Source organism: Lepisosteus platostomus, chromosome 12 (assembly GCF_059453375.1).
Source record: "Lepisosteus platostomus isolate fLepPlt1 chromosome 12, fLepPlt1.hap1, whole genome shotgun sequence".
In the NCBI taxonomy this organism is placed as follows: domain Eukaryota; kingdom Metazoa; phylum Chordata; class Actinopteri; order Semionotiformes; family Lepisosteidae; genus Lepisosteus; species Lepisosteus platostomus.
In genome coordinates, this window is record NC_142622.1 from 14,476,454 (window position 1) to 14,764,811 (window position 288,358).

The following is a 288,358-nucleotide window of genomic DNA, read 5'->3' on the forward strand; positions in this document are numbered from 1 at the left end:
ATTAATAAGAGATAAAAGATGTTACTGAAAAAACAATTTTCAGTAGTTTGGTTAGATCCTAATGTATGTGTTAGACGGATGGCCATATTAGAGGTTATTTGGCATAAATCTGCTTAGGGAGTGGCCTGTTGACTGTAAGGGTGAGGCTGACCGAACCCCTCTTTCACTTTCACAAGGAATAAACTAGGGAGCTACTTCAAGGGGGTTGATGGGGTGGTATGAGGGCTGAGAAGGAAATACACAAAGGGAGCCTTAGAAGGCAAGATATATATACAGTATGTAGGAGAGCAGAGGCAAGATAACAACCAGACCTTTATTGAAATATCTCTTGTATTACACAACAAATGGACTCAATCCCTTCTAATCACCTGTTACCAAATCAAAATAAAAAAGTCAGACTTTTCTCTCCTGCAATTGCTGTGCAGAAAGCCTCCATTGCACTAGGCCTCTAGTTCATCTTATTTGGTAGAGTGGACAACCCTTTGTAGGGCAAGTGTCACATTTGTCTAAGTGGGATAAGGTTAAAGGCATTGTAATTTAAAGACACTGTGATTGCATTTCCTTCATACGAGACATCAAGACTGCAATAGTTGCTTTCTCTGTGACTTGCAAAACATGCAAAGTTGTAATGGATAAATTTAACACCAGGGTTTAGCAATGTTAATTTGTAATATTTTCCCATTTTATATCACAGTTTTGAACAATCAATAGCCCTTCAGCCCAGCTTATGACTGCATCTCATACTCACAAATTTAAAGTATACTGTTACTTAGTCCTACATTGTTTAAGTATTTATACACATCTTACTTATATTTATTACATGCTGTGATATTAAATTATTTCAATTTAGCAGTCAATCTGTTTTACAATGTACATTATTCTACATACTGTATTGTGTATTTGAATCAGTAATTGCCAACTAATAGAGCAGTTCCAGTACCCTTAGCAAATTCTTCTATCAAATAAGCCACCGAGAATAACCTCTAACAACATTAATCACAAGTAGAAAAAGAGACTGATTGACTGCAGATGATTCCCAGCAATTGCCCAATTCCCTCAGTCAGTCCTGGAAGTAGCTGGATACCTCCTAGGTAAAAACCTTTATCTGAGTTTCTGTGATTCACATAAATATATTTCACTCTTCCTTTGTCCTTTATTACATTTTCTCAGTCTTTCACTAAATTCTACAATTTCAATTTGAGAATGGTTCAAAATCTGTTTTGGGGGAAAAAAATCAGGCACACAAAATTGTAAGAAATTACAATTAGGTGGATTTTATACATAGTAGATTAGAGCAAGGTTTGTGTACCTAAAAAGATGTCGAAGTCACATTTCCTTCCACAACTTATTTTTTCTGAAGATGAAGAAAATATTGTGTTAGACGATGTCTCTAAACACTGTTGGAATTATGCATTCTAATGAAATTCTAATTATTATCTTAGGCTGGTTTACAGAGAAATACTGTTGAGCTGTATTTTAAAGGAATCTCCACATGTATTTCAGGAACATGGACCATATTCCTTCTCATAGTTTCCAATTCATTACATTTTCAGGCACTACGCATTATTCTGCTTTATTCACATCTGTCTCCTGAGGGAAATTCATTGGTTGAAGCATTTTAACCTCGTTTAGTTTTTAAAGCAACTGGTTATTGCTTGATTTTTTTACACTACATTCACCTCTCCCTCATGCTCCAAATGCATAAACACTATCTCACCCAACACATATAGAAAAGTACAATCCGACTTTTGGGTTGCACCCGTATGATATCATATCATTCCTGTAAAATAAAAACAAAGACAAAGAATTTAAAAAACAAAACCTAAATAATGGGTGCCTTTGGAATGTCTCACTAAGTTACAGTGTATAAACCTGCATGTAATAATATATAATAATTATATTAAATTTTTATATTTTACTTTAAAAAAAACTATTCCATACTGTTTCAAATCCATACTAACAAATGATTCATTTTGTGATACAAATTCAGTCTTTGTTGACTTTTTATTTGACATACAAAAACAAAGTAATACAAAGTTGTTGGGGCCTGCTATCCCTAGCTGTTCATTGATGTTGATGATGTTCACTGTCATTAGTGCATTATCCCCAACAGAAGTAGTACTACTGACCATTCTAAGGAATATCTCATTAAAATGCTCAGGAAATATAATGGGTTTAGCTATTGTACTGTATGTATGAGTTTTTTGGTAATAAAACTCAAAACCGTAAATGCAATATAAGGCTCACATCCTGTTACACTTGTCTGTTTAACAAGGTACTAAGCATAAGTAAATAATTCCACTCTTTTATTGCATCAGGCTCATAGCTAAGGCCTTGTACACTACTGAAACCAAAGCAGCTTTTCAGGGGCAGTTAAAATCTGATATCTTTGATTTAAAACGAATCTTCTCTTTGTTAGAGTAGCATTAACATAAACAGACTAATTGTCAAAGCAATTTAAATTACATTAATATGAGTTAAACTACAGTGGAATTGTTACCAAGAAATATAGATATCCTAAATAACTAATTGTTTCTTAAAAAGATAGCTTTTAGTAAGATAGCGGCAAGCTTACACTGGGGAAAAAAATAAAGGGGAACTGCAACGTTATTTTTATATTTTGGGGTTAGAAAGAATATTGATGAGTACATTTCAAACCACAATGAAAGTCAAATGTACACAGAAATGTGTAAAACCTCCAATTTACAACACAAAATAGACAAAAGTCCACGGTGTGTTTGGAGTCATATTGCCATCATTGTCTGGTTCAGAACAAGGCAAAGAAAATATTTTTTTCTTTTTTTCAGACCAGCAGTTTGCAACGCATTGTGCAAATTTCAGAATTGTTTTGTTCAAGTCAGAATTTTTTAAAATTTATTTTAAAATTTGTTGTAAACCTATTCAATGACTTAAAAGGCAACCATATATTTTATTTGTTTTAAGAATGCAGATATACTGTAAATTATATACATAATTAACTTTTTCTTTTTTAAAATCCACCTCTACTTTATGTATTGTACAACTTTTTTTCAGCCTTTACGGAAACCAGGCAAATCATGAGTGAAATTACTGAGTTGGGAAATGTCAGATTACAGTTGGCAGCACAGTGCTTCAGTCTTAGAATATTTAGTAATATTATGTCCATTTTTGAATAATTTAATCACTTTAGTTCTATGTCAGCATATTCTTAAAAGCTAGTCTGGATGCTAAGAAAATTTTAAAAGGCTACAAAAAAGAGGTGGTTATTTGGCTCATCTAGCCCATTTGATGTCGCTAGTTTATTGGTCGTAGGAGCTCATCCATCCATTTCTTGAAAGAAGCTAAATTTCAGCTTCAGCAACATAGCTGGTAACGTATTTTTAGAATTAAGAGTAAAGAAAGATTTCAGCAAGCATTTCTGTGTTCCTGAGCCTCATGAATGTGTAATGGGCCCTCTCTGTTATGCAGTATGTTCCAGCTTTAACACAAACCAGATTATTATAAATTGGGTTCATCCTTACTTCTCCAGCGATGGAGTGCCCAACACTTAGTACCTCTTTGTTTGCAAGCTGAAGCGGGGGGGCACCTAACTAGAGTAGTCAATCATCCAAAGATGTCCAACTAATGCAAGGTGAGAAATGACAATACAATTGATGACATCACTACCAATCACAACTGTGGCTGGCCTGAAAGGTATTGTACAACACTGCACACATACTCAATTTCTCAGGTCATTTCTCTTAATAGAACCATGATAATTTGACAAAATCAACCATGTGACTGCAACCACAATTGTCGGAGTTTTAGGAAATTGACCTTTAGGTCAAAACTAAACTGAGAGTGAGTATGTACATGAATAGACTTCTGCTTTAGACTTTCACTGCAACCAGCCCAATCACGTGACTTCTGAAACATTTATAATTTAGGTTGATCAAGAATGTTAAAACGTTTGGAGCTTTTTCAACAAACCTGAATATTAATGCATATTCAGTAGTAGCAGCTATAACCAGAGTGAATGTTTTTCATAACTTTTTCTCACGTGTAGTCAAGTCAGACTTGTGCAGTCTAAATGGAATGATTTCCTTTAAGGGGCTGTTTTTAGCACAAAGCTAAGCAACCTTCTCTTTTTCCTGACACAGACAAGAGCGCCTTTGTTGCAGAGCTAGCAAAAGATGATTGGACAGCTTCAATGAACTTGACTCAGCTTTGTGTCTTTGTGTCTTTTATGGAGACTTCCAGACTCTCCATAAAATCATAGAATGTCTTGGCCAATGTGTTGTTTTGGGTCAGTATAAGTTCAATGTTATCATATGAATTTTGAAAGAATTAAACCAGTGGCTCTCAAACTGTGGTACGGTATGCAGAGCGCCCCCAGGTGGTACGCCAGATGAATCTGGGAATTTGTTGTGTACACTGAATAATTGGGAATTAAAAATTGAATAATTAAAAATTATGTATATTTTTCATCTGTAATTTACTTAATTGGTTTCAGAAAGTTTGAGACGGGTTTTCATATTTTCTGTTTTAATAAAATTAGTTTGTGTCAAATATGCAGCTTACTGTACATACTAAGCTACGTCAATACAGTGCTCGCTAATATTGAGTGGACACAAGGGCTAGTATGTATAAACCATTGTATAGGAATGCTTGCCATGCACCTACAGTAAGTGACCAATTGTATTAAAAGTTATCTTTAGCAAATAGGGAGGTAGGAGGAAGTGCATGATTTTGGAACACTGCCAATCTTGTAAGCACAGGAAAGCATGATAGATAAAAGGACTGTTCTAGGTTAATTTGTGAAACATATACCTATATACATAACATATACATAACAGCTCCACATTCACCAAGAGAACAATTAATCGAAAATGAATACCTTGATTATACATCGGCCACTGACACTAGCTCTGCTGCTGAACCTGACACAGACAGCACTACTAGTGTTAGCAAGCTTTGGAAAACTGCTACAAGGCTACTAAGTGCTTAGTGCTATTTTTTATTATGTGTGTGCGTGCACGCTCATGTTGGTCATTTAGATGATCTGTGGTTCCATGAGAAGATGATTTTTAGGTGGTACTGTACTTGGATGCATTGGTTTGATCAGGGGTGGTACTTGATCCAAAAACTTTGAGAACCACTGAATTGAACCATTATTTCAAACATGTTTTGGTCATGACAGTAACTAAATATTTACTAGTCTATGTAATGTGAATATTGATTACTTTCATGAGAATGATCTGATTTAAATTGGTTGACCATAAAGTTAAAAGGTTACCATAAGTATTATAGTTGATGTATAGTTACTCCGATGTTATTAATACATTATTTTTGTACTGCCTGAGTGAATTATCACCTTTTGTATCAGTCCAGACTGGCTCACATATGTATGTTATTCTTGGTTTGCTATGATTTTTTTATTGTTGTATCAATAAATTGTGTATTGCATACTTTGAATCCATGTGCCGATAATGCTTTTTGTTTTGTCCGATTGATTCCTAGTCACCATAAAAGCTTTCTTGTAATTTGTTTCATTTTATAATTATTCCAGTAAATTCAAACTATCACAACACTACAGTATACTGTTAATTACTACCAGAAGCCCTTGGCTTAAAAAGAGGTTTAAAATGCACTTCCACATAGTTTCCATATGTGCACTTTGTTGTGTATTTCACTGTTTATTCTGAAGGAATCCACCAAGTTAACATTGTTAGTGTGCTTAATATATAAAGGAACCCCTTTAACCAGCGGTCTCATAATGCTGTCGAGAAAGGCTGAGATGTGAGTGGTGGGACAGTTGCATGCTGAGATGATAGGTCATCCAGGTGTCAGGTTCGTGGATTTTTGGAAGGAGGTAAAATTGAGATACCAGAGGATGTTCAACAGGACAGTTCGCCTACTGGAGAAGTTCTTTATTGCTGCTGAGAAGATATGTGGATACCACTTCCTTTTGGTACTGTAGTTAGTGGTAGGAACCTGTGGAAGAGGCTGACAATATTGGTAAGTTGTCTGGAGGCTTCAGTGATATATACTGTAGGTATTTTTACCACACCGCAACAACGCTGCTTTTGTCCGCTAGTTTGACAATATTGTTTCTGTTGCGGAAAGATTGGAGCCCCTGAATGTCTCCTTGGGTGAGGATAGATCTGTGTTTCCTTGGTGTGGAAAGGGTCTTCGAAGCTTGATGGTTGTACTGATTAATGAAATAATCTGGTGATGGAAAATGGCTGAAGGGGGAAATCCAAAAGCTTTGCTTTGGATTAATTTTGTTAATGGCATCAATAATCAGGCTGTTGTCATCTGCAGGTGAAGAGGTGTCATCAGCAAAATGTGATCTGAGACAGATCCTGCGGTAAAAGCAGTTGAGGTCATCTTGGGTTTGGTGGATGTCCAGCATCTTGGGATGTGATACAAAACTGAGGCTTTTGCCTTTGTGTATGGTTTCTAGATTTTTTCAAATACAAATAACACATCTGACAGGGCCCCACCTACACATTTGGACTTCAGCCATGTGCCTACAATAGTTTGCTTGTGCTTTAAAACCTGTGTCCACAGTAAGGGGGACATTTGTGTTTTCAACCTTTAATAGGTGAACCACAAAGCATGGAAAAATGGGTTTCAAAGGAACGCTATGACACTGCCGTTCCATGTCAGAGCTGGTGGGATGAAATTGTGGCTAGAATAAAATATGCAACTCCAACTTTAGCCTCTAGAGATCAATAAATGACTCCCAGCAGTTTTCCAATATCCATGCAGATGTTGAATTCCAGTTATTAAATTATGCTATCAGTTGTTTGTCTTTTTAACGATTAAAGTAGGCACAGCACTTTTTCTTCATTCTGGAATGATACTATATACTGTTGCATTTATTACCTGCAGTGGTATTTTTAATTATTTCTTTATTGTTAACTGAGAGACGGGTTAAAGGAAAACTACAGTATTAAAGGATATGTGGAAGATATACTTGAAAGACTGAGGATCTTATTCTCATATCTGATTAAATCAGGTACAGATTGTACAGTTTTAGAATGTGGTTTTACATAAATATTATACTTTATTTTGGATAGTATTGATTAAAGGATTATAGATTGTAGTATTATTAACACAACTGGTGTGTTGGGAAAAAGTACAATCTTCTACAGAAAAGAAGTTGAACAACAAGAATGACATACAACTTCACCATTTCCACTTTTAGATAGAAGCATAGGAAATAAAAGTAAAATCTGAAAAAAAAGTTCATAGGTGAATAATTTGCCAATTTCAACAAGCTAACATCATTAAAAAGTCATCAGATTGTAATTTCGAGAATTCAGTCATTATAATTGCTGTGTGATACCAAATTTGCTTTAACCTAATAGAAATGTCCCACTCGTTTTAGTGGAATTCCTCAGAAACAATTCTGCTTGGGACTAGTAAAGGCAGCAAGGGAAGAGAACATGCCTAGCTCTATTAAGGAAGAGCTAGAGGGAAATAAAAGATGTGCCCTTTAGTATTTCGTTTAGTCCCTTTGAGAGACACAATACATATTTTAGACTATATCCATAACCTTCGTTTACATTTCCTTATTGGTTCATTCTCAAAAGAACATAAAATTAAAATATTTCTGGTTATGCTGCCTACAAGCCTCTGATTTTCCTGTAAATGAGGTATATTTTAATTGAGTAATATGAACATGGTTGTGCGTCTGACAATTTTTTTTTATCAATTCAGACTTTTTGTAGCCATGGCTATGTACAGGTATGTATAAACTATGTATTATGGTCAACATGCATTTATGACCGTAAATAACTTGAGATTTTCATTTTAACTCATTGTTTGACCAGTACAATATTGTGATCAGAACATGCTTTTGGGATAAACAAAGAAACTACCACTGGTACATGAACATATTTTACTGGCTGTGTGGTACAGATAAAAGTTTAATTGGTCATAGACACAGCGTAGTTTGCAGTATTCATTGTTTTTTCATTATATTTTTTCTAATACTATTTATTATTCAGTGTAAAAGTGCTGATGTTCCACAAAAAACATTTTCAACATTGACAAGTTTAACTAAGGATACAAATACCTTTCATGTTATAGTATGAATTTAAGGAAAATTGTAACTTATTCAAAAGTGCAGATAAATATAAATAGTATATACTGTATATATGGCCTGTGATGGACTGCCTTGAACTTATTGGTTTCCAGGTTAAGGTCTGGCTTACCAGGACTCTGTATTGGATGTAGCGTTTACTGAGAATAGATGGATATATATATATATCTATCTATGTATACATGGAATTTTCCACAAAATTTGTAGTTTGTCTTTGCAAGCCCAGCCTTGATTACATCACAAACACCTGGAGAATGCCTGGGGCCTGCCAGGCTGTAATTACAGGCCTGAACAGTACTCTGACATACTGTCATGATTATTCTCAATTGCAATATATTAGATAGTTTCAGGACATCCTCCCCTCCCTCCTGTCCTCCTGTTATGTGCCATTTCTTGAGTTCATGTTAGGAGGTCTACTGTTCTAAAAGGAAAAGAATGTGAAACAATTTAGCCAGTAGGGTATACTCTAGGATTGATGGGTTCAAGGAAAAGGAAATCAGCAGATAGTTTGAGAATAGAGAACTGTAACAACCATATTTCTCTGAACCCATATTGTTCATATCCACTATAACTAACATAGATTAGTGGCAAGAATATTTATTATAAAATTATGCATTTTTAAACAAATTCCCATAGAACAAGAAATGCACATATTAATTATAGATTTTCCATTAAAGTAGCATTAGTGTTTCAACTAATTTATCCAAAAATGTTCTATACCTTGCACTGAAAATTTATAATTTGAATTGATGTTTTGAGCTTTATAGCAAAGAAATGACGCGCATATAAAATTATTATTCTTAGAGAATGAACAATTTGCCTTTCTACCACTTGAGAACTCAGAATGTTTAACAGCCTGAGTCTGATGCTTAAAAATAAAAAAAGCATAGTCTTTAACACAGCATTCACTTACACCTTGAGTAAATGAATAGAAAAGAAAACATCTTATGTACAGTATGTTGCAGCTCAAACTAAAGCCAGTTACACTTGGTTAGCCAAAACACGTTCAAGGAAAACTTTCTAAATGCAAAATATTTGGGAAAATGTTCTTACCCAAGTTACAATCCAATGGATTGACAATATGCTGTTGCTCGTTTGGGTGGTTTCTTTTTCTGTCTCTTTATTTGTGGATTTCTTATATTGGCTATATTGCATGACTATCACTATCTCTGTTTACAAATTATAAGTTTGAGCAAAACTGTAATGAATGTTGAATGTCAGATGGAGCTGACAAATTGCCTAAGTATTTCTTAGTTTTCTAAAATTTTGGCATCTGCCTTGACACCTTAAGAGTTTGCTGTCAAGGCATTGCATGTGCATGTAAAAGTTTTTGTAAAGATGAAACTTTTAATAGTATACTAAAGTAAGAGTCATTTATATGCACCTTAAAGACTGACAGTGATTATGCATACTTTCCGACTCTGCTTTTTCCTGTTTTAACCACTTCACACTATTATGCTCAATTGTACTTGTTTAAATGTGTTTTATTTTTTATTAGGAATGTGTCAGTGCATCTCCTAAATGTTCTAGTATTTACTCACTACCACCCACAGACATTACACCATCCAGAAAAAAAACACTGAAAGTCATTCCCTTTAGTGTGCCAACCCAAGTGTCTGAAGGTCAAGGAAAATCATAGAACCTTATTGATTTAAAGCTGAAAACTCTAATTTACCTAGAAAGGTAAAAGCACATTTTAGTAATTTTTCCCTAACATACTGTATTCATGATCTTCCATTATATGACAGTTTAGGTAATCATATTGTTTTGCAATCCTATGTACTTATCCTATACTACATTCATCTGTAGTATTTTGAATCTGTTATTTTCACTTTTTTATAAAACTAGATACCATCATTTAGTTTCTCTTATATCACATGTGCAAATTAATGTGTAAACCCTTATACTATTTGTATTTTATTATATGGAGTTTTTTCCCCACTTTTTTTACAAGTTCCTTTAGGCTCCTTTTCCATAGTTTCGAAAGGTGCATACATGTTTGTAATAGTAATTTCTAATCAATTTGCCATACATTTGCAAAATTCAGAATATTAAGAGAACTGAAGACACACAAAAATATAAAATATTTTCCATGCCTATTTCCAATGGTCCAATGGTCACTGGTATGGGGATTTTTGTTTTTGATCTACAGGTAGCTAATTTGAAAGATAAAAGGTGGTTTACACAACTTCCTTAGAACAGACTTAAACATACTCAGCTCAGTTCCGTAACCTTATCACAAAGAAATATTTTTTTCCATATATTGCAGACGTTCTAAACCATAAATGTGTACATCTCTGAGTTCAATAGTGAGAAAAAGAACAGATGTATACAAGTACATAAACAATCACTTCTGGAAAGAAAAACCTTAGAAGGAGCTTTGCAAAATCACTTTGAATCAAATGTTTTAAGAAATCCCAGCACGCCATAATTTCAGAAATGTATCTTGTGATTTGCGTAGCTGACCTCTAGGGACCAAGCTCTACACATCTAGCATCCCCAAGGTAATACTTAAGCTGCTCTTCAATGCCGCCTACCGTTTAATTACAGAATAATATAATAACAAGTTGTATCTTATTTAGAAATGTGTCTCTCAGAAAAGCATAAGAAGACAAATCACAGGAGTTTGCACAGTACATTTATCATAAACTTGTATATTGTTCCTGAAAACATCCCTACTTTTTCTGTATAATTACATCAAATATTTCAATACTGTATGTTTGTGCACACTTCAATAATATAAAGGAGGTTTGTGGCAGAGAAAACATATTGGTCCTTACTTTCTTTTTTCTGCTTGGGGAAGCTACTGTATAGTCAAATGTCCAATCTTCAGGAAAAAAAGATTTACCACATTTTGATCATAGAAAAATCTTGTTTAGTTTTTGAAGAGCATACATAACATGATGGCACATTTCCTCCCTTGTTTGTGGAGGGGAAAAAATAACAGAAAAATGCAAACTTTCTTTTCTGTGTATACTTACTCAACTACAGTAAAAATGACTTGCAGTTATACAGTACATGAAAAATATGTATGTGTGAGAATGTTTTTTGTTCCACTCCATTTTATTTGCTCGAGGCTTGTCTGCTTAAGTAAAAAGTCTCATCAAATATTGAATAAATACTACAGCATGTTAATTGTTTGCATTATACTTTTTAAAAGGCTTGCATTCAGGCAAGGAAATCAGTTAATGTCTCCTGTAAATGTAAATTGTTGTAGGCAATATTAATTAGGAATGCAATTCTGTGTAATTCTACCAAATACTACAGGGACACTGTTAACCCTGCTTTTCAAGTTTTGTGCTTTGCTGTAGGGCACCCTGGTAACATAGTACTCGTAGAGGCTGCACTTCATTTTACTTTGTGATTTTGTTCCACTTGGAAATGGTTTCCTGCTGCTTAAACACTCACATTACAAACGATAGTACACCCACTGGACTGCTTCCTAGAAGTTGTTGTGCCACTGAAGAAAAACAAAAAATCATCTCAATGTGACCACTTAATAAATTAATAAACGCATAATAAAAAGCACCAATTTTCTCATGAGGAAATTCTACCTAAAAATCTTCTGTTTTTAATGCCCCTTTCAATCAGTAAATATTGACTTCAGATTACATCACAATCAATACCTATTGATTTGAGTGACAGGCATTTACCATGGCAAATTATCTTCAGATGACCACCAACATCTGTGAAGAATGAGGAATCTTTTAAGCATACAGTATGTCCAGTTGAGAGAGAGGTTATTGCAGATGATTCATTGAGTTGATCAAATCATTAGATGGATCTATGATTTTTTTCTCCTTATAAATGTCCCAATTAACACCTCCACACTACCAAATAATTTATAAAGTATTGTATCATGGGTTTATATACAGTAGAGTACACAACTCCAGCTTTATATTCTTACATCTTTAACTAAATGAATGTAAAAAAACATTGAGAGGACCTTAAATCCCATCTTTGGTTTTCTAACCTGACATTAATGAAGATGAAAATTGGGTTTCTGAACCCACTGACACTGGTATAATAAAGCTGACTGTAATTCACGGAGCCACTGTGCATGTGTCAATGAAAATTAACTATGGCTTCTGTGGCCTCAGATGAGCTAGAGGCTATAAGCACAGAATGAAAAAGGACAGTTCTTATATTCATCTACATTAGAGAAGTACTAGTTACACTAGTTACTCCATGAGTCCCAGAATTCCATGAAGTGTTAGAGCTGCTTTCTGTCCATGTGCATAACTCTGTTGAATGATAATCAGTTCTTGAGAGGCACTTCCAAACCCTTCCAAAACATAGATGTTGGTTCTAGAAATGATGATATGATGTTCAAATTAGGATCTCTGCAGCTTTACAGCCAGGGGCAGTAATATTATGGGTTAGAAGTTCATAGAGGTACTGTAAGCTTTCTCTGAGATTGATGTTTTTGAGATTGTGTCCCTGCAAATGTGCATGTGAAAGAGATTACATTTTGGTATTCCTTCATTGTGTTTTTGAATATTTATTCTGGGTTAAAGCAAAAAACAGATGGATTAAAGATGGATGTTTGTATTTATAATCCAGTCTTTAATTATAAATAGTTATAATAATCCATTAATTCTTGAAGGAATATCAAATCCTTTTCATATGTTAATCACATGACATTGTACATTTTCAATATACTGTACCTATTAAAGATTTACATGAACACTAGGAATTTCTTTGTTTTGTACTTTTTTAGTAATATGTATTGCGCAATATTATTGGAACTACAGTATCTGTGTAATACAATAATTTGCTAGAATGTACAGTATGTATTAATACATTCAAAAACTAATTTGGTGTATCTAATTTAATTGTAATCTCAGTCTAAACATAATATATTAAAACATCTTAAATCTAAATACAATTGTCAACTACTTTTTTTTATTCTCAGTGACACTCACTCCAAGCCCACAAAATATAATCACTATATCACAAAATATCACACTAATATTTTTTATTTTGTAAGATAATCTAAATATCAAGTGTAGCTTTACTTGTAATAAATATATCTCAAGTTTAACTTGTAAATTTAAGTACATAAAGTGAAAGAAAACATTGCATTTCAAATATACTGTATTTTGTTCCAGGTTTAAAAATACCTAGTCAGTTTACCTCTAACTGTGAAACAATACTGAAAAAGAATTTGCTGGGGTCAGTGGTAATCCCTTGGGTTTCTAACCTTCCCTTGGTAGAGGAATCCTAACTAGTGAAACTGGTATTTTGCTAGTAAGGGAGCAGTGTGCAAGATGGATTCCTTTCTACCCCTTTAATTCCTTCTACTTCTGGAGACGTGATGAAATCAGTTCTGTGATTTGGTCTTCACTGGATATTTGTGCTGAAACTGCCATAATTCTTGACACATCTTATTACAGTGTTTTTAGGCCGAGTCTTGAGAGTTAACTAAAAACACAGACAGGCAAAGAGACAGAATTTTGCCGTCAAGGGCATGGACAAAAAGGTGAAGTGAGACATAAGGTTAATTTTGCACCTTACGTCTTATCTGGTTTGGTTAGAAAGGGGGAAATTTCCATTTCAAGTGCTGCTATGTCTCCTTAACGAGCACAAAAATCCATCTATCCATTTTCTGACTGTTTCATTAAATTCATGGTTACAGGGGAGCTGGAGTCAATCCTGGCAAGCAATGGGCGCAAGGCAGGGTACTCTATGGATGGGAAGTCAGTCCATTGCAGGGCAAACAGAGACACAAAAATGCACACACTCACACAAGGGCCAATCAAGGACTAAATGTCCTCAATTAATTATAGATCAATTAGTAATTTTACACAAAGTAGTGGAAAAAATTGTTTTTAATGAGTGATTTTGAACCACTAATTTTGTTACTAAATCTGTTGGAGTCAGACATGTAAAATGTGGTCAGTGGAAAAGCTGCCACAGAAGCCGGTGACAGAGTGAGGTGTGTAGGACAGAGTGGATTGCTGAGTGTAAATAGGCCAAGGGTGAACTAAGAGGGAGGTCAGAAAAAACAGTGCCAGTAGAAACGGCCATCAAATCACAGAGAGGATTGTTAAATTACAGAAGGTAAAGTAAGTGGGATGGAAAGCCTCAGAAGAGGTTAAGTAAAAATCAAGAGAGGAGAAGGTAACCATGTGGGAATTGCCTGAAAGTCTGAACCCAGCACAGGTCATGTATGAAATGCTTTTTTGGCTTATTGAGCCTGGTCTCATTTTTCCAAGCATATTGTGAATGACTGAAGCACCACACCTTATGGAAACTGTTTTTTTTTGTCTAGTTTTGATTACAGTTGTTTGTAATGAAGGCACAAGACAAACACTAAAAGGTCATTCCATTAAAGGTGACTAGAGGGATGTTGTTTGGAACAAAATTACAGCAAATTGGTTTCGTGACTCAAAGAACTTAAATGCTAGTCTTGGAAATATGACCTCTTAAAAGGGGGTTGGGAGGTAAAAACCCCTGGGAAGGACTTCTAGCCACTGAACGTAAAATAACCAGAATTATTTCAAATGCAAATAATTAGCTAAAAATATTAAAGATTTAATAACAGTTTTGCAGTCTGGTGCAGTATTGTATTTAAATATTTTGTGTCCATAAAGCCTGTTTGATTCATTAGAACCAAAGTAATGTAGTTTTACAGATCTTGTAAAGTTGACCGATGATACTTAAAAAAATAGAGTTCTCATGTTATAAGCGGTTACAGATTTAAGGTGGAGTTCAATATAATAAAAGTGCTTAGGTTGTATGATACATTTTAAAATTAAAACAGGTGAAAAAAAAACAATATTTTCAGAAAGTAAAATATAAATACCATACAATTACTATACTGGCCTACATATGTCTAATCTTAATTACTTGCATTAAATCATTCATGTTTTAATTTTCAAAATATATAGTAGAAACATTTTCTGTATGTCCCAATCAAATATCTTTAAAATAACATACCATTATTATTTTTAAATACTGTCATTATTTTTTCTGTATACAGTATATATGGTATAACAGACCAACATTTTGACTTTTTATGGTTTATGTATTTCTACTTTTTTAGTCAGAATATCATTTGTGTATTCTTTATTGAGCACACAATTTCACAGCTTAGCTTGTAAAAATGTATATTTTCCTGATGTACAAGTAATTAATTGATTTACTCAACACAAATATGAATATTTAAATGCACAGTACTTAATATTAAGTGTTAAAATTGTTGCCCAGCATTTCAACATGTCAATCTTATTATGCTCTTTCAATTGAAAAAGCCAAGTGTCTTTGTATGAAGTAATTCACTTAATTTAACTGACAAGTTAACCTTGACATATACCTAAAATTATATTTTTTGAACCAGCACATTATTAACAGAATTTAATATAACATTGATGTTTTTGCACTTTATTATATTCTTCACCATTTTTTTTTCTTATTTGGTAAGTATTTTGAGCAAGAATTTACAAAGGCTATAGAGGCAATCAGTTTATAATTTTATCATTATAAGCTTATAATGTGAATAATCTGTCGTCTTTAAATGACAGAAGAGCTAGGATAAAATATTGAATGAAAGGACATAAGAGGTTACAAAGAAGAGGAGGCTCAGGGCAATAGGCATACTTTGTTTGTTTTTGCTAGTTCGTGCAGTGTCTGAATGATAGAAGAATACCATCAAACCATTTCTTAAAGGACTCCACACTATCAGCTTCAATACCTTAGACTTTTGTTACAACATCCCAAAACTCTCTTTATTAAGTGCCACCTGTGTGTTTCCTGATTTCTCCTTAATGTAATTTGCATTGTACCCCAAAGTCAGCACGTATTTGTTCTCTGGAATGTCTTGGTCATACTTTTTCACAATTATGAATATCTGAAGCATGTCCCCATGTGACCTTTTATGTTACAGACTAAAACGAATCTGTTACAGTAATGTGTTAGAGTATTAAAAACAACAAGATGAAAGCATACAAGACCTTAATAACTTACTTTAAAAAAGCTACGTTGTTCTTACGCTTGACTTAGAATGCTTAAAAACTCAAAAACAAACACATATAAAATAACAAACAAGACAAAACCATTGTAAAGCAATGCATTTGTGAAACTTGTAATTTCATACTTTTTTTTTGAGGTACAGAAAAATCTCCTGTCAGCTAAAGTGATCATTTCTGGCTGTAGAAAAGTTGATAAATATTTCATATAAGGACTAGTTTTCTTCTGTAATCAAAGTTTAACAGGCGCCACCTGCTGTCCATTCAAGATATAAATAAGAGCCACTATTTCAGTACTGTATTGTGAATCATTGTCCACTGTTAAGTAAAACCATCTCTTTATAACAGTGGGCTTTTGACAATAAAAATGTGGTTAAGTTCTGAATTAATATAAATGTTGACTGTAAATATTATTCTAACAACTCGGTAAAAATTAGCTTAAAATTGTATTAAAATATTGCAACTTGAGAAGTCTTATAAGGCTTATGAATTCAAACTTAAACCCATCTGTTAAATAAAACATCACAGTACAATGTTGTATTTCATTTCCTTTTTTTATTCCAGTGGAGAAATCTGGCCAAAGATCTTAATGCCAAAAAGGATTGTGTTTCAAACATTTTAGAACAAATATCCATTATGATAATGGAATCCATTATTGTGTCACTAAAAGAAAAAAGTTTGATATTCCTCTGTTATTTTTGTCCTTTTTTACTCCTCAATTAAATATTTAAAACTGGCTTTTTTATGGGGGGTTTCATGAATCCCTGAGTGTTATTACATTCCAGAGCCAAGGTCACAATTTTCTTCTCTATAAACTCAGTTTGGATAGTGTGACCTTGCAGACTTTGTCCTGACCTCTATCAAAAAAATAATTAACATCAAATCATTAATGGGAGTCTATTATTATTGGACATGTGGCCAGAATCTTTTTTCGGGAATACTTTGTTTAAACACATCTAAGCATTATTTGTTCATAATGTCTAAAGAAACATACTATTACAAAGAAATATCAGTAGTTCCACTTGTACTGTAAAGGTTGAATAGGAATGCCGTTACAGAGATTGCACTGTCATCGTCCGTTATTTGATAAAAGAAGATATAAAGGCATTTGCACCTATGAAGCTTCACCACACATTAATTTAATACAATGGAAAATACTGTATTCATTGTATTGCAGTTTGAATTAATACAGTAGAAGTGTGTATTAATGTGTATTAACCTGTGTTTAAATGATCAATCTAAATATTAAGTCAATGTGAAATATATTCATGACTCCATAAATTAAATACTGCTTCATAGCTCTAGGATCCTGGGTTTGATTCCAGATTCTGGTATGTCTCTGTTTGCATGTTTTCCCTGTTTTAACAGGTGCTGTAATGTGCTTCAACCATCCTGACATCCCAGGCAAGATTTGATTGGCCATTTTAAATTGTCCCTTTCTATCTGCCCTCAGATAGAAGGGAGGATAGAAGGTCCTGTTCAGGAGCAGAGCAGTTTGGACTTGCTGTCCTGCTTTGTACGCAAAGTCTGCTGCACCCTCACCAGGAAAAGCAGTATGCTGAATCTGAAAATGACACAAAATCATTTATGTATACACAAAAAAAATCATACAGTGCAAAAACTTTTTTTTAATTTTTTGTAGCTCAAGTTTAATTCCAGTTGCAAGTGATGAATCCATAAAAACTGATTATAGTCTCTTCACCATGCAAACACACCTTTAGAGTCATTACAGGTCATTGGATGAAGTCTGTTAGACAGCATTAATATCTTGATATAAAGTAGAATAATTTACATTACAGGCATAATGAAAATAAGTTTTCTAAATAGAGCAGAATGTTTATATTTCATTAAATGTTATACAGGCCTGAGAGAGCTGTTTACTTATTAGCTCCTTGTGTTATTGTTTAACGCAGTATTGAAACTCAGAGATTAAATAATGGGATAGTAATTGCACATTTCATGTTTGTATATTTTCAATAAAATGCTTATTCTATAGCGGTTTTATTAACATAAGAAATCATTTAATAGCAACTTGCCACAAAATTTATTGTTGTCAGGTACCAAGAAACTGTAATTAATTTGGGTTACTATAACTTTTTGTCATCTTATGATATAAGAATACAAAACAAAACATCAAATCATTTGTTATTTAGAATGTCTGAAGCATGTATTTTTGTAATGAAAACTAAGTGACCCACTCCTGTCATTTAAAACATCCTTTCCTTTGATGTTCTACACTATTCTACTCTAAAGTCCACTGCCAAAGTCTATACTCGATCTCTAATGTATCTGACATAAATTGAATCCAGGTTTAAAAATGCAGTCATGTTCCCTTCTGACAATCCAACTAAAATTATATCAGCCTTTATGAAATGGGACTCTTATCTTCACAATTGCCAGTCATTATAATTTCAGCCAGGTACAGAAGTGAAATGCACTGTGCAAACACATATGTAAATTATTTTGTTAAATTGTTGGGAAGGGGTTATTTTGACTTTGGTTTTGGCTATTTGAATTTTGCTAACAGATATATCCTTGGTCGTGTATGTAGAATACTTAAGTAAGACTTACTGTCCATCCTCTTCTTGTCCTGAAGTATTTCAGTACATGTGCAACCTGCTCCCTTGAGTAATGTCTTACAAGTACACAACAGCAGATGTAAAAGATGGCACAGGAATATTTTTATGACATTGCTGAGACTCTCTTGGAGCATTTACTTTTACTTCCTTAAATAAAAAATATGGTACAAAACTAAATTAAAAGCTGTTATGTAAAATATAAATACATATTTTGGTATTTTATGAACCTAAAATTAAATACAGTATATAATTTAACAAAGGGGTTTAATGTTTTTGATTTATGAAGTCACCACCAATAATTACAGTATTCTAGACAAGAGCTAATTTGCAATATTGTTTTACCCTTATTTTAATTCCATACTAGCTACATACTGTATACCATAGTCATTCTTTAGATTACACATATAACAAACACGAAACATTAACTGTTATGTCAATGTTCAGTTGTGTGAAGAAAGTAGTTCGATATTTATATTAAACAGATTTCCCTCTTAAACACGCTTTTCCTTCTCATTCTTAGTTAAACAATTGAGTTTTAATTTGCATGGCACTGTGGCCTGTAATCAGTTGCAGGGACACATCCTGGAGATAAACTGCTTAAGATATTGTGAACACTTGATCTCCTTCTGTTAGTTATGAAGCACTGTGTATTATGGATTTCATTAGCCAAATCAATTCTGGCACCAGTAAAAACAGCAGCAGTCAAAATGAGCTGTGGCAGCTTTAAACAAGCAGTGGAAATTTAAGTAGCCTCTGTGGCATCTGGTGGCGTTGCTGGGTCAGGTGATAATCAATAATGTAATGGGTAGCAACCGCTCCATTTTGCACATATTTCACCCTCAGTGTCGGGCTTTGGAACTTTCATAGGGATTAATAGCTGCACGAGTGCCTTCCTAAGTGATAGAGTGCTTTTCACATCAGGCTTCTCTCCAGTGGCTTACAAGAGCCAGCCAAGCTGTCTGATTGGATAAGACCTCTGAAACAGCACACCCAGCCACCAGAGCAGATTGTCCACTGAAGACTGGAATCCCCAAGTCACTCTTTATATTTCAAACTCTGTTTCGCTGACCTATAGATCTCATAACGTTAATAGTGGTTTGGACAGTTGTAGACAACATGTTAGAAAGTCTATGGTTGCATGATTTATTTATTTTGTGATTGAATAAAACAAGATATTCTTTGGAGAGATTTTGTTAGTTACCATAAGGAAATAAATCATGCAATATTTTGTTAAATTTTGTCATTTGTATTAATGTCACATCCCATTTTAACTACCTGATGCTTTTAAGACACAAGTTTATGTGCTTTTTCAACATCTGGAGTCACTATACAATTTGAATATTAAAGGACCCCAAATCTTAATCTAGAAAGTAGTATGCTAATTTTACCTTAATCTGCTATCTTTGATTCTATAAGGCTGTGACCCTTAATTCTTGCACTCCTCACTCAAACTAGCACATTTATAACAGAGCAAACATGTTCAGAACCACAAAACAGATTATGTAGATGCATTTGTTTATTTTACATTATAAACCCTAGTTTTTCCATGAATTACTGTACACTGGGTTTTAATTGGTGTTGATTAGAAACTAGGCAGTTCTTTACAGTATTTGTTGTTGATGATTATATTGAACTAGTGCTAAAGCCAAACGGTCTTACAGGTGGTACAGCAGTGTTGTGGATAATGCTACTGCCATGAACTCCATGATCTGTGGTTCAATCCTGATCTCGGTTGCGTGTCTGTTGGGAGTTTGCACATTGTGTATATGTGGCCTTCAGATTCTCTGGCTGATCCAGAGACATGTAGGTTAAGTGTTATTTGCTCAATCACACTTTTCTTGTCAGTGTTTTATTTTATGCTACTTAAAGTATAGTGCTTTAAAATAATCCAGTATGTACATTATTGGATGTAATAATGGTAAACAAATCTGCTTTTAATTTTTTGCAAAGTTTTAGAAATTATATCTAGTAAGTTGTTTTTGAGAATGCTAGGAGCATACATACAAAGACATACCTGTACAGTACAAACAGGCAGGTCTTAACACAACATCACAGAACTCTGGAACAGATCCCTCAGTAACATTGTTGAGGTTTAAGAAAATTTAGATGGGTTTTTTAGGAAGGTAATAGCTTAAGATTAGTTACAAGTTCATTTGGCCTGTTAATCTCATTAGTTGTTTGTAGCTAATTGATATGAGGATCTCATCCATTTCTTGAAAGAATTATCTTCATCATGAAATCTCGATAGCTTGCTTGTTCCTGTCCTGTTTTATACTATACTAGATAGGAAAAACAAACACCCACTAGCATTCATGTATGCAAATTGTTTTATTCTGACTGACCTTGAACTAACACAGAAAAGTTTACTGAGACGTAAATCAATCCTCTCCATACTTGTACATCTCCTTCTTCTCGCTGAGGTTTTCTTCATAACATAGACCCTAACCCCACAATTATACATTTCACTCTGTATAAGAACACCCAAGAATTGAGGAGTGTTTTAGTCTAACTTTGTCTTAATCTGTTTAGCTGAGCCATTGAGCATAGCTCCTGACCATAGGAAAAGGAGGTTAGGACCCCAATTCATAGTGAGAAGAGACCAAGAGGCAGCTGGAGATGGAGTGGAGGAGGGATGCAAAAAGATGTACAGTATGCAAGAGACAAGGAGGTTAGGTGAAGTATTAACAATGCTTTTGGTAAAGCATTAATGTCAGAAGTGAATTATGCATTACTGATAGCTGAGACTGATTGAACTTGTCATCCATCCGAACTTTTGTTATAAACTCCTTTTAAATACTTCTCTAGATGTAAGGACATTCTATCTGTAACTCAGGACTGCCTTGTACTGTAGGTGCTTTGTAGACCTACCTTTTGCACAATTTTCACAGTTAGCGATTTCATGGTAAGCCAGAGGAGCCATGGACAATGCATGAAAAATGTTTAATAAATTAAAAACAGAGATCAGAGACTAGGTATGAAATCACAAATTGTCACAAAGGTAATTAGGTACTGTACCACTGGAAACTATACTAGTGTAAAATCCTGGGTTCGGTATAGGGTTTTAGGCATACATGTAAAGGAAAACAGAGCTTTCACTGGCTGATTATCAAACTTTATTGATTGATAAAAACAAAACAAAACTCGCCAACCAAGCAAGAAGAAGAAAAAGAATAACGGACACAGCGCGACCCTGCATTCTCTCCTCAACTGTCCACACCACACTTTTCTCTGGGTCTGAGATTAAATAAAACTTCACTCGCACCAAACATATTACCACACACAAAACACTGAACATGTTAACCCAAATATGTCTCACACTAGGATCAGATCAGATTTTGGTATAGTTTAGTAAACTAGTTACATTTGTAGATATTAAAACAATTAGCAAACACTTTAGAAGCAGCAAATGAAAAGGAATAGATAGAACTGAAGACTTGACAAAAACCTGGTAGATGCAATTTAATGCATCTAAGTGCAGGGTACTGCAAATAGTAAACACAAACTAGAAATACAAAATGGAAAAAACAGAGTTAAAATATGATATAAAAAAGACGTAGGTTTTGGTGCTGACATATCATTTACATCTTATAGACAATATGGGCAAGCAATACAAAAGCAAACAAAATGATAGGCTATATACTCAAAAGCGCACAAGTTTTCATTATTTTGTAGCATAATCTAAAAAATATTGGCTTGGCCAGTAATCAGATTTGAGATTTACTTCTGATAATGTTCTGGGGCTGACGAGATACCAAATGGTAGTCTCTGAAACAATTTCTTTCTTAAGGTGTAGTGAATGTGGTAAGAGAAACCAATTCAATGGACCTGTAAGAGCCCTGTTATGGCATGTACAGTAGCTTTATGAAAACTGAGAGTCCCTCAAAATGAGCAGGTGTTTCATTGACCACAGGGAACATGAGTCTATCAGTATGTTCTTTTAGAAGAATGTGTGAGATCAACACATTTCTATTTTCATATTTGGTTTTTAGCACAAAGACCGTTGTTGTGGTTTACCACAACAGCCAGCACACCAGTCCGTGGAATCTTTAATGGGGAAAATCACTCCCATCTGCTCTATTCTTTCAGGCTGCTCTTTGATTTTGTTCCTCGGTGGCAAAGAGACTTCCATGGTGATGACTGACCATAAGAACAAGACTCCTCTTTCAGAGGTAAGACCTACAAAAACATCTGATTACAGCTGTTTGAAGTAATTTTTGCAAGCAGATGAAGAAAATGTATATCTGGCAGACCTCATAGGGTTGTCCTCAACTCAACGTACTGTTCCACTATTTTACCCGTTTGTGCAATTTGCGGTCATTTTTTGTGTTCAGATGTCAGGGTTCAAACATGTAAAATGTCAGAATCTTTGACTTACATTGAGTAAAGAATGATTTTTTCTTGATATTCATCATTATACTTAAAACCTTAGAATTAAAAAGTTGAAATTTCTTGCTGGGAATATACTGTATGGAATAAATAGTACCTTCATTATTTCAATTTTTTTGTAGTTAAGGTACAAAAGTTAAAATAAAAATAAATGTTTGTTTTCAGCTTGGTACTTTAGTTATGATATGATATCATTCAATCATTTTCTATCCTTTTGTTCTCCCTCTGGTATTCTATAGAGTTGAAAACATGTGCTGGTGTTCAATGAGCAATGGTTCTGCTCACTGGACTTTATTTTGGTTTGTGTCACCAATCTTTAAAAGAAACTGACAGTGTGGTTTTAATTGAGGCAAAACTGACTGTACTGTTTTAATTCAGCTAATGCCTTCTTATGCCACAGTTATGCTGTGGGCTCCTTAATTGCCAGAGTTAAGTCCCGTTGAACATTTGTGAGCTGATGTGGTTTCTAGGAGCTCAAAGACCAGTGAACAGGTACTGTACATGCTTGTTTAGGATCTAGGAAAGGAATGGGACAGAATACTGGCACAAGACTGCATCTGAAACCTGGTGCAAATCACATATTGCAGCGTTACAGCTGCTTTCAGAGGTTGCCACACACATGAGTAGCCTGCAACTTTGACAGCACCCTCTGTTAATAAGTCCTATTAATGACAAATGTTAATCAGCATAATGAATTTACCTGTGTCCTGTCTGTTCAAGAAAATATCAATTACTGTCTGCTACAATTGTCAGCTAGGATTTTACTGCAGTTGTGAGCAAGGTTTATTTTAATGCTCAATATACTTGTCTTTGTTAAGATTTTATAGACATGTTTAGAACATACAGATTATCTGCATGATCTATCTTTTAGTTTTAGTTTAATTTCAGTTCATTCCAATGCACTAGCAAAATGTAATTTCCTTTTTCCCTCCCACATCCACATTTTGGTGAAATGTCATTTCTGAATAACATCCCAGGAAGCAGCAAAAGAACCAGATTTTCAATATTTTTGTATACTTACAAATATTTTTAACAATGACCACAAACTTTTAACCTATAACTTTAACAGTAGACCCATTGTTGATCAATCATCTAAACAAATGTTAGTCAGCATAAGAGGTTTACATATATAATGTCTGTTCAAGAGCAGACATGGATAGCTGGTTAGTGCTGATGCCTCTTTTGTTGAGTTAATATTAGGTCACAGTATAATTATTTAAATATGGTACCTAGACAGATCAAGCTGTGGTCCGAATCAGAAGCCAGGAGGTGTCCCAGAGAATATACAGTATGTATCTATGTACTCGACAAAGGTTAAAAATACTGGGTTATACCCACCCTGATGTGCTTATTTTAAACATAAACAAGAACAAAATAGGTGTGCAAGAAACTGTTTTAGAATAAACCAAGATATTTGTTAAGCAAGTTGTGCAAAGATAAAATGGTTGATAAAGAAAAGTCTTCACCCCATGTGAAAAATTTAAGATGCAAGCTGTATTACTTTAGGATCATCAACTCAAATAAGTGTGCTGTGCTATAAAAGTGCTCATTTTATTTTGGCAGAGTATAGTGTTATAAACAAAAATAAAATAAACTGTTAAAATGATTACAGAGTGGCTACTGCCTTTTCCTCAGAGACTTTATCATTCCATTATCTTCTGAATTGTTTTGGCTTTGTTTCAGTTTCCATTGTGCCTCATTCCCTGTTGTAATTAGTAAACTGACACTTTCATCAAAAAGTGCTGACAGCAATTAAAAGTCTACTTTGAATTTTTATTTATTAACCAGTTTGGTTTTATAGCAAACCCTGACCAAACAGAAATTTCTATGGTTTTGATATTTCTAAACAAATGTATACCTATAGTTATTCTAAAGGGATAAAGCCATTTAGTCATTTTAAGGATTCAAAATGAAGGACATTTTATTGTGAAACTGACTGTAGAGTAATTTGCTTCATCTCACACTGACAATCTTCATAAGGAAATGCGATGAAGATATGTTGGTTTGTCTGTGCTGGGTTTATAAAATTTATTCAATTAAGTGAAATTGCAGGCACTTTTATTTTTTCTGTTCAATCATTTCCAGCCACAGGACAAGGAGAAAGTAATGATAGCCAGTTTTGACTGCCATGTACAATCTTATCTCAGCTCAGGAAAGTATTTGGCTCCAAGGCTCAGTGGAATTTAACTCAGGAGATCCTCTTTATCATTTTGCAATTGATTTGTTTCTTTTAGTTACAATACAGCTATTGCTTTTTTTACACTACTGCTGAAGAAAAACTGAAAGAAACGTTAAAAAAAACCAAAACACAGATGTTTACATGTTTAAAATTAAAGTATATTATAAACTTATCTTACAAATTATCTAGCATTGTTTTTTATCAGAGAACCCCTTCCAACAGTTTGACTTGCTTAATTTAAAATTTGCTTGTTTCTTTTGAAAATGAAGTGCTAATTTAATAAGATTGTGGGAATGTGGGATCAGTCTTTTAATAATACTATTATTGTTTTCAAAAACTCCAATACACTTCTTTGCACAATAGCATGGAAATACACATTATAGAACAGCCTTTGTGTCACTTTTCCATTTGTTCAGTGATTGCTCCTTTAAAAGCATCATAATCTTTGTAGCAGTTATTTGACTTGATTGGCTAATCATACACCTACTTACATCATTCTGCCTCATGGCTCTTGGGTCCTGGGCTTGATTCCAAACTGGGGTACAATTTGTTTAGAGTTCACATGATCTGTTCATGTGGATTGATAGTGAGTGACATGGTTTCCTCCCTCATCCTGAAAACAATACTGGCTAGTAGATTGCTACTGGTATGTATTACAAAATTTGAATACCTTGACAATTCACTGGAAGAGAAATAAGCCCATTGTTATTTTTTCAGCTTTCCTTCAGATGCTGTACATAAAGGTTGCATTCGGTTCAAAGGTCTGACGATCTCATGCTGTCATGAAAGAATTGTCAGTATTAGCATTACCTGGTTAACTTGTTCCATATGTTATCAACATTTTGTATAAAGTAGCACCTTCTGTTTCCTTTTTTAAAATGTATTTCCCTTTAGTTCTATCTATATCCTCTAGATTGTTTCATTGTACATTTTGAAGAATTCAATAGGGTTGACTTTGTCCATGCCTTTGATTTTGAATCATGTTCTCTCATAATCTTCAGTGTTCAAGGCAAGCAAAATATTTTTAATTTGCCTGAGTGTTCTTCCCTGGATAGATTCTAAAGCAGATTTTTTGTATTATGGAGACTGAAATAAAAAACAGAATTCTAAACATATAACTAGTGCATTGCACAGTTTTAAAAATATATTTCTTGAATAAAATTCTGCACATTAAACTTAGTTTCCCAATTTATATTTCTAGTATGTTTTAACAACTTTTTTAATGTAAAACTCTGCCTTTATATCAGCATTTAGCACTCTGCATTCAATAGATAACATTAAATGTTATCTATTGAGTGTTTGTTCAATCTTGACTTTTTTCAAAATCTTTTTGAATTTCTTTTGCAGGTTTCACAGTATTTGATAATTCTCCTATTTTGTGTAATCAATAAATTTAATTTACTATTATGAAACCTACTGTAGGTCATTGGTGTAAATTAGGAAGGTCAGTGATATATTTATCAATCTACAGTATGTGGTACTCATTACATTATGAACATTCACCATTTATGTGTATTTTGTTTTCTCTCCGTCAACCAGGTTTAAATCAAAATAGATGCATTTCCATAACTGCAACCTTCTATAAATCTAAACAGCAGCTGACTATCCCATAGAGAAATACTGATGAATAAAAGTTGGTATACAGTATGCTTTTTTTCAATACAGTATATCATTAAATTGACGACAAGCAAGAAGAAAAATGGAAAAGATTTGATGTGTATCAGTCCTTTTAACAGCAGAAGATAACATTTCCTAATTTTCAGTTGTACAGCGTAGTTTAAGAGTCTGTTGCTTGAAGACAGGTCAAGCCAACAAATCACCAGGGCATAGCTTCTTTCTGATTAATAGCAGGTCAGAGACAGACAGTCAGTTTTAATTTGATTTGAGCATAAGATAAAAAAGAAGCTATAAAGAGCCATTTTCAGTAAAAGCTGGTGCTCTATAATTTCCACTGATAGTTCCCTTGGGAAACAAGTTTCTTGCTATTTCATGTCCAATATAATCCCATTTTAGATGAAAAGATGCTTAAATGACTGCGTCATTCTGTAATAAAATATCTCACAACTGTTTATCTGATCAATGAAGAGCAGAGTCACAAGCTGGCCAGGGTTAATGTGTACCATTTCACTTAAATAGAAAATTATTGACTGTCAGAGACATGGGAATTCAAAGACTGAGTTCAAATTACTCATTTTGCAAATTGAGTTGAAAAATCTTTACAGTTGAACTGCATTCTTGGGAAAGTGAAACAACTAGATGATGTTAAGGATTATGATAATTATAATAGTAATATTCACGTTCGTATATTGAGACAAAATAACCTTACATGTGTTACAGAATAAATAATCTTGTTTTTATTTATTTTTTATTTATATTTTTATTTAGATTACTTGGAATTATACAAAACATTATTTGCTTCTGCGTTGCAATTTTGTAGTAGTCAATATTAAAATAGAAAGTAAAAATACTGCATTCTATCACAATAAATGTAACTCAATCATTTAATTAGGACACAAACATTTACTGACATAAAATCACTTTAATATTTTTCTAAAAAGGTTTTAGACGTTTTGAGGACACATCTTCAGAGCTTCATATGGAATCAATTTAGAATTTAATGGTATAAATATGCAGACAGAAATTCTTGCTCAGGGTCTTAACTCCAGCAAGAATCTTTTGTTATTGGTCATCATTGTTTCTTCCAATGTTGTTTTCAAATGACTGTAAAATCCAACAGCCTACAGGGCAACTGTGGAAATTTGGCAGAAGTTTAATCTGACACATGTTTTGGTTGCCATTGTGGATTTGGTGGAAATCACATCCAAAACCAAGAAGCTGGGTAAAGCAAAACATGGTATGCATAAAGTAGGTTGTTGTCTGCGAAACGTATTCATGACATTCATTGTTGCTATCTTAAAAGTCATGGCTGCTGTCATATTGTTCTCTCTCACAATTTTAAAAATTATTCTATGAAACCTTTGAAAGTACAAATTCTGAATTATGGTTAACAATGCTATCTATTGTTCAAGACTTAACCTAGCTTAGAACAGGTTGATTTTTTTTTTCATTTCACTACATAGGTTTTGCTGGAAAAAAAAACATTGTACTTGATATTTGATATTTTCTTGTGTGAGGCATGTGTGAGGCACATTGTAATGAACCGTGATATACTGTACCTAAACTATATAAAGGCTCCCACTCATTACTTCATTTTGAGCTAATCAATTTTCAGGTATGCTTAATATGCATATTTGTGTTTGTTGTGATACATACTGTACATATCTAGTAGAATATTATACGTTCATGAATAATCAAGTGTGAAATAAAAAAGCTATGGGATTTATGTAGTGCACAACTGAATAAAACTGATTGATTGCATAATTGTATCAGCAATATATAACTTTTGACCTGTTCTTCTGGTCAAATGAAAAATTAGAATGTGACTCCATAATGAGTGTAGATAAGGTCATGGTCACTTACTGTAGGAACTCTTATGTACTCTAGAAACAAATGCCTTTCCTGTAACCTCTGACATTTCTTAGGTCAGTTTAAAGCATGCAGATAGGGCCATGGTTAGTTTGGAATACAAATAAGAGGCAATGTACTGTAGATTGTCTCTAAAATTGTTCTTGTCCATAAAAATATTATATGCCAGTTTTTCTAATGATGATTGCTTCTTAAAGAACCATAAACACTGCAGTTATCAGATGTCTGACCAGCTGCAAAGAGAGCTGGACTTCTCCATCTACATTTACTTCTACATTAAGGATTAGCTCTTGGAGATACTTTAAATTATCCTTTCTACACATAAAAATAAATTCATACAGTATGTCAGAAAATTACTGTCCATTCACAACTGAAAAAGAATCAGACAGCCATCACATACACTTAAGACTCCAGTAACAGCATATTGAAGAACAGACAAAATATTTGCTATCATCTAAAGAGAGAAAAGAAGACTGTCAATTACACATATAGTAATTCTATATATTTGTAAATGTTGGCTAAATTGGACTTAAGTTGTTGAACTCATTAAGTTGCATAACTGTGATTTTGTTATAGAGATTGTGATTTTATTAATATTGACAGTTGTTAAGCACTATTTGCTAGCATCTCTGATAATTCATTATGTGGATTCTTTATGAGAAAAAGATCACCTTTGAGTTTTTAAATGATTGTAGAAAGAATTTTCTATTTTTCAACTTTTTCAACCTTGTTTCATTCTGAATTTTAAAGAAATTGTAGGGCTACTACATACTGCACCTTATATTCTCATGTCTTATTTATTTTGTGCACTTACAGTAGCTCTCTAAGGAGTTAAAGTTATAAAGACTTATAATGGAAAGTCCCTTTATAAACTTTTCTTTTAATTCAAATTGTCCCGTAATGCCTGTGGGGGTTTCAGCTATTCTAAGTGGAGTTCTTTCTCAGTCTCTAGTTTTAAGCCTTCTGCACAATTCTTATACCAGCATGCTTATGAGAACTAAAAATAAAGCAGAAGAACATTTTGACCTTAGTAATGCAAATTCCTGTTACTTAAATATTCAGATATTAAAAAGGAAAGGTAAGTGTGGTATGCCAGTTATATTTTTGTAACCTAATACTACAGGAAAACAAGTACAAGCAGTAATAAAAATTCAAGGGCATTACAACCCTTTTGCTTCCATTACACACATAAGCATTCTTCTGAAGCACAACCTCCCATCTCTGAACACTTCCATTGATCCACAGCCCTTTATAATGAACTCTAATAACAACTCTATTACCACAGGCACCCTGATTGGTTCTTGTGGCTACAAAATTAGCTGTAAAGGAGCCAAGTTGTCAATATTAATTCCACAACAGAGATTACTTGTTATAGGAGAACAAAGGTGTTCCCTGCTTGAGCTGAACAACTTAACTCCTTGTCTCATAAAATTTAAGCTGGCTATTGATTGCCTTCTTGTATCGTGCTGAAGAATAAAAAAAAAATACACACACATACACACCCAGACACTCACTCAAGTACATTGAATGTGTTTTTTTTTACTTCCGTAGTTCAGCAACATGAGGCAAATTAAATCAATGAATTCATCCTAGCAGATGGGTGCTTTAACAGTCAGTTAGCCTTTAGATAATTGAGGCGTTGACTCTGGAATCATAAAACGGATGGCTCGTTTATACATTTTGCCGAAATAGATCGCTGAGGTTAAATAAATGAAATCCCATTTGTCAGCTGGTAATAAATGGCCCCCCTTCTGCAAACAGCTCTGTTTGGCCTAATAAATAGAGGGGGATGTAACAGTGCTCCTCCCTTGATAGGGTTACAGCTTAATGAAATGGTCTTTCCTCTGCTTGTTTTTTGCCTCCTCCTGCACGGTGTGATAAGTAGCAAACCAACGAAGCTTGTAATTACAATCTTACAGAGAACCCAGCCAATCTGTATATAAATCTCACCATCCAATTACAAGATGTAATAATTTTGCAGTCAAGCTGGTAATGAGGTCTAATACTCATGCATGTGATAATCCCCCCTGGATGCTGACTCTATCAGATGTTAGCTTTGTAATTATACTGGCAGAAAATCATTATTTCATGTTCAGCAGAAAAATGAGGTTGGTGGGAAGTTAATTTTCTCTATGCTCTGTGAAGCATAGACAAAATTTTAATGATTTAATCATTACCACTATCCCGTTTGCAATTGACCCATGTTACTTGTGTGTGGAAACATTTGCACATTTAAGAGTCCCTGATACGTTGTAAAGTTTGCCAGGTATGCGCCTTTTTTATTTCATAATTATGCTACAATAAAACTATTACCTTAATGGAAAGGAAATCTATACTGTTATGCGGCCGTACCATTTAACTGTTTTATGGAACATAAATCATATTTTTAATAGTTAATGGCCAACATTTCCTCATTATTATGTCCATTCTGAGGAGATTCATATTTTTGAAACATCTGACCCGTGCAGTTAAGGAAAAGGTCATTCTGTGTAAAGCAAGTGTGCTCGTTTTTAAAGGGGTTCAAAAGAAAACAAGTCACTATTTACCTTCTTGAGAAATGTTGTGAAATACAAACACATAATGTGTTTGCTTTCACACTGTTTTGCATGAAAAGTTTCAATCTAAAAAATGTAATTGTCTGACTCTCACACTCACTTGCCTTTCATTCAGAGCTCTGTTTTATTATTTTGTTGGAGTAATGAGTCCCAGAAGTTCACAGCAGAGATGGAGTTGTTGAAGCTTTTAGTGGGTCTTTCAGTATATTTTTGCAGCCTCATTGCCCAGAAGCAGATATTACTGAACTAAAGACACTGCCAGTTTATTTTTGGATCATAATCCCCATGAGTGCTAAAAAGAAATACATCCTTTTTAATGTTAAATGTCTGATTATTGTAGACATGCTCTATAATTTGAATTAACAAGGGAATTGAAAATGACAGTTCCTAAAATCCTCAATTCAACAAATTTTGTTTTTTCGTGCAGTCTTCTAATAGCCTCTAGCTTTTAATTGAACATGTTTTTGTAAAAGATGCTGGGTTTTAAAACTGTTGAGGACATTGAGAACATCATCCGATGCTTTTTTTAAAGAAAAACAAATTAGATTCACTACATTATTTGGTGTACACTGTATGTGGCTTCCAAGGCCAGTTATAATTTTGGATATTTCTGGTATTGTTTTGAATTTTGATCATTTTTAGCATAATATATAAAGCTAAATGCAGTAGAAACTAAAGAACAAAACTATTTACCTTATTATATGTAATAGGTATTATTGAGAATGCATTTTACCTCAGTTTAAAATATAATCTGCCAGCATAATGAAATGCTTGAAGAAGCTTTTGTGTAAAAGTATCTCATCACCCTGGAGCAAATGTATCTATGAACTGTAGTTAATGTAATTTACAAACAAAATGACTGATCTAAAATTAGAATATTTAAATAAACCCAATTTGTTCTAACAGTTTAATAATGTGGTCATCATAATTCCATAGTGTTACTATTGCAATTTTATCATACATGTATATAAATCTGTTGTGCACCAGTATACTGTATGTCGATTGATTTTGTTAAAGAAAAATCAGCGTATTTTTCCTTAAGTTAGGGAAAACAGGTATCTATAGCCATGGACTGAAAAATAAATAAAATCCACCTGTAGTTGTCATGATGCATCACTGGGTCAGCAAAGTTTTATTAAAATAATTTACCAATTTGTCTCTACATGATTTTTGCATTAAATGCAGAAAACATTCCAGAATTAGTAGGCCTCCATGATTTTCTAAATGTTATATTTGTTTTCTCCTGAAAATGTATAACATGTGATCCTATATAAAAAAACTATAGCTTTAAATTCACTTTTGAAGTCGGTTAATCCAGTTTCCAAAATGTTTGTTTACTTATTTAGAGTCTCTCATGTGAGTCTACTTTATAACACATTTCTGGTCACTTGGCCAGATCACTAACTACTGTATATCATTGTTGTTATTCCTACTTTTGACACTGATTTATGTTTCATTTCCTGATGAGATTATCTATGTTTGCCTCATATTTGACACAAATGCTACACTACATACACTCCATATGACACCCAATGGCCATTCCCTGTTCAATTCCAGAAATTAAAGAACTGACCACATAGTGTGGTCACAGCCATAAGTGGCTATGCCTCCTGCAGCCACTTATAATGTTCAGATTAAATTTACATTGCACAGTGACTTTTAGTAGAGTCTATGCATCTATACTTCTGATCACAAATCATTTACAATATAATTCACCAAAGTGAATTATACACCAAAGTTTCCATCAGGTGCTCATTCAAAATGATTTGCCTTATTTTAAAATTCTGCAAATCTGAATTTTAACAAACAAAAACCTATTGAATCAGTAACTGACAAAATTCGAGATTCAGTTACAAGTTGTTATATACACTCTTATAATTTAAAGATAACAGTCCATTCAGCAGAAAAGTTAAAAGGAATTGTCATAATTGGCATACATATGTAGTGTATGTGAAAATTGGGATATATCCTACCTTAAAAAGCACAACTGGCAAATGTCTTTTAATTAGGTTTTTACAAACCACTGCATTTACAGTATGTGTATATGTGGCTGGCAATGCAGATGTTGTAAATGTTGCTGCTGCTGATAAAATGATACATCAAATGTATTAAGATTAGAAATGTAACCAGTCAGTCACAACTAAGGTGACACTAGTATAGTAGGAGGCTGTAAAAAGTGATAAAATCTTTGTCCTGCTGAACAAAGGTCAAAGCTCACGGAGCAAATTATGTGGCCAGTAATAGGAATGATTGATTATGGCTGTTCAAATGTGTCTGAAACATGAAGGATTAAATAGATGATCCACATCTTTCATATAATGTAATATATAGATGAGTCAGGACAAAGGTCACCAATTTCTTATAACATTATTTAGCAGAGATATAGTGAATCTTGAAACAGATGGTATATACTGTACATTTTTAGAACATTTTCTATTTTTAATTTTTGTTTTTTAAACATTTTATGTTTTATCATATATAATACAGTATATATAGTGTTCAATGTATATAACTTAAATGTATAAGATACTTAGATAAACAACTAAGTGATCATTTCAAAATCAATTACAAAGTTTAAATGTTGACTATTGAATGTTTTAACATAATTTTGGAACTCAGTTACTAATGATAGCTCCTTGACCAGTATATAGTGTTATGAATTTCATTTCAGGAAAATATGAAATGAAGCAAAGAATTTAGGACAGAATTGTAAATTTAACCTTATCGAGTAGTTTATAATTAGTTACAAATTCATTTAAAAGACACTTTGTAAGTTAATAATTAAGTCAAAATTTCTCCAAAGAATTAGTTAAAAAAAATTGAAATCACAGTACAATAATTCAGTTTCAATCTTTTAATCAACTCCAAACCACTTTATTCCTGAAATGAAGTCAAAATGCATGTGTAGTGGACCTAATTTGGACGCGGTGATGTCATCGCCCTCCCTGCATGTACAGTAGCAGGGACCTCAGCCGCCTGGGCTGGGGGAGGTCTCCTTTAGCTCATGCGGCTGGTTCCCTGTTGCGTTATGCCGGAGACCTGGGTTGGCGCCCAGGTATTGCGGGACGAACCGGCGGGGTGGAGCGGCGAGGGCACGAGCCCGCGCAGAACCGCAACAGTCACATTGGTGCCGTGACTCAGACAGGAGTGTCCTTTGCCGAGGCGAAGTCAGCAGGGGAGGGCGTAGCGGAGCTAGTTTGGGCACGGTGACGTCATCGCCCTCCCTGCGCATAGCAGGGACCTCAGCTGCCTGGGCTGGGGAAGGTCTCCTTTAGCTCATGCGGTTGGTTCCCTGTTGTGTTACGCTGGAGACCCGGATTTGCGCCCCGGTAGTTGCGGGACGAACCAGTGGGGTGGAGCAGCGAAGATACAAGCCTCGCAGACCATGACGGTCACACATGACAGGGTTTTGAGCATTACTTTTACAGGATAAGGAGCATAATTCTCTTTATTTGCAGATTTGCAGACAGATTCATGTCTGAAATATGTTATTATAGGATTTAATCTATTTATTAAGAGAAAACAAAAATGGAAAAGATAAATCGTGTACATTAGATTTATTGTATGCTTTATTTTCATTCATGTGTATAAAGACCATATAAAGAAAAGCATTTTTAGCACTATGATGGTCCATATTTGTTTTAAAGCGGTCTTAAGTGGTCCACATTCAATCAAGACATCTCACTCAGAATTTCTGAGGCGACGGTCTTTCTCCCAATTTATTTTCATTTAAAGATTTTTTAGTTTTCTTTTCTCAATACAGTGGAATAATCACAGCAAGCCTATTATGAAGCTACAAGGTCTATGCACCTGTGTATTTGAATACATAGAATAAGTGTGATAGTTAATGAAATTCAAAACATTTTTTGTTAAAAAATATCTTAATTAAATTAGTGGTATGGATAAAAGAAGAGTTGTATTCAAAGTCATTTTACTGAATTAATTCATTCTTTATTAATCAAATGAATAAATACATGTTTTTAATAATATAGAGGAAACATTGTTTTGTAACTTACTGTATATTGCTGATATACTGTATCTATGGGATGAATTTCAGTAGAAGGTTTTCAAGAACTGTAAGCCTTCTTCTTGAGGATATTTAGGAAACTGCAGAAGAAAGAAGGAAAACTCCTTGGTTGGAATTTTTAAACACTGTCCCAGAAGTATATATTTCGATTAAGAAGTATGATTATGGTCTCAGTATAATGTCAGCTTTAAGGACATTAATAATTCCATTGCATACCCCAAATTGATATTGTGTATTTTGCTATGTATAATTTTGTAATTTTTTCACATTATTAGGTGCATTGTATTGAAGACCTTTTCCTCCATCCAAAGCTTAATTAATGTGTAATAAGGTCCATATACAAAAGATGAAATTGTATTAAATGCCCATTATCTTGCTTATTATTTTAATGGTTTTTAATGAATAATATAATTTTCTTTAATTTAATTAAGTTGTCATACAATGGTTTTGTGGATATGTACTGTATTCTGGTTGAAATGTCATGTTCATGATCTTTTACTGAAGGCGGACATAGGTTTCATTAGAAACCATTTCCTTAACATGATACAAGGTGGTTCGCAAATCCATTAACACATTTAATGTTTTCTTAAAATAAAAGCTCTCTATTTCTAGTAATGTAGAAGCACTGAAGTAATATTCTTAAGTCCTTATATTTATGAGTCTGTGAGTGTATATGTAGTGGACAGAATCAGTTTCAGTTATATCCCAAGGCTTTTAAAAATAGAATCATATGTGTCCATTGTCTAATAAATAATAAATGCTTCTTTAAAGTCTCTGTGTACAAAGGCTGTTTTAAATTCTTGAACAAGAGCCACTGGAAAAACCCAGCATGAGAGCCTTTTACATTTGCCATTTCCTATTAACTGTTATTTAAACGTTGTCAGTCAAAGCCCTGCTTGCATCTGGCATCCATGCCATGTGAAATTTATTTATTGAAAGTTTTGGTCACACATGGAAAGTTAAGCAGATGGTGCATCCACACAGACTCACACACATGCACCTCACCACCCCCACCTCGCACATGCAATTTTATGTATTATCTTTATGCTTGCCCATCTCTGGAAGCAAACGCTGTTGTTTTGCCATTTTAAACAGATCTAATCAGTAGTGTGTTAAACAAGAGTGGATCTTTTATGCATTGGATGTTAGGACACGCGAATCACCGCTGTAGATCACTAGAATAAACAACTCGGGCTGATTCAATTACAACGGCCAGGCCTGCTTTTATCTGCTTGTGACATCATTTCAATCAAAATGTAAAATAATCCAATCCAATAGATGCAATAGCTGAGATAGGATACAGACTGCTGCACTTAGTCATTTAATCAAAAAAAGAAGAAATGCTCCTTCTGACAGCCATCTAGAAGTTCCCATTCCAAAACTCTATTACCTTGTATAATAGTATTCAAAAGAATCGAAAGCAGAAGATTGTCTATTACTTTTTTATTAGTCAAAGTTGTTATATAGGATACAGCCTGCTGCACTTTTGTTCATTTAATTAACAAAAGCATAAAATACTTCTCTTAGCAGACATGTAGCTTTCTTCTCAACACCCATTACTATGTAGAATCATTTTGAAGAATGGAAAAGTCTGGAAAGCTGGTATTACTAGCAGGTTGTTATAAATGTTCTAAATTATGGATTTGATAGAAATAGGATACAGGCCACTGCACTTTTGCCCATTTAATTAACAAAGCAGAAATGTGCTCTGACAGAAATTTGGAATGTTCCAGAGAAGAGAGGAATTTCTTTGAATAATACTGTTTAGGAAAATTGAATGTAGGAGAATGTACAACAATGTTAATAATACAAGTTGGGCTATCTGCTGCAGTGTAATATAATAGAAAGCAATTAATTTAAGACACAGGCTGCTGCACTTTCAGTCGTTTAATTAACGTAGGGTACACTTTGTGAGAGTTCAAATTTAGAGCTTTACACATCCTGTCACCCTCCAGATCATGATTTAATACAGCTATGTGGAGGAAGTATATTTTTTCATCTGGAGATAATATAACATTCTGTATATAAAAACATTAAACTTATAAAACTATAATACATATACTGCTCATACATAGATTTTATAAGGCTAATTGGCCTGTTCAAACAACTCTATGCTATTAAATGACACGGTGAAGCAATGAAATTTGGTAACATGTAAAAAATGGGACCAAAGGGAACAAATGGGAAATGTCTGAGAAATTGTGGTTGTATTAAATGGATAGTCAAGCAGGCCATCTGGAATGCAGAGGACCAACACAAAAAATAATGCAATGCAGAAGAAAGAAAAAACAGAATCACATGCTCATGTACTGTAGGGATAACAGAACAAATCAGAAAATAACAATAGCCAAGAACAAGATAAAAACTGCCCCTCACGAAACATTTCACTTCACCCACGGACTCTTTACCTGTACAACTGCAGCAAAATGTCTCATACTGAATTCCCTCCTTGTTCTGCTGATGCAAGCTTTGATGGAGGAAAACAAAAGACAACACCCAAAAACAGTAACACAGCAGTCAACAGATGACTCAAAACCTGCAAAATGTAAAACAAAGTTGAAAGACTGTATGCTGTAAGGCAAAGGCTGTCAGTTACACAAACAATATCTGAAAAATATCTGAGTTAGGCTTAATTACAATACTCCATTCATTGGTACCCCTTAAGCCAATCTCCTGTCAAGATTGTTCGTCATCAAAGAGTTCATAATTCAAGTTCTTAATTCAATGTTTATGCTCTTCAAAACTACTACTTGGCTACTTCCATCTTTTTCCAATTCTGGCATTGTTGCAGTTCTGCTTCCACAATATTTTTTGAGCGGAAGCTTTGCTTTTCTAATACATCTTCATAAAGATATTTGACTAATTTAGTCAAATGTGCCTCCTGTGTACTTAAACCTAATATATCATTATTGATTTGTTCTTTTATTTGGTATTCATAAGTGACTGGAATTCTACTAAAAAACATTCCACCGCAGTTACTTCCATGAACGAAAAGATGTAAATCTGGTGATACTGCTTCTAGAATACATGAGAATAAGTTCATATTTACTTAATCCATAGCAGACACAAGCTACCATTGAAGTTATTCTCTGGGTTTGGATTTTTAGGGCTCTTTCAAAAAGTCGTTTAATATGCTAATGCCAAGTAATAGAAAGATTTTGTGCAAGGTTAGATTAAACAGATATAAAGCTATCTGTTTACAAGCCTTATCCTTTTGCCATAAAAATGTTTCCAACTTAGTTTAGAAACATCTTTGTTTAACCACACATCCTTGGTCTTATTTTAAAGCCAAATCAGATAATGATTTGATGGAAGTTTATTTTAATAAAATTGATCCATGAAATTTGCATCACCATCACTCTTTGATTTTTATCTATCAATTGCAACTAAGTACAGTACATGAGAATTTTCACAATTAGCCTTTTTATCAACTTTAACATTCACAGTGCTTAGGTCTGTTACTTCTGTTAGTTATTGTATATAATGTACAACAGTATATTATGTTAAGCTTTGATGTTTGTACTGTGTAAGCTATACAATCTGGATTTTGGACAATTTAGGAAATGTGCTTATTTTGACCTGCTGATTTTAAGAATTATTCTTTTATAAACCAGTGATCTACTACCCAAGACCTTCAGTTCCTAGAAATTTGTCTTATAGGCAACAATTTAATAATTTTCAAAGACCTGTATTTAACAACAGTACTGTACGTCCAGGACAACAGGTGATTTAGGGTGATCTTTAAGACTAATTGGATAGAAGTTCTCCAGGACCAGGGTTGGGACCCCTGCTACTTTACAGTATATACTGTACATGTACAGTAAACTGTAATCGAACCTTGATCCATAAGTGAAATACTTTGCTTTTGTGCTTAGGTTTTTGCTTATGGAATCCCATTTACAATTTTCCAAGTGTCAAACAGTCCATCCCCTCAAGGACCTGTTACTGTATATAGGCCATAAAAGCAGTTATTCTGTTGATATACTGTAGGCTCTCTACACACAGCCTAACATGGTACAAAGCTATCACTCATATCTACTTCACTGCATCTCAGACATCAGGTGAAAAATACAGTAGGGTTCTGAGTATAACCTTATCAACCATTGTGCCTGTACAGATTGGTCACCATCACAAATTTTGAGATTTTTGGATGAGAAGCCCTGTTTGTTAATCTATTGCAGATCTACTATGTTCTGATACAAATAAATAAAACAATAAAAAACTACACTGGGAATGGAAGAGCTTTAAACAGCTATTTTTTTAAATTTATATATATAAAGATAAGATCACAAACATCACTATGGGATTATGATCTGGTATCGAAGTAGGTTTAGATCATTTTACACAATCTCTCCCTTGCATCATTGCTAAAACTGGTTTAAAGTATACATTTCATTAGCAGTCATGAAAAAATTAAAACTGTACAGTATATACAGATTGATATATGGAAAGAAAAGCATTCTGCATTAACAATATGAGTTTAATGGGGTTATCTTTTGCACTCCATAATACAGTGTATATGTTTATGAGCCTTTGTTGACATCAATACAAGGCTTCTTGATGCAGAGAAGAAGAGAATTGTTTCAAGTATTGATCGGTGCTTAAGGCAAACTGCTCATCTAATGAAATTCAGATCTTGATATTCTGAATCCAAATACTTCTCTCCTTGCTCCTCAATGGCAACAGGCCCTTTTTGTTTTGCACTAAGTGTAAATGCAGTGAATTTAACTCGAGGGGATACAAATGTACAATATATGGTGTGCTTCCATGATGTGCGAAGCAGAAAGTAATTCATTTCATTATTTCATAGCCAAATGCAACATTTTGTAACAAAACCTTCACGTCTGTTATGTCAAAAATTACAGTAGCAGATAAATTGTGTAACACTACAAAAACTGCATGTTTGCATATACACCTTGTGACAGAATATGTATTATAAAGGGAATTTACTTTGGGCCTAGAATATGGCAAAGTCTCTACCCCCTGTAGCTTTACCTCATTTTGTGTTGAAGAAAAGCCAATCAGAGTTAATTAGAATTGTCCTGAGTTAATTAAGCACAGCTGTTGTCAGTGGAAGTCCTGTGCTCAGGATATATAAGGGTGTGGCAGCATGGAATGTCTGTTGTAAGAATAGGTACTGGGGGGGGCAAAAAAGGAAACAAGCAATTTTTACTTTTGGAAGACTTTTTTTTTTGTTTGTTTGTTTTTGGAGAGCCAGGATAGTGTTTTTCCTTTCACGTTTGTGGGAAAAGGAAGAAAAAATTCTCCAAACAGTTTTTTCTTCATTACAAGAAAGAAGGATTTCCATTTTGTACCAAATGCTAAAGGACAAGCCAGGAAAGACCTGGCTGTTGTGACCAAAAAAGCCCCCAAGGTGTCATAGCTGATTCGTAAATCCAAACTTATAAGGTCATTGAAATGTAGCTGTAGTTAAGGTGGAATGAATCAGTGGTCTGTGGGTCATAGGGTGAACCCTTGTGCAGGCAGGAAGCTGGCTGGGGAGGGAAACCCGAAGTGCGGTTAAAGCACTAAAGGTGCAGCATGATGAAAGCAACAAACAGAAATGAGGGGTGCAGGCAGGTAATAGAAATGGGCAAACGGCTCACAGTCAAGGTCAGGGGCATAGCCAAGTTTGTAAATGTTTAGTAACAAAGTAAAAGGGAGAATCCAAAGTCATGGTCGACGCAAAAGCACAGAGGGAATCCAAAGGTGTAGTTTTAAATAGTTTTGTAATGGAGGAAGTAACAAGCACAGAGGTAATCGGGGAACAAGGTCAAGGTTATGCAGGTTGGGAATCTAAATGAAAAGGAATCTAGGGACTTGAAAGGCTCAGAGTTCAAACTCTATGACAGAGCCTTAATCTCTGTGCAGCCTTTACAGAGCCTGATGCACCTGAGAAAGGGTATACAGTAGGTGCCCAGGTGAATCAAGCTTCCTCTCTGATTGCCTGTCCATGGCAATGGTGATGATGGCTGCCATGTCAATGCTAGATTGTGCTCTGCAATGTTCCAGCAGGAGTGAGCATGACAGTCATTCATTAATATGAGTAGAACACAGGAAACATCTATGTTAAAATATATAACCAAGCAACTGTTGAATACTATTAAATACCCTTCATTTGTCATTTTCTTTAGTATTATCCTGTTATTTAGATCAAGTTTTGAAGCTGGCTGTTCCAGTACTAGGAAAATGTTTTGTATGATGCTATTTAATTTCTGTTATGATTAATAAGGAAATTACTATGAATAACAAAAAGAAATGAAAACATGCTTAAGAAAACAATTTCACCTCTTCTTCCCAACATATTTCTCAGAAACTGAGCTGTTTAAAAACAATACAAACATCACATGAGATTTAATTCTGTATAATCATACAGACACAGCTTTAAACCATTTAAACCCTTTTGACTGTTGTAACTAATAGATTGTGTTTTCTTCCATCCAAGATATTCTTAATGACCCTAAGTACCAATAAGAGCAAGGAAGCATTACAATTACTTATGGTTCCTATTATCATGGTTAGCTTAAAGACATGATCTATAGATTAGAATTGGACTCATTGTTCTGTTAAACATGTTCTGAGTTTATCATGGTAAATTGAGGTTAGGGTTAATTTTAAAGTTATACAAACTTAAATTATATCAGGTTTAAGCTTAAAATTAAATTTAGACTTACATTGAGAATGGAGTTTTTTCAAATTAAAACATACAATAGGAATATCTTAAAAAATAAAATTTTCTTCAGTGTATGTGGCATATTTTAAATAAAAAAGGCTAGGGGTTAATGTTAAGTTTAAAATGGCCCAGGAATTGGTCTTTCTTCAGACTTCAAAATCTTTATTAACATCAACATAGACAACATAAGAGAAAAGATAGTAACATTGACAATACACAAAGAAACTAAGGTAAAAGGTTCAGTAGTTTCAGCACATTTTGAGAGGAGAACATAATTAATACAGACAAAATAGAGACATTACTTGACCTTCATGCTTATGCTTCAATAAAAGCACTGACATAAAACCAAGAATAGTACATTAAATAATTATATTTCCTGCTTACGCAGCAGAAAGAACATAATTCACCTCATCCCCCCCAAAAAACAGCGTTTTAGTCATTTTTTATTTGTTTTTTATTTAACCAGATAAATTAGTTGTGAAAAAGCATGGCCAAGTGGATTTACATCTGTTTGTTGAGGTCTGAATTATCAACCCCCTTTGAAAAGTCTGCTGGGATGTCAGCTGTTCTAAAAGTAAGAATAAGGCAGATATTAAATGAGCACAACATTTTGGAGAAAAAAAAACAGTTCAATACTATCATGGGTAGCAGATTTATTGCTATTAAGCAAGCACCTCAGATTTGCTAATGGGCTGTTTTACGCAAATGAAAGGACTCTGAACTTGGACCATTCACTTTCTAACCACTTTTTCCAATTCAGGGTAACAGGGGAACTGGAGACTATCCTAGCATGCAATGGGTGCAAGGTGTAATACACCCTAGAAAGGAAGCCAGTCTATTGCACAGAAGGCAGACACAAACACAAATACACACACTTGGACCAGGGCCAATTTTCCATGAAGCCAATTAACCTACCAGTATTTTTTTGGACCTGGTAGGAAACCAGAGCACCCAGTGGAAGCCCACAAAAACAATGGGGTATATACAAACTATACACAAATCTCAGGGCTCCATCTCTGCCAGTTATAAGTTATTGAAACTGGTGGATAAGATGGTAAATATTTGCTCTCCATAAATGTAACCAAACAGTATTTCAGAATGCCTTAGGATGGTTTAAAATATTAGAGAGTTAGTGGCTGTAATCTCTTACTTCAACTTCCAATGAGTTGAGTGAATTTTATTTATAATTTGTGATTTGGTCCAATTTATTAAATCCAAATAGTTTAGAAATTCTTATTCATTCAATTTTTTTAAACTTATTTTAAGACAAAATCAGAAGGGAGAATTCTAAAATGCTAAAAAAAACAATGATCACTCCTTACTTAATACAGTTGTATTGTCAGGAGAATGAGTGAATGGAACTGTTGCAAGAAAGACTGACTTTAGTGAAGGGTTTGGGGACTTCAGTTTTAGTAACTGTTGGTTCTTACATACAGTAAGTTAAAATAATAAATTGAAAGGAGGCTTTAATTTGTTTTTTCTAGGTCTCTCAATACAGTGATCTAGATAGTTATGATCTACTCCTTCAGATGGTGGTCTTATGTTTAAAGAGCTTGGTTTTGATGTGAGGAAATTAAATTGTTTGAGAGTTGATTTAAATAAAACAAAAGAGCATTTTAAATAACTTTTGATGTAAATAGTAACTTTGCCTCCTTTTAAAACTATATCCTTATGGAAAAGACTGTAGGCATTGAGGTACACTTCAAAATCAAAAACAGATTTTTAAATCAAGTCTCAACAATAACTGGCACATCTGGAGGAGAGATATAAATGTCTTTAATCATACAAAAGTATTTTAATATTTTTGTTTATTTTGACATAAATCAAAAACACTGTGATTTTTACTTGAAAATGCTTGGTTCCAAATCAGCTTATATTCCATACTGTTTACCAAATGCAAAATGAACAGTGCTACACAATAATATTACAGGATCCATTTCTTTTTCCTGAATCTATTGTCTGTCTAATACACTCTTCATGCACTGTGAAGTTATACTGCTTACATGGCAAATATCTGTAGCTTTCAAAAGATTTCTAGAACTTCTGCAGATGCTTTCATTTAAAACAGAAGAGACTACAGTATGTTGTTTTAGTCCATTGCTGCATTATTTATTTGTTTCAAATGCATTTTGAATGAATCAGAATGTGATAAGCAATGATATTTACTATTAGATCATCAAGCACTTTACTCTAAGTGATATGGTGCCACTGCTTCATAGCTCATAGATTCAAGTTTAATTTTGGACTGCAGCAACTTCTGTTGGGAGTTCTCTTGTATTTGTATGGGTTTTCTGCAGTAGCTCAAGTTTCCTTTCATAATCCAAAGACATGATGTCTAGTTTAACTAGTGCCTCTAAACTGGCTTTCTGTGTGTCTGCATGTGTGTCTCCAAGATGTAACCCCGCCTTGTACCCTGTGTCTTCCTTGTTAGGATCCAACTTAGTAAAAGCATCTTTAAGATGAAGCAGCAACAGCATGGATACAATTGGAAGACTGAGAAGGTGATAGTGTTAGTACAATACATGCTTAACATTTTCCATATAATACTGTATTTTCTTATTAACAAAAGTTTTATTTTTTCACATTTTTGAAAGAATATCTTGATTAACCCCAACACAAGTTTAAGGAATTAGAAAAAGCTGAATAACTAAAGTTTTATTTTTTCACACTTTTGAAAGAATATCTTGATTAACCCCAACACAAGTTTAAGGAATTATTAAGTAGCCACATAATAAATGAAATATGAATAAATATGAAATATTTATCATCGTTAGATTTTTGCACATATTTAGGTAAATGTCAGGTAGTTGACAGAAAAACAACGCAAATCATCTGCGTTAAAAATAATGTACGTTATTTCACTTTCTTCTGTTATGCGAATTTTACTTCTTTTTGGTTTTGTTCTCTTTCCACAGACAAAGTAAAGGTTATTCTCATAAGGTGATTTAAGTACTTCCAAAGGAAGGAAGGGACATTTTTTTTCCCCCAAACAAGCTTGGGAGTTTTTATAATTCATCACCAGGTCTGACAGATGAGTTCTGCTGGAGAATATTAGAAAATGTCTCAAATCTCATATATATGCTAATGGTATGCTGAGACTGGTTGGAAGTATGGTGGAGTTTTTAATCTGTCCTGACCAGTGTGGAAAGTGGAGGAGACAAGCCATTGCACTCAACAATTTATGATCAAACAACTGAATTGTAAAAAAAGGCACAGGAAGAGAGAGTAATTTTCTGATTTAACAGTGTTGTTACTACAAATAACAGAATCTTGATTTTGACTACACCAGACATTAAATTAGTTTCCTATTGCCATTTTTATTTATTTATTTCATTTTGATTTATTGCATATAGCACTCTGCATAGATGTGAATGACAGATAAGGAGCTCTGAAGGGAGCATCATTGTAATACGCTTTTTATTTAATAAACACATGTACATAATTATTATATCTTTGTACCAAGAAAATGCTAATCTATTTATATTGTGTTCTATTTTTAAAAGTCAGAAATAATTTTATTTAACAGCTTGGCAGATCTATGCATTTTTCTATTTAAGTTATGCTAAAATGGTACATATGCTTTAATCCTTATTTTGACAGTTTTACAATTACTAACAGACAATAACATTTAGATCACATTATGTAGTGTGATTCCCTTTATTTTGAATTATACTAAATTAAAATATTTCTTAAATTGGTAAGACCCCCCACCCTCCCCAGTACATACTGTATTAATAGTATTTGAAACAATGAGAAAATTAAATATGTAAATTTGACTTATACATAAAATGTTACTTTAAATTTTTATCAAATAATGCAGTTTTCATGACTGAAACAATTATACCTTAAAACATGTGTCCTCATAAACTACTGTAGAATATCATTATTTGACTTTGACCTGTAATTGTTTTATTTTTTATATTTCTTAAGCAAACAAATACATCATAATGTGTGTAGGTAGCAGAATTGCTACAAACAAGAGTTGTACAAGGACAGAAACTAGATCAGGGAAGGCCAGTCCAACGGTAATGAACAATGAACCAAAAACATTGTTTTGCTTCTGTTATAGTGCTTTCTCTTTAACATGTAAAAATAGTTCACTATTATCTGAAATATTAACAGTTCAGATATTATCAGTCCAATGTAATAAAGCAAATGTAAATTTCATGTGAAAGTGGTACTAAAATTATTCAAGTGCAACCCCTGAAACCACAAATGCATGGGCTATCATTCACTAATGCTGACACCTAACCTTAACGTACTGTATACTGTAAGTTAAATAAGTTAGCCCACTAATTTTTCTCTTTAGTTGATATCTATAACATATGCTATTCACATAAACGTGTATCACACATAATGTATGAAGTAATAGTTTTATTTTAAAACAAGACAGTGAAATAATTATTGAATGCTGTTAGGGTGACCTAGAATGATTCTACCAATTTGTTGATGATTTTACTGAGGAAAGGGGTAAAACCTATTGACTGGAAGATTTCTAGTGTAGGCATGTGTCAATAACAAAAAGCCAACACAAGGCAATAAAATGTAAAACAAAAAAATTGCTAGAGATCTTTGACATACTGTAACATATAAATAAAGTATGTCCAGTGACTGAATGACGATTAAAACCAGGAAGATGAAGCTGCTATACAGAGGAAGTAGACTAGAGCCCTTTGTTATGTGTCTGCATCAGAGGAAGAAGGGATCAAGGAAGTGACCAACTAAAGAAACTTGGAATGGTATTCGTTTTTTGTCTAAAAGAGTTTTGGACAGAGATTTTGGTCTGAGAGAGAAAATTGATTGTGAAGCCAGTAAGCAGCTAAGCGGTCTGACTGTATTTACAGAGCAGCACAAGAAAAAGTGGTTTGAGCTCTGAAAAACATATAGGCTTTTTTATATTTTTTGGAGTTTGTTTTTGTGTTATTTTCCAAGCACTGTATAAAGAGCACATAACTGACTGATTTTTGTGTTTCTGTTTTCTGAGACTTGCTCTAAGCCAGGACTTGCTGCCATGTCGCACTACCCCTTGATGTGCCACAGCATATACTGTAGAGTTAAAAGAACAGAATTTAAACAAAGCAATGTTATGTTATGTTAAATTCTACAATGCCTTACAGGACTTAATTTTGAACACAGGGTAAAATTATGGAATTGGATTGGATTTTTAAATCAATTCCAAGTGACTGTTGTCCCTTCATTGTCTGATATGTTTTAACACAAGTAAAATCGATATACTGCTTCCAATGAAAAAGCAAGTTTTTGTCCTTTTAAACAGAATCATGGTGAATATGATCCTAGACTACTCCCAAATTAACTCCTGGACTGGAGTGCTTCCTTTAAAATAGATCAGTCTTGATTCTTTCAGTGTTTAGCACTGTGTTTTCATCAAACTAATGAAAGTAATCTACTTCTGGTTAGCCATTAGTTTTAAAATTGTATTGCAGTAATCCTGACCTTTAGTTAAATTTTGAGAAGACATACTTCAATTAACAATTTAACTTCATTATTTTGTTTTTACTTCTGAGCAACATCATGTAGAAATGTTTAACGTAAACTCAATTTACTGATTTACTTCATTTGAGAAGAATTGGGAGTAACAAATGGTGTTGTTTAATAGACATTTGCAATAAGGTCAAATTCTAATCTCACACCTATGCTCTCCCCACAATTCTGCATGCATTTGTTTTTAGCAATTTGCATTTTGGTCTCATCAGAGACAGACTTTTTTCACACTCTGCATTTCAAAAACCTAACCTTTATCACTTTTTTTCCACCTCTAAGCCAGGACTTGAATCATGTTTTCTTTTATTTGTGAACAAGAAGTTCTTTAACCTTAATTTTTTCATGAAAACCAACAGTCATGCTCTCCTATGTACAGTATAGATACAGTAGTCATTGGCTGCCGACAAATTGACATGATTTGTTTTCTATGAACCCTTCCTCAAACCCAGCTGCACCTGTGCAGTGTCCTCCCTGGCTCATTCTTCATATGTGAGGGGAGTTGTAATGGCCAGAACTGTCATTTCCTTAGCCAGGTGAATTAATACTGAAGTATTAGGTATGGCTTCCCTCTATAATCATTTCGTTGGAATTAGGATTTGACTGAATTATGATCACTGACATTTTTTTAGAGTATGATTTCTTAACATTTCATAATTGACTAGTTCTTGTTATTTTTATTTACATAATTATAAATATGAAAAAAAAATCCACTATTGTTCACTTAACTGTGTTTCAGCATGGTTGACTATTGTAATAATTGGCTATCTAGTGATAGTAAACAATTAAAATTATGGCGTGTGAAAAACATAATACAAATTCTCATTAAATAAATACAATTGTCTAAAACCAGCAAATACCAGTCTAAGGCGTGCTGTAAAATACACGGATCAAGATTCCCCCCAGGGAATATTTTAGATCTTTCTACCTTCTCTAGATGTGTCATCATTATTTTTTTTGTGAACTATAACAAAGGGAAAACAGCCATACAAGAACAATATTCTATATAGCACTAAATAGTAATAGAATGCTTTTCTTATCCATGGAGATATCTCAAACATTTGGGTGAGTGTTGATGGATAATTAAGTGAATTACTACTCAAAATATCTGTAAACATCAATGTTGAATGTGTTTGAGTGGCCATATTTTGGTATATTTTCCAATATCATATTATTTCTTATCTGAAATTCAAACAATCCACTATCCTTTGTGTTATATACGAGGTGTGGCTGTCACTTTTTTCAACGTGCGTTGGTCTATGCAAAATGGTACAATAAAAAATGATAACATAATCACTCAATGTAGATGATTCTCTGCTCTATTGGAGCTTGTGATGAACTATTAATAGCGGGATAGCAGGTGGTTTGCTTATCATAAATTACTCATGTCAAAGATAAAGCTATTGTTTAGTATGTTAGGTTTGTTCAAGGAATTGAAAGCTTACCTGTATTAAGTTCTGAATGCTGAAAGCTTTTTCTCTAGGTATGGTATAAACTCAACAGTGGATTTGTGTTTTCAGTATGTCTTTACATGAGCACATAAAACTATTTTTTTAATCTTGAATTACAATGATAGTTTTCTTAAAATCATTTAATATAAATATGTATCAGTGTATGATATATGCTTGGATTAATTATTTTTCATAACATAAATAGTGTTCAGTCTTATTTACAGAGCTTTTATTTATTGGTAATTTACATGAAATGCCTTTCCAATTTCTTCTCCCTTTAACTACTTCTGTAGTTTAGTCAAAATCCAATTAATGTGACGTGTTGATTAAGTTTATTAGGATACTGTACTGAAACTGTATTTGGCATAATTCACCTGGCTGAAGAAATGACAACCTGACTGTAAAGACATGGCTGGCAGGACCTCACTTGATTTCTGAGGATTGTGCTGCATTTCCACTTCAAGAGTGAAGATGGGGTGAAAAGACTAAAGATGCAAGTAAAGATGTGCAAAGAACTACTTTGGAGGTGGGATATTTACTGTATATTTAGGACAGTAGTCAAGTATGACCTTTAAAATTTCTGTTTAAAATCCCCTTCAGTAGTAAAGGTCTTGGTGTTCATTTGTTTTTTTTAAGATAAAATTTAGCTGTTTAGTACATTAAATACTGTGAAAAGGCTTACTTTTATGAAGAACACCAGCATTTTAGAAATATATATGAAAAGCATGGACATTCAAGGGTTAATTTCTCCGGCAGGGATTCATAAACTGAAAAATCTGTTATAGCCCTGCAGGGTGGCTATAAATGCCTAGTTTAAAGTTTCATGTATTTCTCCTATAAACCTGTTTAGGTACAACCAACAACTAGATAAACACCTTCTTAGAGACATTATAAGAAAATCAAATTGAATATTGTTGCATTTTTTGCCTTTCCTTGGAGGGAGTAGAGATTAAGGAAATATTTGTGTGTTATGATATGGATGCCTAGAAACTTGGCAGGCTTTCACTGGATTAAGTGAGGTTATTATCGACAAGGGCTGTTTCCAGGTTTTTAAAACCTTCATTGCTTTCTTTAACCTCTGTGTGCACCTCTGACCTCCTATTTTACCACATTTTTAATGGGAAAATAAATTAGTGACTAAGCACATTTATTGTTTCTGTTACTTTTATTTAAGCATTTTACCTTTTTTTGGGATATATGATCATTTCAGCATCTTTACTATGTATATATCATTATTTTCACTTCTGTTGCAAATATGTCTTTCTCTTCACTTTTCTTCCAGCTCAGACTGTGTGTAACTGACACGCTGACAGGAAATTATTACACGTCATTACACTTCTTAAATCACAATTTACCCAGCCTTTGCAAATTATTCTCTAGTGAGCACAAGGGGTAATGGAAACTGTCTTTTCCACTTACATCCACCACTCTCATCTTCTGTCAGCCTAACCAATTGTCTGTCTCGGCCAGCGCTGAAGAGCTGATGGCTCTTTCATATAAAGACCTTCAAATTATATCATCATATCATCAAGTAGGTCATCTTTGTTTATCTGCAAATTGGACATTTGGAGGTAACTGAAGGGCTTATATTAAACTTTTCTTTTTGATGCTATATATGTATTTACATTGCAGACACTGCAAGAATTTGTAACAAGTACGCATAAAAAGAAAGTACAGTTGCGAAAGAAGTATACAGTAATATGTGATATACACAAGATCGGGTGAATTTGAATGACCAATCAACCTAATTTTCAATCCAAAACCTCAAAACTTCAGCCACTCGTTATAATAAAAGTAATCTAAAAATAAAAAGCTAACTGATTATGTAAATGATCTAATGATATTGGCAATTATGGAAAACATGCAAGCTGAAGGAAGTAATGCACTTTTCATTCTCAATAAATCACACAATGAAAATAACAATGTTTAGAGAGTATAAATATATTTAATTTTAACATAGTTGTTGGTCTATGCTAATGTACAGTATCTGTGAAATAAAAATGCATATGTGGCTCACCTAACTTCAAAAACAAATGTATTGTTCTATGTTCCATAACCGCAGATCCATTGATTTTGTAATTATTTATTTTTATATATATATACATTCAATGTGGAATTACACTACCAATTCTGTCTTTTCAGTTTAGCTCACTGCTGACTGAAGGAGAGATGCCTCTCTAATGACATCACCACAAGCCTTCAGGTGCCCTCAGGGAGATTGCAGGGTTTGCTGCTTTGCTGATATCAGAGAGAGTCACGACTAATCCCAACACTACAACCCTATCCTACATGGTGGAGTTGAGCTATTCTTGTGCTGCTGCTTGGGAAATTTTGAACACTGTTGGCAAGTGACATGACTAGGTCTCAGTTGTGCATCATCTGTATTTAACCTGTGTTAGGAGCAGCTTTAGTTGAGCTATTAGAGAAGTATCATATTCATCTATAATAATACAGTGTAATCAAGCAAAATTTGTATTAATCTGTCAGTCATTTTTCTGCCAGAAATCCAGCCAGCCAGCTACCAGAGAGCAGCTACATCCTCTCATTCAGACCATCTCCTTTTACTATATCTTTCTTGTCTTGAAGGCATGTTAACTCCTCTTCCTGCAGCAAGGTTATACTCAAGATTTCTCAAAGATATACTATGAAATTATACTTTTACTTGATGAAATAAGATACTTTACCGTAAAATAAGATACTGTGTACTTTACCTTCATGCAAAAATGTAACATGTAATGTTCTGTATATACACGATAATAATTCTGACTACAAATGGAAAATGCATGTCTGTAACCAAGATTATCAAGATATTGAACTAATATTGGAAAAGAAAACAATTACTACAGCAAACATGGGATTAGTGAAATATTATACATCAGTACATCAGTGCATCTAAGTATTATAAAAAGAATGGAAAATAATAATATATTTAATTTGAATAATAGATCCAAAGGATAACCAGGATATACTATTCCAATCTTCATTGTAAATGAGAACACTCTGTGACAGAAGATGATGCTTGAGTGGTAATTACATAAAGTAACAAGCTTCTCAAGCAATGTCTTTCATAGTCCTGTTGCTATATCCTTCACCTATGCAGACTCTTTTAATTGTGGGATTATTTGTGCTGTCACGTATTTGTGCTGCAGCTTATTTACACGCAATAGTTTGTTTTTAAAGAGAGAAAATGGTACTTCTCCTGAAATAAAACTGACTTAAAGCATCAAGAAAAGACTCCCACTTGTGCCTTTCAGGCAACATCAATGTGCCATATCCCAGGTTGCTTCTAAACAGACAGCCCATAGCCTGGAGCTTTGCTCCTGAAATAGAGCTGCCACTTACATTGCAGTAACTATATCTTAAAGACATTTGTCTTGGTTTTGTCTGAAATAATTTGGGCAACTAAGTTATACGATGAATGGGTCTAGGTAGCACAAAGGGGCTCGGTGGAAGTGGCCAGGGATTTGATGGCTCTTTTCTATATCTTTTTTTCTCTCTTCCACACATTGTTTAACATTCAGTCATTCTGCCTGCCTGCTCCATTATGCCTCACTGGGAGAATGATGATGAATTGTCTGACTAGAGGAAGAAAAATATATCAAGTCTGGGTCTGGGAATTGGTTAAGTACTTCTGTGGAGCTCTGACCTCATAATCGCTCTCAGCAAGTTGGCCTCCTTGATTTATAAACTGGGGTGGTGATTAATGCTCTTTTAAGTGGACAAGGCAGGCCAAAGACGTGTAGATCAGACCACTCAAACATGACCACCACTTGTAGGGGGAAGAATAACAGCCGCCACATTTGGGTAATTGTGGCAGCTTCTGAGAAGCTCACAGTCAACTCTTGAAGCTATAAATCACTGCTATTGCCCTCTCTTTGACACCAATTTTGCCTGGCCTAAGCTCCTTAGGTCACTGTCTAGCAGCAGGATTTCAAGGCATTTTGTTCATGTAGCAGTTTAGACCATCTCTCTCTGGGTTTCAACTCAGGGAGCATGTGCACGTTTGCTGTGTGTACCCCCTATGTCAAACAAAAATGATGTCTATTACAATTACATTTCATTATGATGAAATACAATATTTCACAGAGTATCACTTCAAGTATAATGGTTCCATTAAAAAAAGATTGTATTATTCACTTTCTACGTGAATGTCTATTGCGTCCAGTTTTTTGTTATGGATAAACAATAATATTTTGAGGAATCCTACATTACAATTGTTACAGAATAAAGCTGTTTTGTTACCTGACTGTTTTTTTTTTTATTATACCAACATGGAAATGTCCACATTCACATACATATTTACAACATTGCACAAGTTATACTTTGCACGTTTAGAAAAAAAAATAAAATCCATAGCTGTTATTGCTTCTTTCTTTATCAACTTAAAGAATATCCTCTTTAAGATGAAACATGTTTCCTCTAAGAGTGCCCGGAGAGATGAGCAAGGAAAGCTGCAACCAATTAATCACAGATCCAATCTATCTCACAGTGAAGATGAACTAAAGAAAATCTAAACAAAATAAGATCTTAATCATAATAAACTGAAGTGGGTAAACAAATTCCACTAAAAGTGGAATTCAGGCTTTATACCTGGTAACGTTTTAAATATTGCAAACACAAAATCTTAGATCCTAACCAAGTTAGACTGGTAAAAGGTTCCCAGATGAATTGGGCATAATAGTCTACGTAGATCTTTTATTCAAGTCAACATTTCTGTAACATACTGTACAGTATGTTGCAGTTTTCATGTATACTGTATATTTATTTTATGAATAAATTATGTGCAGCTCTGCAACTTTTTAAATTTATGTTAAAGGGTACATTACTTCAAATGAATAACATAAAAAGATAATTAAAATCAAAAGATAATCACCTACAGAGAATGATACGTAAATTCAAGTTATTAAAGTTCAAGTTATTAAATGAAAGAGTGAAAGTGTGCTTAAATAGCAACTAAAGTACAAAACAAAACATCTTTTGTAAAAGCATTGATTCATGTTTAGACATGTTTATCCTAGATACTAAACTAAATTCATATCTATGACATCAATATAAGAAAAAAATCACCTTTGAAATATGCACAGAGAGGTGTATTTCCTACATTCCTCAGCGTGATAAATCAGAATTCTGACAAATATTCTGTAATTTTATCAAGTATCCACTTTTAAGTTGTCTAAATTAAACTTATACTGTATATAAAAATATTTTATTGTTTTATTTTATGTTTAGTTTATTATATTTATGTATGTGTTTTGATCTGAAAATGAATAATACCATAAAAGAAAATTACTTATATTTTATAAGTAGGAGGCACAGAATTGATTATGGTTTTAAGATGAAGAATGCATACATGTACAATTTGACAAATCAGCTGTGCTCCATGACAGTAATTTACAGCATGTTCACATGAGATGAAGGCAATAACAGTACACACATGAATATATGCAAAACTCCTGCAAAAGAGAGACTTTCCTTTGCAAGTTATTTCACCTGCGGGACGGCAGCAATCTCTGTGTGTGGGAGTCAAGTGAAGATTTCACACTGCAGTGGAAATGGCAGTGTCAATTAAATATCACTTTCAATTTCCTTGTTTTATGATCCCATGGCTACTAAGCACCAATAATTCCAGCCCTCCTACCTTGTCGTGAAGAAGATTGATTACACTTGTCTTCCCCTATATAGAGACATTTACATGAAAATAAGAAAACAACCTTTTGTTTGCATGGAAGTGAATCAAGGAAAGCAATCCTAAATTTGATTTGCACAATAACACAGAGATAAAATCTGTGTTACCGAAGTGAGCACAACTGCCTGAGCTTTAGTCCCTCCATATACAGTAACTTGGATAAAAAATCAAAAAACAATGTTAATACCAAGCAAGCAAAAGGAATGTGTTCTCTGGAAAATATTAATGAAATGGCCTTGTATATGAATCATCCTTATAAAGGTTTTTAGTGGAGGAATATGTCAGTCTGTAAAGTAAATAAACATCCTTTTAATTACTACATTCACAAAGCTTTTAGAATGTTAGTACAGTATGTAGCATGGATCTTACATTAAAATTATTAAAAACAAGTGAGCAGTTATTCAATTAAATCCACAATTTATGAAGTTTTTGTACATTGCATGTTTGCCTGATGTGTTACAGATTTCACTGTGAATTCCAAAATAATCATTTTTTTTTAGCTAAATTGTACACAATTGATAATTACTTCAACACATTGTATAGGAGCAAATTATATATTCATGCTGACACTTTTCCATAAATTATTTTTTCAATCTTATTTTCAGTTTTAGAAACAGTTGAATGAAGGAATTCTAAAAATAATGACCATGAGCTGTGTACCCTAAAATGTCCAATTCTAGCTTCTTATACAACTAGACATAAATAAGGTGCTTAGAGATATTAGAAAATATATAACCATTATAAGAAAACATTCATTAACAACAAGGACAACAACAGTAATATAAATTGTCATTGTAAATTATATAGCTCTATTTAGGTACTTCACCCACCACTTAATTACTGCACCCACCCTGATGATGTACAGCAACCATTCTGCATTTACTGCCCCCTACACAGCAGTTGAGAAGATAAAAAAAAATAGAAAATGCTTTTTTCTTGGTTTAAAACTCCTACAGCTTTAAAAAGTGCCATGGGATCACCATACTGGGGCATTAGTTTGGAAGATTCACTCTACTAGGAAGAGTGCTGATTCCTGATCTATCAACACCAATTTGAACATGCAATCTAATAACATTCCATGGAACAGACAGACAAAATAGATCACATTCTAACTACCTTCCTAATAAAGTATGGACATGTGCTTTTGAATATAGTGCTGTACAAATGACATGACAGTTGGGAGGATACCCTTGTAGAAAACAGCAATGACATGATTCTTATTGATATTTAGGTCAATACTTCCCTAGTTAACACTTTCCGTCATGCTAGCCATGGGCTTTCTCTTCTGATAGGAGGTTGTAGACCAGCAGACCAGCCTCTTTATGAACTTCTTAATATTTTGAAAAACTTTGCGACCACTGAGCTGAATGCAAATTATTTACATTGAGGAGGTAAAGGTTTATTCCATGCTGAAAGGAAGAGGAAAGACACACAAGATTTTGGCTGTGATGTCCTTCTTCAGGCTCCTGTTTTAATTTGTGATTAGACACAAAAGTTTAGACATAAAGGTGAGTTTCACAGAAATAACGAGACAGAGTTTGTTTACCCATTTGCATTCACGTCAGTCTTTGCTTTGTGTAGATCTAGTTTCACAAACATGGAACATGCCAAACATAATGCCTGAAGTGTATATTGTTAACTTAACTCTCCACCTCATACACATGTACACTGGATGGGTTTTTTTTGTATTTATACTCCAGTTGTATACTGTATCTACTACATTAGTTCATTAAGTGCATTGTGATAATCTGTGTTAACAAGACCAGTACTGCTTTACAAACTGTACATCAGATGCAGGGCTGCTTTAAACAAATTATGAAGAAATGAAAATGGGATTGGATGGAGCTTGAGGAGAACAAAAATGGTTTTACTGAGCTCAAAATTAGTTCTAGAATATGAGACTGAAAGAGAAGACATGCATAAAGGCGATTAGAGAGTGTGACTGCATCTATAATAAATCACTCTTGACATTTCTTGTAATGTAAACATTTGGTATGGTAATTCTACCAAACTAAACAGAATTAAGGCTTTCAATGTTTTGTCATCCTTATGCATGACTATGAATCTCTTATATATATAAAACCATAATTGTAAAAATGCTATTAAAAATTGTGATAGTAAGAAAGAAGCAGACAGCCCCCTCACTTTAAATTTAAAAGTTAGGTGATACTTTTTTGTTATCATTCAGTGATTTCTGTTTTTGTGGTCTTGAATAGAATTAAGTGACATTTTGTATTAGACCTGGATGAAATGATCAAAACAAATGATTAATTTACAACTATAAATGGATGTATTATCAGATGTCATATGCCTTGATCAGGAATATTCAATTTTGTAACAAAGGACAAACACCTTTTTTTCATTATCACATCAGCTAGTGCCCTCAAAAGTGCCTCTTACTTTTTATTGGTCTTTCATATTCTGACCCTGGGATCCTTGCAGCTCCTCCCTTTCTTTGGTCCCTAGGGGTGCATTGTAATGGATTCTAATATAAAATTGATTTTTTTTTTACTGAGGTGTTTCATACTAGTTTGCAATGTGATATTGCCAAAGATTGCAGGAGAGTTGGTAAAGAAGAAATAAAAGCAATTTTGTTTCTATATGCTGAGTGAAATAAGCATCAATAAAATGTATGTCTGTAACACTTCACAAATGCTATAGTCCATGGTTATTTAATTTTAAGGATTTCTAAAGAGGTGTAGATCTTACCAGCTGGAAAATGACAAAAGTGTATATTAACAAAGTTCTCCATGTTGGTTTCCTGCAATCTAAACACATATTTGTTTTTCTTCTCCAGTGTGTCATAGAAAGCCAATGTCATATAGAATATAGTTCTAGTAGGTACCTGCGACAGCAAAGGAACAAGTAAAAGTTGATTCCATGCTAAAAATAGAAGAAAAGAAAAAACAATGTTTCAGCTGTGGAGCCTTCTTCAGGTGTGACCAAAGAAGGCTCCACAGGCGAAATGTATTTCTTTCTGAAATATTGTATATGCATTCAGTTGTTGAAATTAAGGACTGTTTTCATAACAACAATAATAGGTACAAATCCACTGAGCTTTAGATCAATTCTAAAAGAAACGTGTTCCAAAAATCACTTTTAAAAAGCCCGAAGAACTCTACAAAAAGTCTCTATAGACATTTTAAGTACTGTACAGTACACACTTGTCTCATTTATAATGAAGCCAATGCAGGCAACAAGACTTGGATGCCTTCTTTAAATTCTTAACTACATGTGTTGAATTATACCCTGTGCCCTGGCATCCCATCCAGGGTGCTTCCTGCCTTGCGCTCATTGCTTTCCAGGATAGGCTCCAGATTCCCCACAACCCCGTGTTGGACAAAGCTGTTAGAAAATGGATGTTGTGTTGAATTTTTGTTAGGATGAAATGTGTGTTGTCATGAAGATTGCTGCCCCATCAAGAAGAACATGCATGTTTTTATGGAACTGAATGGTTTGTTTGTTTTAGACTATCTATTAGCCTGACCAACAGGATCTGATCAATGACCCATGTAGTGGCAGATCTGTATAATACTAAAGCACTCTTATGATGTATATGCAAAATATTGTGCAATTACATTTTTTAGTGTCTCGCCTTAATATACAGTAACAGCAAAAGCAACTGCTATTCTTACATCAGAAAAATGTTTTTGTATGAAATTTCCCCTAATGATGAACTGTACACATCCTTTCAAAACATTTTTGGTTTGCTTTAAAACATTTGATTTTCACAATTAAGACTTTATGTTACTCTTCGGGATTTACACTAACCTTACACATTAACATAGTTAACAGAAATGTTAACATATTTTACACATATTTCATATACCTGTAGTTTATATCCTTTATTCTAAGAAGCTGGCCATGGCATATGTTCTTATTAGGTAATTCTGTTGTCGAATTTTTATCTGTTCTGTCTAGAGGCCAAAAAAGCATTTTGCATGATCAATTAGGGTCAAGCAACATTGATGCTTAACAAAAGCTTGGGGGCTAACCCTCTGGTTCCATGCAGTGATATTGAATGTTTTCATATCCAATATGTGTGAACCTTTACATAATATAGTAGGGTTTTCCTTCCTGACCCTGGCTTTTGAAGAGAGCACTGGCCTGTATTCAGAACGTGGTTTCCTCTGACACTTTCTGCATGCTTCAGTGAACCTAATGGCTCCTTATTACCAGTTACAATTTTGCAGCTGAGCTAGGAGCTCCAGGAAATATAAAAGTAAATCATCTTGAGTCCCAGTGAACAAAAGTAGCATTTCTCCTGTGAGCATGACCCCCAGATAAGAAAATGTAGGAGACAAATGTGGTACTAATTTAATTAAGTAGGTTGAGATTGTGAAGGCCTGTGAACTGCATTTAAAGTTGTATTTAATAAAGAGCAGGTGATGAGATTGAATGGTCATGTACAATGTGAGCAGCCTGTACATTTAATGGAATAATTCATCTAAGCGATTTCAATGATATTTAACACACAACATTACTTTTCAGTGCTCATGTCTGAAGTAATCAGGCTATTAAATATCTCTTTACTTATGGCTTGTCTGTTTAATTACATGTTTTAATATCAGAGAGCACTACAAAAAAGTGCTATCACCTCCTTTTTAAAGCAATTCAACTTTCTGATAAAACCCTTGAATGAAAAGCAATATTAAGTAGTTCAGCCTTTTATTATTTACTTGGCCGATAGTTTTATCCAAAGTAACTTACTGTATACAGTATCTATAACATTTATACAGCTGGATTTTTTACTGCAGCAACATAACGGAAGGATGTTCCTCAAATATACAGTAGCAGACAAGCATACAACCTGAGATTTGAATGTATATCCTTCTGGTTCATGGTCCTAACCACTCTTTCATCCTTACATTTCCTAAGAGTCAAAACAAAGCTCCTCATTTTTGGAGATCATATACAGTAATTTCATTATTTGAAAAAGTACAAATAAGTTGATGCAAAACAGTTGTGTATCTCATATACTGTATATAGAATTAATTTTGTAACTATGGACAGATATAAGTAGGATATTATGTATTTTATTAGTGGCATATCACCTTTTTTTGTACTGTATCAACATATTGTATTATTCATTGTACATCATTCTGTGAATATAAAGAATTTCAATCTCTGTAATACAGCAAAGAAAAAGAATATTCCTAATTACAAATCGTTATTTAGAATCAAATATGACACTTTAATAAAGATTGTTTTTTAATGTGTTTTACATTATAGAAGTGCTCGGTGTGGGCTGAACCTTGAGGGAGTGTCCTCACTTCTATGCAACTATGATGATTAGTAAACAGGTGTGTCAGTTAACATGAGCAACTGTGTGCACATTATGTGGTCCACTATACATACAGAAGCAACTATTAGAAAATGTGGGAAAGAAAAAAGAGTAATATCATACATAAGAAAAACAACAACAAATGTATAGAAGAGAATCAAAAGATAAATGGAGTTTGCATTGGATTGTTACTGTATGTGGCCAGACAAAAAGAGAAGGATAAGGACGAGACATCCCCAAATATTTAGACATTTAGGACTCATTCATTTTTACTTAGCCTGTCTGATGTACAATATATCAATTTCATTTGAACAGAAACCAATCACTGACGTCTGCCAACTTTTCCAGACTGATATGAAGAGAGATATATGGAGAACACACTATTTATCTGCAGCACTGAGGCTTTCTGCTGCACTAACACTTTATACCACTGGCTCATTCCACAATGGCTTACAAGCTGTGGCTTATACCGCAGGCATGTGCCAGATGACTATATCATGTGTAGCACATGATGTAACTACAGCTTTACAAAAGTGAGCAAGGGAATTCATTCATTTTTCTGTCTCACATGAGCCGCAACAGAAGACAAAGCAAGATTTAGGATTTCTATTGTCCTAGGATCAATCAACTGCACATATGTGCACCACAGTAGGCAACTCATAAATCGGAAGGGGACCTGATCTGTAAATATGCAAGTAGTGTGTGATGCCAAGAACAACATCACAAATGACAAATTTGAAATTCCTTCTGTTTGCTTTACTAGATACACAGGTGGTCTTAAAGAGAATTTTGAACCCTTATTGGCTGTGTTCTTACTCTTCCACTGTTGTTTAATTGGCAATTCTATTTGATGTGCATTTTCTCCTTGTGAAACCCAACTTCTCATTTGTGTTATAAAGTTCCTCCTCATGCATTTGCGAACCGGGTGCCACACTGTCTTAATATCAATTATATTGTTCTTTTCAGCATAAAATTGTTTTAAAATTATTGTATTTTTAATAATACCACTCGAATCAAAAGAGTTGTTTAATGTTATTAACAGTATTATTGACATTTTATCGCCTAATCTCATCATGTTTGAGAAACTAAGCAAATTAACTTAAATAAACTACTGGTGTGGTACTGTAAGTGGTATTGGTAGAATGTTACAGTATGTGGCACTATTTCAGCTGGATCAGAAATTCCAAACTGCTGTCCCATTATGGAGACATTGGTATAATAGCTGCTGTCCTTTTCAGTCATGGACGAACAAGGTCCTCTACTTTCTGCCTCTATTATTTGTGCTACGGCTCTATATACAAATGTATAAATTTCCTCTGTGGGCAGAGTCTATTAATTCATTATTTATATATATAATTAAAGCACTAACATAAAAAAAGATGCCACAGAAGTGTTTATACTGTATACCCAGCATTTGAGTAAATATAGATATGCACACAAAGATATGTATGCTCAAATCTACACCTATTGTTATTTATTAGCACAAAAACATGGAAAGAGAGGCAAAAGTGACCATCTGATGGGTGGTTGATACTGTATATTCCTCAATCAGAAGAGCTTACAGATATTCTATGCATATATGGTAAACAATCAAGATTAGCTTAACCCTATCTACAGCTGCACCAAGAAGTCCTTCAGGGGATCTGAAAAGGAAGGAACCAAGTAACAGTACTTTATTTTATGCAGAACGTACCATATCAATGTCAAATAAACCTTGTCTCCCATGGTCTGAGCTGTAATATGGCAAGGGAAAGTAAAAACAAATGAGCAGTCCCATATCTGTCTTTGAACAGAAAAGCATTGTATAACTTTGTATGTGTAGTGATAAGCCAGAGACTAATGCTATGCATAAGACACTAATAAACAAACAATGTTTAAATACCCTGAAAGGAGCCACTGATGCGCAAGTAACACTGGGGCATCAATGGCTTAATCTTCTGTTATTTTACATTCTTATGCAAGATTACGTTGTAAATGGTGAGGTCATATAAAGAACATTCTTTACTTTTACTCCTCCTTTTTGTGTAGAAAAAAAAGTTATTGATTCTTAAATCTCAAATAAGATAATTACTTTCTATATGACATTACAGGGAATAATCAATTTCACAATTGCTATTTAATGCAAACTGTTTTAGTACTGTTCTATATACACAAGTGTTATCCTTCCATTTCCCATTTCAATATACAGTATAAGTACTGTATATCCTGAAAAGATCTGTTGAAATATATTAAAATCTAATATTGCATAAATGTACTTCCATGAAAACACAGTTTAAAACTATATTTAAATTGTAAGCTGGGCTTTACATGCACAAAGCCTTAATTCTTACAAGACATCCAAATGAAAAGTGTCACTTAACATGGCAACTAGAGGGCAGCCATGTTTATCAATCTCCAAGAGCAGAAAAAGGGAGGCAAGGAACGTGTACATAACTATTCATTGCTAACAAGGACACTTTTTCTTTCTATCTGTACATATATTTTTTTTCTCTTGTTCCGTACACTGTTCTTAAACATTTTCATTCACCTATATCAATTTTTAGAAATAATTTGTATTTCAACTAATTGGTTATGCTCAACACCATGCAGTTATTCAGGGGTCTCAGACACAATTCCTGGAGGGCCTCATGTCTTCCTATTTTTGTTCCACCTGAGCTCTCAGTTACATAGTTGCTATAATTATTTAATTAAGCAGATAATTTCTAGGCAGTTTCCCATGTGTTTTACAGATAATGAAGGGAATGTTTTGGGTAGTCATTTCTAACAAACCTTAAGAAAAATGCTATACAGTATATGATCCAATATACAGTATATTAATGTATGTCTAACTAATAAAATAGGTTATTGTCTAATTGACTGCTAAGGCTAGAAACGGAAGATGCTAGGCCCTCCAGGAACTGAGTTAAAGAGCCCTGCAGATAAGCATATCAAAATAGAACTTAGATGCTGTTTTGATTTACACATATATAAATTAAATTTAGAAATTGGGCATATATGGATTGTGGCATCAGACAGGTAAGATAAGATAAGCATCTTACACAGTTTTATTATTGCAACCCCATAAACAGCTGGCAAAGTGAAAGTCAGCTTAGCATTTTAGTACAAAAACAGAAATTGCTTCAAAGTACGTAGAACTTAAAATACTCGTTTTGGAACATACTGTCTGAAAAATAATAATCTCTTTACATCTCTTCAAAGCCTATTAATGTATGTGGCACAAGTTAATTTCCTTTTTCCAACTTCAGAGTTGTAACATGTTTTATAAGACCTGCTGGAGTTAGATCATGTTTCATCAGTCACACCCTTTTCCCTTCTGCAGTGGGAGCTGTCAATTTGCATTTTGTTGTCTTACATGCATGAATCATTTTCCCATTCCCTTGTTTGTGACTGAGAGTTACCACAACACAATCTCTTGTTGTCTGCTATCAGCATTCCACTGGTCTGAGCTGGCTTACAACAGTGTAGAGACATCAGTGGCATGTGTTGTAATGTATTAGGCATTGTACTTCTGGAGAACGCACGGAAGAAAGAACATTGTTCGACCAGAGACCAATTCATCAGGTTTTTCCCAGAGACTCCAGGGTCAAGTTTTTATAGGGCTGTTTGGTTTTCAAATTCTCTTTTTCTCCCCCTCTCAGCACGCTATAGTGTCCAAACTTGTCTACATTTACTTCTCATGTTTTTGTGCATGGTAGATGTCCTTTAAAAAGAGTATCTCAAATAAGTCTTTATTCTTGTTTTGTTGGCTCTTATTCTGTGTTTTCATGAACTCTGGCCCTGGCCATGGCAACAGCAAGAAAAATGTTAACATTGATTGACAGGATTAAAAAAGCTCCCATCCCTATCCGCATTTCAAACACTTTGGGAACAATGGCGTTTGGTGTGATTGAATTAATGAGGTATCGCGGACTGTCAAAAGAGCACACATACTTTACATAAACCTGATTATCTTTGCATGGCAGAAATGGAAGAAAAAGGAGGGAACTGGGGGTTTGGCTTTCACTGTGCACCTCCAAAGGAGCCATCAAAGTGTGGGCCAGGGCTTAGAGAGTGATGTTCTGGCTGAGCTGTTTTGCCCTCTCCCTCCTGCCTGGCCCTGCTTAGCATACATCAACCATAGGGCTTTAACAAATCTATTCAGAGAGCTGGGCCCTGAAACAACACACTTTTTCACAACTCACCACCTCCAGGCAAGATATTTTGCAGGCTAGCATTGTTCAGCTTGAACCGTGCATAGATTTCAACAGCCTCAATCCAAATCAGCCTCCTCTGCCCTTTCTTAACCTGGAGAGTGACATCAACCATAACTGCCAAGGGTTCCTAAATCTGCCCAGCAAAAAAGAAAGAAAAAAAAAACAGGGGTTCTGTAACAGAAATGCTCACCAGATCAGCAAAATGAACCTGCCGAAACGTGGGCTTATTCTTTCTTAAATCCTTTCAGTATTTGGGAAACTGTCAGCAGAACCCCTTCTACAACACCATCTATAGTTGTTAAAAACCTGGTAAGAGCTGACTATGTGGGTTGGTTTTTAAGAGCCTTAAGAGTTGGCTGATTTTGGAGCTGTCAAAAGTCAGCTTTGTTAGTTGCTACTGCCAATGATGAGCAAAGGATTAAAGGGGAGGCGTGTTCACAAATGTTGCAGTAGGTGGGCTTGGGGCAATTATACTTACTTTAAAGATAAACATAGTCACTTGTCATGGGTAATCAAATTCATAACATTAGAGCAAGCTGTCTAAATCTTCTCTATTTTTATAAAGTGAGAGAAGAAAAACCTTTTCTATAATATAATAATAATACTATACATACCTGTTGAGGGAAAGCTATTTTTTATACAGTATATGCAGTTTGTAATATCTGGAAATTCAGTTTCCTGAATTGTATACAATTAGTAAGCATCTATATATATATAATCATGGTGTACTTAAAAATGCAAATTAAAATGTAAACACCTTATGAATGAGAAACAAATCAGATAACTTTATATGGGACCAGTTACAAATGATACAACACACACTTTTACATGTTAATTTTTACTGTATTATTTCACAATGATAGATATAATTATTCTGCTGGGTTACTTCGGGGTTTTCACTATAACAACTTGTTAATTTTATAAGGTCTAAAACTCTGGAGTTTTAGTGTGTGTGATAAGTATGTAAAAGTAGCACAATAACCCCTTAATAATGCATGGAATGTAAAGCAGTTCACCAATCTCCTATTCAAAAGATTGCCTCCAAAAAGGGATAATTTTGCTTTCAGCAGGTCCACTTCCTTCCATTATTTTCCAAAGCCCCAGGATAATTTAGCTCATAAAAGTCTCAATAAATATTTCTTTTCTATCTGTACAATTTTAATTCCACGCATATAGTGGTGTCACTCATCTTATTACTAACTATTAAAAATTAATTCAAACACAATTGCCTGCTAACAGAAACCTGTAATAGAGATTTAGCTTCTCATCGGAAACATCTTTCTTATTAGTTGCAGGTTGGCAGAGCCCTTTCTCCAGAAAACAGTGCAATATTATCAGATTATCTACTTTCAGTGATTATAATCCAATATTCAGGCATGTGTTTAAAATAAAGGAAATCAACCTGTATAAAAATACAAAGCATGTGTTAACTGGAACAAAAAATGTCTCTGGAAAAAACAGTATGTATCAAAATTATATACTAATACACACAGCATAGACCTTTTTTAAATACACATATTCAAAATTATTCTAGTGTTCATCCTTGTAAAAATAATGTTTCTTTCATGGCTTGCCTTTGTGTTGTTCCTTTTGTATAAACTCTGAAGTACATCATTCACTTAGAATTTAACTTTATTTATAAGCAACCATGGAAAATGATCAATGCTCAAACAGTTAAAGTTGAATAGAAGAATGCAAATGTTTTTTTTAAAGAAGCACTTGAGGAAAAAAATACTTTCACTTATCTTTTTCTGTTGCTGTCATTGGTTGTAGTAAATAAAATTAAAGAAAGACCTCTTGACTTTTATTGTTGTAAGGACTAATTATAATTCACAGGACCAGACCTTTTGTGCCACTGAATGCTTCATTTGCAGTTTGCATGGGCAGATACATTAACTTCTGTGAGCTCTTTTCATTAGAATGCTATTAGTCATTGCGGATTGATCAATATATCATGTATAGAACATCTTGAATGTGGATGTCTGGACCCATTGTGGACTCAGAGATAATGACTTCTTTATTCAAACCAGCTTGTAGGAACAAGGAGATAAAGCAGGGGGGAGAGAATTATAGCACATGCCCATGAAAGTATCTTAGAGATTATAAGTAGGAGAACAGCAAAGAACTGCACAGAATAAGAAAGAGTGTACAGTGAATGCAAGAGCAGGCCATGTGAAAAAATGAAAGAAGCCAAAGAACAGGCTATGTTAATAAATAAAAGAGGACACAGTACTTTGAAGAATAAAATACCTAAAAAAAAAACAAATGACAAACCACACTTATACTAGATACAAGCCGTGTCAAAAGTCCTTTGAGATACAGTATGTTGAAGGAAATAATTTTTGTTTATGCAGTGATATATAGCATTTACTGTATGTCTTGTTACATTGTTTTAATAATCACCATTATGTAACCATAATTATGTATTTTAATCCAATACATGATGTTCTATGGACCTCATATCGTGTGAATGTGAAATATCTCCTGTATCTACATACTGTAATATATTCCTGACTAAACCAGACACATTCACTATAAAAGACAACAATTACTTTTAGAATCCTGTTCAATCTAACAAGGAGCACATTTCAAGTTTATGGCATGTGTTAAGACCTTGCAGTCACTATGAATCATGGGAATGAAAATCAATTAGCTGTTGATTTTTCACAATATTGAGGGTGGTTGAACCCTACAAGCTGACATTCTCAGCTCCTAGGTGTCCAGAATATACCAAGTTTTGTTTATCTCTTTAATTTGACTGTGACTGTGGAAAATAAAACAAAATATTCAAAAACGAATTGGACTAATTGAGTCCTCATTAACTCTGATCTCAGATAATTTACAGCTGTTTACAATTTAAGGAAAAACAAACTCAAAAAGACAAAAGGTTGGAGCTTAGGGTCTAAAGACACCTGTAGTTCTGTCTTTTTGCATTTATAAAGTTAAAGATAGCAGCCATTAACAGCTGTTCCTCCCTTGTCAGGGCTGTCTAACATGACATAGCAAACGTTGATCAGTGAAACACAATGGAATTACAGTGTGTTAGACCTTTCCCTGGCCACCTAGGATAAAGTGTGATTCTACATACACATGGAATGAGTTTCAGTACTCTGTTAAATCCCTAGAGGGCAGTAGCCTTCATCTTGAATCTGGTCTATTTGGCAAGTAAACTTTGGTTTCCGTAGTTAAGAGATCCAATGTTAACAACCTATGAAAGAGTCCTTCACAGACCAGAATGTGTTGTAGTAAACATTCCCCAGAGAAATCTTTTTGCAACACAATATTTTCATGATGCAGTGTTACATATCAAAGTAAAGCATTTTAAAACCACATGATGTTATACTAAATAAAGTTAAAAGCATAACAATTTGATAAATTCATCATGAGAAACTTTCATAAGTGTTAAAATTTTGAAAAAATTGAGATGGTTAAAAGCTTGAGTTATGAGGTTTCAGTACTGACATACTGTAGTCCTCAGAGTAAACTAATTTTGAGTTTTATAGCACAGTTTGAGTGTTGCATTTAGTTGGTATAATTTTACTGTACAAAGAATTTAAAGTGTTTGAGTCTTCAGAACTTTTGGAAAAGAAAGAGGAAATAAAATACAAAACTTGCTGTTGCAAGTGAATGGTTAAGTTTGGAAACAAGGGAAAAATTCTGTTGCTCCTGATTCAAGCTTTTGACCTGTTGTTTGACTGCAACATTAACACATTCTACCTCGGTCTTGTGAGATTTCAAAAGCTAAGCAAGGTTAGACTGGTCAACACTGGGAGATCTTAAAGCAAAATCAAATTGCTGCCGTAAAGTGGTGTTGATGGACCAGTGATATGAATAGGGCCAGTATGTTGTAGGAGAAGCTGTCCTCCAATAAGTTAATATTATTAATAATAATTGTTTATACTTATATAGCGCTTTTCTGGACATTCCACTCAAAGCACTTTACAGGTAATGGGGACTCCCCTCCACCACCACCAATGTGCAGCATCCACCTGGATGATGCACTGGCAGCCATAGTTCTCCACAATGCTCACCACACATCAGCTATCAGTAGGGAGGAGAGCAGAGTGATGAAGCCGGTTCATAGATGGGGATTATTAAGAGGCCATGATTGGTAAAGGCCAAAAGGAAATTTGGCCAGGACGCTGGGGTTACACCCCTACTCTTTTTGAGAAACACAGATTTTGAAATTCTCACTTTTCTACCTAGTCTGCTGTTTGTAACGTAGAAACTGCTGGATCATAATGGTACTGCACTTCAGCTGTGGATGAAGGTTTTTCCCATCAATACGGAAAGCCCTTTGGGATCATTTGGGAATCAAAGTTCTACAGCATATGAATACAGTTTGAAGAATTTAATCTAATTTTAATTTTTTTTAAATATATTTTTAAAAGTAGAAAGAAATTAAGAAGTATCCTTGTAACTAAAAGTGACAAGATGAAGTTCATTCAAATGTCCTCTTGATATTCACATATGGAGAGAGATACTTTATTATCCCCAAGGGGCAATTTGTGTTTACAGCAGAACACAACAAGCAAGACATATATACATGCACTGTAGATTCATCTGTTAAGCATGGTTATACCCCCAGGTATAAATAAGAACTTGAAATTTGTTTGTTTTTAAATTGGAAAATCTGTATCTGTGCTCCGAGTGGAAGACTTGGCATTCATTAAACAAAGGGTGTGAAAGGTCCTCTAGAAATATGCTTTACACAAAACTCGTAACTGATATACATGGGAAAGATCAGCACCAATGAATATAGTTGGACAGTACTGCCCAATTTGTTCTTACTCCTCAGATTCAGATTCCCAAACCAGCAAATCAGGGTTTTTATATTTTTTTAAGCAGATTCAATAAAAAATGATAAATCATGATAACCAACAAATTATCACCTTAAATATTTAAGCTTCCTCAAGAAAAATAGAATCTGTTGCCCTTTTCTGAAAATAGCATCAAAGGTTGCCTCAAAATATTATAATCTAAAAAAGTCAAATCTCTTAGATTGCATGAATTTAAATCCATACACTTCCTATATATCGCCTCTTAAAATCCTGGTGGTAAATCATTTACTGTATATATTGAACGTAGATACTTTAATAACTACTCTTACATATCTGTAATTATAAACAATTGAGTTTTAGATTTCTACTTGGGTTACTTGGAAAGAACACTGTAAATGTAGAATAGCATGTACTTTAATTGTAGCCATATCTCCTATAAATGAGGTTTACTAAATCTTTTGCACATACACATATAGAAAAACAGAGACTTTTGTGTGTTACTGTATATTTAATCCCTATCCCACTAAATTTGGGATGGAGAAACAGGAATCATAAATAGTGAGGAAGCACATTCAATATTATTCCTTATTATATTATTATATAGGGGTAGAAGTAGTATATCAGGGGTGGATTTGAGGTTCCAAAGACAAAACAAACAATAATGGAGAAGTGCACATCCCTTGTAGTGTCTCTAAAAATAGCAAACTAGGAAGAACCTTTGTTTGGTGTTAACATCATTACCAAAGGGTAAGCATACACCTATTTTCTTAAGTTCACAATAGATAATTATTTTTATTATACTTATCCGCTTTTGACTAGCCACTTGTGTGTTTTATACATTTCAGTTTGCTGCTTAAAAACCCACATAAGCACATTGAGGAGAGTAAGAAAATGTAAGCAGACTCCTTCAGTCCTCCTCCCCTTGATCCACTCATCTTGTAGAACTAAATTCAGTGATGACTAGAGGAACAGCACATCCGTCACCAACAGAATGCACGTGCCCAGGGGGCTGCAGGATTACTGTGTTGCTGAATTCTGAGAGAGCCCTGGCCAACTAATCCACTAATCTCCAACTGTTGGAGATCCTCAGTCAATGAGGAATTCCAGTCATAGTTGGCTAGTGACAGAACTAGGCCTGAACCTGTGAACTGTTTTTACCAGTTGAGTCTGTACTCAGGGGACCTGCATACAGTTGTTTTACTGTATGGCCTATTTGAAATGTAAAGGGACATGAAATAAGTTTATTTCATGCTGAAAAGAGAAGAAAGAAAACACAACGTTTTGGTTGTGGAGCCTTCTTCAGGTGTGATTATACGCACCCGAAGAAGGCGCCACAACCGAAATGTTGTTTTCTTTCTTCTCTTTTTAGCGTGGAACAAACCTATTACTTGTTAATTTGCAGCTTACACATGCTGACGTAGCTACCCACCTGAAGTATTTGAAATGTAAATTTGAACAATATGATTGTTCATACAAGATGCAAATAATATGATTGTTTAGATTGCGTTTACAATATATGTCCAGTATCAAATCATTTTAAGAGTAAGAAAGTAGATACTGAGGAGAAACAAGACACCTTTAATAATAAAAGCACCTTACTGCAACCTTAGTTTAATTGTTTTAACTCCCTTATTTTATGTGAACTACATTAAAACCTCAGAGTTGTGACAGATTCAGATTAAAACAGTATTTGTATTCTTCACATATTCTTCCTTATTTGTCTTGTATACCATTATTTTAAATTAAACCAAACAGCCAGGGGTCTTGAAGAATTTAATTATTTTAAACCACTTTTTTAATTGTGGGATTGCCAGCCAATTGTGGAGTTTTTAGCTTGTAGAAACTGCTCAAGATATGGCCTGAGGATTTTTCCAATGTAACATACAATAAAATGTATTGTAATTCCCTCTCAAAACAACAAAGGTATAAAACAAACTATAAAAAACTCAATGTAATGAATTATTGAAAGAATTTGGTTAAGGAATTTCAGGAGAAGCAGACAATAGAATCTGATGATTGAAGTGAGATACTGTAAGTGAATTATCTTATAGACAAATTATCCAGAGAGTACTGACTGAATGTATATCAAGAACACTCACATGGCCATAAATTGTCCAGTTCTGATTTGCCCTTTCAAGACTACAGAAAATGAGTAAAACAAAAATCATAAACCTAAGGGTTTAGGAACCATTTTAATATTAGGAAACAGAATCAAATGGAAGAAATGTCACATACATTTGATTTTCTTGTTTTCCTGATATTTACAGTGATACTCTGGTAACTTCTTAATGTAAATGAAAGTCTCATGACAATATGTGCTTATAAAACAAAATAGTACATAGGATCTCACACTTTCTCTCGGTGATACATTTGAAGGTCTAACACTCAGTTATTTGTCTTTTTTTCTTCCTCTTGCTTTGCTTTGACCTTTAAAACATGGCAGAAATACAATGTTCTTGAGAGCTTTCTGATTGCCCTCAGCACAGGGACACTCAGGCAATATTTAAACCTAACCACAGTATGCATCCACACTTCATCTCTGCTAACAAATCTGAAGCTAGCTAAGTCTGTTCAAAAGCTACTGTTTAAATGAGATTTTCATTTAATGTTCTGCTGGCTCAAGTAATAGATATCATAGAGCACCTAGTCTTCTTTCAGGATTTATTTATTTTTGACTAGCTTAAACATTTGATTTTTGAGACCTAAAATCCACCATAAAAAAGGACCTAAAAAAGTTTTCTTATAGATATTCACAACATAAAATATCTACATTTTTAATCAATGTCAGCATTAACTCTTTCTCTACTGAATACTGGAAAGATATGCATACTGTGTATTCCCTTTTACAGACAGTGTACCAAGTTTAGTGCTCAAATTGTTCTCCCAGCTTGTGCTGGTGTCATGTTTTATTTTCTTGTACGTTTCTAACAGCCACTGTACATTTTATATACTGCATATTGTACAAGAACAAGTAAGGTAAATAAATAAACAAACACATTTCTAACATATTGTCATTTACCTTGTACAATAGTGCCTGTTAAGATTGTGATAATAATACATAGGAGACATGTAACATGTTGTATTCAAGGATATTGGAAGGTGACACATGCATTTCTATATTCAATTTAATTTTACATTAATATCTACAAGTTGATTAAAGACAAATATTTTAGAACAAATATGTTTAATATATTATGATCATATGGTTCAACAGTCAAATTCCGTTATTTTGTAATATTAATTAAAAATATGTATTTTGTATTTGATCGCCTTAATTTTCTGATCTTTGGTAATAAATAAAAGGAAACCTTATAGCTAATGTACAGTACATTAGGGCCAAAATAGGTCATGACATTCTATTACCACAAAGCGTCATACATTACACAATTTTGGCTAATTATAAAACAGTATTTTAAGATTTTATTCTTTTTGTGGAAATTTGCAAACATTACTTATTTTTAGATTACACATTGCTAACTGTTCTATGGCAAAGGCCATCGATTGAAATGAGGCAGGCAACAATCATCCTTGCACAGGGATCCATACAGAAAATCAAAAGTGTTATTCATAGACATTTAAACACGGTGAAAGAAAGTTGAAAAAATCTCATCGAAGACACATGAAATAAAGCCAAAAGAAAAAATGTCAAAATGCTAGGACTATCAGAGCAAAATGCATGAGAAAGAAGTTACCACATGATAATGGTGATAGCAGGTGATAATGGTGCAATTGGAATCACAGAAAGATGGCTCATGGAGGGTGATGTTGACAAATAAAACTTAAGTGGGTGGACAAAAATTGAAGACAGTGAGATGTAGCAAAGCGTAACAAAAGGCATAGAAATTACTTCCTGAGGCTCACCGTCTTATTGTTGAACTTTCAAAGGCATCTCAATTATATCTTCTTCCCAAAAACCATTGATCAGACACCCAAGTTGTGTTGGTATACGTTTGCACAACTACTCAGGTTTCCACTTTTCTTGGAATTTTGACAAACATTTTGTTGAAGGTCTTCCGAAATGTATAATAATACCAGCCATGCTCTCCAGATGTTTGATGTCTTTCACTTTCAGGGGCCAGAATTATAAGGCACGCCACAGAATTTTTCTTGGAAGTACAAAGAAAAGCCAGAGGAGTTTTAGGAAACCGTTATATAGAGGAGACCAATGTAAACCTTTAAAATGTGTAGAAAATGCTTCCATACTTTTGTGTGGCAAAACATGCAGCTTGATAATGTCACAAAACATATGACCATAGCAATTAATTCTTTAATCTGGAACAAAACAAAAACGTGGAACATCTTAAACTGGCCAAGCCAATCTTGAAATTTAAATTCAACTTACACTGTAACATTCTACATGCTAAAGAAAAAAAGTAAAGTAACAACACTCCAAGAACAGTCAAGAAATCAAAGTAGCTGCAAAAACGGTTAAGTGAAGCACTTGAAGTGATTACACAAGTGAGCTGAATTAATCAAAGGCTTTATGAAGTTATTGTCACAAATTAATAAGCAACCAAATACTGACTTTAACACCCTGAAATTTACTTTAAGTTAATATGTCCTAATACATATGATCACTTGAAGTCACTGGATTTAACACAGAGCATGTTTTTATTCTAATACAATAAAATGTTAGGATGTAGCTACCCCAAAACAAATGTAATTAATATCCTTTGATGGATATTTAAATAGAAAATGCTTGACTCACAAGCAAAAACATCAGTTTTGACTTTGCTGTACCAATACTTTTTGATAGACTTGTAATTTTATTAGGCTTTGCAAATAATCATATTATCCATAAATGTTGACAGCTACTTGTTTACATTCACAAGTAATGCAGGCAGATAATTAAACTTCTGACTTTATTCACTTACTTGGAATACAAATAATGACAAATCATTACCAAGTTCACTTCCAAATAAAGACAAATAAGAAACACAAGTTAAATTATTTCAATATGTGAAAAACATAAATAGTACAATTACTGTATATAGTTCTGCTAAAGCTTCACTAAATAAAATACATCAAAAACCTTTAAAGATATACAGTTCATTGACAACTATATTTCCTTATTAGAATTAATACCCTGTGCCATTTGTTTGCTATATCACACTGTGGAGTACAGCTGTTTATGATCATACTTTCCTTCATATTTTGAAAGCCTAATGTAGGCACATTAAAGCCTGCCTAAAGCAAGAAGTACAACTGATATCATTCTCTGATGGCTACACCCATAAGCATGCTTCTGGCCTCTTTATACACAGGTAAAACAACTGAATAATTGAAACAAATTAACTTTTAGATGTATCACATGGATGAAACACCAGCAGAAAGACTGACCCAATACCACTGTAAAAATATCAGAAAAAAACAAAGTGTCTGAAATGAATAAGGATAAAATACAATGCTACAATAAAGATTCAAAGATTTAGATATAATCAAGGAAGGTAAAATTAATGTTTCAAATACATTGTGAAAAATCTTTGCTAATGTTACATAAAGTAACAGGAACCTATGGAATGATTTTGTTAGGTTTAGAAGAAGAGCAGAATTATACTTGAACAAGAGAAACATCAGTGGATATAGGCCAAAGGACAAATCAAGCCTCTTTTATCAAAATAAAATTAAGAGGATACAGCATGCCAATTTGTCCTTAGACAGATATGATAAACCCAGTATTACCCCTGATGGTTTGTTCATTCAAAAACTGTTTTCTTCATCTTTCAACGTTCAAAGTTAAACAGGTTAGAGGAAAATAAAAGACAAGAGCTGTGCTAGCTGCAAGGTATTCGGCTTTTGATAGAAGCGTTCTAAGGACTGCACAACTGAGGTGGGGTGTGGAAAATTCTGTCATGGGGAGAACTACAGTTGGGTTCTGAATGAAATGCAGAAAGAAAAAAGGGATGCAGAAGTTGAAAGTTGACTGTAATAATGCTTTTTCAAACAAAACCCTACAGAGCTGCTATCTAAGAAGCTGTTGGCCTCACCTTGACAGCTCCTCTACCCACAATGCACTAAGTGGATGATTAAAAAGAAATGGGGGGTTTTACTGTGGGGTATGCTTAGCATCCCTTGAGTATCAGGAACCAGTGAAGCGAGGAGCTACAGCTGTCCTCCAAACAAGCCCGACATTCTTTATTTATTTCTTATGAAATATTGATGCATGTTATGAAAGGTTTAAAATAATGTGTCTGCCTCTTTTTGCCCTGGCACACTGTTTTCTAATGCATAAATAATTCTGGCCCATGGACAGTAGGACAGCACATTAGGTGGGATGTATCCGCTGTATCACATTCTTTCTGCCTGAGAGAAAATACCATCCCTAGTAATTTCCTACACTTATACAATCTGCGTTGACAGTAAATAATTGATGTATGAATTTAGGACTAAAACTCCAACACAATATGACTTTATGTCAAGGGTTACTCCCAGCAGATTTGGAGCTAAATCATCTCACAAAATGGGTTCTTCTACTTAAAAAGAAACCTTTTTGATTTTTTTTCTTTTAATGGAAATGTGAGACCTCCATGTAGCTCCACTTTTGATGAGGTCTTGCTTTGCATGGCTGGCAATAACTGAGTGATTAGCCCATTATGAGATTGGAAATGTTTTGTTTTTGAACACAAATGAGTATTTCACACTGACACGAACCCGTTTTGATTGCATTGGCAATGTATTAATGTGATAGGGCGCCCTCTTTCTTTTCATCTTAATATCTGAAGTAATGTACAATTATGCCTTAAATTACTGGCTTGATTCATTTTTGAGATACACAGCGGAACAAAAGGCAGAATAGACGGATAATAATTTCAATCTTAATGCTTCAATTAACATGCTGTGCACAAAATGCTATTGCTTTGTATGTTAAAAATTCAATGACAGCTCTCACCAAGCATTGTGTGAAACAGGGATTAAAACGCAATAATAAAATTGATCCTTTTTAACTTGTATATAAATACATACAAAAGCTATAGTAATGCCAATCATGACAATTATTTGTCAAATAATTCAAAAACATGCTTACATTTATCATGATTATAAAATATAAATTGCAACTTTTATAAACAAAAAACTTTATTCACTTTTGTGGTACTATGCAAGACAATAAAAAAGTTTCAGCGTAAACTTAGTGTTACAGGACCTTACAGGAAGAGTGTAGTGTTATTGCTCATAATAAAGCTTAAAAATGAGAGAAGGCCATTTGACCATTTTTATTCTATTAGATTGATCGAACCTACATGATCTAATTTTGGATTGACACAGTATACCCTCTTTTCTTTCAATAAGCTGTCTTTCAGAATTCAGAAAGTCTGAAGTACAGACTTATTTTTATTTCTTATTTAATTTATAATGTATAACTATGACCTCTAACTGTTTATAAGATGTGAGACTGTTCAGGTAATTCGAGAAACATTTCAAAGTGCTGTTAACCATGTGAACTAGGCTCATCAAGTCCATGACATTTCTGTCAAAGACATTGCTAAGATTTCAGAATTATTTTTGTTAGAATTTTAGAATGTGAAATCCAGTGGTATCTCTGTTGTCCACCTGTAATGCTCCGGAACACAAGGACTGGAGGAATTCAGATGCCCACGTGAATTTGTCACGGTAAATCATCTGTCACCTATATTTTCTATTCTGCAGAAGTGTAAATGTTTATATTAATATTATATTTTTTTAATTCAAAGCACAATTAACTATTAAACAAAACATGTCACAAGTTTAAAAAAATCACATTACAAACTGATGGTATAATACCAACAGTAAAACAATTATACAGTACATTAAAGCCAGTGTAAAAAGATTACAAAAAAATGTCATTGCTTTCATCAGCAGGCCATATCTTATTTAATGATATGGAAACAACCAACATTCAAAAGAACTTCACTCTAGATGACTAATAGTGTCACTTAAAACCCTTCCAAGCTTACCCTTTGAAGCAGTAGAGTAGTTATTGCCATACATGTACTGTATGTACATTGGAATTCTTAATCACGCCGATCTCTCGGGACGTACACAGTACACAAGACAACACCACACAATGTAGACAACAGGAACAATAAATATGTTGTGGAAAAATAAATAAATAAAGTAAATAGTCTAAAAATAATATCCTGGTTTCTGAAGCGTGAATAGCTCCAGTCGCGAAATTGGTTAGCGCGCGTTACTTACACAGCAGTGTTCAGTGAAGTCATGCTGAGGTTGTGAGTTCAAGCCTCACCTGGAGCAGCTCGCCTTTCTTTCTGCAATGTCCCTCACGGGATTAATAAAGTATCTATCTATTAAATCAGTGAAAAAGCACATGGCTCCCCACACTGGACAGATCACCTGCCCATAATAGGAATTACCCCCAGCAATGTTGATTCTCCTTTATACAGTTGGATGGACTGGAGCAATTGCAATAAAGTACCTTGTTTAAGGGGGTAGCATAGTGTCATGACTAAGTCTCTGTATTCATAACCAATGAATTAGATAGATAGATACATTATTGATCCTGTGAGGGAAATTGCAGTGCAACAGCAGCTTAACACAGACAACACAGCCAAAGTGTAACGAATGATACAATAATAATAATAGTACAATACATACAATACAATCAGTACAGTGGGGGGTGCACTAAAAGAGTTATAGTCCGGACACACAAAGAACAAACTAGAACAGAACAGTAGGCAGAAAAATCGTATCACACATATGAATATAAATATAGATGTAAATATAGATATAGATATAAATATAAATATAAATGTATTGCACAGGTCCCTGGTATATATTGCACAAAAAACAGTTGTAAACGAGAAAAGAAAGAGAACAGATGTAGCAGTAGATGTGTTTAGTCCAGAAACAGGTCACTGTCGATGTTGCCTCTGCCCAGACGCAAGGTGGATACGTTGTACAGTCTTTTGGCAGAAGGCAAGAATGACCTCCTGTAGCGCTCCCTGTCGCACCGTGGATGAATCAGTCTATTGCTGAACATGCATTTCATTTCTGCAAGCCTGTCATAGAGGCGGTGGGAGATGTTGTCCATGATGGCCTCTAGTTTGGACACCATTCTCCTCTCAGCCACTACCTCCAAGGAGTCCAGGTCAGACCCAATGACAGAGCTTGCTCTCCTGATGAGCTTGTTCAGCCTTTTAGAATTCACTGCTCTAATCCCAGGGCCCCAGTATACTACTGCGTGGAAAATGGCGCCCGCTACCACCGACTGATAGAACATATGAAGCATCTTACTACATACATTGAAGGATCTGAGCCTCCTCAAGAAGTAAAGTCGGCTCTGTCCCTTCTTATAGATGGCCTCGATGTTCTTAGACCATTCCAGTCTATCGTCAATGTGCACTCCCAGGTACTTGTACGAGTCCACCATCTCCACGCCACTCCCATGGATGTAGACAGTAGTAGGTTTGACCTTTTTCTTCCTGAAATCTACCACCAGTTCCTTTGTCTTTGTTACATTCAGTTCCAAGTGGTTCACCCCACACCACTCCACACAGCTGCTGACCAGTCCTCTGTACTCCTCCTCCTGCTTACCCTTGATACATCCCACAATTGCAGAGTCATCTGAGAACTTCTGCAGGTGGCATGACTTTGAGTTGTACTTAAAGTCCGAAGTATAGAGGGTGAAGAGGAATGGATAAAAAACTGTCCCTTGAGGTGCCCCTGTGTTACTCACTACCTGTTCAGACACACAGTTCTGAAGTCTCACAGACTGTGGTCTGCCTGTCAGGTAGTCAGTGATCCACGAGGTCATGGAGGCATCGACTTGCATCTCCTCCAGCTTCCTCCTTAGAAGTGAGGGCTGGATGGTATTGAAAGCACTGGGGAAGTCGAAAAACATGATCCTTACAGTGTTGCCAGCCCTGTCTAGGTGTGAGTAGGCCCTTTGCAGCATGTGGATGATCGCATCCTTCACACCAACACTGGGCTGGTAGGCGAACTGTAGGGTGTCCAGTGATGAGCTGACCAGGGGTCTCAGGTGGGATAAGACCAGCCTCTCCAGTGTCTTCATGACGTGAGAAGTCAGTCCAACTGGTCTGTAGTCGTTGAGGACAGAGGGTCGCCCTTTCTTTGGTACCGGGACCAAGCATGATGTCTTCCAGAGCACCGGGACTCTCTCCAAGCACAGGCTCAGGTTGAACAGTCGCTGGAGCACTCCGCTCAGCTGATCAGCACAGGCCCTCAGAACTCTGGGACAGATGTTATCTGGTCCTGTGGCCTTACCCTGGTGCAGGCTCTTCAGCTCCTTCTTCACCTGGTCAGCCGTGATGGTCAGCCTGACCTGGGGGATGGTGCTCATAGCGCTTTCAGTGCTGCAGGTGTTAATGGCGGAAGTGTTGGAGAGTGGCAGCTGTGGGGGATGGGTGGGTGAGTAGCTGTCGGGGGTTGTAGCTGTAGGCGGCCATGGTTGTGGGGGGATGGAGGAGGTGTTGGGCAGTCGCAGCTGTGAAGGGTTAGGGAGCGTGTGGCTGTGGGGGGATGGGTGTTGAGCCACAGAGGACCCAGAATCAAACCTGTTAAAGAACTGGTTCAACTCGTTGGCCATCTCCAGGTTCCCCTCTGTTGCACCCCCCAGCCTGTTTGAAGCCAGTGATATCTCTCATGCAGCTCCATACATCCCTCACACTATTCCTTTGCAGCTTGTCCTCTACCTTCCTCCTGTAGGCGTCCTTGCTCTCCCTTAACTTCTGCTTTAGCTCCCTCTGTACACGCTTGACCTCTTCCTTATCCCCCCTCCTAAAGGTGTTGTCTACGCAGAAGTAAATGTAGTCAGTGACACAGTCCACCATGCTGTCTATGTCGTCCCCATGTGGTTCGCACATCACATCCCAGTCGGTGGCCTCCAAAGCACCACGTAGATCCTCCATAGCCTCCTGAGACCATCTCCTCACAGTCCTCATAGTCACAGGTTGGCGCTGGACAAGAGGCGTGTATAGTGGTGTAAGCAAGACAAGATTGTGATCTGATCTGCCAGGGCGGGGAAGGACTGTGGAACTATATGCATCCTTAGCATTGGCATATAATAAGTCCAGTGTTTTGTTTTCTCTGGTTGGGCACTTAAGAAACTGGTGGAAAGTAGCCAAAGTGGTGGAAATAGATACGTGGTTAAAGTCCCCTGAAATAGCTATAAAAGCGCTAGGGTGCTTTGTATGTAGCCTGGCTGTGACTGTGTTTATGACGTCACACGCTAGCTTAGCGTTTGCCGTAGGTGGAATGTAAACAACAACAAAGATGGCGCATGTAAACTTCCGCGGCAGATAGTACGGACGCAGTCCTACGGCTACCAGTTCAATGTCCAGGTTACAGACACGCTCCTTAACTTGAACTTGAACTTGAACTTTATTGCCATATGTAACCGGTACTGGTACAATGGAATTCTTACAGAAAGTCTCTCGATTGTAAAACAAGTGTAAAAAACAAGACAAAGTGCAAACAGTGCATCAAGACAATGTACAAACAAACAATAGACAATGTGCAAGTAAACATGTAGACAGTTTGAATGTAAACAATACAGACATGTAAACAATGACTGGAGATGTGCAATAGATAAGAAATCATAAAGAGGTAGATGGTGATGGTGTGGGTGTGGTCCGAGGGGGATGGCTAAATGTGTTCGCCAGTCTCACTGCTTGTGGATAGAAGCTATTGAAGAATCTAGTGGTAAGTGTCCGTATACTCTTATATCTCTTGCCTGAGGGCAGTGGGTGAAGAGCTCATGCCCGGGGTGGTGACTGTCCTCTGTGATGGCCAGAATTCTACCACGGCAGCGGTCCTCATAGAGCTGTTTAATCTCGGTGAGACCGCAGCCGATGATCTTCTGGGCCATATTGACCATTCTCTGCAGTGCCTTTCTTTCTCGCGAAGAGGTGTTGCCATACCACACGGTGATCCCGTTGGTGAAGACGCTCTCGATGGTGCAGCGGTAGAAGTTCAACAACACATGTATTGGCATCCCCCATCGCTTGAGGCACCTCAAGAAATAAAGGCGCTGCTGAGCCTTCTTCATGATAGAGTCAGTGTTCACAGTCCAGGTTAGATCTTTAGAGATGTGAATTCCCAAAAACCTAAAGCTGGTGACTGTTTCCACTTCCGTTACATCAATACTGAGTGGACTGTGAGTGTATGGCCTGTGTCTCCGAAAGTCCACTATTAGCTCTTTCGTTTTCTTTATGTTCAAGTCCAGGTTATTGCTATGACACCACCTAAGCAGCTGTACAACTTCACCCCTGTAAGTGGACTCGTCATCATCACTGATCAGTCCTATTATAGTGGTGTCATCGGCAAACTTAATGATGCGGTTGTTGCTGTGTCTTGCTGTGCAGTCGTGAGTAAACAGGGAGTACAACCTTGGACTCAGACAGCAGCCTTGTGGGGTTCCAGTGCTCAGGGTGAGTGGTGTTGATGTTTTATTGCCTATCCGCACCACCTGTGGTCTCTCGATAAGAAAGTCCAGCAGCCAGTTGCAGACAGAGTTGCACAGACCTAATCCCCTGAGCTTTGTCACCAGTTGACTGGGTATGATGGAATTGAATGCTGAACTGTAGTCCACAAACAGCATTCTCACATACGAGTTCTTAGTGTCCAGGAGTTCCAAGGCTATATGCAGAGCCAGGGAGACAGCATCAGCCACTGATCTGTTGTTCTGGTAGGCGAACTGCAAGGGGTCCAGGGACTCTGTGATGGAGGAGTTGATGTGTGACAACACCAGCTTCTCCAGGCATTTCATCACCACAGATGTTAATGCTACTGGGTGGTAATCATTCAGGCAAGTCACTTTTATCTTTTTGGGGGTTGGAACAATAGTGGTTTTTTTAAAGCAGGTGGGGACCATGGACTGTGACAGGGAGGAGTTAAAGATGTCCATAACACTGTGGTCAGCTGGGCTGCACATGTCCTCAGCACGCGAGGTGGTATCCCATCAGGCCCTGCAGCCTTACGGATTTTCACCCTGCTCAGAGTCTTCTGCACATAACATACATAACATAACATAACAGGACATACATAACATGAGTATGTCCAGGATTACACCATCTGTTGTTGACAAGCACCGCGAGGCCCCCTCCTTTCCTCTTACCGCTCTCGGTGTTTCTGTCCACCCGCACCGTCTGAAAGCCGCCGATGGTAAGAATAAGTTCCTGCAGCCACGTCTTGGTTGAACACATGATACTGCATTCACGATACTCCCTCTGGCTCCTCACCAATGCTCCCAGTTCGTCCATCTTGTTCGCTAAGGACCTCACATTTCCCACGATGATCGAAGGAAGGTAGGGTTTAAATCTCCTTCTCTTCGCCTTCGCGTCGCACCAGCCCTACAGCCTCGGCTTCTCAGCTCCTCCGGCACCGATGGCTTCTCTCCAGTGAGTAGAGCCGGACGCGCTAGCGTGATCAGCTGAATTATAAGTTCACATCCCAGCTGCATAACCTGTTATATCTTGAAAAACAACTGTTCCAGTTTATTCACTTACTGTATACAAATGGGAACCAGCATCATTGGATGTTGGCTCTGTGATGGGCTGGCATCCCATCCAAGGAGGGGATCATGTGCACTCTGATCACTTCATACCTAGAAACCAGGATAAGTTCTGCCCCAATAACCAAATGTGTATGACTCCAAAGGAATTCCCTTACCTCCTTTCCTCAAGGTATAATAGCAGTGTCTGTCTCAGGGACTCAACCAGTTACAGTGCATGAGTCTACAAATTTGCCCACTACACTACCTTTGTTGTACATACTGTATATTTAGCACTGTAAGCTACTGTAAATTTCAGGCATCCTCAAGAAAGATCCAAGATGAAAATCCAATGGTAATTAGTATGGAACTCAAAAAAGACTTTATCCACTTGAGAACTGATATTTCTATAAAACTGTAAACCTCTTGATTTTTTAGTTTAGGTGTGTAGATCAGTTCTGCTCTGTAATGTGTTCTATAAGGTCTCACAGCAGTGAATAGAAGCTTTTTGTATTGACCTCTTCATAGTGTGCCTCTAGTTCAGTGGTTTAAGTTAATAATAATAATTGCTTACACTTATATAGCGCTTTTCTGGACACTCCACTCAAAGCGCTTTACAGGTAATGGGGACTCCCCTCCACCACCAATGTGCAGCATCCACCTGGATGATGCGACGGCAGCCATAGTGCGCCAGAATGCTCACCACACATCAGCTATCAGTGGGGAGGAGAGCAGAGTAATGTAGCCAATTCATAGAGGGGGATTATTAGGAGGCCATGATTAGTAAGGACCAATTGGAAATTTGGCCAGGACACCGGGGTACACCCCTACTCTTTTCGAGAAGAGCCCTGGGATTTTTAATGACCACAGAGAGTCAGGACCTCGGTTTTACGTCTCATCCGAAGGACGGCGCCTGTTTACAGTATAGTGTCCCCATCACTATACTGGGGCATTAGGACCCACATGGACCACAGGGTGAGCGCCCCCTGCTGGCCCCACTAACACCTCTTCCAGCAGCAACCTTAGTGTTTCCCAGGAGGTCTCCCATCCAGGTACTGACCAGGCTCACACCTGCTTAGCTTCAGTGGGTTGCCAGTTGTGAGTTGCAGGGTGATATGGCTGCTGGCTAAGTTACTGCCCTTTACATTGGAATTCTTAAAATTAAGAATAAAAGAGCATTTCTCCAGATTTTTCTTACATCTCAAAGTAGTTTAACCTGCTTTTTTTGGATTAGCCCAGAGGCAAGATATTAAAGTGTACTGAATTAACATAAAATGTGGGGAAAAAAGTATTAGAAGGAGGAGGAAATATGCTGTACTGTTCTAGAATGAAAATTAAATGTCTAAATTGTGCATGAGTAGCAGAATGTGGTACAAACTTAATGTTTTTTACATATTAGTGAAAATGAAAATTATTGTTTCAGCAGTATTTTTTCTTAGAAGAAGGAAGTACTACACTAAGGTCAAATCTTGTGATTTCATGAAAAAAACTGGTATTTTAATGAAGTTCTAATTAATTGTTTAAGAATCTGTATAAACAGCCATTTACAATGACATTATTTTAATTAACGCAAAACATTGTAAGATACAACAATGTCACACTTTTGTAATAAAGATCACCTGATGGCTAGCGGCATGATGGAAGGTGGTGTGTCTGTAAGAGGAATTGCCTGGAAAATGAAATGTTCTGCTTCACCAAACAAAATTGACATCTTCTGTGAGGCAGAGAATATCTGAGGTGGTGGCAAAGAGAATGGTGTAGTATTTTATTCACCAATGAATGCCATTCTGCCTTTGACAAACCCAGTGTAAGACAATATTTGTGAATGTTGTTGTTGGTGCCACCTGCTAGGGGAGAGGAAGGGTGTGTGATATGTTAAACATGCCTTAACCGAAGATCACCTTTGGTGTGGTTTAAGCTGAAACTTTCTGCTTAGCTTTACATTGAAATCCTTGAGCTAATAATTAATCTATCCCTGCAAACAAATCCAGATGTGTTCATCTTCCAGTAGGTCACTGCAAGACCACACAGAGCTAGGATTGCAATGGCATGAAAACAATGTGGGGGTCTCACAGTGGTCAACCTTTTATCCAGTCAAAGTCAAACATAGCATTTGTCAGATCAACTTGCACATGTCATCAATGGCAGACAATTGCAAATGGCCATTGTACATCAGTTGGCTGGAACTGTACAGAAAGATTGGTGAAACATCCGACAACAGTTTATCCAAAGGTTGAAAAGGTGCACACATCAATGCCTTGAATTAATGCTTAGAGATGTCAAACTCCATAATAATTTTGTAATGTTCACTTTTTGACAGTACTGTATGTAACATTTCTTATGAAAAACTTGCCTTGATTACCTGTTTTGCGTTTTTGTTCAAATGTTCTATTATTTTGTTAGATATCTACATTTAAAATATGTATTATTATTATTATTATTATTATTATTATTATTGATCTAGTTGTATATAGAGATGTAGCACAAATATTAGAAGCCGAAAGGATACATATCAAAGATATTTATGAGGTAAGGCTTATCTGTTATTCTGTGACAAAACTCTCAGTTGTTGTTTTTTTTAAATAATGAGTGTAGCCTGTATAGTAGTTGGAGATAGTTGATATTCCCCGAGTCTCCTTCAAGCCTTGCACAAACAGAAATAAGAATGACCTCAGGACCCATGCTGACCTCCACTGAGGTGTCAGATCAATGACAACTTTTTTGTATGGCTTCTTAAATATAATGCTTGGGGCAAGACTGCCCTCTTTCAATTGTGCTGATGTGTTCAGTCCCTCTTGTGTGCTGATGACCACCCTCCTCTGTAATCATCACCACCAGCTGCCACCCCCTTCCCCCTCCCATTCCAAATGTGACTGAATGAGCCCAACCTGGAATCTATAACATTTCGAGCTATGATTAATCTAATAAATAATAAATATATCAATCTAGTCTTTCAGACAAGGACAAATTCTTACCAGCGGGAAGGCACAATCCCTCTTTTACAGCTGCCTGTAGTGGCAAAATTAATTATTTAATGTTTAATTCTTCAGGAAATGAGAAAGTTTTGATTAATGTTGTCCAGTGTCAGTTCTCAGTTGTTTGATATGTGTCAGATAATTCAACACTCCCCCCACTTTTACTCTCTCAAAGAAGCCAGAGGCTACTGTCAGGGGGATCAGATGCTGAGTATCTAGAGATTAATTGAAGTGAAAATTTAGAGAAGCGTTCTTTAAAGTGGCAGCTCACAGTAACCTTTCTCAGTCTGAATTTAAGTCAGTTCAGCAGCGTTAACCTCCTAAGGCCCTGGTTTAAAAGAAATATATATTTTAAATGCTGTCAGTTTCTATTTCATTTATTCACTTTTCTGCAACGAAGGCTTTATGTCTTGAGTAATACAGAAAAAGAGGAACCCCTATAATCTCAGAAATATACAAGCTATAAAATTCCACCAAAGATGAATCAAATTTGGGTTGGGCATAAAAGTAAAACATACACTAATCACAATTAAAAAATACTGCATCATTGAAGATGCTTTTTGGAATAAATAGCAGACTGGAGTTTCATGCCATATTATCTGGAAGTATTTTTGATTATTTATCTTTATTTTCTTGGATTCTTACTATCATTAACATTTAAACATTGGCATGAATTTGGGGGTAGAGTAAAGGCTATTTGTGTAAATATTATATACAGTACGATAACCCAGTAAAATGTAAAAAAAAAAACTGGCTTGAAATTTGAGTTTGAGTTTTCCTCTTGTTCCTGGCTCTGTAACTCCAACACCTTCCTGGAGCTGAAGGGCTGTATGATTGATTTCTGAGTTGAACCCAAAACAAAACCCCCATGATTATTAAAATATTACCCTAAAAACATAACCTTAAATAACAAACCTAATCTAAGATGTGCACTAAAGGATAAAATGATTACAATACATTCCCATCTTCAAACTTAACTTTAACCCTAAAACTTAAGACTGTATAAATACAAACCTGAGGGAACAAAAGATACATAAATACCATTCTTTTCCATAGATTGACACTACTCATAAAATATAACCCATGACCTTAATGCTAACAGAATTAATAATATAACATTAACACCAAACCCTAACCAATGACAGAAACATCATTGACCAGCAAGATTGATTGAAAAGTATGCATCATTAATTCTCTCTAGAGTTTTTAAGAGAAAAAAAAATATGGTATGGAAAACTTCTTTTCTGATAAAACTCACAAAAAGACATACTGTACCATGCACAGTATAAACAAAGCCAGAAGGCTACTTTAAAAGCCTAGATGTGCTTGAGTGGAAGAAATTGTTTTAATCTGTTTAGGGAATACTTATTTATGATGCATTCTTCTGGAGCCTATTTGCATTTTAAATAATACAGGAATTAAAACTAAAAAATTTATAAACAACAGTCACTAAAAGGATGAGGATGGCAGATAATAGACAAATTATTGCCCTCCTAAAGCCATACAGCCCTGCTTTAATGCTGTATGCATCACACTGTAAGTTTCTATCATGATATTGCTCTGTCCTTCTGCCCTTGCTAAAAATCCTATTGCCCTATAAGAGGAGAGCAGGGTTTGGGGTTTAAAAAGAGGGAGGGGGGGTTAACAGCCCAACAAATATCCTTCTGTCCACAGATATACACCAGTATTAAAAAAGTGTTTCCATTGGTAAAAAAGGGGACGGTGAATCAACCACAGACTGACAGACTGTTTTGTCCAAGGTAGCTTTGCTGGTTGTTACAAGCATCAGGACATTATACTAAACAAAAGCTGGATTGGCGGGATCATCAATCACAGGTCTGACAGTTGACTTCAGTTTGTTTGTTCCACTCTGCATAATAAGTGATTGGATCAGGTTTAATTAGATATTGGGTAATCAATCATTGCCAACAAGGCATTCAGCTTGGGGACACTGCACGTGCCTCCATAAAAAAGGAAAATAATAAAAAATAGAAATACCTGAAGCAAATCCCTGTAGTAGCTAAACCACGTTTTCATGTGAGACATTGTTTCATAGAGACTTCAAGATTTTTGGCAAGATGACAATTTGAGCGCATTAATTCACGGGGAATTAACAATTAGTGTTATAAATGTTAGAGTCTAATCTTTGGCAGAAGGACTTTCATATTTTGACTATATATGAGTACTGAATATTTAATTTTGTACAAACATTGAATTTAATCATGTAATACTCTGGAAAATACATACAGTACTGTACTTTACAAATTATACACCTTAAATCTACAAGCTATTCCTATAATTCTGTGGATGATTTGAGACAATTTGATGATAAGATTATGAAGTTCTTACTACAAGGATAAACAAGACTTGAAATTTGTTATTTAATTGTAGTAACAGTAAAAATACTGGAGTATTTGTTATTATCTTAAATAACATTATTTGTTATTGTTAATTATTGTATTTTCACAGAATGTTAATAAAAATCATGTCTAACTAGAATTAATTTTGTATTACCAAGCATCTGTTCACCTGCTCTGATAGGTGGAAAGATTAGTGACCATATACTTGATTGGAAGAGTAAACACAAATTATTTTCATAGTAATTAATAGAAGCAACTTTAAAATATGAAGCAGCAACAAAATAAATTATTTGCAACACAAATATTTATTATTTAATGGAAAACTATTTTTCCTTGGCAGCACCAAGACCCTTGGAGTCAAATATAGTTGGATGATTACCCTGGTGACTTAATGCCAAAATAATATATTTCCCCCAACACTATTCTCCACAACAAATACAGGATAGAGGAAAGAAGGCAATTCCTGAAAAAGTTTAGAAATGGGTATCAGTGCTATACACAATTACTTAAAGCACCCATTCACTCACTGTAGCCTTCCCTAACTTTCACAGTCCAGATATGGAGGAATGGCAACCACACTCATTCACTCACTCGCAGCAGGGTTACAGTGTCTTGGACTACCAAATAAAATAAAACTAGAACACACACGTTAGCTAACAGGAGCCATATAACACAAAATCTATATAATTCTATGCCATCATTGCCAGTCCCAATAGTTCCTGAAGTAAAGGGCTGCATAATTAAAGTCCCATCTGATCTCAGCTGTCCCGTCACCTGACCAGACACCTTAGGCCTCTGGGCACTACATTATTCTTTTTTTGTAAACAGGTTACATGACTGCAAAGTAACATGGAGATGCATGTACATGTATAACTCTTTAACACTTGTCCAAATCATCCTCAGGCTCACCCAAATTTTAGTTATATGACTATGCCTCTCTTTAACACTGAGATGTTCTTTCCAGCAACGTTCCCAAATGATATTCATTCTCCTTGTTACCGAGGTTTGGCATTGTTGCAGGCTGACTAAATACTTGTGTGTTTATTATATTTGCAGACATCTGTTATGTTCTTGATATTCTGTGTTTTTGGCAGTTGCCATATTATGACAATGTATTTAAGTTATGTTTCCACCAGTTTCTATAGGATGTTATAACATCATCTTTGCACATGCTAACTCTTGCACACATTTCTTAGCTCAAAGCTTGTCACACTTAACATTCCATTCTCACCAGGTAATGACTGAGTTTAGGTAATCATTTACTAATTCTAATATTATATAATGAATTAAGGGTGAAAATGAGTTATGTCTGGAAAATGTTCTTTTCTTTTATATTTCAATATGTCCTAAAAGCACTCTAATCAACTATTAAAATTACCATAAGTAATAACCTGTTCATTGCAGGAGCATTCATATAAAAAAATAACAAATGAGGACATTACCACAATTATATCTTAGAACTTCTGGGTACCTTTTATACCTAAACCTATATCTTCACCAACAATGACAAAGAATCTCCAAAACAAACATTTAAAAATATAATGTAATTTTCCGGTGATACACAGTCCTGTTTAATTGAAGGAAATGGCTTTCTTCCAAATGCATAATTATAGACATTTCTATGCTTTAACATGAACACCTTCAGTCTAGATTTAATGGGTCAAGCTTGAAGAAACACAATGTAAAAATATCAATGCAAGGATTCTGACAAAAGTGTTTAGTTCTATTAGGTATAATTTGAAAAAAAAATGTTTTCATTGCAAACACTTTGTTTTGTGTTTCAAAGTTATTAAACTAGCACTTTTTCTTGTTTCAAAGAGAATTAGTTGAAATCTTACAACACCTGTAAGGCTTAAAAATAAGAAAACAGAAATAATGGAATTTATAGCATTTAGCATTTCTCACATTTCTCAAAAATGACTCACATCTTTCACTAAGTGCAAGACCTGAAACTCTAGTCACCCTACTACACCACAGAACAGGCTGATAAGAAAGAAATAGCTTCACTATTTGAATAAAGAGGAATCTATAGGGAATGTTGCTAGTCCAGAGTGGACATTAGCTAGGACAACCTGTGTAATACCCCTACTATTATAAATAGTTTCATAGTTTCTCACTTCAAAGTCTCATTTGAAGGCAAGCGCCTCTTGAAGCTTAGTGCCCCCAACGACATACCTGGAAATTGGAAAGGCATTGGATTGGAAATTCTGGTCTAGGGGGAAGAATGCCATTTATTGGTCTACCAACACCACTTATACTGTAGCAGCAATCTGGTTTTCCCATCCCAGAACTGACCAGATACAGTCTAGCTTACCTTCTAATATCTAACAGGGTGCGGCTAGAAGTGAAAAGAATGTTTTCAAAACAGCTTGGCATCTGTTTTCTGAAACAGAAGCTTAGATAAATTATCATCTAATGCCTGAAAAATAACTTTAATTTTGATATTTCTAAGGTTAATGTGCTACTTTTACATAGAAGAAAAAGCAAAAATCCACCATAACACCAAGGTCTTGATACTAGATGAAAGTGTTTTGGTATTAATTGATGCTCTTTTTCTTCAATTCGTAACTTTTTTATTTGTTGTTATTCTGCTCCCTTGCACCACAGGGAAAGAAACAGATACCAAGAAATATCAGAAAAGCTCTATTTCTGAACACCTTTCATTCCTCAAATCCGACCTGCTCAGACTGTTCAGAATCTACATTAATATAACTAATGTAAGTTCTGAACTTAATGTGTTTTTAATTGTATTGCCTTGGCAGTATTCTTTATATAGTGGAACTGTGATTTTTACAACCTGTGATTCATCCTAACATTGTCACAATTTATGTGCAGTGTATTGTTTTTGTTATTGCTTTGCTGTATATTGAATTAGTGCATTAATTAACTACCTTTTTTTGTTACTATCTCTCTACATTGTAGGTTTTTACTGTGTCAATATTTTATATAAAAAGACTGAATTATGGGCCAGAAAGATCATGTACAGAAAGCTGTGAGAAAGGCTGAGACATTGCTTCCCTAGATCATCTATGAAAAAGCACTTTTTAGAAAGATTTGTCAGTCCTACAATAAGAACTTTTTAAAATTAATATCTGTTATTCATTACTAAAAGAAGACAATTACCTTCAGTGATACAAAAATACAATTAATAATGTGAATAAAGTGAAGTCAAATGAACTTTGAATTAATATTTATCTCTTCCTACAACCCCTCTAAATATGCTGTTTCCAAAGTTTGGAAGGGTGCTGCATATCAGTATACATTCTGAAGGGCATTAAAAATACAACAAATGAGTATTGATTTGGAACTAATAGCATTTGTTGCATTTTTAATGCATCTCAGAATGGATAATATTAACTAATCTATATTTGCTTTAATTGCATGTGACAATACATAGTCTGTAATTCAAAGAGAGAAAAAATGCAATGCTCACAGAAATAACAAAAGAATCCAGCTGGGCAGAAATCTTGCGCCCTCACTACGAAACTGACTGTTGGTGTTGATGAGACAGTTACAAGTTTACAACAGCTGCCGACTAATGTTTGATCAGTGATAAAATATGCCAAGGTGACAACATTGTGCTGCCCTGCATTTCTGGGACTAGCATTAAAAATTCAGCAAAGTGAGTACAGGCCCTGATGGTCCCAATACTCCCTAAAGGTACAAGGGATAGAGACAACTTCACAAGATGTCAAGAACAATATCCATTTGTGTTCACCATGCAAACCCTCAGAGTAACCTCTTCTCACTGCATTTGTAGTGAAGGACCATAGAGAATTTCACTAAAAAGGGAAAAAAAATGCACTAAGAGTCAGGAAGCAATGATGAGTTTGTTTCTAAAGGAATAAATCATCTGTTGCTGGCACCAGGCCATAATTGTAAAATTATGCTGTGCTGAAATTGTTTTGTTCTTTCAGAAGGCTTTCCTTTTCGCCTTTGTTATGGGGAGGCTGGCAGCTTGGGCATGCCAAGCCGATTCTCCAAGTAAATGTCAACTGTCGGAGTGCAGCTCATCAATCCAACAAGGTGCGCTCGGCTATGACGCCTCTTAGGAACCGATGCTGGCAGCCATATTGTTCTGAGAACAGAGCAGCTCCATCTGACTGTTCTCATAAATGTTTATTAAGCTGCATGCCTGCCAACTTACATAAAGCAGCCGTGTGACTAGAAGCAGTGCAGTAATTGACTTTTCAATAATGTTATGATAAGGCTTCCTCCAAAGAATTGAACCATGAGAATTGGTTAAACTAATATTGGAACAGCTTGGTATCGCTGGCCTGCCCATGCCTTGTGATGTGGAAGCATTTATGGTGCCCCAGTGAGTAGGTGAAGTGAGTCATTCAACCTGCTGACAGGAATGTCAAAACTCTGGAAAATTTCAAGAATTTTCTTCATGCTGCTCTGAGGCTTAGGAATGTAATAGCTCAACATTAAACACAATGCTTTGACAGTAACATCTACCAAAAAAGAAGACAGCACATTTTGATTCTGTCTTCATGAATGCCTCCCTGAGGTGGACATGAATAATACTTATTTTAGGTGTGAAATGGTGTTTCTGTCCACATTTGTAATTAAATTGATTATTTTTGTGGAGTTTATTAAAGCATGTTACTTATGTACCAAAGTCTCATCCAAATATAAACACAAGGTTTATGCTATAGAAAAAAACACTTTTTTCTGGTTCTTCATTCTGTATATACTGTATCAGTAACAATAACATTAACATTGGAAAAAACATTTTAAATGAATCATACTTTCAAAAATTGTTTTGAATTTTTAAAATCATGTTTTAAATTTATGAACAGGATTTGTTTTGTTTTGTTTTAATGAAGCAAATCAGTTAAGAATTGTTAATAGCTGAGAGTAAATTGCTGATTGTACAGACATCTAACATTTTGTAATTGAAAATCATTCTGAACTGGCTGTAAGGAAGCCTGTGGCTATTTCAACATTTCTGGTTCCTATGGGAATGATCTTCAAATGGCACCCCTCTTTGAGAAGGGAGAACACCTGAAAACTAAAGAAGAGCTACATTGTCTTAAATTGTATGGATAGATAAAAAAATATGAAAAATACATTAAGTCCATTACATAGATTTCTACAATCTCAACATTTGTAGTGTAAAACATTCACTTAAATTATGAGATATTAAATAAAAGTATATACTGTGAAAGGCCTTTGAAATCTGGCTTTGTTCCTTTTTTTACATACTAAAGAAATTTAAAAGAGTAGATACCAATGTTTTGTATATCACAATAAAATAATTGAAAGAACAGAACTTTTAAATTATTGTGTCCAGTAGTTATAAAGGGCTGAAACTGAAATAAATGTCTAATACTGAAGGTTGTGTATTTTAATTAAAACTAGAATACGTTTGTGCAATGTGTATTTTTTTCCAAAAGGTATTCAATATATTCAATCAATGTCATCCTGATTTGGAACATGTCAGATCTTATCAGTATAATATTTAATATTTCTGCTTCCAGCAGAACAAAAATATTACAAATGGTGACATATGAGCTTTCTTATTTTTATGGACCCCATTATTTATTCTGAATCTGTTTCATAGTGACAATTCAGTATATTTTACCACAGCAGGTGTACTTGTAGAACCAAGGCCATTCATTTTTTTTCTACAATAAAAGGAAATAAGATTCAAGATGAAGAAAATAAGACTTTGATGTGGACAAAATGTTGGTACATTTTCTTCTTCTTCTGTCAAACAAAAATCAAATTGTATTTTTGGAATCACATCACCTTTAAAATGTGCATAGCATTATATGAATATTTGTTAAAATATGATTTTCTTTACTAAAGAATATGTTTTCTTGACAAAATGCAATTTAATGCAAATAAATGTATCCAAATAAGTTATTTAATACATCATATATTAATATGTAACCAAATTGACTGGAAATATATCTTTCACATTTCAATCTTACAATACCTTCACCAACAATTTCCTCTTGTTGCCGTCTTTATCAAATGTGGCAGCCATTTTGTGCAAATTCCTTCAAGAAAACCAATCAAAGATTGTAGGGGCTTTCATTTAAATCATTGAAGCAAGATGAAGACACTCCAGGATTAATTTAATTGGTGGGGTTCCTTCAAATGTTAGACATTCTGATGGTTTTGATTTGTTTTGTTTGTGTTAAGATGGCACTTAACTTACAAACTTACAAATTGGATTCAGACTAACAAGTTGATTTTTCATGGATGCCTCCTATCCAAGCACTATAGGTCATAAGTTCAAAAATGAAAAAAGGCTATTTCTATAGAGTCTTGCTCATGTGATCTCTTGCAGCTTATTGATCCAAGGATCTTGTCCAACAATATTTTGAAAGATCAGTGGGAATCTGCCTAAAAGTACAAAATAATCTCTCTCTTAGTTTCCAATTGTTTCCCTAAATCAATTTTTTAACTCTTGATCCATAAGTAGTCCTTTGTGTTAGATTAAAAATATTTTCAGGATCTTAGTGCTTCTATCAAATTACATCCTAGTATCCTCTATTTAATGCTAAAGAGATTTTATTCCATTAAATTGTCTAAGACATTTAAAGCCAGAACTTGCCCTTGCTGCACTACTTTGACCTGTTTATAGAACATCCATATGGTATAAACGTAACATGCTGCTAATATTTTAGTATTTCTAAAATGTCCATTATAGTTCTCTACTGTTTTACTGTAAGTGTATTTTTAACATTCTTCTTCTTCTATTATTTATTATAATACATTATTATTGGTTGGTGTTTTACACTCATGGATTTGTGCCCCATCAGTTGTTTGTTAAAACATAAGCATTAACATTTTGTAGTTTTATAATAACATTTGTTGTAATTCTAGTTTGTCAAAGGGTCTTTTATGGGATATCTTGAAGTTATTGTTATGGGAAGAGTGGACTGTAGACCATGAGTTTGCATAATTTCCAGGATCTGATGAGACAAGGCTCCATGTGAGTAAAATTGCTCATTTTAAATGAAAACACATTTCCTAAAATAAGACAACTGTATGTTTTTTCTGCTTATGGATGTGATTATGTTTAGGAAACACTACCACTTACATCTTTACTCTTCACTACAATGTATTTGTTCAGCTTATTAGATTGGCCTCTGATTCACTGTTGAAGCAGCTGCAGATCTGTTTCAAATACATATCTGATAAGAAGCTGGGGTAACATGAAGGTTTAAGCTGGTGATTGCAACATACTGATAAATGATAAATGGACAAACTTGACATAGCCTACTGTTTATCAGTTTCATACAGTTTGAAACCACTACAGCAAACATTAGCTTGATGAAGGCAAAGTGTAAGTTACTACAGATAAACAATTATTTTTGTATGGTGTAAAAATTCTGGAAAAGTAAATATGTGCGAGTAAACAGCATACTGGATTCATATTCTGATAGCAGTGAACATTTTCAAGGTTGTGGAAATTACATATGGTACATAATTAGGATGCAAATACTGTTGTGGCTCAACTATTATAATGTATATTTACGTATACTGTATATAAATGTGAATAACACACTACTTCAATCTTTAATTCTGTATGAGGAGAATCAAAAATGCAATGCATTGTCTTACTGTTTTTATATACCTACTGTATATCTAGAAGCATAATATTCATTGCAACACAGCATTCACTTTAAGAAGACTCAATAGTCAAAGTGTTTTTTTTGTGAATATGGAATTTTATTCCTTTGCAGCCAACACATGCTGAGGTAGCTCCCCATTTGAAGTATTTGTTCACTTTGCAATCAATTGATCAATTTGACAGCACACTATACATATTCAAAGTTACTTTCAAAGTTTGTGCGGTAAGGCTGGTATATATTAAAAGATCAGACTGAAGGTTCTGGATTCATGATGTCAATGTTGCAATGAAAAAGCTGTTTTTTTTTTCGTTGTTAGCTAAATATACAAAGATTGCCTAGGAGAGATAAGGCACATACAGGAAAACACAAAAAGCCTTGCAGCATTCACTATTATTAAATAGAAGGAGCCGTAATTTGGATTTCACAAGTTCTCCTGTGACCTTGAGCTGCACAGAAAATATGTGCGAGCAAATAAAAAAGATTTTTTAGTTAACAATAGTAGAACCTATACTTACAATAGAAATACATTAAATGCACATTTTATTCAACTCAGTTGCAATGCCAAATATATTTAACTATTTTATAAACCGGAACAATATGTGAAGGCTATGATAGCTGCCAATTACAATAACCAAGGATAAAATCTAAGACAAGAACAGGATGCAATTTTATTGCATTAGCTTTTATTAAAGTACTGCCTATATATAGAATTGGTAACATTTTAGTTGAGTTAAGTTCAAAGGCAACACTTCATAACTTAAGTATTAAGATTATATTAACATATGTTCTCTTGAGGTGTTTCTTATTTGGACTTGAATGTTTTCGATTATTTTGAAGTTAGTAGGTATATTCAACAAAGAGCCGGAACACTCTTTGTTCTCCCAGTGAAAAAGTGGGAGAACTGGCTATTATTCCTTATTGTTCCTATGTTACTGTTCCCATGCTATCTTACAATCCCCTTTGTAGGGTTATGATAATTATTTTTAGAGGGAACCCCTTAACGTTTTACCCATGCATAGTTTCTATGTACAAAATGGGATGAGCGAGTGGTTTTTAGCTTAGCAAATGGGAATCGTCACTCTGCTAGTATGTCCATATACAGGCTATACAGTATACTATATTAATATCTATTACCTGCTCTTTCTACAAGACACATGGCATTTATATTAAATTGTAAAATCTTGAAAATATAAGCTGAAGTTACTGAAACAGCATAATCAAGGAATATACAATTGATTAGAAATGAAGTATTTTTGTTGCAGGGCATATGTAAAAGCAGAGAAACTTACTGGTACTCTTCTGTTAAATATATGAAGACAGAAACTTCAAATTTTAAAATATCGATGAACTTTATAGATGTGATCACTTTTAATGTGTATTAAATTAAACTGACTGAGGATAGGTGTCAGCAATCAGCATTGCAGTGTGTTTTGTTAGAATGAATCTTGTTAAATTAGTTCCCAGCAACCATTAGTTGATTATTAACTACCAAAGTTTTAATTTATTGGTAACCTAGGTGAAATCCTATGTGAGTATGAATATGGGAAAAAAAAATTATTATATTAAAGCTTTAGGGAACAATGGCTTGAAAATCTTAAATAATATTAATATGCAGTTTATTATTATGCTAGACTATAAAATGGCCATGTATGTTTTAGAACATAAGATAACAAATCTTATAGATAACTGGGTATATTGTTCCTAAACATACAGCTAACAAGCACATCAACATTATTGAGCACACCTAGGAAAAAAACAAAAAAACCCAGTGTGTGTATATGTTGTTTTTGACGTGTCTATATTTTGATCATGATCCCTTTACTTAGCTGTCAAATCTCGTTGTCAAAGAGCAATTTTTCTGTGATTTGTGTTTGTTTCTTGGCAGCAGTGTCTCTCAATTATTGGTATATAGGTCACAATGACTTATGTCCTTCATGGATCCACTCCATACTGCAATAATTTTCAAAAGGTCAGCAGGGTCAAATACAAAAATACTTTTTAATACTCCTTCATTTTTACTCAGAGAAAACTCCTTCACTCTAAATAAATCTTACATCTCCATTGCCATGTTGTTGATTTTAGTTGCTTGTTCCTAATTTAAAAACTCAATGTCTCTTTTCAAGATAGCAGTATTTTGACAGACATGCACTACCTTACACAAAATTGGTGATAAGTTGCATTGTCCCACCACTTTTGATCACATTACCACCATGTCATAAGGTTGACTGATCTTTTAATAGGAAAAATCAAGGAGATGAGAAATTCCGTCTTTAGAGGTTGTGGTTAAATTGGTTGATTACAGGGTGTAAGAGTCAAAGAAACAAACATATTGCTCAGCTGAAGGGCAGTAATGCATCATGTACCTGCAGTGAGAGAAAATACAGTTACATACATGAGTACATTGTCATAGTGTGACATTAACTAAAATAAATCATAAGTATCCACAGTTTACAATTAGAAATATTTATTACTGACTTGCTTTTTATGAAATTCCAAGAATTTGTATTTGCATAAGGACTTACCTTATTATATCTGTGGAAAGACACTTACAGTACAGATGAATTGAGGGCCTGCTAAAGCTAAATATCTTTCGTTGCTTTCTGTGAAGCTTTAACCTGTGTTCTATTAAACTATAAACTTGAATCAGCTTGTCCCAAAACAGTTTTCATGTTAAGACTTCAGTGTATTTAAAATAATATTATAGACACAAATGTTTTTTTTTCTCTAAGACTACAGATAGCATGACTATTACATTGGGTCAAAAAGAAGATTAATTCACAAAAGCAGTTAGCATGTAAATGTATATTAAACTTAAATATGCTAATTCTGCCTTCCAATTTTTCTAGGACTAACCTAAATCACACCACATACTGTATACATGTGTATACAGTACATGTACATACAGTACATGTACATACAGTACATACAGTACAGTGCCAATACATGTGTTGGTGAACTTCTACCGCTGCACTATCGAGAGCATCCTCACCAACGGGATCACCGTGTGGTATGGCAACACCTCTTCGCGAGAAAGAAAGGCACTGCAGAGAATGGTCAATATGGCCCAGAAGATCATCGGCTGCAGTCTCACCGAGATTAAACAGCTCTATGAGGACCGCTGCCGTGGTAGAATTCTGGCCATCACAGAGGACAGTCACCACCCAGGGCATGAGCTCTTCACCCCACTGCCCTCAGGCAAGAGATATAAGAGCATACGGACACTTACCACTAGATTCTTCAATAGCTTCTATCCACAAGCAGTGAGACTGGCGAACACATTTCATCCCCCTCGGACCACACCTACACCATCACCATCTACCTCATTGTAATTTATTAATTGTACGTCTCCAGTCATTGTTTACACGTCTGTATTGTTTACATTCAAACTGTCTGCATGTTTACTTGCACATTGTCTATTGTTTGTTTGTACATTGTCTTGATGCACTGTTTGCACTTTGTTTTGTTTTTTACACTTGTTTTATAATCGAGAGACTTTCTGTAAGTAAGAATTCCATTGTACCAGTACCGGTTACATATGGCAATAAAGTTCAAGTTCAAGTATAGTAGATTCTTCTTGAGTCTCAGGATTGTATATATATATATTAATAACAACATACAGTATGTGTGGGTGCATATACATATACAGTATACATTCATGAAGCAAACTATTGCTCAAAACATATTTTCTGAAATATTAGTTTTGAATACGTGACTCTGATGAATGTTTATTTACTAGAGCAGCAATTATATTGACTCTGACATACACAATAAATATCTATCTGATCGATCAACATGCAAAAGTTGTATTGCCATTATAATAGGCATAAGGAGGTTGCAGGGTGATATAGCCAGCAGCCATATCACCCTGCAACTCACAACTGGCAACCCACTGAAGCTAAGCAGGTGTGAGCCTGGTCAGTACCTGGATGGGAGACCTCCTGGGAAAAACCAAGGTTGCTGCTGGAAGAGGTGTTAGGGGGGCCAGCAGGGGGCGCCCACCCTGTGGTCTGTGTGGGTCCTAATGCCCCAGTATAGTGACGGGAACACTATACTGTAAACAGGCGCTGTCCTTCGGATGAGACGTAAAACTGAGGTCCTGACTCTCTGTGGTCATTAAAAATCCCAGGGCGCTTCTCGAAAAGAGTAGGGGTGTAACCCCGGCGTCCTGGCCAAATTTCCCATTGGCCTTTACAAATCATGGCCTCCTAATAATCCCCCTCTATGAATTGGCTACATTACTCTGCTTTCCTCCCTTCTGGTGCACATTGGTGGTGGAGGGGAGTCCCCATTACCTGTAAAGCGCTTTGAGAGGAGTGTCCAGAAAAAGCGCTATATAAGTGTAAGCAATTATTATTATTATAAGCACCAAAAACAACTACTCTAATTACTCTAATTTGAGTTTACTCTAATATTCAGTTTTTCTAGTTTGTATCTTTCTATATGTTTTTCATGAATATCTAACCAAAGCTGGATCATCAATCGTAGATTGCCACGTCCAGAAACTAATCTTGTGTTATATGTTGGAATGATACAAAGCTTTTGAATGAAAACATGTTATGTGAAATAAGAGATGTTTGCATTTTCGTGCCTGGGAGTAAAAGGGCCTGGTTAAGAAACCCTAAATAAGGAGTGATTGATCTGTATGAAAGCTGCCACTCTAATGTGTTTATCTCTAGGACATAATTATTGGCACATAAGAAAAGGACCACATATCCTTTCTTCCTCTTTGTTTGTCTCTGTTCCATGGAAGGTGTGTTGTTAAATAATTCAGGATAAGTAAGAATCAGCATATCTTACAGCACTGTTAATGCGCCAAGAAACAGACTGGAGACTGGTTCATTTCAATTAGTCCCTTTGTTGCAAACAATAGAATGACAAACTCATTTCATTGCAAGCCAGACGCATTGTGATTTCAGTTTGTAGCAAGCTTGTTTCTTTTTTCCCCTCGCTGACGTTTCTCTGTCCCCTCCACCTGCCATTTTTGTCCCTCAATTGTTTTTCTAGGATTGTGTTACTTGGGATCAAGTGACTCTTCAACCCTACACAGAAGCTCATATTCTTCTAGGTCACTCTGATCTCCCTAGCTAATTGGATCGGGTGTAAGCCAAGCCAGCAGGGTTGTGACTTTGATGTGACACTTTAGAGCGGTGCCCCTGTAAGTTGCCTGTTTGTGTGTCAAACACCAGCCCGCTTTGCCTGCTGCTCAGGCTTTGGCTAATAAAAATGCTAGTAATCATGTTGTATTACAAGGCTCAAATTCGTCCTGTTCCTTCATTGTGAGGTGGTCATTAATTTTGCAGGTTGCACTTGGAATCCCATTTCACTTTGTGTTATGTGTGTCTTTTGTGTGTGTGAGAATGTTTCAGATGGGTAATTGCCAGCTGTTTCCTTCTTAAATTCTGAACTCAAATATTTGCTTTCTGAAGCTAAAGGGCGATTTGTACTTTTACCTGTAAATGGTATTTTTTCAGGGTCATATACAGTACTGCACGGTATTGTGGGAAAAGTCAATATATGTGTTTTTTTTATTTAAGAGTTTGTCAAATGACATGTGGTTTGCTGACATCCAGAAAGTAATTCTCAATTATTCACATAGAATATTAATCTTCATCTGTAAATGGAACAGAATATTATCTTGCAAAATTCAATGTAATTTAGACTTTATGATAATTTATTTAATTTAAATAGTTTTAGATCCTGTTTTTAAATATTATTTTTAAAAAAACAATACAGAATAAAGTGAATGGAATGAATCTGGAATAGAGAGTAATGTCCATTATCATATTATACTTTTATTTGGAAATAATACTTCTTGTCATAAGCAAATAAAATCAGAAATTGATTAAAGCAAAAGCCTGTGTTTTATGTTGTCCTGTTAGCCTTTTGATTTAATATTTTTTATCAGATGTGGCAGCTGAAGTACATTTACAGTATATGAGTTGATTGTGTGGTAGTTAACAAAGTGTTGAACTGTGGTATACAGTATGTGCTTAATGGAGACAGTGCTGTTTTTTTTTTTTTAAAGAGACAACTCTAAATAAAATACAAAATGAAATTGTCCTTTTGAATTGGTTCTGGGAAGCTCAGAAACAAAACTATGAAGAATGTGGTACTGAAAATGTACCCAAGCAATATAAATATTTCGTACTTCAGTCTCATTGATTTTTGTGGCTCATTGGTAATTTGAGTAGGAGGTTTGCAGGCACATCTCTGGGCACAACTGAAGTTACTGAGCTCCATGGAGACATCTGAGTACAGGTCTTCACTACCACTTTATTTTTCAGAAGTAAACTATTGACTGTCTTTTCTTTCTTGAGAGAGGCAAAGAGAAATGGAGAGAAAAGTGAGCTTTAATAAGGTGTTCTAAATTATCAGGAGCAATAAGTACATTGAGAGGATCACTGCATCCTAAACTCCATACTTTTTAAACATAGGAGTGTTTAAGACAATACAAAGTTAAAACTAAGCTAATACTGTTAAAACCAGTTAGAAAGTAGCAGCCTTGGAGAAAACTGTTCACCGTACAGAGAAAGTGCACAAAACTTCGTTGAGGTTGGTATGAAGTCCAAGCCTTCAGGCTGCTGATTTCCTGAGTACATCAGCACAGCTGTTTTTTTGGTCAATATTGATGGAAACATTGATTCAGGTAGTCAGCATTTAATGAGGAATGTAAAAAGTATTGAAAAAGAAATCATTTTAAGTGTGTCTATTATTTTTCAGTATAAAATACTGCTTAGCCAACCAGGTACAAAAGTTGGAATTAAGAGATGTGTTGTAAAATGGATATAGATATATACAGTATAAGAGAGTTTATTAGCATTTAAAATGAAACAACATAATGTTAAACAATCTTTGAAACAAAATCCAATTTTTTAAAACGTCTGTTTGTAACATTACAATCATTATACATATTGTTTACAATTATAATTCTAAATTTAGAAAATAATAATATAATCTTTTAAGTTAAAATGTCAACCCTCATCAAAATTATTCTCTGAAAACCCAACATTTAATTAAACAAATGCTCAGTATCTTTGAAGTTACAGTAACTGAACTATATGTAAATGGGTATGTCAGTGAGAAGTCGTGAGGAATTTAAAACTAAATATAATATGTTGGTATTGTTTATTCTCTTGTGTGGGTTCTTGGCAAACAATATATACAGTATATACTGTACAGTACTGTATATATGTGTGTTTAAATGGTAATAATCAAAAGTTCCCCTTTTTTTCTGTAGGGATTCATGTAGGAGGAAACAATGCTCAGTGGTTGTCATAATAATATAAAATGGTTCATCTGAAAATGACAGTCACAACAATTTTCACAAGTCTTGTAAAATATTTTAAAACATTTGAATAAATGAATTAAGCAAGAAGTAAAAGTTTATGACCTTTATGAGGTAGATGTTTACATAATGTAGTCTCAAATGCTTGTGAAAATGAATACAAATACTTTTTAGGCCTTACAATGGTCAGTTGCATATTTGGTTGGACACTATTGCATTATAGTGACATGCCAAAATCTCCATAATTATACATTTTGTGAGCATGTTTATCAGTTTAAATGATCATTCTACACCTCAGGGCAGGTGTTTATCTTATTGCTTTTGGACTAGTTTCAGCAACAGCTTCAACAAGACAGACTTTGTACATTGATACTCCCAAAATGCAGTATTTCAATTCAAGTCTTAATGATAATGAATTTTTTCAATGTCAGTTTAAAATTACATTTTTCATTTCTAAAAAGGAAGACTGGCATGGAGCTGTACTGAAACTGATGCCTAATTATGGTTTAGAAAACAAAAGAAATTAAATTACACAAAGATAATTTGATAAACATTTATTAAAATTACAGTAACAGACTTTGATTAATGCACATTAGAGAACCCTGAGAAAAAACTGAGCAGCCAGAATTGAAAACATACTTTTATTGTAGTTACTGAAGAATGAATACAGGAAGAGACTGGAAATATAATCACTGAAGAGCATTGACTTCTGCTGGCCCTGTGTCACTCTTCCTTAGGGTGTAAGGCTGTAAGAACAGAGTAATTGATTGTTCACACTTTCACTTCACTGAGATGTTCGCTTATAATCTACTGATGTACAATATTCTCAAAACAACACATTTTCCAAATATTCGCCTCTGAACTACTGTAATATTTAAAGATAATTATACATATACAGTATGTACTGTAGATCCACTATACTGTATTTATTTTTAACTTTTTAATGATACATAAGCATTGTCTTCTGAGACGTACTGTAGTAGTGTTTCTCTACTTTTTGAAATAGAGTTTTAGATCTGTTTACTTAGAAAATTAGATTAAATCAGCTTATCGTTTCTTGGTTTTGTATTCATGTCTAGCATTCTGCGGTGAAACATGACTGAAAAAGTATATTCCATGTTGCCATAATGACACAGAACTTTAAACATTTACATACCAGTATTTAAGAAGTATTATCAACATAAGGATAAGGAAGAATTAATCAAAAGATACCCAGCTGCTAAAGAATGTCAAAACAGGTAACTTGAGGCTCTTTTTCCTTGTTAATTTATTGCTTTAGTTTGTTCAGATGATTTAAAGCTTAAATAGTGTTATGGTCTTTTATCTAAGTGGGTGGAATGTGAAATTTCAGATGCATTGATGTCGCTGTGGCTGTGAGTACTCCTGGGAAGATCAAATTTAAAGTTATGGCTAAAGGAAAAGAAGCCATGCTGCTCTTCAGTTTCAAAGTCAATCCTGTCCCATGCTACCCTCCAGTCCATTTACCAGGTCACCGTTAAAAAGGAAGTTTCTAGTATAACATGTCAAAATTAGTCACGTAAAAATGTAAACAGCTCAGAAAACCAGGAACATACAGGCCTCAAGCCATCTGCTTGGTGTGTCTGTCCCGTTTTTACACTGTAGGCACTGCTTTTTGTTCACTCAGCCAGATGATCATTGTCTCAGAGTCAGTCAAGTGTCCCTCTGTTGCAGAGACCTGGGGATGTCAACAGATTGTCATGCCTTGCAGAGGAAAAGCCGAGGTTGGGACTCGGCAGGGAGGAGCCACGACAACAGCTGGTGCATCCCGGGACCCTGCTCCACTCTCACTTTCTGTGTTTCTATCACTACAGATGTGATAAGCATCTCCTACGTTTTGGCATTATTAGCAAAGGCACCCTGGCATAACCTTTCATCACACACTGCAGTCGTTTATAATGAATTTGCCAATTGCAGCTGTAAAAATGCCCTTAGAGACCTATGTGGGCTTAATAAGGTAATATGCATTATGGAAAGCCATAAAAAAACAAACAAAAGAATAAACCCATGTCACAGTATTCTGGCTGAGATAGGTTTCCAGTTTCATTTGATTATATTAAATTACAATGTTTAATCACCTTTTTTTTTCTTCAGAATTGTGAGGACTTCAAGTGTTGAAAGAAAAAAGGAAAGCTATTCAAAGCAATTTTTCTACATATTTCTCATTTGTCCGATTTGTACCCAAAAGAATTCACACTCATTTCGCTCACAATATCAACACTGATGTACAACAAAAACCTACAAAGCCTTTTATGCACGTTAACAAAGGCTTATAATAAATTAAGGCAAAACCAAGTTTGCTGTTCTTTATAATTGCCATAGCAACACAATAAATGTGATTCATTATGGCTCTATTGTTTGTGTATTAAGTGATGTACAGTATAATGTTCAATGACAATGTGAGACTTCTTTTGTCTGCTTTTATTATTCCCCAAACTCTTAGGGGGCATCAAAATTTTTTGAAATTTCTGATATGTAGACACTGTTAATCAGTAAAAAAGTAAATATTATATTATATATATATATAATTATTAATGAAACATGACGTACCTGTTTTGGAATTCAGTACAAATGTTTCTGGCTAACTAAACTTACAAGTCACAGTCTGGTTGCTAGGTGGTGAGTTGGTGTCCCTCTTTCCTTAGCCACCAAATCCATATTTTTTCTGAACTCCAATTAGGTCAGTATTATTTCAAATAGGTGATCACTTGCAATACAGAAGCCATTATTCTTCTAAAATCACACGAAAAATAAGATATAGTTGAAGACTTAAAATGGATGTTTACACACATAAATTATATTTTGATTTAAGGGTAATTTGACATACAGTATAGTATGCAGCCAGGGGTTTAAATAGTCATTAAACAGTTGATGGTGTGTCTTGTTTTAACAGCTTCTTGGAATTCTCATTTTAACAAACTTATCTAACAAGATTGTATCAAAAGTACTAAGCTCTTTTCATGGGGCACTTCAATCTTATCCAGAAGCACAATCAGTTGAGTAACTGTAACTATGGGACTTTTGATTGAGCCTTCTATTTATTAGCTTGAAGCATCTCTAAAAGATCTTTGATTAATTGGGGTTAGTCACCCTGTATAACAAGGTCAGGACTCCCAAGCTTTCACAATTTTCTTCATTTACATCAATTAGAATTAGGGGGAGCCTTGGGCTACTTGTGACTTCTAAAAAGCTCTTGCAATCTGTGTGAATTTCAGGCATTCCTGGTTTAAATATAGGGCCTGTAATGAATTTAATGCAAATTAGACTTCTTCAGTCTGTCGCTGTCATTTTATTTATTTTTTTCATTCTTAGATATCAGAGATATCATATCTCTTACTGAAAAAGTGAACAGGAATCACATTACTACCAGCTCTTGTATTTGTTTCTAAATATACTTTAAAAAATGTTCAATGTAAAAAAAGAGAAGTGATTGGTGGAAGTAATTTTATGGCTTGAATACATTATACTGTATCTTCTTTACATACCGTATATTCAGCAAACTTGAAAAAATGCTGAATAATTATGGATCTAATGTATATCAAAATATTTAGATATTTTAGATATTATTGAAATACAAAAAAATGACAACAAAATATCTATTCAGTTTTCAGGTCTTATCAGAAAAGTTACTATTTTTTTCAATCATATAGCCAAATTTGTAATTCACAAATTTGGAAGTACTGTATGTCATTCATCACAAATATTTATGAAACTCAGATGAAAAAATTAGTAGTTTCACATATTGTAAATAGAAACAACTATAAAGCTTTTCTATTACTTAAGTATTAGTAAGGAGTAATGACTTCCCTCTGTGAATTTCAATTGCGGTTATTAATCAATAAAATATGTAGACTCTTCTGGTATTTCCTTCCCTCCTGTTAAATGTGCCAGAACCAAGTCTCAGCCATCCTCCCAGACATAGGTGATGTGCTTATCGGCTGCACAGAGCAATATCGATTTAATAACATTGCTAACATTACTAAATTCTAGATAATTACAGTGGCCTGTATTATGTTTGAATTTAGTGCTTGTGAATGGTAAGGGATAGTGTCTGAAAAGTAACAAAAGATGCCATAGGGCAGTGGTTTTCAAACTTTTTGGGCCAAGTACCACCCCTGATCAAACCAAACCATCCAAGTTCCACCTGCAAGTCATCTTCTCATAGGAACCCCAGAAATTCTCAATGGCCAACATGAGTGTGCGTGCACGCACAGACTCACATACACATATAATAAATATTATAATAATAAACTTATAGCACCTTTCAAGGTGGCTTCTCAAAGAGCTTTACAGAAAAAAACAGGAACAATAACTATTAAAAATAAACATTAAATAAGCACCATTTCAGTGAGAGGGGTGAGCCTGTTTAGTCGAGCAAAGCAGATATGAATTCATTTTTCGAGCCTTGATACAATTTACATCAGAGTCTAAGAGATTTAAAATCTTCAGGCATTTTCTTGACAGCAAAGGTCTCGCGGTGGATGTTGCAATTTTGGCCATTCATTCTGGATTCATGCATCTACACCGCTGTGTCGGCTTGTCATTGCACTAGCACTGTCTGTACAAACTCTGACGCATTTTGTTCAGTCGATGCCATTCTCTTCGATAAATCCATTCAGAAGCTGAAATATGTGCTCTCCTGTAGTTCCTGTTGCTAGCGGCTTACAGGACAGAAAGTCCTCTTGGGACATAACCTCAAACTCGTATCTAAAGTAAATGAGCAAATTGGCCAAATCGACGACATCTACAGATTCATCTAATTGCAGTGAAAAGCATCTGCTCATCTTAATGCGCTCTATCAGCATACTTTTTATATCATCCGCCATATCAATGGCTGTGTCTTTCAGAGGGGGCAGCAGGTCAAGCTGTTTAGCAGCTTTTCCTCCACACATAAGACATCAGCTCTTTTGCTAACGGTAAATAAGGTTCTTCAAAAATAGTGTGGGGCTTACCTGCTTTAGCAATCCGCAAGCTTGCATTTTTCCCCGTTTCTGTTTCAGGAGTCCATCTCAGAAGTTAAAAGAAGTTTTTATTTCATGGGAGCAAAACACAGAGACGCTTGGTGTATTTTTCTCAAATTAACCTAGAACAGTTCTTAAATATTTTTCTGTTATCTATCACGCTTTCCTGTGCTCACAAGATTGCCAGCGTTCGTAGCACACATTTCTATGCATTCCTGTTCTTACAACATTGGCATTGTTCCAAAATTCCGCACATTCTCCTACAGATGCAGCCATTCAAAATGCGAGGGCGATACCGCATTATGTTCCGGTGCGCTTTACGCAGTCTACCGCGAGTTACCGGTAAATACCGCTAGTTACCGTAAATTCTCCTATAATACCGCAAGCAAAATAATAGTATCTGGAATTTCCGCAAGGTAGAGCTATTAAAGCTCAACCTCTCATGTTTGAGCTGTCGCCATTAAAGTCTTTAACGAAGATATTACTAATAGTATTAATAATGAATGACCTTGGACAAGCTGTAAACTCAAAGTATTGCCCAGGTCCACATTATTTTTTTCATTGACCGTCTTTGTAAAAGTAACACCACAGCATTTCGCAATCAAGCATTTGTTTCCAATCATGCAGTAATTTTTGAGAATTGAATCACCATGCCTTTCACATGCTCATAAAAGAGATTGATTTAGGAACATAAACATATTAACGTATGCAAACTGTACTGTATACAGTATGTATATGTATATTTAATGTCTTAACTGTGCCCGTTTAAGTACTGAATATTTATATGGAATTTTACCACTGAAGGGAAATCTTAGTACCTGAGCATAAAAAGAATAGGAGCATACTGTAACGCGTGTGAAGGCCATAAACGATATTAATTTTGGAACTTAAACATACAGTATATGGCTGGTCTCGGTACTTTACCGTTTACTTTAGAAAACATTCACACCAGTATTCCATTTCTCCCTAAACATTTTAAGCATCGAAGTCTTTAACTAACGTGATACCGGAATCAACAAGCATACTTTTAGAATTTGATTAAAAGGGAATATAATATGGAATCCCGTATCTAAAGAAATTAATAACGATATAATTATATTCATGTTGCAAAAAAACTGCAACGGACATAAAAACTCCCTTGCTTTTAACAGAGCGTTCCATAATTTCCAACTATGAAATTTATTTAAACTGCGACACTTATCATTCAACCAGAGCTCGAAATATCACAAGGGTCCTCTAGAGCACAGCAAAGACTGTATTAAAAGTATACTAGTGACAAACTAGTATACTTTAGATATTTTTTTCTGAACCGGGGAAAATCTGATCATGTTTCTCTATAACAATAATAAAAACATTATTTTACATATCACCTTTATGTGATATCACCTTAAGGACAGCACATACAAGGGTTAATTGCACAATGGACCGCGCAAAGAAATTTAAAATAGTCTTCTTTAGGTTTGAGGGCAGGAGTGTATCGCAGAAGGCATAATCAGCAAATTAGGAAAACAAAGAACAGGACAGGTGAGGCGTTTATCCAGAGAGCGAGTGATCAGAAAATGGAACAGCTGTTATGCCCCGGTTTTACGCTCTCTCTCTGCTGAATGAATAAAAGCATTTTATTAAAAACGCGTTTGCGTTTGTCTGGGTATTTACTTTGTAATCTGTGGTTTACATCTACTGTATTGCTTTGAGATGCCACTTTTAAAGGTGATATGTAAAATCAAGTTTTTTATTATTGATATAGGGAAACATGATCAGATTTTCCCTGGTTCAGAAAAAAGACGATTAAAATCTGTAATCTTTCCACTTGTATGTCATTGGAAAATACAAGAAGTTTCTGCTTTGTGTAAGGATGGTATCAAAAAGTAACCTAAGTGGTGAGAAAGCTATGCTCCTCAAAGCGCTTTACAGGATAAAAACAACAGCAAAAGTGTTAAGCTGGGCAAACGATTTTTTTATAGAAATACAAAATGAGATATAATGATGTGTTCCAGCTAAGACATTAACGAGTACAACCCCCCTCTCTGCGGGAGTGCTGGCTGTGACGAATTAAACCGGTTTCACAGGTATTTTCAAAGTAGAAGGGGACGAGATTTCCAGCGAAAGACACCTCCCCCTCCAAAACCAAGGAAGTTCAGTACTTACTAGTTAAGAAAGCTAGGCTCCTCAATGAAATCGCTTTAACATGCTAATACGTTGGTGTAACAGTCTGGGTGTGGCAAGCTTCTAATGTCAACTCGACTCGATTGGAAGACAATGAACATATTCCAACCCTTAAATGAATTAATAGCAAACATGGTTTGCATAAAAGACATTTTTCCAAAAAGTTTATAATAATACGATCTATAGTTGAAATCTGAGCCTAAATAAAAAGAAAAGGCATTTTCAGAGAGCAATCACGCTGTGTTTATGTAGAAAAAGCGATTAGGTTTATGAGCAATCTAATTACTTATTCGTTTAAAACGCTATATAAAATAAAGTTTATTATTAATTTGCTGGACAGAGCGGTGAACATTATTATGGATAAGACAAAGATAACGATCCTGATCAGTTTAGAAATCTGTGTACGCTGTAAGGTTTTTACTTCTTAAACTTTTAAAATACACGTTTCGAACAGAAAGAAATCATCTTCCTGGTACAGCATGTATAGCAAACCAGCACGTCTTTTTTCTCCAATCAGAGGGGTAAGACGCTCGGTTAAAAGCAAAGGAGATTGTCTGTTATAGTGGACATAAAAACAAAAGTTCGCTGGCATTATATCCTAGAAGACACAGATCGGCGCCAGACCAGGAGAATGCCCGCAGCGTAAAAGAAAATGCCTGATGAACTAGGGATTGGACAGTTTCCAAGTGCTTGTACAATCGATGGAAATGTTCAAATAAATGTGCAAAAGAAACAACATAATCATTTATTTCTTCATCATATTGGCTAGCTAATGTCCTCTCTTTGCTAGTTAATGGCTGTGTTTCTGCGTTGGGTAGCAACGGGTGACTGTTCTCAGGTGGAAGATGTAAACAGCTTAATTTTCGTGTTAAATAATTTTTTTAAATTAAAATTCATTCCATACAGCTATCGCATATTTGGGTACCGTTTCATAAAACTTTCATGCTTAAAATGTTTAGGGAGAAATGGAAGACTGATAATGGAATGGAATGAATGATAAGTGTCGCAGTTTAAATAATTTTCGTAGTTAGAATTTATGGAACGCTCTGTTAAAAGCAAGGGAGTTTTTATGTCCGTTGCAGTAAAAGGAAATGCCTGACAAAGTAGGGCTTGGACAGATTCAAAGTGCATTTTTGCAATTTACTTTGCATTGTCCATTGTGCTGCTGTAATACAGTTTGAAATAAGTCTAAACTGTATCAGCTTTATTTATGGGTTGAAATTTAGAAAAAGTAAAAAAACACACTGCAATTTAGGCAAGAGGAGACACCCAAATTAATAATGTAACATGCCACTGTTTGTGCATGAACAAAGTTATACTGCTATTTCCTTAGATACGCGATTAAAATAAATAAATTTTTTGAATCCCCGGCGGAACACATTCCATAAGATTCAACGCTTTTATATATCGCCTTTAAAGGTGGCTTCTCAAAACGCTTTACAGGAAAAAACAACAATAACAGCAACAACAACAATATTGTATTTCATTGCACTTTGAAAACCAAGTAATAACTTAACTATATGTGCAAACGTTTTATGATATGTCGCTGTTGTGAATGTCTGTGGAGTGTATCTTATTTGCCTGTCTGTCCTGGCTCTCTCGCTCGCCCTCCCCCCCCTCCCTCAGTTCAATTCAATTCAATTCAATTCAATTCAATTCAAGGTGCTTTATTAGCATGACAGATGGGTACAATCGGTGTTGGGTATTTACTTTGCTTTGAGATTCCACTTTTAAAGGTGATATATAAAATCAAGTCTTTAACTTGCTTTAACTCCGCAATGTATTTAAAAAATAAAAAAGATTACAATCTAATCTTTCCACGTTTGATCCCAAGATCCCAAGAAAAAAAAATCTAAACGGGGAGAAAGCTATGCTGAAAGTTTATTAAGATACTTAGAAGACAAAGATATCAATTTATGTTGCATTTGTCTGATTGTGAATCAAAAAACACATATATTTAAACCCGCGTTTGCGGTTTAAATCAAAACGCAAACGCGTTTATACTGTAACGCCTAGGTGACTATTCATTGTTATTAAAATGACTTAAATTCAATCATGTTGTGATATTTAGAAATATAAATTTGTTTGGTGCGAGTGAGGTTTTATTTAATCTCTGACCAAGGGAAACGTTTCATTTTTTCAAAGAAATGTTTGTTAAAAAAAAAGCGCCACCAGCAAGGTCACATGCAGAGTGCTGAAAAAGCACTTCAGAAACATTATCAACAGACAGCGTGTACTATTCTTGTGTTTCGGTACATGAATATAATTATATCGTTATTAATTTCTTTAGATACGCGATTCCATATTATATTCCCTTTTAATCAAATTCTAAAAGTATGCTTGTTGACTCCTGTATCTCGTTAGTTAAAGACTTCGATGCTTAAAATGTTTAGGGAGAAATGGAATACTGGTGTGTAAGTACCAAGACCAGCTGTATACTGTATGTTTATGTTCCAAAATTAATATCGTTTATGGCCTTCACAAGCGTTACAGTATGCTTCTATTCTTTTTATGCTCAGCTACTAAGATTTCCCTTCAGTGGTAAAATTCCATATAAATATTCAATACTACAACGGGCACAGTAAAGACGTTTACTGTAAATCTTTCTACGACAGACCAACGGACCACGAGTGCCCCTGTCGGTCAACCAATCACATACCGCGGTACCGCGCGTCATCGTGCGTCACAATGCGCGACACCGTAGCCAATTACCTCCGGTACGTGTCTGTACCGCGCACTTTGAATGGCTGCATCTGTACCTCTCTAATTGCTGGAGATAATGTTTTTTAAATAGAATTGGGCACTTATGTCTTAGCACGCATTCCTGTACAAAGGTGTAGAATTATATAGTAGCTCTTGTGTCCACTCAAGTATTAGCGCGCCTTGTATCATTGTACGTAGGCTGCGTAGTTGACACGTATTCAAATAGAAAATATGAAAACCACTCCCAATTTTTCAGTGCACACAACAAAGTTCCAGGGTCATATGGCGTACCACCTGGTGGCGCTACACATACCACTCGTGGTACGTGTACCATAGTTTGAGAACCACTGCCATAGGGGTATAGTTTTATAGTGTATAAGGTTGATGTATAATGAGACTTTTGTTTTTCCTTGGCCTCCAAGACAGGAGGTTGAATTTTCTTAAGCTGTTAAAAGGATTTGGCACTGGGCTTGTTAGAGAAAGTGACTTCGACCCATTGAAACCTTGAAAATGTTTGAATTCTGCTGTGGTTGGTGCAGCTGGAATTGTCACTGTCTGGGGAGTGTGTCTGTGCAGCTCTGAATTAGGAGGTGGCCACAAGTGGCCAAGATCGAATCCCATTGTTGGCAGAGGTAAACATGTCATACTGAGACAATGCAAATTATCACAGTTCACTTCAGTAAATAAGGTTTAACTCAAGAATGTAAATATTTTAAGAACTGATGAATTACTATCATCTACAGAGACAAATCCTAGGCTAGACTTTGATTTAAAGAGTGCATTAAATCGAAGACACTATTACTGTAGTATTTATAACAGTAGCTTCCCATGTTGTAAATAGAGAAAACATTTAATCAAAAGTATGCATTGTGGAGTAAATGTAATTCGCTCATACTGTAACTGTAGTATTTCCTATCATGTTAGTTGCATATCATTAGAATGAGGAACAGGACACAGAGTGATTCTGAGCTCAAAAGTCCCCAGGCTGAATAAACATGGACTCTTTGAAAAATGCCACATATTCATGATTCACTAATCCACTTGATTTAAAAATATATTTTGTATTAAACAAATTATATAAAATTAAACTTTGATAAATTGTCAATTGTTATGTTTCATACTCCATTATTTTAGCTTTGATTATTTGGCTGGTATGTACTGTACATTACTTTTAAACCGAATTAGGTAAGATAATGTGGGGAAAATCCAAGTATGAAGCTGCACACAGTTAAATTTATATTTCATAATTTCTTTAAATCTTAATCACAGTAGATCCAATATTTTATTCATTTGTCAAATCAAACTGTTAAAAAATACTAGTCAACATTATTATCAAAAAAGTATTCAACAATGACAAGTAAAAAAAGAGCTATTAAAGCTATTATTTATTTGTATTTGAATTTATTGTTTCTGAAAGGAAAAAAACTATCTATTGTCAATAGATATCAATTTAGAAGCATTTTGTCAAATTATGATCACATTGAATTCTTAAAATAAATACATAATATGTTCTTCAAATAAATGCATAAAGTAGAAATAAGAGATAGGTCACTAGGATTTCAAAGGGGATAGTTTTACATACTTGCTCTTTTTATTAATACATTTATAGTACTTCGCTTTTTCAATCATTGCAAGTAAATTACAGCTTAATGATTCATTACATGTGTTAACAGAATGAATAAATGAGAACAATTTAGATTTTAGGGGCTCTCAATAGATTTTGCTTAGCTCTTTCGTAACAGTAAGTGATAATCGACCTCTGTCAGTCTCTCAGCAAATATAGGTATTTCTTTCAAGAAGTCACTTAATTTTGTGAATTTTATTAGTTGGTTGCCATTTGTATTGGATGTCCATCTCATTAGCATCGATTCAGGATTATACAGTTTGAGGACAATAACAGATATCTTTGATTCTGATAACTTTCTAGTTGTCAAATTTGTGATACAGTATTTCATTTGTTCTTTCTTCTTTAGAATATTTTAATTTCATTTTTATATGTTTACTTGGACAATTCAAAAAAGGGTTTGAATGATTTTTCATGCCTTCAGACAGAGGGCAGCCTTGTGTCAGGCAGATATGACAAATGTGTCTTTTTATTATAATGTGTAAAGCAGATGTTATTTTAATGACCCATTACAATGACATGAAGAAATTAAAGTTTATTTGTACTTAAAAAAAACTTAAGAGATTTTAAAACTACAGGTCCATTTTTTAATCATTCTGTAGTATTACTGTATCTAAAAAAATACTTAAGTTACAGTAAAATCTTCTAGATTTAAAACTGCACAAAATATTATTTGCTTTTTAAACTCATCCTGTAATCATTTCTGGTTTATTTATAGATCCAGCTAAGGGGAAACTTCAGATATGAGGGGGTAATTGTATCATAGACCCTTTTGATACAGCTCAGGTAGGTGTGCTTTTGTTGAAAAAGAAGTCTCTGGCTTTTAGCTGTTTTAACACAAACAAATATGAATCAATGCATAATATTGTCCAGAAAATCCATTTTCAATACCCAAGATAGCTTGTAAATTGTATAACCAAGTTTGAAGCAGATATGACACTAGTGTCAGCATGTTTACATTACTCATGCATTTAAACTGGTATAAGTTTGATCTAAAAAAGTTCAACTTGAAAAACAGAAACAGAGACAAATGGATATACAGTATGCATCTTGTGAAACACAGTTTCACTGGTAGTCAGACTCCCTAGAAAAAATCTTGCACATCAATGTTTAATGTTGTCTGCTTTAGAGTATTTCCTGATAAGAAAGATAAATTAGCAAGAATTAGTAAGTAGTAAGGAGAAAGGGGTGTAAAATGTCTATAGAATTTTTCTGATGGTATTGCATTCTTTAACAATTGCATGTAGGGGAAGCAAGATGATTTATCTTTTGTTAACAATAGAATGGAACTGGAACTTCCTTTCATTGGTTTGACTCCTATTTGGCTAGAAGGCACCAATTAGTAAATCTTTTCTGTTTTAATTTGATGATGTTCCACTTATTCAGGGTGTTCCACAGGGTACTGTACTGGGAACTCTATATTTCAGTTTTAGCACATACTGTATCTGTAACTTATTGGTTAGATCATTCACCATGGTGTACTTTCTGTTTTCATTCTTATGCTTAATTATTTAATTACTATAATTACTTATTCTCAGAATTACTTGCAATTTAAATTTGATAACATTGTTGTGTTTCTGTACTTTTTATATACTGTATCTGCTTCGTATTAGGTAAAGAATGCAAACTTTAACACGAATGACGTTTTGTTTATGGGCTCCCAACAACGAAGTCGCTTCCGAAATAAAACCCTTGACTAAAGTTGAAAACTTGGTATTATTTTTTATCCTGAGTTGTCTTTGTTGTTGTCATTGCATTGCATGTTAGAAAATTCACAAGGGGATCCTTCCTTTCCATTGGCTTTGTATTGCCCAATTAAAGTTCTTGCTCTATCTGATGCTTGCTAAAAAAATTGATATATTATTTTATTTACTCATTATTAGACTGCTTTAGATACCTGCTGGGGTATCTATGAAGGTACTTAATAGTCCTTAGTAAGTCAACAATTCTGTAGCTCATGTACTAACTAAAATTATTTTGTCTCAACATTTTATACCTGATCTAGGTCAAACTACTTGCAATAGATTTTCTTATTTCAGTTTAGATGATAATAAATGAAACCACCTAAAATAAAGTACACACACAGCTGATTGCCATCTTAAGACATTTTTATTAAATATTAAATTATGGGTATACATAAACTTCACCCTGAATAAAAAAAGAAGAGTCTAGTAATGTCTGACCACAAAGACTGGCAGAATCAGATATGATGGCAATACGCACATGAACACATGTTTTCTACTGTAGATGATGACAGAGCACAGTTATTTCCTGTCCAACTACACTTTCAATTTCCTGCTCAACACTTTAGTTTTATTACAGTGATAACAAGATAGTATCTTCAGTGTCCATAGGGACAGTCTGACAATGGCTATAGCAGAATACACTGATAAAAGAATTGATGTAAAAGAAAAGAGGGCTAATTCTGCCAAGAGTAGACAGACTAATAATAATAACGTTTTCTTTAAATTCTAAAGGTGGAATAAGATTGGACATTACAGTAATATATTATGTGTTTACTCATACTGTATATCTTGATTATCATTTTTTTTCACTTTGATTAATAAAAACTTTACATATTTGGTTCCAACACTTTCTTGTTTTCCTTATAGGTAATATATTAATTTTTTTCACCCAGATTGTCATCTTTCCTGTGCTGGAGTCACCTCTATATCTTTTCAGTTCGGTGACGTTGACGTGACTCAGTCGACAAAAGTAAAGTAGTAAAGAAGACAAAAAGTGAAGAAGCAGACAGTCTGAAGTAATCGTATTTTCAATTAATGTAGCGGGGGCTTCATTTAAAATATATATATTTTTATTTTAACATGTCATAGGCTATCTGTTTAGTAAAGGTTCTTTCATTCACAAATCTCTCAGTATCCTCAAGCATACATATAGATATAACAATATAACATAAGGTCCTATAGTTAGGCCAGTGTATTAACACAAAATGTTAAATTATAGTTAATTAGAAATTTTTATTTTCCTCTAATATTTTTCAGATATCTCTATCTTTAGAAATTGGTGTAACAAATACAATTAGGTATTAGGTTAATGTTTTGCTTTGGGTTGAGTTAATACAAATATCTAACCTATTTTTAACATATTAGGTTAAGTAATATAAGAGGCAAAAATATCAATATGAAGCCACCTAACAGTGTAGTTTGCATGATGATCAGATTTCTAGTGCATCTGTGAATGCTGCTAAAGCACTGTCACAAAACAAGGGTAGTACAAGGGTAGTACAAACAGACTGGAGAACTGCTATTATAGTCCATCTATAGTAGTACGTATGCATGAGAATTGGTTAGCTAATCATAACCAATGTAATTCCAAAAATATCAATACATAGACCAGTAATTCTGACATCTATTACATGTAAGATTATCGAGACAATTATAAGATCACCTATAGGGAAATAACATTCCTGTGAATAATAAGGATTAAAAAAAAGGTAGATCTTGCCTTTCCGACTTGTTAGAGAACTTTGAACAGACAAGCTTAGTAATTAATACAGGCACAATACATAGTGTATTTAGATTTCCAGAAGGCCATCGATACATTTCCCCATAAAGTCTTCTCTCAAATTACAGGCGGTTGTAATTCAGATAAATGGATTTGTATGAAGAATTAATTAATAAATAGAACAAAGAGAGTACAGATAAGGTGTGAATTGTTAAAGTAGTGTCATGTGAAATGTGTAGGTAGGTACAGTAGGTAGGTTTGTATGGGTGTATTGGCTGCCTGGCCTGGCCTGGTTGGATACCTACTTGTATCTCTCCATGAGTGAATAGGCTCCTGGCTCCTGGCTCTTGAATCTGCAAGACAAAACCAAAGGTACATGTAAGCATTGGAGCAAAATGTTAATATACTGGTAATTTTATCATTCTGACATACAAGCCCAGAGAAGCAAGGGGAAGTATGGAAATTTACCAAATGGTATGTTTTTTTAGATATTGGTGATCCACTGGGGATCGTTCTGATACAAACATGACCCGTACAACGAGAGTTGAATGTATAGTACTTGAACTAGATGGGCACTGATATAATGGAGAAGCATGAACCTGAAGTACAGTAGCTGAGAAGTATTTAAACTTGGAAACAGGGGGACAGGGAGCCCACAACAGGGCTATTTCTAGTGGTAACAAAGGAAATCCGAGACAAAGCAAATAAAGATAATTCTTCTATTTCTAAATACCTCAGTGCTAAAAACATACTGAATCAAATGCAAGAATGTGAGGCTACTGTAATAAGTAGGAATTGTGATATTATAGGAGTAACTGAAATATGACTATGAGATAATGACATAATGAATACAAAATTAATGGATGCACAATTTCAGCAACGCAGTCAGCACAGGATGATAATAATAAGAATTCCTTACAGTTTTTCTGGATACTCCACTCAAAGCACTTTACAGGTCCTGTAGACTCCCCTCCACCACTGTGCAGCCCCCACTTGGATGATGCAGCGTGATCCACTCAACAGAGTGATGAAGCCAATTCATAGATGGGGAATATTTGGAGGCCATGATTGGAAAAGGTGAGTGGGAAACTTGGAAAGGACACCAGTGTATCATCCCTACCCTTCCTGAAAAACACCTTGGGAATTTTAATGATCAGAGAGAGTCAGGACCTCAATTTTATGTCTCATCCGAAGGACGATGCCTTTTTCACAGTTCATTGTCGCCGTCACTACACTGGGGCATTAGGACCCACACGGACCACAGGGTGAGCTCCCTTTACTGGCCCCTCTAATACCTCTTCCAGCAGCAACCTTAGTTTTTCTCAGGGGGTCTCCCATTCAGTTACTGGCCAGGCTCACACATGCTTAGTTTCAGTGGGTTGTGAGTTGCAGGGTGATATGGCTGCTGGCTGGATGCTGGATGCAGGATGGATGGTGATGTAGGAGTATTTTATATAGAAATGACCTGAAAGCTAGAGACGTGAATCAGTAATATACAATACAGGAAGTTTAGAATATAGATATGGGTTAAACTAGAAAACAGAAGTTTTAAGGATTAACCATTAAGTTTATGCTAATACACAACAACAGGTGGTATGCATAAGGATGCAAATAGTTTACCGTATGATGAGAGCTGGGAGGTGTGTAGCATGGTGATGTAAAATTACTGAGAGAATTCAATTTTCATTAAATGGGGTTTTGTGGTAGTGAATAATTAAAGTGAATAGAAAAGTGACATGGTCAAAATTCAAATTAAACAAGTTAAAAGTAAAAGCAAATGCACCTATTCTTTTCAAACAAACAGCATAATGTTACAGAATATAGAATGTTGAAATAGACTGAGATGGATAATCAATTCCAAAAGTATACTAAAAAAATCATAACCACCAAATTGCAAAGATTATCCCAAGAACATACCTAAGCAGTAAGTATAATCAGAAGTTCTTAAGATCTTTGTTTTCTGTCACAGTTTTGGTGAAAAGAGTGATAACTCAAACATACTGGGTTGAACAAATATTTACTAATAAAGACACACACTAAAGTTCACACAACATAAAAATACAACATACAAGTTGCTCTAACAAGGTGCCCCAGAGACCTATGTCCTGACCAACCAGAAAAAGCACAGACGTATCAAGTATTCAAAGATCCTATATAAATGCAACACCTACACTGGCCAATAAGGGAGCCTACCTTCAAAACTAAACAGAATATGATCTACAGCTAAATCTCTCTCTTTATAAAGCTGGATGCTACTGTATAACATGAATGGGAAATCTTTCTCCCTCATCTAAAAATGAATCCGGAAACTAGGAGAGGTTGTTTTAAACCTAGGGATTCTCTGAACAGGAAATCAGAGTTTCCTAAAAACAACAGAATGGCAGGCTCTCTTAAGCAGGTTCAAATACCTTACTTGAATCTAGTCTTTATGGATGATTTGGACAAGGACCTCTTGCCTGGCATGTTTTCTTCTCTCTGTGTCTTCCTGTCTCTTCCTATGTCCTTCCCTTCCCCTCTCTGCCTACCTGTGTTTTTTATCCTTTTTTCTCTGAATTCTGATGCTGTTTTACCTGGAATTTTATTACTCTTAATGAATATCCAAGAACTCAATTAACTAAGGTAAACCCCATACATCTCACTAAACACCTCAGTTCCTTTCTTGCTTTGAAGTTCCCGAGAACTGCAAATGTTGATATTAGCTGGATGTTGACCACAGCCCTTTTATCTGTAACTATATACAGTAATTATGAAAATAGTTTTAATAGAACCATTGGCATATTGTGACCATAATATTGTATACCTTGCAATACTTTAAGTAATTGTACAGTATACTTTTATCTCTAAAGCTTGAGTCTAAAATTAGAGTTTAGAAGTTTCGTTTTATTGTAGAAAAATACATGGAAAAGAGGCATTTTAAGAGACAGACAATGTAAATTTAGTAAGAAAAAAATAGTAATTTATAATAATGATAATAATATTAATAATAATCCATTATATACCACAATAGATATTGTGTTTTAAAGCACTATGCTTTGTGATTTGGTACATGTTGATGTCTACTCAGCTTCAAAAAGAGAATGGGTTAAAATGTGTGAAGACATCATGTGATGGCTGTTTCTGACCTTTAGAATAAACAAATTCGTTCCTTGGGATTGCATCTCATTGAAGACATCAAGCATTCCTGGCATGCCTCTTGGTAAATACATTTTAACTGTTTCTCCTATTTGGATAATGAAATTATTTGTGAGATCTGAGGCACTCGTGTTGTTTTTCCCCTCTAACCTGCAGACCTTCGAAGAATGGCTTCTCTGCTCAAGCTCAGTTCAGAAACTGATTATCTAAGCGCTCCAAATTTCAGCTAGGTCTTGATCTCTACTTAGTGCATTCAAGTCAATTTGTTACTGCAAATATAATTTTGTAACTTATAATATCCAGTTGGCTGGGCAGGAATGCTTATTCCAGATGATTTCCACTCTTGACCCCATGGTGAGCTTGCCCTTTGCTGGTTGAGGCATTCAGCTGCCAATCAAAACAGAGTTTTTCATTAAATCCACTTGAGAATTGTGACAGAAATTAAGCTGCTATCACTAGTGTGCTTTCATGCTCTTATTTCTCCTCGAAATTCATTTCAAAGGAACTTTTCCTTTTCCATGTTTATCAATGGATTAAAAAAATCTCTGGATAGAAAAGTTTCAAGATTAAAAAAGGTAGAAAAAGTACTTAATCAAAGTCTTAAGGTTTAGAGAATGGTGTAATTAGTTCTTACTGAAGTGACACTGACAAACACAGCTGAGTGGAGACAGGAGAAAAAAGAAAGCAGAAATGAACGTTTTACTTGACATTCTTGGCCCTGAAGCTAAACCCTGCCCGGGCCTTTCAGACACACTCACATACACACACACATCCAGCTGATTTCCCCTGAAGCAGTTGACATTTACCCTGGTTGGATAATTGAGGAATAACATTTGCGTTACAATTTAACATGACCCCTGCCTTTATAGCCCTTTCATATTACCCTTCTGAAAATGGTTGCTGACACCCTGGCAAAGCAGGAGGTGGTGTTATTGAGGGGTGCGGAAGGGAGGGGAAAGGATGGGGGTTGTGGTTGGGCACTGTTGATGATATAAGAAAGGGAAGCTTATTATTACAATGGCACAGTCAATGTCAAGAGGAGCTGCTCTGCCCTTTTCATTCTCAGGCGAGCCACTATTAAGAAAAATGTATTAAAAGGGGGAAAGACTCAGAGGCAGTGACATGAAGCCTGAGCTAAAAGCAAAGGTTAATGGATTGACTGTTACCTGTGCAAGAGGCTTAACATTGCCCCATACACAAGGGGACTGCTTCCCAGACTTATTTTCCATGAAACTAAATTAAAGGGCTAATTCTTATTTAGTATAAAAAATGAAGGGTAATCAGTTTATTTTAAACAAAGAAACAAGGTCAAGTCTCATGCTTAATCACAATGATTCTGAGTGATGTCTGCTTCACACATTGAGATTTCCTTTTACTCAATGAATAGTGTATGTATACATTAGTGCCTGACGGGGTGTCTGTGTACATTCAATATACAACATGCCTCAGAGCATTGCTTGCTTTAGCCTTCTAACCCATATAACACTCATATATGACACATGTATTTCACATATATGAACCAATTTAACAGCCTTATTGCATTTAAAAGCAAGAACTACCAAAACAAATCTTGAACTAATTGGATGGATGAAGAAAATGTATTCCTACTCACAGTTTTAAGCTGTATTACTAACTTTAAAGCAGACAAACTTTTGAAAAAATGTAAATCATGAAGGAATCATTTAGCTTTTTTTTTGGTTCCAGAGGCAAAGATAGATGATAGACAGATATCTCATAAGAAAGACCCTTCATTTTTATGATGTGTGAAAAGATCATGCAGTTCCTACAAATTGCAGGAATGAATATTAATTAGCTCTTTCCATTTCACAATGCTGAGGATGAAATGCTAATGAGATTTCTCATCCTGCCTCTTGTATATATTAAGTAAAATTTGGTAGCCAGGGACAAATTTGGAACTTTCTCATCAGCTTCAGAATGAAAGCCTTAATTTATATTTATTTCAATGATATACAATATTTTGTGTTGTACACATCTAACTCTATTTGCAGGTATCCTAATTATTATTCTCTCTATGCCTTAATCTTAAATTTAAAAAAGTGTCTTAAGATCTTGATACATGTAAAATTACTTCACTTTTATGAGTGAGTAATGCAGTGTAAAACTCATCTATTAATGAAAAAAGACATGTAAAACCTTGACTCAGTAGAAATTATAACATTTGAGTCCAAACAATATAAATTATTACAAGGAACATTTGCCAGGAGTTATAACCACAATTATGTAATAGGTCCTAAACATGGGTTTCTTTGGTGAAGGCACAGATGCTTTATCTTAACAAGGAGAACAATCATCTTTAGAAGTGTGAAAAAACACACTGTCCCAACTTTTTTTAGTTATGAAAACTGAAACCTCATCACCTTGTGCCATAAAAATACCCATCATCCCCTTACTCTTTGAGACTGACAGGTAATATTACACCTCAAACAAGACGTAGAGGTTCGAAAATTCCAAAAACAACATGGATGACCTATAATAAAGGTTTTCTTCATACTTGAGATCACACTAAAATGTTAACATTCCCTTCAGTGTGGCTTCAGTGAGAAAACATGTGTCATATTAAACATCACAAAAGAAATCCAGTAGCTTTCTCTTTTTACCCTTTATCATTCCTATAGTAATTTTAGACTTAAAATTTCAGATTCCAAGTTTGAGAATAAAAAACCTTTTTGATCAAAATCACTACTAATACGTAAAGTGTCTTGTCTTGATAGTGTTTAGTGCAGATTAATCAAAAAGGTGCCGAATTGCAAAGTCCACACATTAATATGACACATTAATATCTGCTGTGTAGACTTTATGGTAATGGTCTTTGTATTTCTCTTAAGTGACCACTAGAGTGTACCCAAATAGCTCAGGCCCTATTACGATGCAGTCTAGCTCCGAAAACTGATTAACCCCACAAATGCCTTTTTGTATTGATCTGGGTCCTTATAGACTGTTCCCATTATTTATGAAACACCATAGCCTTTTTTAAAAAACAATACATTCTTAGCTGTTTCAAGAGGTGTCACTTCCAAAAACACACTAAATATAATCTAAAGTTCATCATGGAAAACTGCAAATAGTTAACTTTCAATCTTAATAAAACAATAAAAAGGCTTAATTATAAATTTTACAAATATGAGGTAAAAAAGTGAGAAACCTGTAAATGTCTCCATTTTGTGTAACTATTGACACATAATCAAATAAAAAAAAAACTTTTCTTGAACTTAAAAGTTAAAAAAACACAATTATGGAATAGCAAAAAATAATTCCAATACACCCTAATCAAGGGGAATATTCAGTTCCCAGTTATTTACACATTTGTGCTAACCTGGTATATTTTCAGCACCATTTCTTCGTGGGCTTTCTTCATGATATATATAAGGGAAGGCATTAATGTTGCCTTTCAGCTCTCCAGAATAGTACCTGACCACTCAAAAGAAAGCACTATTTAATGGTAACACTATAAATTGTCCATACCTCTTTGTGTCTAGTTCCCTTGTCCAGCCTGGCAACAGAGTAGCAACCATGAGTGGGGCTGTTATACCTGTAGTTGGTACTGTTGGCTGGCATCCTTAGGATTCTAAAGTCTATGTAGTTGTGAAGTGTCATGGACATCATTGCTGACAGACTACACATGGGGCAGGACATGTACTTGTGGCTGTTGTCTGTGTGTCCTCTGTCTAATGTCTGATCAGTGAAGAGCTAGATGCTATTCACAGTCTGTGATTAATCAGGCTAGAAAAACATCAAACTTTGGTATCTGACCCCAAAGAGAACATGACATGGAGCTCTGTGTGTAGTGAGCTACTGTATGTATGGAAAAGATTTTGTCTCCTACATATTTGCAAACTGACTTTCTGCTTCATCAAACTGAATTTTTAATTTTCCTGCCTAACATTACACATACTTGATAGCCAGATAAACATCTTACCAATTACCAATAATTAACTTTTAATTTGTTCAAATCTTTGTAAGTCATCTTCTGTTGACAAATCCACATCCACCGACACAGCTAACACATTAACAATTCACTTACACTGGTCTAATGTTTGCAAGTCATCTTTTGGATTGTGACAAAGCTAACTGTGTGATTTGTGATTTTCTTGTCATCTCACGTTGTTACTTCTCCTGCATATCCATTTTGCTTAACAGCTGTTTAAAATTGTCAATGAAATCCATGTAAAGTATAGGAAAATCTTATGTATAAATTAAAATAAAAATTGAATTACTCATTATTTTTTGTTATAACCACCTAATCGGGAGTCACCAATTGTGTATTTTGCACATCTTGGCTTGCGGCTAAGAAACATGCAACCACATCCCACACACAGTAGAATAAGGCAGTTTAGGAAGACTCCTTTGTCCCTTGCACCTTTGGCGTAGTTGTCTTTTACCCATGCCTCAGGCTTTATAGTCTTCTAACAGGGGTTTGGTAATTATTAAAAGTTATTATTCCCTGTTCACTTTAAAGTTCTACTGCATCTACTGCATCATCGTCATGCAAACAGACAGTTATAAGTGCAGAAACTGCAGCTACTAGCAACATCTTGTTCATCAATGCAACATCAATGTGTCGAAGATTTCTAATGAATGATACTAATGAAGGGGCTGTTTGATAACTAGGAAAATCTGAATTATGACTATGAATTTGGATATCTACAGAGTAATATACAGAGACAGATATATACTGTAGATACAGCAAATGCAGGAGAGATGAAAAGGAGACCAATAACAGGAGCAGGGACCAATGTTACAACTGTGGATTTGGAAGATTCTAGTGATGGACAAGGGCATTTCCTCATTTGTAGCAGGTGGCTGAGATTGCATTTCCAGGACTCTACCATAGGTGTTTATGCATCTTAAGTATTTTCAAATTTAATCTTAACTTTAAACTCATAGCTTTGAGAACAATGTTATCATTACAGGGCTGAAAAGTAAATACGTGTCTGAAACCTCAGGGTAATTCACTGTAGGTAGAATTTTGGTCTTCAGTGACAAAGGGTGACTTCTAGCTGTTCTTAGCTGGTAGTTGAGTAGCTGGAATGAAACCTTTTTCAAATACACCTAGGGGAAAGAATAATGTGTTAAAGCAATTAAATGTAATTTACTGTATTTACTGTTCCAGAACAATACTGTACATGAATTTTAAGATAATTTGCAACTTTATGCATGGGTTTTATCACCACATAACTGCACAATGTTTAGAAGTTTATTTGTTCAAGAAATTTGTTATTTTCTGTGCTACATCACATCATACCAGTACTGGTACTTGTTATCCTGAGTTCATCTTGTTACGTCCAGGCTAGGAACAGCTTGCAGCCTGCGGTTGCCAAGGGTGACCACAACATTTGCAGCAGCGCTCGCCCTCAAGCCGAACCCATGAGTACGAGATCTGGCCGCTTGTCTGATCGTCCAGCTACCTTTCAAACAGGCAGCCAATCTATTAATCAAGCCTCTAATTAATGCCTGCATAAAGGTTTGGTTCACAGTTTATTCGGGGCTCTGACATTAAGCTACTTACGGCCATAGGTGCTCAGCTCCATGACCGTCCAAACCAAGAATGGACCTCTGTCAAGTACCGCTTAAGCCGTTAGTCTCCTCTACTTCAATCCCCGAGCTACCCAGCTGAATGGAAGACCCAGACACTTCAGCTGCAGTCAGCCCCATCTGCTTGAAACCCAGGGCTGCTTTTAATCTGACAGCCAATCTGCCTGAAACACCCTGGACAACCCTTTCTACTCCTGTGCTTGCTAAACTCAACTCTCCCTGACTAACCTCAGAGATACCCGAAATCCTGTGCTTGGATTTAAACTTGCTATTCAGCCCGTGGCACTGCACTGCAGGTTCTTGCATCGTAACACATCTCAAAAGAATTGATGATGCATTGATTGTCCATTCCCAGATCACAACAAACTGAAATGTGCAATCATGCTGGAATAACTTGCTTTAAAAAATGAAAGAAAATCACATTTAGCAGACCTTTGTGAATTATTTGCAAATATATAAAAAGCTCATGTTAGAAAAACCTGTTGATTTGGAAAACAATTGTGCAAGAAATCTATTCAACTCAACGAGACACTGTTTAGCAAATTCACCATCCACTTTTAGCCACAATTAAACACATCCACTTTTTACATACATTCTATTTAATAGATATGAAACATTCAGATATATTAGAGATGCTTAAAATATTTAAGTGGATTACACTCACAGATACAGTTGTTATTATCTAAACATTTTAGTTATTTCATCTTGAATCAATTAGATACTGTATGCACCCTTTTCATTATGGTTTATGTAATCAGCATATGTTTTTCACTTTTTATATATTTTTACTGTACTGATTTTATTTGTTTGATAGTATTTAATTCAATTACTCCAGACAGTAATTTTTATTTGGAATCTGTCCTTTTTATGTTTCCATTCATCTACTGCTGTGATGTAGCTCTTTGTCAGAGTGCCACCTCAACTGATAAATGACTGAAGACTGACTGGTACACTTTATTAAAAAGTAATAACAATTTTTGTAGGCACCCTTCATGTCGTTAGGGGACCATGAATCAAAGGACACTGCCTGTCTGAGTCTGATAAATGCATCGTTTACCAGCTGAGGAGTTATTTAGGACTGGCTATTAATTTAAATCACATTTATCTCCGCTGAATAGGGGATTGCTGTGATAGGACTGCGAATGACCAATGGTGCAGCTAACTGCACATTATTTATTACTACCTCCTGCAATGCGTAGCACAATATGTTAAAAAAGCAGTGCCAATTACCATGGTTAATCTAGTCAGAACAGTAACAAATTTCACTTGAACAAAAAGGTGCCTTTTTTGTCTCAGTACCAAGTTACTAAAGAATTTCCTCCTCCGAGGTACAACAAAAAACAGTGTTGAATTTGGCATTTCCCTTTTTAATCTTTTTTATAGTCATTCTAAAAAGAAAAGTACATTTGAGAGGCCATACTATTTAGCATAGTAAATAGAAGCCAAATAATAATTTCTATTTTCTTTATTAAACAAGTTCATGTTTAGCAATATAATAATAAACAATATGCAATATTATAAACAGGATAATGAAGTAATAGTAGTAATAATAGTAATAATCTTGCACAACAGTACTAAAACTGCAATGTTGTCTTTCTGCTATTTCTGAACACCAGTACAAAGAGCATAGTATGGTATCTTGGGCTGAACTACACAAGATAGCATAATATTGAGCTACCTCTGCTACTGATAACCAGTTTATCCAGTTTTTCATTTCAATAAAGGAATACAACAGGCTTGAAATCCCATTTAATGTATAAGCCCAGTAGCTACACTTTAAATTGTTGTCCATGAGAAAATATATGCAGACATGTGACGCCTTAATCATGAGATTTTCCAAGATGTTTCAGTTTAATCTCAAACTACAGTACATATACTGTAACTGCAAATAAGTGAGTTGTTGCAAAAATGTTGTTGATACATCAGCTGTAATACATAATATATGATATATATATATACAATTAATTCTATAAATTGTTTTTTGCTGCTGTAGGCTTGGCTCTTAGAATGTGTTTCCTTGTTTAGAGCAGTGGTCACAAACAAAATCATGACAATGGACCTCAGTGGTGGTCTGATAAAGGGTGTGGGAGCCACCAACCAGAAATATTTGAAGTGCCTGTCTTTATCTGTAGACCTATAACAAACTAGCTGGAGCAGAAATATGCACCATAGAAATGTACAGTACTCACTTTGGGTGAGATCTATTCTGGGCTAAATTTCTTAAAGGTGAAAATTAACATGATATAAGAAGCAGCCTGTAACACCAGATGTGCAAACTACTTTAATGTAACCCAACCAGGCAGAGCAAAGGTACATAGTGTACAGGGTATTTCTGCACATTTTCATTGGTACCATACAATTTGTGATTTTGTGAGGGAACAAAAATAATTATTGTGTTTGATGATGAAGATCAAGTTCTTATTTCAAGGTGGACAGATATCAGGTGGATTTGAATTGGCAATTGACAATGTTATAAAATACTGTGCTGCTGAAAATAGCTTTCCAATTCTTACCACGAGTGTGCCACCAAAATGGATTTTAAATAAGGCACATCTACTTAACGGCTTAGCTTCCAGCCACTGAAAAGGTGACACAGAGTAACAAATAAAACACATGCACACATAACTTCACACACTCATAGGGCAAAACCCCGGAACCATCTGACTCCAGATGCACATCTTTCCTAGAAGTATGAGGAAAATGCTGGGCAACACTAATTGAGAAACACAGTCTTTTCACAATCATCAACCTTACAGTAAAGGATAGATACAGTATAACTGAAAGAGCAATTATTCCCCATAAGTGTAAACCTTACAGTATTTGCATATGATTCCATGGACAGTGAGACTAACTGATCCTGCAGGGGAAAAGAGAGTTCTTGAGATAGCACTGCACAAAATTGCATCATTTGCCGGGTGGAAAAGTTAAAATGTGAGACATACAGTAACTTGTTTTCAAGCTGCCTCAAAACGGAAATTAATTACAATAAACTGGATGTGATAAAACAATTAAATTAATTCAGTTCACAAGGAATAACAACAACTGAGAATTAGATGCATTTGAAGATGCTTATTAAGCAGAATTTGTTTAACTCACTTGGCTGGACCCCTTTGCAGAGTGAGGGGTTAACCAAGGTGTAGCTGCAAACATAAAGATTGGGTGGAGTAGGGATGCTTAAGCAAAATGCAAAAATATAGGAATTTGCGTATTATACTGTATGTAACATAGAGAAAGGACGTTGGGATAACTTAGAACAGCTGAGGTGAAAGGCATATTTGTAATAATCCCTCCCCAACTTCAGTAAAGTACTTCCTACTTCAACTATAGTGGAAGCACCATATTTATAGTATAGAGCTTTTATAGTTGATAAAAGCTCAAACTCATCAAGCCATGTCAATAGATTTGTATTCTGCTTTTTATTGTATTACTTCCAAAGCTTACAAAATATCTGATATAAAAACATTAGAAAAACACTAAAAATGATAAAATCGACCAATTCACTATATGCATAGGATTAAGCAAGTCATATACTAAAACATGTAAATACACTATATGCAAAGGCTTTGTGTTACCAATCAGGCAAAATTTAAAGTGAATTTGTATGTGACCATTTCAGTGCATAGTTCTGAAATGCATGCATATTTGGGAGAAAGCTTGAGAGTTTCAGGCTTGTGGTCAAGACTTGGAGGAGAAAAGAAAAAGAAAAATAGTAAATTGAAAATTGCCTAAAAATCTAAACTGATTTCCACTGTTACATTTGTTTCATGGCAGATTACTTTATGAAATGGAGGTATTCCAAATAAGAAAAGGTCAATTTTCCATGCACAGATAGATATTATTTTGAAGGTTACAAATGCTGAACACGAACTTAAGAAGAAGACAGAGAATTACGATTGCTTTCGTGGGACACAAGTGCAAAAGACCTAAGGTCAAACAGATTAAAAAATAAAGCCTTAGGCCATGGCTACTTAGAGCATTTTAAGGATTAACAGTGCTCTTTTTATACCTCACATCTATTTTTCTTTCATACTTGTGGCAAAAATTATAGATGACTGTGAGAAACACTGCCTATAATTCTGCAAGCAATTTTCTGCAGAATCATTTCTTCAGAGACAAACTTTTTGGTTTGACTTTCATGTGGCATGTGGCATTGCTTTTCAGCAATATACTGTATCCTAGTAGTATATCCTAATAGGATGATGATCCTAGCAGGACAGTGACCCTCTACATACTGTACAGTACAACACATCATTACAAGACATCAGATTTTACTTTGAATCAGTCGTCTTATGTTGTAAATTTCATATTTTAAAACTTGGATAACTGACAGAGAAATTATGTGTTCCCCATCTTTTCTTCTGTGGCATGTTTTCAAGTTTAAGGCATTTTGCAAAACTGACTATGATATTTCATGTCAGTGGCATTTATAGCTCACTAGGTTTTAAATTCTCAGATTAATCAGTTTCCTTTAATGTGTAATGTGAAGTATCTGAGAATCTGAAGTGTAAACACATGATAAAGCTATACTGGGTTGATTTCAATAACGGAAAATGTACACAGATCAATGAAATCAAAAATATTTGGATTCACATTGTGTGGGTCCAGTTATTGTATGTATGGTTTGAAAAAAATAATTATCCTCATATATTTAGGCTGATGTTAGGATTTAATATAAATATTAAAATACATTTAAACTTTTTTGTGGGTTAATAAATACTGTGCATTTAAATATTTTTCAAATTATTATTAACTTAATTTTTAAAGTGACCCAAAGATGACCTTTGAATAGGAGGGAGACACAACTTGAATTAATTTTCTGTCTTCAAAAAACAGGCTTCACATCTGTAGTAAGTCTGGATAATTAAATAATTAAAAGGAGAGCGCTGAATGTTTAGGTTGTTAGGCTGTACACCTAGAGTGTGTTTATTCACTACGTCATGTTTGAATAACCTTTCTATGGACTCCTAAACCCACACTGTTAATTGAAACATAACAGAATTAAGTTACCAATGTGCTACAGAAAGCTGTGTTTACTGTAAAGCCCCAGAAGTCTTGTGCTTAGCAGATATTTTCATTTAATTAATTTTCATAGGGTCCAAATGTCTTATAATCAATAGGGACAATGGATCCTTGTATGGATATTTTGTTAAATCCCTTAACCTATACTTAAACTGTGTTACTGTAACTCCTGTCAAGAATCATGGTCTAATTAGGATTTTTTGTTCAGTTTATGACTTTAAATGTGCTTTTTTCATGAAGCTGTTAATGATAATATACATCTTCAGTATATTGAAAACAAATTACACTAGAACATTTCTTTTAAGACTTCAAGAACTTATACCTTATTAAGAATTGCAATAATTTAACAAAAATGTATTTGATTAAATTTGATATTTATGGTGTCAAAGAATTCAAAACTTTATTTTAAACCGCAAATATTGTTTCCTTTTGATAATTTTATTTTCAAAGTTTTACTCTTAACTACAAAGGTTTAAAACTTGTAGCATTTCAATTTTAATACTTAGTGACACCATGTATTAAAATTTCAAAAGTATGAACCAGATTGCATTCACCCATTTTCATAAAAAATAGAGCATTAACCTAATTATCAGCATCTATTTAAGTTGTGAAAGATTTTTTTTTTATTTCAAGAACTTCTAAGAACAAGTGCAAACACAGATGTGTAGACCCAAGTGATAATCTGCCTTAAAATTATATTTTATCATTGTAATGAAGATGATGCTTGCCTAAAACACATGAAGATCACCTGGTAAAGCAACTTAACTATTCATGTAGTAAAGGATCACAAAAACAGCTGACATGTTGTGAAGCTCATTCACTGTGAAACTTTACAATACTGTTTAGTTTTGACCATCATTTAGACTTCCGAGGTCTATTTAATGACAAGTATGGTTTTGCCAAAATGCCTTTAATACTGGCACAATGGCAATGTTTCCTCAATGACCACATCAAGCTGGCCACACCTAAGGCTGTGATGCTCAAATTGGGAACTCAAGGAATACAACAGGGCAGCTGGTAATGTGAAGGATGAGACAAATGTTTTCTCCTTCCTCACATGGTACAGTATAATAATAACAGGACTTTCAGGTTCCTTTCTTCTGCGCACAAAGTCATATCTGTTTGTTTGTGTGGCTTCTTTATGAGTGACTTACTTCAATTGATTTAAAGTCCATTTTTCCTCTGCTAGGCCAGGGCCCTTCAGGTCTGATGGAAACTAAATCTGTAAAGTGACCCAAAAAAAATAAATCACAGTGTTCGAGTCATCTAAAACTAAAACCTGGTTTTCTATCAACTTGCCTGGAATAAAACAATCTTTTTTTGTGGTGACTTGATTTTTTTTTCTTATGTCAAAAGGGAGCAAAAGGATGCATTAAATCGTAAAAGCATAAGAATAGTTGGGTGCAAAGTGCTATTGATCTTTTTATGTACGCCATAAAGGAAAGAATGCACTTGTGCTGTCAGCTTGCATTTCTAAAACATGGAAACAAAAAACAAAAAGATTTCATTTGATCCATTATAGTTACTGTTCTGGAAAGAGGATACAGTTTGTAGACAAATTGATGCAGTAAACTCAGGGGTTATATTCAGAAGCCAGATAATACTGAAGTTTGCTCCTTTTTGCTAGGTTATTTCCTAACCCAAAAATATGTTTGGAGATATTTATTGGAATTGAAATTGTCAGCATACCAGCTTTTTGGCCAAAAAGTGTGCTTTTAAAAGTTTCCAACAAACCACAGTGCATCTGGATTCAGATTTAGCCATCATAATGCCTCCTTTCTGTATAAAAGTGTAAAATATACCCTTCATACAGCTCTTTGAAAATCTGCATAAAGGGAGTTTAATTAATATTTATTTTGGTATACAATATCAGACATATTTCGGTTGTAAACAGAGATTCAAATCAACTGATATCCTTAATCTTCTTCAGTGATGACTTCTCTGTTCTCGAGATATAATATTAATATTTGAAGCAATTTTTCATGCTCAGATTTGCACATTTTCTCCTCACACCAGCAGCTGGCATAATTTCTCCTTTTTTCTAACATAGTCTACAGCTCATTTGCTTCTCATCAGCTAAGAAATGGCTAGGACAGACCTAAGTAAAATATTGAACCTTTTAAAACCTCTAAGTAATAACATGCATTTTACACACCATCAGACAGCTGTCTGTCCTAAACAGTCACACAAAAAATTATTTAACTTACTAGTTTTTATATTGATAACTAAGCAATGTTAAAATGACAAATTGTAAAACACATTCACATCAGTTACAATAAATAAATACAATGTTCAGTTTGGTACGCACACATTTTAACTCTGTCTTAAACCAAAATGTAATATTTTTTGTAGAGATTCTTTTTAAATTTGTTCTAAAACACCAGTGTGACATTATGATAAGAAATTATAATGCATCTTTCATTTTTAATAACTGCTTAGTACAATACAGGGTCAAGGGAAACCTAACCTGGCAGGTAATGGACACAATACAGGAGACCTCTGGGACAGGACACTAGTCAGTGACAGTATAGTAAGGGTTCATTCATATTTGTATTAGTTCCCTAAATAACACCTACTTATTTGAATGTAGTGTTTCTCCTGATAACAAATTTTAAAAAAAGGCCTGGCATAAATTTTGACTAATGAACAATGTTGTTTGGTGTTTCAGCTATAGTAATGTTAAAACACTTATTTAAATGGAAACTATACTAGGTAATTCCTAGAGTTCACTCAACTGCTAATTTCTTAACATTAATTCTAATGATATTAAAGTGTAATTGATTTTAATAATAGGATAAAAAGACAATAATTCACTATATATAGCAGAGGACACATCTTAGTAAATTTTCCACATCTCCATGTAACATAATTTTAATATTCTTAATTTTCTACAGGTTAAACTGTATATTAACACAATTGAACATTTATTGTATTCCACAGAATGAACTTCAACAAAATTAACTTGAACACCAGCAAACACTGAGTGGTGTTTAACAGAATATGCATGACCCAGTTAAAAATGAGGGCAAATGAACAAATACATATGCCAGATATAAAGGAAAGCTAAATGTATATTTCCAGTGCATAAAAAGCAATTTCTTTATAATTCTGTTTTCAGTAAAGTGTTTGTTTTTAGATATTAGTTTCTCAACCCATTCTACCTATTTCTAGGTTCTATAAAAGGTAAATGTGTTGTATGAAATGAACATAGATTATTTTGGAGTATGGATACTGTGCTTTTCTGTCCTTTTACTATTGCCCCTATTTCTAAAATGACATGTTTTTTAATAGTTTACCATTTATATTTGTCCCATGAAGCTTCTTATGGTTCTTGTAGGTGTGTTTAAAGGACTGTTGCAATATTTCTTATTTGCTTTCATTTTTAAGCATAATGTATATTACCAATTCATTCATAATTGTTAGTTATTTTGTATTATTATAAATGGAATTATGAAAATGTCGATTTCTTTTCATAGAAAATAATTATATTCTTGCACAAGCTATTCTTTTTGACATGTTTCTCTAACAGAAAAATGTGTTTCGATCTTCCCCTGTGTGATTTCAAGCAAGCCAAAAAGAGGACTGATAATTAATGTAAAAGAGCTTGACAATAGGCCAATCCTAGCATGCCTCCTCAGCTGTTTTAGGTGATCTGGCATCAGCTGAGCTCAGATCCCAGGTGAAAGGCTTCAGGGGATGGCATGCAGGCCTGAAGGCAGCAGGTGGCTGAAGGCCCGCTAACTGCACCCCCCATATCTGAACACAGCATTCTCTCATATCTAATTCTGGCACAAATTGTTTTGCATTTCATGAGGAACGACCAACGTTTCTTTAACCAATGCATTTCGTAATGTCCCTCAAGTTTCACATTTACACATTTTCTGTATAAGTGGGACCAGTTTATGTCAGAGGTGTTTCTCTGACAACTTCAGGTGCTGGAGTATATGTGACCTTTCAGGTTGTTTGCCTTCAAGCCATACAGGTGAATGTGCATCATCAAATGTATTGCTATTAAGTGCAAATGCTGAGAATCTCATGAGTCATTATTTTTGCCTCTTCACTGGGGCAGTTGTATCAATTAGGAAGACTATAATGATCATTGGAGAGGAGAAAAAGTAGTTGAAAAAATCATTGAAGCTTTTCACACTTAGTTCAGCAAGTCCTTAAATGAATTATGCAGATAATCCTGCAGAACATGATAGATAATCTAAAATTATGTACAATTATCTGTTCATTACTTTTCTTAATATAATATGATCATGACTACGGTCCTGGTTTTGATAGCCAAAGCTCAAGGATAAATGCAACATGTAAAGTCATTGCCCCTGTACAACAGGAAGAGACTTGAAGAGATAGTAGTTCTGAGCATAAGTAACACCTCGCACAAACAAATTGTCTTGAAATAAATTTGCACTAAATCAATCACTGCAGAGTGAAAGATAAACATTATTGGCCAATTGTTAAACACTAACATAACTCTTAGAAGTCTTTTAAATAAAGCTAACAGGATGTTTTAGCCCTTCTTACCTTGAGGAAATAGGAAAACAGATTAACATTGTTCATGAAGTATAAAGGTACAAATCAGGAGAACATTATAAAAAAATGAAAGACTATTGTAAATACCCCTAAGAGCACAGTGAGTGCAAGCATTAATAAGTTGAATGTGTATCATAATGCCCAGACACGTGTTTAGGTGTGTAGACACGTGTGTAGATAAGACTGTCCATCCAAAGTGAGCATACAGCCAAGGAGGAAACTACAGTAGTTAGGGATTCCAATATGAGGTCAATGACAACATTAAAAGAGCTACAAATTGGTTGAGATGAGAGAAAATGTCACCAAGGTCAATCCACATACTGTAGCTGGATTGTGTGGCAGAGAGACACAGTTAAAAGGGGTGACAAAGGCTTTTGCGGTCACATGAGACACAATTGGTTTAAATGCAAAGTGTTACATGTGGCAGAAACCCAACACAGCTCATCACCCTGTCAACAGAATGTATGATGGCAACATTAAGTTATGGGGCAGCTTCACAACAACATGGAGTATAACGTTTGGTAAGAGAGAAAATGTATAAGATATTTGCCCTAGTCTTAGTGCTTTGCTCAATTATCAAAATTTGGCACTTTTATTTAATTGACTGTGTGGGCGTTGATTTATGCCATACAGTATATGTTTTCCTTGCTTCTGATTGCCATAGTAACAGTTAAAGCCCACATGGGCGGAACTGTTCCTTTGGATATATTTCTAAACAAAAGATACAAACCAAACGCTTTTGTAAATATTGTAGCGATGGTATCTCTTCCATGTTACTGGAAAATGCAGAAGACATTGCATTACCTCCTTTTCTTTTTCTAGTTCTCAGTTGGAGTAGTAAACAGCATTTTAATGGGCTTAGTGTACAAAATTACTGTTTTGGTAGAAGCCAGTCCATCCTGCTCTAGAGCAATGACCTTCTTGGTAGACCTTGACCTTGTATTGAGGTACACTATATGTTTACATGTACCTATATACTGTACATGTACCTATGGCTTTTGACATATCTATCTCAAAAGCCATGATTTATTTTTGCAAAAGTTGAAGATGTCCATCATGACTTGTATTTACAGTATATTGCAACAGTCATGTGCTCAGACATGGCCTGGGTAGATTAGTGTAGATGAAAGAATGTTTTGATATGGAAATAAATGCTTTCTCTGATACTGTGGTAGTTCATTTTGTTTCTTGAAATAATGCAATGTACTTGTAATAAGTATAAGTCATGCCTTTACATTTAGAACTATTGTAGATCTGACTGAAAGTCACATCCTGAGGTATGTTTTGTTAATGTCAATTGCCAGTTTCCAACTAGGGAATAAACATGACAAAAATAACAAAAACATGTTAAGCCCTATTTTAATGTCTTAATGTTTACTAAAATCTGATCACTTTACACATTTAGTTCTTTTTTTTTGTCTTTTCACTAAACGTTTGTAAAATCCTGTCGAGGCTGTTTAATGTCAGAAGACAATAATCTGTCAGATATTTAGAGTGTGAAACACACCATCTTAGTTTTTATAATGGAAATAAAGTAACTGTGAAAATAAAGAGTTTGGAAAAACAATCTTCTTTAAACTTTGCCAACACCTTTCCTTTCAGTCTGATTTACTGTATGAATGTGAACTAGTATTATTCTGTTTAGTGTACCTTTATACTGTAAAAAGAGAAACATTTAAACATTTTATTAATGCATGCATATTTCTAAAATCCTAGTATTTAGAAAATGACATTCTTAGCATTTTTAATTAATAAAACAAGCATATTCTCTTTCAAACCACATATGCTTTCTGGGCCTAAAAACGTGTCGCCATTTGAAGTTGACTTTGTTATCTGAATTAAATTTGAAATATATATACATCCAGGAAAACTCAAGCCATTGCAGGTATTCCAGTGGATTAAGAACCAGAGGAAGCTACCACAGGTGACCTCAATGCCTCTGTAAATAGTCCACTAATTGTGTAATTGATTGATTTCTGTAGGGTTGGGTATATATAAAAGCATGTTATGTTCACAATATTTCCAAACGTTTTGTACTGGGTAATCAGTGACTTTTATGACTAGACTGGGTTTGATTGAAGCAGAGGTTTTTTTTTTATTAAGTCGACCACAGAACTCCTTTTGGGTTTTAAAATATATTGACATTATATATAGTACTGGGTTTGGGGGTTCCTAAAGAAAAATTGCTGCAGTGTTGTTCAATAAAATTTAAAGAATTTTCTAGGCATGATTTATTTTACAAAGAGCAAAACCATGAAGAGGGAATAACAAAGAAAAATCGAGTGACAGGAAAACTGTTCTTCTGAAAGGAGGAGCTGGTCTATTATTAAGTACAAAAATTAAAAATTAAGTACTAACCTAAAACAAAAATCATGAATTTACAGTGACAGTCAATGATCAGTTGGCATTTTTGTATAGAACAATAGGAAGGTTTTTTTTTCTCAAAAAAGGAATGTTCTTCCTTAAAGCTCAAAGTTCCTTCAAGTTCTTAACTGAAGTGTAGGAGGGATCGACAAAGCCATCATCCAGCTGTTTTAAATCAGAGTCATCACAGACTTTACATAGACTTTCACTGTATAAAACTCACCCACCTCTTGTCACATTTTTGTTGCATGCATCGATTAGTCAACACTTGGACCTGCTCCAAAAAAAACAAAAAAAGAAACAAAGAGAAAATAGTTTTTTCGCATTTTGCCTCATCCATTATTCATTTATGTTTCGACCGTGCTCCAAATAATAATGAAGAAAAAAGGAAATAAGACAGAGCAAAACAGAAAAACATACCATTTGTCTTGCATTTGCCTCACACATTATCCATGTCTATATATATATAACCATGTATAGTACACATGGACCATACTTCAAACAACAAAGAAAGAAACATAAGATAGAACAAAAGATATATATATATATATTCTATGTCTCATATTTTCACACATTATTAGTGTTTATACAGTACATAGATCATGCTCCTCAAGTGGACCATGCTAATTCTGATTGAATTTAAACTAAACTAGCAAAAAGACAAAAGATAAAATCTATTAATGTCCCTGCATAACTTTTAAAATTGATCAAAAAGCTAAAAAGAAAGAAACTCATCCGTATCCTTTTAAAAATATTCCTCTTTACTTAAGATCTCCAAATGTGCTCAAAGATTATTTGGACTCAGTAAATCATTTTATAATGACCCTGCTATTTCGTCTTCCTCTACTCCCATATCTTTCCCATTGCATTTCCCACTACTGCAATCCCTGAGATGAAAAGCTGGACTCTAGCTAGGTTGCAAAGGACTCCATATGCACTGAAATTATGTTCTATTTACCTCATTGAGGTTAATAACAACCAAGCTCTGTCTTCAAGCACACTGTACTTCTTCCTCCCACAATGACATAACCCAGCACACAGCTAGAGGTCAATTATCAAAAGGACTCCAGGTTGCTCCTAATGTCATCCCCAGGATCTTCCATTCAACCATTCAACCTTGAAAGCCTCATTATGTCCTGCAGCTGGTTCTTGTTTTACCTCTGCACAATTTTGTCGAAAAACTGGTTTCTTTACAGAACATTTTCTCACTACTTATTTCAAATTGGGGAAGATGTCTTAGCTGCTCATCATGTTATTCTTTAATTCATTTATTTTAGGAATTGTAACTGGTCCTCAGAAGCATACACCCAAACCAATTCTGAAGTTCTGAAGCAAACGTTCTGCAGCTTTTCATAGAAACACTTGAATTGCTGCAATCTCCTAGTGTCTGTGCATTTCTTTACTTCTCTGTTTATGAATTGTTGTTGTTAGGGTTCATTTGTTTCTTCTGGGAGTCTTAACCTTCTCGTACTATGGTCATCTGCTTATTGGATGTCTTTATTCCTTGTGAAACCATTCCATTTAAAAAATAAATAGAATCTCTTACAAGTCTGGTATTTTTGGTGGCACAAGGAAAGAAAAGCATCAAGAGGGTGCCTACCCCAAACAGAAAGCAGAGCTCACAGGAGTATTTTAGATTGTACTTTAGATTGTAGATTTACTTCAGGAGGGAATCCTGGGACTTCCAAAGATGCATTTCCCTGGAAATTAGCAATGGAAATCTACAGGAATCTGGTAAATCCTATTATTAGGAAATGGATTCCTAATATATTGTCAGAACTGTCTGTGGGATGATGAAGAGAGGGAAGTTGCTGTCTCTAGAGGTGAGGCAAGAGCTATTGTTCCTGATGTCCTCAGAGGTAACAATTATGTATGTTTGATTTACAAAGAGAGTGTTCTATGGAACATAAAATATGAAAGGTTATTAAAGAGAGGAAATGGTGAAGATAGTCATTCGGTACCAAACATTTGTAAAATGTATGGATTATTGTATGTCCTAGAACCATCCTTGAATCTTCCTCTTTCTGAACCCAACATAGTTTTTTTAATAGTATATGCTCAGCTTTGTGGCTGCTGGTCAATAGTATACTTAATTGGGAGTATCCAACACAGTGATCTTTTAATTAAAAGTAAATTTACGGTAGTTGGCAAAATGTTATAACCACACTGTGACAGACAACACCCTTAGCTACGTCAGTCTCAGGAATATGTGCATATAAAAACTGATTATGGCAACAGTTCAATGGACAAGAGGCATTATATCTGAGATATTTGCAACTCTTACAAACACACTTTCAGAGAAGCCCCTTAGCCCTATTTCTAAATTACACATGCTTTTCAGACTTTGTCTTACCAATGCAACCGTCACTACCTCTATTAAAGCCTTTTTAATAGTGAAATCTCCACTAATTCCACCCATGTGAGAATCTCTCAGTCTTCATCACTAATCTAATAATTAACTAATTATCACTCAGAATGGATGTTTACATCACTTAATAAGTCAGTGATACTGTAGGTCATTCATAAGCTGTCCAGCCTCACATACCATATTATTCGGTAAAGATAAAACATTACATTATGGTGCATAAATTCTTCTAAAAACACTAAATGCATTAAAAAAATGAAACTGAATGATTTTGATGCTCAGCCCCATTCAATTACACGATAAGTGAAAGACACTGAATCCATCATTCACATCTTCTTGTGAATACTTCATTGTCATTATGCCATACAGTCCTGATCCAATACCAACAAAAATCAAAACAGAACCTAACTCAGGTGGTAATAAATTATTTAACATAAATGATAACATTAAACACTCTCTAATATAAATATTTGACATATTAATATTCAAATTGTATATTATCATGTTTCTTTTCATGTTTGTGCCCATAGCTTTTTCTGGAAATAACCCAAATGAACTGAATACCAAGTTACAGCAGATATTATAATGAGCTTTTGATGTACATCCTGAACAACATGGGACCTACACTGAATTTGTAATCATGTAAAAACATGTAGATCAATGCATATCTTTGTGGGCTACCAGAATTCATGTGATAGTTTATATAAAACAATATTTCTACAGGGGAAAATGAAGTATTTATCTGTTCAGTAGGAAAGATTAAGCTATTTCACAATCAATAGAGCAGTTGGAATACATTTTTATTTGGCGCATTACACTGCAAATGAATTGTAGAGCCAAGTAAAGCCAATTGGAAATGTGATGGAATATCTGAGACCAGCACTTTGACAATTGGTTACATTTCCAGAACATGTAGATTAATGACCCCCCGAGTGTCCCACATCTCCAGTATTTATTAGAATCCATTAGATTACATTCAGACATTCCACCCATACTGTAAAAAAGGATTGGTAATCTTAAACTGAACTGATCTTTATCATACAATATGAGATATTTATGTTTATCACACCAAAATACAATTGATGATTTTATTCATAGTTTATACTTTTGTTTATGGTTGGAGAATTGCTGTTACTGCCTTTATCTTGCTAAATAAAGACTACTCTCAAGTATTTATGTAATTCCTTTCTTTGTGCTAGATCTCTGTATTAACATAAGGAAGAGACAGGACATGTAAACTGCTGGTATTTATATACCCCATAGCTTTTGAGTCAATATTCAATAGGGATTTATTTTCTGTAGCTATCTTCGTATCAGAGATTAGGCCAGATCTTTCTGTCTTCTTGTCCAAAATACTTTTAAATTTAGTGTGTGGAAAAAAAGCTTTGATAATTCTATTGCAAAGTAAAGCATTATACATTTGAGCTTTTAATTAATTAAATATTTCTACAGACTCAAAATTTTCAGTTAACATAATAGGGCATAATATACTATGTGTGATAAGTTAAAGTTTCAGTATTTGCCTATATTAGAATAAAGGGTGTTCCATATCTTTCTAAAACTTAAGCTCCTGATAAGCATAAAAATATTGAGAGATGTATATGCACAATCAGTTTAATGTTATTGTAACTGTTTTCATAAATAAGCCAATGATGGCACACTACATCTGCTGTACATGGTAAATATTCAAAACTAAAGTTAATTATTTTGCTATGTTATTTGGCACTTTTACATGTTTAAACATCTTGTTCTAGGCAGATCTGAACACTAAATTCTAAGTGCTGCTAAGTTGTAGCACCTATTGGAACCCCCCCCAATCCCTTTTTTTTACACAAACAAAAAGTAAGGTGAACCAAATAACATCTTATGTGATAATGAAGAGCTGTTGGTATTACTGAAGGTCTCCAGTCTGCAGAAAATGTTTGTGTGCATAGACTGTGATGCTGTGCTTCAATAATATCTTTGTCATGAAATATAGTAATCTCCACTGAATATCGGCCTCTTCTTGGAATGAACCTTGCAATAGTCATATCAGAATTTATGCTTTTGTTTCTTGTAAAATAAAACATTGTATAGCCATTAATATATCTAATATATCCAATAACTTAAAATATTGCTACAAGCTAGGGTAGGTGACTACAGATGTGTCTCTAAGAATCGAGACACAATGGGTAACACCTGAGAAGTATTAACATTTCCACTTCCCACAGCTTCAAAACTAGGGATGTTTATATAATTGTGCTGGATGTGGAACAAACTGATGAAAAAAATCTGGTTTACCTTAGTTAATTAAGTTTTGGGTAAATAAAAAAAGAGTCATAAGTTTAGGATAAAAGAGAAACTAACACAGGGAGAGAGAGGAGAACAAAAGAGAACAGAACAAGAGAGAGGAAAAGACAGGAGGACACAGAACATAAAGTGTGTGTCACGCGTGAGGTCCAGATTACCCATAAAGACCAGATCAGCTAACTATTTGAACCTTGTTAAGAGAGTAAGCAATCCCTTGGTTAAAAATGGCCTTATTTATTTGGTGGCATCCAAGTATACAGAAAGATCTATACTGTAGATCTTATTCCACGATCGACATCCCTACTCTAGAGGGCGCTCTGACCCTTTTTTGTATTTTGGTTTCATTATTACGTTCACCTGCCCCTTGATGTGTATTATTTAAACCCCGTGCCTCCAAAGCTCTGGGCTCAGCATTGGAAAATGGACGCCACAAGGCTTGCCTATCCCCTGGGCTCGCTGGTACCCCAAGGGCAGGTCTTATTCCACTGTGTCCTGACCATCTGGGTCCAGGGCTTGGAGCACCTGGCTTCATTATGATTTTACTTCCATGTTCCTGATTCCTCTTGGATGGATCTACCGGCTATGGACTTTAGGACTGCTTGTTTGTTTCCCCTTTCGGATTGTTTTGGACTTGTTCGCCTGCTCAACGCCCCCCGAGCACCGGAACACTGCCGTCACGCCCCCCTGTCAGTCATCCCGTCCTGATTCTGTTGTGTTTCCCTGTTGCTCTTCTCCAGTCTCTTTCGGATTTTACCGTCTGCATAGGGTCCTAAATACGCACTACACGGGAGTCTGAACCGGCTCCCGTTACAATTATGAGTTTGAATATTTGGTAACACTGGGGTTTTTCTGGGTGGTTAGAATGTTAGGCCTCTGGAAAGCCTTGTCTGTAAACAGAGTAGCTTGTATGTTGTAGGTTTATGTTGTATGCAGCTTAATGTGTGTTACTTTTATCGTTAATAAATATTTGTTTAACCACGTGTGCCTGAGATATTACTCTTTTCACCAAAGCTGTGCCAGAGAACAAAGAACTGATGTACCTTTTTATTTATTTATGGCTTATTTCTACACCAAATATTGGCTTACATTTCTTTTGACCATTTATGATCAGTCTTTGTGGTGCGACTAGATACTTAGACATCCACACCACTGCAGGCTGCTTGCCCAGAACATTTGTTTTTAACTTGCTGGTGCATCTAAAATATACTTTTTAACTTGCTGGTTATCTAAATCTACTTTGATGAAACTGCAGTATGTCCAAAATTCAGCAGCCAGAATCCTGACCAGGTCTAGTGCAAATGATCACATTACTCCTATCCTGGAGTCCTTGCACTGGCTTCCGGTCAAATTCCGTGTGTACTTTAAAATCCTTATGCTCACCTATAAGGCTCTGCATGGCTTGGCACCTCAGTACCTGTCTGAACTATTATCGCCCTACTCCCCACCTCGCAACCTTTGCTCTTCTAATTCTGCTCTCCTTACTGTCCCCCAAGCCCGTCGACATTGTATGGGTGACAGGGCCTTCTCCTGTTATGCCCCCAAGCTCTAGAACTCTCTCCCCAAGGATATCAGAGAGTCACCTTCTTTAAACCCCTTCAAATCCAGACTCAAAACTCTCTTCTTTAGAAAAGCCTTTCCTTAACTGGTTCCTTTCTTCACCCCTCTGCTTTTCTTAGTACCACCATCCACGGTCTCCTCTATATATTGTAATTGTGTTTTATCTTGTGTATTCTTTTTATTTATTGTTGTTGTCATTCTGTAAAGCACTTTGAGAAGCCAACTTTAAAGGCGCTATATAAAATAAAGTTTTTTATTATTATTGTCTTCTACCAGTCCAAACTTTGACTATGCAAACAGCATATGCACAATTATAATCAGCAATGTGTAAAGAGCCTTTATGTTAAAAAAAAAACATATGGTTTAGGTTTTAAATAATCATTTCTGTTACCATCCTGGGCATGTTGATTGTTGTTGATTGATATTTCTAACTTGGGTTTGTACTTGTGTTCTAAACCATTATGTTTCTATTTAGGATAGAGTGCAAATGTGTTCTGCAAGTAGTGTTTAAAAAAACACTTGGTACTGTATGTAGATTTAATTTCAGAATTCTAAGAATACTGTTTAAAAAATATACAATTTAAAACAGTCAATACAGCATGCATTATTAACCATTATTAACCTATAGATACAACATGCATTATTAGCTTACAGTATTAAAAGATCTGATTCACTAATTGGGTATTGTGGTCTCTCTTTATAGGCAGCTGTTGATTTTTTTCAGAAATACAAAAGTCACTTTACGATTCTTCTCTACCAGTAAGAAAAAAGCAGTTTCTATTTATACAAAAATATACAACACAAAAAGTATTTGGCATGGTATGTGGTTCTGTGATCTACAGCTAAAAAATGAACCAACCAAGACACCAAACAAAGCCAAAAGACACAAACAAAACTGCAAGCCTCAAAGACCTGAAGCTGTTTTACTTTTGTACTCTCAACTTTCCGACTGCAACTGGCTCAAGTATATGTTTAAAATATGAATGGCTTGGTGTGTTAGAGAAATGCCAAAGAGATTTTTGTGACTTCTCCCTGGAGCCATTGCATGTGTATTTCATCTTTTGCTCTAAACTTCAACCCTTATGTCAAAGCACAGATACATGATCGCAGGGGGCAGCAGTGCCCTCCTTATTTTTCTGTATCATACATACTTTCTTTTTTCATTTATATTTTATATTGTAACTCAATTGCAAGTGTGTGTGTGTGTGAGTGAACGTACCCACTTCATAAGTGTGGCTGATTGCTGCATTGCGCAAGTTGCTTAAGCCATTAATTGCTATTAGAATTTATTACTTTATCTGAACTTTATTAAAATAACTACTTTCAACCTTTACATTTGGAGTAATCAAAAACAATATGTGCAGTAACTTTTCATTTCCCTTCCTGTAAGTGGTCTCTCTTCTCATTCCCTAAAATTGTACCATCTTCGTAATGTTATAGGTTTTACTTACAGAGACAAAATAACTTAGTCAAGCAAAGACTCCCTCCGTCTCAGTAAGTAAAGGCTAATTATGGCTGCAGCAGTTGCACAGAGAAAAACCTAATGTGCTTATTTGTAGATGCATACCAGATGTAAATGACTCCAGCTGAGCAGTGGATTTTATAGTAAGTGAGCCTTAAATCAAAACCACATTCTGTGTGCTCAGTATTCAGGATACACAGGAACCCAGGCTGAGATCTGGGGATTATCCACCCATGTCATCAGACCTCGAGCAGATAATTCTCCCACCACATCCTGGTATTTATCTGATATCTGAAATATAAATGAAGCATAAACTTAATTGAATTTTGCTTGTGATAAACATGCATTTAGAGCTTGCTTTGGCACAGAAGAATGTTCATGGATACGTTATTTAAACTCAAGCTGATGACTTTGTTGAGGTGGAACACTCACTGAAAGAACAAGAAAGCTCATCTGCTAAGTGAGATACTGGCAACCCCTGGAGTGATCTTGATATAGTACAAGCTTTTTTTCTCCCTTTTTTTCAAATGCAGGCCTTGGCATAAGTCCATTTCTCCACAGCTACTGTTACAATTTAAATTTAGCAAGAAAGCTAATTTTGCTGCCTACACCTTTCCTTAAATTTGATATTCAAACAGCACTAAAACGTAAAGTAAAACAAGTGACATGTACATTAAGGGTACATTAATTAAACTTTTGGGAAAAAAGAAAAAACTAAGCTTATGGTTAAAGAAGAAACTTTGTAAAAGACTAACTTGCAGATGAATCTCAGTATTGCAGATTTCGTCTTTGTTACAGACATCGACGTGCTATACATCTAGTGTGTATGTAAATCTGTAGTATTTCTGAAGAAAAGGAAAATAAAAAAAAATCAACATGTTATTTTACCAAGACATGAAGATCATTGGGATTACTGTACCACTTTATTATAAGTAACATTACTATACAATTATACATACAACTATACAATTACTCTTTAATTTTTATAGTTTCAATTATAATAAAGATAATGTGAATTATTCATCCTTATTCTTTTATGTTAAACTTAGTTCAATCATAATAAGGGCCAAAATAACGATTCAATTATTTCTAATATTCCACTCTAATTTAAAGAACAAATACAAAAATTGTTTTGTATTTACAAAGTAAACAACGTTAATTCTGGTTGAGTAAATTTAAGTGCTAGATTATTAAACAATCAACAAGTATTATCTCATATTTTTAAATGGTGTTTTGTGTTAACAGATATCTAAAGTTATTTTAAATTGACAATTATATTCACAGATAAATTACAGTTACTTTGTATTTTAGATAAACATTAAATCTATCCTATTTTGCTAGGTGAAAGCTTTCTTCATTTTCAAGTTGAAAGTCCCTTTGTCCTATTGATTATCCACTACAGCAATTGTACTATTTTACAGACTGTTGCTGCCTCTAAATGGAAACACTTTGCAACCGGAAAAAAATCAATAAGAGTATCACTTTTCAGAAAAAATCATCATTTGATTATATAAAATAGGTAAAAGGTTTTGTCTTCTTGTTTATTAAGAGAACAACTGATTGCTTTCACCATGTTTAATTATGGATTCAAAACTATTACAGTACATGCTTCAAGTCTGAATAGATGGGCATTTCATTTACTGCTGGCTTCTGCTCAAGCATTTCTCTCTTGAATGTTTTTGTGTTACCACTTTCTGTTTATGTAGGAGGATCAAGTGAATAAATCTTTAATCATTAATTGTTCACTATGCTCTTGCTACTTTAAAAATGTTTCCTTAAATGTTTCATTAATGAAGTATAAAAAATCTGCATACAAACTTTTTCCTTTGTTTCCTTAGAGACAGTGTGTATCATTTCTTGCAACACTTGGTTATTTTCATGAAAGTAGCATTAATATTAACGTAAAATAAAAACATATTTTTTAGCTTGAATTGTGATTTAATATTTTCAGAAAGATATTTGGGCATGACAATCATAAAATACACAAATACTTGCTTCCTTATTTCTTGCATAAATTTGATTCTCTGTCTGTGGTTTATAAACACGTTTCCATAACAATCTGATGGATTTTATAACATAAAACATTTTATTTCAGTAACATTTTTGGACATATGACTATAGACATGGATATACTTTGACCTAAATCAATTCATTGCTGTTTTTGATATCTAATTTATAGAAATAATTTTTTACAATTAGTTTTTCCTTTATGATTCTTGATTGGCCCCATTTGAAAGACAAGTCTACCATGCTGAAGGTGTACATGTACTGTATGTTTCCTACCAGGAAGCAGGGAGAGCACTTCCTTAAACTAAATTTGGTGTCAATTCTGAGTATGTCTTCCTTTGTGCTTACCAAAGGTGAGATGCAAGCACAGTAGCATTTCCAACCAACTTGCTATATTTACAATCAAGTGACATGGCAGCCAGACCATTACTTATCAACTCAACATTAATTTTTAATCAATTAATCATCAATTATTAAGAAATTAATGTTGAGATCCAGCTGCGCTATCCCAGTTCACCTCACCAGTGCCGTCAGGGACACTGCTATGCCCAAGCTCTTAAACAGCTCGACAGTTTCTTTCTGCTTTTACTCTCTCGTGGTTATCTGAGGCATAAAGAGAGCAAATTTAACTGTTTTTATTGAATACATTAGACAAGGGATAAAATCCCACAGCAGCACTTGCCACTAGTAACAGTTCTTGGCAGGGAAGCTGAAATGAAAGGCATTTACAGTTTATTCTCAGGAAAATAAAATAATATCTTTCCTGTCAATTTTTTAAGAGACTGCTGGATGTACAGTACCAATGCAACAAATTACTTCATTAACTAAACTCTAAAATTGCACCAATATATTTATTTACTTGGGCATTGGGTATGCAAATAATACCCACAAAAAGACCATGATTAGAATTTAAGTGGAAAATCACTTACTGGACCAGGCTATCAAACATTTCTTCTTTAACAAATTGATAACCCAAAAAGGTGTATTTGATATGTTATCTTAAACTTACTGGGTTTAGTACAGTATACCATACCACTGTGCACTTCGTTGCACTTTGTGCAACATTATAGTTTTTGCTTTTTCTTTTCTGCAGATATACATAGTATAAGAAAAGTGAAATGCAGAAATCAATCTAGCATGGTGAAAATCCTTTTCAAAGATATTCTCTTTAATTTTCATGTTCTTATTACTTATTATGGAATAATAGCTTTTATTGTCTGTTAATGACAACTAAAAAATAAGGAGACATACTATGAGCAGAATGGTGACATTGATAACAAGTCAAGTGTCTAAAACATGAATCCAAGATGGTCTCTATCTTGCAGAAGTACAGTATGTGAAATCAGCAACAATTAGGAACACTTGGAGCTCAGTCTGTTTCCTCTTCACAAACGAATGTGATTCCTCCAGGCCAGGCCTGTAGCAAAACAGTGGACAAGTAAGTTTCCTTTGCCCATGCTTTTGGTACTTCAACTAGACTAGAAGAGAAAGTACTGAATTTGATGTTATCCAGTATTATTGGTGCTAACTTATCTTAAAACTTATAATGGATGACATTCATCCTGCAATATATTTGTTTTCCACTTTTGAGAGGAATAAGTCAGTTCATATATAGTAGCAGTATATATATGAACAAATTAAGCTAGGTGGATTGCATAAACATATGTTAAATTGATAGCATCAGGATTTTATAAACTTGTGGTGTTGTTAGAGTGTTACAAATTGCTTAAGCTATCACTTATCTCCTTATGAAGACACTTCTAAGGATCTGCGCCTGTGGCTGGAAGGTTGCCAGTTCGTATCTCGGGGCCGGCAGATGAATCTTTCTCCATTGGGCCTCTGAGCAAGGCCTTTAACCCCAACTGCTCCAGGGGCATACAGTTTATACAGTAAATGGCTGACTCTGCGCTCTGACCCCAAGCTTCTTTCCCTGTCTGTGTGTCTGTGTGTCTCATGGAGAGCAATTTGGGGTAAGCAAAAAGACAAATTCCTAATACAAGAAATTGTATATGGCCAATAAAGTGATCTTATCTTATACAGATCACGTCCGTTAATACATGGCATAAACCTTGCTCTCTAAAACATGAGTGGTTGAAAAACATCTGTGTCAAAAAACATGAAAGAATAGTTATTTTTGAGTTAGTCATTTTCAGAATGCTGTCATGCCTCTTGGAACACTTTTTAAGTATTTGACTTATATTAATTAATTACACGGCTTTTTATATTTTATAAATGAATTGTAGTAGTATGGTTTGCAGCAAAACTAATTTAGTGCAAAAGTTTTATGTCTCAGTGGTTTCAATTCATTACAGAAAATCTACACCATATATTATTTTAGCCCTAGGACTGTCAGGCACCATTATTTTCAAATGGGGCCTGACAGTTCACAGGTTCAGAAAAAAAAAGTCATTAAATGTCATTATCCAAAAGAAAAATGTGACATTCATCTTGTGGCTGTGGTTGAGAGTTTCATTTAATAACTACATTTGAATATAATATCAACATGTCTTCTGGACATTAACTACTTTTTCTTTTGAATGTTAGTGTTTTTTTTTGTAATGAATGCTTATTTTGTTGGATATACTATTAAGTTGATGTCTTTTTCTTTTTATTTACTGTAAAATGAAGTAATTCACATGATTTTCTCATGATCCAGAGTGAATGTTTTTTTTTTCTGTGAATAAGTGTCATGTAGCATGCTGTAAATTGCATCTTTGTCACAAGTTCATTATGAATGTAATCTAATGAAGTGTTTTTCTTCTGATATTTGATTTCTTCATGTGAAACACTAGAATTCTTTTACAGAAATGCAGCATACAACAATTTGACTAATGAACCATTACTTTTGTACATGAACAAAAAATACATATTAAACTGTATAAATGATCAGATTTACCCTTCTGTGTACTGTATTAGGATTCATGATTAAATCAAATGAATAATGATGTATTAAATTGTTTAAGGAAGTCTCTTAAAGAACAACAAAATCCATATATTTTCAGTGATTAGATAAAATAAATGTATGAACTTGAATTATTTTGGATTACATAGACATAAAGGTGAGTACTGTTTCTTCTAGTCTGAGCATTCTGTACTTTCTTCCGGAACCCTAAATCCAGCTTACTTATTGAAACTGTAGTGTAGTGTAAGAGTATTTAACCAGTCTGCCCAGTACTGAGTAAAGACCGAAGTAGGGTTTGGCAGCAGGTATTGAATGCCAGCATGAAAGGAGATAGAAAACTATACATGCACATATGAGGCTCACTTCAGGAATTTTAAAATGAAAGCCTATCAACTTGGTACTGTAGCTTTTGTGCTTTCTGTTATAGTCTCTAGGTATGACATTGCTGCCAGCGATCACCTAGGCATCATTCCCATTGAACTGGAGACCTTTAAGCAGCAACCTGCTTACTGTATAATGAAGCATACCTCATGAAGAATATAATTACACAATTTTTTGGAAGATTTACCAATTAAATAATAACTAGCTCTGTTGCTGTCTAAAATTCCTACAAAAAGATATATGATAAACATTACATTTTAATCTATGATCAAAATGTACAGCACATGTTATGTCAGAATGAGATGGCAGACTCAAAGCAGCTACTGTAGGTACCAGTTTGCAACAGTCTAAGCAGCACTCCAATATACTAACCCATTTTATATAACATGAACTCCACCCTGTAGAGGAGGACTTGGATAATAATTAGCTTTCCCTGACACAACACAAAGTCCTCATTTTACTCATTTTAATAAAAATGTAGACTGGGATGCTTCTTATTTTAAGAGCACTGATTGTTATTCTTCAAAACTAATAGCATTTATGCCTGGAAACTTAAAATAATTACATGTTTTTGGATTCAGTGAGAGTAATGATGACTGCAGGTTAATTCATGTTGATACTCACTGAATAAATTCCAACTTGCTTGCTAATTGCTAAAGAACCAGGCTTTTGTACAAATAGTCTTGAAAAATGAGGTGCTTAAATTTCAGAATAAATTTGTTAATACTGTACCATGTGTAAGTACAGTACAGATAAGGGGTTAATACTCAAATTACAGTTTAATTAGCAGAGTACCACAAGGTTGTGCACTGGGACCACTGCTCTTCTTAATTTATAAAATAATCTACAAAATTTGTACAGTTAGCAAACTAGTCAAGTTTGACGTCAGCTGACATTAAAATAGGACAATTAGCAAACACTGTACAAGCAGCAAATTAAATTAAAAAAGACTGAGATAAAAAATCAAAACAAACACCTAGCATATGATATTTAATGTGGACAAGTGCAGGGTTTTGCAATTGTGGGTAACAAAATCATAAACTGTAAATACAAAATAGGAAACACTGAAGTAGAAGATGCTACTGACAAAAAAGACTTCATGTCAACACATCATGTATATCTTCTAGACAATATGGGGAAGCAATAACAATGCAAACAAAATGTAAGGATGTATATTTAAAAGCTTAGAATTTAAAATAAGGGATGCTATACATACTTTATTGTATATGAACCAAAAATCATTATACTGTACTTGTAAATATACAGTAGCTCATTTAAAATACAATTTTGGACACCACATTGTGAAAAAGATATTGTTGCTTTGGAATCAGTCCAGAGAAGAGCAAACAGATGCATTACAGGGATAAATGGCATGAAAGAACTGAACCTTTTTAGTCTTGAACAGAGAAGACTACTATAGGACCTAATGCAACTATTAAAAATCTACTGCACAAGGGTTCCTTCAAAATAAACAGTGAAACAGAAACCACTGCATTAAGTGAATTTAATTCTTAACACAGGAGGCACTTCACTGCACAAAGTATGTGGGATTATGGAAAAAAACTGCACAGTCATGTTGTTGATGCCAATACCCTGGCTTCCTTCAAGAAGCAGATGGATGAGATCACTGTAGCAATAAGCTAGTAGCTACCAAATGGGCTAGATAGACAAAATGGCCTCCTCTTGTTTGTAACTATTCATACTGTAGGTCCTCACATTTAGGGTTACTATTATTTGAAACTAAACAACAGAATATGCAAATAGTTATATTATAATGATTATCATTGCCATGTTTATGTTACTACATTTAAAATTGTCTAAGAGTCTTACACATACAAATTCTTACCTAGTACAAGGAAATCATAATGTTTCTCAACCTTTGTTTGTCAACACAGTCCAGCTGGTCCAAATAGCTGGTCATGATACTTTCATGCATTATTAATTGAATGGCTATAACTGTAAATATGTTCAATTAAATGCTTAAATGGTAGTGAAACAAATTAAATAATGGTTTCAAGAGTAATAAAATCACAGGAGGCATTTCCCCTTCTGTGACAAAATTCAGTTCTCCATGCCTGTAAGTAATTTTCAGAGCACATAAAAGCAGTCTATTTGCTCCTTAGATCCATAATAAAAGTATTAAAAGAAAGGGAAAATGGGATCTTACGGTACATGCGAAATTATCATTTCAATTTATATATTGTGTATACATTTCCTTTAAAATACCTATTTAAGTATTTTCACATAGTAAAAGGCTTGTAATAACGTAGGAAGGTTTGTATAGAGGTATAATATAGGGACTATCCATTTTATCATGGGCTATTGTGGTAAATGAGTAGGACGCATTTATATGATCCGTCATATAATAAAATATCTTATTTTCTTGTGGTTTACCTATTTATAATGCTTTGGGCAAACTAGAGCATTGTGCTTAAAAAAGTCCTACTGCATATACTGTACAGTTATGTACTGGCGTATGCTTTATAATTTTTGAAGTAGAAAAAAGGCAGGAAAACATAGTGATCCCAAGATTTTGGTTATAAATTCATGAAATAATTTTTTAAGAACTGTACATCAAAGGTAAAGTAATTGTAATATATATATAATTATCTATTTCATTCTACAGGTACAGTATTTTTGTGTCTCTACTAATTAGGCTTTCTTATCTTTAACTTCCATTTTTTCTGTGTTAGACTTATTTCCATTATACCATAATTAGTGATATTTGTCTGTAGATTAGTATAGTAATTGTAAGTAAACATACAGTAAGTTGTACTTGTAAGTTTAGAAAACGCCTAATCTTAGACATCCTTTACTTTGCCTTAACCAAAGCAATTTAAAACAATCCAGAAGGAAATTCAATACACACACTGCTTTAATGTGCATGTTGTGCTCTTAAACAGTAGTTCTTAATTTTAATCCTGAGACACCTTGGTTGTCTTCTGGTTTTTGTTCCAAGCAAACTCCTAACCACTTCTAATTTATTTTCAAAACTTTCCTTCAAGTCTTTAAGAAGCTGGATTTGGTTAATACATTTAATAGGCATTAACCCTGAACTAGTTTCTGGATTACATACCTATTCTTATTTAGAATATACTGTAGTATATATCCTTACATGGAATAAAGGTAACTGGGGCTGTTTGATACAGTGCCATTCCAATATGCATCTGTTCACCATAAGTTGGTTACCTTCTCAAATTAGGTAGCAACCACTTAATCAACAAGTTTAGTATTAATAGATGGAATTCTGTTACCTAATTTACAGCAAAAGAGGAAATCAACCAAGATCAATTATAGGTATTAACTAGATTTACTGATATTAATATATATTAATATACTGATATCAGATGGAATGGAACCCCAAAAATGCAGGTGTCCTCAAGTTTAGAATGCCTTCCGTTATGATACTATTTAAGGAACACCTACTGTATAAGTAACAACCAACAATAACTGACAGTAACTTCTAACTTAACCTCTATGGTGCCGGCAAAGTTAACACAACGGGCATCTTTAAAATCAAATAGCAAATCGTGAACCAGGAGCTGCAAGTAGATACTTCATGTGGCATTTCCATTTATTTTATATTTATACAGAAATATTTTGTTGAAGTTGGGATTGTCTTTTCAGGAATGCTGTGTCATAACCTTCATTTTTAGTTTTTTTTCTGTGATGCTGCTATGTACAGTATAACCAAATCTTTTAAATTCAATTTAGCTATACCTGTTTATTAGAGAAATAAGCATGCCATAAAATTCACAGTATTACAACAGGAAATGAAATTATGATAAGGCATCAGCCTATAAAAAGACATTAATGTACTCTGTAGGTCTATACACATTTTGTTTCACATGAAACACTAAAAATATGTACAGTATACTATAATTTAAACATAGTATGAACTGATAATTGTATCAGTTCATTGTTATCAGTTAACACTGTCTACTGATGTAAAAATAAGGTATGCAGTAAGGGATAAAATGTTCTGGCTACATTTGGGGCTACAGCAGATTTTCAGAAATAGATTTTTGTTTGTGTTTTAAAAAATTGTTTGAGAAAAAATGATATACTTTAGTATCTAAATAAATACATCAGTGCTCATGATTGGTTTATTGTCAGCTTCGTACTATAGGATGACTAAGAGCATTCAGCACTCACTGAACAAAACTGAAATGTTAAATGCTTGAAGAAAACTCACTGAGGGTCCTTTAGGAATACTTTTAAAGTATTTTAAAAAAATACTTGTAACCCTTAGGAATAAAGGTAAGTGAACTGGAATTACAAAAAACCCTTACATTTTAATATTACATTAAGGTCAGTTCAAAATAAACTCAAATACATATATTTGTACTGTATATTTGAGTAGGTTGAATGGTAGTGAACAAATAATTGAACTAAAAAGAAGGAAGGTTTGAGTTATAGAAAAGTTTTGAATTATTTTAAAAATCATCCATAGACAGTGCTTTACCCACATGTAAAAACTTACAGAGAACTACCTATAGTCCTCAATTTGTACCCCACAAATAGAAACACAAAATAGTGCAGAAGAACTTTGAATTTCAATTGACAGCACAGACTTTTAACATATCTCAACACATTTCATATAGAAATTCATCGTTCTGGGAATTTCTTAAAAGGCACTTTTCCATGCAATAATTAAGTTGTACTACCTGCAAACACTGTACATCAATTTGTGCACAGAAATCAGAGATTCTAAATCATCACTCGCCATTCACCTGAACTATCAGCTTAGTTTAAGCATCACTTGTTATAAATGCAGCTAATAAAGACTGGGGAAACTAAAATATTGTAAGCTGACAGTTTTATGGAACATACACAAAGCACTGAAATTAATACCACAGCCTTTTTTGTTGCCTGACATTTTAATACTGATCATCACACTGCTGAAGACATCACTATCTGTGGAGTGACTCTGTTTTGGAATAAAAGAATAAGAATTGATCTTCATATTTTTGTCTTTGGAAACTCTTGGAATGGAATAAAATTATATTCTGACATCATGACAATATGATGATAAGTTTACTGCTCTGTGGTTATATTTTTTCTAAACAGTTTAAGAATTCTTTTTTTCCTTAAATACCCTGAAACAAAGATTTTTTTTTATCTTTTAAAACCTGTGTACAATATAAAAATGTCCTATTGTTTTTCTACTTATGTAAAAATATGTGTGTATGCATTTTACCAAGTGTACATGATCTACTTAAACTCAGGTTTATGCTGCATCTAAAGAGCATACTATAGAGAATTTCTGTAGTGAATATATTATTGATATATTCAGTCATATACTGTATAGTATTGGATGTCAAGCCTAGTGAAAATCCATAACAAAACACAGAAACAAGCAAAATGCCCCACTAAAAAAGAATAATAAAAGCACGCTTAATAACAAGTCACAATCTGAGAGACCATGAGCCACAACATCTTGCCATGACTGACACATCACCATGCACTACAGTATCTTTCCAATTATTTTCACACTTCCAGCTCTCCACTGCATCAGAAATGCCCAGTCGCAACAACCAACAATTCAGCAGTTCAGCTGTGAAGAAGTGGCTAAACAGTCATTGTTTGCAGGCCAGGCAACCTCAGATGGACCTAGTGCTCACCAGTGTTGATGGATGCTACAGAATAAGGTGGTACAGTATAAGCAACACCTAATGTGGACTTGCAAACAGTGGTGCCAGAATACACCAACTGTTACATAGAGCAGATGAATTAATGGAAAGGTTCAGATGTGATGATCTGGGCAGGAGTTTCAAGTTTGTATAGAACACCACTTGTAATAATTGATGACAATATGACTGTATGTGTGGTGATTGGTCGTTTCATCATCAGTTGTAGTGGGTGTCCTCACTTGGTCTAGTCCTCATTAGCGGATCACTTTGGCTCTGTAAGAGAATTTAAGAGAGGTGAATTCCAGCTGGGGTCTGAGTACAGATGTTCTTCTCATTTTGAGCAGGACACTGAGAGCCACTAATGTGGGCACTGCATCACTGGAGGAGTCAGAATGGTGCCCAATTTATGGTGGTCTGATTTGTTTAGACAGCAAGGACATACTGCTCATTAGAATCCCACCTCAGCAATATTCTTACTCAGATGAGGCAAGGGAGTTAACCAGGGTATTTTTAGTTAATTGCAACAGAATTTATTTTTTACTGTAATCTGTTTTAACACTTAATTCCAAGCATTATTATAGCTTGGCTGCTCTACTTCCAATGAATAATAAGGGTATTACTGTGAATAAAAGCCATCAGTTATTATTTAAATATAAATTGTAAATTTTAAAAATGTATTTTCAAAATTGTGCTATTGTTTATGTTACTGATAATTTCATAATAGAATGAGCAACAAATAAACCATAGTTTTCTCGTTTGTTTGGAATTAACAGAGAACCACACTAATATTGCACAGACAGCTTGGGTTTCCAAAGCTGCTCATGTGTACCTGAGTTATATTTACAATGCTATGTGAGATGGGCAGTAAAGCAGACATATTGATTACAAACTACTATACCTGTTCTTAACACCCTGCCAACGATACTGGGCAGGGTAATAGAAGCCATAATGAGAATGGCATGTTCTTGTTTCACAACTAATTATATCATTTAAAAGGACAAAATAGTCCAGCTGCCCAATTGTAGACACCATTTCAATGCACTCAAACAAAGTATCATTTTCTATAAGATCGTCTGTTTCACTCTGTGACACCAGCATGTAGACCCAAGATAGTAGTTCAGGTGGGTAGCTGTGTCAGCGTGCGTAGGCTGCAAAGAAAGAAGTAAGAGGTTTATTCCATGCTGAAAGAGAAGAAATGAAACACAACGTTTCGGCCGTGGAGCCTTCCTCAGGAAACTAATGCTTCTGTTCCAAGACCAGGCTTTCTAACCACCTTCTATTCCTTTACCGATGTAGTCAACATAATATAATTCCTAAAGGATTTCACCTGAAATTTAATACCTTTTCTTTTGACTCTGATACCACCCAGAGTAACACTCAGAGACTTCTAAAACAATTTTCAAGGAAACTAATGCTCACACCTGAAGAAGGCTCCACGGCCGAAACATTGTGTTTTCTTTCTTCTCTTTTCAGCATGGAATAAACCTATTCCCTTGTTGACCCAAGATGACAGCAAAACACTAATTTTATGTCACTTTGTGTTAGGTGGCTTATCTATCTAAAAAAATAGAACAACCTGCTTCTCCTGTGATACTAATATTATAAAATTGTTTTATTCTAAATGTCAGCTTAGAATGAAAAGTGCTCAAAGCTCACACGTTCTCCTTTTTTCAAAGGTAAGATGATATTCAGTTCTTTTTTATATGGGAAAATTATAGTTTAAGTATGAGTTTAGAGTGGCAACAGGAATAAAATAGTCTTAGAGTGATGAAGTGCCTTAATATACTGGCTGTTCACCACATAATTCTAAAGCCTATTCTAAGCAAAACCGTTCTAAGATGGTTATGAAGTTCTTAACGATGTGAAGAAAAGCATCCTAACTTCTCTGCTTTCTAAATAGAAACTACACTGAATATCAAAAGAAAACATCTTACTTATAAGTGCAATTACCTGAGAAAGTTATAAATAGGAAAATTAAAAATATATATTTTTGTAACAGGTATACCGACATTTAATTGAAAAGACATTAAATAGTTAGGTTAATTCTCCTAATTGTCTTCAACAGGAGGTCTCCTGTGAAAGGCTACTAGTTTCTGTGGTCATAGAAGCAATACAAGCTTCTTTGACACATGCTTTGAACAAGTCTTCTGAAATTCTGTCCTATTTGTTTCATAATGCCTGGACAAGCATGTACCTGTTCACTTCAAACACCCTAGCTAACCTTCACTGAGTACCCAAAACCATACAAGACAAATTCCACTCACCCATACTGAACTAGTGTGACTAATACAAAAATAAACTAAGTGTGTAGAATGTACCCAACAATCTAAACTAACCCTATACACAAAAGTTCACACAAATACACAAGTGAACTAGGAATACAAATAAGGGAAAATGAGAGTAGACAACAGGAACAGGGTACAAAAGAACACAGAGGTTGATATAACACGTTAGGGCAAGGTAATGGCAAAACAAAAGATAAACACACAAACAAACGAAAGTACAAAGAGACAAATAGAAAATGAAGTCAAACGAAAGGCCCCTTCCTTCTGAAAACCTCCATGTTATATAGTGAATAATTTTATTCACTATATCAGTTCTGATTGGTTGAGAAGCTGATTGTCACACAGATGTCACACAGAAACAATAGTGTAATGATGGACCAATGGGGGAGGGAGAACAATCAAAATCAGAAGTGTGAAACATAACAACAAAAACACACATGGATCACACACTGGGACGTAACACAGAGTGTTTTGAGTTTTTTTTTGGTAGATAGGTCAGCTTTCCCTCACTTTATTAGCCAGCTCCATTTTGTTTGTTATTTTCTTTTCTTTGGTACCTCTCTAGTTCCCTTTTCTTGTGTGTTATTGTGACCTAATTACATACCAGTCACTTATTCACTTTATTCACAAATAAAATCACTTTTGCACCAAACTTGTTGTCATGCTTCCTAAGTCCCTCACCAGAAATCCACCTGCATCCAAAACCATCTTAAATGTTACACCCCTTTACCCCTTGACACTTGGGGTCATAACAGTATCCACAGTTATGAAAGATCAATTAATCAGAATGAAGCCAAATTTAAATGAATATCCAATAAAATGTTTTCCTTAATAATGCATGCATAATTAGAATAATACATCCATCCATTATCAAAAATCTGCTTAGTCCTGGTAAAGGTCATGGCAAGCTGAAGCCTATACCGAAAGAAAAGGGTAAAATTTGGAGCTACATTCCTAATAGAATATCAGTCCATTGAAGGACAGGCACACAAGCAAACAGGAACAATTTAGAGACATCAATAAACCTAGCCAGTGTGTCTTTGGGAGATGTAAGGAAAACAGAAAACCCAAAAGTGAAACCACAAACACAGAAAGAATGTGGAAGCTATGAGTCAGCAGCACAAACCACCATGCCACCTGTTAAGAAGTATGTTTTTCAAAAGCAGGTATTACATTTTTTTAAATAGCATTATACCAGCAATAAAAGATCAAATGAAAACAGGTATTTACAGAAAAATATATAAAAAGATAAGATATAAAGTAAAACAACAGATAATGTTCTAGAAATAATTATTTTTGCTGGTTTATGGCAAATGTTCAACAGGCATCTGTACCCTTTTACAACTATCTACTGTATATATACTGTACATACATGTATAAAATATTTCAGAAAGGGAACAACCATCACTAGAATACATTTGCACAAGGTATTGCTTGGCTATTTATCTTGTAGATCATACCTATGTTTTCAGATGGAGTTCGAATGCAGAGAAGGCTAAGCTTTTCAGTATCTAAGATCTGCTGTAAATCTGCTATAAAATAAATAATAAATTCTGCATTTATTTCTTGCAACAAAATGTCCTATGATTTTATTTCATTTTTCAAATATTACAGATTGTACTTTGAAAATTACATCTAAAATCATTAAAATTAATCCTAACCAAAGAACCAAAGTGGAAATTACACAGACTTCCATTGTCTTCAGGATTATGGTTCATTGCCAATATGCCTACCTTTGACAATTACTCTTGCACATTTTCAGACAGTTCTCTTTCCCACACAGCCAAAGATATTAGTGCATATCTATGCATGTTTTGGTAGCTATAGCTCCTCACCCATGTTCTTCATCAACTTGACAGCTTTTTCTTTCATGAAAAGATAACATTTATTATATGCGTAAGCAATACATATTGACGGAAACGGAGTTTACTGAGCATTCCCTACTGGTAGTAATCACTCTTGTCTGAAGTGAAACAAAAAAATCTTTCATGATCTATTGACTCCATTTCTATTCAGTATATTACAGCACGGGAGTGGGGAGGAGGTAGGTGAGGGAAATAATGCAAAGGCATTTTAAGTATATTATATTTGCCCCTCTGCAGCTTTAACTATCTAATGAAGTACACAAACATTTAGTTTCTCTCTCCGTAGCCATTAAACCAGACTGATCACCAAATCTGCTATTTGTTTTTTCCCCCATTTTTTTTTTTGTCAGGGTTTTAGTATCTCATTAGTTTCAATCACAAAACACCCCATACTAAAACTGAAAACAACAAGACAAATTTAGTTCTTACCCTGCTCTACTTGTAATATATAGGAAAGGGGTAACTATTTAAAACTCTGGTTAATGATGTAAAACCTGTGTTTACATAAATCATCTCTTTAACAGGGGGCTTATAAGGATCCCTCACTCTGTTCTGAAATATTATTATAACTTTTGATGCTTTCTTGAAAATAGTAAATTAATTCCACTTTAAAGGAAATCTAGTTAATTGTGAAACTGCCTTTTTTTTCTTTCATTACACAATAGAAACACAGGACAAAATTAATGTTTTATTAATTAGGTTTTTAACAATGTAGGATAGGGCTAATTTTACTTTCTTTATAAATATTACAATATAAACAAACAAACTAGAAAACAAAAAACAACCTTTTCATTTGGGAGTATATGATTTCTTTTATTTTATATAAAATGAGCTTTCTCTCCAACTTCAGTGTATTTTTGTGCTATCAAGGGATTTCGTTTTCCATTGTATTCAGTTCTTTTTTAATCACTTGTGGGAAAAGTAGATGGCTGCCCCCAGCATCCTGATATTTTTTTTATTTTGGGTTAATATTATCCAGCTGTTTACAGCTAATCCACATGGGTCATTGTACATTATGTCAATAGGCATGATGTGATCAAGTTATATTGTTACAACAATTTACTTTTATGTTTGGTGCCTTCATAATGTTTGCAAAGTGAGTTGTGTTTTTTATGACCTTGTACATTTTCATCTCAGTATCTTTTGCCATTAGATTCACCTGACATATTTTATCCAAATGTTAGCAACTTAAGACACAAAGCAACCTTAAATGCTAGTCTTTGTAATTAATGTTCAAGAAACTGTTTGATTTGTCTGTTTCTTTTTATTAGTAAAATTGTGTATTAAATGTAAAATAGTCTTTTTTTATAAAATCATGATTCGACAGTTTTTTAAAAGTACACTACCATGTTAAAATGGTTTTTATTCACTCACACAGCATTACAGTTATGCCGCCTTGTGAACTAGAAAACTAGAATAAAAACCAGGAAACTATTTTTCCCCCATCTTTCCTAGTGAAATTTCTAAAGAGGGTAATATCCTACTCTATGAAGTTGAGCCAAGCACCTCTTTTCTTAGACATGGTGCAGGTAATAATGGTACAGTATTTAAAAGTACCATTACAGCCTTGGACGTGTTTTCCCAACCTACTCTAAGCTATAGGACACCTCAGTATTGTTTAAGACCAGTTTTAAGAAAATATGTTTTAACCTACTGGGTTCTGACACTACTAATGCACTGAAATTCTGCCTATCTTGCCAACCAATACACCATATGGTTGGTGTCATTAAGTCTCACAAGTGCCAACCATACTTCAAAGATCCCATTTTGCTTTTTCCCCATTACCATGTGATGGCAGTTCATTTCCAGAGCTCCTGCTAGATAAAACAGATGACTTCTTTTTCACAAGGCCCAGTTCGCTAACAGCAGGCAAGAGCTGTGGTGACTGATTGGCTGAAACATGAGGATTAATGGGTATTTATATTTCATTAAATTTTATGCTCACTGGAGAATAATGTATCACTTGCAGATATTGAAACATATGTCAACCCTATCCACTTACATATAATTCAATTTGACTTAAATGCATTGATCAAATTTTATTAAAGTCCAATATATCTTCTAAAAAGGCTCGCTAACACAATATTGCTGCTTCACATTCATCAGATAAAGGGAAGCAATTGGGTTTGTAATTCTATTTATATGATTTTTTTTGTCTTTTTTATGCTGCAAAAGGAGAAAGATTATTGCTGAGAGAATGCTCATTACAAGGTGAATGAAGGTGGCTGAAGGACTCCTGTTTGTAGATTATTAAGAGAATTCTCAAGTGCTGCCATTTAGTTTAAATTACCCTGGGGTTTGTGTATTTTATTTTTTTTTCTTTTCTTACCAGTCAGAAAAGAGAGATCAGCATTGCTAACAATATTACCTTCAAAAGTTTGCCATTAGAGATTTTCAACTGCGGTAACAATTTGTTCAAATTAGACTTTGAGAAGAGGGCCATCTTATGAATCATGTATAATAGACATTATTTGAAATGTCACTGCTTATCTCACAGCCTCTTTCACTTCATGAATAAGACAGCATTATTGTTACTTTATTACAAAAAAGAAAAACCTTCAGGTTTTAATTTACAGCTTACGGTTCATTCTACGTGGCTGCATATTTAGAAGATAATAAATATAATGCTCGTGGCAAGCAAAATTGCTGCTATAAGATTTTGACTGCATGTTAACTTCGTGTCATGTGCTCATCCTCTTGATAAATGCTGAGGCGATAACCCTGGAAATGCAGACCTATGTTAATTATTGTTATTTGAATTCTGTTTTTTGTATATTATTAGAGCTTGGTTTTAAATGAAGTTCCAAGTAATTTAATTTAGAAACTCCTTTCAGACATATTTATATGAAAAGATCGAGTTTAGGCTAGATTAGAGCACAGCTTCAACCCGGCTTCCAATCATGAATTTAAAACCCAATACTTGATAGTTGTTTTTCATTGGATGGATGAAGGACGTCTCTTGCAAACATGAGGGTACCATACACAAATAATTTAGACAATAATTGTACAATTACAGATCAAAGTCTATAGGAGTTTTCATTTAAGAAGTAGGGCATTACAGAAAACAAACGTTTTAATAACAAATAAAACATGTTCAGACTATTATTTAAATTGATATGTTTAATTTAATAAATAGCACAAATCCTCTAGAGAAGTACCATCAATCTTTTGTCCCAAAACTACAAACCTTTACTAAACATTGTCAATATCCACTGTACTGTATTTGCATTACATAATTCAATACTACATTTGTGAGCTTGTTACAAACTTCTAAGTTTGTTAGATATTGTATATAATAGAAAAAATGTGATACATAATATCAACTAAACCACTTCAGATTTTCTTTTGACAGGCCTGACAAATCTTGACAGGTACTGAATCTTCAGCCATCAATACAATCTGGTAATCCCCATGTCATACTCCCAAACTTGGTTTTCTGAGTTTAGCTAAGCCAATTGCAAAATAGTAGAATTCAAGAAGCATTTGAAAAACACAGTGAAAACAAACATGAGAAAACTTAGCATTGAGATCAACTCCTGAAAAAACATGGCTGTTGACCAAACCAGATGAAGGAAGAAAATTTGGGAAGGAGCCCAACACTTTGAGTCCAACACAGGGAAGCAAAGCAAGAGCACTGAAGATAACTCACCTGCCTGGATTGCACAGTACATGACCACCTATTTCAAAAGACAACATTTGCTCAAAGTGCTAGAGACTGGATAGATATACAGTATACAGTAGATTACAGGCAATGCATAACCTCTACTTCTTCCTCTGCAACTTGCATGCTGACACAGCTCCTCATTCTCACCTCTTCATAACAATATTGCATCTTAAATATTATGTAGCATTAGCTGTGATGCTACTGTACAAGTCTTATGCAAACATGGTATTGATGTTGAATTTTGACAGTCAGCAAAAGTGAAATTTTCTCAGACTCTCTTTTGATGATATTTTGATTTCAGACTAATTATCTATCTAAAAATGTTAAAAAAACAAGGAATGCATCTTATTCCAGTGAGTAAGAACACAGCTTTAATTTGTAGTAGTCTAACAATTACAGGGTTGATGCTATGCCAGCTATGCTAAATAAACAATAACTAGTTAATTCACTTGACTAAATGCAGTATCACAATGTGTACTCTGCAAAATAATGTTACCAACTGCCTTTGTAGTATATGATGCTGGACGTATGATCATATTATACATCCCCAAATAACACATTATTATATTAACCAGTATGACACATGTTGCTATAATTTCAACACTTTTTCAGGACTGTATTGTAGAATTCCACCTGATATTATTGTAGCTGTTGTCCTGTTGCTGCCAGGGTTCAGAAGTCATCATTTTATGTGCTTTTTATGTTCAGTAAGAACTTGGCAGATCATCATGAATTGTTCATGAATATATGACAGGTCATTCATTATCTGTTCTTAATACCCTGCCTTACATACATGCACATCATTGATTCAACTGTGGCGGTATTTCACTCATATCAGTTTCCCTCCTGGTAAATCCATCATTCTTCTGAAGGTGATGAGAACAATATGATGGTAAAAAGCAATGGATTGTAGTTATATTGTCTGAATGGTGAGTCAGTTGGAATACTTGTTCAATGGAAATGTACCTACAATTTCTTTGTAAATCCACAAAGCACTTACTTTTCTTATAATAGAGGGATAGCCAACCCTTTTAACAGATCCAAAACAACCATTGAACCAATACTAATCCAAATAATCTCATATGGCAGAGGCTAAAGTCTGACAATAGAAGTACCATCAGTTTGCACTCTGTGATAGACAGGCAGTCTGCTGTCAGGTTTTGTGCTGTCTGTCACAGTACACTTACCTCCTGGTGTTTCCAGTAATCAATACAGAACTGAAATAACCTACTGTTACCTACCTCTGTTACCGCCTATTTTGTCTGCTTATAAATAATGAATTTGACCTCCATTCCATGTCCCTACCAATGACACACACTCACTACCTCACATGCACACATTCACACATGAAACATCAAGTCTAAAATTTCTATTGCATTTGCTAATCATTGATCAATAATTCAAAGGCCTTTCTCATCTTGAAGGGTCCCTGGTTTCCTGGAACATATGGCACAGAGTTGACTGTGTTCAGGTTACTATTCCCTTATCACAAAGGCAGCAAGGGAAAACAAGTTGTTTAAAGTTGTTTTTCAGAGGCTGACTTTTGTTTCTTGCTTGTTACATTTAATGACTGCACTGCTACAGCGGTTATAACAGCCAGTGTAATTTACAGTGTTAGTTGACACGATGGTTATCTATAGGGCTTTCATTTCCTTATTTTGTTATTTGTTTTATGTTTCAATCCATATTCCTTTAATGTAACCTGTTTCAGGTACAGTACAATTATATAATAACATAATATTACAGGTTTTTTTCCTATTGGATATTCTAGAAACACACACACACAAGGAGCATATAATGGAATATAAAGGAATATATAATGATGCAGTATATTTCAAAAGGATAATCTTTCAGTGATTCCTGCTTTTAAATGGTTTTAAATTTGTTAGAGGACATACAGAATGTTCAACAACCAAATCCATTGCTTTTGTGGTAACAATTCTATGATAAAATCTATGAAATCCATGTTTCATTTAACTTCTTACAACATCAACTATCCACAGGTTCATTGATGTAAGTAAAATAAATCCATATTACTTCACCAAGGCATGTTACTAAGAGCTACGGCAAGAAAGGAAAAGCTTTTTGAGAAACTATTTTTATTCAACAAACTTACTGGACAAAGCTGCATGCATTTTTCTTGGCGAGAAATCAGTGATTACTTTTACAGTCACAACTGTGTATATTCAAAGGTGAAAATGGCACAGATATATACGTCTTAAACATTTACTGAACTGCAGTGAGGGGACAAAATACTATAAGATTAATTATTAACCAAAAGTCTATAAATTGATATTCCCAAAAACAATATAATTAATCATAAGTGCATACAAAAAAAAAAAAAGGAAATACATAATATAAGTAGAAGATATTTAAAGGAAAAAACTAACAATATGAACATTTAAAACTTGATGTCTTCCTTGCGTGTGATGGATGCTAAAATTTGAATTTGGCATTTGTAAGGAATTTTTCATGTGGCACCTTTGAGCAGAGAAAATTTCATCTTAAGTGAAAGATGGTACCATTCATGATTGCATTCTCCATGCTGGGATGTTGATAGATAGAGGATGTCCAGGCTTTTCACACAATATGAACCATTGACATCTGCTCCAGACACACTACCAAGTGTCATTTATTATAACTGTTTTCAATTACACATTTTGTTCATATGTTGTAAAGAACTTGCTTAAAAAATAAAAAAAAGTAAATTAAACGGGGTGCATATTTTAAGAATGAATGATATTTCACGATCTATTTTATGTTTATTATTGTGGAAAATACTGAATAACCTTGCTTTTATTGAAGTTTTGACTTTCATTTTTATGGTGATCACCCAGGTGAGCAGTGGAAAGGGGTTGTTTTTGTGACTATAATAAAACTGTCCAATTAAATTTAGTTTTATAATTATTATAAGAAACATATAAACTTAAATAGAGCATTTGTCATTTTTGTAAAGGATGAATTTCCAGCTGACATTGTGCTCTTCTTATTCTTCTTCGTATTGTATTGTTGTTGTTGCAGCAGCTACTACAGTACTTTGTAATTTTGTTCAAGTTTTTTAACACTGCCCAAAATTACCCTGAGGAGAAACAGAAGGTGTTAGAATGTGTATGAAACTGAATCCCTCTTTCTTTTTGCTAATTCTAATGAAGTGGCCTCAAATGACTTCATTTAGAATTAAGTTAATTGGGTTTGGTGCAACATCGGTGCATTTCCTGCTGGAAACTTTCCCATGTTTCCCTGGTCTAAACAGTGGCTGGGCTTCTGTGTCACCCTGTTAGCCTAGACTTTAATTAGATCTGGCACTTGCTTCATAATGATAAATGCTGAGATGATGAATGGAAATGCAAATGAGTGTGAAGTGCCTCAGCCATCATAGCTGAATATCATTAACACTTTCCTGCTGTTGAATCGATCACTGTCACAACCACGTCCCTCCATCCTGCTGGAGTATCAGAGGGGTGGGAAGGAGTTAAGATTCAGTTGGTTAGCTTGAATATACTGTACAGTAAAGCTCCAGGTAGCGCTATGGATTAAATTTGGGTTATGAATGAATTTCTGAGCCCATTTTAATACGGACACACTTTATCAAAATCAAGTCATAATTTTCTTGTCTGGGTTACTGAAAAATAATAAGTCAGTTACACCAAACCGACCACAGTTATTGCATTTAAATTACATCAGAAGAAGCAACTGCAGAATGTGAGGTGCATCTGCACATAACCTGACTGGATTATCATATGTCTAGAATATACAGAGCAAGTAAACCAGTTTAAACATCTCATTGGTCTTCCATTATTTTATCAGAAGAAATAATATCCCATACACATGCAATTAAGTCTGTTTGCTGTTGGAACTGCTACAATATCTATATCACTTGTTAAGTTTTCTGCCTAGTTCCTACACCTTGCAACTGAAGATCGTGAGCTTGTTTGCTTAGTACCATTGGGGCTCTTCTCAATATATTATTTGCAGTTTTTGATTACATTGGATGAGAAAAGGTCATGGGGAGCATGTGTATTTGTTGGGGGTATCTAATTCACCTGGGAGCTTCTCCACCCACTGCTCATTTGCATTAACTGTAACCTTGCCACCATTGTCAAACAGAGTAACTTAATAAGAGACCACAACTACAAGGACAAATGTCACAAGTTAATGGCTTCTTTTTTCCTCTTTCAATTATTTACTGTTCAATGTCAGTCAGAGCTTCCTTTGCCTTATTCTGTTATGTGCTCATTTTGTGTTTTTTTGTAATGCAGTGAGATGTTTATGCTTGGAAAGAAACATTATCACCATGGGAATTTTCTAGCAGATTAGCTGAGAGAAAATGAAGAAATTAGTCCAAAAGATAATTAATAATAGTATTTATTATTTCTTACCTCTGCATCAGTGGGTAGTATAGTGTATCTGGCTTTTTAACTGTTGAGCTTTGGGATCAAGTCTCTGTTGCGGGCACTGTTGTACGTTGGTGAAATTATTTTACTCTGGTTCCTCAATTACCTTAATGTGCAAAGTATGTACATGTTATATATATTTCTTATATAAAACCTTATTCCTGGGTATCAAATTTCTCAAAGTTCTTTGTTTACATTTGTTACCTTGGTAACTTGATCAGAATTACAGATTGTTCAAAATAACGTCAGATTTTGTATTTAATAAAAATGCATGGAAAAACATGAAAGAACTATGCTTTTAGACCACCATTATCTAGTTTGAGTGGGGTATAGTTAACAAGGGTTTTTTCAGCCTGTTGTCCAATATCAACCTCAATTTCTTAAACGAAAACATCATCAATGGGCACTAAACATTTTGATTTTGTGTCTGTTCTACAAATGAAATGTCATGTCTCCTGCTTTCATTTTAAAATGTTGTGATTGGTTTGATAATAGACCACCTTGGGGGAGAATGTGTGTCTGCATTTCTCTTTGGGACAGCCTCTTTGTAAATTAAGTGATCATTTAAAAAAAGATAAAAGTAAGCATTTTAAAGAAAATGTTATTACGAGGCACCATTTCAAGCAAGGTTTTTTGTACCAAGGAGTACGTTATACATTTTTAAAACTGTTTTTCTGAAAAATATAAATCAAAATTTTAAAAATATTAAAAATCTCGAAATATTTTTATAATGGCTTGTATAAACTATTACCACTACATTTTTATTTACAAAACATCATTGAAGTGTTAGTTTAAACCTTAATGTCATTCAACTATCATTGTTAATATATATTTTTTCATTTACTGTCATACCCATTTTATATGTTTTAATATGGTTTTAGCACAAAGTTGAGTATCTATATTAAAAATGTCCTCATTCATCTGCTTACAACTAAAACTCCAATCCAATTGCTTACTATTTACCTGCCATATGATATTAAGAATTTTTTTTTCCTTTCATTGAACTGCATTGGGGACAAAGAAGCTTTTGTCCCCATGACTAATGGTGTAAGATTTACTCATGTATAACTTACCCAGTTGTCCTTGAGAAGGTAATTGGATACCGTATATCGGTCGTAAAGGTCAATCCAGTTATTATAGCTAGAAAACAAAGCAACATCATTACGCCACTCGCAGACACACCAAATGCTATCATATAGAATCTTCTAGTTCATAAACAGTTTGCTTTGTTTAGTAAGCTAGAAACCAGTGGAGCAGATTGTCAGAAATTTCCAAGGCTTGCAGAGGTGTTCTCATATAATGATTTACTCAGTTTTACAATGTAAAATACTTTATGCACTGTATGCAAATGTATGTTATTGGTTTAATGCTGACAAATGATAAAAAAAAGTTAGAAGGAAATCTAGGAAATAATTTATACATAATGTGGGGGTCATGAATGAATCTATCTTTAGACTGTATTTATTGCATTGGATCAATCGAACACTTTGTCCTTTACAATGAATACTGTACAAAGATGCTGTCACCATTGTAGAAGATACATAGCAAAGAACAAAAACCACCGAATCTCGCAGTGAATCCTATAAGAAATCTTGTAATACTTAAAATTCTACCTGTAAGGCATGTGTTAAACAGTATATGCCTGATGCATTAGCACTTACCTTTGTCTTCTCTGTGACACTGGTGTAAACCTCTTGGCCATATCATTATTGTGAATGATAGTCTGTTATCTAGTGAGTATGGTAACTTTCACCAGTAATAAGTGACTACTGCATACCATTCATCTGGTAATAATAAGGCATATTCAATCTCAGCAAGCTACTGTATGTTTCAGTAATAAAGTAGTAATATACTCTATCACTATGTGGTACTTTTTTCAAATGTCAAAAGTACCTCAAAGAAGATTAAACTAAATTGCAGAATCACTGCTGCCAAATGGCTCAACCAGTAACAGTGCTTGCCAAAGCAAAAATCATGGTTAGAGCTTAGGTCATGTTAGTAATGACTGTGACTGGGAATCTCCAGGGTCACTGTGAGTAGAAAAAGGATTAGTTGACTTGGACTTTCTTAGTTCCTGTCCACAAAGCAACTCCTTGCAGGCTTACAGGCCTGGCAGTGATATGAGTGAGGGACATGTCTCTCCTCTAATTGGCATTTAACCTCTTGTACTGTAACTACAGTATGATATTCAAAAGATGAATAGCTCCATAGTGGGTTGGTATGTCTTAAGAATCTGTCTACATTATTTCATTTTCCCTTGTGTATGGTTGCAGAATTTAAAACGGCAAGCTGAGACATTAGAAACACACATTTGGCAGTTTCAAAATGAAGGTCTATAACAAAATTTGGGGAAAATAGTAAAGAAAATACATGTTAATGAGATATATTTATGTAATTATATTCATGGTATATAACATATAAAGGAATAGTATTAAATTCCACAGTAGAAAGAGGAAAACATTACTTTTTGCTTCTTTGATGTGTTTCCTTCTGTCCTTTCTTTTTACTTCTCAGCATGGAAACCTCGGCTTACTCTGTGGTGTGATACTTAGCAGATGGCATGCTGAAGCAGTTCATATATAAAAAGTCAGAGTTAAAACCTTTAACCACTACAAATGCTAATTAGCGGAAAGTCCCTCCAATAAATCAAAGTATGTTGATATTGTTATTCAAAAAATGAAAAAGCTTAAAATATATTAGAAAATGTAAAAATAATAATTGAATACTTTTAATACTTTAATAAGAATTCACTTGCAATTACTATGCTTTTACCCTGAGACAATCTAGATAATTTTGAAGGTGTGTTGAAGTAGTGCACTGAAGAAAAGAACAACTAATTTGGAAGTAAGCGTTGGTTTCTTCACATAACATTTTATATATTAGTGTATACCAATGTTTAATATGCCAAGAATGCACAAAATGCATATTCAATAGTATTAAGGTAACCTAACATTTTGATCATGTGCAACACTTTTAGACAAGATATGATTTTAGTATTGCCCTTAAATAGATAGATGTTAATTATTAAGTTCAGGTTTGCACCTTTTATGAGGAAGAAACAATTAGTTTAATTGATTAAATAATTAAATAACTTACTATCTTCAACAGAAACTGATCACATCTATACATTTGCATTTACAGTACAGTATAAGGATTGCATAGCTAATAAATAATCTATACTTAGCTATATACAGGTGGTTATAACAACCTAAGTGAGAGTAGTTCCAATAGTCCAACAGAGTTATGTTCATGTGCTCCTGTTAATAAAATGAAGGTTACACTTTACAAGAAAACTCTTCAAGTCATTCAGGTTGTTATTTCAAGCATATCAGATATAGTCCTACCAGTAGTATCTTCTGTAAAAACACTGTTGGTATTAATGAATAAATACTAGAAATGTTAATAATAATGTTAATTCATAATAGAAATATTAATATTGGTGATTTATATATTTATATTCTTGTAGTCAATACATATTACATAACAATGTGTAACATGGCTACCTAAATGACTCATCATCTACTGGGAAATTCAGAATGCAGCCTTGATTTAAATTTGTTCCCAAACATCTAGTGGCAGATTGTTACTGATGATTTTTACACTGCTGGCAAGAAACTCCCACCTTAATTATGAAAACAGCTGGCACTTTAACTGTATAGTATAAGTGGTTCAGAAAAATATTGGTAGAGAAAAGAAACTGTTGATTACATATCCCTAACAACACATTCTTTTATAACCAAATTTCCAATGAATTGTAAATAAAATTGTCCAACTGCTGTTTTCAAGACTAAATGTGTATATTAGCTGTACCTGAATGGCTCAAGAATATGTACTGTAAATGTCTAAAAAAGTAGTCACTTCAGTCTTTCATTATTTTTGTGGTGTAGCTATTTGAATTTATTTTAAGACATTGTTTTGAGCCTTCCTTAACTGGCACATTTGTTTTTAATACAATATATATACATTTACAGGCTAACTATTATTATGTGACAGTTGGAATGCTTTAATGTTCAGCAAAGTTCTGAAAGTTAATTTTGATATTTTGATGAATATTAAATATATTAATGCAAATACATTTTTTTTTCCGGTCTCACCTTGAGAGAACTTAGGTTTAGGGTTTTAATAGCCCATCTGGAAATCCTGTCTCAAACACCCACAAATCTAAATATGTCTCTCCTAGGCTCCATTATAAATGAATTCCATTTTAGTTTCAAAGTAAGATGTTTTCTTCAGCAGATTATATTTTCAATTTCAATTTTCAATTTCCTTAATTATAAGCTGCAACTCTTTGAACAAGCATCAGTGACACTAAAGCATATACAGTACAATGTGGATATATTTAGAGTTTGTGGAAAAGTTTCGAAGATCCTACATAAAAGATTAATTGTAGCATGATGTAGCATGTGAATCAAGAACTTGTTAATGAACAGGAAGAATGCATCATCCAAGGAGCATTGTATCTACAGGGCTGGATGTGAACAATGGTGTACTGCATGGGTCTTTTTAGGACCATTGCTCTTCCTTAATATCCAATGGCATGAAAATACAGTCAGTGATAAATACTGTTTTAATTTTCAAAACAGTTATTTCCATGTCAGAAGCAATAGGAATGGAAATTCAAAATCACAGTTTTGACAGAAAATTTGCCCTTTTTAAAAAAATTGAATTTTTAAAATTGAACGTTAAGAGCAAAAAGTAGGAATGTACATGAGTGATTCTTAGCTGCAGGAACCTATAGATGGAATGGATCTGGGTTTTGTTGTAGTGTCTTCTCTCTAGAAAAGAGGTGATTGAGAGAATGTTATCCATGTTTTTAAGATCCTAAGGGATATCAATAAGGACATCCCAGAACCCAGGACAACCCAGAAAATGATTGCACACTTTGTAGAGAAACAAGGACTTGGTTCACAATTGGAACTTAAAGATTTATTGGTATCTGGACTTGACGTCCCAGTCTTATGATTAAGGCCTAAACCCTGCACTCCTTCAAAAAAAGCTTGACAGAATTTTACATTTAAATCCAGCAAAATGGGCCTAATAGCCTCCTCTATTTTGCGACCACTATTTTCTACAACAAAGACTGACAAAATGTGACTAGCTTTTAATATGAACAGATATAGAGATACCGCTTACACAAATAATAAAATTGTGTTAATATACAGTATGTCCCACTGATATTTTTTTGCTCTTTTGCAGAATATAATAATCAATTACACTTTAAAGGTTCTATTAAAATGTTTTATTCTCATTTTAAAAGGCATTAATTTCATTCCTCACAATAAATGTATAGAATTACATGTGTATATTTTTACACTGAATTAACATTTTACAGTTTTTAATAATGAGTTTCCTGACAGTGATGAAACTGATCTTGATCCCCATTTTGGTGTCTTCAACAGGTTTCAAAGCTTTTTTTATGTTGTATATATTTTGATTGTTCAATTATTCAGTCCTTTACCGCATGCCAAATATAGATTTTTAATTCTAAGCAATCAACTGAGTTACAGTATGTTGTGTAATTGGCAATATTTCATCTGATAAATTTTCTGAACAGGTGCACAAACAAAACATTATAGATGTATATAAACCACTGAAGTAGGTGAATGTGAATGTAAGATTTTCTGTGCATAGGCTGCTGCACAAAAATACAGTTTATTAATTAATTAGGTGAGGTCAGTGGAACAGATAATACCCAGATTGTTATTTTCACATTGAAACAGTTGACTTCAGACGTTGCTCAAGCCAGACGATGAGATCACCTAATAAGGGACTTTATTTGTAATCAAATCTGTCATTAACTATTAACTGGATCAAAAGTTCACTGGCCATTGTTGCTGTGTCAACTAGACCATTGGGAACTTACTAGATGAAACTAAATTAGAGTGATTTATAATGTTACTTATAAATAATTTCCACTGTTTACTCTGTTTACCGCTAACTACTCATAGAAGCTAAATCTGAAGGTTAGAATCCTTGTGCATGAAACCATAAAATAGTAAAACAACATAATGAAAAGATCTTTTGCTTGTCAAATTTTTGCTGCTCCTAGTAAGTGTAGTTTTTGAGGCTCTTCAGCCAAGTCCCAGCTTCAAAATTCACGATTCTCCATAAATCTGGATTTCTAGGCAGATATAGATCTATGTTTTCTTATGAAGATGAAAGAACAAGGAACATTTAGCATGTCTCATTTTGTTTTTGAAATTGACAGATTATGATTCCCTTTTGTCATGTGTTTATCAGCTATGAGGAAAAAAAAGAATGTCATAAGATATTAATTTCTATTGAATATGTTACTGCTAATTTGAATATATCAACTAGTGTCCAATGAATGTAAACGTAATAATTATCAGATAGCAGTTAATTAAGAAAGATATTTTTTCAACTAGCATGATATACAACCTGAACAAAGGACATTGTTTGTGTACCACAGGCAGAAAACAGATGTTGAAGATTGATGAAGAGCAAGGGGATAAATAAAAAAAGTTAAAACAAAACAGAAGTCATGTCTCTTACCAAGTGAAAATCACATGCAAAATAAGCGTAATCTTATTGCTGAGGTCTGAAATAATAAGTAAATCTACTCATGCATTTCTTCATTAAAACATTAATGAGTTAAAAGGAATTCATCATGAATGTTATCATACTATGTATAAAATAAATAACCTTGCAGACATCCAACATTAAAAAAATAGTTCATGGTTATTTTATGAAAGCTCCAGCTATGTTATTCACAGCTGTTTAAATCAACTGTCAATTTAAAATGCAAAGGCATTAAGCTCTGTCTGATTTGTTTCAATCTTTTACATAAAGTGTACAATTATTTTTTTCATTATCTAGAAGTTTCCTCCATGGCCCATACCCCTTCGATGTTGTTTCAACACTTTCAGTATCTGCTTGCTGTCATTGCATCCTGCACAAATTTGCTGAACCATCATGGCCCAGTGCAGCAGAAGAAGAGGTAAACAAGTAACATGAGCTCTCTTGTTTGACTCAGGCACAAAGGTCCAGGGATTTAGATGGACCCATTCCCAGATTTAAATATTTAATATTAAAATGCACTGAGATTTGCTGTACAGCACGCTGAAGATGTATAGCCTCAAGCAAAACACTATTTTATAGATGGACATGTAGTGCCACTGCCAGTTTTGGAGCAAGAGTGTACAGAAGGGCAGAATATATTAGTCTGGTACAAACCATGCAGAAATAAAAATGTGTTCAACATGTAGCTCTACCAGTTGTTTTGTAACAACCACCAAAATGTGACCTTTACCAAGTGTTTTCATTTTTGGTGTGGGTTACCTTAAAGTAATTCTCTACTTAAACAAAATAATTTGGACTAGAAAAAAAAATTAAACTTCTGTTGCTGTACAATTTTTGGAGTGATCTGAGATATTCCTTCAGTGCCCCACAACAATTACTGAGCAAATACATTTTGAGCAAGAAAATAACATCTCAGCTTTGATCTTATTGATATAACATGAACAGCTAATAACAAAACACAAATGAGTTCTTGGTCTGACATGGCACCATGTTCTTACTCTTAACAGTGTAAATAAACAGTCAAAAGAAATAATCTTCACTGAGGAAGACAACTCAACTCTGTCCTGTCAAATAATCAACTACTTTCAAAAAGAAACATTCCCAACATTCCCCTCCTGTTACACTGGAACACATTTATTGTATCATGTAATAATTGAACTACAGTGCAGTATACCTGTTTAAATAGGTTTTGACCTATTGGACAAGAAACTTCTCCTTATTGAAAAAGTCTATGATCCATAATAAACTGAATGGACATTGTGGGTATGTTGTGGTGTCCTGTCACTAGTGCCTATGACCAGAATTCCTCGAACACTGATGTACAACTGGCTGAGAACCTATGAGGTTGAGAATGAGATTAGTTGGCCCCTGCAACTTGCCAGGATTCGCAGCGTGTTTCCTTTTTGTACCATTTGTAGCCATGTAGCCATGAATGCACAATTAGCAATTCCAGATTAATTTCATTTATAACACAAAAATAATGATGGTTGTTTTTAAAGTTTTTTTGAAAAAAAAATACACCACTCAGAGGATACTCCATTATATACTGATGTGCCATCTCTTTGGGACATTGATATCAGGCAGTTGTGTTTGAAAAAAGGTGGACAGAGATCCAGTGGAATTTTTTACTTACATGTAACAGCTTCTGATATACTGTATGTACTTCATAAATATATATGTAATTACATACAGCATAACTCAATGTTTTATTGATGTATTCTTATAGTGTACTTATTGCTTTCAGGTAGGTACATAATGAAAATTTCTAAAATGAGCTGTGCATTTCCTTTCAAATTGAACATACCAATGACTAACTGGTGAGCTGAGTTAACTTGCAAACTGTAAAAGAACAAATAGAGGTGTTCTACATCACTTACTTCAATTAAGCTCCACAGCCAAAATGTTATTTTTTTCTTCTTTCCATTCTTTCTACTTTCTAGAGCAGATAAAAACTGTACGTAGCATTATAACATGATTTGGGGCTAAAAAATTGCCATGTTGAGCTAAAAGTTTCAAATTTGAAAATATGATCATGCAATATTAAAAAATAGAAGTAACTGTAAAGAAGAAACATTCTATATATTTACTTTTTAAATTGTTTACACCACTGAAAGATATAAAGAAGAAATTTATTAAATCAAACAGCCCAATAAGTTTGCCTAAAATTTGGAAATATGTTAAAATCATGTTAAGATTTTTTCAGTGATTTCACATTTTAGCAGTGAAATTGACTGTATTGTATTCTAATACCTGCATTTTAGTCTGATTCCTGTATTCCCTATATCATACCACTGGTGGGCAGTAAATGATGAAATAGGTACTGTTGAAAGACAAATATTCAAGCCTGCAAAAATGATGGGATGCCCATCTCACTGCTTTGTCTCCAGATTGCATCTGTCACTATTATGCTACATGTAAATGCCAGTTTCCATTGTTTCTCTGCATGGTATGTGTTCCTATAAGGCAACAAAAGCAAAATTAAATCAAATGAAATTACTTATTTTATGTTATAAATCAATAAGAAAAAGACAGGTTTAATTCTCACAAAAACATTTTTTTTGCTCACTCATAAAATATTGATAATGTTTTTCAAAGCTACAGTACATTACAGAGTAAACCAGCTAACATTTTTAACAAAATTCAAACATTTTTAGTTTACATAAAATAAGAGTTCTTAGAATGCTAAGATATAGCTTATAAATTTCGATAACATATCAGAATGACTTGAAACTTGTCAGCTATAAGATATTTTAGGTTTTCTTTCACTTGCTAGCAACACAGTTCTAGAAGATTCTCTGAGAAGCTGAAATGAATATCTTCCATGTGTACTTAATGTAGACTACATCTGACTCTATAAAACTATAAAACTCCATGTTTACAGCAGTGTCAGTTTAAAGAGACTTCTTAAATCTGTAGAGCCTGGACTACTAGAGCCAGATTTTAGACAGCTATGCCACAGACATAAAAAAAAAACAAGCACAGATAACAACACCATTTTAATATTCATCAGAACTGCAGTTCCAACCAAAAGTGGTTTTGGTCTGTATGAAAGCACATAGGAATGTAGAATACAGGGATGCCTGGGAAAATACTACCAAATTCTACCAAATAATGTTTGTGCAAATTCAGTTAATTAATAATATTCCTTTGTGCCTAGCACCTAACCTAAGTAATGTTCTTTAATATATTTCCAATTTTAACCTTTTAAGTAAATTGAGATTATATATATATAATTATTATTGGAAATATAGTAATATATACGATGAAAAAATACATGTATAGATAAAATAATGCACTCTGTTTTCATTTACCATACTCTTGTCAATTAATGTTAGTATTTGCCTACAGTGTTTCTAGTGTATATGCTTGATACTTCCTGTAAAGACCCCCTTGAACATGATATCCTAAGATTTTCCTCTTTGAATTATTTATGGATTGTATCTGTTCATGAAGAAAGATTTTTAAAAGAGCAATATTCAAATGAAAAAACCAAGGGATGGAAAATAAACTTTGATTTCATCGGAAACCCCTGTATTTTATTAAAGCATTTTGCAGGTCTGGAGAATCCTCCAGGACAGTTTAAAGAAGAGGCACCTATGTTAGGGGGTAATCCCAGGGTAAATACAGTTTGTTGCTTGATGTAATCCAGGTTGATTCCCCAGAGCTCTAACATTTTCTAATAAATTCCAGGGGTGTCTAGGCAGGGCAAAGGTTGATTAAATCAACCCCTTAGCAGGGTTTTATTAATCAAAGTATCCTGCATAGATGCAGTAGGGGATTACAAGAGGGGTCTATGTTAATTTGTTATTTGTACAATTTTTCTCTTCTATCAGAAGCACATTAAAAACAAAGTAAAAAGTACAATGAAATGCAAAAAGGTAAAGGTTATGTTAGAACATATTTTAAATGATCAGCTTCATATTTTCCAGTGTGTGATTTTTCTCTGAAAAAAAAAGTTTTTAACAAACTTGAAAAGGAGGCCTCACAAGGCAGATTTTAAAAAATAGTGATGTTATTTTGTAATGGGCCCTGAGCAAGGTTATGGGCAGTTTATTTGATTAGAACTAGAGCTTTATTATTCAATTCATTAAATTCATTTTGATGTGACAATGATTATAACTCAACAATTAAAACTGCAAATTTACATATTTTAGAGAAAAAAATGAAAAAGAGTACTAAATATTTCATGTGTTTTGATAAGTTCATTTATGTCAGGATTTATTGGTTGTTTTTGCATCATTGGTTTGGTTTAATAAAGGAAACAAACAGCAGCCTGTATTAATTAGTAGATTAGGCAACCCTTCAGTGTCGCGATGGGCTCAGAAATATTTCTGCCTTTAATCATTTCTACAGAGAATTGATTTGTATTCATAGTTTATCTGTGGCAATGAGGAGGCAAGCATTGAAAGAAATAAAAATTAACTTTTGTTTTACATGAAAATGTGTTAGAAATCTCAAAATTCATGACAGGTTAAATTTTGTCAACAGGTACATATACTATGAGCATTCATCCACACAAATTATGCATCTCATCATCTTAGTTTATCAATTCATTCTGAATGGTCTCCCGGAAATTACTGATGCTGGATCCATTCTTTTGTTTTAGTCTGCCGAGCTCAACCTATAAAATGAAGATACCAAAACGTCAATAAACAGCAAAACATATTGTTCTGTAATTATGATTGTCTGTCAAGGCTCATAACTCTTCATCAAGGGTATCTTTTAGATGGTGTGTTGGCAACATGAATCCCAAAAGTAATAAGAAATTACCAATGTTAATATGGTACAACATGCCAAAAATGCACTGTATCTCTCTTTAGAGCTCTAATTGTTATTTGTAATACTATATCTGAAGCTGGATATCTAAGCTTTTTAGCAGCAAGCATGATTCAAAACATAAAACATTGGGTTTTGCAAAAATCTAGGTCTTTTCCAGTTAAGGGTCAAAATCAATTTCATGTTCCACTCCATAACAATCTGTACCTTTTCCAAAACAGTTTCTCCAATTGGGTTTAAGTTGTGTATTTCCATACCTTAATCTTTGTTAAGTGGTCTTTTATACTTATGCACCATACCTCTTTCTGTTTGGCTGCTTATCAGTTCATGTTTGTGTGTTAAGGACTCCAGGGCTTATAGTTCCCAAACCAATTTAATATTTTTCTCAACTATCTGCCATTTAGAATATTATTTACTTCCCTGTATAATTCTTTCCCTCACAGTGCCAGAGGTTATTAATAATAATTAATTTTGCTATTGGAAATTCTGGATAAAGAGGTAAGAGTGACACCTCTTGGTCCATCAACTTCACTTACAGCTGCAAGTCCTGCTTAACCTCTGATATCTAATGAATCTAATGATATCTAATAAAATCTAATGAAATCTGTCCACAAGGTGTTTATTTTTTTTACAATAATTTATTTTTTATGTTTTACAGATATATCACACAGCAGACAATCTCGTACATATTGTTTACAGTAGTAATATACATATCTATTGAGATTTTGTTTTAGAATTGCCATGGATACACTTAATATCCACTTAAATATTATTTAAACAGTAGAGCCTCTAAAGGTTTATTCCATGCTGAAAAGAGAAGAAAGAAACACAACATTTTGGCTGTGGAGCCTTTTTTGGGTATCAAAGGCTCCACAGCCAAAATGTTGAGTTCTTTTATTTTCTTTTCAGCATGGAATAGACCTTTACTTGTTCCTTTGCAGCCTACACATGCTGACACAGGTGCCTACTTGAGCTAGTATAGCATCTAAATAAAAAGCAGAAACAAAATCTCTTCAAATCTGTAGTGGATTGTGATATTGAAGTAAATAAAATCAGCTTTGATAGTACTGCCAAATAAGTTAGCTATCAGTTTTGCAACTGAAAAATCTCCACTTTCCCATTGAAATTGCTTTCCCATTGCCGGCAGCCATATCACTCTGCAGATCACAACTGACAACCCAGTGAAGCTCAGCAGGTGTGAGCCTGGTCAGTACCTGGATGGGAGACCTCCTGAGAAAAGCTAAGGTTGCTGCTTGAAGAGGTGTTAGTGGTGCCAGTAGGGGTGCTCCCCCCTACAGTTTGTGTGGGTCCTAATGGCCCAGTATAGTGATGGGGACACTAAACTGTAAAATGGCTCTGTCCTTCAGATGAGATGTAAAACCAAGGTCCTGACTCTCTGTGGTCATTAAAAATCCCAGGGCAATTCTCGAAAAGAGTAGGCTTGTTACTCCAATCTCTTGGCCAAATTTCCCATTTGCCTTTACCTATCATGGATTCCTTATAATTCCCATCTATGAATTGGCTTTATCACTCTCTTCTCTTCCCCACTGATAGCTGATGTGTAGTGAGTGTACTGTGTACACTATGGATGCCGTTGCATCATCCAGTTGGTGCTGCATTGGGGGTGATGGAGGAAAGTCCCCATCACCTGTAAAGTGCCTTGAGTGGAGCAGGTGCTGCACACTCATGTTGGTGGGGGTTGGTCTTTTATATTATGAAAGAAAAGATTATCTGTAATTAAAAATAAAATATTCACTCAAACTTGAATCATATCTTGATAATACCTAGTGTATACTTAAACATACATTTATGGAGATCAATTAAGTAATTTTGTGTATCATGTACTGAGAACAATCAAGTTCAAGTGAAGTTTCAGGAACACTTTTGAAGACCTTTTAAAGTGTAATGCTCTATTTGCATTTAAAATTATGCTATAGAAAACTGTGGCAGGCCAGGTTGGAAAAGACTGATATTTACAGCCAGTCAATAGAGGCCATTTTAGACCTATAATCTCTGTAAATATATACACTGGGTGAACGTTAACTACTGCAATTGGTGAAGGGTTAGAAGATACATTCTGACATCAGTGTAATTATAGGAACATTTGGCATATAAAGCACTTCAAGGTGTTAGAATAGCATGCTGCAGTACAAGGTTTCTTCTTCTGTTGTTAATCTGATTCATAAAAACTCCTTCACATCTGGCTCCTGCATTCTTCAGGTCATCCTGAGTTTTTCAAAAACTTGGGCCCTGTAAGCCACCTGGTTTAGGTTGGAGCCTGTTATAAAAACCTTTATGTTCATGACACAAATGTAATGCTACAGGATTTGTTTTTGAATGGGATCTACCACCAAAAAAAATTGTAATTTTATTCAGCCCTTTGCTTTTCACTTTCATGTTTCACAAAACAAAAAATTATAGGCAACATAATTTAATGACTGGTTATTTCATGCTAAATGAAACAAATGTGTGGAATATGCTATGTGTGTACGCTTACTTCATGTGTATTTGATATGAACTCAATAAAAATGGATAAATACATTGTAACAGAATTCAGTCAGGAGGATTTTTTGTCATTTCTTTATTGGCCTTAGGCCCAATTCATCAAGGTACACTATGCCTCTTAGCAACTCCTCAAAGCTCAGTTTGGCCAATGGCATTCCCTGGGCATTTGAACTAATAAGGCATGTGAAGGCACAATACTGCAAGATTCATCGTTAGAGGTAGCTTTAAAAGTTCCTCCCTTGCAATTCATTGAAAGTGTTTATGACCGTATGATTGCTAGGATGACATATGTCATTACATAAAATTATCTAATATGTATGTACTTTAAGTGCTGTGTATTTCATGTCAGTATTAACTGTGAGTTTCCTGCCTAAAACGTTGTTTCACTTGAATTAAGGACAATTGAAGTTGTAACATAACATAAGCTAAAATGTTTTCAATATGTGTTCATCATTAATACAATAATTAACTTTACATTTAATGAGTATCATTTTAAAAGCCAGCTGCTTTGCACTTAAATACAACTTAAAACCCCCAAACCTTTTGATATAGGTCTTTTTATACATCACTGTTGGATCTGGTGGTTAACATCTAGTTAAAGCAATTTGCAATTCACAATAATTATAATTTTTTACTAGAAGACTCATTTGTTTAAGAACAAGTCATCGATGAATAAGGCCAGAGAGCAGCAGCACATTGCAGATACTGGTAACTACTGTATGTATTATTAAATCAGTGCTCTGGCATATTAAAAGGACAAATTTCAATTTACTTTTTAATTTAACTGTCTTGATAACATAATTGACTTGAGGAAACCTCCAGTGATTTTAGAATAAAATGTCTTCATTACCTTAAAATGGCACATTTTTTGGTACTTTTCCAAAAAACATTGCAAATGAAATGCTTATGTAATGCAGTTTCAGTTTAGGTTCATCTAGAATTTTTCTTTTGCCCATAATTGTATTATGGGATTTTTGTTCCTGATATTTACAACAGTATTATCCTCATCATCTTAATTATATTTTAATTATATTATTATGACCTTAATTATAATTACATATAAACTTTAAAAGAACTATGTCTACGCACTTGTTCTGCAAAGTAATTTAGCTTTCACTGCATAGATTTTGTGTTCTTATCTGTTGATTTATATATTAGTTAGCAACTTCTTAAATGTTTGTACATTTTAAAGCAATGATATAACATTGTTCTCAGAAACACTGGAATAATGCTGGATGAATTAAACCTGATTGAAAGTCAGTGGTGCTTGTAGACATCTTATTCATCAAAGTACAGAGCTATAGATAATGCAAAAATGATGAAGGAAGAAAAACAGGATGAACCAAAGACACTGTGAGAGAATATGCATTTACTGATATCACTGACATTCATAAAAGAAGAAGACATTACCATAATTCCTTGAATCTATACCCAAGGATGATAGTTATGTAATGTGTTAAAACAAAGGTAGTAATGTTAATTGGAATATTTAGAATGGAACTTACAGTATATTTAGAACGTATGTTCTATGGCATATGTGTATGGGTATATGTATTATTATTATTAGTGCAAAATAATGCTGCTGGCCTCAAAACATATCCTGTCTTTTTGTAAAAATGGAGAAACAGAAAGAGCATGCATGAATAAAAGTAGTTTAAGCAAAGGACTTTGTTAACATATAAACACAAAAGATACAAAATATAAAATATTTGATGTAAACATTGGATGTTTGTGTATTCATACTGGATTGATCATGTTATAATTTAGGCTGTGGAAATTGCTTCACACAAAATAGGTCCAGTATGTTTTTATTTATTGATTAATTATATTCATGATGTAAAGTCCTGTAGGTTTCCCATGTGTTTAAAGTATAAGATCATGAGTAATCTTCTTTGCTTTATGCGGGAAACAACTGTCATCAAGTAAAATAATAGGGAAAAACCTCCGATATAAGGTCACACTATTGCTAACTCTAGTGATGACGTATTTGTTTCCTACTAGTTAATTCAACTGAAGACCTTCTGCAAGCATTTATTCAATAAATAGGCTTTGTATCTTCTTTCCGGCTCCCACAAGCCTTTATGAAAAATCTTATCTTTTTATCATTTTTAAATACACTTCTTAATTAATGGTTTCCACTTGTGTTCTCAGGTAGTGTATGTGTTACACTGGATTCTAAAGGAATCCACTGACCCGACTGAGCATTAACTGAGCTGTTAATGCTTTTGAGAATTTTTGGATACTTGGATCAAGTCTTCTCACAGTCTTCTCTGTTCAACACTAAAAGGTTAACATCATAATATCCACTTTACTTTTTTTAAAGCTTCTCCTCATTGCTAGACGATGTCAACATAAAACACCTTTTTCATTATTTTTGCTATGATTGACTTCCTACTTACAGATAGAAGTAGAAAGCATTCTAAACAATGCCCTGACTTGAGCTTATATTCTGCTAGCTGCATACAGTATATCTACGTATAGTGGAGTCACTTGGCCTGTGTGCCCTCATTGTTTGCTGGTCTGTATAGGCTAAGTGGTACATACTGTAATGTTAATCGGCATATTCCATATTGGAATAAGCAGTACATCCTTCAGAGAGCAACAATATGATTGAAGCCAATATTTTTGCATCCTTAAAGAACCTGCTGGAATAGATCCTTGGATCAATAAGCTACTAACTACTACTTATTGATCCAACTGCTAGCTACTACATACTACTTGGACCTACCACTAGCTACTAAACAAAAGGCCAGATAGGCCAAATTTTTTCTTATGTTCGTTTCAATAAGGAAGATCAGTCCAGCACTCCATAGTCAGCTTATCTGACTGTAAATGAAGCAGTTGATTTATGTTTTAACGGCTTATCAGTGAATCACAAGCCAACTGATATTTGATCTGAAAATAATTCTGCACAGGACGACAGCTCCCAACCAGTGATTCTAATAGGAACTACATTCTAATTGAGAAGACCATCCCTAAATAAGAATCTACAAACCCTTGTATCTTCATTTGATTTGACTTCTGATAGTAACAGAAAGCATTCTTCCAAGGGTGCTTAAAGGTGGCAAGGGAGCCAGCACCAGTAGGGGAACCAAACTTAAGAAAGGCTACAAAAGTAGACAGATAACCATGGCCTTTTTTCAATAATGAGAAGGGACTTCTTTTTCAAAATTAAGATACAAAAAGAAAGGATTTAATACATTTTCTCAAATTTATTATATTTATTAATCTGCATGTGTTGATATTTGATTAATTTCATCATGTGATAGAAAAGGTTTAATTAAAGGCATAAAAATGTTAAGACGTTTCTTGGAAAATAATGTCTACTGAAAATGTGTGTAGGGAGAAGTTTGGCTATGAAAAATGAAATGCATTTTGATGCCCTGTATTTATGGGGAGCCTGGTTGACTGGACATTGAAGATACTGTCTGGACTGCCATGTTCATGAATTCGATACTGATTTTGTGTTACAAGAACTCAGGATAAATGACATCAACATTGCCAGCCTGAGTGAAACCCAACAAGCTAGGAAAGGGCAACTCAAAGAATGTTCCTTTCTTTGAAGACCAGTAAGCTTTAACACAACAAATTTAATATTTCTCCTAGGCAAACTGTCCTTGTACTTTCAAGGGACATACAGTAGAAAACCTACTGGATTGCAGACAACACTGGAGGGCTGGAGCCTATCCCGGCAAGCAATGGGCACATGGCAAGATACTCACTGGACAGCATGTCACCAGGCACACAGACAGACACAAATAAAGACATGCACATACTCACACCACAGCTAATTTTCCCAGAAACCAATTAACCTACCAGTGTGGAACTATTTGAACTGTTGGAAGAAACTCAGTATCTGGAGGAAACCCATGTGACCATGGGGAAAACATACAAACTCCACATAAAAACTCCAAGCAGCAATGCTAACCACTGCGATACTGTTATTCAGTATATAGTACACTGTATGTAGATATTTATACATACATTCAAACACTTGCACAGACTTAGAACAGCCAATTAGAAACTATAACATATTTACCCATATATATGCTTTCATGTGAGTTTTATTTTTCTCAATGATATCAATTCAAGAATATTGTTTCCCTCTCAAATTTTGTTTCATCACAATCTGTCTCAGATGCAGTTCTTGGGGCAAAAATATGCTCTGAAGTGCTGTTCTGTGGTTGTTGCTTTTAGGTGAAGTAAAGGGTTTTGTAAGATAATTGTGTCAAAAATTCTATCTACATTTAATGGATTTCGTTCTGATTAAATCGTAGATTTAAAATACAATCTTCAGTGTAAAAAATTCATGAGCTTTAACATACAACATAGTAATATTTTTTTTTTCCTTTTTCTCTTTTATCTCTATTAAAAAGCAATTATTTAAGGAAATGTCAAGAATGTCAGAAAATTATTTTACATGAATTTTAACCTGATCAAAAGTTATTATAAATTATTTACAAATCATTACAAATAATTAGTTTTTCTTTCTATACTTATCTCAATGTATAGTAAAATAAATCAATTGACTGCTAGACTGTATAATTTTCTAATCTATAGTAAGATTGTAAGATTAAAATAGTGATATCTAAAGTGATACCTATCTCAATAATTTCTTCTTTTAAAATGAAAAAGGAGAAAATATGTTTTATGAAGTGTTTTACTTTTGTGAATTTGTTGGAATATACATTTTCTTACAACATATCACCTGGGCTTGGACTTCTAAAACTAATACTGAGAGCCTTAAATCGATGCAATGTGCATTGTAAGCATGTGTACGATTTGTTTAGACAATAGGACAATTAGATTAGATAGAAAACAGAACAGTCATTTATACATCACAGACTGCAAGCAGTTTTGTAAGAATCCATTTAATTAAATGAAAATAGTTTGGAAATAAACATTTCTGTCAATTCTGCAGAATGAAAAAATGTCATATTACTGGTAACAGTGAAGCATGGAGTTTGAGAAGATGGTATTTATACCTTGTTCTATATACTGTATATTCAGTACCTAATACTGTATATATGATATATAATTTAGTTATTATAATTGCTGCAAAAGTCCCCTTTAGCAAGTTGGTTACTTTAAAACAAACGTAGAAACAGCCTTTCCCATTTTTAACAAAGGTGTGAGCTCTGTATTTTGGAATGATCTTTGATGCTGTGTCATTTTAAGCTTGCCAATGAGACTGCATCAGTATTTCAGCTGTACTTTACCTGGAGCAAGAAACGTCTAGTCGGATACCCCACAGCACATTAAAAGCAGCCCTACAGCCAGTGACGTTCATGAAGCGGCTATATACAATGTCAAACCACTGTTGAAATAAGGCAGGTAGAATGTAATTGGCTTGGATCTTGGATCTGTTGGGCCAGTGCAGTATAGCCACAGGTATATTACAAAGTCCTTTTCCCACCAATTTTTCATTTTATTAAGGTTCTAAGGTGATGATTCAGTTGAAGATGATGGAGAGTGTTGGGGGGTATTTCTTTAAAACAGATGACCATCTTAATGCACAGTGATATCCACCATCCCCCCAACTACCCTGCTAGGTGCAGCTTGATATAAAGCAGAGTATGTAGCCCCGAGGACAAGGCAAGACAGGGAGAGCAACATAGCTCAGCATGTTTGCAGGAAATCCAATTATTCCTCTGAAGCTTTGAATTCAAAAGTGGATTCAGAAAGTCCTAAAGCAATTACGACTTGCACAGAAAAGGACAGAATGACTGGAAAGGCCAGCAGCTAAACGCTGTATTGTTTTTCTCTGGTGCTCTCCATTACTGCTGCCTCCCCCCACCCTTAACACTGTGACCTAGACACTTAAACTGAAAATGTGTTCAATTTACATCATACTGCTTTATGTGATGAGTTATTTGAAAGGGCAAAGTTAGTTAAGAGAATACATAAAATATAAGCTTTAACTTACCTCCTACTCTCTTAAAATCCAAGCAATTATTTGTTCAGTGCTTCTCTATTTAGGCTCCAAAACTAAATCTAATATACCTTAGCAGCCTCAAGAAATATATTTTTTCTCTGGTTACCTCTATTAAAGTGAGATTAAGTTTGTAAGTTACAAGAAAAGCATTGAATGGTTTTTAAATCAGATTTTGTTGTTTAAACAGCCAGCTGAGTATATACACAGTTTGACAGTAACAATACCATAAAGTTTAAGGATTATTAGCACATTTTCTTTAAAACTAGGATTTGGATTATCTTTCTCCTTGTAAGTGTACAATAATGTGTTAGGTTATCACAAGTGTTAGACTTGTCAATATATTAATAATAAATGTGTTGACTTGTTAACTTACAGTATATGTACATTAAATTAATTACATGCAATTTATTTTCTAAATTTATTATTGAATTGCTCAGTAATTAAATATACACTTTGTATATCAGTTCTACAAAATAAAGATGATTCAATGATTTTAGAACAAAAGTAGTAATGTTATTGGAGCACCACTACTTAAACGAAAAAATTACAATTCAAATAAAATAGTCTAGAGATTATTTAGAAAAAGCCCTGTATAATAAAGCAAGGGAAGTAAAACCAAGTAAAAAGTACTTAATACTAAAGTACTTTGCATTTACCATGTAAACAGTCGAATTTTTAGCTGATCTTTTTTCTCTCTATTCCCAAATGGAGTAGTCAGTCATTCATGTGTGCATCTCTTTTAAAAATCAATACTATAAGGCATTCATTAGCCCTGTAAATGTTTTTGCATTGGGTACACAGTGAGTTTTAAATACTAATGAACTTGTTTAGAGGCAACTCCAGGCAACACAGTATGCCGGAAGCACAATTAAATGTGCCAAGGCAGTCACATCACTTGCACAGTCCTAAAATTATTGTCTCTTGAGAAGCTTCAGTGAGAGCTTTCTGGGAAGCATGACATGAAGCCTTTCTAAACAAAAATGAAGTCTGCCTGCCACAAAATATACTTACCGTTTGCAGTTTGCAATAATAACTGCATTTTTTAAATATATTTTAAGAATACTTCTTCTCTCAGCTTACATAAAAAGAAAATAGTCTCTCAGCTTACATTAAAAAACAGGGGAATTATTTTCATTAGCAAATACTTTACCCCTTCTCAGTAGAAATAACATCAGTTGTACCAGCTATATCAGGATCCACCCATCCACTTTATCAAATACAGGGTCATGGGGGAGCCTATCTCAGCAAGCAACGGGTGCAAAGCAGTGTACACCCTTGATGGGATGCTAGTCAACTGCAGGGCACACACAAACACACACACCAGGGCCAGTTTATCGGAGGAGACACTTAACCTCCCACTATATTTTTGAACTGTGGGTAAAAACCAGAGCAATTGGCAGAAACCCATATGAACACAGGGCGAATAGGCAATCTCCACGCAGATAGCATCCCAAGAATTGAACCCAGGGCCCTAGCGCCGAGAGGCAGCATTGCTTACCTGTGCCTCCTAATCAGTTCCAATCAGAAAATTCAGTTGCTACTCTTTCATTGTCCTCTATGGTAAGAAATTGGAGCATACTCAAATGAAATCCCCAGCTCAATGTTAAATCTAGACTAATCTTTAATCTGGTATTAGGCCAGCTCTGCATAGGAAGTAAGCGTTATGTTAGCAGTTAATGTTAGAATAATAATGTTAGACCGAAGTGAGGTTCTAGATGAAGATAATGTTGGAGTTATTCCTGGAGTCAGTTTTTGTTCAGGGTTAATATTGTTAAGGTTCAAGGTGGGATTGTTATTAAGGTTACATTTCATAAACTGAATAATTACTTAGTAATAGCTATGTTTTTGAATGCATTTAAACTAATGTTATGATTATAGCTGGGTCAGTACTTCCTTCTAAGTATCCATGACCACGCAATACCTTTGAAGGTCTACAGCACAAAACATTTTAGTCACGTAACAATTTAGGAAGTAAAGTGTCCGCTTGACCATACAGTAGGTCATAGGCTGCCAAATAGAGCTGTGCAGTTCATGAACGAGTCATTCTTTTTCAAAAACAATTATTTCAGTAAATCAAATAACTTGATTCATGAGTCCCAGGATGATCTAGTCATTTCAAGTCTTTTGGCTCAATGAGAAAGATACACTGTAACATTGAGCTAAGCAAGTCAATATAGGAAATCATTCAGTTGTAACCGCAATGGACAATGGGAGCTTCAGAACTGTGTTACAAATGTGTTTCAGTAAACCTTAAGCAGTCATAAATGACCAAACTCAATGTATTTTGTTGTTCAGACAGATGAATTGGTTTGACTTTCCAAAAATTTCCAAATTATATCAGACTGTAATAAATATTGGATATACTGTACCTACTACAAAAGGAATGCATAATATCGTCTATGTGTTAAGGTTTCAATAATGTATACACTATTATGTCTTCACCCACGGAATCAAGTATTGCCTAGAGTAAGAAAATAACAACATGTGTTGTCATGTTGCTTTGATTTGATTGATTTATTACAGTAGATATTGTTTTATTAGTTTTCCATTATCATTGCACAGCTAAAGATTGAGTAAATAACCTTCATTTGACGTGAAGAGAACAATTCTTATTCAGAAATAAGAATTTAACAATGGTCATGTTATTGTTTAATTATTTTCTATTAGTTCTCCACTAATAATTTCTTACACTTTACTTGTGGTGAGATGCTGGTTTCTACATAAAACAGCAAAGACTATTGTAACACTTATCTTATTATCTACTCAACTACTACAACAGATTTGTGATAATTCAGTATAATACATTGAATGTACTTTAGCAATACTTTCAGTTATTATTTATGTTTTTTTTTTCTCTTTACCCTGAAAAAGACAAGTATCAGCAACAACCAGGCTAAGTTCTCATCAACTAAATTATCTGATGTAAGATATTTATTCTAGGATTTTCACAAAAATATTATTTCATTTCTCATACTACATATCGTTCCATGTGACAGAAGGAAAACTACCAAGACCATCAATTTTAAATTATATTTCCTTATTTTCAATTTAGCTTCATAAATGATTAAGCCTTGTTTCAGTAATAATTTCTCTGAATACATAATTCAGTGGTTGTTTGGTCATTTGATCTAAACTGAGAGAACTATAAAAAATATAAAGTAATATGTTGTACCATGTGCCCTAAGCAAGGTAGGTTACAAGCAAATATTATTGCATTAATTGAATTTTGAATAGCTAATTCCTAGGAACATTAAATGATGAGGAAAAATAAGTGTTATTGTGTTATTGCAAAAGTATAAAAAGTACTGTAGGTTGCAAGTGAATCAAACTTTCCTATAATGTTTTCTTAACTATGTTTTGGACATACACAATTTAACAAGTTTAACATACCCTTAAGATGCTCACAGCATTGATGTGCCTACAAGACACACCGGTTTGCTCAGCGTATAAGAAATAGTGGAAACTATTCTGGGTATGCTATGGTCAGGGATACTTGGTGTTAGATTCAACACGTGGTTAATTATATTTAAGTACATAATTTCTATTTAAAGGTGAAATGTCTGTTAAAGTTTCATTTGGGCTCTGGGATTGTAATGGTAATGACTTATTCAGTTAAAAGTTGGACAGCTTAAGTTAAGAGTTCTGATATGGGGTATGTTATGGGGTTAGAATCAGTCTTGGGTTAGGTTTAGTCCTCCAGTTAAACTTAGAGTTCCATTAGTACTACAGCACTACATTTTAACTGGATTTATTAATAGATTTTTATAGGAAGGGTGTGCCAAATTTAAATTTCAGTGTGAGCTCAGATTTGGTCATGATGGGATGGTATTAAGGTTGGTATTAGCATTAGGCAAAGTTTAGAATCCAAGTTAAATGTGACAGACTAGAGTGTAACACTAGGATGGCTATTTTTTTAAACTTCATTTCAAAGCAAATAACACATAAATACTCAGTTTGAGCAGTGTTTCATAAAAGGGGGACTTGGGATGTTGGTTTCATTTAATGACTGTAGATGCATTTTCAACAGCATGAAAATTATTTACACTAAACAATAGGTACAGCAGGCATTTACACTCCTGCAAATATTCTATCTTTCAGCTCGCAAATCTAGACCAGTCATTCACTAACAGTTCGCATCAAAGTAAGCAGGTTTTTTTCAAATTAAATACAAGAGTCTATTTCTTTACAAATCTTAGGTTAGACAGAAAATATAGCATCGTAAAAAAAAAACAAGAGGATGTGTTTGTCTAGAGCCATAATTACTTTCTGACTTTATTTTGTCAACCAAACACAATCCAGTAAAAAATATGACAAAATGATATTATTATATAATTTTATTTTAATATTTATATCAATATGCTAGAAAGATAGGCATTTTTTCTCATAATAATTAGACAATACAACAGAACCTCAGGAAGGTGTTGGATCTGTCCTCGGTTGTCCGTCTACTTCTCAGCTATAAAACACATTAATGTTGAGCTTGGGTCTCTTTTGTCATATCCTCTTTTTGTAAACAACCTCTTCTATGCTTTATCAAGTTGGTTCATGTTGTAAAATGGCAATCTGTAGGTGATGTATCTTCAGAATTTTTCTCCATTGCAAAATATAATCCGAAATCCTTATCATGTCAAGTTAGATCAGAAAGAATTTACCTGGCAAACACAATGCTTTGACCATCAGTGGTAAACCCAAAACAAGTGCTGACCTTTTCTACCACTGGTTGTCAGAAAACTTTTTAGACTGTGGAATTATTTTAAATATTAAGGTCTCAGTCATTAACCACTGTGTAAATAAACTTCTTTGATTGATTTTTTGTGTTAGCTTGCACTTCTTATGGTTGTTAATTTTTTTTACATATTTAACTCAAACTCCCTGTGCTTATACCTTCCAATGTGGTTTTTCATTTGTATTAAGTTACCAGTTTTTCTTCATGATCCTGAAATGTTTCTTTAAAGGGGACGTCAGTGTTTTCCTGAACAATGCTTAAATTCCCTTGTATTGTATGATTTAAAAGGGTATTCATTTGAACATTTTTTAATTACTAAATTAATCATTATTAATTTTTAATCATTCTGCAGCTATGAATTATAAATTCATTTATCTAAAAGCTAAGTACTTCTTTCAGCAAAGAAGAGACTCCAAAAAAGCATTAAAAAAATTATCTGAGTTCATTTGGAACTGAGATCTTCAGGGATGAATAGCTAATAAAGTAACCAATCCCCTTTGGGAATTGTCTAAATATTTTAAGAACTCTTGTCATATTGCCAGGCTCATGAAGAGAATTATCATTCAGCATCTGCTAATTTTTATGTAAATACAGCTCTGACTTTTCTTAAAAGAAACCAATGCACACTGCAGTTATAGAATAATAACTTGAAAACTATTTAAAAGATAATTCAGAATGTGTACTGTATATAAGATTAAATTGAAGATAGTACTTCTTTCTAACAAAAAAAAAGTATTACATTATTAACTTAAACCCACCAAGTACGCACTTTTGTCCAGCAGACACGATCTAAACAGAAACAGTAATCTTATTTCAGACTTCAGGTTCCTAAAATCTGAACATGATGATTTCTACCACTGTGAGCCTTATACTTGTTATAACTAAATTTATCTCTATTTAAGAAAAACTCCCTGGAAAACAATGGATGAATCTAGTGATGAGTCTCATCCAATGGTGCTGGCTTTAACAGTAATGCCTCTAACCAAAACATTGGTTCTAGCAATAATACTGCATTGAGAAAGTAATACATTCCAGCAGTTAGTAGTAAGCATGTGGTCAACACTTTCTACTTAACATGTTATAAGTTACTTTAGAATTTGTCTTTTAAACTTGTCAGTGAATTTAGACACCTCAAGAGATATCATGGTGTTACGACCCCAAGTGTCTAGGGGTAAAGGGGTGTAACGTTTAGGATAATTCTTTTGGAAGCAGGGGGGACTAGGTTTTGGTGAGGGACTAGGAAGCGTGATAACAAGGGTAAGGAACTAGAGTGGTGCCAAAGGAAAGAACATAAACAAAATGGAGCTGGCTAGGACAGTGAGGGAAAGCTAATCTGACTACAAAAGAAAACCCGAAACACACGGTCTTCGGCGTCTTCAACACCCTAGCTAACCTGCACTGACTACCCAAAACCATACAAGACAAATGGCACTCACCAGTACTAAACTAGTGTACTAATACAAAATCAACTAAGTGTGTAAAGTGTACCAACAACCTAAACTAACCTTACATACAAAAGTTCACACAAAAACACAAGTGAACCAGGAATACAAATAAGGGAAAACAAGAGTAATCAACAGGAGCAAGGTACAAAAGAACACAAAACTTGAACATGTAACACTGGGGCAAGGTAATGGCAAAACAAGGAAAACAAACGAAAGTACAAAGAAACTAACAAAAATCAACAAAACAACAAAGCCGAAGTTATATGAAAATACACACACAAAGCAAAACAAACCAAAAAACGAAGCCGAAGCAATAACCAGAAGCGAAGCGATAACCAAAGGCAAACAAAAGGCCTCTCCTTGCTGAAAACCTCCATGTCATATGCTGAATAAGATGTGTTCTGATTGGCTGAGAGCTAATTGATGATGATGTCATACTGAAAGTGTGGTGTAATGGTGGGCCAATGGGGAAGGGAGAAAAATCAAGGGTCAGCAGTTGGGACATAGAAAAAAACACACACAGAACACACACTGGGACGTAACACATGGAAACATTCTGCAGAATAATCTGGACACTTTCACTTTCAGTTTAAGCAGTATTTATTACCAGTAACTGCTTGTTTAACAGTATGTGTCATATAATTTTAAATTCAGAAGGTAAGTTAATCAACACAGGTTTAAAATCAGCAATTATAAAGTTAAAAAACCATAACTATATTAGTTTGTTGTGTTACTTTGGACTGAAATCAGAGCATTAATTTGTTTTAGTCATTCATAATGTATTAAAAATTAAATATGTTTGGGGGATTTTAGCAGACCTAATCTACTCATACTGAATATACAAACTTTGCTCAATCACCAAACTAAATAAAGCTCTTTTATTTTATATTCCCCCTCTCTTTATTTTGGTTTTTGTTTATTTTCAAAGTGTATTTACGTGTATCACTTGTTTTTTCAATGTTTCAATGTTTTCAATGTTTTGAGCTCTGCAAGTCTAATTTAAATACTCATGTCTGAGATACCCTATGCCCAAAACTTCTCTTGAAAAAAATATCAGTTTGATTCATCAGACAATCAATCAAAGTGACAGATTTGAAATAAACAAGATGGAATGAAGACGTTGCCTGTTTTAGCCCAGGTGTCTCTTTGATTTTTATCTCAGTGTAATCTGTCTTTACAAAGACAGGTAAACCTGCCGCAAGACAGTGCTTGATTACATGCCATAAAGATCTTTTGTACATTAATAAAGTTTTCCAGACTGTTACCGTGAGCTGCAGGTATCCATACCTTAGCTGCACTGCTTTGGCAACATCATAAAACCTTCTTTGACTTATATTAGGGATAACATCAAACAGTAGGTGTTTAGATGAAAGAATGATCTATCCTACTGTACTCCTTACAAGATTCTAGCATATTTGAGTTATCCTGTCTGGATTTGTTGAACTGCCTGCATTTTGGGAAGATTATCTTCTTTTTTTCTTTGAAAGTGTAATTTATTTTCATGTCATGGTTTCTTAAAATATATACTTTTCCACTATATATTGTTTTTCTTTACAATACTAAAGTTGATTTGAGCTTGCATACTGTATTGTAAAATATATATGTATTTAAACTGTACAATTTGTGTTCTTATTTGACAAACTTATAGATTGTGTTTTGGTGCCATTTCTTAAATTTTACAAATGCTGTTTTGAGGCAGAAAATCCTAAAAGGGTCCTCACTTATTGATAGAGTGTCCGTCTAGTGAGAAAACATAAAGTCATATTTTGATTAGAAGTTTTTTTCATTCCTATTTAGCATTTGTCAGAACACTGAAACTAGCACTAAAACTATGATCTTAGTGTTTGCTTAGAACTTTGGACTCCAGGTCAAAGCAAAGGCAGCAGTAGGCTGTAGCAAAGACTGCTCATGCTGCTGCACATTGAATGGGGAGCACTGACCGCTGTGAGAATCATAAACCTCTCAGTTTGATGATCAACTGAGCAGTAAATTAATTAATCATCATTTTATGCCTCATCAAGCACTTTGCTGAGCTTCTCAATGGGGGCCGTCCCAATTAGCCAATGAAAAGCCAATTGTTTTGTTTAGCTAGGTGAGTGTTCCACAAACAGGGGAGTCTTTGACAAGCTAATAAATATGTCATCTGTCTGTGTCAGTTGCAGTAATGTCTCTCCACCTGTAAAGTAGTGGGAATCTGCTCAGCAAGATGGAAAGTAACCTACATCTAAGGGGGTCAGGAGCATGTATGGCACTTTTAGAAATAATGTGCTATTCTAGCAAGATCTGCTTTGACTTTTTTGCTACCATGCTGAGATATGCTATGATTTAATTATTCATTTTAAACAGTTTTTCACGGTATTGGAAATCTATGCAACTATTTGGGATTTATCCTAAACAGACATAATACTCTTGAGGTGAAATTATGTTGTGTAAGCATCCACATTTTTACAAAATGGCATTAAATTTTGTACATAAAGGACTGTAAGAAAATTGTATGAGTTTATCACTTTGATATAGTACTAATACCATATATGATAAATGCAATAGTGTTCTAACAATATGGAAATTTAGCACAGAAAGGTGGAAATCTTTCTTGGATATGTGCATATTAAACATATAAAATACAGGTTTTCTTCTACAGTATACTATAGACACTAATTAGTTCAAATTTTCATATTTCAGCAGTGATATACAGTTTTAAGATTATGTGGTAATACACAGGTAAAAATATACATAATTAATCACTGTTTGCAACTTAGTGACAATGTCTCATTTATAAAAGAAATAGCTTTGAACACTATTTTTCCAAATATTTGGAAAAAATATTTATCCTCACTAAACTAATTTTAATGGGCCAAATCTCTGTGTTTAAAAAAATAGCACAAAATCTACCACATGTTGCATCCTAGTTTGTTTTACATAGTCACATATGTTCCTGTGCTTCTCTGGAAATGAAAGCAAATAAAATGTACTTTGCAATTATGGAAAAGAAACTCAAACTAAACTGCAAACTGCAACTACAGCTGCAACTTTTTTGGGTAAGTCTATATCACCTTTGCACACCTGATGCAAATGTTGCCCTTTTTGTCTTGGAAGAAATGCTCATTTGTAATTTGTAAATGTTTTGAAATTGAAAACCAGAATGAGTCACACTCACAAATCGACGATATAAATATAGGCAATGCAAATGTAATATGATGAATGGTAGAATAAATACAAATGATCTTATGAGAAAAAATATCACATGACAACCATGCAGAAATTAAAGTCTTAATTAGAGGAGGGTACTCCACACAAGAGATTGTAGCATTATTCTATGTTTCAGCAGGAGAAACAGTATGCAAGAACCTGTTACTAAAGATAATGCACTGGTCTGCAACTGCTGATAAAATATGGCTGAAGCAGAAAGTCCAAACCCTCCAGACATCATATAAATTACCCTAATAGATGTCTTCTACATAATAAATGATGATCCAGTAGAAATCTTTTCAAATGGCCAGGTTGCAAGTATAAGTGTTCATTTAGCTTTACAAATAAGCAAAGGGAGATGATCTCTTATTAGTTAGCATCAAAACAATGGTGGCATCAATAGTGAATATAATGGAAATAATGGCAAAAATCTGCAATAGTGGCGGATAATGTTTATACTAAGACAAATAATCAAGTCAACACAAAGAAGAGGCAGAGAAAATTGAACACTGATTAGTTCTTTAGGGTGGTATTCTGTATGAAGCAGGGAAATACAGAAATACACAAAGAAGTAGTTTGCATTTGGTGCACAAAAGTCAAGTACCCTCCATTACCTAGGTCAACATATAATGTGCAGACATAATTAAATCATACCAACAATTTCTCTTCCTCCTGCGTTATAAACAGCCGTAGCTTAAGATTCAGAAGGTAGCTGTTCTTCAGAAGGTAGCTTCTGGGGGCTGTTTCATGAAATACATTTAACTAGTACAGGATTTTTTCACATTAGCTGCATTGAATTAACCCAATAGCTGATTTCAGGCTTGTTTCATTGGTTTCACAATGGCAAACTCTGGTTGCAGTTGTCCAGTTAAGGCTAGTCAGGCTCAAGTAATCGCAGTGACATACGATTAGTAAACAAAATTAGTAATCATATTACTAATGGCGTGTTCTGTTCCAGTAACCATGAACTAAAACTTCTTAAGGAAAACTATAAGGAGATAAAATCCATTGTGATAGCAATTCCATAGCTGCTGCAAAAGCAAAAGCAAAAGATGCCTGACAAAGAATCACCGACAAATTGAATGTGAGAGTTAATTATGAAATGCAATGAACTATCTCAAGATAACACAAAGCTATAAAAATTGTGCGAACATGCATTTATTGGCATTACTTAACTTACATTATTATGACATTGAAATGGAGCCCCCTTTAAGCTATTGTGTAGTTGTACAATATTGTTTTTATGCAGCAGTAATTTCTGCATTTAGCTGGATCACAATGGGAGGACCTGGCATCAAGTCAAAACAAAATACAAGAATATCATCCAAAGTGGTGCAGTATGTGGTTCTTCTTTAGAACTACTTTACAAGAGAGTGTAATAAAATACTCTAAATAAATATTTTAGCCAACAAGAAGCATGAGCAGAGGAAGACTGGAGGAAGAGGAATCATCATCAGCACAACAAAGAATGTATTCCTTTACTGGGTTACTGTCTTTTTCCCCAACATTTTTCGGTGTGAAACAAATAGTATAGGCAAGGCTTTCCCTGAAGAGTTGCAGGAAACCTTTAGCCAGGTAAAATATGATCTAATTATAATTGGAAGAAAACTTTAACCTAAATAAAATTAGAAGAAATGTCTTTAAAAACTGGTCACCATTTAACTAGAATGATGTTCAACTATGATGTCTCTGCATCTCTGCCACTCTGTTTCAGATGAAACAGAGGAAGGTCATCACAGGTAACTCTCTCCTTCTGACAATGGTATGCAGCACAGCACAATGATGTCACATGCCTTGTCTGGGGATAGCCTTAGATCACTAAAATAAAGATCATTCAATATAATTTAGCTTTGTAGACCTTGCTGGAACTAGAGGCAACAATGACCAAAACTGACAGAAGAAATAAGAATCGTCACTACACATTTTAGGCTTGTGACAGACAATGACATTGTGTACTTCTTCCAGAAGGATCCTAAAGCCATGCTACAGGCAGAGAACGATAAACAGATGTTGCTGCCTGAGGTAGAGAGGAATTGTTTGCATCTCTACAGTGCCTCAGGGAAGCACCTACAAAGCCATGTGAACTAGTGCAAGGAGAACCAGGCAACAAAGGTAACCTTGCTTCTAGTTCTAAGGCTGGTAAGATGCTTATTCTGTCACAATATTTTTTTTTCTTTCTGCATAGTATCACAAAAAAAAATTATGAAACACAAACACAATTTACAAAAGCATGATCGTATACATATTTTATTCAATGTCATTTACAATACAGTAATTAATCTTATAATTTTGCAACAAGAGCCATGATGTATCTTCTTCACTATATATATTTATATATAATGTTACAAAATTTATTCCAGAGACAAATTATTTTTCTTGGATAATAAATTACAGAATTCATTGCATTCTTCCAGTTATTCCTCAAAAAAGCCATGTTATCAGCTTCAACAACATGACAGAGTTATCAGTCCTTGACTCCCACAATTCTTTATGCAAAGAAGTACAGTACCTACGTTTTTCAGTCTTAAAGCACTTTCTGTTTGTTTCTGCTTCTGTGTATTCTGTGGTTTGTATTTCACTGTTGATGGTAAAGAAGTCCATTGGATTGGGTTTGTACTCAATGCTTAAATCAAGTACCCTTACAGTCATATGCTCAAGACTGAAAATCATTCAGTTCTATTAGGCTGTAGTACATTTCTTTGTGTCAAAAATGTACCCCGTTGCTCCTATTTGGACTTAATCCAGAACATGCATGTAGTGTCCAAATCCTGATACAGCATTCCAAATGTGGGCTCTTGAATCCTTTAATTTTAATTCCTTTTTTATAAAATAGATATATTCAATTAATATATTCTGCTTCCTCATATGGTTTAACTTCTAAAGTAATATTATTATAACCATCAAAATATACTTAGTGATTATAATTTCTGTTTATGGGCTACATTTTTGTTACTTGCATGCATTTCTCTGTACTTGTCTAGATTTTTTACCTGTGTAACCTGTCAGGTCTTTGCACAGTCCTGAATTTTGTTTTATTTTATTTTTTGCTATACAATGTTTGCTATACCTACTTTAATATAATCAGTTTTCTTTTCACATCCCCAAAATTTGGAATTCATTCTACAACCTCCATACCAACAAAGGGGGAAATAATTTATCTGAAACATGAAACTTCTATTATAAGGCCACCCACTTTTTCTGCACCTGTTGGAAATGACAAGTATTAGTGTGTTCTCAAGATGAATTAGGCTACAAAGGCTAGCAACATCTCCATGGTGTTAGATACACTATGTAAATTATAAAAATAAAGAATTTGCAGAATAATTTAATAGTTTGCTGACATGTAACACATAAATGGAAGCACAGTGTTGAAAGTGCTTCTAAAGACTCTTTTCCTGCAAGAGCCTGAACCAAGGTGTCCTGTTTTATAAAACTCTCTGTCACAATCGCAAAAGATAGTGAAAGAGGTGCCTTCTAGTGGGACTTCTACTAGAAAAGAGGTGTCTTCTAGTAGATGACAAAGCATTATAAAGATTTTCTGTTTTTGTTGTATCATAAAAATGTTCCTAAGGTTTTTACCCATTTAAAAAGAGTTATTATCAGAAAGTGTAGTAACCTTCTTCAGCAGATGATTTGGGAATGTCAAACTGCAAGCCAGGGCCCAAATTAGAAACATTCCTCCAATGTGCCTATCATGACTAAATTATTATTCAAAGATAGTGTAAACAGTACTTTTTTACTGTAATGTGTGTCTATCTTGTAATGTACTGTATCTGTATCTGTAATGTATATGTATCGGTCTTGCACTTGGATGTTTGACTTACTGTATATGTATACTATACACAAAGCCAATATTTAGTTATTGGTTATAAAGTATTTAGTATTTGTCCAAATTCAAAAGAAATATAGTGTGATTCTGGTATACATTTCCTTTATACTGTTGCTTGAGACATACTGTACTTCTTTGGTTAAACATTTATTTTAAATTCTGATTCACCATGTAATGTACTGTATGTGCTACTAAACCACAGTGTTGCAATGCTTTTGGAATATCACCTTATATGTTTACAACAAATAAAAAAAAAAATCCTATTTATTGTAGCTCAGGGAAATGATCATGAGGTTCAGAAAGATATTTCCTTTTAAGTGTTGCCATATCATATTCCTTGGTTTACTCCTTTAATAGCCCATTAAACTGTTGCAAATTGTATTGTGAATAATTCAAGATAAGATTTATTTTCTACTTTGACTGACAGCTTTGTAAGATATACAGTATGTGTACGAACAGTTCTTCCTATGTTGTTTTTTGTGATTTCACTGAAGCCTGAAGTATTTCTCAAAATTTCTACAAAATGTATCTTTGCCATCTGGGCTTATCTTTCCATCAGATATCCTACAGAGACTTGCAGGTGGGAGGTTATCAAATGAGGAGTATGAAGCAATGTTAGACACAGTCAAACTATCCTAATACCCGGAGTACCGATTTGTCAAAATGAATTGTGGTCAAGAATGCTATTAATAACTTTAGCTAAAAGTCATTGCTTCTCACTATGAAGGCCCTTCTTTTTTCTTAAAGAAAGCCATACTGCCGCTCATAATACCCTCAAAGGCATATCACTAGAGCTTGATAAATCACTGCCCAGGTGCTGCAACAATTTGTCAAAGTCATAAATCCTACCGTGCTGTAACCTACCTGTCATTGATTGAACTGATGAAGAGGCTTGGAACTTTTCACTTCTGCACTTACTCATATCTTTGTTGCATTCAAAACAGTAGATAATTAAGGATTTATAGATATTGAAAATTTAAAGAATATTTTCCATCAAAAACTCAATATAAATCTAACCTCGTGTACTAAGATGTTAAAATGTTTACAAGTATATAAGTGGCTTCTGTTTTGAGATTTTTTAGGCATTAATTGTACAACATTACTTACGGAAAAATATTTTTAGGAGATGGTTTGGGTCTGTGACCTTAGTCGGGTAGGGAAAGTATAACACTTATTACTGATTCGTGCTATTTTGTTTATTCAGGGATCTGGGTATTTATTCATTTTTAATGTACTAATCTGTCACAGTTATTGTTTAGGATCATGTTTAATGCACTGTGGTCAACATTGCAGATTAAAGGATAATGTCTAAGAACCTGCGATAGATGGTCAGTCTCTACAAAAGAATAAAAGTTTTATTTGAGCCTTTTCTGATTATACACAATTAGAATAGTAAACAACAGAACTCTGTAATTCATATTTTCATTCATATATCAAACAATAAAATACAACCCGATTCACATAACTTAACAGAGTACTTAGAATTTATGTGCACAAATGTAATCAATTTAAAAGACAATTTTTCTGGAGAATAACATACTTAAAGGAGTGTAATTTTTTATCATTCTGATTTTGCTTACAATTTTGCCTTTTCCACTAACTTGAATTCTAAAATTGTTTGCTATACCACTGTATAACATCACCAAAATGTTAACGGCACAGCATTTGTTTTTAATACAAGTAAATCTGGATAAAGACATCATCTCTGGTGGCAAGAATGGTACCCCAAAGAACTGGACACAGCCAATCAGAATTCAACTCTTATCATCCAGATTTGTCTGTCTAATGTTATTTTTAGATGTTTACAATATAAAATAATAATTAAATGTATTTTAAATAGCACCTTCAAAAGTGGCTTCTCTAAGTGCTTAAACGTTTACAACTAACCATAATGCACACAACCAATCAAAGACATGTACAAGTCTATTATAAGTGTTGTTGGTAGATCAGCAGGTGACACCCTTCCTTCTGGGCCACAGCATCTGAAACACAGTATGATGGCAGGGGACACCATGCTGTAGTAGGTACCATCTGTTGAAGAAGATGTTAAAGTAAGGTCCTAAGTACATAAATATTAAAAGTACGGTGTTTGGAAGAGTTGGGTTAAATTCTGCTCTGGAATTGCCAAATCTAGCCTTCCGAGATTTTCTCTTTAAGTCACACGTTGAAGTAATTTCTCATTTATCTGTTGTGTAGTGGGGTTTCTAATATTTGCTGATGTGTGTTCCTGCCTCTATAGTTAAATGTTTTTGTATCCTCTTAGATTTGAAACCTTACGCATTTATTATTAGTATAAATAATCTAATGGTATCATCAAATGTAAATTATATTCAGATTGTTTTTTATTTGTGATGGTTTCAACCAATCACAATGCTACACTGCACAACAAAAACAAGTGTGAGAACATTTTTCAGTTGAGGTTTTAAAATAAATGTTTGAATTAAGCCTCTAATCTTTATATATATATATTAATTAAATAAACATACTTTGATAAAATAGGTTAGTTAGAATTATTGATCTAATTAAATAAAATGGGGGGGGGGCACAGTTGTTAAATAAAATGGGGGGGTACAGTGCTTAGTATTGCTGGGTTCCATCTGGATTTGTTCTCCTTGTTTGCACACGCTCTCTTTGTGTATGTGTGAGTTTCAACCCACAGTCCAAAGACAACCTGGTAGGTTAACTGGCTTCCGGGAAATTTTTCACATGGTGTGACAGTGTACATGTTTGAGTCTGTGTCTACCCTGCGATGGACTGTGTCCTATCCAGGTTGTATCCTGACTTGCTCCTGTTCTTTGCTGGAATAGACTCCAGCTCCCTCAAGACACTGTGTTGAATAAAGCAGTTAGAAAATAATTGTTGATGGATGTAAGAAAATTAGCTTCTATCATAAATTAAATCATGAAAATGTTGAAACTGCACATTTAAACAAGTAAAAACTAGTTAACATTTAAGAAAGATTCACAGTAATAGCAATGCTTTAAATATTCTGTCGAGATTGGAGACATTTGGGTAACTTTTTCAACAAATATGAACAAAATTTTTCAACAAAAAATGTTTGGAATGGTCAGAAATGAAAAGTTTTGAAAAAATCACTTTCTACAAAAGCTAAATGCTTTTGTTTCTTGCATTTGAATCCAAACAAAATGATACTTAGCCAAACCTAGTGTTAATTGTATGGCTAACCCCTAAATGACACAAATCAGGCTTGTTTTACACACCATTTCAGCAGCAGGTGACAACACAAGAATTACTGGAAATTTAAAACAGATTAAGTGCATATACACTGAAAGTGCTGAAAAGCATTGCTTTAAATGTTTCTGATGAGTTTGGAGTCATATGGGTAACTTTTTGAACTCGGGATTTAAAGGTAACGATCTTGATAGGTGTTCTAAAAGTGCCAAAGCTAGTGTTATGGTTAGAGTTTGGACAGGAAGTAAACATTTTCTGATGCCATTGTTGTTCTTAAGGAGATATTTAGAATTTAAAAAGTGTTGTTTTGTTGTTTCCTCGAGAACATTTTTTGCCCTATTTCACAGATTTTGCGAATCCGCGTGCCTGTCGCTCATAAATGGTCAAAAACGAAAAATTTAGAAAAACTGACTTCCTACAGGCTAAATGCTCTTGTTTCTTGCATTTGAATAATAAAAAAATGATAATGTTGTGTTTTCTTTCATCTCTTTTCAGCATGGAATAAACCTATTACTTGTTCCTTTGTAGCCTACGCATGCTGACGCAGCTACCCACCTGAACTAGTTAGTTACTAGTTCACTTCAGTTACTTTAGTCACTTAAGGCACTGACTCTAAATTCCTAGCCATAAACTAATAACCATTGTTGTTTTCTGTGCAATTAAACTCAGTCTAATTAAATGTCTACATGGTATAAAACTATTTAAAATTTTAGAATAATCATGTGTATTGTCGCAATTTGCAAAGACTGTTGTGGGGTCCACTTAAGAGGCAAATGGAAGTTACAAAAAGCCATAGCACTTTTTATTCAAATAACACACCTTAAAACACAAATATCAACAAAGGAGGAGTGGACATCAATATGTACTCAGGCAAGCCCATACAGGATCGACTTGAACATAAACAGGAGGTTACAGAGGATCAGCGTTACACAAAACAATTTTACAATAGCTGTAAAACTGTAATTTATAAACAAACTGTAAAATTATTTTGTTAACACAAAGTCACAGAAAACAGTTAAAACTTTCTGTGAACTGTTGATCAACCCAGCATTGCCCTCATTAAGGTTAATATAGGAGACAATGGCTGGCTGAAATCATCTGACCCTGCTACGCTGTTCCCTCTTCTGGGGCCAACCTCTCCTGTAGTTTTAAACAGCCCAGGAAAGTTGCAGTTAAAGTACTCCAGCCAATCGGCTGAATCCACATCCCTAGCTATTTGTTACATGATAGGAATCTGGGACAGTAATCAGGTGTTGAACCAAATCCATAGCAGTGAGGACCCTGTGGTTTGCCCACAGGGCCACAGGGCCAGGGGCAGGTGGTGGCCAAATTGTGCTGGTGTTTGAACAACCAAAGTGGCCAGATGGGTGATAAGCATTTATTTGAATTGGACATCAGCTGTATATGGGAATGGACAAGATCAACCAGCCTATTGTTTTGGGATTTCTTAACCCCAACCACTTGGATCTTCCTACTTATCAGAACGCAGAGTAAATGCTTAAACACCACCCACATGATCAGCACTTTATCCAGCTTCTCCCGACTCTGTCGTGTGCCCCCCATTCCAGTATTTGTTCTTTGATGTGTGTCATTTCTAACCAACTGGGAAAATAGGCCAGGCCAGTGTGGTGATTCTGCCTACTTTTAACCACTGTATGATAGTGCAAAGTTAAAATATGTATTTTTCTATTATGATAGAGAATGCTCTTCTTACTCTAAACCCTAATCTTATTCTCTTACATCTAGGTTATTGCTTTACATATCGGTCAACAACAATTTAAATATGCAACAGTAGATCAAAGTAATGCCTCTGCACCATGATTAAATGTGTAATCTGTAATTCAATTGCACTTGAATGCACTAACCCTAACCCTAACTTGAATGTGAACAGAAAGTAAAGTATTTCATATTTACCGTGAATGTCACACATATTTTTAAATGGAAAAATATTTAATTTATTTCAACATTAACTATAACCTAGCATTTGAATGTGCATGTTGCATATATAAATGCAAAAACAATTTTCATGGACATTCCTGTGTATTTTTCAAGGTTAAGGCTAACACTTTTTTAGAAATTGAAAGACTTAAATTCAAAAGTAAATTGTGTTACATATTTGGAACAAACCTATAGAAACTTAATTATTTTTAACCCAACATTAATTGAATGTGTTTAATCCAAATTGATGTAAATTATTATAATTATTCAAGTGGGCAGCACAGAAGTACAGTGGTTACAATTGCTTCCTCACAGTGCTGGGGCCCTGGGTTCAATTTCTGGGTAGCTGTCTATATGTAGTATCTATGTGCTCCAAGTCTTTGCGGTGGTTTCCTCTGGATGATCCAGTTTCTTCCCACAATCCAAGTCATGCTGGTAGGTTAATTGGTTTGTGTAAACTGGTCCTGCTGTGAGTGTGAGTATTTGTGTTTGTGCGTGTCCTGTGATGGACTGGGATCCCATGTAGGGTGTATCCTTCCTTCTGCTCAATGCTTTCTGGGATCATCTCCAGGCCACTCTGGCCCTGAATTGGACATGAGGTTATTGAAAGTGATTGGATCTCATAATCGTTTGAAAGAGTTTATTACATCACTGAAGGCATAAAGGAAATAAATACAAATAGGACAAATAGTAAGTGATTTTGGAGAGGTAAACTAAAGAGCTATGTATATAAGTTTGCTTTCAGAATGCAGACTTATATACTGTAGTTCTGATATATTCAGCATCATTCAAAATGTCAATTATTTTACAGTATGATATACCACAGTGGAAAATATTTATCATTTCTAAGAAAATAAAGTATTTAGTAAAAACATCAGTGTCACATTCAATTTTGTTAATTATATTATTGTTTTGGCCTTTATAAACAATTAAATCCACATAGAAACTATAATATTTCCGTGTAGTCTCTCATGTGCTCTCTTTTCAAGTGTGTAGTGTTGAACTTCATTGTTTTATGAAGGGAAAAAATAAAAGAGAAAGAAAAGCTGAATATGACAACAGAGCTATTTTACATATATGTTGCATGCAATGAATACATTACATCAGTACGCACATAGATATATTTTTTAAAATAATCTTGAGCAACTTTTTCTGAGTAAAAAAAGAGGATTTAACAGCTATTTTGAGCCCTGCATCTGAATTGCAAAGTACTGTACATGTAGTAATTAACAGTAGGGAACACAGAAGGGGTTGGCACATTGGCACTAGACTGGCAATATTTGTGGCCTGATTCTTTCTGCCTGAAATGAAGAGCTTGGTTACAATCTCTACATGCATAATATTTTAGAAATAAAAGAAAGACTTTTGCTTTTTTTTTCTCAAAATTGAGTGATGCAAAAACTATATTTTCTGTTGACTATAAATGTTATATTCCAGATTTTAGAATTATGGAAACAACAAAAAAAATCTTAAAAACAACTAAGAAAGAAAAATAAAAACAAATCAATTCAGGCATATGGAAATGTATGGTGTTACTTAACATTTTTTTTTTGCTACACATAAGTTTCAACACTGATATAAACCCTGGACTTAAATATTTAATGTACTGTACTATTTCATGTTACTGGAAGTTTTCAATCTCTAGTTACATCCATTTTTTTTCCATTAACTCTCCCAAACATTATAACACAAAATAGTGACTCAGTTAAGACAAATTTCTCCAAACATAATTTCAGTCTGTTTGCTGACATGCAGATACATTTATTTAAAGTATTTCCTTTTAAGGAAGTATTTCTTTTTTTTGCCAGCAGCCAAATCACCTTGCAACTCACAACTGGCAACCCACTGAAGCTAAGCAGGAGTGAGCCTGGCTAGTAACTGGATGGGAGAAACTGGGATAAAGTAAGGTTGCTGCTGAAAGAGGTATTAGAGGGGCCAGTAGGGGGCACTCACCCTGCAGTCTTTGTGGGTCCTAATGCCCCAGTATAGTGACGGGGACACTATACTGTAAAAAATGCGCCGTCCTTCAGACGAGATTAAAACCAAGGCCCTGACTCTATGGTCATTAAAAATCACAGGGTGTTTTTCTAAAAGAGTAGGGGTTTACACCAGTGTCCTTGCCAAATTCCTCATTGGCCTTTACCAATAATGGCTTCCTAATAATCCCCATCTATGAACTGGTTTCATCACCCTGTTCTCCTCCCCACTGGGTGCCGTCACATTATCCAGGAGGGGGCTGCACATTGGTGCACATTTCTTTCCACCCTTGTTATTTTCTTTCAAATTCAGACATATTGTATTTGTATGGATGTATATATTGTTACTATCTGTTTGAAGCATCAATATATTTAACTTTTTGTCAGTTTTTGTACTATACTGTGAACGTTTATGAGCCTGACCTTCACATCTCTATTCACAAAATTGTTGCACTCCAAAAATGTTTTATGAATAACTATTTAATATCCTACAATTCTATTTGACCTTTATATGTATATAATATGTATTACATTTATTGTAATATTACAAGTTACGTTTCTGTATGAGGGATACAGGTCTTATAAACCTAACTGTATTTCTGTGATACTGGAGACATCCACCAATTAAAGGTTGCTTGTAAAGACACCTCTGTCATGAAAGGGTAGAATATATAAAAATAGGAGGAAATATTTGGTAGACCATAACAAAGGTTTTTCTTGTGATAATATGCAGTGACAATGAATAAAGATTTAATTTACATCTAATCAGATCATGTAAGACATGCACAATCGCTTCAGCCTATGCAAAGCGACAGCAGTGCCATAAGACAGCATCCAGAGAGGCCAGGCTTCACAACTTATGAACATTAAAAATCACGTGCTGTTAGCTCATATGGTTTTACATTTTTAATTAAAGACCTTCTTGAAGCCACATTGTCTTGAACATCTACTGTATTATAAAATGTATTAATATTTCAGAATATATTTTCATTTTAAAAAAAATGTTTATTGTGATTCTTTTATCAGCCCAAAAAAATTAATTTAAAATTTTAGGTTGTTTTTAAATATAAAACTCATGTGATGTCTATACATGTTACAAAGTTTACAAGCCAATAGCAAAAACAGATGGAAAATGGTTATTTAACCCACTGTAGCTTTGTCGCAATATACATGGGACCAATTAAATTAACATCTCCTCTTGATCTTAAAATTTAAGGTTTTCTGGTAAACATTTCTCTGATCACTGTATGCTAACCTGCAGTGAATATGGCATTCAATTAGGGCAATCATAATTTAATGGTAAGTAATAAGAAACAGATGTGACTGACAGATGTGTTCATTAGTGTAAAGTGATATACACTTTCCAGACAGGAGACTTCCTTCTTTACTGATTTCTTCTAAAGTCTCCACTACTTTATGAATGCTCAAAAGAATGGCAGGATCTATAAAATGTATATGTAAAAAGTAAATTTTGTCTCCTCAGAGAAACAGTTAATTACCATAAAATAGAGGACACTGCAAATATATTTTCTATATTAAAGCACCTTGTTGCCATTGTAAACACTGTATGTTGTCTTGGATATAAATAATAATACAATTGAAAATTAAAGATGTTTGTTAAACTGTAACCCTTAAAGAATTGTGCTGTGTGTAGTATTTTAGTAACAGTTTATACCCTGAAACTTATTATTCTCCCATTAGATAACGTAACTAGTGACATTGTCTGATTAAGCAGATTAAACTTTTATAACTAATTAATTTCAAGTTTTTTTATCCATCCTATTTCAAACCACTTTATCCATTTCAGGTTTACAGGGGATCTGGAGCCTGTCCCTGCAAGCAACAGGCACAAGGCAGGGAACACCCTGGTGCAAGGACGGGATACCATCTCAGGGCACACACAGACACAAACACGCACACACTTACACCAGGGGCCCAGATAGTACCCCTTACCCAGAACTGAACTCAGGGCCCAAACCCTGCAATAATCACTGTTGTCTGTTCTGAACTTATCTGGCTGGTAAAATAAAGGTATTTTTGATGTGTAAGTATAATTTGGCTTTTAACTTGCACTCTGCCAAAGAACAGGGTCTATACAACATGGGATACAAACAGTTACAAAAAAATCCTCTACCCTTCCTTTATTCATAAATAACCACTATTAATGAAGTTCCATTAGGTCCTGCTAATTAAAGTTATTCATGAAATTTTCAATGTCCAGTGAAACAGAATCATTGTACATGACTCTGACAAATCCATATTGAATCAGCATTCATAAACATAGATTCTGCCTTTTCAGAAAACTTTATTAAGCTCCTACCTTTTGCATCTTAATTTTTGCAAAGAGTCATTCCGTTCTCATTACTGACAAGCCACATAAATGTTGGTGTTTGCAGTTGCTGAAAATGTCCATCCTTTTTTGTTTTTCTCCAATACTATGGACAAAATAATGTGCAGACATCTTTTCACTCAATGATAAATCGTAATCGATAAATCAAGGGAGAGAGCAGGAAAATGAGGCAAATTGGAGGGTAGGGAGAATAGTAGAAGAAATTGTATGGATGTTTAAAGCAATGTAGTTGGACAGTGGTATAAGATGAATATTGTACCTGGTAAAAAAGTTCTAGTAGAAGTTCTACTGTATATTGTATCATGAAGTTGTTTTGTTGGATGACCTTGGGAATAGAGAGTGTAAAGGGGAAAATGTAGGAAGTGGAATGCAGTTGTGGCTTCAGGAATTCCTTGTTTGGTTTATGTTCCAAGGACAGAGTTTTGTTTGGATAAGGGCCTTGTCAATGCAGATCAGACCCACTTCAGGAGGCAGCTTTTGTTGTCCATGAAGTCATCCTTGCCTCAGCCTAACAGTCTCATTCCTGTTCTGTAGAGTCCTGCCCTGCACTTTAGTCTTTTCTCGGACTGCCCTCATTTCTGCCGCCCTTCCAGTTTCCCTTTTCTCCAGATCTTTAGGACTCTTTTACCTTTCTCTCACCTTCATGGGACGTCTGGATCACTTTTCTTATTTTCTTATTTTTCATAGCCACCTTCCAGCACCCCAGCAGAGCTTTCACTGTTTCTTCGTAGAGATCCGGGCATCTTGTTCCCATTCCGATCCTTGGTGGGCATCACTCTATTAGCCTGATCTCTCTGAGGATTTATTTCTACTCGGGCTCTAACTGGGACCATTTCCTGCAGTTGTGCTGACCCAGGGCTCCAAGAGTTAAGAGGGGACTAAGGGTTTCTTTGTCACCCGTTCCTAGCAGATGACTTCCCCGGTTGATCCAAAGGGCTCATGGGTATATGATTCCTTTCGCACCTGAATGCTTCTGTCAGAGTAAGGAACCTGGGAGATAGAGCTGACAGTGCATACCTGGCCAGGTCTTTGGGGAGACACCACATTATGGTGTGCTGCTTGAATCACCAGCTCCTGGGCCTTCTGACTGGATCACTATGATCACTATGTGGAGATCTGCCCCACCAGTATTCAGTGAGACCCCTCCTCCTAGAGAAGCCTTTAACCCCAAATAGTATGTAAGCCCCTTCCCCTCTGGAACAAACCATTTCTCCAATTCATAATAATTTCACAAATTATACATTCATGATTAATTCCTTTCTAACCGAAGAACATCACATATCTTAATAACACAGTTCTTTTGATCCTGGTTCAAATAAACAATACAGAAAATAAACAATACAAACAATAACATTTCCCTCTCTTCACATGCATGTGGATTTTCCCATCTCCATAAAGAAGCCTTGAGAACTGGGGTTAGGTTTGACCTTTTGAGGCCACCATAGGCTGACCCAACCTGGAAGTACCAACACCAAACAAACAGTGAGTATCATCCATTTTGAGAGCACTCTCCATTCATACCACAATACTCACTCATACCTGTATTTAAGTATGTGTTTTTTGTATGTGAATGTATATGAATTTAAGTGATAGCAGTTACTAGTCAAGCCCTGAGTGTGCACCCTCAGGAACTTATCTAGCAACCGCTCAACGGAAGGTGTATGAATAGTGTATCTCCCGTGCTAGCTGTACCTCGTGACAGGCTTCTCTATCACAGTCTCCTAGGACCATTGTGCCTCACCTGTTTTTTTCCTTTTATTGACCAGCTAGGCCAATCCTTACTCCACCAGCCAAGTCTTTCTAATTTAATTTTTTCCCTTCTCCTTTCCATTACTGACTGGCCTGGGCTGATTAAGCACTGCCAGCCAGTAATTTATTATTCAATTATCACCTCTTTTTCATTCCACTTTCCCTCTATTACAGAGTACCCGAGCCCCAACAAATCGAGTCTCTTCAGGCTTTCCGCTACTCTCTGGTCTCTTGTTCGTGAGTTCTGACAAATGACCAGCCGTATTGTAACACAAAATAGACAAAATTTCCAGGTATGCATAGTGTTATATTGCTGTCATTATCTGGGATTCAAAACGAGGCAATAAAACATCTGGTGACGTTAAGAAGCCCTTTTAATGTACATAGGGCATGCTTGTAAATATATCTCCTTTTACACATTCTATCCCAAATTGACAGTATTTGACAACCAATCTATTTCTGTTGCAATAAAGCACATGCTTTAGATCAAGCAAATTTTGCTTCTGTGTTAATTTATATATAATGAAACTGACATATACTGTATAAGGTGACAGTTTTTAGATACTTTATCTAGACTTCTGATTTGAATGATTGGAAATGAATTGAATTCAACATATCAACTTTGAGACAATGATGATCAAACTCAGGCAAGCAGTGCCTCATTGTCAAAACAAGGTAGCCAAATTAAAACTGAACAATTTCCAAACAGCTTAAAAAAAACAATGATGATCCCTTTGAAGTTGTCAGCACAGCACTTCTTCAACCATCAATAGATAACATTTGGTGTGCATCTCTTGCTAAGTTTGTGATGGTTTTGCCAACAAATACTGCTTTCTTGTTATTGCATGCAGATCATGTTGGAACATTTCTGTGGTGAAATGCTTGCTTCACAACTTGTACTTATTCGCTCGTTTATTGCGCTGAGTTTTGTCGAGAAACTTGTTGATGTGACCAACATGTGTCAAAGTTTATTACCCATCTCTTGGCTAGTTGAATATCCCTTGGAAAGGAAACACTTTGACTTTTTGCCAATCCAATCCTCTGTTTTGTGTGCGACCAATATATTCTGCACATCCAAATGCTCAACAGTGAAGTATCATTTAAAATACATATGTGACCTGAGAAAGCCAAAAAAGGAGTAATCTTTTTTGGAGACTAAGTTTCCCTTTTTAATTACAGGGACTAGCGAAGCAGGAAGGGTCGTTTTACCTCACAATTCATGTGAACTCTCGTTCTCTCCCATGGCTTAACCAGTGGCTTGTGACAACATGACGACTACACAGTACTTTGACAAAGTTTACTATTTTGTACTTAATTGGAAATTTGTTAAAATTTGCTATTCCTTCAATGAATTTATTTTGTTACCGAGATTTTGTACCTGGTCTGAGAAGTTATTACTGCATTTCCCCTTTAAAGACAGAATAAGACAAAAAGTTAACCAAGTGATTTTGTTTTGTCACTTTCTACTTTCCTGGAACAAAACTAAATATTTGTATTTTATTTCAGTTTGCATTTGTAAATAATATTCCAAAAATAAAAAAATAGAAATGTCTGTTCAATTACTCGCATCTTTCTTAGTGTACCAGGTTAATTTGTCTGTTTAATTTTGGGAGAAGAGGGACTGTTTCATTAAAATCTAGAAAAACTGTTTTTTGACAGCCTCTCTCAGACATGGGTTGAATTAAAAAATTAATTCTGAAGAGTTGTTTGAACTGTTTCACATGATATTCTAGTATGCTTTGTTATACAGTACTTGTATTTAAGAAAAAAACATTTGATTTTTTAAAGATAGACAACATTCAGAGATATCAAATATTTTCCAAGTTGCAAGATCAATAAAACAATGAACCATCCAGCTCTTACAGTAATGCAACAGTTTAAACCCATACATTTGTGACTATAATGTATTTTCTGTGTATCTGCTTTCCAGGGTTTAAAACCATTCTTAGATACAGATGTTTAGGATAAGCTCTTTATTATGATGTTATTATGAATTGAATCATAACACCAAAACAGTTCAGTGATTAGCATGACTCTGTCAAAAGAGCCTTTTTTAATTTTAACAAGTCTGAGATGTCCTGATTGAATGATCTGGTGCCTAGGGAGCACTCTGAATTCCTGATTTTCTTTCCTTTCAACACTTTCTTAGTAGAAATATTTTCTTGTAAATATTTCTACCAGCTTGACAGGTTATGCTATAAGGATGTCATATTTCAGCATTATGATAACATAAGGCTGTGCATAAACCGCTTCTAGAATGTAAGAACTAAATAGGCAAAAACCACCCTGAGAATTGAGTGCAGGTTAGAAAAGGGTCATACAAAAATAAATATATCACTTTTCACTTTCATGTTCTGAATGCTGGAGAAGATGCATTTATTATCATACCTGGGCTTGCTAATTAGAACATTAGAGAAACAGCAACAAAAAAAGCTGATTGTATTTTATTGGCAACGTCTCATTTCCCGAGTGCTTAAACTATGTCTGAGTTGTTTGCTTTCGGCAAAACAAGAGCTCTACCTACTATCCCACAGACAACAAAGACTGGCACAAAGATTGCAGTCAGGTGATGTCACTCAGGTAAAATTGTACTGACAAGCTTTTAATTAAAGTTTTCCCACACATCTTTCTCCCAGTCCCCGCAAGCTATTATTCATTATGTGTGGACTGTCAGCCAATTGAGAGTCAAAGGGAAGTGTTTTATTTTCAGAGTCATCGCTGACAGCAATAGAACACTTTGTTATACAATCTGTTTACCTTCTTTATAGGCACCGTCTTGCTATGGGGAAATAGCCATGTAACAGTGTTTATGGTAATAATTAAACACATCTGCTGTTGAAGGAATCGCATAGGGAAAGAAAATCTTTGTAGGCAATTATCCACAGGCCCCCAAGCCCAGACACAACTTTCCAATTTGGGGCTGTGCTGAACATGTAGCAGCACATGCCAGCAGGTCCTAACAGGTGTACAGGATCAGAGCCAGGGGCATTTGAGCCTAGAGATAACCAAACAGGCTGAGTAAAGCTGATGGTAACTACTAATTATCAGTTGCTATAAAAGAGAGAAAAAATATTTTCTAATAAAAATAATGATGTATTTAATATACAATCATGGAAAAATGTATTTCAAATTTTTTTCAGTTATTTTATTTGAACGTTTTTATGAGTTTCTGTAACACCTTTATCAGACCATGTGGGGAGGCATCAAGAGCAAATAACAAAGCTGTCGGTGTTGCACCAAGGAAACCTTAAAAATTGATGAGTATATACAAGCTGAAATTGACTAACAGAATTCTATAAGTGCTGATGAGTGCATCTTTCAAGGACACTCTGTCCACGAGAAAACAGCATCATGAGGAGGTCTGACAATTCAATCTTAAATTTGAAGACAAAACTTTTCACTACATTGTGAATAACTATTATTCTGGGGTTTGCCCTGTTAGGCCTGCAGCAAGGGGTAATTTTGGAATGTGTAATTGGAGATGAACAGATTTAATTGGAATGAATAATTGTATATTGTATGTTTGATAGTGTTTTCTCCATTATCTGCTCTTAAAGTAAGAAGTGTATACAACCAGCTTCATAGGAGACACATCCCCTCACAATATGACAAAAAAGGGTAAAGCAATTTCTTCTATCTCTGAATGAGTGTATGTTTGTATTTTTATACACTGTATCACCTCTCCTTACAAAACCAGGCTTTTCCAGGTTAAATCTCAACTTTAATTTATTAAATTTACCAACAAGGTCTAAAACTTGACCTTTAAAGAAGTCATAGAAAATATTGTTTCTCATTTTTTGACTATGACTTAAAAACTATGTACATTCAACATAACAAAAAACAAAGAGCATGACTTTAGAAGATGAGATCACTTCCATGTATATTTGTATAGGAGTGTTTATGAACAGGGTCCACTACTCTTTTGTCACATTTAATTTAGTCACTAATCTTATAAAGTTGTACATCTAAGCATAGGATATTGTAGTATGCCAAATATGCCAATATTTTTCAAATAATATTTATACATTGGGCCTTTAAGTGTTTGTGAATACTTTTGCTAAAATAAATAAATTTACTGCATTGTGTGTCAAGAGATACTATGACAGAAAGTATAGAATCCTGAAACTTGGAATTGTAAATAATCGTCGTACACAGTACTAAAACCTGTCATTTTAGCAGAACACCAAGAAGATAATTACATTGAGTGTAAAGTAATGGGAAGAAATTGATAAATTCACTTTCATCTGTAGTACAGAGGGGGCAGCAAAAGATAAGACTTTCACAGCTTTGCAGAAAAAGTAGATGCATTCAAAATAATGTATTGGAATTAAAATAATTTAAATAGCCAATACATAAATTCAGCATGGCACAGTCAGTTTAAAAATGTCTGAATTACGGCCAAGTTTCATTGAAAACCATTACAAGCCGAAAACAAATTCAATTCTCAAGACATTAATTACTGTTGTTTATAGCTATCTTTTAGCTGTAAACACATAAGAGGCAAACATTTTCAAGCCAATTGTGATGTTACAGGGCAAATGTTTTTCAACAGCATATACTGTAGACATTATATCTACCCATCTCCATTTAAGAGTTTATTTTTGCAGTTTAAATTATGTAAAGTTATATTCCAAACAAGTTAATAAACAAGGTATACAAAAGGTACTGCATTTTGGAATTAAATCAACAGGTAATGGCAAGTAATAATAGAAAAATGTATTTCAGTTTCACACGCTGCCTCCTTGGAAAGACTTCTACATTAAATACTGTGGACAGAAAATACTTCCTGAAGTCTGAGTTCCATATATTTACAAAAGTAAATATCTAAATGCTAAAATAATGCTAAATAACATTTAATGCACTGACAGATTTTTTTAATGTATCTGTGCTTTACATATTAACAAATACTTGTCATCACTAATAATAGTGTACCGAAATCATTGTTGAAATGTTTGTATTATGCTCTTCCTTTTTTTTGCACATTATTTTGTCTGATTGTTTATCCAATTTGTTATGTTTTTTAAAAACCTATTGATAGGTGCTAATGTAATCATCCAGGGAATTAAATGACAGTTCTTAATTTGTACACTGCATACAGTATTACATGATTTGAAAATCCACTTTTTCTTCATTCTATAATGAAGGTACACAATAAAATATTGTTGCATATTTCTTGAGCTGTTAATAAACCATAATCCATTTTTATTATTGTATACATTTATTATTTTATTTTATTATATGCTGGGTACTATAATTTAAATGGAACTGTAACAATAAGATGGCAATACTATCCCCAACATGTTATTCTATAAACACATTTTTTTGTTGTATTAATATAGTGCAACACAATAGTTATTAATGAATGTTACTGGAAAAGTAGTGATGTTTCAGAAAACAGTGTAATACATCAATATGTGTTCTACTGTATAGCACTTATGTATTGTATGTATAGTTCCATTTTTTGCTCAACATCCTGACAAGGCTTTAAACTCAAAAACCAGTGCACTCACTTTCAAGATGTCAGCTTCCTTTCAGCGCAGTAGAGGTGTGTCCTTGAGGCTGCTGTCTGACATTACTCGCAGCTGTTTGGATGTGACAGAAATGCCTGTACTTGTAAATGTCACATAAGATACTCTACACCTAATTATGAAAATCAGTTGAAAGAACATTTAAATAGGGATTTAAAAAAAAACATCAGCATTCTACTGACTAATTCAGGTTAGTATGTTGTAATTGCATTGTAATTAAATATTTTTTTCTTAGAATATCCATTATAAAATTTAGTAAACTAAACAAATATATAAGTATAACCAAACTAAATACATATATAACAGATATATAACAAAACTGAAAGAGGTGTGCTGCACTCTTTGGAAAATGCAGCATTTTCAGTAAAATAACCTTCAATGAAATTTGAAAAGGGCATTTTGGCTTTGCTTGCATCAGCTATTTTAAACCTCAGCATGAATGTTAGGGAAGCCATACAAATTCAGGTCATATACATAAAGACACTTTAATAAATGTGCCGAAAAACAATAATGATTATTTCCACACGTTGCAATGCTGAATGTGTTTGGGTAACTTTTTGTGTTCTCTTTTCCCTTTGTTTATCAATAAACATCATTTTCACTCTCATATGTGATGTAATTTAGGACACATCTATGATTACGTTTTTTCCATCCTAATCTCCATCTTGAAAAACTGCCTAGACATGTCATCTTTACGTTAACAAGTAATGCCTTGTAATTGCTGCTTTGTAGATTTTTTGTACACCTATGGGAACTTTTTCAGAGAGAAATTTGGTATACTTTTTTATAATTTCTGATTTATATTCTCAGTCCTGACTTATTCTATCAATGAAAACAATATCCCAGACAATATATGTGAAATATATTAATAAATCAATTAACTATAAATCTGTCTTTTCCATCTTTTCATTGTTCATATTGCGAAAAGGTTCTAGAATACTAGTGCTCTCACAGGATGTCAGCTTTTTTTTCTGTACAGTAGATGTATGTCCTTGAGGCTTCATGGTGCATATAACTGGGCTCCTTTTTTGTTTTCTGTTCTCCTGTTATGCAATTTCATACCTTAGTTTATATATTTGCATTATTTATACACATTACTTAAGTCTATGGCCAATTTAAATGATTCATACTGATATTTTTTCAAAAAATTAAAAGTGTTATGCATCTAATGTGATATACATTTTTTAAAATGAGTTTCAAATATTGCATATAAACTGTCAAATGTTAGTGGATTTCTAATCCAGGAACAGTAGAAAGTATTTTCTTTCTACTGTTTTCTTTTCTTTTCTACTGTAATACTTTCTACTGAAATACTGTACAGTATATCAGATCACATACTGTACACCACATTACCTTATTCACTTAGCATAGAGTATTTAAAGATCAGAAAGGAGTGAATCATTTTGGCACCCAGTGTATTAAAGGCTATATCTATAGAGCATGGAGAAGCTAGATATGAAGTGTACATGAAGGTTTCCATTCCCTCTTTCACAGAAAAACATCCAGACAAAATGACAAAAAAAACGACAGTCAGTTGTTAGGTTCATGCAGCAGCACTCCAGAAAAACAATGGCTCCTTAAACTGTTTACCACAACAATGGACTCCTAGCAAAAGGATTTTCAAATCATAGCTTTTTTCAGATTTTATGTTTTGTTTTGTTTTTTAGAGAAACACCATTGTAGTCATCTATGAAAGCTGATATCATATGGAAATTAGCTGGAATAGTCAGTAGATGCGACAAGGGATTTTGCCTAGATGGCAAACTTCATGTAATACAGAGGGAAGTACTGTATACAGGTCTCTTAAAACATCATGTGCCTGAATGTAGGATGTACTAACTTTTCAGTACATTTGAACACATAAGAACATTTTTATTACTTTTTTGGCCTGTCTACATTAACAAAGGTAAAACTGACATCAAAATGAGAAGATCAGCAGTTATTCGCAAAGCATATGCCTAAGCCTAAAATCCTGTTTTTGACCACAACAGATAATACTAGTTAAACCACTGAGTCAATATTTTATCACAAGAATACAGAAAACAGATGCAAATTGAGTTGCTGATTTATGTTCTCCTTAAATATCATTCTCCCTCCTTCTCATAAGGCATTATATAAAAATTATTCATAAAACAAAACTTACAAAGAATTTTGGAGAAAACAAATTACATAATACATGAGCACAAACAATAGTGTCAGATATTTCCTGCACTGTCTTATGCAGGTTTATCTCCTAGTTCCTGAATGCATATAAGAATGTTATCTAAGGTAGATTCCTTATATGGTGTACAATATATGCATTGTGTTTTATTCTGTTTGCAACCATCTGTAATTGAAAAAGTAAAATGTAAAGAAATACAACTGTATTTCAACACAGTTATTAAATTAGTATGTACCTCCAATCTCCCATAATAGAAAACTGTAAGCAGCTTATAGTTTTGGTCCGATAGACAGCTTCCACCTTAAGAAATGGAAATGGAGAGTATAATTAGGTGGCTGAATTATGCTGAGCACAGCCAAGCATTGCTGAGGATTGAGTTCCTTGTCTTTCTCCACCTTGTCCTCAGCCAAGCGGCAGGAAACAGCTGGCCAGAATTTTTGAGTGCCTTTAATGAATTGAAATCTTTGGCGTAAGGATTTGGTGATTAAATGAAATACGACTAATATTCCTGGGTGAGTTTGCTGAAAGATGATTGTCCTGAAAGGCAGGCTGGTCTTAATGTGAGTGAGGAATAACCTTGTTTGCGATAAAAAATTGAGCTGAGAAAAGCTTATTCCATTTGAATAAACTTGACGATTGGTTCCCATTTAGTTGACTCAGGAAAAGGGTTGTGATAGTTTGCAGTAATTTCACTGAGGTTTCCTTATGCCCACAATGAAAGGTTAAAAGGTGAAAGGATTGCAAGATTTTTATTGAATGCTTTAGCTTTTGTGTTAGACGGTAATTAGACAATTATGCTATTTATCTTCTCTTATTATTTATATAAAGTATATGTATTTTTATAGAGACAGATTTAAACTTAAAAGGGCTTTGAGAATTAGTTCAAAACATTCAATTGCTATAAAATATTTCCTAATATCTCAGATATTATCCTTTGTCTTTGGATATTTAAGAGGATGGTTTGATGAACTACATCTTCAGTCTATTGGTTCCTATCAGCTTATAATAGATATAATTCTGCTAAATTTTTCAAGATAACTGGATGCATTGTAATAATTTATATCATGTCCCACAGCAGCTGATCCTCATTATTGTACATGCATTAAAACAGTAAAGAAGAACATTTGTATGCATTTGTTGTAGGTTGGGGGTGGCACATCTCCTGCTGGCAGTGAAAGATCCCTGCCTCGAGTATCATGACTGGGGGGAACCATCACAAACCACTTCAAACTCTTGATGAACTAAAGTGATCCAAACAGATTTCCTGGAATTATTGACATGTACAAAACTCTTTACCAAAGACAAAATAAATCCCAGCTCTCCTGATCTCTACCTTTTTACAGTACCATGTTTCCACAGCACAAATACACAATACAAACATATAGTACATTGAGTAAAACAGCTAAAAATGAGCTACTACCACTATTTATTGTGTTCTGTGGTCCACCAACCCCAGACTAGTAATAGTCAATGAACTGCCAACACACACTTTTATACAGATCCCAACATTAAAATTCAAATATTCTGACACAATCAATTATACAATTAATGGTTTATGTATTAACAAATGAAATAACTGTCTTTGTATTTCTGTATGGGTGGTGACTCGTTTGTTATTATTAACCTGGAGACCACTCCATCATGGGTGATCCATTATATGACTCTTCATGTAAGTGTATGGAGCAAAGATGATTATAGTCACAGCCTTAACTGAGCTCCAAAATCCATAAACACGACCCTCACAATAACCAAATCCTAAACCGTTCTCAATCTAGTACATGAGGTTGTCATAAGCATTGGTAACAACACCACCAACATCTTCCCAGTGGAGAGGGGATGAAGTAGGTCTTGACAAAATAATGAGAGAGTACCAACAGGTCAGCTTGAATGATCACCATGTCCTTCTTCACTTTTGGTGGTCATTCATTTCAGGATTTGCTATTCCAACAGGATTCACCTTTTTCTTCTTTATTTGTCATAATTCTGCAATGCATGCCTAAAGCATCATGAGGGTGGCATTATTGTCCACACACTCAATGCATTATCTGATGGACTAAATTCATGGTTCCATGAGTGGTAGTGGAACTGATTGTGGTAAGGTTGGGGAGGGGTATAAGTGAAGGTCTGGAGTGCAGCTTCTAATGATGTCATTATGCAGTACTTTTTCCACTTTTGTATAACTTCACTTTTTGGGTCCTTTGGCAGGTTATTTGGAGTTGGGTATCACTTGACCAGGAAAGGACAATAAGAAGAAAGTAGGTTTATGTGATTTTGTGCGCAAAAAATTGTTCTCTGCTCTGTATTATGACTGTTTTGATGTACGAAGCTGCAGAACGCATTCAGGGCCCATAAGCACAAAAACAGGAAATGGGAGCAGAGAATGCAAATAATAGGAGAATTTTGTACAAAGTCACCTTTAAGCCTTCAGGCTATATAAGCATTATAATATATCCTTGTATATTATAGAACAAATTTATTCTGAAAATTAAATAAATTACCAAGTAACCTGTAAGTTTGTATTCATACATGCATAACTACATAAAAAGTTCTAGTCATCTTGCATCATGCAGTGCGGTGCGGTGCAGTGGCTAAATATCTGCGCCTGTGGCTAGAAGGTTGCCGATTCGTATCCTGCGGTCGGCAGAGGAATCCTACTCCGTTGGGCCCCTGAGCAAGGCCCTTTACCCCAACTGCTCCAGGGGCGCCGTATAAATGGCTGACCCTGTGCTCTGACCCCAAGCTTCTCTCCCTGTTTGTGTGTCTCATGGAGAGCAGGTTGGGGTATGTGAAACAAATTCCTAATACAAGAAATTGTATATGGCTAATAAAGAGATCTTATCTTGTATCCAAAACTTTTGTCACATTTGGGATTCCATTAAAGCCCACCTACACTATCACAAAACAGTGCAACTCTAGTAGAATAAGAGTACAAAATGAAAAGTAAGTTATCAGAACATAATACATGCAACATGTAATTCACGAGGAATGGCAGCAGCCAAGGTTTCTGTTACGGTAGAATCCTTTATTGAATTTAGTGAAAACTTAGACTTAACATGCTTGGTTAAGAGCTCTTAGCCATAGGACGAGGACAGGGAGGCTAGGACCCCAATGCTTGGTGAAAAAGTGACCAAGGTTGGCTACAAAAGTAGAGATGGGGTGGAAAAGGGATGTGAAAACAAGTGAGGAGGAGGAGAGAGTGAAGTGTGGTACTGTACAGTATATATGTGAAATAAGGCGATTACGTCAGGATTAGGTGCAAGTTGCGCCACGTGAGCATAATTAATTTGGCTGCCTTCACCCTCCCGGAACTTTAATTGGAACTCCATATCATGATTTAAGTTTCCACTGAGCACATGCATTTTGTAACTCATTGTATGCAGGAACTCCAGCACAAAACATGCTGGGAAAGATTTTACCTTCAGTATGAATACCTCAGTGTAACCTGGTAATCTTGTATATGTGTATATATTACATAAAATATGTATAAAAGCCTGTGTTACTGGTCAAAGTGAACAATGTCGTAATGAGCTTTAATAAGGGTGAAAAAATTAACAAACATTTGTTTGTGTTTATTTGTCTATTTTGTACTTTCCAAAAATAAATGTTTTTTCATTCTTTGTTTTATTAGGTAGTGCACAGATTAGTTTAATTACATAATATTCTTAATAGTACCACACATACACAGTCACTTTGCAATAGAGTTTGCATTACACATTACTTATAATTACAGAATCTTAGAAAAAAACTTTGTTTTATTTTTATTTAAACTGTCTACTCATTTCTGTGTCATTAGTAAAATATGTAGATGAACTGTTTGAAGTGTTATTTCATAATGATTGCAAAATAACATCTTTACTTTTTTAATTGCGAGTGTTGCACTGGATGAATTTAAGTTTGTGTAAATAGATATAAACATTTAAATTGGGTCTCCAGGCACTCTTTAATTTAGTTTTAATTAATTGTTTCTGTTTTATGTCTCTTAGTAATTTAAAGATATATAAAGTTGCAAGAGAATAAAGAGTAAAGATTAATTAGGCAAAAAAAATGTCTGTTTTTTAATAGGCATTAGTCTGCACAACATAAATAAGAAAACAAAGTCTCCAGCATCTACTAAATGCACCAGAAAAGGGATATCTTCTCGTACAAAGAATAATTGTGAAGAGAAACTCGGCTGCGGATGCATCATAAAATTCTTTTAAAAATACAATGTATAAAGTATGCAAAATATTTTTCTTTTTTCTGAAAGCCTTTAAAACACATTAATACCGACTTAAAAAGATAGACCACATATGCAGAGACTCTGCTCTAATGAAAAGACTAAATTCCATACAGTAATAAAATAAAATGTTTTCAATTAAAAATATTTAGGGCAGTTGATATTATCCTCAGACCTCTTTGCACATCATTTATCTGTTAGGTCTTCGAGAACCTGCATAAGTATTCTTCCTAAAAATAGTTTGCCCAATATTTGTGAGTGAAGAGCTCAACAGCTCAAACAGCTAAAAAAGTTCTGGAGTTTTGTTAGAACCAATGACTCCTCAAGGTCTTAATGTTTAAGACAAGATTTTTTTTTAATAGAATCTTTGAAATAAAATGTTTTGTACACATGGTTACCTATTGACAACATACAGTATGGATCAGTGTGAAAACATAGTCAGATTGTTAAACCCTATGGACATAACAACAGTTGCATCGAAGTGGATGTGTATCAAAACAGAGTAGACTTAATAGTATATGATTATGGTATTTGAAATTGCTAGCAATCTGTTGAGAGTGGTGACTCTAAAATGTTGATTATCTAAATGATATTGATCTAAAATGATGCAAAATGACATTGATGTTAAGTCTTATCCACACCACAATTAAGTACTCTAGTATCTTTGTAGCCTCTTGTACTTCCGATCTCTCCTGCTCACAGCTTTGAAACCTCATGATTTACAATTTAAGCACCACTTTTAGATCTTATACAATATTCTTTTTTGATGCTCTTATAAAAGGGAATCCCATGACATGGGCTCTCTGGTAGGAAGAAGGAGTCAAAGTGTTTCTTTCTCTGAATTTTTTCACATTATCTTAACTAAAAGCTTAACATTAACATACTTACTCACATTGATAGAAAACTACTATTTATAATAAGAATATCATTACATAAGTAAGTGGTCCTACAATGGACAAATACAACTGTCATATTCTCTTTTTCAAGAAAGACATTGTTACACAAGCAACATGAGGATGTGCATTGTCATACTGAAACATTGTTACAGCATGATAAGCCCTATCATTTAGCATCAAGCCATCTGTCTTCCATCAATAAATACTAGTGATTCCTGCCTAGACCTCCACACTGTTTGCATCTCACTTGCTGATGTCCATGACTTAGCTTTGCTGCTGGCCAGACTTTAATCATCAATTAATTAAAATTTAGCCAAAAAAGTTATCAATATCCAAAATCCTTCTATTTCCCTCAAAACATATAGTACATGCATAAATACAGTGATTAACATTTTGGTTATATAAGTGCATGAGGATATAAGGTTATATAAGGTTAAAATAAGTGTTTTAACTTCACCAATAGACTAACGTATTACCTTTTGCTTAGTTATTTCTTTAGTTTTAATATACGATAGTAATCTTTACTTCATACAGTGTCTTTCATATTACAAATATCATTAAGTGCTATACAGATGGCATAGGATAAAAAAAGCTCATGATAAAATATAGTCAGCATGATCTATGTTTCAAATCAAAACATATATACATAAAATATATCACAATATACACCAGAAACAGACACTGTAAAAGAGTAAGCTTCAAGGTATGATTTATAAACAGACAGCGACTCAGCCTGTTTGATCTCAATGGAAACATTTTTGGAGCATATCAGGCGGAGACTCTTTCACCAATAGCTCATAATCACTAGAAGGAACAAGGAAGTTGTAGTTGGGTATATAAGTAAATACAAGATCAGAAGTATAGACAGAAGACCTTTCATGGCCGTGTACTGTAAGTCTATAGCTTAATTTCCAGTAAGAAATGTTCTTACAAAATGTTCTTTGATGCCACCATGAATGAGAGTACATTACAGAACAGAATTACAGTAGTCCTGTCTAGAAGAGACCTTTTAATGCAGCAGGCAATGACTGAACAGAATATACAGTAGGTGAGTAACACTGTATATCTAAAATGGAAGAAAGATATATTTGTAATGTTCTGAAGACATAGCTAAAAAAATAAACTAGGATCAAAGATGGCTCCTAAAAATGATGTTTCACAATATCATAACAAATGTGTAATTTAGTGTCCTTCCTCATATGCTCCAATACACATCTCAAAGTATGGCACTGTCTATCAATGTAAAAGTCTCTTAAGAAGAAAGCAGTCAAGCCAATCTTGGACCACATCATTAAAAAAACGGATTAAAGATAATTATATCTGTCAGTAAAGTCATAGTTATACAGGTATCAAATATCACTAATTAGCAATAAACACTATTATTACTAACCGTTTAGCAGTGAAATTATTAATTATGTAATTCTTAGTAGTGCAGGCCCAACTGTTATGAGGTTGAGGTAAACTTATCAAATTAAGTACAAGAATGGTTAGCCAACCTGAGAGTTTTACAGTTAGTCCTTGAGAAAAAACCTTTCTATAGATTGTATTTCCTGTTCAGTATTGATGTACATACTGTACAGTATGTAAGTTTCCAGGAATAAAAAATGATCAGGGGTAGCAGATAATGTACAGTGCCACCCATATGTATTACTCTGCTGATTAAACAGAAACAATAAACATCAAATCACATACAGTATTCATGCCCTGTAGTATTTTGTAAATCTTCCTCTGGCAGGATTTGTACTCCAAAGACACCTCCTGTATTGTACTATTTGGTTCCAGCACTTCAGATGGGAAATTTCTCTAAGTCCTTTGAACCCTATGGCTTCTTGTAGTGAACTTTATTAGTTAAAATCATAAAGTTTCGATTGGAAATGGAGATTGCCAGCTGCGAAGTTTTGTTTTGTGTGCATTTAACCATTCCTTTGTTGATTTGGATACATGTTTTGGGTCATTGTCATGCTGGAAAGTCCACTTATGGCCTGCTCGACCAACTGTGCAAAAAGCAACAAGGATCTATCCAAACTGTCCCAGTCTACTGTATGTAAGTGTTCATAATTTGCACTATCTTGACTATGGATCTGAAACTCACATATGGGAAACAAAATATAACAGACTTCCCATTATATTACACAGTATTTTTTCAACATAAACATCACCATCTTTAAGCCACATATTGTGAGCATATTCAAAAAATGTAATTTTCATTTCTTCCAGCCGTAAGACATTGTTTCAATTGTCGTTCAGGTAATATTTTCAGTTTTCATAGCTGTCACAGCTATGAATGCCAAACATATGCAGGCAACTTTGGTCATTTTTAACACTGTATCCTGAAGATGCCTGTGAGTACTGAAGATCTACAGTACAACCATTGCCTTTTGGTGTATTGGTTTTTGGATTTAAAAATGCCTGGCAAAACACTTGTTTCACAGTCTGTGGTTATCAACATACACTTGCATTCTTTCTAGTGGGGTTGCCACTGTATCAGTATCCTTAAATGTCTTAATAATGGACACTTTTGTACAAAGTGGTAGATTAAGATTTTTGTGGATTCTTATATTGCCATCCCCAAACTTGTGGAGTCAGTGACCATTGGTCTGCAGTCTCCAAGATGCTTTCTGATCTTAACCATGAAGATCCATGCCTATGGAAACAGGTAACTTTGGAGGCCTCTACATTGGTCCTGAGGCTTCCATTGCACTTCAAAGGGGCAGAATGTTACTGTACAGTACATCTGTTTCTGTTCCATTTTATTTAAAAAGTATGATTATATATAACCTCCTTCTTTTCTGGAATGCAGTTATTTAGGACAAATGTGACCTTGCTCTGTGCAAAAATGACCAAAGTTGCCTGCATATGTTTGGCATTCATAGCTGTGACAACTATGAATGCCAAACATATGCAGGCAACTTTGGTCATTTTTGACACTGTATCCTGAAGATGCCTGTGAGTACTGAATATCTACAGTACAACCATTGCCTTTTGGTGTATTGCCTTTTGGATTTAAAGATGCCTGGCAAAACACTTGTTTCACAGTCTGTGGTTATCAACATACACTTGCATTCTTTCTAGTGGGGTTGCCACTGTATCAGTATCCTTAAATGTCTTAATAATGGACACTTTTGTACAAAGTGGTAGATTGAGATTTTTGTGGATTCTTATATTGCCATCCCCAAACTTGTGGAGGTCAGTGACCATTGGTCTGCAGTCTCCAAGATGCTTTCTGATCTTAACCATGAAGATCCATGCCTATGGAAACAGGTAACTTTGGAGGCCTCTACATTGGTCCTGAGGCTTCCATTGCACTTCGAAGGGGCAGAATGTTACTGTACAGTACATCTGTTTCTGTTCCATTTTATTTAAAAAGTGTGATTATATATAACCTCCTTCTTTTCTGGAATGCAGTTATTAAGGACAAATGTGACCTTGCTCTGTGCAATGCTATTTTGATGACAACATACTGTAACACTATTGGATTGAATTGTTTAAGTGAGATGTGTTATCTAAATCATGAATCATTCTGCATTATGTTTCTTTTTCATTAAGGGTATGAATGAACCTGGAGGGCACTGTAGGCAAGGATTTAGCAAAATCTAGAATGAAAACAGAGTTTGTGTGGGTGGTGAATTAAGAATCTTTTCTGAGAATTAATAATAAGGATATAGATAAGGAGAATAGTCATCAGCAAACCACACAAATGTGTGCACTGTAAATTACATCAGTTTTATTTAATCAGTTTCAATTAAATGTACATGACAAAATTATGAAACATTAAAACATATGCCAGTAACCTCAATGACACTCCTAAGTTCTAAATGTTTATTGTTGGTAATATGTATCTTTGTATTTAACCTCACCAATGAATCCATTTACACTAAGGTAGCCTTGACAGCAACATTTCATGCCTCTAATTGGTTGACACAGCTGCACTTCAGGGATACAGAGCCATATGTTGATCATGAGAAACTCTTGACACTACCACTGAGGATGATCATCTTGAACTTTTAACATGAACTTTGACTCAAATGCATGAAGCATATCCACTTTGCACATAGGCTAAACCAGTAACTACCACTATTTTGTTTAGCTGCCTTTTATATGCAAATCAACTTACAATTTGCAGCCAATTTATGCATTTGGATATTTCACTGGAGTAATAAGGGTGGACTATTTACGTCTTTACAGGTCCAAATCCCTAAATACAAATTCACTCTGGATCTGGATCTTGCATTTGTATTTAATAACATTGCTGTATCCATCTCTTAGTGTGTTGTATCCAAGAGTTAAAACTATTTCCTATTCATGTGTCACTGAAAACTTTAATCTCTTTCAAAACAAATTTCCTGTTCTTTCCCTTAAAAAATAACCTTATTTTACTTAATCTCTTAGAGATTGATATGCCAACTATTAATGTCAAGAACATTAACTTTTAAAACCAATAGCACGATTTACATACAGTTTAAATTGCCCTCAAAATGTTTTCTGCCAGTGAAGCCTAAACTCGGATTTTTATCATAAACTCTACTAATTACTGTTATGAAAAGAAAAGCAGCACTGAGAAATTCCTAGGTTTTTATTTTTAATGCAGTCATTTCAGTTCTAACCTTTTGGATCGAAAACATTTTGATCATGTAGAGCTCATTATTTTCAAGTAGTAACCGCACTTGGACAAATGTGTCTCTTGTTGGTGAACATCCTATTATCCTTGCTTTTACTTGCTTTGACTTTGGTGTTTGTAGTTTAAAGTCAAAATGAAAATCAAAGAACTTTCTATTAAAGAAAAAACAAAATTTTAAGACTGGAAAAACTTGATCATAACCATAGAACATAAATTGGGTATAAAAATCCAAATTTGGAATATGCTAAAGAAGAAGAAAACACATACATAGTTACCAAGACCAAGGTGGCCAAGAAAAAAAAACTTCAGTTGGTGAATTATCAGAGCTCTCAAGCTAATTATCAACAACTACAACAGCGTAGGAGTGAAGGTATCAGAATTCAAATTATGCTTTGCATTTGCAGATTGAAATTTTAAGACTGCAAAACTAAAAAATCTACATTGCAAAATAGAAGCCTCTCATCAGCTCTCATCAGGAGAGCCTTGAAATAAAGTTTAATGGAGTTATGAGTTCAAGGTGATGGTAAGGTTAAAGTGGATTAAGAATAAAACTACACCCCCAACAAAAAACACAACCTTATCTTTGAAGCATAACATGTCATGCATTTCATGGTTTGAGCAAACATGGTCAGCTCATTATAGTGATGATATAACTAATGATGAAAGCAATTGAATTAATTAACTCTGAACTTTGCAGAAAGGTTTTGCCTACTTAGGTAGATGAAAATGTTTCCATACACATTGAATGGTGCCTTACCACACAGCATGACATTGACCCAAATCAATGTATCCAAGTTCTTCTAGATAAAACAATGGATTTTGGACAGAGTCCATCTTCACATTTTAAACCAACTGTAAATGCATTTTAAATGCTGAAGAAAAAGAGGAAGTCACAACACTCCAAGAATTTGCAAGAACTCAAAGTAACTGCAGCAAAGCATCTTAGGTGATCACACAAGGTGGCTGGTACACTCAATAGATCTCCAACTTTATGCAATATATTGATTGATTTTTGCCTTAAGGGGATGAGCAGTAAAATAACTTGAAATCACTGGATGAAACACAAAGTATGCTTTTGTTGTAAAATGATGATGTAACATATATGATTACACCTAACTAATATACATATTATATTCTACTTAGCAGTCATATTTAAACTCACGATTGCAAAATACAACAATGGATGGTAAGGCAAAAAATAATTGTTCAGAGTGTGCTGTCCCAATGCTTTTGAATTGCACTGTCAATGTCTTTCTCAACAATTAAAAAGCCTTTGGCAACAGCAAAAGAAACCAACGCAATTATTCACAATTGTCTTCTTTGACAATGAGGAACCCAATTAAAATATCAACTATACATATGAATAACATTCCATTTAAAGTATTTATTTTCCATATTAAAATCAATATTAAATTCGAACACTTAAATTGCAAATTAAAAAGAACAAATACATGACAGGAATAGTACACAATGTGATGTCAGCACATTTACAAACTACAGGAAAAAAATAGATTTCATTTTGACTCATTCATTTGTTGATTTTTCTTTCACAGAGCTTGAAAATTTCTTTAAGGGAGTTTCCCATAGTGGTCTAACCTTGAATACCAAGTTCAAAGCCACAAAGTACAATACAGTATATGAGCACGAGGTGCCCCATTCTGCTATTCTCCATCTCTTCAAAAAATATTTTCCTTGATATCTCTGTTACATAAGTAGGCAGATATTCACCAACAAATAAAAAAGAAAACAAAATAGGAAATTTAAGTGCATAAACTGTTTTGAGAAAGACTATAATATGTAACTATCTTGAATGATGTTTATTCATCTACTGTATAGTGCAGGGTAATTCCTACAGGCAGAATGGCAAAGAGGCTTGTTGTGGGATAAAATTAGCTGTATCCAAATATGTTAGGGTCATAGATGTGCTGGAGAACTATCTATGTGTTGTATAACAGTGACTCCTGTCAATAGCCAGGGGGTGGGTGATTTCAACGTAATGTACATCTGTCCTCTTGTTGACATACTGTATAAGCTCCTCTATTTTCTGATTGTGAAACGAACTGATTAGCTTGAAAGCTCCTGGAGGATCCAAATGCATGTCTAGGTCCATGTAGTGATGCAACATCAAATCACATTAAACAGAAACAATGTACTTTTTTCTACATACAGTACACACCAACAGAGCAGGGATTAAAATAATCTTGAGAATATAACAAATTCACATACTTTAAGTTAAACAGTTAATAGTTTATTTTTTGTACTTAGAAGCTTACATAGTACATATCATGAGAATTTTGATCATTGTTGCTTAAAACATGATGTTATTAACATTAAAATATAAAAGGACTTTTTCAATAAAACAATGAACTGCTAAATGATGAGATGATAGATTACTTCTGAAAGTAACTGACTTTTTACTGACAAATCAAACTAGCCTCTTCAATGTTCTCAAAGTACTACTCATTTTGCTTTAATTTCTATCTATTCTATGACACATTGGACTTAAGGGCATCCCAGATTTTGTTTTTGGTGTTGAGTGTTCAGTGGTGATTAAATTTGCCTAGCTGAGCTTTGTCATAACCTGACTTAATCATGTAAACTTCTGTGTAAGCAAAATAGATAGAACTTCAAAGGGTCAAAAATCCTTCAGGGATTTTGGTTGAGACGCCAGCAATAGATTCTAATCTTACCCCTGAATTCGGGCTATATTTGTCCAAGGAGCTGGTACCAGTAAACTCTCCAAGGCAGAGATAGTGGGTTGATTCAGCCCCTATCCCCTTGGAGAGTATTGGTTTTATGAGGTTACAGGCACCTCTTCAACAGCAAGGAGGGCCATGCTTGGCCAAAGAAATCTTACAGAAATCATTGAAGTAATTTGAGCTAAAGACTTTGTAACAGGCTTGTGAGGACCTTGGATACAGCAAAAGAGAGATGTTATCACCTGAACATGTCCTTTAAAATCCAAGAGCCTTATTTTCTCCGTCTTTCTCTGTTTCTCTCAGACTTTTCCTCTCTCAGTCTCTTTTACTCCCAGTTATGGCAAAGCTACATTAACATTCCATCCAGGGCTGCTAAACAGAATCTTAATTAGTCCTGATACTCCTGTGCAAGAGGTTTATTCATTGCATTTCTTAACTAATGGCTGCTGTCAGGATATTTTTTCTCTTTGGGTTCTTTGGGGGATATCGTGTTCTCCTGAAAAGCATGACAGAAATGTAATGTGCATTGCAAAAAGGGCTTGTAGATGAGAAATGTGGAAAGTCAGTCTGACTCCAATTGGATCTAATGGTGAGGAACTGTTTACAGGGCTAATGAGAGCTTCTACAACAGTTACTTTTTATTCTCATGTACATCATTATACCAGCACATTAACATGTTTCTGTGATGAACCATTTCTTAAATAACCACATACAGTAGATGAAAATGCTTTGTCAACATTTTTATGCTTTAGTTGATCCAGAAGAGAAGTATCTCAACACATTTTAAATAAGAACATTATGTTAGGAAATAAAAACCAAAAAGACATCAGTTTAATTAACAGGTTTGTTTCAATCATTTTCATCTAATTGAAGAAAATGCAACAGGCATGACATATATTTATTTATACAACATGTACACATATAAAAAGACATCTGAAAGCTCAATTTAAATTTAATATCATGTATAAACTCTCTTCAAATGTATCCAAAACAACCTTGGCAAACCCATGATAACTATTTACTTTGTTATATTTCTGTTTGTCCTTAAAGAAAATGTTCTTACTAAAATACAACTGAGAAAGAAAGAATGAACAATGGGTTCTTTTACAAATATATGAAGCTGCTAAAAAGAAACAAGATAATACTTTCCTGGCATTATACTGTAATCTCTCATGAAAATGACTTCCTTTTAAAAACAAATCATCGCTACACATAGACTGCACATTCCATTACACATTTTATAAATATGATATTTGCAACTTGTTTCCCATTCAAACATAATCCTCTTCTGGAACATTTTTGTGGGTGTTACCATTTTCTTTTTCACTCTCCTGTCAAGCTGATCCAATAACAATTCAGTAAGGTTAGGTGACTGAAAATATTTTTCGGGTTGCTTCTCTGAGGATTTTACATTGTTAAAATATTTGAAATTGGATTAGACATCTAAACATAAATTATAGATATTATAGATATAGGTTTTTCTGTGCTGATTTATTCTGTGTTGTATTCTAGTCACAAAGTACTGAACACTGTATAAAACATGAATTGACCCATCAGCAAATGATTAATTTAATAAATAACAGGAAACCTTTGGACAGAATGAACTAGAGCATTTTTACACTTAATCTTACATTTCAGATATTATATTTAAAGGAAAAGCATATAACATCTGTTTCTATTCTTTAGTGACCAGAAAGTAAGTTATAATGACACCTAGTTTTTCATTTTTTGAGTTTAGACTTTTTAGAAATGTGCAACAAATATGTGCTTGCATATATAGTGTATGATAATAATGATAAAGCATTACAACTTCATACTCACCTATCCTTCCATAATGCAAGTAAAATTTACTTTGTGTGGGTGGTTAAACAACACAAACATAATTCGATCCACTACAGTCAATGTCTTCTCACTCAGATGTTTTTTTAATGTAATTTGCATCTCAATTACATTTTTCAGGAATAGCCAGTTCATGCTGCACCTTGTTTTCTCAAATCTAGAGATATGCATTATTTTTTTCCAGCATTGGACTTTTTAGGCACCTGTCTTGCTATAAATTAATGTGTACAGTATGTCATATTAATGTATATGTTAAATGTCCATAGAGTTCTTTGTTAATTATTGGTAGTTCATTAACACACAAGGATGTAGAAATCATTTTACACTTTGTGATTGGATGTCACAAATTTTGTACAAAACGTATTAGTGGTAAAACATTTTCAGTAGGATTAATACATTGTAATTCACTCTGTTTCGGATATGTACAGTATGCTTTTAAACTTCTGTTTTAGTAGCAACATACAGTATATTCAAACTATTCTTGCTAATATTACACATTCTACAGATGTAGGAAAAAAAACATTTAAAAATCATATTTGTGTGTTTCTCGAAGACCATGACTTAAGATTTCTGCTCCCGCAAAATAATTTAAAGGAGTTTATATCGTAATAGTCTTGTTTGGCTTCTGGTGAGAACAAATGTAGGAGATTGAAATAGTTCCTGCTATTTCGCTTCCCTTGATCTGCAAGGAGAAATAATATCTCTCCTGGCACCTTTATTAGGGGACAGACTTCAGTTTTGCTTTGAAAAGTCCGTTCTTTCTTTGATCTTCTTTATGAATACCATGTGCAACGTATAAGTTAGTAAATTCAACATTTCTTTTAAAGAGGCGTAATCATTATTTATGTTTAAACGTAAATGTTAGGTAATTAACGTTATTGTGCAAACACACTGAAATACCTCGTCTGTAAAATCAATAATAATAATTCCAGAACGTCGTACTTTGTGCGGTCGATGAATGATTTTATTCATCTGTCAAATTTACGTTTTGGGGAAAAGAAGAACAGAAACGATAGACAACCTAATAGCAATTGAAATGAAAACGTTTTTTTCCCTGAATTTATATCTTTATTTATTAATGTAGCGCCTATAGTACTTTATTATTAGCAGTAGAAGTTTGAAATAAATAATTTGTTCTGTTTAGTAATCAACGCTTTCAAAATTAAACATTGTATTACTTAAATTAATATTGTTAAATAAAATAGTTGAGTAAAATTCTAACAACTGTGGTACTAAAACACTTTACAAATTGCACGTTTCCAACCAAATACTTCTGCAGTATCTCCAAATTTATTTTACTTAGTCATTATCATATAATTAATTGATTAATCAATGCAAAGTATATCACAGTGACTGATTATATTTGCTTAAGACAGTTCATGTGTTGATAGATGATTGGTCTACATCGTTTGAATGTAAGTCTTCGTCTTTTGGAGATTCAGCGATTGGCCAGTTCGGGAATAAGAGCAAAGCTTGTTATGAGCATGGCCTACTGCAACCGTAAAAAGCGCTAAGAGACACTGCTGATTGTTTTAATTAAAAATCTTTACTCTTTCTATTGCTGTAATAAAATTTATTCTGAATAGACTTTCCTAAATAGAAGTACGGTGACCTACAGTAACTGAATTTCATCATTTGAATTAAAAAGTTGGTTGTACTCCTGAGGAAGGTGATTTGACTCTGGTCAATTTTTATGTTAACAGGAACAGTGGAAATCAATGAAGCAATTAAATGCTTTCAGATTGGAAAAAAAAGTTTCAAGCAAGAGGGAGCTGTTCATAGATTGTTCCAGCTGTCTACTACCGCTGTCACAACAACTTTCTTTCCTGTTTAATGTTTATATTTTGCAAATACAATAATATTGGTAAATAGAATGCTATGTTTCAGATTATTTGAATGAGAAAGTGAAAACCACTAATCAGCTAATATTTCTGAAATTTGGCGATTCAACGTGTTGAATGTAATAAAATACAAAGTCAATAATTGTTAATGATCAGAGGACGCGAAATTTCAATGCTAATAAACTTTGACCTTCATCTTCTGTAAAAGTTTTTTATGTAAAATGTATCTTTTCTTATGTCCTGTCATTCACTGTACCATTACGGATTTACCAACACCCCCATCTTAATTTTGTCGTAACCTATCAAATAATTATATAATAACTTCAAAGATTTTTGTTTTGCACAAGAACATATATCACATTTATTTAAATTGTATATTATCAGAAGCCTTTTAAGCATTTAAAGTATTTCAATACTTTATTATACCCCTCCTACTACCGTCTTTACTGGTTAAGCGACCAGCTTTTGTTTGTTATGCAAGGCGCTTGTATTTCACCTTACTCTGCTTCCAATCAAACAGAGGTGGGTGAAGTTCTTTTCATGTTTTCAAAGGCGGCTGGTGAGCTGTTTTACAGAAACAATAACTCCTTTTATTGAGAACAAATGTTGACATTTGAAGGGAGCAGAGAAAGGCAGAGTCTATAAGCAGCCCAAAGTGGAAACCGCCTCTGGTACTATTTGACAACAGCAGCAGTTCCCCGGGGATCCCACCTGAGATTAAAGCTTGAATTTCAATAAATCAGCTCTAATGAAACCTCTCGGACTGGCGATGGGATTGTTTGTCTTTCCAGTTTGAATCAGCGATCTACAAAGATGTTTGGACTTGGAAGAAAAGTTTAAGGGGATGGAAACCCCAGAGACGAGTTAACATTCATCTTAAACACGATTTGAATAAACTGCACTTTCCCTCACACTGTTTCTGAACTTTTTTTGGCTCTAAGGAGATCACAATATCAATCATCAACAACGGGTAACGTAAGATACACTAAACTTATTTTTCCCCTTTTTATGTTAAACGCCAGTGTTAATGCAAGACCAATTTAACTTTTTCATGTTGTATGTGATTCATTAATATTTTTTCTTTTTATATTAAGTTTTGTAAGGTTTCGTAATAAGAACAAAATACTGATAACGAACAGCAATCAACATAAAAACGGAAATCCAACCACTACCAATTTTACTGTCTTGTTGTAGTGCGTATTTTATTGTGATTGTTTTAATTAAAGCTATTGCATAAACCTATATGTATTGTCTGTGATTATAACAAATAGATATACACAGATCGCAACATAAAACTAATCAATATTGCAATACTGTAGTACTTCGAAGTTTACTGTTTAATTTTACTGTTTGATTGTGTACATTAGCACTCGGCGAATCTGCTTATCAATTCCTGAACTGTCACTTCAATTAAAGACAATTAACACTGATTTATAATTCGCAAAACTGTCATCCCTTTCTCTGTGTTTGTTAATCATTCTCACAAAAAAGTGGGAAAACTACATAGAAATATCAATATGATGTATTTATTCAGATTAGTTGTATATTACGTATTTTAAATAAATTTACCCTTTGATACCAAACTGAAATACAATTGGATTTTTGCTAATAAGTAAAACCACGTATATGTAAAATATATGCTTCGCTATCTGATTTTCTGTAAAAAGAAATCACCGTCTATTACTTCGAATAATAAAAACCTTAAGTCTGAGCTCACTTTCAAACGCCATGACTAATGGGGTCTGTGTTAAAGGCCACCAATTTTTACTATTAAAAAATCAGAATGGTCCAGCAATTTCCATTCGCAGACACTAGCCCCATTGGAGCTGGCAGATGTTTAGACAAGATTTTATAAATTGTTCAATATCGCCTCATAATGAACCCCAACTGACCGTTCTAAACTAAGCTAAAAACATCCAGGATCACTCCCGCTGGGATCTAATAATGCTCTCACCCTATAACATTATTAATCATTGTGTAAAATATATGAGGGCCTAGAAAATATGTGTATGATGGATTAAAGTACAATCAAAGGCACAGTTAACCTTTCTTGAGAGTAGAATTTTGAGTTAATATAATCCCTTAAAAACATTATTCTGTATTTTCTCCGGAAGAGTAGAGAAAACGTAATTATATCTGAAAACGTACCCTTGTTAATTCGATCATAAAGTCGATCTTATAAAGCCTAGTTACATCCAGTATTAATCTGTCGTGTCAGTTATATTTAATTTTTATATACATTTTGCTTTTTAACAAAAAAGTATAAACGAAACACCGTTTAGGCACAAATTAATTACTACATTTCAATCGACAGCAGCGACATGAATTTATTCTGCTATAAATAATGGATTGCACAACTTTGTCTTTACAGACTAGCCCGTTTTATTTACAATCAAAGATATAAATTAGTAAAAGTATTCTTGTTAACAACCAACAAAGATTGTGTAACTTGCCATTACGTTTCAAATAAAAACCAGTCATAATTTATTTACAAAACAATGTTCAGTTTCCATTGCAATACAACTTGCATAAATTATAGGCTTTTCGCCGTCATTACAAAAATAAATATCAAATGTTTTCCACTTTTTAAGAGTACTCAAGTTCGTCAGTCACATTTCTTCTACATTATACATCTTTTACAAATAGGTTTTACAGTAATTCTTTTCACACCTATAGTATACAATATACCGTGGCAATGAGCAATAAAGGGATCCTGAGAAATAACTTTTTTCAAAGTCACATACATTGGGAAAAAAAAAAAAACTACTTTACAAACAAATGCACATATGTTCAAAATAAATAACTGATTAAAATCTGTTGAATTAAAGTATAGTGCGCTGTTGTCTTCTTTTATACAGTGGCACAAGATGTGATCCCGAATTACATAATTGGTTTCATATAACAGAGGATTGAGGAATGATGGCTTGCCCGCTTTTTTTCTAAGCAATTGTGACACCTACCTGTGAACCAAGGAAATAAAAACCCAAATCAGCCAAAAAGACCCAGAACTGCACATGAGAATCGTTTCATCCTAACAATCTTGTAAATTCGTTGTTGCATTTTCTCAATCGTTGTACTTATGATGACCTACAACACGCACGAATTAGCAAAGGATGATATGATTTGCCAACGCAAATTAAATAGTAGTAGCGATAATAGTAATGATAATAGTTATAACTATTGTAGTTGGATATTTTATAACGTAAGAACACAAAAGAAAAATCATTAAACTGCTACTACTTTACAATGTAATTCACATGTACTGTTACGTTCTAAAAAAAGAACTTACGTGTGTTATGTTCTTATTGCCCTGATAGGTATGGTTGGGCTCCTACTGTGCACACTTCAGTGGTGTCTGTCAAAACAACAACCCCCATTTAGTCAAAGCACAATCATTTCAATTCCTCTAATTCCGACTTTTCACTAAGAACAAATTACGTTAGTTTTTTTTTTTACATTCTTCAAGCATTAACTTACAGCAATAGCTTACACCATGCAGTGGCGGTGTTCCGCACGACTTTAAGCTTCTTAGTATGACTTTTTTACCTTAATAAATGAATTCCTTATATACAATAAAATCTAAGTTTTAAATGTGCATTTTCGTTAATTAGGTTACCGTAAATCATCTTATTACTGTGGTATATTTTAGTACAATATCAGTTTCACTCAAAATTATGTTTCATGTTAACTGTAATTGACCGAATCTTAGCAACAACTGCGATTTCAATTTTATTAGACAAAAATAACAATACCTCATAATAATAATGCATCTCTATCGTATTCTGAAACCTACTGACGTATTCGAAACCTAATTCGGATAATTAAAAGTTCGTTTCTCTACCTACCTTTCTTGGACTCTAAATTAGTGGGCCTGAAGTGTTGTTCAAGTTGGTTTGGGATATTTTTTGTAAGAGAGTCATTGCTCTGTTTGTGAATAGAGGCTGTATTTAGTACAGTCTGATTGAGCCCCTCATTAGCAGCCACCGCAGAAGAATTATACCTCAAGATCCCCTGGTTTTGCAAAGGGCTGAAGTTGCCATAGTTTGTATAATTACTATAAAAAGGAGAAGTGTAATAAATTGGCCTTCCTAAGATGGAAGACGCTGGGTAAACAGTGCTGTTTGAAGACGTTGACGCAGGCGTTGATGACAGCGCGCTTGGGGGACAGTTTTGCCCCAAGTGCTGTTTTTGGTCCGAGGTGGCTATTTCTGCTAATGACCACAGTTTAGGTTTAATGGTCTGAGTTTGTGGCCCTGACGAAATTCTGCTGTCCAAACTAGTTTTGTTGTTGCTTCTGGACGCGTCTTCGTGGTGGTGGTGATTAAGAAGTGGGGCTTCTATCCCGGTTAGTGGCGATGTTGTCACAGGCTTAGGTGAGAGGCCTCGTTCCCGTTCTTCATTTTCTATGTCATTATCATCATCTTCACATTTGTCCTTGGTATCTGATCCAGACTCGCAAACGACGTCCCCAATTCTGCAACTGACTCTTTCTCCGTCAGATTCCGCTGAGCAAGAATGATCAGTGAGTGTGTCAACGTGTAAGCTAATACCTGAAATAAAGGGAATGTTTATATTTTATTAAAATCATAAGAAACGTTGATTATTGTAAATGAAAATGAACTTTTAAACTGCGTTCAGAACCTGAGGTGTTCATAAACAATGTAGATATTAAATAACAATAGTCAGCTGTGTTATGCGAAGTATCTACAGAACTCATCATATATTTGAGCAAAACTCCTATTGGCGGATAATGGAAAATGTTAACTGAAGTGAGAAAATTAAATTTGGAGATACAGAAGTAGAACATTAAATTATCGATAATGTAACAAAAAGCTTCAGGTGTAAAGATATCAACATAAAATCTATAAAATAGTAATCGGTTCACGTCTTCTTATCCCTATCTTTAACAAGAACTGTGATCCAGACTTACCTTCATCTTCCGCTGAAGTTTCGCTGTTGTCGTGGTTCTTTTCTGAATGATCGTCTTTCCTTTCCCCGTCCCCATCTTCTTCGTCCTCGTCTTCGCTTTTATTTCGGGGAGCCCAGGTCATTTTATTTTCCTTCTTCAGTCTCCTCCTGGCATTAGCGAACCAGGTGGAGACTTGTGTGAGGGTCATTTTCGTGATAATGGCGAGCATGATCTTCTCTCCTTTGGTCGGGTAGGGATTTTTCCTGTGTTCCTGAAGCCAAGCTTTCAGGGTGGCTGTAGCGTCTCTCGTTGCATTCTTTCGGTAAGCAGGATCATTCAGCTGGTAAGGGTATCCTGGGCTCCCATAAGGATGATAACTAATCGCCCCTGCCATTCCGGTTGTGTGAGCATCGTACGGGGAACCCTTGAAGATAATAAAACAAAACAAAAACGTGTCATAATTGTACGCGTTAAAATGTGTATCACTTTATTACTGATAACTGAAAAAAATGTTGTTGAAATATCAGACATGAATACCACACATTAGTTTATATTTATGAGCTACGACTGGTTATTTTAATGGGCTTCATAGCCATTAATCATTATTGTGAAAAGATGAAAATATATGGTTCCTGAGAGTTACGTTTTGATGCATTCTCAAAACAGTGTTTTGTCTTTTATATACACAGAAAATAGCGGCTTTTCTTAGCATATGACTGCACTAATGCATTACAAATCCAATTTGCAAATCAGTAGACATGCACCTTTTCAAATCCTTCAAGCGCCATTGCATTAGCATTTTAATTCACCTTTTCACGTTTAAATTGGAATGATTTAACTTTGCATAATCCCGAAGAGTTTAAAACGCTATTAAAATAACTTTATTAAAACGTCTTTCACAAAAGCGGAGAATTACTTTACATCCCCGGGTTTCCAATCATATTAAAAAGTGTTTTAAAAGAAAAACACATTTATATGATATATATATATATCATATATATATACTTAATGACAGATCAGTTCGTGGCATGTTTGCTTATGGTCAGGCCTACATAACTGCAGTTGTCTTCAGTATTTAGTGATATAAATGCAAAGATTTCAATACAGTTAGCATTACATTATGTGTATTTTGTATTGTTAATCCCATCCCTCTGAAAAGATGACGGGTTAATGATTTTGACAAGCACTTCAAAAGTAAACTAATGCGACCTTATTTTAAAAGTGGCACCAGTTTGTTGTTAATCCAACGTAAAGTCTCTGCTTTGATATAACAGCTATTTACACATCAATGAAAGTAATACTAAACAACAGGCCTTTGTGATATTCATATTACTAATTATCTTTATTAAAAATACGACTCTTTAAAAATATTGACTTTTCAAACGTCACTAGGACTTAGAAGATAAAACCTCTTACACACAGATTTATACGATTGTCAATACATCATATCCTGATTTAGCTGTGATACACTAATCGCACTGCAGTTCAATGTAACATTTCCTCACCATTACAATAAAGACAAGGAATACATTTTACCATGTATGAAGGGAATCCCGTAGCCGGGTCCGTAGTATACTGCAATGGACTTGTGAAGCCAGTTGCTGGAGCGGTAAAAGCTGCCGATCCTGGGTAGGGACTGAACGCTGAACCGGATGAAGACCTTGCCAGCTCCTCGCTCCTTGGGGCAGCCAGTGCTGACGCCCCGTAAGCTGGGCAAGAATAGAGAGCCAAAGAGCCCGGGGGCTGGTAGAGGTAACCCTGAGGATACGACATTGCTTTGTGTGTTTCTGTTTTTGTTTCCAAAAACAAAAAAAAATAAAAAAAATCAAACGATATAAAAACAACCAGTGCGTAAAACAATCAACATTAAAAGCGAGGCAAATAAAATCACCCACAAAGATCAGCAAAGTGCATGCATGGAGGAAACGCTTGGATCCCCCAGCGCCCGATGTTTTTAGTACTAAGAACTATGAAGTGAAGAGTTGAAGGAAGGAGCAGCTGAGTTTCTGAGTGCATTGGAAAACAGGAGCTGTCACTCCAGCTCATCTAAATATTCCATCCCCGCCCCTCACCCTGTGAAATGGAACACGGCAACCAGACAGCGCTGAACAGCAGAGAAGGGAGTTGCGTAGGTTTGCTTCTGCTAAATAAGTATTCTTTTGCGATTAATATGTGGATTTTATTTTTAAATAGTAAACAATTCTCTCATCGCAGAATGACATACCAGTTATTCAAACCGGAGATCCATTTTTAAAGCCTAATGTAAAAGCCTAACAGTGTTTTAAAAATGGAAAAAGCAGCTAAGTAGAAATACCTTTATTTATACCGGAGTTGCATATGTTTTAACGCCATTTATTTACTCTCATGTTTCTATTGTCAGTTTTGAAAATGTAATCACAGCTCACCAATTTCTGTTTGTAGCGCTGTAGTTTGCTTTTATTCTCTTCATGTTTTTATTCTTGCTTTATTGATGTAAAGGTTGTAATCAGAAAAAGAACAGCAAAATTATTGTTTTTGTTACTTTTAGTTATAATAGACCTATATGGTGTAAAGTTTCCCCATTTCTACGAGAACAACGACAACGACACAATAATAAAGACAATACACAAATAAATTAATATAGACTCGGTTATCTAGTTTATAATGATTTATAATAAGGCATGGTGTTATTAAATATCCAGAATATTACAGCTTTATGGTGATTCAATTTAAGCGCATACTGTATGTAAGCTACACGTAAGCTTAACCGCATAAAAAAAAAACAACATCTGTATGATCTATAAATTATTTCAGAATTCATTGAAGACAATTTGCGAAAATTACAAGTGCAAGCATGTCAGGAGTGCTGTACACCTGCAGTGTGTCAGCACTGCACCGAGCAGCCTGTGGGAGGTGTAAGCATTTTCAACCATTGCCCCTTATTTCTCCCGAATTTATATTGCCCACCTCGGGATTATATACTCCGGAGCACTTGCAAAACAAAACTGTAAAAAAACCAAACATTTACCGTATAATAAAGTCCATCGAAATTTCTCTTCACTACGAATCAGTTGTTAAAAAAAGCTTTGGATTGCTTTTCCCAAAGTAATTAAAGGGAGCTCATGTCATCATCATAATCATCAGCATCAACAACAATGTTGTTGTTTGTCGTTATTTTGTAAGTAAACATACATATACAATGGCAGACTAACACCTACAGTAATTATTCAATTTTCCCGTGCATTCTATAGTGTAGATTTCTTCCAGATAACAAAAGTACAAAACTGAAATCAGCCAGTTTTTGTCTTTAGGTAAAAATGTTGAACTTTTAATTGTAAAGTGTTTTTTAGGTATTTTGGTAGATTTTTTTTAAAAACACACATTGCGATGAAAAGGTCAATCTGTTGAAATTGTATTAGTGAGGAACATTATATGTGTATGCCATACGACAACTTTGAAAATGACTACTTTTACATTAATTTATAACAATTGGAACACAAATATATTGTTTTTTATGCACAACGTAAGGTTAAAAGTGTTATTTATTTACTTTGAAATGGATGTATTTTTAAACAAAAACATACAATCCCTTTCTCCACCACCTGGGCACTGCGGGAGCGACAGTTGCTAATCACCATGAGTTGTTTTGAATTTGTAGTTTATAGCCTACACTGTTAATAAAGTTAACGACAGTTTTTAAGACAAATTTTCTTTTGAGGGTAATTCCTTGTTATAATGAGAAACATTGTTTTCATCCCGATACATATACATTTTTAAATAACCACAAACTTTGTAAAAATCCCAGATGTGTACATGAATATTTAAGTTCTGTATTTGAGATCGATAAAAAAATTATACACACACAATTTTAAAATTAATTTTAATCAGGAGTGGACTTTAAATACGATGTAGACTATAAGCAGCTAGTTGCTACTGTTTTGCCCTTAAAGGTCCACTCAGAAAAACCGAAAGCATATTTAAGATGGGAAGTGAGCTGTGCTTTTCCCTTGTGGTTATATTCTTGTCTTGCAAATCTGTGCATTTAGAAGCACATTTTCTGATTAATGTTGAGTCGATAAAGAGGTTATACATTTACTGATTGTGACAGGGGGCGCTATATGTAATTAATATAAATATGGAATATTAAACTTTGGAGAAAAGCTGTTTTCAGATAAAATAACAAGTGCTACTGATTACATTTTGTATTATTAAAGTTAGTCATGTTACAGTTTTTGTGTTTAATTAGACCTTTTACCGAATGCTTAACAATGCGCAGCTGTAATAATGATGATGACAATAATACTAACCTACTCAATCATTTCTTATTGTTCAAGGAATATCCGATTACTTTGAAAAACTACTTTTTGCGTAGTCTAAAAAACTCCTAAAATAACTACACAGAAATAATCTAACATTTTGAAAACTGAAAAACTATAACAACAAAACCATTTCACATCGTATTTTAGCATCGGGTTATAACCTGCTCGCGTTTGTTTCAGAAAACTATGTTCTGACACAACGCATCCTGGCAGATAATTAATATTATTAACTGTAGGCTGTTGAAAAAAAAGTCTTCTACGTGTTATGATGTAAGTTATTCCAAAAGTACAAATAGTTTATTTTTCTAAGTTACCCTAAACAATGACATTAAAATAGTGGTGCAAGAAGACGCACAAAAGGTTTGAACGTGGGCGAGATATTTCGGATATCAATTATCTTCTTTTGTTATATTCACAAAATGCCCCGTTGTACTGGATTATCCTATCACTATTTTTCTGCCAATGAATACCTAACGTGTTTTTAAATGCATATAAACATCAGCTCAAGAACGTAGCAGTGATGAACTCAGTTTATTACATTTTTTTTCAGTCATTAATATCTGCTGTAATACACCATTAATCTCGATTTGCGGTGTTATTACCTGCAATCGTTTGCTACATCGTTTAAAACCTGTTAACTGTATGATAATGTTTTCAATTAAAAAACAGACATCTCGATCTTATTCTTCATGGAAAAGCAATCAATCTATACCTTTGTTTACACTGCAACAAACTTTTCCTACATCTGGAAAGCAAAAATACACCGAATATGAAGTTAAAGGCTGGATGTGTGTAAAAATGATTGAATTTCTTTAATTTTATATTGACCATCAGCAGTATTTTTACAACACTAAACCTTAAATTATTTTGTAAAGGCTCAGGCGCTTCATGTTTCATGCACATAAAAGAGAAAAAAAAGTATTTCTCCTATGATAGCAATCTTAAGATGTTAACTATATGTTACTCAATTTAAGATCGTCGCCCTCAAATTACTAAAGGTAAAATTAGCGGCTGCTTTTTAAAGCTTTTCATACAACAGTGGCATCACATAGTATCACATTTCTAACTGGAAAGCCTGTATGTAAAGCGTTGACTGTTTTATTTGTATAAAGGTTAGAAGGCAAGCAGGTGCCCATGTAGACATTACCTAAATAAAAGACCTGTTCGGATCCCTAGGTACTGCAAACACCAGTAACTGAGGCTCAGCAGGGGGCACTCTCTCCTCTAAACTGGAGTTAGCTCTGCACACCAATATGGAGAAATCTAAGCTTTGGTTCCTAGTTATTGTTTTTAGACATAGCTAAAATGTGTTTTATTTTTTTCGCAGAAACGAGTGTATAATTTTATGTATGCAAGCGATCTATACATACACTTAATGAAGATAAAATTCCCTAAAAGTAATTGCAGTGCTGATTCTATATTTTAACTATTCTGTATCGATTATGTATTCTTATTGTTACTGTATTTTTGAATGTACCCTTTTAATTATAAATTCGGCACATTAATTTTGCCACGTAAAACTATATTTATCTAGAGGCAGGAAAAAGAAGTTAAATGTGCAGTATATGCATTTACAAACATATATGCAGTATGTTTTCCAAAATGCAACATTAGAATGAATTAAGCATAATAATTTGTTTTCTTGTGCAACTGAACAATGTACTGTGCAACGATTTTCATTGTTCTGCTTTGGCTTGGTTTTCTCTGAAGAAAAGGAGGTGTGAATTATTTAACAAAAATATATTACAATTACTATAAATATCAATATTAGATAGATACTTTACCAGTTTACCAATATAACCAGTTAATATCTGAAGATATCAAGATAAGATAAAGATTAATTTGACATGTCCATTGAAATGTATTCTTAATTAACCAAAAACAGGTTTCTCATTTATAAAAGTTTATAAAACATTTATTTCATAAACACACCATTTTTCAGCACTCAAAGTTCACTCACTCAGGCAATGGAAAACTGAGAGAAAGTTACACTTTTACTAATGTTTTTTTTTTCTTGTGCTGACTTAATTCTCATGAGAAATATTTTTGTTTATGCATTTCAGAAAATGTACTCTAAGTACATAATAGTTTGCTAGAAACACATGAGATCTTACCTCTCAAGTGGAAACTGACACCTAGTAGTAATAATTAATTTTTTTGGAGACTTATGCGAATTTAATATATTGCTGCGTACCATGTTTTAAGATGTAGGTGGATCATAAATATCACGTTTTTATATTAAAGGATTTATTGTAGAAGAGACTCCCACAGTCTAAATTGAGCAAGAAGAACAAAAAGAAGCTAGTTTTATAATCTGTCCAGTTCCACTAAGATGAAATTGAAAACGCATCCTGTTGAATGGACCACTGTTGACACACTTTACCAAGATATTTATATTAGCCCCCTCAACTCTCTACATTTATATAAAAGATTGCAAAATGATTTATTAAATCATTTTAAAAAACAAATCAGAACATAGATTTGAATGATAAATTTAACTTGTTAGATGCACAGTGTGAATGGGAACTTATTAACTATTTTATACAATGTCTTGTTGAGAATTATCAACTAAGTGAGTAGTGCCACTTCTTCCCTGGAAAGTCTGCTCCAGACAAACACGCACATGCACAAATAAAGGTAGGATTGTGTGTAAGAAGACTGCCTAGCTTCAGAAAAAGTGTGCTGCTGTCACCACTGAATTTTGCTTTTACCCTCAGTATTTCTCTATACTTCTTTTTAAAACTTTTTCTCATTTACATAAGGATTTTCTTTTGTTTTGTGTAAATCTTTGCGGCATATTTCACCTTTCTTGTACAAAGATTCAGAGTATGTAAGCAGTCGTGTCACAGAAAACAAAAATAGTTGCATCCGTCCTTTTCAACTCTATAGCTTTAGGTTTGTACAGTTAAATGCATGATACAATTTGTTAAAAGGCCAATATTATAAAGTCATTGACCTTTTTGTTATGGATGACCTTTGCACTGACACATTTGTAATTAAACTGTTACTTATACCCAATAAACCTGATTACATTTGGAATTTGAAAGCTCTTTGACTTCCTTGCTGTATATTCTGAGAAAAAAAAGTCTTTACAAAGTCAGATTTATGATGGATGCCATCTAGCCTGATAGAAGGAAACAGATATTGATTTTTAATATTTTCTCCAAACTTGTTTACTCTCGGATAATACAGCTGCTGTGTGGCTGCTTGTCTCGGAGTGGAAGGGGATTATTACTACTGCCTTTTGATGAGATAAATTGCCTAGAATGACTTAAATGGCTAAAGGGTATACTTTGATGTTATGTCGCTTCATTTACCCTTATGACTAAATGATTATTGATTTTATATTTTTAAGCTCTTGAAACGTGAAAATAAGTTGGTAGAGAAGCCTGGCAGTGTTCGTTTTATTAATTTATTTCTGCAGGGCATAATTCACTTTGGACTAGGTTGTGAAGGTTTTTGGGTTCATGACCGAATTCATATACAGTTGCAAAGAAAAGGGCTATTTATATAGTCATAGTGAGAAGGCTCAAAATCAATATGGTCTAGGACGTTATGATTAAACTTACCCTCTTTGTATTGTTCATTCCTATACCTGCTTTTCCAGTGATCTTGACTGAAGTAGATTTTTTTATCACAATTATGAATTGTTAATTTGTGTTGAAAAGAATTGTATCTGTCTCTCGCTATCCACCGTTGTTTTTGTTTTAACTTACAATATTGATTTATTTGTAATAGTCCTACAAATCTTGTAGCAGATTTTCAAGAAGTTACATCAGGACCAAATTCTCAGTACCACTGCAAAGCAAAATCTTCAGCAAGTAATCAAAGTGGACAAATGAAATTAGAAGTACATGCTTTATTTTACTTTAATGCTTTGTATGTTGTCTATGTGAAGTTACCATACAGTATTGTGAGTAAAGCAAATCCCCTAAGTTGCAATAACTTACATTTTCTTTCAACATGGCAAATGCTTTTCTCACTTGTCTGTGAATTCCTGAAGGTAAGAAGATTTTTAGAAGGATCACACAGAGGGGGAAATGTGCCCTTGTTAATCCTGCCAGACATACAGTAATGTGATTCAGTACCTTATTTAAGTATATTATTAATACCTTCATATATGTGTGTGTTAAAAATAATAATTGGATATATGTTTCTTGCACTATTTTATTAGAATTGTGTGAAATTAATGCATATATAATTATATTGATATGCTGTAGAAAAGAGTAACGAAGTGTAAATAGCTTGACTTCAGTCTTAATTACATTATTTATGAAAGTTATGAAGCATACATCAATGTTAGGAGAAAATAAAAATATATTTTCTTTATAATTACATTTAAAGCTATTGTGAAGTACATATTCAGTTTTTTGTTTGTCTTAAAATCATCAGTAGACAAAACACTGCCGTCTACTGACAACTTGTATAAAAAGGCAGCTTTCCTAAAGAAGTGAGAACACTTTAGGTTTGGATATTTTTCCTGAGATTTTGACACATTTTGTCATTCTAGCTTTTGTCTCTACTTTAGTAGTTTTTCTCAGGGAAGCTGTGAGGCTGTGCAAATAAAAGAGCAATGTTTTTAACCACCTTAAAATGTCTGACCTCAGTTATTTCATTCAAGTAATCTAATTCTGAAAGCAATTACAGAGTAGGTATTGACAGTAACATTCAATGCACTGGGCAGGGCAATTTTAAACATGTCCTAAACTAGAGAAACTCCAAAACAGTATTTCTCATTCTTGCAATAGACTTGTTTATACTGCATCACTAGCTCTGGTGTCTTGGCTGTGTGCTCATTCATTGTTGGTTGGTATCTAAGCCAAAAATATAAAGTGTTTCATTGTCGCTGCATTAAAAAAAAAATGCTGTATTCTCTATTTTACTTAGATCTCTGTTACTTGAGGAAATGTCTTTGGTTTGCAACAATGAGCCCTGGAGGAAAAGGTAGAGTAATAGCAATGGCAGCTGTAGCCTTTAGAGTTGGCATTGGCAGCCTGTCCTAGACCTCTAATCAGCAGTCATCCATGTGGTTGGCAGCAAAGGATTTAAATTCTTACTTTGCCCCAAGTTAAAAACCTTGAGCCCCATCACTTTGTAAATGAGTACCTTGCGGGTAGTAAACGAAGGCGTTTTGACGAAGAGTGTTGTACACAAGCTTACTAATATAGACTGAAATTGCCCACACATTTCCAATTTGTTGAACATGATACAAAAGCCATGGATATCATGCACTACAGTTTTAAGGGTAACAATGATTGCATGCTCTTAACAACTCAAAACACGTGTTGTTGTATATTGAAAGGACCATATGCTACACAAAGTGTCCTTTTTTTCCTGTGAAAAAAATAATGATGGATTTACAGTTTTAAGGATGTAGTTTTTTATTGTGTTGTTTTTACTTAGCCTACTGTGGTAAGTGTCAGTTTACTTAACCATGGTGAATAGTTGTTATTTGCATATTTGCCAAAGTCCTGACTTAAAAAAAAAATTCACAATGTTTTGTGCAATTTGAAATCACCAGTTGTTTATTGATTTGGCTTACTACTATGGCTCCTGTACTGCACAGGAAGAATGATGACCTGTGAACACATTACTCTGACATGCCCACCAGTCAGAGCCATTTGTCATTTGAGAAACTAACTATGACAATGTGACATTCCAGCTTACGTTTAAGAAACCAAAACGAAAGTGAGTTGATAATAAGCTCTGGAGAAAATATTTGGTAAATATCCATTTGATAGGCTGTCATTGATGCTTTCAAACCTGTCTACAATATATTCTTTCTTCAGATTTCATAAACCAATTTTGTGATCATCTGAATTACATGGGGGACTCTAGTGATAAAAATGCCAATTACAATACAGCTGGTTTGAGAAATACGTTTTTAAGTGTCTAATTTTTCATAATAATTTCGTACATTTTTTGTGCTTTCATACATTGTGAAATATCTTTCACTACCAAAACCACAAACACAAATGTATATCATATGTGAGATTAGATAAATCTATTGTGTATCCTGACCATCATCATTATTTTCAATATTTTTTAATCTACTTTAGGGAACAAACCCCTCACACATTCTTTCTATGAATAGATGTACAGTAAGTGCTGAGATGTAGCTTTGTTTGTGTTTTTTTGTTGAATTATGACAGTAAAGCTATTTCATGCCTTTGAACAGTTATATAAGGTTATGTACTATAGGTTAAATGTAAAGACAAAATATTAATAAGACATCAAACAACATGGTTAAAGGGGTACCTTTACAGACTTTCTGAACTAATGGTACATATATTTAATTTGCATGTGAATAGATCAGTAATATATTAAATATATTATCTTATACAGTGTACATACAGTAATGTTATGATTCATATCAGAAAAAAAAAACTTTTTGCAATCATGACCTGCTTATTATTTCAACATGCCACATCTGAAATAAACTATTGTTCAGGAGCTGTTGCAAAAATGGAAAGTAAAATCAACTTTATTATGATTTAATTAATCCTCTCTTCATACTGTGTTTAATTAATGTGTAATGAATTGCACAAATGAAGTTAAAGTAATTTTAATCGCAATGGATCCTATAGTTAAATGATGTTTTGGATCTGAATTATTATGAGGGTTGATCAATTTTATAGAGTTACAGTGGTTATTCAATTAATCACACGTTGACAATTATTCACACTGGCCCAAACCAAGGTCTCCATTAGAGCCAAAGAATAGCTTCATTACAAATGACCCATAAAGGTGTCAAGTGCTGGCAGTGAGGACAAGTAATTTCCTTTCCCTTTAAATCCATTAGTTGAAATAATGGGGAGGGTGAGGCGATGAGCTGCTTAATAGCATGACTACCAAGAAAAATCTTAAACAGTAAATCTGACAGTCAGGTTATGGAAAGTATGTTTTGTTGGTTAGCACTTTTCGGTTTTCAAATTTCAGAACTATAACATTTGGATTTAACTGTAGGCTTACAGTATATGCAGTATATATGCAGTGCACAACAGCATTTGTAGTGTACACAATAAATACTATTAGATTTATGCAATTTTGGCTGCAATTATTGAAATGTAGAAAGAACAGATGTAAAGTCTCTTAAAACTAAGTTGATGACTATAGTTCTTGACATTTTTAGATTGATAAATCTGAAAATATTGCAAAAAACATGAAAGAATATAAATGCATATGAAATTGAAGGGGTGAGGAATAGCGGAGTAGCTATTTTCTCAATTGGAATACATAGTCCTTCTACAGACTTTATTTCTAGATATCCTGTCAATATATTTTGTTTAAATTCTGTAAGAGTTTTAATTGAATAGTAATGACTGACCTACAGTTTCTTATAAATGTATCAATATATTGTGTTATTCATTGCATGAACACTCTCAAATGTTTAAAAGAAAAGTAGGCCTAGAATTTGTGAAGGTTGTCTTTTATTTATACATTTCTGCATCATCTGCAAAATACTGTCTCTGGATTTTTTATGCATGTGGACAAAACATGTATATGGATTATATGGAAAACATGCTTATGGATAATACATTTTGCTTGATTTATTTTGTCACTGAGTATACCTTACAGATACTGTATCTGTAAAGAGAAGCAAGCTTTCTAAAACACATATGAAGTGCAGCTTCATTTTCTTTATGCATTTACTGAGAAAGCAAAGATTGAATGCATGGAATTTTAAATTCAGTGTGAAATTAATACATTCTTGCATGTAGTTTGTTAATTTACACAATGGGTTGTGGTAGTCTGGAATAAAATGCCCAACTAAATTTCAAGAAGAGACTGAATGAGATCCTTAGAATAATTATCCCCAAGCAACAAAAAATAAATATATGAGATGAATAATATCCTTTCATTTTGTAAGTTTTGTATGTTCTGTGATATATACACATTATATTTGCCTTAATTAAACTGTAAAACGTTTGAACTGAACCGAATTGTAATTTATCTTTATTTCTTTGAATGGTACATGCACCAGACTACATATTCTTTACAGTCTTGCAAAAATACAAAAATGAACACTTTTACTTTTCTAATGTGGTAAGAAAAAAAATCTCCTACAAAACAAGTAACTATTTTTCCGGCTATACCTACAAGTGAACATTTGATTAGGTTTAAGGTAAAACTAAAAATAAGTTTGACAAGTAAATATTTCATATTAGTTTACCACACCCCTAAGGAAAAAAACAACTTCCATCTGTAAAATCAGATCTAATTGGTCTATTTCTATCATGATTTTTGTTTATTTTTGTTCTTCGTTTTATGGGAACACACCTAATCCATGTCAAGTAGTATTAAGCTGCTTTTCTAGTCAGCTGGATTTTGGAGGTGTGAGTACAAAGAAAAGTTATGTCCTAGGTGGAAAAACCACAAATTACAGGAATTATGCAGCTCATAGGTTTGAAAAACTCAGATCTCTAGACAGCTTGATTGATGAACCAAATGAGTCATCTAAAATCAAAGAGAAATAAAAGGAGACACAAAGAGGAACAATTTGAAATTGCTACCCTTTCTACGTATTTCTATAATCAAGGGTCGACCAGATAGGGTTCCCTAGAAAGAGGCTGATGACAGTTAGTGTCAATGGTCTTTGTAATCTTTGTGCTGGGGCTGATAGGGTTACTCCTAGCTAATCCACGGTGACCTTGGTTAGGTTTTGACTGAGGACACTTTTGTACAGTTTGGACAACTGAAAGGTATGATGATACTGACATATAACTATCTGTATAGGTCCTGCACTGACTCTTTTGTTGTGTTATCAGGTTGCATGTCTAGGATTGAAAATAAACAACACTTGAGTACAAGAAAGGTGACATTTAAAGTGGCTGTGAGAAGGTAAGTTCCTGGCTCAGAGTTCAAAAGGTCATAGTGTGTGTAGGAGTGTCTAATTGACTTCAAAGACATGCTATCTTACTCAAATTTTATGTCAGTGTCTTAAATGCGACAGAAATGCCATCATACAGCAGCATGTTTTCCCATGTTGTGTCACCATAAAGATTTTTTTTTACTTTGAACTCAAGGAATTTTATTTTCTGCCATTTAGAAAGCTTATGAAACTGTCATCTCTAAGACATTTCAGACAAAGCGCTAATAGGACATAGTGCAATGACATCTTTCTTTTCTCATATTCCTTAAATATACATTATGGCATTCAGAAAAGATGTGATATTCTGGTAAAGCAAAAATAATGTTTTGCTGTGCTGATGTAATACTGAGTATGTTATTATTGTTAATCATACCTCATAATGTTTAGAACTGAGCAAGGATTGCAAACATAAGAGGCCTAGGGAGGCCTGACTGGCTGCTGTCAGCCTGACCAAGATGTCACAATTGCCTGGAAAACAAAACAGGGCTGTGTTTTGAGCTGGAAATCACCTTCACCTGGAGGCTAACAGAGAAGACAGCATCTGCCAAGGAAAACTGTAAATGGAATGGGATTCACATCCCCTGAAGCTGGGAATAATCCAAAACAGGCGGACTGTACGATTACCCAGGACATCAAGTGACATGCCAGCAAGCAGCAGTACTGTGCACAAGAAACAGCTCATACATGACGCTAATGAAGTCTGCATTTCTCAGACGTAATTCTAAAGTGTTGGCAGCATGAGACAGTTTAGACTTTATCAGAAACTGTAATGGTTCTCGACTCCAAAATACCTTTACGTTTTATTTTTCAGCTCAGAATACGTCATGTGGTGCAAGACACTTTGTGGAACGATAAATGTTGCCACAGTAAAACATGCCAGAAAGGAATGTTGATGTTGGTTATGATTAAAAATCATAATATTCCTAATAAACACCCAACTAAGTGGAATTAATTTGCTTGGGAAAATGGAATGCCAAGACTTGGCTAAAAGACATGACAATTTTTGTTTGACAAACTTCACAACTCAGCTGTTTATGGAGAGTAAACTACATAAAAAGTACATTTTCAAAGAGCTATTGATTGATTATTTGAAAATGCTGCACTGCTACATTTCAGAAGTAGCTGACAATATATTAATTAATAAGACATTGAAATGTGGAATGGAGTGGTCCAAAGGCCAATGAATATCCTCAATAGCAATAAAAATAGTGGTAGAATACTTTAAAGTAACATGCCATTAGAGTAACACCTGTTGTACATCCGATAAATACTGATTAATATGTACCGAAATATTATTTATCTTTGTACTGTAGTTCAAAACTGTTCAGAATATTTAATTATTGGGAAGTGTTATTTATTTATAGAGTAAAAATTACTATATGGTCTGTATAAGCATATACGTATAAATAGAAGCAAATACATAGAGACAAATTTTCATACAGTGGATAAAAGAAATATAATTATTTTGGTGAATACACACAAACATTTCCTTTTGATATAGTTCAATATCATAGAAAGTATTATTTTTCCATTTATACAGAACTTCTGCTTTATAGTATTTTATTCTATTATGATTAAAAGGTATATTTATATTATATTTTTTATTGTAATGTTAATACTTTATGTAAGCAACCTAGAAGTATAATGGTGGAGTTAAAAATGTAACAATCTTCTTCAGGTATCTTTAGACATTTAATGCAGCATTGTAAGAGCAAAAATGCTAAATTTACACATTTTCATAAATGTTCCACATCTGTTAATATAAAATCTATTTATTGTTATTTAAATTACACATGTACGTCCAAAAGGTAAACATTTAAATTAACAATATTAAATAATGTAATTCAAGGGCCATTGTACATTGTAAGAATGTTTTTTTTTTTAAGTTTCTATTTCTTAACTTCTGTTCTTAACTTAAATAATAAACCCAGAATGTATACCCAAGCCATGAGCTATCTGATTGATGTGGGGAGATTCTGTCAATAAACAAAAGCCTAATGTTATTAAACAATAATTAAGCAGACCAATATAACGTTTACCATGCTAATCCCAGCAACACTTTACATGCTATTGTTTGTTAAATGGCAAAGTTTATTGATTCAGCGTGTTCAATACTAAGCTGTATATTTCTTTTCAACACTTGTCCCTATAACTATGTGGTTCAGCAATTTTAAATGTCAAGAGCAAACTACCATTGATCTGTAATCAAAATTGCAAAAAAGAAAATTAGCATAGATGGAGTTTATGATCATTAGAACATGTGCTTTAAGGTAGTTATTTAGCTCATTTGACAGTTTTTCACTCAGGTATTGACTAAAGTAGCACCCCTCTTAGAAATCACTATGCTATTAGCATTGTTGTATACAAGCTGTTAATAATTAGAAATGCATGCTTATGTGTGCTGCATACAATTAAAATGGTTTAATTATCCAGAAGTAATGAAGGTTTTATACACCCAATCATGATATAACCAAAATCAAATAGATGGTATCTGGCTCTTGAAATTGGGTAGGTCGTACTCTGGCCATTGTTTAACTGTAAATTACCTTGGGAGTACAGCACTTATGCAATGTTTCATTTTCTGTTAAAGTTCAATGATTAAATGAGTAAATACTTCCAGATTTGTACCGAGAGGTGCTGTCCGTTTATTTATTCATAATGTGCACATGAATAATTTAATGGTCAGCAATTTTTATCTTGGGGAGAAAGGATCATTAGTGGTCAATACAGAGTAAAGGTCTGCAATTTTCCATTTGAATTTCTGCATTTTATTGGTATGGATATATTGCATCACCTTCATGTCACCAGGTGATCAACTGAATCTGGTATAATGCTTAAACATATATCATATTATATATATATATTGTATATGAGGGCATTATTATTTTATTCCAGAGAGTCACCACTTGCATGTCTACCATATATTTATTATATAACATTATGAATATACAGTATATTGTGAGAAAGGATTTGATCTTATTCAAATCCTGTTTGTGAATGAACTGTAAATGAACTTTGTTAATGTTTGTGTGCCATATTGAAGATTATGACTGATAACAAATATGAAAAAATTAAAGACCAGTGCAAACAAAATAAAGTATATACAGGTATTGTTAACAAAATGAATAGCAATTCTGTCGATTCTATTTATTTGACTTTTAGTATAATCCTTCGACTTTCAAGTGAAAAGTATAACTCTACCATCTCTATCTTTCTCTTTTCTAGGACGTATCGATAAGCTTTCTTTCTAAACAATAGTCACATGTCTGAAGGGAAACTCCTCCTATCCATTAAAATGCATACACACATCTTATTGATTGCACTCCCCATTTTTATTTCTATGCTCATTGCATTACCTTGAACACTCACTCTATTTCCAATTTTGGTGGCTCCAACTGTGGTGGAGTAAGTTGCTCCTTTCTGTTTTATATCATGTACTATACTAGTATCCTGTACAGAAGTTCTACAAGGAAATTCTATATAGGATGCTAATACTGTATGCTATACTACAATATTCCTTGTCTGTATTTAACAAGCAGATATCCACTGCACTGCATTCATATGGTATCTAGCACTTTTAATTCTTCAATGCAAGAATGCAACAAAAAGCAACAAGTATAGTGAAAGGTGAATTTGGCACCTTTGTATCAACAATAGGACTGCTTCAGCTTTCTGATGTGTAACCAGAACCTGACTCATGAAGTTAAACCTCCTCCTTCAGATATTCGCATCAAACCTTTTCTCTCTATTTTTATTTGACTGATATTTGGTGCTGCTGTTGTTTTCATGTTTGCCTGCAGGTATGCATTTACTGTAGATCCATACATTCCTATTTGCTTGTTATGGCAAAATTAAAAACAAAAAGATCTCCAGTCTACAAGTTGTGTGTTAAAAACCGGTAAGATATAGCTTAGAAACATTAAGAGAAAATTTCTCCCTTAGATGTTTACAAAGGCCAGTCCACATCTCTTAAATGTCTAAATAGATCAAAGTTGAATACTGTACACCTTTTCCTGCTAACCTAACCTAATACTTGAACATTCTGAATTTATTATATTTGACCTCTGAATATTATTTAGATATTAGTTACGGGGTGTCTGCTTTATTTTTGTTTTTCAGAATTATCTTTCTTTGATTAGCCACATTTTATTTTAAGCCTGTATTCCATAATGTTTTGTGGCCCAAGTGTGTAGTACTTTTGCAATAAGGGTGAGTCATTTTATGTGTTCACTACTTCATTGAGCATTTTGGACATATGCAAATTACTGCAGTTTGAATAAAGTAATTCTTTATATAAGTAATAATAATAACCTTCTGTAAAAAAAAAATGTATTGTGATAAAAAAATCAGGAGACAGGAGATGGAACATACAGTATATTCATTAGATTGGATCCTTACGTATTCTTATAGGACTTTATTTGATTATAATAATAATCATCAACTGATTTTATTATTTGAGTCATTATTTTAATAATCAGCTGATGTTTATTATTTGAGTATAATAGTCATCAACTGATTTCTGATTTTATTTGCTGTATTTGTTTCTCTGTTAAACATAAGGGTAGAAAGAAAGCTAACCAACATGCCTAACCAACATGCCTACTCCATAATGGAAACCTTGCTACATGTCTGGAGCTTATTGAAGGTCGAGTGAGTTTTCAAGTCTGTTATCTGCTAAGTGTTTGATGGAGTGTCCTAGATAACAGAAGAGCAAGCAAGGGGGGTGCAGGGTGAAGATCAAAAACGGTTGAATATTTTGTTATCTGACCCTAGCTGTTGTCATAGTTACAGGTTTCTTTTAACCTCAGCCATCAGATGATTTGTCCAAATTTATACAGAGATGACCATAAAACCCTTAAGCACTGTGATTGATGATTTACAAAAAGAACCCTTCTGTAGCTCCTGAAGTTATTCAGGAAATGCCTGAATAATCTGAGTATTACAGAGTATTACACACACAATTCCTACAGTAGTGGTTTATGATAACCTGAACTGCTGCAGTATGTTACTGTTTTGTCTATCATTCAGTATCCTGATGGATAGACTAACTGTTAGTCATGACAACAGTTAGTTTATCTCTGATGTCCACTATAATGAAAGTCAGTGCAATAAGAATCATGATCAGGTAATTGCTCACTTTGAGATGTTCAGTTGTGCAACAGCTTCCAATCTTTCACCAGAGAGGAAAACATCAAAAACTCCCAAAATTGACATGTTTTGTAAGTAATGTTACAGACAATGTTGAAAGTTTTAGCCACAAGAGTAATGAACACTGTGCTAGGTTGAATAAAATTACTTTAAAAATTTAAGAAAAATTTAATAAATGGTTATAGGGTGGTTTTAATAAAAAAGTCACAAAGTTGCTACCAAGGATCTTTGTAAGTCAATCAATATTGAAATGATAGCTGACTACTTATGTTTTGTGGTAAACTACCTACTCATTGTGCAGTTTTTGGTACAGATGGAGTTGAATCAGTGTGGGTACAACAACAGAAAAAAAACAATCCATTATTTCGTTTTGTGAAGCTCAATACATTTTTTATACAAGTCAATAATTTATGCTTAAACTTGAAGTTGTTGTTGCCCTTCTTTAAGAATATCCAGGTGGCCCCATAACTTTGATCCCTGGTGTGTTTATGTACAGGCCTAAGTAAATTATTATTGTATGCTCTGTGCTTTACAGTGGACTACCAGAGCTTAGATTTGGCTTTGGCTACCTTTTGAAAAAAGGCTTGGTATGTCTCTTTCCAGTTCTTATTTGATGGCTGCCAACATCACAGATGAGTATAGAATTGTGCCCAACTGGCAGACTTTGCTTTGAGAATGCCCTGGATTGAATGTGAGCAATCCTCTTAACCAAACCAGAGCTGTTTTTTTATCATCTGCTGCAGAAGTGACTAGTACTGTTTTACTTTTGTTGAGGAGTAGATTTATTTTTGACCATGTTTAAATCTTTGGAATAAAAGGAGAGTGCTTCATTACAGTGTCTAAGCAAAACAATCATATTTACTATAAAATGCTTTAAATTCTTAAACTATCCTGTCAAAGTTGCTGTGGTGCAGAGAGCGTTAATTTTTTACAATGTTAATTTCTCTAAGATAAATATACAAAAATTGTTTTGATAGACTTATGTTGCCCCTCACCACTCAATAATCATGTAACATCTTTAAAATATACCTGTATAAAAAAGTGTCTTCTTTCCTCTTCAAAAATGCATAATTTCCAAAAGGAATGTCACATTATAAGTGTCAAGAACACTATGTAATAGGAGGCCCATCCTAACTACATGATCACCATGACACTAAGAGAAGGAGTGTTTACACCAGTGTCTTGGCTAAATTCCACTCTAGGCTTGCACAGTCTGGCCTGCCTAAAACTGTTCCTTAATTCACTTCATTACCTGGTTTGCATTTTAGTGGGCTTTGAAATCCTTTGGGAATAAAAATCTTAAATTAATGTAATTCTTTTAAATATTTTTAAGGACTTACATTTGAACTAAAAAAATAATTATTTTTAATTCACTAACCTGGGAATGGGACGTGTGTGTGTGAAGGACGTGTTCATGAATAGACTAACTGTAAGTTTAGCTATGATTCAGAAGTTACTAGTCTGAACCTGGGGCATGTTGCTAATTGAATGTTACTGGGACTCCCCCAAGCAGCAACATAAAATTAGCAGAGCACCACTGTGAACAAAACTTTCTGTTTTCTGCAGTGTCAGTGAGAGACCTACAACTCCTCAAATTAGTCATGGGTCAGGTGCTTTAGTGCTTACAGAATACCAAAATATGAATGGGTGATTGGGTCAGAGGAGTTGGTCTGCCCTTCCATACTCTATTTCCCATTACAAATAATGGGAAATGAGGAGTCGATGCAATGATGCCAAATATAATGCCATTGATATTCCCAAGATGCCAGTACAATTGCCAGTTCAAAATAATGTGGGTGTAAAATAAAGCTTACCTAAATATGACATACAAACAAGACGAGTGAACATCCACAACTAAATACTCCGCACTAATGCTAGTGTCTTAGATTAGACTGCTTTGAAGGCTTACAACAGTGTTGATTAAGTCCATCAGTACCTCAGACAGATGTGTTGCATATCTTCAAAACCAATTTTAATTTATGATTGCAATACAGTTGTTAAATTAAATTACTAAATATTTTGCTAGGGCAGAGAAACAGAAACTCCAGTGAATTTGAATTGTATTGGTAGCATCGCCTTTTAGAATCTGTTTGGCTTTGGCTTTGGCTTTGGCTTCTACTCTGGTCCATGTACATTTTGGCACCAACAAAGATCAGCATTTTAGCTAAGGGTTTCCCCTTGACCTGCATCCATCGATGTCCTGCTTGTTTTCATTATGCTGTTCTCTTATAAATTAAGTTCCACATCATGCTGAAATATGCCAGTAGATCACTAATCATCAGTTTCTACAGTTTTCTTGAGTAATTCAGAATAACAAACAGATCAATCAATGTATGTATATTTTAACTTGTTTAAATTGTGATTTTTGAGAAATATGAAAACAGTTTGAAAGCTTGATTTCATGACTATGAAAAAACATTCTTCTTCTTATTATTATAAATATTATTCATACTTTACACACACAACTATAAATACCTTTGTAGTTTTACATACATGAGCAAATGCTATCATCAGGCTTGAATGCTTTGAAAAGGATTCACAACCCTTTGCTTTTTAAAATACATTTGCTAGAAAGAACCATGAGAATGCTTTTAATCTGTCATGGGAAAAATGTCTTGATTGTTTGCTCCAAGTAAAAAAAAACCCACAAAACTGTCCTCTGAAGCCTTTAGTTTCTCGAATATGTCTGTGCATAAGGCACACAGGGTGTAACGTATTATTAAAACTCTCAAGATAAACACATGGATAATTAAAACTACTTAACACCGCTCTCTCTTCAAGGTTATAGGCACTGACACATTTGTCTTATAGGGTCATTTTGGGGAAGATTTGCAAGTCCTACAGGTACCTTTAAGTGTAACTAAATATGCATTGATGGCTTTGGCTGAGTAGTTTTTCACCACCAAAGGATGATTATGTGGTGTGCCTTGAGACATTGGCTATAATATATTTCCTCTTCTTTTATTGCATTTTGGAATCATAAACAATGACTGTTTGCCTTAGAGCCATTTATTCAGCCCAAAAAGACATTATTTGCACAGGAAAAATCAATAAAAATGTTACTAGGTCTGGCTGGATATTTTGCTTAACTGTGATATTTGTCTGTCACTGATGGCATGCCATCTCTCGTAGGAGATTGGGGCCAAAACATAGCTATTGATCCAGTCATCAGTGATGGATACTGACATTTGGAAAGGGCTGCTGTAGAGAATATAGTGAAAGGGTATCTATACATGTGTGTGTAAAGTACATGAATGGCACACAGATAAAAGCACGTAATTTGATCACATTAATTTTATGACACAGTTCTATAAATTGAAACGAAACTATAGACCTTTTGGCAGCATGGATTTGTTTTCCATAAATGTACAAAAATGCAGGGTCTACAGCAGTTACACTGTTTTAGATGATTCTCCTCTCTTGCTTCATTAAACAGAAAAAAAACATGATCATGCGCAATTTAAGCTTCTTACCATTAAAACAAGTACAGAGAGATACATTTGCAAAATGATTTCACACATATTATCTTGTAATGCTGTTCAGAGTCTTTAAGAGTTCTGAAAATACAGGTTGCGTTAGAATGTAATAAACTCTTGCTTTACCTGCATGATGTACACTCTTTTTTCACTATGTGAGATTCACACCCCACACACTCCAACAAACCAAACTCCTCAACCCAGCCAAGGCGTGTTAAAACAGCCTCATCCCAAAGGATCCCAGATTTCAGTTCAACTTCCAGCGTGGGATTGCTGTGTTGCTTCTCCCCAACAATTTATACAGTACGCAAACATGGGAACAAATATCTGTTTACAGAAATAGAACTTTGACATTGCATTGGCCCACCTCTAAGATGCAGAAAGTCCTCATTCTTGTCTTGTGTCTCCACATGATCCCTGTGACTGCTGCTATTGGGGAGACCGTCCGGATCAGAGGGCTCACAGTTAAAGTCTAAACATGATGCTGGGACAGGCCCAAACACAGATAACTCCCAATCTAAGTTTCAAAGGTTTTGTGTAGTCTCTACTGGCTCTGTCCAGCCCCTAAAAAAGTCCCTGTATCCAAAAGAGGTGTCTAAATTTTCCTTTGACCCCGTTGTCAAGTAATACTACCACTAGGGTCAAAACCCTGTCTCTAGCAACTGAAGGTCTGGGCACCATCGTATGCTTCTAGAAGGCACTCAGCCCTGGCTTGGTATTGCTCTTGCTACCTAATCAGGGATCGCAGCAGCAGCAGCAGCAGCAACAGCAACAGCAACAGCAACAGCAACAGCAACAGCAACAGCAGCAACAATCCTTACACTTATATAATACTTTTCTGGACTCTCCACTCAAAGCTCTTTACTGGTTATGGGGGGTTCCCTCCCCCTCCATCAATGTGTAGCCACACTTTGACATAGATTTCAAAGTACACCAGTATGCTCACCACACATCAGATATCCGAACAACGAAACAAGCTGGTTAAACGTCTTCAATTCCATGGTCAATTCTAAGATTTCATGAGCACAGGATTATTTAATTTGGTATGTACAGTATGCCTGATGTCAATTCAAAGAAGAGAGCATTCAAACACAAATCTGAAAGACATTACATAAGGAGCACTTTGCAAGAAATGAATGAGAATGAAATAATATATAATATGAACACTTGCTTATCTCAATAAAGACCAAACCTGTTAGCAAAGAGATCTTTTCCTCTTGGATCCTAGCACTACTCAACTAATGTCTGTTAAGCAAAAGTATTTTTTCCCAGAAAAGAAAAGCACAAACAGAAATGTGCTTGTTTTCTGGACTGCATAAGCTGTACTGGCAAATCCCTCAGTTTGTTCAGCAGTCTTCTTATCGCCCTAATGCATTGAGTACAGAGGACTGAAATCTTTACTGACAGAATGACATACTGTTTTCCTAGATGCTTGTCAGTTAGCATGTAGTCAGGGACAAAACTTGGGGTGTGGACTGGACCTGGAACACATGGGCATAGAGAAAACTAAAGTGAAAGGAAAGAAAAGACAGAAAACCACAACACGTGCCATTTATCACCCAAAATAGTTCACTGAGTCACCTTGGAATTTGCATACAGCAGTATCCCTATGCTTATAGCCATTACGCCATCCAGCCAGAGCAGAGGTATGACCTACACTTCACATCTCATTTCTTTAAGACAGAATCTCTGACCCTGTGGTGGGAGCCCGGTCATTGTCAACTGGCTCCTGCAGGATTCTCTTGGTGCCCTGCTCATCTTTCCACCACTCATTGGACACTTGCCTGTTCAGGCTCAATAGATAGCTCATCTATGACACCACTGTACCGCTGTTCAGAGTCTGTGTGAGTTTTGAGGATAAAGGGTGCATAAGAACTCAGGCTTAAGCACCGGCACCGTGGTATGTACTGTTTTTTTCACTACAGGAAGCAGGTCAGAGAGAATATAGTATAAACATATGCCCCATATACTGTGATCAACACATTTCCCTGCCCCTCCAAAGGAGTACCCTATTTAAAGTGCCAGGGCTGTGACATTAGATTGGTGGGGGAGGTCTTGGGGTGGCTGGAGTATGCATGACAACTCACTTAACCAGAGTCCCTGGGCAGACATGCTTTCCAGAAGATGCTCCCAAGCTCCCAGAAGATTTATTATTTCTTTGGTTAATGCTAAAAACAGCCAGGGACAAAAAGAAAATGTGTCTAGTATATAACATTTATTCATGTACAGTATTTGGTCTTTATATATATTGGCATTTTTTATTAAAAGAAGGGCACTGCTGGACACATAATTTTAGTGTAAGATGTCTTTATGCCATATTATAAAATAAATTAATATTTTCTTATAGTTCTGAATAACCTGTATAGAATTAAGCAAACGCCAACATACTTTAACAACAAATCTTTGCAAATTCAACATAAATTTAACCATCCCTAAAATTCAAATGTACATAAAATCTATTTATTTTCTAGATATTTTGCATGATTTTATAGATTTAGCTTTGTTGTTAACATTAATCAATATGTGATATAAATTGCAGAATAATATATTAACTTATAAAGCTTATTTTCCAGTGTTTTCTGTAATCCTGGGCTAAAAAACGAAAGCTGAGATCATATTAACTCAACTTATGACTCAAGTGTATAAAAAAATAGCTTTTTAAAAGTAATTAAGCTTGAACAAATGGGGGCAACTACAGTATCTAAGATCATATTTAAATTTGGAGTTATCATAGATAGACTGTAGTAAATTAAATATTTTGTATAATTTTATTATCACCTTTCATTGGCAAATATATAAATATATTCAAATATTCAATATCCACATATTAGCCCCAAGATCGACAGCATCCGGCAACACATTCTCTCCACTACGCATATCATTTCCATACCTCCTCCCTCCTAATCCAACTTTTCTGGTTCCCTTCTCTCCAACTTCTCTCTTCTTGACTCAGCATCCCTCAATAAACTAGTTAAACATATGAAACCCACCACATCCATTTTAGATCCCATTCCCACCACTTTATTTCAGTCCTGTTTCTCTTCTCTCTGTCCCATTGTCCTCAATATTATAAATGAATCCTGATTTCCTTTGTTTATAATTATCCATTTATCCATGAAGGGATAAACACTTAAGTTGTGCAATACATTTATACAATATTAAATTCATGTAGTTAGCTGCGTCAGCATGTGTAGGCTGCAAAGGAACAAGTAAGGTTTATTCCATGCTGAAAAGAGAAGAAAAGAAACACAGTATTTTTGTAGAACATTAGACCTCTGGGACACCTTCTTTGTAAATTTGTACATAGGGTAACTTGTGTGTTGTATGTTTATGTCATGTGTTGTTTAGTGTGTGTATAGTCATTTTTAAGGCTCCACATCCAAAAAATTCTGTTTCTTTTCTTCTCTTTTCAGCATGGAATAAACCTTTACTTGTTCCTATACATTATTTCATTTTTAATGCGAAACATTTGATGTTTGCTTTAGGTGGACTTTACACTATGGGAGATTAGTAAAATATAATATTGCAATGAACCAACAAACAATAACATCATCATGTCTGTTTAGAGAACTCCAACAGGCATATGTTTGAAATTAACCACCTTTGATCAAGTACAAAACACCAGCAGTCTTTTGTTTCTTCCTTATGTCAAAGCTCTCATTCATAACATCTGTATTCTGAAAATATTATTGTATTATTGAGATAAACGCTTTCACCTTTATCTTTCACAGTGTCAGATCTATTAATGAGCAAATGGTATTTATTGTCTTCAGTGATTTATGTAAGGTTTATTGTTCTTGGTCTGCTGATTGATGTTTCAACGGCCTATTATTTATTTGTCTGATATTTTCCTTATAAATGAAGTGGATAGCAACATGACATCCTTTTCTTGCAGTTCTTCCTACTGCTTTATTCATCACCCTTTAACTCCTAAAATAGCATGTGATAGTTATTTGTAAATAATTTACAAAATGTGTCACTGCCGTAAGCTTTTTATGAGAATCAAAAACATCGCATTTCCACATAAACAAAGAAAAACCTCATATTTTACTACAGTACATAAATTAAGAATATTTCGAAGGAAATTGCATTACACTGTGGAGTACAAACTTTAATTCCTATATGCTGTAAATGTTCTTCAATGAAAAACTCAGGGAGAACCAAATTCAAGATGTGAAACAAGCAACCTTTATCAGAAGGACGGCAGCTGCACTCTTTTGCATCAGTACTGTACTCACTGTGTTTACAAGGGAACAGGGTCCTGAAAAGTCCAACTAAGTCGTTAATCCCATGGTTTGGCGGAAGCTAGAAGTGAAAATAAAGAGGATGTAATAAACCAAGGAAAGCTTTAGGAACTGCTTCTTTCGTCTTTGGAATCAATGCCATTGATTGCTGTTAAAACAGCTGGCCAGAAAACAATAAATGTGATTCTATTTTTGTCTAATTCCCCTTGCAAAGCCCTTTGATTTTTTTTGAAAAGATAGGGTAGGCATCACATAAAAAGAGGAGTGATTTTATTAATTCATCATCAGAATTATCTCACCACATTAATATTAATAGTGTCAAATTGGATTTCATTTAGGAGGTGAAATAAATATATGGAGTATTGAAAGCCTAAGAGACAGGGGATCTTGAGAATGAGTGTTTTATATAGCAGGACTAAAATAGCTTTCTTCAGTCATGCAGACTTCCTTGGAGGCAGGGCACCTTACAGGTAGAGTTTCATGCCACTTTCAATATTTTAAAAATGTCAACTTGACTTTGTTTTAGATTGCTGAATGAAAAGTATTATCTGAAAACCTAATTATGTGTATCATTTAGTTGACCAAAGCAACATTTCTGGAACATCAAGTGATCTTACAATGTCCCAGTGAATTCCCATATTCAACTTTCTTTTGTTCCTGTATGGAATTCACTGGAAATAATATTTCCATTATCTCTGTTTATTTATAATTACTGTACATGTTAATTATTTACTCTACTGTAAATTCTGTGTATTAATTTCTGTTGAGAAAGTAGAATATAACAGACCAGAATATGGTAAATGTGTATGAGCAGGTGATTGCTCTTGGTCTTAAACTTAATTGATTTCAATAAAAAGTATAAGCTTAAGTCAGAAATTCCTGATAATGTAATATAATATATACATTATATATATGAAAGTAATTTTGGGAGATAAGATGAGTCATCCTGAATCTTTATATTGTCAACATTATATACATATAGGCTATAATGTTGTGTGCATTTATGCCATTTATACCACACTATATATAATAGCATATTTATTATGTTGAATATATATACTCAGCATGATGTACATTATATAAATGCTTTACTGCCTAAAATATTTTCAGCAGATTCATGACATTTAAAGCAATTTCACATTCCTTTAACTAATACTCACTGTTAGTATGTGCTTGGTGTCTAAACTCAATCCCTGACAAGATAAGCGTTTTATGATTGTGGTTGTATTTCAACTTTTGAAAGCAATGATCCTTTTCAACTCTAAGCTTTACAGGTGCAGGTGATGTATTATAGAGTTTGACTCTACCTTCTGGCAAATTTGAGCAACTTCAGACAGTAATGTATCTGTCATCTCTGCCTTGCTGTGATAGCATGATAACTTTGTCTTTGTTGTGCATTGCAGCTACTTCAGGAAACTGTTTTACATTAAATTGGCAGAGTTTATGAGAGATTGTTGAAAGAAAGGATCCGCAGATAGGTGATCTGTCACTGCTAGTGAAAGTATGGTTTGGAGCGATTAGGCACCGTGAGACAGGCAGTTTATGCTTTGACTCTGATATAGTGTAATAAAGGTTTGCAATAAAGTGGGGTTTCATAGTTCTCCATATTAAATAAAGCATTGTCATGATCTTTTGCAAGGCGTCTCCTGCACTTTAATGGAGTTTCACTTTTCACATCAATGCCACAAAACAGAAAAAAAGTGTTTTTGTTCCAGAATTCTTACTCATAATTATGAAAAAGTAAATTCTTCAGGGCATAAGAACTGTTGAACAATGGGTAAAATTATTGAAAATACAGTAAATGTGGATTCAATTTTTCTATTCACATGAATTTACAAAACAAAACATAAAGATCTAATACTTCATATAACCTTTCACTTGTTTTTTATACAGTTCATTTCTATTGACTGTTTTACAAGACTTTGATAAAATTCTGATACTGTACGTTTTGATTTTGCTGATTCTGCCTTTAGCGCTCTGAAATATTTATTGAGATGTTGCTCAATCCAGAGAGTCAGAATATATCTGGTCAAGTAATACTGGCATTCTACCGATAAGAACATAAGAAAATAATAAAAGCTGAAAATGTGAGAAAGCCATTTGGCCTATTTAGTTCACTTGGTTATTAGTAGCCCATTGATTTGAGGATTTCATTTAGCCACTTCATGAAAGAAGCCAGGACTTCAGCTTCAACAATATGTCTTGGCTGTTTGCTGAAGTCCCCATAACACTTTCCGTAATGTGCCACTTTATATGAGATTATCTTTAATGCATTTCCTACAAGCTTCCATTTGAGTCTTCTAGTTTGTATCTCATTGTACAGCAGAAATTCAGTTGTCCTCAGTGTCTTTTTATAAGCCTTATAAGGTTCAATTCTATTATCCTTTCAGGGTAGGACATTTCCTTAAGTTGAGGAATGTTTCTGGATGCTCTATCTCTGGACTTATTCCAGAAGCAATGGTGGCTGTGATGCAGGTCTGATTCTTTGCCCTTGTCACATGGCTTGTATGGCCTAATAGTTTTCATTTATTGTAAATATTTATGTTGTCTGAGATGGCTTTATGTACTTTTTGTTAACCAGTAGAGATTTGCAGATAAGCCATTTTTACAACTTTAGTTTCAATTTTTAGTTTCAACTCCTGATATCACAGCTGAGTTTTCCCAAACTGTATGAGAAAAATTAAAATCTCCTAAGATCATTACTTCATGTACAATACAAACAGTATGTAGAGAATCCAGTAGAGAATATGGTATGTGACTGCATTATATAAGACTACATTTTAATTGGTATCTGATTAAACTAACATTCCTTCAATAACAAGAAGTTTCCAGGTGTGGTTATTTTCACATTATGTAATGATTCATATGTTCATTTGGAGAATTATAGTAAGATGTTGTTGCAGCACAAAATAGAAATATTATGCCACCTCCTTTACAAAATGAATGCAGCAATATATTTTATAAGGAATACTGACTTACTGTTATTTTTTTTTTGCTGAGTCCATCAAACCAGGAAAAATACTGAAAATACTGAACACTTTTCTCAGAAACACACACTTGTCTTTCACTATATTATAAACTGAGAGCTTCACAATGTGAACATTGCACCATTTCATGGTAAACTATGGTTAGCCTGGCTGAACCACATCTTATGCTTTGGGAATCCCAGTCACAGTTAATAAATAACATAGCCCAGTTTCAAATGGGAAATGTCTGAGTGACAGATCTCAGCCTGATTGAGATATTAAGGATCCCCTTCATTCTATTAACCTATGTAGCACGATAATACAATTCAGTGTGGATTATGTACACTAATAGATATCTGAAATTATTGATAGGTGATAATTGGATTCTTAGTCTCTTAAAGCACAGATATGGCATCCATTTTGATTAAAATATGATTAATTTATACATAATCCCCTGTTAGTATCCATTCAGTTGCATAACTTAATGTAAAAGTAGATAAACATGGAAACGAAAACAATAAAAATCCTTTCCCCCATATTTTTTGGCTGAAAATAAACTTGTAAAGCTGTATCTTTACTGAATACTTTGTTTTCTTCTCTTTTCTACATATTTGTAAATGTATGTACTTACATATAAACCTAAATATTTGTTTGGCTTTGTAAAGTACTAGAATCGAAACTTTCTCTCTATAGTCTATAAACTCACTGCTATTGCTACTCTCAGCATTATCACAAGTTTTTAATCAATTCAAAAAGTATCAATTATGTGTTTATTATCATAAACCTGTGTCAGTATAGATTTTGGTTAATGGCAACACAATCTATAAGAATTAAGTCCAAATAATCATATCTTCATTTTAGACATCAAAAAATGACTGCTTCTTGAATAAAATAAAAGCTTGTTCCTTCTATGTTTTTGTATAATAATTGATAGATTTTAGCTTTATATTTTTATAGGTAATAAGTGGTACATTTAACAATGTTGTAACAATAGAAGCACAACATTTATTGAAATGTGTACATAAAATGTATGCAGGAAACTTCAAACTGTGGTTTTTGACACTTTGTACCTTGAAGATGCCGGCAAATACCAGAGATCTCCAACTGTTGTCTTAGGATTTATGGTTGCCTGCCAAACCACTTGTTTTACAGCCTGTGGTTATCAATATACACCTGTGTCCTCTTTCTGACAGGGAGACTACTACATCAGGAGTCTTAAATCTCTTAATATTAGATGCTACAGTGTCTAGAGTGGTAGATTTAGCTTTTTGTTGATTCTTTTATCTCCATCCCACAACTTGTGGAGGTCAATGACCATTTGCCTGCAGTCATTGAAGAGCACTCAGACCTCAGACATGTTGATACATTTTGTTATTGAAATGTTTTCTGTGTATTACCCAGAAATCCCAGGAAATCCCAAGAGCAAACCTTTGCATTCTTCTATATACTGTAGTTCTGGAGTCTTCCATTGCACTTCCAAAGAGCAGAATGTAACTGTAGATTTGTCTGTGTTGAACTAATATTTAAAGCAATACTTAGAAGTAGGAATAAATATGACTCTCTTCCTTCTGTTATTTAGACAATTATTTATGACAAATATGACTTTGGTCTGTTCAATGGTATTGTGAAAACTGTATATAATTCTTAGATTTTTTAAGTGAGGCACATTAACCAATCTGTTACTCATTCTGCTATATGGTATTTTTGTTCCTATTTCTTGCAGGGTATGAATATATCTTGAGGGCACTGTAACTCCCATAGGAAGAAATGAGAGTTTAGGCATGAATTTACAGTTACATATTTAAATCCCCAATTGGATTTTAAGCAACACTTTCAGCACAAGTGTTTGGAATATAGGACCCATTTTATCTATTAACATTTATTGTTTTCAAAATTGATTTTAAGACAGCAGTCTTTTTTATATTTTATTTTTATATTTAAAAGAGGAGCTTAAATCCCCATTGGTAACAATGGGAATTGAAGTGTCGAAGTGGTTTGAACATGCTGCCTTCAGTAATTAGATGCATTACATACATATTAATATTCCTTATATTACTGAATATTATAAAGTATATTTAAAGTGTCTGTAACACAAGTTCTATTGCAAGCTATTCAATAAAAGAAAGAAAGATACCAGTGAAGCAAAGAAATGACAAAAAAGAAGTGTGTAAAAAATCTGAAGAATTTTTTGCAGCTAAAATTCCCTTAAGTGACATTACAGATGTGTATATAGGAACAAGGAAGACCACTGACAGCCATAGTAAAGCAGGAAAGAAATAGAGAGTGACAGTGATAGAATTTACTTGATTGTATCAGCAAAACAGCCATCATCAGTGCAGGAGATTTGGGGCCATCAGACCATCTCCCGGCACTGATCAGTGCAGCGCCTGACATCAGGCAGGTGATGTTAACTTCATCCCTGAAAGGGGGCTATGAACTATGATCAGAGATATGAACCCATAAATAGAAATCCATTTTCTTGCTTTGCCATAAATGTCAGTGTCCTGGGCCTGTTCAGTGCTTTGCTCTTGTTCTGAAGGTTAAGGGATTAGAGTGTTGTTTGTGAACCTTACTGGTACTGTGACATGAGTTTCCAGGACCACACAGCCTAAGAGAAGTGCTGTGATTAGCAAAAACTGCAATAGCTGTCCAAGTATTTTCCAAAGCTCTAAATAAAAAATAAGAACAAATCAAGTATGCCTATTTGGCAACTTTATATATATGTTTTTCCACAGCTGACTTGTGTTGGAACATGCTGACCACTTAGCTGGCATTTTTCAGCAAGCCATTTAAAAAACCTCATCACATTTTTTATTTACTGTACAGTACAAAGGCAGAAACTTCTTGAAATGTCAGTATTTCAGCATGTTACAATGAATTATTGATTCCAGGATAGCTTTGTCAAAGTGTTCTGTAGTACACGTACTTGGCATTTCTTAACACTGAATTTACCAAGAAGTGACACTAATGTGTTCATGTTGTTCACACTTGTTTACAAATAGGGGCTAGTCAGGCCTCTAGCTTTAAATCCAAGTGTCCAGATAGTGACGTGACTTGCCTGAAAGCATTAACGAAAGGGTGGAAAGAAAAGTAAAAAATTTATGAAGAACACTGCTTTTTTTCTCAGCAGAGAAAAAGGAGCAAAAGGTTTCTATGGTGCCCAGGGAAACACAAAGTTCAAATAGTGTGAAGTTGCATGAGCAGATCAGAGAGAGCTGTTTGCAGTTAGAGCCTACAAGGCAATTCTTCCTTGTGTCCCAGGTGAGACTGCTCAAAAAGAAATGAACCTGAGGAACCAATTTGCTGAGTTTTGTTCAATAGACGGGCTTTCTTAAAGTCATGAGCCCTGAGATTTATGTGAACAAACGAAGTGCTGGCTGCAAATAAAAGTACAGGATGGGTATTTTTTTTTTCAAAATTTCAGGAAGACAGACCTTTTTTGTTTGGTTATAGTATTTGATTTCCATTTTTTTTCATCTTCATGCATTTAAATTACTGCAATAATAATAACACAACTACATGAGTGATTGTTTTGAATTTTGTTTTCTTCATTTCTGGCCATCCCTGAGAGATTTTAACCTCTCCATCTGTTCACGAATAACATTCCTAATTTTTCCAACTACGGGAAATGTAAACTTTGCAGCATCACAGTATTTCCATCATTTAAAAATAATATGCAACAAATCCTTATTTAACATATTAATGTAAAAAGAGACAAATTTGAAATAAATTCTATTTCTACTGTTAATAAAAATATGATTCACATTAGTACTAATGTGAACCTCATAAGTAACCACCCAAAACATAACAGTGTATCCAAATTAACAATAAACAAGGTACTGAGGATTTTCAATTTCTTTTAAACACAATAATTCCGTATATTTATAGATGTATTCAGTAAAGCCTGGAGTTTGAAAAATAATTTAAGATAATTAATTTTATTTGCATAACATATTTTAATTGTATTTAATTGTACTTAATTGAATTGTTCTGTTTATACTGAATTAAATATATTGATAAATATCTCTTAACTAAGCATAACCATGTATTTAAATCTTAAAAACAAAACAAGTGACGAGAGCATTATATTACATCTGTTTCATCTTTTTCAAACTTCAATAAAATAATTTACAATTACTGGAATCAGATTTGAACAATCCATGGATTGTAAACAATGTTCAAATTTAGTAAAAGATTTGAGAACTTGAAAAGAATTGAAAATAATAACTATCAAGCAAACCGGATAGGCCAAATGTCCTCCTCTTGTTTGTTACCCTTTTATGTTCTGATGCTGAGCATTTTCGTAAAACAAAATAAAATATTTTTCCATTGTATTTCTAATCACTTGTGTTTTATGCTAATTTTGACATCTTATACCTTTGTTACTGTTTTAGTTTAGTTCTGTATAATATTGATTTTTATTATTATCATTATTATTATTGTTGTTGTTGTTGTTGGTATGTCCTGCCTTGCAAAGAATAACATCAGGTGGATCTAATCTGAAGTGCCAGTACAGAGGATGATTCTTTAAGATAGTCTTTTCAAGTCCTGTGTGTAACGGACTGGTATCCAAGCCTTGGTATCTGGCATGATATCAGTCGCATTCAAAGGCTCATGGAGGTGCTGTGAGTATGAGATGCAAGCGGATCTTTTTAGCAAGAAACTACTGGTACTCAATAACGAGAAATAATTATATAAATAGGAACACTACAATACAGTACTGCATATTGTGCAACACAGCTGTCAACTGCTCCTTACTAGATTTGTTGAGAAACGATAGCAAGTTGTTTTGTGTCTGTTTTCTTTGCCTTCTTCATCTCTTCAACTGTTGCCATTTATTGATCATTGACAATTTAGTAAACTGACCTGTGCTCTGGTTGCATCTCCCATTTGTTGATGTTGAATTTACAACAGCATAGTGAACTTTTCAGAGGATACTTGCTCCTCTTTCTGTGACTACTGACAAAATACTTTCTGACCTTTAGCTCTTCATAAAAGCATTATCTTTGACATTCTGCTGTATCTGCATGTACTTCCTTCAAGTTGATTGATTAAGATGTTAGTATCTCTGTCATATTTTGTGGTCCTGTCATTTGTGGAATTTGGAGCATCAGTTCTATTTTGTTGAAGTTTACAGGTAGGCTAAGATCTATAGCAAAGTGATGGGATATTTTCTGGAGGTCTTCTCCTGCATGAGCAAATAATATAAATCAGTGTAGACAAGTTCCTGGATTTATTCAGCAAGAGTCACCTGTGGCTTGTGAAGACCAAAGAGCTTGTCTTGTATATGGGAACAGATGATGTTTTTGACATGGGAACGTAGAAAGAACTGAACAAAAGGGGATGGCAGGATGCATCCGTGTTCACAGCCATTGGCAATATCAAAAGAGACAAAGAACTTGGCTCCCTTCCATTGTACTTTCCCAGAATGCTCCTGCTATATTGACAGATTTGTCTAGAAAACATAATTTGCTCAACAGAGCACATAGTGCTTGGCAGTTTGTTGTGTCAAGTTCCTTAGTTAGACTAAAGAAGTTATACTCTACAGAATTGGTAGGCAACATTATTTTGGCAGAATGCTAGAACAAATATCAAACTGCTGTTTGAGATATTGGTGTGTTGGGCAAAAAGGAGGGAAGGAAAGGAAGATATAATGATGCAACAAATGTCATTAATAACCACAACATATTTCTGTTTAGATTCCCAAACTGGTTTTCTTAGTTATTATTTAATTTGTTAGTATTCAACCAAAACTCACTTCCTCAGGATAGAAATGCTATTGCAACAACGTTTGTAAAAAATAAACATGTATTTATTAACTTAAATATGTGATTTGTTTTCATGCTTTGAAAACACTAGCTATTTTTGTATTTTACCTAGGTCTTATGTTGTTATAATGAGCTGTCTTGTTACAACAGAAGGAAATGCAGCTCTACATTTCACCCTGCAACTCACAACTGGCAACCCACTGAAGCTAAGCAGGTGTGAGCCTGGTCAGTACCTGGATGGGAGACCTCCTGGGAAAAAAAAAACTAAGGTTGCTGCTGGAAGAGGTGTTAGTGGGGCCAGCGGGGGGCGCTCACCCTGCGGTCCATGTGGGTCCTAATGCCCCAGTATAGTGATGGGGACACTATACTGTAAACAGGCGCCGTCCTTCGGATGAGACGTAAAACCGAGGTCCTGACTCTCTGTGGTCATTAAAAATCCCAGGGCGCTTCTCGAAAGAGTAGGGGTGTAACCCCGGTGTCCTGGCCAAATTTCCAATTGGCCCTTACCAATCATGGCCTCCTAATAATCCCCTTCTATGAATTGGCTACATTACTCTGCTCTCCTCCCCACTGATAGCTGATGTGTGGTGAGCGTTCTGGCGCACTATGGCTGCCGTCGCATCATCCAGGTGGATGCTGCACATTGGTGGTGGTGGAGGGGAGTCCCCATTACCTGTAAAGCGCTTTGAGTGGAGTGTCCAGAAAAAGCGCTATATAAGTGTAAGCAATTATTATATTATTATTACATGGATTAAAAAGTGTTTTTCAATTTTGAGTCTTCTGTAGTTTTTGTCATGATCTTATCAATGAACATTACTCTCTTTTCTGCCTCTGTACTGTATATGCAGCATATTTAATACTTATACCATTCATGTGAGTTGTAGTGATCATTTTTGTGATTGTTAAAAGGTTACAAGGTTTCTTTTTCTCTAAGGGATGCACACCTGCAGTAGTGGATATAGCAACACTTCTATCTTCTAAGATGATCTCATCACATCTCAGAAGCTAAGCAACACTGGGTCTGACCTCAAAGAAAACAGGATTGCTGCTGGAAGTGATGATGACAGACCAGTAGGTGACATTGAAGAGATTATACTGTAGAAAGTGCTATACTTCAGATGAAATGCTAAGCTGAGTTCCTGACTATTTGGTCATTCAAGAGACCATGACACTGTAGTAAACATATGGGTGCTTTCTTGGTGTCCTAGCTAAATTCCATTTCTGTCAGAATTTGTTGTACCTAAAATTCACCATTGATTTGGCTGGTAACTTCCTTCTCTGAGCTGCTATGTAATGGAGCTGCTGTTGCATAATGACTGTTGTGCATCACCCTGGTAGGTAAAGTTGAATTTATAATTTTATAAGTATAATATAGTTTAAATAAAACACACTACCACTACTTTTCAAAACATTCCAAACCCCCCCATTATGAATAAAAATCATTTAGAAGAGTATACATGTAAAGTACATTAATAGGATGGTCTTCAAACAATGTGCACTACTTATGTTGGGGATATGGAATGAGATATGCCTGTACTTACATGAAAAGAAGAATTGGTTAGAGCACAAACAGGAATATGTGACTGAGAGAACAAAATAAAAGATCAGTGGGCTTGGCTTATAGCAAGATGGGCAGATAATTACTAGACCTACTGTAGAAAATGTTGAACTACTGTACATCCCAAGAAAATGTTTATATGAAAACAGAGGTTTACAGAAGACCCTCAGAAGAGCATTCATCCAGCTGTGGATAAATGAAGTCAGAAGACAATTATACGGGTACATACTTATAGAACCATATATACAGTACGTAATAGTGTATGTACATTAAGATGTATATATCCCTGGTGCCACCATCAGGTGGTTATTTTAATTTATTGTAAATAAGCCCCCCTACACTGCCTTATTTTGATGTGAATTCTAATTTTATATTGTATCTAATTTAGTAAATAAGATTTTAAACACATGGTATAATTAGAGGAGTAACTGCCATTTACCATGTCGTATTAAATCCAGATTACTGTCATTTACTCAAATTAGAACCTCAAAAGTACTTCAACGATAAAGTAGTGATGGCTTTTATTTTTATTATTTTAAATTATTTACAAACGTTTGTAAATTCTATCTGTTATCAAAGCATCAACCTTTAAAGTGATCTAAAGGCAGGGAAATATATTTAAACTGAATACAGTAATATAAAAACATTATTTAGCACCTGATCACAGACATTTGTTTAAATGATTGTCTTGGATATTTTTCAGATAATCTTAAAACATGCCTAAATTTCTGTGCTTCAATCATATTAGGTTATACCCTTTTTTGAAATATGAATTATTACTTTACTTTAACCATATGGTTCATTACCATCAAATAATATTGATCTTAAACCCATAATTAGATCAAATGTTTTGTGCACAGCTATCACTTTAAGATATTTAGATAAATGTACTGACCCATTTATTGATGTGCAGTTTTCAGTAATATATTTATTTAAAAATCATATTTAAAGTTACGTTTTCTTTCCATTAACTGGTTTCTGAGACATCAATAAGATTTTGTTACTAGTGTTAGATAGATGTTCTAAACCATAGTAAGTAGTACTATCGTAAACCATCTTGTACATAGTACTCTGCTAAGTAAAGTAATTTAAACTGCACAAGATAAAAACTCTGGGGTGTGAAGTCTGTGGTGGACTGGCATCATGTCCAGGTAATATTCCTGCCTATACTATACATCTAGAATAAACATGCTGTAGCAACTCTGAACATAAGTAGCAAACGTCTAAAAATGGAAGAATGGAATACATAAAGTGCTTCACTAATAAAGTTTGATACTGTTTTTTAACTTCTAATATATTGTAATAATCTAGTTATAAAATTTCATTTTCAGTTTCAATAATAATCATTATTAACATTTGTGTATTTTAAACAAAGAAACTAACAAAACCTAGAATTAGCTAACTACAAAAATGACTTTATGATTTTTAAATTACCTACATGGAAGAACATCTTGTATTTATATTTATACATTGCGGACAGGTTTTCCTGCATGCTCCTTTACATGTTTTGCACATATAGTACTGCATAGTTAAATTAATTCTCTTCCACATCAGTCTTGGTAATCTGCATTGCTCATTCACATTATTGAGGAACAATCTATTCGTTTACCAAGATCATAATCAGCAGAGACTCAGTTATTTCTGAATCCATAACCATAATGCACTGGAACGACAGGCTGTATATCCAAACCAATAGTTGTAATAATGCCGTCATTTACCTGCAACTGCAAAATGAAGGGAAAGCCTGCAGAATGCTCGAGAATCAATCAATTGAAAGCATGATGACTTATTAATGCAGTGCCACTTTGAAGTCACCAAACTCTTTACTTTTTATTTCATATACTTGTAGTTACAATATGAAAATAATTTTCAGTAAAATTCTTCTAGCTTAATACCCACAAACTTATTTATCATATTTAGCATGTTCATGTCATTGTTTTGAATTAAGTCTTCTCTCTTACATTTTATTATGTTCTGTTCAAAATTCATTTGTCGGTAAGATACATTTTACTTATGAATTCAGAATAAAAACAATGGTCAAGCTAAAAGCCCTGGAAAGTCCAGATGCAGAGTTTAGATTGATGGTAACAGATGGCCAGAGTTGTGGAAATCAAAAAGAATTTGGATTTTTCTTTGATTTTCCAGTGATAATATTTAATGCAAACCATGTCAAACTAAAGCACGAAAGGTCCCAAATGTACTCTCATTAAACAAAAAAAGGACTGGCAAACTAATTTGTTGTTGTAAACATAAACACTGGCTAAGGTAATGTTTTTGTTTTTTTTCTCTGTTTTTTTTTTTTGGAGGTGGAAGGAAATCCAGCCACAACAAAACTTAAAATACAGTCCATTAAATAACATCTTATTTCCACTTAAAAACCCAAATATGCCACCCTAAACAAGCAGGTTCACAATGCAATTAATGTTTATACTATATATTGTCTATATTTCTGTAGTGTTTTCAACATGTGATGTGAGCCAGACTTTGCGATCACTCTTTCCTACAGTATGTAGCTTTTATTATGGTTTGTTTCTAAGTATACAGGCCATAGTTCTCAACCATAAAATTAATTCCCATTTTGTGGTATTGTCAGAAATGAGGATTGTTCTGACCCCTACTTGAACTCATCAGCTGAAATGAAGTTGTTCACTGAGCTGGAGAAGACAAAGCTTGGTTCCAAGAAATTAATCAACTCCATCAGCCTTTGCAATAGGCCTGAAAAGGCTGTGATATAGGCACATATCAGCTTGACCCTGAAAGGCTTTGGGTTCTCTCTGTAAATGAAAGACATCATTCCTGACAGAGAAGATACTAAATTATAGGCTTTTAAATTTGATTTTTCACTTTACGTGTTTTTTGTGATTAGTGTGCCATGTTCCATAAATTGAGTAGTAGCTTTCCGCAGCAGATGTTGAGCTGTTATGTCATTTCCAGTTTTGTAAAGTAGGGAAAATATATAATAATTATTACTAGAATTGTTTTGCTAAAAATGCAACTTTTCTGTGATTTTTTTAAAATCACAATTACATTTTCCTAATTTTGAAATGCTATTTCTTTGGTCGAGATAGTATGAACCAATGAGTGCTTTAATATAGAGTTCATTGTGCATGACTATGGGGCTTCAGCACTTTTACAAGGGTGAGGTGATGTTCTTGCATCACAGTTTCACAAACAGAATTATGAAAAGATATACCATGGATCTTTTCACGTGGTCTCAATGCATTGGAATGAATTACTAAGTTTAAGATTGTGAGAAATGTATTGTAATGAAAAAGCCTCCTAGCACTAACATAGTTTACATTGTTTGTATAAATACAACACGAGAACAGAATAACTCTGGAAGGATTTAGCAAATTTGGTAAAAAGATGTCATTCTTTAGCTCTGATTTGTATTACTTACGTGTGATATTCCATTTCATACTGGGAAGTCCTTGTTATTATATACTACACTACATTTTCTATCTCTTTGGACCACTTGTGTGATACCCAAATGTGAAATGATAATTAGCAAAGCCAGATTCTAAAATCTTTGGCCTTGACCCAACTGATAATATTATATATAATACAATATTACAGTATATATAAGAGAATATTATAGTACTTTAAAATAATGGTGTGAAATGGAAACCATTGCATTAGAGCCTATTCTGTTTTATAATCAGGGAAAAAGAGATGTAAGGTGGAAAGATAACACTTGTTTAAAATGTTATATTCTTCCTGTTTTTTTAATTATAATACAACGTTCATAAGTACCTTTTTTGTTCATTGATAATTTTTAGAATGTTTTTTCCTTGAAACAGCAAGCTACCACATAATATTATTTTCAACTAATGTGCTTGATTAAATGTATATATTTATAAACAACATTAAATCTCCACTAACCATCTTTTAGTACAGTTTACTAAACTGTACTGTGGGAACATACAGTATCTGCACTTGTCCACTGAAGCCTCAGACTCTTAATTCTAAGTAATGTAAAGAGATGAATCTTTTGCAGTGTAAAGCTGGAAATATCTATGTAGCACAATAGAAAATCAATTAGGTTCAGGGCTGAACAAAGATTCTAGTGTGTTAAATAGTTGTACTTGAATGAAAGAATAATCTATATGTGTCAGCCATCGCCCTTGTTACAGAATGAGGCATGAAAAGGTTGTGTCCTGTTAGTGCATTGGCATCGAAGTTGAACTGTACAATGTAATCAATAACTGGAAATTCATATTAGCCATAGGCTTTTAAAAGTAAATCCTTCAATTTTCATAGGTTACAGTCCCACTGGACCAAGGTCCTGGACTTTAGTCTTTTTGAGTGAGGCCAAAGACTACACTTTGAAAAGTCAATAATCTCTCACGTCTTTCAATTGGAACCTCCTCCACTTAATATAATGGTAAGTGCAGTCCAATTTGTTGCCCCCAGAGACAAAAAACTATAATGTTTCATGTTCTTTCTTTGTCAAAGTTGACCTTCTCAGGCATTTAACTATTTGAAATGCTTACAGTTATCTGGTGAATCGCAGCTAGAGAAGTACATTAACCTCGTTGTGACATTGTTCTCAGTTAAGGTTTCTTGGTTAATGACAAAGGAAAATTTGAAATAGTCTTTAATTTAGCAGCATATAAGTAAGCTATAAAATAATTTTATAATTCATAATAATAAAATTATATGCCCCAAATTCATCCTATGCACTGCTGAAGTTACTATTAAGTAGTATTCATTCACGATCCGTACTCAACATAGGTAAACATATCCATAGCAAAGATAGATGATCATAAATAATTTTACTTGTTTTATTTAATCATCTTATAAATATTTTCTATCAGTGATTATGTTATATGTCATTTCTTCCTTCTAATACAGGGTATTTCATCTGTACAAAAACGTGGAACTGAACTGGTAGAATGCCAGCAATTGTTTTTCAAGTGTTTACGATCATATTTGCATCAATTTGGCAACTATGGAATTTGTGTATACATGGTTTCCCCACGTTACCACATTTAGCAACCACTGGCACATGATTTGAGTGTGAAACCATGCATGGTGACAACTGTTTATTCTATGTGGTCGCATCTATGTAGTTCACCTGCCATTTTGTGTATTTTTCTGCATTCAGCCCATTTTCCACTTCCAGCGCTTGATACATCAGGGCTTGATTTCTGTTAAAGTTAAGGAACCATACGGCAGCATGAGAGGAGGAAAAGGTCTTCCTCTCCTTTTTCCTTTCTTTGCCTGTTACCCTTGGCTGAGCTCTTTTTTATTGTCAGATAACAGAAGTTACAATTCTCATTCCCACACAGCGCCCTCTGACTTTCCATTCTTGTCTTTCTGTTATCAAAAAAACTTAATTTGTAACTAACTGCAGTCTACGATATGTATTACAGTATGTCAGAATCTCAATCACATTTTGTTCCCAAAAGAAGTGTTCTAAACATAAACAACTTTTTACATCGGTCCTTCGAGTAGAGGCATAAGGTTACAAGTGTTATAATGCAATAATTTTGAGATTATCATGGTGTTATACAAAAGGTATATAAAAATAAAGACAATCCTTAACTTCCTCTTTGCAACCTGGCCATAAATATCACATTCAAATCAAATGAATAGTTTTCAATGCTTTGGATTGTGAAGATGTCACAAGCATTGTTTGTGTAGCAGATCTCCAACTATTGCCTCCTGAACTACTTGTCTCACAGCCTGTGGTGGCTAACTACTATACATTTGCATCCCCTTCCTCACAGGGTTGTGACTATACCAGTAGCTTTAGATCTCCTTAATAATGGCCATTATGATGGGGTAGACTCACAAAGGGATATATTCAGTTTATTTTGGATTTTTGTCAGATGTCTTTGGAGAGCTTTCTGGTCTCACCCATGATGATATTGTATATTCTGCTCCAGAATCTCTTCCACGTATATCCCTCTTTCATACTAGAGTAAAATAAGAAACAATTTGGCCTCTTTATAGTTCAGAGGCTTATTTTATTGTTCTAGAGAATTATGTTTTTGTAGATGTTTTTTTAATGTTCTTTAAAGTAAAGAGGTGTAAACAAGTGTTACCCTTGTGTTTTATGGAATGCAGTTATTTTTTAGATTTTTAGATAATATGACTGTTCTGTGCAATGCTATTATGATTGCATTATAACTTTTATAGAATTCTATGAAACAAGATACAATCAAATCTATGCATTCTGTGATTTCCAATCCAATTTATCCAATGAATTTGATTCATTCTGTTATATGATATTTTTGTTCCTGTTTATCAGGCGTTTGAATGCTTTTGGCAAGAACAGTATTTCTCCATTCATAGAAACGAATAACACATATCTTAATAACAGTTTTGTCTGAAAAGTAGGTTTTATATAAAATGGGTTTCAGCCCTGATGTTTTTGTATCTCGCACACTTTTCATTTCTTGTTTTTCCTCTTCACTAGCAACTATTTGGCTGCTATAATTTGGCAGCCAGAAGTGCAAAGTTTTCATAGTCTGTAATGGGTTTTAAGATGCTCACAGCTGCAAAGCCGTAATTTATGTTGAGACGAGGCAGGCTGATTTGTATAGTCCTTTATTCATGCTTCTTGGAGATTTAACTAAATAAACTATAGCCAACATGTGAACAAAGTTTCAGATCAAAAAGTGATCTCATAATTTTTTTTGTGATGGCATAACAGCACTTTATTCAATGTTATTGAATTAAATGTCATACTCACCATTGTCTGTATTCCAAAGTATGCAAGACACTTCTTGGGGAAACCAGAGCATTTAAAGACAATTTTGTATAATATTTAAAACAATGCCAGTATTTTACGGTATGTTTCTAGATATACTAAATTGAAATTTTCTGGGACTTTTTTGGGAAATTTTATACTGGAAGTAAATCAAGAATATAATACGTGCAGTATCATACTGTCTATACTGAGTACTTCAGTACATATGCAAAAAAAGTATCATCATTGTTCTACTGTACATTGTTTTATTGGAAATATTTGTGCATGAATAACATTATACTTAAAACCATGTTGAGATAATATGATTTCATTTCAATCAAAAATAACTAAAATACGATAAAGAAAAACCATCCAAAAAAAACGTTTCACCAGTAACATGTATATAGTGTGTTGATATGATATCTTTAACCTAGTGAACATTCTACCAAACTGCAGACATATTATATGAGTATAACTCTTTGAAAATATTTGAGTGAATAATGATTCCATAAACTATTCAATGTCAAAGTGTCTTAAAAGCATATGACTGAAATATACAAATTGTTTATCAGGAGAGTGATGCCTTTTTGACACTGGTATATTTGGGGGTGGACTAGTCAGCCATTTCTAATGTTGCAGGTTGTTACAGCCTAACACAGTCTGTCAATGATAGGTCATGATCTGGAAGCCCACAAGTCAAGACACATTGTCAGAGTTCATGAGAATATTTAAATGTGATGGTCTGAGCCAAAATGTCTCCATTTGTACTGATTAATAGAAACATTATTGCATGGTGCTTCATTGATCAAATCGTGGGACCCCAGTTGCTCTTCCTACAAACTGATCTTGATGTGACAGCATTCTAGAAAGACAAGCTGTTGCTTATATAACAACGGATCTCTCGAAATGAGTATGTAACATACCATGGGTGCTCTACTCAGCAGACTTGAATCTTGTGGAACATTTATGCGATGAGCTGGAATGATGTGTAGAATTTAGGGCTCATAGACAAGTGAACAAGCACACACTGGTCTAGGATCTACAGTATGAGGAATGGAACAGAGTCCCACAAGACAGCATCTGCAATCTGGTGCAATGAATGTGTCACAGATATACTATACATCTTGTATTGCTTTCACCAGTGGCCACAAGAGCTACTACCCTGTAACCTTCACACTAGACTGCTTGTTGTTCCACCTTGTTGGCAAATGTTAGTCAGCATTAAGAATTTCCCTACATTCATTAATAAAAGTCTGTGCATCTGTTACATTTTCATCATTTTCTTGATAACTGTGTGAATTTATTGCAGTAATGAATTCAAAGATTTGTATGCCTAATATGTATAAATTACAAGGTTCCATGGTCTTCCATGTAAAACTACATACATATCCTATATCCTATGCACTATACACTATATATAAATACTGCCAAGGTTGAAAATCTTTTAATATCTTAAAAGTTTTGTGTTGTTGTCCAGGACTGTTCAGCTCAGAAGATAAATACACTTTGTAAAGACATGTTAGGTTTCTACTATGAGCTGATTTTGAGCATTTTTCAAATTAAAGCACTTACTGTGGTAAGCTATATTTTACAATTTATCTGATTCTGTTTAATTCTTGCTTTGGGTTTCACTTTAATGTGATCAGCACAAAAACTATACAGTACAATGTGATCCATGTAGCTCCTAACGAAAAGAACAGTATAGTTATTACACTTTGATAACAATCCTAAATATTATTAACCTGACAAATGTAGTAAAGAAATCATAACTTTTACCGTATAGCATAAAATTAAAACATTATTTAATATTAAATAAAACATTGTTTTATTTTCTTGCAAAATACCAAAATTCATTACTCTGTCAGTGTACATAGAGTGCCACACAGTGATGTATAGTCCTATATATTATCAGTAATTTCCCTAGGCCTCTAAGGAAAACTGAATTGGTTTTGGTGAACCTGTAGGTCACAGCCTTTCCTCTCGATCAAAATGTCCAAAACCAATACCTCAGTTCTGATATGTAGTAACTGTTAAGCAATGGGAGTTTTTGTTAAGTGAGAGACATTATTATGTGAGAAATTTAGAAAATTGTGTTGGAGTATTTGTTCTGTATCATTTTTGGTTGTACTAAAACCATGTCAAAGTACATTCAGTGCCTCTGACTTATTTATTTCACAAGAAATAATAAGGTAAAATAATCTGGATGTTTATTGAGTATTTTGAATATGATAAGTTTTCACCTAACCTGCCTCAGTTAAGAGGCAGCCTCCTAACTCAATAGGATATTGAGGCTCAGAACCTCAAAAAGAAACATGTTGACCTCAAAAAAATGAATGCAAAAACAGAGAGATAGGAGGACCATGTAGCAACTAGGAGAATGCAGTGATTCAAGTAATTAAATGGAAATCTGCAGGAATGCTTCCTTAAGAATGGTAATTGTTTGGATGTATGCATGGTATGCTTCTGAAGACCAGTGACTGAGCTTCTTAATAAAGTGTTTGGAAATACATTGATGGGCTGCTAAGAAAACTACCAATTCAAAATGAGTGATGAGAAAATTGCTCTGCACAAAATCCAGAATTTAAAAAGGCAGAAATATTTTGGCCTTTTGAATAGAGAATAAAATGCAGAAAGCCAATGTGCTGCAAACCATTCATCTTGATTATAACCTCCATAGCCATCAATAAGGTTAGTGGGAAATTATACAGTACATAGTTTGTGTTAGATGTTTAGAGACACCAAAATTTTGGGCTGTGTTGGTCGCTGGGTATAGAGAATGCAAAAAAGGTGGACATTACATTAAAAAGGGAAGGCTGTAGGATGCCTGCTGGCTACTTCAGAAGTAGGCTGCCAGACAGACCCAGGGCTGATGAGATGGCATCAGAAGCAGCTGGCCAAGAGGGAGGAAACTAGGTCCAAAGGTACCAAAGAAGATGGAGCGTGTTGGGTGCCAAGGATAATAGATAAGGCATGCCTCAAAAGCCTGATCAGCACCAGCTGACTGAGCTGCAGTTAAGCCCATGCTTGGTTGTTTTAATTTAATCTTGATTTAATGCATGAATATCATGGTCCTGAAGTATGCATTTCTGCCCACCGTTGCCCTTTGCTGATTATATCTTTACTTTGGGTTTCCATGATGACATCACCATTGTTCACGAGCTGAGCAGAGCTGTTCTGGTCACTGAAGCTCCTACCAAATGCACTCCAATAATCACTCCTCTATCAAAGTCACTCTTGCAGCCATTCTAGCATTAATTATAGCCACCAAGGCCTATCCAGCAAGTTTAGACATGACCCTGGGATATTATTATATTTGCTTACTGTATATAACACAAAAGCTTTCAATGTAATAGGTTTTACCCAGGTATTTCTATTTTCTATTTTTTTATCAATACCCAGTACGTCTATATTCAACACGAAGGAATAGTGCTGGCCATGATGACAGTGTGTTTAATATGCCAATAAAACAAATTGTCCTCAGAATTTGTGAGTTGAGCACCCATGTGGACTTAGGTTCATATGTGCAGCTTGTTTGCATATACTATTTTCACACCTGATGGTAGTACATTGTTGTGCATTGGCCTTTTTTAGCACCAGTGAGTTTTGAACAGAAAGTCTTGTGACTACACTTGAATACCTACAGTATTATG

At 34.4% G+C, this 288,358-nt stretch overlaps 1 protein-coding gene and 1 long non-coding RNA gene across 3 annotated transcripts; one reads left to right on the forward strand and one right to left on the reverse strand.

Annotated features, from left to right (window-relative positions):
- The first annotated feature begins 14,093 nt into the window (after positions 1 to 14,093).
- On the forward strand, positions 14,094 to 214,157 carry LOC148651134 (uncharacterized). Of its 2 annotated transcripts, XR_015925669.1 has the most exons (6): positions 14,094 to 14,236; positions 22,707 to 22,789; positions 104,172 to 104,258; positions 114,670 to 114,737; positions 210,683 to 212,707; positions 213,149 to 214,157. It is a non-coding gene; the product is annotated as an uncharacterized LOC148651134 (long non-coding RNA). The 2 variants fall into 2 exon arrangements; XR_015925668.1 differs by lacking the exons at positions 114,670 to 114,737; positions 210,683 to 212,707; positions 213,149 to 214,157 and having other exon boundaries at positions 104,172 to 104,525.
- Positions 214,158 to 239,073: 24,916 nt separating this feature from the next.
- irx2a (iroquois homeobox 2a) lies at positions 239,074 to 243,673 on the reverse strand. Its single transcript, XM_088601045.1, has 5 exons — positions 243,218 to 243,673; positions 241,703 to 242,105; positions 240,618 to 241,322; positions 240,062 to 240,127; positions 239,074 to 239,732 (listed from the first exon to the last, which is right to left on the reverse strand). The coding sequence occupies exons 1-4, from the start codon at positions 243,452 to 243,454 to the stop codon at positions 240,075 to 240,077; spliced, it is 1,398 nt and encodes a 465-aa protein (XP_088457171.1). The 5' UTR covers positions 243,455 to 243,673; the 3' UTR covers positions 239,074 to 239,732; positions 240,062 to 240,074.
- Between the last annotated feature and the right edge of the window lie 44,685 nt (positions 243,674 to 288,358).

What these genes read in the sequence shown, in the direction of transcription:
- irx2a (XM_088601045.1), bottom strand. Translation starts at nt 243,454, where the DNA reads ATGTCGTATCCTCAGGGTTACCTCTACCAGCCCCCGGGCTCTTTGGCT. An exon ending in CGGGATTCCCTTCATACATG is followed by an intron (nt 242,106 to 243,217) that starts GTAAAATGTATT and finishes ATTATCTTCAAG; the next exon opens with GGTTCCCCGTACGATGCTCA. An exon ending in TAATTTAGAGTCCAAGAAAG is followed by an intron (nt 240,128 to 240,617) that starts GTAGGTAGAGAA and finishes TTGTTTTGACAG; the next exon opens with ACACCACTGAAGTGTGCACA.